General features: G+C 41.8%; 2 protein-coding genes across 2 annotated transcripts; one reads left to right on the forward strand and one right to left on the reverse strand.

The window, feature by feature from the left end:
* The first annotated feature begins 16,124 nt into the window (after window positions 1-16,124).
* On the forward strand, window positions 16,125-33,228 carry LOC139405982 (Krueppel-like factor 5). Its single transcript, XM_071148441.1, has 4 exons — window positions 16,125-16,412; window positions 24,939-25,836; window positions 31,343-31,402; window positions 31,800-33,228. The coding sequence occupies exons 2-4, from the start codon at window positions 24,951-24,953 to the stop codon at window positions 31,976-31,978; spliced, it is 1,125 nt and encodes a 374-aa protein (XP_071004542.1). The 5' UTR covers window positions 16,125-16,412; window positions 24,939-24,950; the 3' UTR covers window positions 31,979-33,228.
* Window positions 33,229-50,944: 17,716 nt separating this feature from the next.
* Window positions 50,945-172,624, reverse strand: LOC139395697 (Krueppel-like factor 12). The gene is made up of 6 exons (XM_071143039.1): window positions 172,449-172,624; window positions 135,455-135,536; window positions 102,724-103,306; window positions 74,102-74,237; window positions 65,251-65,408; window positions 50,945-56,955 (listed from the first exon to the last, which is right to left on the reverse strand). Exons 2-6 carry the CDS (start codon window positions 135,518-135,520, stop codon window positions 56,774-56,776), a joined length of 1,125 nt encoding a protein of 374 aa, XP_070999140.1. The 5' UTR covers window positions 135,521-135,536; window positions 172,449-172,624; the 3' UTR covers window positions 50,945-56,773.
* Window positions 172,625-288,358: the final 115,734 nt, after the last annotated feature.

Raw genomic sequence — 288,358 nt, forward strand, 5'->3', positions numbered from 1 at the left:
TATTGCAGATAGGGGATTTCCCACAGAGCACTTGATGTGTGTGTGTGTGTGTGATCTGCATAGCACACATGTTAGAGCAAGGTACAAAAAGGGCTTTAGGAACTGGCAGCACAGTTTATAAAATATTATATTTTACTGTTTAGTATGCATTTGTATACAATATAAAATAACAGTCTCAATCAAAAGTCATATTTTATCTAACAATAGTTGATTTACTTACAGACCTATTCCTTTCCCAATGTAGGAGTAACAAACGGGGAAAAACATTATGTATGATTGGGTAAATACTGGTATTAATAGAGCAATACAATTTCTTTCCCAACAAAATTCAATAATAGAATCTAAAAAATATATATATAAAAAAAAAATATTATTACATTTGAGTCATTTAGCAGAAGCTTGTATTAATTTGGTTTATATTAAGTGCCCTGCTCAAGGGCACATCAACAGATTTTTTACTTGGTGTGCTTGAGGATTTGAACCTGGTCCAACGCTCTTAACCGCTAGGACAACCACTACCACATTATACAACTCACTCTACATCATTATTAGTCTTTAACAATACTCCATAGGTAATTCCACTGGTAGTTATTCTGGTAGGTAATTCCAATTGTGGTATAATATATATAAGAGCAGATCTGTGTCCATACTTTTATTACTGACGATTTACAACATTGTCGTCCTCTAATCCAAACGTACAAAATGCACAGATGCCTCTACTCTACAGTTTACCATTGCCATCTGGTGGGTATGCTATGCACCTGCCACATTGATGTCTAATATCGACTTATATTGATCTAAGCTTCATGATTTATGAATTTCCATACATTTCTTTACTGGTCAAAAACATGGTTAAGTTCAAAATCACAGTAACACTTTATCCTAACTATTTATAAATAGTCTACATACAATCAACAAATAGTTCATTTATTTGTAAACATTTATAGTCATTACAACTCATGAGCATATATTGTATTTATATTAATTTATAAAGCACTTATAAGCATGTCTAAGCATTTATAGAACTGACTTAATAGTGAAAATGATTTTTATAAAGTGCTACCGACATCTCAAATGTATATGAATGGTGATCCCCTCATTAAGGACTGACTGCTTGACTGTCACGGAGGGTTACCTTTTACCCGGTGCCATTTATATCCTGGAGCATCTGAGCATCCAAGCGACCCAACTGGCGTACTTGGCCCTGGGTCTTCCTCTATGGGGAATGTCAGCCGAGCCCTCCCACAGATCCCCAATATTACAACTTTAGAATATGCCTAACAACTGGACCATAGCTCAGAGGAAATGCCAGAATGCCAGCATGTGTTCACCGCATAACAACCATCCAAATGCAATCTCTCTCTTGTGGTCATGGACTAATATGACCAACCACAAGGGTGGACAGAGAAGAAAGTAGCAGCACATGCATATTTAAATGGGATACTGGAGACAGTGCTATATGATATGTCAAGATGATACAGTATGTCTTTGAAATGGCATGATGTCTGTTAAGAGTTGTTTTTTTATTGGCAAATATAAAAGGTTTGTTGTGAATGTACCATTCAGTGTATATATACTGTACATACATTACTATTTCATTATGTATATACTGTACTGTATGACAATAACCAAATTGAAATCCTATTCAGAGACATAATGCATTTACTTTTTTGAGGGGGCACTTATGGCAAAACATTTTTTATCTTTGAAGTAATTCCGTATAAATGAAACAATATCTTCCATATTTTCAGCATAATAGTTGTTTCAATGGGCATAACTCCACTTATTCTGTGATCAAAAATCTACTATTTAAATATATACTCCATTGATTTTTAAACTTTTTCTATTGAAAAGTGATATCCCAAGTATAAATACATTAACGTTCATACAATAACGGGTCAAATAATTGTTTAACAAAGTCATGTTTTCAAGGAAAATTCAAGGAATAGGATATTCAAGTAGTTGTTCTGATGGGAATTTGTGATGTCATCGACCTCCCCCATTTGATTGAGGAACAAAAAAAAATAAAATAGGAGGCCCACCCCCACAATGTCATCACATACCTGTACCACCTTTAGTTAAATAAATCAGGTGTTAAATGAGGTGAAAAGGAGTCTGAGGTGCCACTTGAAGTACAGTAGCATATACATTCCCGCATCCAAAATAAAATGAAAGGCTATTTTATTTCACCTTTATTTAACCAGGAAAAACCTATATTACAATGGCGACCTGATACCGTTGTGCTTATAATCTATTGGCATGATGCTGACAAGACAGTAATGTTGCTGAAGATACAAGGATAAATGTATGTAGCATTAAATAAACAAAAAATATATTGAAACTGTACAAATGAAACAACCAGCATTGCTCACATTTTGGCATGACCTCGAATGTTGAATTGGATATTTGCGAGGAATGGTTTTTAGAGTAAACTGTAGGCTACAGCATGTGCAATCCTGACACACTTTTCATAAGGATAGTGTTCAGAAAGGTGTGAAAGCTAACCATTTCTCTGTTACATGCTACAGTGCCTTGCAAAAGTATTTACCCCCCTTGGCGTTTTTCCTATTTTGCTGCATTACAACCTGTAATTTAAATAGATTTTTTATTTGGATTTCATGTAATGGACATACACAAAATAGTCCAAATTGGTGAAATTAAAATGTAAAAATAACTTGTCTCAACTAAAAAAAAATATTAAACTGAAAAGTGGTATTCACCCCCTTTGCTATGAAGTCCCTAAATAAGATCTGGTGCATACAATTACCTTCAGAAGTCACATAATTAGTTAAACAAAGTCAACCTGTGTGCAATCTAAGTGTCACATGATCTGTCACATGATCTCGGTATATATACACCTGTTCTTAAAGGCAGAGTCTGCAACACCACTAAGCAAGGGGCACCACCAAGCAAGCGGCATTGTGAAGACCAAGGAGTTCTCCAAACAGGTCAGGGACAAAGTTGTGGAGAAGTACAGATCAGGGTTGGGTTATAAAAAAATATCAGAAACTTTGAACATCCCATGGAGCACCATTAAATCCATTATTAAAAAATGGAAAGAATATGGCACCACAACAAACCTGCCAAGAGAGGACAAAAACTCATGGACCAGGCAAGGATGGCATTAATCAGAGAGGCAACAAAGAGACCAAAGATAACACTGGAGGAGTTGCAAAGCTCCACAGTGGAGATTGACAAATCTGTCCATAGGACCATTTGAAGCCGCACAGAGCTATGCTTTAAGAGAAAAATAATCAAACACGTTTGGTGTTTGCCAAAGGCATGTGGGAGACTCCCCAAACATATGGAAGAAGGTACTCTGGTCAGATGAGACTAAAATGTACCTTTTTGGCCATCAAGGAAAACGCTATGTCTGGCGCAAACCCAACACCTCTCATCACCACAAGAACACCATCATGGTGGTGGCAGCATCATGCTGTGGGGATGTTTTTCATCGGCATGGACTGGGAAACTGGTCAGAATTGAAGGAATGATGGATGGTGCTAAATACAGAGAAATTCTTGTGGGAAACCTGTTTCATTCTTCCAGAGATTTGAGACTAGGATGGAGGTTCATCTTCCAGCAGGACAATGACACTAAGCATACTGCTAAAGCAGTAAAGGTTTAAGGTTAAACATTTAAATGTCTTGGAATGGCCTAGTCAAAGTCTAGACCTCAATCCAATTGAGAATCTGTGGTATGACTTAAAGATTGCTGTACACCAGCGGAACCCATCCAACTTGAAGGAGCTGGAGCCATTTTTCCTTGAAGAATGGGCAAATATCCCAGTGGCTGGATGTGCCAAGATTATGGAGACATACCCCAAGAGACTTGCAGCTGTAATTGCTGCAAAAGGTGTCTCTACAAAGTATTTACTTTGGGGGGGTTAATAGTTTGCATGCTCAAGTTTTCTGTCTTTTTGTCTTATTTCTTGTTTGTTTCACAATAAAACATATTGTGTATCTACAAGATGGTAGGCATGTTGTGTAAATCAAATGATACAAACCCCCCAGAAATCAATTTTAATTCCAGGTTGTAAGGCAACAAAATAGGAACAATGCCGACCGAGGGGGTGAATACTTTCGCAAGCAACTGTAGTTACATACTGTTAATGCAGGACATGATACCTTTACAAAGTTGCTTTATGACACACAGTGCACTGTAGACATTTTTAAATTGGCTTGTACAGTAATGTACAGCATTATTTTAACAGGAGTGAGTGCAACCCGCCTCACCCAATGTGGCGTGGATTTTTCTTTTTTTTCCTAAAGTATGTATATTTACTTCGGATCTGGAATCCCTCAACTGAAGCTAGCCAGCTAACTACCAGCTATCAGTCAGCAAACCATTGCCAGCGGTCATCAGCTAACCTTCAGCTCGGAAAGCTCTCGTCAGTTTGAACAACGTGACTCTAACCAGAGCATAACGGACCTGTTATTTTTATCCCTGGATTCCTACCGCAAACAGAACATTTTCATCTGGATCTTCACAACTAGCTAACCGCAATCCCGGATGACTACTCCTGGTTAGCATTTCCATCCCAGCGCAAGCACAAATTAGCTTGAAGCTAGCCCGGCCAGGGCTCCTGTGCTACCACCGAAGCATACTCCTGGGCTACAATATCCGGACCCCTTCTACAGCCGGTACGGGGCATGGAACCCCGCAGATCCCCTACGACTGGAATACCGACATAATCTGCCCGAGGACTCAGGCGTGACGCCCGCTGAAGGCCCATTATGCTCACCAGCTAGACCTGCTAGCTACCTAGAGCTACTTGGAACCCTACTAATTCCATGACTGGTCTATCGACGTCACCGAACGAAGAGGCAAAAACAGACTTAGCCCCATCACAACGTCCCCCAAAGGCTAACTTTCTAGCCACTGCTATCTGCTTGCTTGCTAACCCGGTCGGCTAACTGCTAGCCCTTGCTAACTGCTTGCTTGCTAACCCGGTCTGCTAGCCCCTGCTAACTGCTTGCTAACCCGGCCTGCTAACTGCTAGCTTGCCCCGGTCTACTAACTGCTAGTTTCCGGCCCTGGCCTGCTAACTGCTAGCTTACCTGCCCGGTCTGTAACTGCTAGCCCATGCTAACTGCTTGCTTGCTAACCCGGCCTGCTAACTGCTATCTTGCCCCGGTCTACTAGCTACTAGCTTGTTTAGCCCCGGCCTACTAACTGGTAGCTTGTTAGCATCGGCCTGCTAACTGTCTGAATCGCTGTATCCCCAGCCAGCCCAACCACTCACTGGACCCATATGTTCACTTGGCTACGCATGCCTCTCTCTAATATCAATATGCCTTGTCCATTACTGTCCTGGTTAGTGATTACTGCCTTATTTCACTGTAGAGCCTCTAGCCCTGCTCAATATGCCTTACCCCGGCCATCCTACAAACTAAGCTTGATGCCATGTTGTTCTACCTCCTACATATGCGATGACATCACCTGGTTTAAACATCTCTAGAGACGATATCTCTCTTCATTACTCAATGCCTAGATTTACCTCTAATGTACTCACATCCTACCTTACCTTTGTCTGTACACTATGCCTTGAATCTATGCTATTGTGCCCAGAAACCTGCTCCTTTTACTCTCTGTTCTGAACGTGCTAGACGGCCAGTTGGTATAGTCTTTAGCCGTACCCTTATCCTACTTCTCCTCTGTTCCTCTGGTGATGTGGAGGTTAATCCAGGTCCTGCAGTGCCTAGCTCCACTCCCACCCCACAGGTGCTCTCATTTGTTGACTTCTGTAAACGTAAAAGCCTTGGTTTCATGCATGTTAACATTAGAAGCCTACTCCCTAAGTTTGCACTGCTTTAGCACACTCTGCCAACCCAGATGTCTTAGCCGTTTCTGAATCCTGGCTTAGGAAAACCACCAAAAACCTTAATTTCCATTCCTAATATAAAGTTTTCCATGAAGATAGAACTGCCAAAGGGGGCGGTGTCGCAATCCACTGCAGAGATAGTAATACAGAACTCTGCAGGCTATCTGTACCCAAACAATTTGAGCTTCTACTTCTAAAAATTCACCTTTCCAGAAACAAGTCTCTCACTGTTGCCTCTTGTTATAGACCTCCCTCTGCCCCCAGCTGTGCCCTCGATACCATATGTGAATTGATTGCCCCATATCTATCTTCTGAGCTCGTGCTACTAGGTGACCGAAACTGGGACATGCTTAATTAACACCCCGGCCATCCTACAAACTAAGCTTGATGCCCTCAATCTCACACAAATTATCAATGAACCTACCAGGTTCAACCCCACATCAGTAAACACTGGCACCCTCATAGATGTCATCCTAACTAACTCGCCCTCTAAATACACCTCTGCTGTTTTCAATCAAGATCTCAGCGATCATTGCCTGCATCCGTAATGGGTCTGCGGTCAAACGACCACCCCTCATCACTGTCAAACGCTCCCTAAAATACTTCTGCGAGCAGGCCTTTCTAATCGACCTGGCCGGGGTATCCTGGAATGACATTGACCTCATCCCGTCAGTAGATGATGCCTGGCTATTCTTTAAAAGTGCCTTCCTCACCATCATAAATAAGCATGCCCCTCTATAAAAATGTTGAACTAGGAATAGATTTAGTCCTTGGTTCACTCCAGACCTGTCTGCCCTTGACCAGCACAAAAACATCCTGGCGTTCTGTATGAGCATCGAATAGCCCCCGTGATATGCAACTTTTCAGGGAAGTTAGGAACAAATATACACAGGCAGTTAGAAAAGCTAAGGCAAGCTTTTTCAAACAGAAATGTGCATCCTGTAGTACTAACTCAAAAAAGTTCTAGGACACTGTAAAGTCCATGGAGAATAAGAGCACCTCATCCCAACTGCCCACTGCTCTGAGGCTAGGAAACACTGTCACCACAGATAAATCCACTATAATTGAGAATTTCAATAAGCGTTTCTCTACGGCTAGCCATGCTTTCCACTTGGCTACCCATACCCCGGTCAACTGCCCGGCACCCTCCACAGCAACCCGCCAAAGCCCCCACCATTTCTCCTTACCCAAATCCAGATAGCTGATATTCTGAAAGAGCTGCAAAATTTGGACCCCTACAAATCAGCCGGGCTAGACAATCTGGACCCTCTCTTTCTAAAAATATCTGCCGAAATTGTTGTAACCCCTATTACTAGCCTGTTCAACCTCTCTTTCGTATAATCTGAGATTCCCAAAAATTGGAAATTTTTCAAAGGGGGTGACACTCTAGACCCAAACTGAGTATATATATATATATATATATATATATATATATATATATATATATTTTATATATATATATATATATTTTATATATATATTTTATATATATATATTTTATATATATTTTTTACCTTTATTTAACTAGGCAAGTCAGTTAAAGAACAAATTCTTATTTTCAATAACGGCCTAGGAACAGTGGGTTAACTCTTACTTCTACCCCCTCCTTTTTCGAACATTCTGTTAAAAATCGCGCAACTTTTCAGCGTCCTGCTACTCATGCCAGGAATATAGTATATGCATATGATTAGTATGTGTGGATAGAAAACACTCTGAAGTTTATAAAACTGGTTAAATCACGGCTGTGACTATAACAGATCGTGTGTTTCATTGAAAAACGCAAGAAAAACTGCTCTCTGAAAGCTAAAAATAATTTCCATAAGTCACTTCCACGAGTTGTTAAAAGAGAACAGAATTTAATATCGACCTGCCTGCAATTCATACAAATTCCACACGATGTCGCCATTGTCGTCATTTTCAATTGAATTAATTGTTGGAAAATCCATCTATCTGGCATCCATTTTCCCAGTCTTCACCCGGATGTAGTTGATGAAGACATTAGCAGCCATTGATTTGCAAGCGAAGACCTATTGAAAATACATCGCCCTGTAATCATTTTGATAGATTATAAACGTTTACTAATACCTAAAGTTGGATTACAAAAGGATTTCGAAGTGTTTTGTGAAAGTTTATCGTCAACTTTTTTAATTTTAAAAAATTACGCAGCGTTTAAAAATCGATGTTTTTTTCTGAATGACACAGCTTCCATACAAAGCTATTTTGGGTATATATGGACCGATTTAAACGAAAAAAAGACCCAATAGTGATGTTTATGGGGCATATAGGAGTGCCAAGAAAGAAGCTCGTCAAAGGTAATGAATGTTTTATATTTTATTTCTGCGTTTTGGGTAGCGCCGGCTACCGCAAAATCTGTTGTTTACGTGTCGTGCTGGCATTTTGGGGGGTGCATGCTATCAGATAATAGCTTCTCATGCTTTCGCCGAAAAGCATTTTAAAAATCTGACTTGCTGGCTAGGTTCACAACGAGTGTAGCTTTAATTCAATACCCTGCTTGTGAATTTTGATCAAAGATTGAGTTGTAACGAGTACATTTAGCATTTAGCGTAGCGCATTTGCATTTCCAGGGGCATACTTGAGACGCCTGCGTCTCAAGTATGGTCAAGAAGTTTTAACTACCTGTTCATATCTATCCTACCCTGTCTTTCTAAGGTCTTCAAAAGCCAAGTTAACAAACAGATTACTGACCATTTCGAATCCCACCATACCTTCTCCGCTATGCAATCTGGTTTCAGAGCTGGTCATGGGTGCACCTCAGCCACGCTCAAGGTTCATAACCGCCATCGATAAGAGACATTACTGTGCAGCCTTATTCATCGATCTGGACAAGGCTTTCGACTCTGTCAATCACAACATTCTTATTGGCAGACTCGACAGCCTTGGTTTCTCAAATGAGTTAGCCTGGTTTACCAACTACTTCTCTGATAGAGTTCAGTGTGTCAACTCGGAGGGACTGTTGTCCGGTCCTTTGACAGTCTCTATGGGTGTGCCACAGGGTTAAATTCTCGGGCCGACTCTCTTTTCTGTATACATCAATGATGTTGCTCTTGCTGCTGGTGATTCTCTGATCCACCATTCTGTATACTTCTGGCCCCTCCTTGGACACTGTGCTAACTAACCTCCAGACGAGCTTCAATGCCATACAACTCTCCTTCCGTGGCCTCCAACTGCTCTTAAAAGCAAATAAAACTAAATGCATGCTATTCAATCGATCACTGCCCGCACCTGCCCGCCCGTCCAGCATCACTACTCTGGACGGCTCTGACTTAGAATACATGGACAACTACAAATACCTGGGTGTCTGGTTAGACTGTAAACTCTCCTTCCAGACTCACATTAAGTATCTCCAATCCAAAATTAAATCTAGAATCGACTTCCTATATCGCAACAAAGCATCGTTCTCTCATGCTGCCAAACATACCCTCGTAAAACTGACCATCCTACCTATCCTCGACTTCGGTGATGTTATCTATAAAATAGCCTCCAACACTCTACTCAACAAACTGGATGCAGTCTATCACAGTACCATCCGTTTTGTCACCAAAGCCCCATACACTACCCACCATTGCGACCCGTACACTCTTGTTGGTTGGCCCTCGCTTCATACCTGTCGCCAAATCCACTGGCTACAGGTTATCAACAAGTCTCTGCTAGGTAAAGCCCCGCCTTATCTCAGCTCACTGGTCACCATAGCAGCACCCACTCGTAGCACGCGCTCCAGCAGATATATCTCACTGGTCACCCCCAAAGCCAATTCCTCTTTTGGTCGTCTTTCATTCCAGTTCTCTGCTGCCCATGGCTGGAACAAATTTCAAAAATCTCTGAAGCTGGAGACTCACATCTCCCTCACTAACTTTAAGCACCAGCTGTCAGAGCAGCTTACAGATCACTGCACCTGTACATAGCCCATCTGTAAACAGCACATCTATCTACCTACCTCATCCCCATACTGGTATTTATTTATTTATTTAGGTATCTCTACCTGCACATTCATCTTCTGCCAATCTACCATTCCAGTGTTTAATTGCTATATTGTAATTACTTCGCCACCATGGCCTATTTATTTCCTTAACTTACCTCATTTGCACTCACTGTATATAAACTTTTTGTTTTCATTTGTTCTACTGTATTTTTGACTGTATGTTTTGTTTATTCCATGTGTAACTCTGTGTTGTTGTATGTGTCGAATTGCTACGCTTTATCCTGGCCAGGTCGCAGTTGCAAATGAGAACTGGTTCTCAACTAGCCTACCTGGTTAAATAAAGGTGAAATAAAAATAAATAAAATAAGTGAAAATGTGTGTGTGTGGGGGGGGTGTTTGCTCGTGCGTGCGTGTGTGTGTGTGAATGCATGCACGTTTTTGTCTCTGTGTGTGTTTGTTTGGGTGTTTTGGGCAATTAACTGTTCCCTCAACCTCAAGTTTTTTATGCTGTGCCAACACATGGTCATACCTGTGTTTCCTGTTTCAACAGGTTACACTAATGCTTACCATTACTCAACTGCCACAAGTCAAGTGTGTGGTAACTGAATCTAACATGCTACTTTTATTATCTTAACTACAGATGATGAATAAAGCTGTTGCCTCAGATGCACTTAAAAACGTACACAAACCTTCAAAGTCATGCGTAGGATTAAAGATTTTTCAATGGTGAACTATGTTAAGTCTTGGTCTATTACAATACAGGACAAAATAGACTACAGCCATTGAGATATATGCTGAGTATACAAAATATTAAGAACACCTGCTCTTTCCAGGTGAATCCAGGTAAAAGCTATGATCGCTTATTGTTAAATCCACCTTAAATCAAATCAAATCAAATGTTATTTGTCACATGCGCTAAATTCAACAGGTGCAGACATTACAGTGGAATGCTTACTTACAAGCCCTTAACCAACAATGCAGTTTTAAGAAAAATAAGTGTTAAGTAAAAAATAGATAAGTAAAAAAATATATATAATAATAATTAAAGAGCAGCAGTAAAATAACAGTAGCGAGGCTATATACATGGGGTACCGGTATTCAATGTGCAGGGGGGCACAAGTTAGATGAGATAATTTAGATAATATGTACATGTAGGTAGAGTTAATGTGACTATGCATAGATAATAAACAGAGAGTAGCAGCAGCGTATAAAGAGGATTGGGGGTGAAGAGGTCCTAGATGGCAGGAAGCTTGGCCCCAGTGATGTACAAGGCCGTATACACTACCCTCTGTAGTGCCTTGCGCTTGGAGGCCGAGCAGTTGCCATACCAGGCAGTGATGCAACCAGTCTGGATGCTCTCGATAGCGCAGCTGTATAACTTTTTGAGGATCTGAGGACCAATGCCAGATCTTCTGTCTCATGAGGGGTAATAGGCTTTGTCATGCCCTCTTCCATGACTATCTTGGTGTGTTTGGACCATGATAGTTAGTTGGTGGACACCAAGGAACTTGAAGCTCTCAACCTGCTCCACTACAGCCCTGTCGATGAGAATGTGGGCGTGCTTGCTCCTCCTTCTCCTTTGTCACGTTGAGGGAGAGGTAGTTATCCTGGCACCACATGGCCAGGTCTCTGACCTCCTCCCTATAGGGTGTCTCATCGTCGTCGGGTTTACACTGCATCGGCAAGATAGAACAGCTGCCTCCGGTAAGACAATTGGTGGCGGTCTGTGTATATTTGTAAACAACAGCTGGTGCATGAAATCTAATAGTAAGGAAGTCTTGAGGTTTTGCTCACCTGAGGTAGAGTATCTCATGAAAAGTTGTAGACCACAATATTTACCAAGAGAGATTTCATCTATATTTTTCATAGCTGTCTATTTACCGCCACAAACCGATGCTGGCACTAAGATCGCACTATATGAGCTGTATACGGGCATAAGCAAAAAGGAAAAAAAACGAATCCAGAGGTGGTGCTCCTAGTGGCCGGGGACTTGAAGGCAGGGAAACTTAAATCCATTTGACCTCATTTCTATTAACATGTTAAAGGTGCAACCAGAGGGGGAAAAAACTAGACCATCTTTACTCCACACACAGAGATGCGTACAAATTCTCCACCACGTCCATTTGGCAAATCTGACCATAATTCTAACCTTCTGATTCCTGTTTACAAGCAAGAACTAAAACAGGTAGCACCAGTGACTCTGTCAATAAAGAAATGGTCATATGACGCAGATGCTAAACTACCGGACTGTTTTGCTTGCACAGATTGGAATATGTTCCCGGGATTCTTCCGATGGCATTGAGGAGTACACCACATCAGTCACTGGCTTCATCAATAAGTGCATTGGTGACGTCATCCCCACAGTGACTGTTTGTACATACCCAACCAGAAGCCATGGATTACAGGCAACATTCGCACTGAGCTAAAGGGTAGAGCTGCCACTTTCAAGCAGCGGCAAGAAATCCCACTATGCCCTCCGACCCACCATCAAACAGGCAAGCGTCAATACAGGACTAAGATTGAATCGTACTGCACCGGCTCCAACGCTCGTCGGATGTGTCAGGGCTTCTGAGTCTGCAAACTATTACAGACTACAAAAGGAAGCACAGCCGCGAGCTGCCCAGTGACACGGGTCCACCAGATGAGCTAAATAACTTCTATGCTCACTTCGAGGCAAGCAACACTGAAGCATGCATGAAAGTATTAGCTGTTCCGGACGACTGTGTGGTCACGCTTTTCGCAGCCGATGTGATTAAGACCTTTAAACAGGTCAACATTCACAAGGCCGTAGGGCCAGACGGATTACCAGGATTTGTACTCCGAGCATGCGCTGACCAACTGACAAGTGTCTTCACTGATGTTTTATAACCTGTCCCTAACTGAGTCTATAATGCCAACATGTTTCAAGCAGACTACCATACTCCCTGTGCCCAAGAATACTAAGGTAACCGGCCTAAATGACTATTGACGCGTAGCACTCACGTCTGTAGCCTTGAAGTGCTTTGTAAGGCTGGTAATGGCTCACATCAACACCATTATCCCTAGACCCATTCCAATTTACATACCACCCCAACAGATCCACAGATTATGCAATCTCTATTGCACTCTACACTGCCCTTCCCCACCTGGACAAAAGGACCACCTATGTGAGAATGCAATTCATTGACTACAGCTCAGCGTTCAACACTGTAGTGCCCTCAAAGGTCATCACTAAGCTAAGGACCCTGGGACTCAACACCTCCCGCTGCAACTGTATCCTGGACTTCCTGATGGGCCGCCCCCAGGTGGTAAGAGTAGGTAACAACACATCTGCCATGCTGATCCTCAACACGGAGGCCCCTCAGGCGTGCGTGCTTAGACCCCTCCTGTACTCCCTGTTCACTCATGACTACATGGCCAGGCACGACTCCAACACCATCATTACATTTGCCGACGACACAACAGTGACCGACAATGATGAGACAGCAGTGGGTAGGCCACAGTGTAGCAGTGTAGCTTGAAGGGGTTGAAACAGGTTAAATAATAAGCCTTGAGACAATTGAGACTTTGATTGTGTATGTGTGCCATTTAGAGGGTGAAAGGACAATAAAAAATATTTCAGTGCCAAGAAGTGCGACACTGCTGGGTTTTTCAGGCTCAAAAGTTTCCTGTGTGAATCAAGAATGGTCCACCACCCAAAGGACATCCAGCCAACTTGACACAGCTGTGTGAAGCATTGGTGTCAAACATGCCTACGGAATGCTTTCGACACCTCGTAGAGTCTATGCACCGACGAATTGAGGCTGTTCTGGGGGCAAAAGGGGGTACAACTCAATACTAAGAATCTGTTCCTAAAGTTTGGTATACTCAGTGAATTATGGAATTAAACCACAAATTATCCAATATTTACTTACCATCAAGGTCACAGCGACAAGTAAACATGTATCATGTCGAAACCAAACCAAACAAGACAGTTAAAAAAGACAGTAACATATTATTTGGATAGTCCACCTGTAGATGCTCTAAAGATTATCTAAAGACTATCAGTAACATTTCAACTCTCTACTAACCCTAGCCCTAACCTTAACCCTTATCCTAACCCTAAACTTAACCCTTACCCTAGCCCGAACCTTAACTCTTACCCTAACCCTTATTCTAAACCTAACCCTTACCTTAACCTTAGCAAGCAGTTGCTTATCAACATATAGTTTTTTGATAGTATCCAAATAACGTGTGACCAACAAAACAACTAACGGCTAGCTAGCATCAAATTCAAAATGAAATACCAAACCATAAAGATCAGTTCCTTAATACATGTTAAGTATCCGCACACAGTGTTACTGAATGAAATATGGAGCTATTTACCCCCTGCCAGAGTCTTTGCAGTTTTCACTGCTGCCCTAGAAATGTTGGCATAAAGTATGCAGTCCTGAAAGATAGCTGCACTACAGTGGCATTTTTAACATGCCTAGCAAGGGACCCAACCAGACCATCAGGCCATATGGTCTTGTGCAATGTCACAAGGATACCTCGAACACCTATTGAGGTGTGCCTTTTGTTAAATAAATCAGGTGATAATTGAGCGGAAAAGGAGAAAGGAGTAGGACTTTAAATGGAATGCACTGACTGTAGGTGTGTGTGTGTGTGTGTGTGTGAGACCTTTAATTTAACTAGGCAAGCCAGTTAAGAACAAATTCTTATTTACAATGACGGCCTACACCAGCCAAAGCCAGACGACGCTGGGCCAATTGTGCGCCGCCCTATGGGACTCCAAATTACGTCCGGTTGTGATACAGCCTGGACAAGAGTGTCTGCTGGCCTCCCGAGTGGTGCAGCGGTCTAAGGTACTGCATCGCAGTGGTTAAGGTGTCACTACAGACCTGGGTTCGATCCCAAGCTGTATTGCAGCTGGCCGTGACCGGGATCAAATCCATTCAAATTTTATTTGTCACCTACACATGGTTAGCAGATGTTATTCGAGTATAGCAAAATGCTTGTGCTTCTAGTTCCGACAATGCAGTAATAACCAACGAGTAATCTAAACTAACAATTTCACAACAGCTACCTTATACACACAAGTGTAAAGGGATGAAGAATATGTACATAAAGATATATGAATGAGTGATGGTACAGAACGGCATAGGCAAGATGCAGTAGATGGTATCGAGTACAGTATATACATATGATATGAGTAATATAGTTTAGTATGTATAGTATGTAAACATTATATTAAGTGGCATTGGATACCCATGGATACCCATGAGGCGGCGTACAATTGGCCAGCATCGTTTGGGTTAGGGAAGAGTTTGGCCGGCCGGGATGTCCTTTTCCCAGTGCACTCTAGTGACTCCATGTGGCGGGCCGGGTGTATGCACCCTGACTTTGGTCGCCAGTTGTTCCTCTGACACATTGGTGCGGCTGGCTTCCGGGTTAGGCGAGCAGTGTGTCAAGAAGCAGTGCGGCTTGGCAGGGTTGTGTTTCGGGGGACGCGTGGCTCTCAACCTTCGCTTCTCCCGAGTCCGTACTGGAGTTGCAGCGATGGTACATGACTGTAACTACCAAGTGGATATCATGCAATTGGGGAGAAAAAGGGGTAACATTTATAAAAAATAAAAATAGGAGTGTCTGCTAAATGACCTAAATTTAAAATGTACAGTTTAACAGACTGAACAACTAACACGAACATAAGGGATGGTTTCCCGTTCACATATAGAAGGAACAGTTTGAAACAAGCACATCTCCTAACAAACTGACACATTAAATAAACAAGCATTCATCATCACATTTCACACTTTATAGGCAGTTTGAATAGGCTAGGGACTAAAAAGCACTGATGCTGGTTTGAATATTACTTGAATAGAGAGGAGGAACTTGTTGGATTGATTCTGTACAGGCCCTCAAAAAGCCTGGAGTCACAAGAGGAACTACTTGCTGTACTGCTGAATCATTCATTCTTATTCAGGTGTCCTATATCTTAGGTCAACACTTGACCTAGGTATCCAACACATTCGGATAAAATGCTGGAGGAAAGGAGCTGTTGTGAGTCACAATGTTATTTTAAGAGGCTGTGAACAAGTAACTGAATTAATTAATAGATTCCCTCACACTTGAGGTTAATCTTCCCACAAATCACGTTGCTGCCTTTCCACGTATCTTTTTACTTGTCTTCCCTCCTCGAAACTGAATGTAAAAGCAAAGGTAATCATTACTTTAAGTCTTATGTTCTGTCTATTCTACAATTGAAACCTATCTTGTCTATTTTTCTACATGTACAGCCACTCCCTATACAGACAGACACACTGCTATCACGCAGTTGCGTAATTTGACAAGCACAAAACAAGAGGGAGTGGGCAGCAGACAACTGCATGGTTTCAGCTATTTGTTCAAATCAGAATTAGTCCTATGCTAAATTACACCCCCCCCCCCACCCACACACATTTTCGCGGACTACTGGACATAACATTATCAGCGTTTATGACCACTGACTTATTAACCAATGATGTTTGGGTCGCTCTGGGGCAGGACGCACCCGAACACTGAAAACCCACTGCACCACCACTAGCGGACAGGCTGAGAGAAGGGCGAGGAAAATATCATGGTCATGGACAAGTCCTCAACAACATGAAGAATACAATCGGTGAAAGCGCTTAATTTCACGACTACAATCTGGTACGCTATTTAATTAGAAAGCGAGTTTACAGTTTGAGCGAGGATATTGTATGGCATCGTTGATATTTAGGCTATAGTATAGGCTAATATTCTGCCATCTAATTACCAGGCAAAATAGCCTATTTGTACAGACAAATAGTGGACTGAGATTAGACGTTTCCCATCTCAATGTATAGAAGGAGATGCATAACGCATGCAGTCAGCAGGTGGAGTCTAAATTCAGCTGTAGATTTCCATCGCCTAGACAGGAGCACAAGTTCAGAAACCCGGCTGCTTGGAGGGGATTTATTTCATGTACTAATAGTCTTCAATCGGGCCCTAATATTCCCACAAACGATGCACACTGGTTCCATTTGTTTAGTTTTTTCAAATACTGTAGGCCTGACTACATGTGTTTCAAAATATGTTGATTGACACATGGAGAGTGACAACGTTGCGCATTGTGATCTTGTTTTCCGTTGGTCAGCATAGTCTTTTTTGGGATATGGATGGTTTTACGGGAGATGTAGCAGTGTAGCCTCCACGATCAATGCTTTACTGCTGACTGGTTGATATGAACGTGATCACCACTCTCTCCGTTCTCTCCTAGAGCACTGGTATGGCTGCTAAAAAAATAGAATTTAATAGTTAGATAGTGTATGAAGCCATTAGCCAGAGATCCGACTCTACATTTTTCTTTTTGAGTTGGAGCGGGTTCCATTCCCTATAACGGCAGCTCGGAGCTGGCACTGGTTATGGCTGGAACATGTAGCTCAATCCAGGGATGCAATACTCCAAATTCGCCAAGTGTCCAAACTGCCAAACCATAGCTAGATTAGCCTATGCCACATCAAATTCCAGTAGCCTTCACAGGGTTTATTTCCGTGATTGTTGCTGGGTGATATGTTAGATTAAATAATAAAGACAGACACAACTGTCAAGTTCAGTAGCCTTGTTCAAGCGTTGTACAAGTCCCTACATATGGGTCCGGGGAACAGCCCAGCTGGTCGATTATCTATCAACTAGACTCATCATCCTTTTCAATAGAAAGTGCAAACGTAACAGCACAACATTAAGTTCTTAACAGTCAAGTCATAACAAATGAAAATGCATTTTCTTTTTATTTCAGTTGTCATCTTATTTTTTAAAATGATATGTAAACAGAGGACAAGTTAACACAGAGTAGTGATCAACAATGAGAATATAGTCCTTTTGTCTGTGACTGAATGCTGACGATTTACCAGGCCCTTGTGGGCAGTTTGTGTGACATCATGGCTTCCTTTTGCTGTTCATGAGCGTACTCGTTGCATGTGCTGAAGGTCTTTAATTTCTTCTTGCATGTTTGGACAGTTTTTAATGTTTCACGTGCCTGGCGGTAGCATGCGTCAACTCCTACGTGACTGGAGTGTATGCGGGTATGGGGTAAGCATCTCTGGACGTAGTGATTTGGGGATAATGACCTCCTGATCTCATCTCGAAAGGTCCAGTATTCTCTCACTGAAAGGTGTCTCTCATTTCAGGTACGGCCAACCTGTGAACCTTGGACTTCAGTGACTGTAGGTGTTCGTCCTTGTCAGTGTGTTGCCTGATCTGGGCTAGGCGGGGATCTGTGACGTTTAATTAAGTAGTCTGCCTGATTGATCTGTTGAACATCTTGTTCCTGCTGTAGCGAACAGATGCTGCTGATAGGCAGTGCCACTGCCTGTACATTGTGCCATGTACATCTGCAACACACTGAGCATCTCTGGTCCTGGCTTGTAGACGACCTTCAGGCTGTAGTTTTGCAGAGTCAGGAGCATGCTTTCAAACCTCTTGGGGGGCACGTTGAGGAGAGGTTTACTGAATATGGCAATGAGTGGTTTGTGGTCAGTTTCAGCGGTGACCAGCTCTCGACTATATAAGTAGTGATGGAAGCGCTGGCAGGAGAAGATGGTGCTGAGGCACTCTCTCTCAATTTGTGCATAGGTTTGCTCTCGAGGCAAATGCACCTGGCTGGCCTTCCAGCATAAGGCAGTATCCAAGTCCACTTTAGCTGGAGTTGCTCTGGATTGTGACAGGCTTCGTAATGTTGTAGTAGCGCTGGCATGGATGAAGCCAGAGATTTCATCTCCTGCACTGCGGCCTCATGTTTGGGTAGCCAGTGCCATCGTGTGTCTTTGTCCAGCAACTGGCACAGAGGCTCACAGACTACTGATAGGTGTGGCATAAACTTTGCAAAATAGTTAGATGAGATAATGCAAGATAATAGATGAGACGCTGCAGTCCTTTTGCGTCAGATGGGTTTGGCATGTCGAGGATTGCTCTGACTTTGTCTTGTTCCGGCTTCAGGCCTTTGGCCGAGAGAATGTGGCCATGGAAGTGACGTCTTTCACCTTGAACTGCAGCTTCTTCAGGTCAAGGCACAGTTTAACTGATCATGGGCGCTCCATCAGTGCCAGGAGCTTCACATCATTGTCGTCTGTGTCACCACAGCCTATGATCAGGACATCATCAGCGACGGGTTCAATGCCCTTGAGCCCAGCCAGTAACTCTTCCTGTTTGCGTTGGTATACCTCAGGCGCCACTGAGACACAAAACATGAGCTTGAACAAGCGTTTCTAAATCCGGGGGGTCCAGAAGGTAGTCATGAAGCTGCTTTCTTCGTCCAGCTTGCATTGCAGGAATGCATCTCGGTCATCCACCAAGGTGAAAATCCTGGCCTTGGGAAGCTTGTAGAGGACATCCTCCAGTGTCGGCAATGATGTAGTAGGAATGTTTTAGTGCTTGGTTCCGATGCTTTGGGTCGATGCAGACCCTCAACTTCTCTGGCTTTTTCACTATGACCATATTGCTGATCCAGTCAGTTGGTTCAGTCACAGATGTCATGTGGCCATCGGCCTCATACTTGTCCAGCTGGGCCTTCACAGCCACTTTCAATGCAATGGGCACATTGTGAGGAGCACACTGGACTGACGCTCTCATCCAATTCAAGGTGTACCTCCCTAGGTACTGATTCAATGTGCTCATTGAATACGTTGTCATATCTACTGAGTAGTTGTTCTTTGGACAGAGATCCATGTTGCACATGCTCCACAATGTGCAGGTCATTTGGTACGGGGAACTGCATCAGTCCCAGGCGTTTACATTTAGAGTCTGAGAGGAGAAGATGTTAACAACTGGATTCTGGCACGTAGTACCGGAATCCAGTTGACATTGTTGCAGCTTGTTGTGTAGTCGTAGTGGCACAAACCATTTCTTCCCTCTTGAGTGTACAGCCCCAATGGATTCATGCATGTAATTGTCACTTTCACTGTTCTGCTCTGAACACTGAGTGACACCATCAACACAGCGAATCTTGCCCTCACTCACCTTCTTTTGCTTTTGAGACACTTTTGCAAGGTGATTATTAGTTCCACAAGCTCTGCATGGTTTTTCGTAGGCAGGGCAGTGGTCTTTGCCTCGTGTGTTTGCAATTCCACAGTATTTGCATGCTATGGGGCTGTCTGTGTTCACCATTCGTGGTGAATTGTCTGAATGTCTGCCTGGCAACAGCATGAACAGTATCAGCGTCGGTGCGTGGGGTTTCCATTTCCATTACTCTCATTCTCATGTCAGTGACTTCGGCAGTGCGGCACATTTCAGTGGCAGTTACTGATGTTAAGCGCCTCTCTTTTAGTAGATGCCAGCGCGTGTCACAATTTGCAAATCCCAGTACTATTTTGACACACATCAGTTAATCTTTCAATCCCCCTTATTCACAAGAAGCAGATCTTTCTCTCAAACAGGTTACAAAGTTGTATACTGACTCACTCTCTTCCTGTTTGCAGCGCCAAAAACGAACCACTCGTAAATGATGTTCCTGGCGGGCTTGAAGTAATTCTCCAATGCATTCAGTATGGCCTTTGCATTATCCTGTTGTGCTGTGAGGGTGAGATTGTGCCGGTAGATATGCCTGCATTCGCTGCCCATTAAGCTCCTCAGAGTTGCCGCTTGGACCTTGTTGGGTTTTTCGTGTAGACTTCTTGCCAGCACATAGTCCTCGAATTCATCCCTGTCCCAATTAGTATTCCAGTCCCCTGTAAGAACCATTGGTTTTGGTGGTGGAATGTTCACTGCCATAGCGATGAAATAGGAGGTCTCTTTGCCTTCAGCCATCGAGGTAGGTAGTGATGCTAGCAAGCCAGCTAACAACAACTTTCTATATGATACATTAGATTAAAGAATAAAGGCACAGAAATGTCAAGTTCAATAGCCTTGATCAAGCATTGTACAAGTCCCTACATACGGGGTCCAGAGAACAGATCAGCTAGTCGATTACCTGTCAACTAGACTCCGTAACAGTGATGGGCCTGTGAATACTGAACATGTATGTACGTTATAGGCCATGTCAGTGAAGGATTGGCTTGTTAGCTAGCGAATATGCTAACGTTAGCAACCTAGCTAAACATTAGGCTATGGGCTGGCACTGGCAGTCTGGGATTATGGAGAGTGAATTCAATTATTTATTCATCATTTTGCTAGGTGTGGCCATCTGGCTAGTATCAACAAGGGCTTTCTACAAAATAACAACATTAGTGGTAACATTGGAATCTAGACCATAAGCAATACGTACAAATATGCATTGCCCAACAACGCTACTGCCACCCTCTGGTTTGAATTATTTGGACAAGGCTGGGTGAATGACAACTTCCAAGGTCTTTGCTGTGTCAACACAAAAGAGATTGACTGCACTATTTTGGTATTGCAGGGTTTGGTAATGATAGGAGGGGGGGGGATCACTGTATTTTAGATGTTTTACAAAACTTAATTGCTCGTTTTTGAGTTTTTATGATTAGTGGATATTGGCCTAATTCTGCCCTGCATGCATTGTTTGTAGTTTTCCTCTGGACATGTAGAAGAATCTTACAAAACTCTCATGCAGGGTTTCAATGGGTTGTTTGTCCCATTGAGTGAAATCTTGTTTTGCAAGTGGACCTCACATCTCGCTGCCATAAAGTGCAATTGTTTCAATGACACATTCAATTAGTTTTAGCCAAATATTTCAATTTTAAATTGTTTATTAACGGCGTAGAATGTCCTGCGTGCTTTCTCTCTGTTCATTCACTGCATCATTAAGGTGTCGAGTTGAGTAATTGTAGTGTATGCAGTACTCTATATGTTTTGTACCAATTCAGAACTGTGGTCTATTTCCCTGAGATCTGGATTGTCATTGGGAAATCATTATTTTAGTATTTTTGGGGTTTACTGCCAGAGGCCCAGGCTCGCTGTAGGCCATGGGCTGTGGGTGACACCAGGCACAGGTCATCTGCGAAGACCCTGGATAAAGAATTCTGTTATTTTCTTGCTAATTTTGATGCCCCCTACACAGCTTTAAATAACTTTGTAGAACAGTCCTGTATGCCAAATAGAATCAAATGCCTTTTGGAAGTTGTTAAAGCAAGTGTACATTTTCATATTATTTTGGTGGACATGTTTATCAATCAGGGTGTGTAGGCTGTAAATGTTTTGGTACATCTTGCGATGTTTCAGTTTGTATCCAATTTGGTTTTTAATCAAGACATTGTGCTTATTGAGGAAGTTTAGACCTCTTTACATTTATAATACTGTAGAAAACCTTGCCCAGGTTACTGTTCAAACAAATGCCTCTAATTGTTAGGGTCAAATTTTTCTCCATCCTTAAAGATTGGGGTTTTGAGTCCTTGATTCCAGATGTCAGGGAAATAAAATGAAGCAGTTTTAACCTTATCATACATCAGTTCCAAATATCTCTAACGGCGTGAGTTTTTTTTGTGCGCGTGATGTCAGAATACGCTCACTGTTCCAAAATATGATTATTGCGCAAAAGGACAGTTAACATGCGCTGCCTGCTAATTATCTATAGGCTATGTTTCAACTTGTCAATTTCAAATTATTTTCAGTCAACAGTTTGAATTGAGGTGTGTTCCGCCTCCTCATTAATTCACATAGAAGTAGACCATTTCAGCGTTGCGGACAATTTTACGTTTTGAGGCTTTAGTGTGAAGATGCTGGAAGAAATAGGTACAAAAGTATCTATATCCACAGTAAAACGAGTCCTATATCGACATAACCTGAAAGGCTGCTCAGCATGGAAGAAGCCACTGCTCCAAAACCGCCATAAAAAAGCCAGACTGGTTTGCAACTGCACATTGTACTTTTTGGAGACATGTCCTCTGGTCTGATGAAACAAAAATAGAACTGTTTGGCCATAATGACCATCATTATGTTTGGAGAAAAAAGGGGGAGGCTTGCAAGCTAAAGAACACCATCCCAACCATGAAGCACAGGGGTGGCAGCATCATGTTTTTCTTTGCTGCAGGAGGGACTGGTGCACTTCACAAAATCAACGGCATCATGAGGAGGAAAATGATGTGGATATATTGAAGCAACATCTCAAGACATCAGTCAGGGAGTTAAAGCTTGGTCGCAAATGGGTCTTCCAAATAGACAATGACCCCAAGCATACTTCCAAAGTTGTGGCAAAATGGCTTAAGGACAACAAAGTCAAGGTATTGGAGTGGCCATCACAAAGCCCTGACCTCAATTCTATAGACAATTTGTTGGCAGAACTGAAAAAGCATGTGCGAGCAAGGAGGCCTACAAACCTGATTCAGTTACACCTGCTCTGTCAGGAGGAATGGGCCAAAATTCACCCAACTTATTGTGGGAAGGTTGTGGAAGGCTACCCGAAATGATTGACCCAAGTTAAACAGTTTAAAGACAATGCTACCAAATACCAATTGAGTGTTTGTAAACTTCTGACCAACTGGGAATGTGATGAAAGAAATAACAGCTGAAATAAGTCATTCTCTCTACTATTATTCTGACATTTCACATTCTTAAAATAAAGTGGTGATCCTAATTGACCTAGACAAGTCATTTTTACTATGATTAAATGTCAGGAATTGTGAAACACCTTAGCCAAATAGATTTAAACTCAATTTATGTAAACTTCTGACTTCAACTGTATGTATGGAGCATAATGTATTTAGAGTTGTATTCACATGTTTTCAAGTACTGGTAACGAATAATGCATTCCGATTATTGCATAGATTGTAATGGAAACCTATGATGTGTGTAAAATACTTTTTTGATGGTTGTGCTGATTTATAATGAGCTAATGCTAAGCTATTTGCCAGCTATGTGTATGTGTGGCGCCATGTTTGTTGACATTATACCATGCATTCTGGGTGTCACGTAATCTGTCAGACCAAAGATGTTATATTGAGGTACATGAATAGTTCACTCATCTTTCGGGTAAACGTCTGGAAGTGAATGAAGGGAAGTGAATGATCGTAGATGACACACCCCCTTCAACATGCATACTATAAACAGACCAAACTCCTCTTGTCTCTTATCTTTGGTTGATGCGAAAAAACAAACATGGAGGCGCGCACAAACTACCCATCGTCGGATTACTTTCGATTTTTAGAAAGTATTTACTCAGTTATTTTGATCAATGGTGAGCTCACTTGTGATGTGATTAATTATAAATAGTAATTGCTATTAGCTAATTCATATTGTAGTTTCTCTCAGCCGAAATATGACCACTTGTGTTGCGTCAATCTTTCCCCAGTAAGCGCTAGGACAATTGTACCCTACATTTTCCGGTTTGGGTTATTGTGTTATGCTGTAGCTAATTCTGTGAATGTCTGAACATTGCATCCAAAAATAAACTGGACATAACTGGTCACATTCTGGACATAACTTTGTAAGGAGTGTGTTTGTGCAAAATGTTTCTGTGAAGAAACAGTGTGGCCTTCTCAAATGCTGACTGTTGCATCAATCGAAACTGGAAGTTCTAAATAAGTTTTCTAGTCACACCGGTTTGAGCGTACTGACCACTGTAGAATGATCACAGTTTACTGGGCTGTGAATGTGTGGTTGTTTCCATGTCTGTTCTTTTGAGAAACAATGCAATTTGGCTGTGATCAGACAGGTGTTAGTGGCTTGATGGTGAAAAAGCTGAGAAAGAAAGGGTCAATGTCTGTAATTATATACTCTCTCTCTCACACACAGGCACAAACAAAGCTTTAAGTACTTTTAAAACTTCAGGCATTCTAAATGAGTGTGACTATAGGCCAGTTTTTTCTCCTATGGATACAAAGAGCTTTTTGTCCAGCAATGTTATGAAAACATTGTAACCATCTGTACTGTTTAGATAACTTTACACGCATAGGTCTACACCCACTCTCTCTATCACTTACTCCTACTCTCATGCTATTGACTATTATATTGATTACCTCATTGTGGGGAATGAACCTATTCCTTTTCAGTTCTTCCCAGGCAGAAATAAAAAACAAATGCTAACTTTCACATGATTTTGTCTAGAGGCACACTGTCTTCCGCAATTTAAAGGTGCAAGCATTGACTGTAGCTGTGTTCTGGGTCCATGCGGAAACACGTGCACTTAAAAGGTTTCCGTGCGGTGAAGAAATGGAGATGTGATTAACGGTGTCACTTTTTTTTACTGCGACTAACGTGTTAACTTTCACAGCCCTAGTATTAAATGTAACTCACAAATACTCCATTATTTTTTTTCCCTTGCAGGGTAATTCCAAGATGGACAAATATCTGTCACCTCCTCAGAATATCCCAGACATCAGACAGCCATCTTTAACGGAGGACCTTGGTTCCCCATACAGCATCAACATGAGTCTCCTCCTACCTGACGTTACCTACCTGTGCCCCAGCCTGTGTCGGCCTATGAGACCCATCAAGACAGAGCCTCTCTCCCACTCCCTCATCCATCCCAGTTGCCAGTGCAACCCTGGTCCAACAACCCTTCCAGAACACCCTGGGCTTTATGGCGCTTCAACAGACACAGGAAGTAGTCTGTTCATTAAACAGGAAATTCCCTCCCTGGACTTCCCAGACATTCCGTTGTTCCAGCTGTTGAACTCTGAGCTGGAGCAGCTGGTGCCCGATCACCCGGTGAACACCAACCTCCATAGTAGGGTCCCTATGTCCTCCTTGTCGGTCCCTTTCAGCAACGTCCACATACCATCCCCCCAGATTGTTGTGAAATCTATGGGAAGCCCACAACATTTTGGCAATCGTCTGACAACTCAGTTTGCAAGCCATTCGCAGCAGCAACCAGACTATCTTCCTCCGTCCCCGCCTAACTCTGAGCCAGGGAGCCCAGACATAGGGAAAGTGCTGATCCAGAATCGTTCTCCACCTTCTTCTTATGCAGCCAGTATTGCTTCGAAACTAAGACCTGTTCTTAGGCCAGTCCCAAGCTCTGGTCTAGGACCAGTTCCGAGCAAATGTCTTAGATTAGTTCAGAGTCCAGGTCTTGGACAAAGCCAAAGTTATAGTCTTGGAACAGGCCAGAACCCTGGTGTTGGGCCAGTCTCCCCAACGTTGGCTCAATCGGTTCCAGAGAGGTTTAACCGCAGGAATAACACTGACCTGGAGAGGAGGATACATCACTGTGACATTCCAGGTGAGGAGACATGGCAGGTAGTCTCAATTCACTAAAGCAGGGTTCCCAAACTGGCGGCCCGTGGGCTGAATTTGGCCCCTGGGTTGTTTTATGTGGCCCTCCCAAATGTTTTCTGAGCATAGAAAATAAATACACTGCTCAAAAAAATAAAGGGAACACTTAAACAACACAATGTAACTCCAAGTCAATCACACTTCTGTGAAATCAAACTGCTTGACAATACATTTCACATGCTGTTGTGCAAATGGAATAGACAACAGGTGGAAATTATAGGCAATTAGCAAGACACCCCTAATAAAGGAGTGGTTCTGCAGGTGGTGACCACAGACCACTTCTCAGTTCCTATGCTTCCTGGCTGATGTTTTGGTCACTTTTGAATGCTGGTGGTGCTTTCACTCTAGTGGTAGCATGAGACGGAGTCTACAACCCACACAAGTGGCTCAGGTAGTGCAGCTCATCCAGGATGGTACATCAATGCGAGCTGTGGCAAGAAGGTTTGCTGAGTCTGTCAGCGTAGTGTCCAGAGCATGGAAGTGCTACCAGGAGACAGGCCAGTACATCAGGAGACGTGGAGGAGGCCGTAGGTGGGCAACAACCCAGCAGCAGGACCGCTATCTCCGCCTTTGTGCAAGGAGGAGCAGGAGGAGCACTGCCAGAGCCCTGCAAAATGACCTCCAGCAGGCCACAAATGTGCATGTGTCTGCTCAAACGGTCAGAAACAGACTCCATGAGGGTGGTATGAGGGCCCGACGTCCACAGGTGGGGGTTGTGCTTTCAGCCAAACACCGTGCAGGAAGTTTGGCATTTGTCAGAGAACACCAAGATTGGCAAATTCGCCACTGGCGCCCTGTGCTCTTCACAGATGAAAGCAGGTTCACACTGAGCACATGTGACAGACGTGACAGAGTCTGGAGACCGCCGTGGAGAACGTTCTGCTGCCTGCAACATCCTCCAGCATGACCGGTTTGGTGGTGGGTCAGTCATGGTGTGGGGTGGCATTTCTTTGGGGGGCCACACAGCCCTCCATGTGCTCGCCAGAGGTAGCCTGACTGCCATTAGGTACCGAGATGAGATCCTCAGACCCCTTGTGAGACCATATGCTGGTGCGGTTGGCCCTGGGTTCCTCCTAATGCATGACAATGCTAGACCTCATGTGGCTGGAGTGTGTCAGCAGTTCCTGCAAGAGGAAGGCATTAATGCTATGGACTGGCCCACCCGTTCCCCATTCCTGAATCCAATTGAGCACATCCGGCACATCATGTCTCGCTCCATCCACCAACGCCACGTTGCACCATAGACTGTCCAGGAGTTAGCGGATGCTTTAGTCCAGGTCTGGGAGGAGATCCCTCAGGAGACCATCCGCCACCTCATCAGGAGCATGCCCAGGCGTTGTAGGGAGGTCATACACACTACTGAGCCTCATTTTGACTTGTTTTAAGAACATTACATCAAAGTTGGATCAGCCTGTAGTGTGGTTTTCCACTTTAATTTTGAGTGTGACTCCAAATCCAGACCTTCATGGGTTGATAAATTTGATTTCCATTGATAATTTTTGTGTGATTTTGTTGTCAGCACATTCAACTATGTAAAGAAAAACGTATTTAACAAGAATATTTCATTCATTCAGATCTAGGATGTGTTATTTTAGTGTTCCCTTTATTTTTTGAGCAGTGTATATACAGTACCAGTCAAAGCTTTGGACACACTAACTCATTCTAGGGTTTTTCTTTATTTTTTTTTTACCTTTTTCTACATAGTTTTGATGTCTTCACTAATATTCTACTATGAAAAAACACATTTGGAATTATGTAGTATCCAAAAAAAGTCTTAAACAAATCAAAATAAACTTAGCAAAAAAAATAAACGTCCTCTCGCTGTCAACTGTGTTTATTTTCAGCAAACTTAACATTTGTAAATATTTGAATGACCATAACAAGATTCAACAACTGAGACATAAACGGAACAAGTTCCATAGACATGTGACTAACAGAAATTGAATAATGTGGGGGGGGGGGGGGGGGTTGTCAAAATCAAAAGTAACAGTCAGTATCTGGTGTGGCCACCAGCTGCATTAATTACTGCAGTTCATCTCCTCCTCATGGACTGCACCAAATTTACCAGTTCTTGCTGTGAGATGTTACCCCACTATTCCACTGAAGGTACTTGCAAGTTTCCGGACATTTCTTGGGGGAATGGCCCTAGCCCTCACCCTTCAATCCAACAGGATGTGCTCATTGGGATTGGGATCCGGGCTCTTTGCTGGCCATGACAGAACACTGACATTCCTGTCTTGCAGGAAATCACGCACAGAACGAGCAGTATGGCTGGTGGAATTGTCATGCTGGAGGGTCATGTCAGGATGAGCCAGCAGGAAGGGTACCACATGAGGGAGGAGGATGTCTTCCCTGTAACGCACAGCATTGAGATTGCCTGCAATGACAACAAGCTCAGTCTGATGATGCAGTGACACACTGCCCCAGACCATGACAGACCCTCCAACTCGATCCCGCTCCAGAGTACAGGCCTCGGTGTAACGCTCATTCCTTTGACGATAAACACGAATCAGACCATCACTCTGGTGAGACAAAACCGCGACTCGTCAGTGAAGAGCACTTTTGCCAGTCCTGTCTGGTCCAGCGATGGTGGGTTTGTGCCTATAGGTGACGTTGTTGCCGGTGATGTCTGGTGAGGACCTGCCTTACAAGAGGCCTACAAGCCCTCAGTTCAGCCTCTCTCAGCCTATTGCGGACAGTCTGAGCACTGATGGAGGGATTGTGCGTTCCTGGTGTAACTCGGGCAGTTGTTGTTCCCATCCTGTACCTGTCCAGCAGGTGTGATGTACCGATCCTGTGCAGGTGTTGTCACTCGTGGTCTGCCACTGCGAGGGCGATCAGCTATCCGTTCTGTCTCCAGCACAGCGCTGTCTTTGGTGTCTCACAGTACTGATATTGCAATTTATTGCCCTGGCCACATCTGCAGTCCTCATGCCTCCTTGCAGCATGCCTAAGGCAAGTTCACTCAGATGAGTAGGGACCCTGGGCATCGTTCTTTAGTGTCTTAAGTTTTCATAACTGTGACCTTAATTGTCTACCGTCTGTAAGCTGTTAGTGTCTTTACGACCGTTTCACAGGTGCATGTTCATTAATTGTTTATGGTTCATTGAACAAGCATGGGAAACAGTGTTTAAACCCTTTACAATGAAGATCTGTGAAGTTATTTGGATTTTTACTAATTATCTTTGAATGACAGGGTCCTGAAAAAGGGACATTTCTTTTCTTGGTGAGTTTATATTTCAGATTCTTCAAAGAAGCCACCCTTTTTCCTAGCTGACAGCTTTTCACACTCTTGGTATTCTGTCAGGTAGTCCAATTGACAGGTGTGACTTGTTGAAGGTTAATTTGTGGATTTTCTTTCTTTTTAATGCGTTTGAGCAAATCAGTTGTGTTATGACAAGATAGGGTAAAATACCAAAATCTTCTGTATACCACCCCTACCTTGTCATAACACAACTGATTTGCTCAAGCGCATTAAGAAGGAAAGAAACTCCACAAGGTAGGGGTGGTATACAGAAGACGTTGGTCTTTTACCCTATTTGGTAAAAGACCAAGTCCATATTATGGTAAGAACAACTCAAATAAGCAAAGTGAAACAACAGTCCATCATTATTTTATGACATGAATGTCAGTGAATCCTGAAAAGTTCAAGAACTTTAAAAGTTTCTTCAAGTGCTGTAGCAAAAACCATCAAGTGCTATGATGAAACTGTCTCTCATGAGGACCGCCACAAGAAAGGAAGACCCAGAGTTGCCTCTGCTGCAGAGGATACATTTATTAGAGTTACCAGCCTCAGAAACTGCAGCATAAATAAATGCTTCACAGAGTTCAAGTAACAGACACATCTCAACATCAACTGTTCAGATGAGACTACGTGAATCAGGCCTTCATGGTCAAATTGCTGCAAATAAACCACTACTAAAGGACACCAATAATAAAAAGATACTTGCTTGGGCAAAGAAACATGAGCAGATTATATTAGACCGTTGGAAATCTGTCCTTTGGTCTGGAGTCTAAATTTGAGATTTTTGGTTCCAACCGCCGTGTCTTTGTGAGACACAGAGTAGGTAAACGGATGATCTCCGCTTGTGGGACCCACCGTGAAGTATGGAGGAGGAGGTGAGATGGTGTGGGGGAGCTTTTATGATGACATTGTCTGTGATTTATTTAGAGATCAAGGTTCACTTTACCAGCATGTCTACCACATCATTCTGCAGCGTTACGCCACACCATCTGGTTTGCACTTTGTCCCACTATCATTTGTTTTCCAACAGGACAATGACTCAACACACTTCCAGGCTGTGTAAGGGCTATTTGACCAAGAAGGAGAGTGATGGAGTGCTGCATCAGATGACCTGTCCTCCACAATCACCTGACCTCTACCCATTTGAGCTGGATTAGGATGAGTTGGACCACAGAGTGAAGAAAAAGCAGCCAACAAGTGCTCAGCATATGTGGGAACTCCTTCAAGACTGTTGGAAAAGCATTCCAAGTTAAGCTGGTTGAGAGAATGCCAAGAGTGTGCAAAGCTGTCAAGGCAAGGGGTGGCTTCTTTGAAAGATCTAAAATATATTTTGATTTGTTTAACACTTTTTTTGCTTACTGCATGATTCCATATGTGTATTTCATAGTTTTGATGTATTCACTATTTTTCTACAATGTAGAAAATAGTACAAATAAAGAAAAACCCTTTGAATGAGTAGTATTTTGGAAACGTGTTCCCAGGTATTCCCATGCATAATAGAGACACTTTTGATCGTATACAATTTTTAAGGAAGGTTTGAAATTATTGTTTTAGTTAAATATTATACTGTATCTTTGTGGGCTTCTTGTGGTCAATTTGCAGTCTACAAATTATTTGTAAATACGTTTCGGCTCACTGACCATCTGCTCAAGAAAAAAATGGCCCGCAGGTGAATCTAGTTGATTATTCCTGCACTAAAGTCTGCACTAAAGCTCGGTAGTCGAAGTTGGGTATTTTAAGGTTTAAAAGGCTTTTGAAGTGTGTTATTTCCACTTTGAAGTTCCAGACTTGACTTTCCCTTACGAAAAATGTATCAAAATATCCATAAAAAATAGTCAATTCAATAATTCCAATGTTCTGTTGCTGCAGGAATATTATCTACCTGTAGCAAACTGGCTGAAATTAAGATCCTACATCTGCAGTGGGAGAGAGGCTTTGGTTTGCTTTTGAGTAATAAAGACTAGTTGGAGATTAGATGATTTATGTTCTTGAAACCCATGGAATTGAATCAGAAAGATCAAACAAACAGAACATTAAACGGTTCCATAAAAGTCTAACTTGATTTATAAGCATGAAATGAATGCATTGTGTGGTTTATAATTCAATCATGACCATTAACACCACTCTGTCAGATGTAGGATGTTATTCTTGTTAATCAATTATAGTTATGTTGTAATGACATGCATTTGGTTCCATTCTTTTTCATCAGGATGTAAGAAAGTCTACACCAAGTCCTCCCATTTAAAGGCCCATTTGCGGACACATACGGGTAAATGTTTTACTGGTAACATTATAAAAGTCCTGTTATGGGCAACTCGTCTCTTATTTTGGGGGGCCAGTATGTTATGTTGCCAGTCAAAATAATGCTTTTGGCATGCAGATGCATTCTGAATGCTAAATGAGATCTGGCCCACGAAATGTTGCCGCATGTTGTCGAACGTGTTTTAAACGGCTTAATTAAACAACTAAAACCTAAATGTTGCCTTGTTTGTGCTTTTATGCCTATCTATTATTTAATAATTGTGTAAAATATGAAATATCTTTACTGACCTTAAAATATAAAAACAAATATTATAGTTAAGTATTTAGTTAGTACTGTACATTTGTGACACCATAATCAACCCTGTTTCTGCTGTTGAATAATGTCATTGTGTGCTGCATTCCAGGAGAGAAGCCGTACCAATGCTCCTGGGAGGAATGCGAGTGGCGCTTTGCTCGTTCTGACGAGCTGACACGCCACTTTAGGAAACACACAGGGGCCAAGCCATTCCAGTGTGTTGTGTGTAACCGCTGTTTCTCCCGGTCTGACCACCTGGCTCTACACATGAAGAGGCACCGGAGCTAGAGAAGCCCACATACAGTATATCCTTTTTTTTATTAGATCAAAGTCAAATGAAACTTTATGTTAAATATACTTAAGTAAATCTCAAACTTTCACAATACTATTGTGCTGACAATTGTTTCACAGGATTAGGCTCTCTGTCCTTACTGAAAAATAAATGTGGTGCTGAAACACACATGGATTTGTTTTATTGTACCCATGTATCTTACATTGACTGCAATATGGATTGTAGCTTTTCCATGTATCTATTTCAGTAAACGCTGCCATGGTTTGATTTTTGAATAAGAGCACAAAGTTGGAAACAAGCTAATTTCAGTATCTCTATGATTTATCTACAGCAGTGTACCCCCAGCCATTTCACCTATTTGATCTATTCCAGTACTAGCACACCTGATTCAACTAATCATTTGATTGTAAGTTGACGGCCCGGTTTCCCAAAAGCAGCTCAAGGCTATGTTCATTGTTAGAACCTTCGTTGGAGCATCGTTAAATCTCAGAGCTGTTTCCCAAACTATCGTTATTAACGTTTTACTTGAAAACACTCATAATATAATGCCTGCCTCAGACCACTCGTAGGACAGCTAAGTGTGCCATTATTCATTTTTGGCCTCACTTTATACACAGAAGATATTCGCTAAACATAGAATCACATGGTTTGTCCGTTGAAATACATTTCAGCAGGTGTATCTCACTGATCATCCCTAAAGCCAACATCTAATTTGGCCGCCTTTCGTTCCAGCTCTCTGCTGCCTGTGACTGGAACGAATTGCAAAAATTGCTGAAGTTGGAGACTTTTATCTCCCTCACCAACTTCAAACATCTGCTATCTGAGCAGCTAACCGATCGCTGCAGCTGTACATAGTCTATCGGTAAATAGCCCACCCAATTTTACCTACCTCATCCCCATACTGTTTATATTTATTTACTTTTCTGCTCTTTTGCACACCAATATCTCTACCTGTACATGACCATCTGATCATTTATCACTCCAGTGTTAATCTGCAAAATTGTAATTATTCGCCTACCTCCTCATGCCTTTTGCACACAATGTATATAGACTCTCTTTTTTTTTCTACTGTGTTATTGACTTGTTAATTGTTTACTCCATGTGTAACTCTGTGGTGTTGTCTGTTCACACTGCTATGCTTTATCTTGGCCAGGTCGCAGTTGCAAATGAGAACTTGTTCTCAACTAGCCTACCTGGTTAAATAAAGGTGAAATAAAAAAATAAAATAAAAAATTTAAAAAAAAAATCAATTAATTTAGTTCTGTTTTGCTACTTGTAGGCTACTGTCTGTAATGTGTCTCCAAATTTATCATGATCTACCAAATCTGTGATTTTAGTGCATTTTTATTGGGTAAGCATTAGAATAAGCCGCCTCAATATTTGCAGTCGTAGGTGGTAATACTGTTTCTCTCTATGAGCTGATCCGTAGTCAGTATTGTGAAATCATTATGTTTGCGGAAAATTTGAATGGAGAAAGCTGATCCGAGAGCAGCACTCCCTTTCTTTAGATCCTATCAGTATCGACACATGCTCCAATGACGCACTTAGCGACCGTTCTCTCTGCATGGTGTTTTGGGAAACGCATGTTACATCTTCGAAAAGATACATTGTTAAAACACGCGTAAGCCTAAATTACATCGTTATAGATCGAAAAAGTGAAACAGTTGGGGTTCTCAATTTACAGTATTATCTCTGTCTTTTCTACTTAGTATTGGTACTTCAAGGCAAAATATTTTAATGCATTGCTATTGACGTGTAAGTATGACTACAACTATATTTAAATCCTGTATAAATGGAAGTCTAAGTAATATTTTTTTAAATCTTGTTTAAGAATGATATCACACATTATAGTACTGAGTATCTAAGTGCCTTTTGATGTTTTATTAATTAATTAAAGTAAAAGACAGTCCATTGACTTGATTGCTGCATTTCTTGGCTAAAAAAAAATATGAGATAGTTACTGTGTTTCTATATTTTTTAATTGTAATTTGATTAAATACATTGAATAATAAGAGCTATCATTTCAGATTACGAAAATGTGTTGAAATGTAAATATTTTTTATCCTCTGTATTTCGGATCTTGTCAATGTTTTGTTTATCGCTCCTTTAAACTGTAAACTGGTTTACACTGAATTTAAATGATACTAAGTTGTGCTGAAAAAAAATATTTGTGTTCAGCATTTTGAAATATCATACTTATAGGCTATAACGGCCAAGCTGTGCCAAGATTGCTAAGTGAGCAACAAAACATGATAATAAACTGTGTTTACAATGTTATACCTTGGGAAAAGTTATTTTATTGTATTCAAGGTATGTGTGGATTGATATAGTATTCACCTGTCATAGCAACAAAGAATTTGAACCTGACACCCACTGTGTTGACACTGCTCTGTGATAAAAGAGCACCAATGATCCGTGCAGATCTTTCACAGATAATATTTCATCTCATAGTTAAAGGTTAAAAACATGTTTGTTTTTTATTGGCACATAACATTCCTCTTTCAAGATGTTTGCGCATTCATTGGAACCTGAACTATTGTGTTCGTAATGCCATCTGTCAGTTTCTCATAGAGCAACGCCAACTCTAAGATTGATGTACCTTTTATGTACAATTAATTCTCCTGAGGGTGTCACACCCTTGCAAAATCCAGCTAGCTCTATGGTAATTATAAGGCCATTAAAACCTACTGCTCACTTAAACAATTAAACTCCACTTGCCCAACAAACGATTTACTTCCATGTTTGTTTTTGTCACGCACTGACCATAGCGAGCCTTTGTTTCTCTATGGTATAGTAGGTCAGGGCGTGACTGGGGGGTATTCTAGTTCATATTTTCTATGTGGGGTTCTAGTTTAGTCTTTCTATGTTGGTGATTTGTATGATTCCCAATTAGAGGCAGCTGGTAATCGTTGTCTCTAATTGGGGATCATATTTAAGTAGCATTTTTCTTCCACCTGTGTTTGTGGGATATTGTTAATGTGTAGTTAGCATGTTAGCACTCCATTGTCGTCACGTTTTGTTTATTCTTTATTGTTGTGTTGTGTGGTTCACTTACTTAAATTTAAAAAATGTGGAACCCAGATCACGCTGAACGTTGGTCCGAGTATGCTTCCAACGATCGTGACAGTTTGTTCTTGTTTGGATCTTGTTGGGCCTATTGCAACCATTTTTGGTTACTGTATTATCTCCAGTTAATCTCTTGTTAAACCATCAACATGCAAAAAAATCACTGCACAGCTGATTTCAATTGCAACCATTATTGTCCACTGTATTACTGCTCCTTAAAGCTGACGTAGGCATGAACTTTTTGTCCTTTCTCATAAAATCATTTAAGACATTTTCACTCTCTACAGGGTATATATTAAGCAGACTCAGCGCAGATGTAACTATTTTACAATTATTCCGTACAAGTGAAAAAAAGTATCTCCTTGTTTACCACGGCAAATATACTGTGGCAATTTACCCTAAACATGTTATCAATGGAAACTCATATTAGTGTACTTACTTTTTCATTTACAATTTATATAATCCATCAATAACCTGTTCTATTGATACAGTATGGTGATTGCTTTTCAAGAAGGGAAAATAAAATCTCAACTGTTCACATTTAAAATTTGTAACTAAATCAAGCCAATCAAAATTGAATTATTATAATCTACAAATTTAATTCAAATTATGTTGACATTTAACATTAAATGTACAGTGGGGCAAAAAAGTATTTAGTCAGCCACCCATTTGTGCAAGTTCTCCCACTTAAAAAGATGAGAGGCCTGTAATTTTAATCATAGGTACACTTCAACTATGACAGACAAAATGAGAAAAAAAATCCAGAATATCACATTGTAGGATTTTTTATTAATTTATTTGCAAATTATGTTGGAAAATAAGTATTTGGTCAATAACACAAGTTTATCTCAATACTTTGTTATCCTCTTACTTCTACCCCCACCTTTTTTGAAAATTCTGTTAAAAATCGCGCAACTTTTCAGCGTCCTGCTACTCATGCCAGGAATATAGTATATGCATATGATTAGTATGTGTGGATAGAAAACACTCTGAAGTTTATAAAACTGGTTAAATCACGGCTGTGACTATAACAGATCGTGTGTTTCATTGAAAAACGCAAGAAAAACTGCTCTCTGAAAGCAAAAAATAATTTCCATAAGTCACTTCCACCAGTTGTTAAAAGAGAACAGAATTTAATGGGAATCTGCCTGCACCTCATACAAATTCCGCACGATGGCGCCATTGTACTAATTTTCAATTGAATTAATTGTTGGAAAATACATCTGTCTGACCTCCAGTTTCCCAGTCTTCACCCGGATGCAGTTTAAGGAGAGATCAGATGGCATTGTTTTTGAAGTGAGGACCTATTGAAGAGACATCGCCCTGTAATCATTTTGATAGATTATAAACGTTTACTAATACCTAAAGTTGGATTACAAAAGGATTTCGAAGTGTTTTGTGAAAGTTTATCGTCGACTTTTTTAATTTTAAAAAATTACGCAGCGTTTAAAAACGATGATTTTTTCTGAATGACACAACCTCCATACAAAGCTATTTTGGGTATATATGGACCGATTTAAACGAAAAAAAGACCCAATAGTGATGTTTATGGGGCATATAGGAGTGCCAAGAAAGAAGCTCGTCTAAGGTAATGAATGTTTTATATTTTATTTCTGCGTTTTGGGTAGCGCCGGCTATCGCAAAATCTGTTGTTTACGTGTCGAGCTGGCATTTTGGGGGGTGCATGCTATCAGATAATAGCTTCTGATGCTTTCGCCGAAAAGCATTTTAAAAATCTGACTTGCTGGCTAGGTTCACAACGAGTGTAGCTTTAATTCAATACCCTGCTTGTGAATTTTGATCAAAGATTGAGTTGTAACGAGTACATTTAGCATTTAGCGTAGCGCATTTGCATTTCCAGGGGCATACTTGGGACGTCTGCGTGTCAAGTATTCTCAAGAAGTTATATACCCTTTGTTGGCAATGACAGAGGTCAAACGTTTTCTGTAAGTCTTCACAAGGTTTTCACACACTGTTGCTGGTATTTTAGCCCATTCCTCCATGCAGATCTCCTCTAGAGCAGTGATGTTTTGGGGCTTTTGCTGGGCAACACGGACTTTCAACTCCCTCCAAAGATTTTCTATGGGGTTGAGATCTGGAGACTGGCTAGGCCACTCCAGGACCTTGAAATGCTTCTTACGAAGCCACTCCTTCGTTGCCCGGGCAGTGTGTTTGGAATCATTGTCATGCTGAAAGACCCAGCCACGTTTCATCTTCAATGCCATTGCTGATGGAAGGAGGTTTTCACTCAAAATCTCACGATACATGGCCCCATTCATTCTTTCCATTACATGGATCAGTCGTCCTGGTCCCTTTGCAGAAAAACAGCCCCAAAGCATGATGTTTCCACCCCCATGCTTCACAGTAGGTATGGTGTTCTTTGGATGGAACTCAGCATTCTTTGTCCTCCAAACACGACGAGTTGAGTTTTTAACAAAAAGTTATATTTTGGTTTCATCTGACCGTATGACATTCTCCCAATCTTCTTCTGGATCATCCAAATGCTCTCTAGCAAACTTCAGACGGGCCTGGACATGTACTGGCTTAAGCAGGGGGACACGTCTGGCACTGCAGGATTTGAGTCCCTGGCGGCGTAGTGTGTTACTGATGGTAGGCTTTGTTACTTTGGTCCCAGCTCTCTGCAGATCATTCACTAGGTCCCCCTGTGTGGTTCTGGGATATTTGCTCACCGTTCTTGTGATCATTTTGACCCTACGGGGTGAGATCTTGCGTGGAGCCCCAGATCGAGGGAGATTATCAGTGGTCTTGTATGTCTTCCATTTCCTAATAATTGCTCCCACAGTTGATTTCTTCGAGCCAAGCTGCTTACCTATTGCAGATTCAGTCCTCCTAGCCTGGTGCAGGTCTACAATTTTGTTTCTGGTGTCCTTTGACAGCTCTTTGGTCTTGGCCATAGTGGAGTTTGGAGTGTGACTGTTTGAGGTTGTGGACAGGTGTCTTTTATACTGATAACAAGTTCAAACAGGTGCCATTATACAGGTAATGAGTGGAGGACAGAGGAGCCTCTTGAAGAAGAAGTTACAGGTCTGTGAGAGCCAGAAATCTTGCTTGTTTGTAGGTGACCAAAATACTTATTGTCTACCATAATTTGCAAATAAATTCATAAAAAATCCTACAATGTGATTTTCTGGATTTTTTTTCTCATTTTGTCTGTCATAGTTGAAGTGTACCTATGATGAAAATTACAGGCCTCTCATCTTTTTAAGTGGGAGAACTTGCACAATTGGTGGCTGACTAAATACTTTTTTGCCCCACTGTATGTAGCAAATATAATCCTATAGACGGATTGATTGCTTAGCAACAAAACATATGGGGTAAAACAGACAGGGTGAACAACAAATAAACTATATTAGTGTTAGTGTTCATGTTTATTGAAAACATAAATATGTTAAAGCACCTTTCTCTCAAATTGTTGATGGAATTTATATGAATGACTAGAATATTCCACCCTGAAGCCATTTAATCATATAAAATTGATTAGAATCATGTATAATGTGAATAGTATGTCTCTAATAGTGTCTTATAAACAGACTGTCTGAGCAAGATTCAGTGCCATCCTTGGCTGGGGCCACTGAGAGTACTTCCCAGGGTACTCTCAGGGTACTCTTTCTTGAGAGAGGATGGGGAGTAAGTCTCACGGATTCCCCTAATCTTTGTCGGCTGGGTAGCAGAACATGTGTGTGCATATGTTAGTGTGAATTTGTGTGCGTATGTTAGTGTGAATGTGTGTGCATATGATAGTGTGAATGGGTGTGCGTGAGAAGACAGTATAAAATGAATTGTCTTGTACAACAGACCAGCGCTCTCAAGAATAAACCTTATTGACTATTTTAGCCGGGCCTCTGTCTGTTTCATTTCAATCAGTATCTTACAAATCCTGATTTATCAGACTGAGTAGTTTAATTGAATTGGTTTATGAACATTGAGAACATAATTCTCGTAACAATTTGGTCCTTCGAGCCGGATCTCAATACCTCCCAAGGAACTGCTGAAAACCGTGCATGGGCGGATCCAGGATCCGAAAGACAAAGACCTGACCTCTGAAATTAATTAAGGGTTTATTTCAGGCCAGTGATGAACTGGTACACGACAGAGGTGGTGACGAGATCAAACCAACATTGCTTTTTCCAGTCTTCAAGACAAGGTCGGTAATCTTTATTCACGAATTTGGGGGAATGATTTAAGATATAGGATAATTTTACTTTATGTATTAGCAAGGAATCTGTGGTACATGTGCACTACCATAAATAAAATAGCTTAATAATAATTGAGGTCCATGAGGAATGGCAGAAAGGTTATTTGAGGGATGGCCGAGAGGTTATTAGCAAGGGATATAAATAGGTGCTGTGAGATAGGACGGGGATTTTGTAGGATAAATCGGATAACTTCAATGGTTAATTAACATGTAGTATTAGCCATAGATCCAATTCAAAATACATACCTAAATAAAATCCTAAAGTGTGAGGATATTGATAAGGTTTGTGAGATAGGACGGTAATTCTATGCTAACAAATAACTAAACTGGTCAATTAAATTCTTGACGCTACCCATCCCGTTAGCCGGATCATTTTCGTCAGCAACCGCTGAATAGCATAGCGCCACAGTCAAATAATATTACTAAAAAATATTCATATTCATGAAATCACATGTGCAATATTGCAAAACACAGTTTAGCCTTTTGTTAATCCACCTGTCGTCTCAGATTTTTAAATTATGCTTTACAGCGAAAGCAATCCAAGCGTTTGTTTAAGTTTATCGATAGCATAACAAAACATTATGTACACTAAGCATTAAGTAGCTAGGTCCCGAAATTCAGAAATGCAATCAAATTAACCGTTCACCTTTGATGATCTTCAGATGTTTTCAATCACGAGACTCCCAGTTACACAACAAATGTTCATTTTGTTCCATAAAGATTATTTTTATACCCAAAATACCTCCGTTTGTTTGTCGCATTATGTTCAGAAAATCCACAGGAAAGAGAGGTCACGACAACACAGACGTATATTCCAAATAATATCCATAATGTCCACAGAAACATGTCAAATGTTTTTTATAATCAATCCTCAGGTTGTTTAAAAATATACATTCGATAATATATCAACCGGGTTTGTAGGTTTTTCAATAACACCGGGAGAAACAATGCCTGCTTTACTCTGTAGCGCAAAGCTCACTCTGAGAGCCCCCACCTATCCACTTACGCAATGTGATCTTTCACGCTCATTTTTTAAAATAAAAGCCTGAAACTATGTCTAAAGACTGTTGACACCTTAGGGAAGCCATAGAAAAAGGAATTTATTTTTATTTTTTTTTATTTTACCTTTATTTAACCAGGCAAGTCAGTTAAGAACAAATTCTTATTTTCAATGACGGCCTGGGAACAGTGGGTTAACTGCCTGTTCAGGGGCAGAACGACAGATTTGTACCTTGTCAGCTCGGGGGTTTGAACTCGCAACCTTCTGGTTGATATCCCTTTAAATGGAGGATAGGCATGCATAGGAACAGAGAGGTTTCAAAATAAGAGGCACTTCCTGATTGGATTTTCCTCAAGTTGTTGCCTGCAATGTCAGTGCTGTTATACTCACAGACAATATTTTTACAGTTTGGAAACTTTAGAGTGTTTTTTATCCTAATCTGACAATTATATGCATATTCTAGTTTCTGGGGCTGAGAAATAGGCAGTTTCAAATGGGTACGTTTTTTAGCCAAAAACGAAAATACTGCCCCCTATACGCAAAAGGTTAACAAAAGTGAATTAGCCATAGATCCGATTCAAAATAATGAATAAATATGAAATAAAGTCCAAAAAATTGAGAAAGAAGGGAAACCTAATATAGTACGAGGTATTAACGCCAAAAGAACAAGCAACAACAGAAAAATAGGCTACTGACTAGGGATTTACGACCCATGGATAATAGCTTAGAGGTTGTAAACGGTGAGACCTAATGTCCGACCGACACCACTATAGATAAAGTTTCAAGAAAGGAAAAGCACACATAGGTTAAGAGATAGCAAAATACACATTGAGTGTGAGCACACATATACATCAATAGATACATAGGAGTAATTTAATCAGAATTTTAAAAGCACACACATAGAATAAGGAGATAAATATATCTATCTGTCACAAGGAACAACTAAGAATAAGTAGAATTTATGGTCATATAAAGTGTGAGATCTAAATAATCTATCAGGATTCATACAGGATTCATATAAAATTCTAGGAAAGATTAACGGGAGGTATTTATCAACATAGGTTAAGGATAATAATGGAAAAAAGCACATACATAGATCATAGAAATCCATACATATAGATTGTGAGGAGAAGAAGCATGGAGAGTAGAAAATGGATAGAACCCGAGAACAGAAAATGTTACAACTGTAGCAAGCCATGGCATTTGGCTAAGGAGTGTGAGGAACCATGCATGCACTGTGATAAGGTGGCCCACAATCACCGAGACTGTAGAGAGAAAGAGGACAGAAAGCATAGGAGAGAGGGTCTTGGGGAACGAGCAGGAAAGATTTTAAGTAGAAGGGGAAAAACAGAGAAACGCGATGACAGAGACGGAGGGAAGCGGTGTTTAAATTGCGATAAAACTGGACATTTAGCCAGGGACTGTAAAAAACCCTGCAAATACTTTAACAAAGTAGGACACAATCACCGAGACTGCAGACATAAGGGAGAGAAGAACAACAAGCGCCCACAGCCCATCAATAAGGAAAAGACAAGAAAAGGGAACGCATGTGAATGAGAGTCTATGAGAGAGAGAGAGTAAGGAGAATCCTCGCTGGGGAAAAGCTTGGACCTTTAAATTAGGGCTATTTTCTGGGAATTGTCTCGGTAGTACGTGCCGGAGTTTACGACTACAGACAATTATAATAATAGGGTTGTTTGCGTGGAGGCTGGTGGTGGTCCAGCAGTAAAATTATTGCCTACCATGCGGAAGTCTCGGGTTTGTATCCCAGCCTATAGACTAAAATTAGACTAAAATTAGGCTTTCGGATTGTAATACAACTATTGATATGTTTTGCCTGGAAGGTTACGGTTATTAGTGTTTCTTTAACCTTTCTAGCGCAGGGGTTCCGCTAGCGGATAAAATTAATCACTAACTGTTAATCACGTGCAGCAGTTTATATACAGATCATGACGTCATTTCATTGCTTTAACAGAATCCCCTCCTCTCGACCGGGACAAAGTGAGGTGAAAAGTTCATTCTAACCTACTAACACACTCCCAGATAACTTTTGACCCCTCAACATTATCGATCACCACTGAACTGACAGTTTTAATTAACAGAAAACCTAGGAATGCACTCACTGCCTTATCTAAAAAACCCAGAGCTACGTTTCTGTAGGGTCAACCATAGGCTAACAACCTTATCTGTTTTCACAGTCCACAACCCATTTGTTTTATTCCTAGTTGGAATGGTGTTCATTAACTTTTATTACTCCTTGTCCGTGTCACACAATCCCTTCTTATGAACTCATATTGTTAATCAGATATAATAAAACAGAGTATAAGTTTACTTAGTTACAGTTCCATTTAAAATGATTTGTTCAGTCATATTAATCATAATTTCCTAACACTAACCTTTGATGATCTTCATCAGATGACACTCATAGGACATCATGTTACACAATACATGTATGTTTTGTTCGATAATGTGCATATTTATATTCAAAAATCTCTGTTTACATTGGCGCTTTACGTGCAGTAATGTTTTGATTCCAAAACATCCGGTGATTTTGCAGAAATACTCATAATAAACATTGATAAAAGATACAAGTGTTATTCACAGAATTAAAGATAGACTTCTCCTTAATGCAACCGCTGTGTCAGATTTAAAAAAAACTTTACAGAAAAAGCATAATCTGAGAACGGAGCTCAGAACCCAAAACAGCCAGAGGAATATCCGCCATTTTGGAAACAACACCATAAATATTCACCTACCTTTGATGATATTCATGAGAAGGCACTCTCAGGAATCCAAGTTCAACAATAAATTACTGATTTGTTCCATAAAGTTCCATCATTTATGTCCAAATAGCAACTTGTTGTTAGCGTGTTCAGCCCAGTAATCTATCTTCATGAGGCGCAAGCATTTCATCCAGACAAAAACTCGAAAAGTTCCATTACAGTCCTTTAGAAACATGTTAAACTATGTATGGAATCAATCGTTAGGATGTTTTTAACATAAAACATCAATAATGTTCCAACCGGAGAATTCATTTGTCTTCAGAAAAGGCACTGGAACAAGAGGTAACTCTGTCGGGAGCACGTCATGAGACCGAGGCACTATGCCAGACCACTGACTCAAACAGGTCTTATGAGCCCCTTCTTTATAGTAGAATCCTCATCCTCCTTTCAAAAGACAGTTGACATCTAGTGGAAGCCCTAGGAAGTGCAACCTAATCCATATCTCAATGTGTACTCGGTAGGCAAAGCTTTGAAAAACTCAATCAAATTCACATAAAAGGTTTTGGGCCAGTAACCAGAAGGTTGCTGAATCGAATCCCCAAGCTGACAAGTTACAAATCTGTCGTTCTGCCCCTGAGCAAGGCAGTTAACCCGTTGATCCCCAGGCGCCAAAGAGTTGGATGTCGATTAAGGCAGCCCTCCGCACCTCTCTGATTCAGAGGGGTTGGGTTGAATACATTCAGTTGGACAACTGACTAGGTATCCCCTTTCCCCTTTCCCTAATATATATTTCCTTAAAGTTGAACGCAAGGCTAAGAAGCAGTAGATCTGTTCTATGTGTGCTATTTCTATGCTTCCCGTTCTGAAGTTTTGTTTTTGCATCTTATACTTTCTGTTTTTTACACCAGCTTCAAACAGCTGAATATACAATATTTTGGGTTGTGGAAAATATATTTCAGAGAGGTTCAGATGGTACAATGATTTTCAACAGAATGACTGCTTGTTTTGTAACGTAAGCTGAAATTAGGCAAATTGTTAGAATTCTAGCATTCAGGATATGGCGGAATGATTTCTACACAGTGCATTGTTAAAGCTATCAACTCAAAACCAATGTTTAGACGTTCAGACTGACCCAACTTAGATTGATTGCATTCAGAATTTCGATAACATTTATACTTTTTGAGCTATGACCATTTTAAATGTTAATAAATGTTCCATAGGTGTGAATGGGAAATATTTGGATTCACAACTGCTATTAAACCGTTTAAGCAAATAATGCCAAACTAACATCGAGATGTTCAGACTGACCCAACCTAGATTGCTTGCATTCACATGTTTGTTACAATACCATGCATTCAGAAAGTATTTAGACACCTTCCCTTTTCCACATTTTGTTATAATACAGCCTTATTCTAAAATTGATTAAATAAAATATTTTCCTCATCAATCTACACACAGGTGCATCCTGTTCCCCATAATGACAATTAAATTTTTTGCAAACGTTTTAAAAATAAAAACAGAAATACCTTATTTACATAAGTATTCAGACCCTTTGCTACGAGACTCGAAATTGAGCTCAGGTGCATCCTGTTTCCATTGATCATCCTTGAATTGTTTCTCCAACTTAATTGGGGTGCACCTGTGGTAAATTCAAATGATTGGACATGATTTGGAAAGGCAAAGACCTGTCTATATAAGATCCCACAGTTGACAGTGCATGGCAGAGCAAAAACCAAGCCATGAGGTTCAAGGAATTGTTCGTAGAGCTCCAAGATAGGATTGTGTCGAGGCACAGATCTGGGGAAGGATATCAAAACATGTCTGCAGCATTTAAGGTCCCCAAAAAGAGAGTGGCCTCCATCATTCTTAAATGGAAGAGGTTTGGAACCACGAGAAGACTCTTCCTAGAGCTGGCCCGCCCATCAGTCAGGGAGGTGAACAAGAACCTGATGGTCACTCTGACCGAGCTCCAGAGTTCGGTCGGAAATGGGAAAACCCATTTGGGTGGCCAGACGGAAGCCACTCCTCAGTAAAAGGCACATGACAGCCCGCTTGGAGTATGCCAAAAGGCACCTAAAGGACTCTCAGACCATGAGAAACAAGATTCGCTGGTATGGTGAAACCAGGAATTAATTATTTGGCCTGAAATCCAAGCTTCACGTCTGTAGGAAACCTGGCACCATCCCAACGGTAAAGCATAGTGGTGGCTGCATCATGTTAGGGGATGTTTTTCAGTGGCAGGGACTGGGTGACTAGTCAGGATCAAGGGAAAGATGAACTTCCAACAGGACAACGACTCTAACCACACAGCCAAGACGGAAGATGCAAGATGACGTCGACAGAGATGGTCGCCTCGTCCTTAGGAAACTATGCAGTTATTTGTTTTTTTAATGTATTACTTTATGTATTATTTCTTACATTGTTAGCCCAGGAAATCTCGAGTGTTATTACATACAGCCGCAAAGAACTATTGGATATAAAAGTGATGACAACTTACCAACATTACGATCAGGAATACGTCTTTCCCGAAGCAGATCCTTACTCACCAATGTCCAATCTCTAGATAGCAAGGTGGACGAAATTAGGGAAAGAGTTGCCATCCAGAAAGACATCAGAGAATGTAACATGGGAAACACCCATGCCCAGGTCCGTCCAATGCTAGTCTGACCAATCAGATTCCACGCTTCAGGATTGCTTCAATCACGTGGACTGAGATATATTCCAGATAGCCTCAGACAACAACAATGATGTATACGCTGACTCAGTGAGAAAGTTTATTAGCAAGTGCATCAGAGATGTATTAATTTTTTACCTTTATTTAACTAGGCAATATAGTTAAGAACCAATTCTTATTTTCAATGACAACCCACTGTTCCTAGGCTAACTGCCTTGTTCAGGGGCATAACGACAATTTCTTTACCTTGTCAGCTCAGGGATTTGATCTTCTAACCTTTCAGTGACAAGTCTAACGCTCTAACCACTAGGCTACCAGCTGCCCCACCGTCATACCAACTGTGACTATTAAAACATTTCCTTACCAGAAATAGCAGCATTTGCGCGAAACTAAAAGTGTGTGAACCACCTCTTTAATTCATGGCAAGGCAACTGGAAACATGACCAAATACAAACAGTGCAGCAATTCCCTCCATAAGGCAATCAAACAAGCAAAACGTCAGTATAGAGACAAAGTAGAGTCGCAATTCAATGGCTCAGACACGAGACGTATGTGGCAGGGTCTCAGTCAATCACGGATTACAAAAAGAAAACCAGCCAATTTGCTTACCGCCCCAATAAGTCCACTGACGATGCAATCACCATCATACTGCCCTATCCCATATGGACAAGAGGAATACCTATGTAAGAATGCTGTTCATTGACTACAGCCAAGATACTTATGTATATGTGGTATTTCCGTTTTTTTTAAATTATAAATAAGCAAAAATATGATAACACCTGTTTTTGTTTTGTCATTATGGCGTTATTGTGTGTAGATTTATGAGGGGAAAAACTATTGAATCCATTTTAGAATAAGGCTGTAACCTAACAAAATTTGGAAAACGTCAAGGGGTCTGAATATTTTCCGAATGCACTGTATATATATTTTAAACTATAAGCATTTAAAATGTGCAGAATTTAACATGGGTTTGAATTAGAACCACAGTAATACAGTGGTAGCTATTTAAAATGGTCCTGCTCCATGTAAGCTATGAAACCATTCGGGCTAACTTCAAATTCTTTAAGATCTCTCTCAACTATAACTATACTGAACAAAAATATAAGTGCAATATGCAACAATTTCAATGATTTTACTGAGTTACAGTTCAAATAAGAAATTGTATTTTACTGTTTATACACACAGCATATTTATTTACATACTGGATTCTTGATATATGTCACTAATATAGCTACTGCTGTACATATTCATCCCGTGTATAGTCAGTCAATTGAAATAAATTAATTAGGCAATATAATCTGTTTCATCTGTCTTGTGCTTGTCTCGTCAAGCCTACCAGTGTGTTTTTCCATACTTCTGTATGGGAGGGGGGTCACGTCTGCTCCTGCTCCCCCACTCTGGCACTGGAGGTCGCCCGGCTGCTCATCATTACTCACACCTGTCACAATTTTTATGCGTTTCATCGGACTCACCTGGACTCCATCGCGTCATTGATTGCCTCCCCTATATCTGTCGCTTCCTCAGTTTCATTCCCATGTCTGCATAGATGTTGTTTTATTTCTCTTGTCCAGACACTGTTCTTGTTTAGTTTCATGTCTATTTATTTTTAAATCCTCACCCTGTACTTGCTTCCCGTCTCTCAGTGTCTGTAGTTACGGGACCGTTACATATCTGATCCAATTTAGATAGCTTGCGTTCAGATTTCTGATAATATTTATGATTTCAAAATTATAACCATTTTAAATGTGCATAAATTAACATGGGTTTGAAGTATATACACTGCTCAAAAAAATAAAGGGAACACTAAAATAACACATCCTAGATCTGAATGAATGCAATATTCTTATTAAATACTTTTTTCTTTACATAGTTGAATGTGCTGACAACAAAATCACACAAAAATTATAAATGGAAATCAAATATCAACCCATGGAGGTCTGGATTTGGAGTCACACTCAAAATTAAAGTGGAAAACCACACCACAGGCTGATCCAACTTTGATGTAATGTCCTTCAAACAAGTCAAAATGAGGCTTAGTAGTGTGTGTGGCCTCCACGTGCCTTTATGACCTCCCTACAACGCCTGGGCATGCTCCTGATGAGGTGGCGGAGGGTCTCCTGAGGGATCTCCTCCCATACCTGGACCAAAGCATCTGCCAACTCCTGGACAGTCTGTGGTGCAACGTGGCGTTGGTGGATGGAGTGAGACATGATGTCCCAGATGTGCTCAATTGGATTCAGGTCTGGGGAACGGGCGGGCCAGTCCATAGCATCAATGCCTTCCTCTTGCAGGAACTGCTGACACTCCAGCCACATGAGGTCTAGCATTGTCTTGCATTAGGAGGAACCCAGGGCCAAGCGCACCAGCATATGGTCTCACAAGGGGTCTGATGATCTCATCTCGGTACCTAATGGCAGTCAGGCTACCTCTGGCGAGCACATGGAGGGCTGTGCGGCCCCCCAAAGAAATGCCACCCCACACCATGACTGACCCACCGCCAAACCGGTCATGCTGGAGGATGATGCAGGCAGCAAAACATTCTCCACGGCGTCTACAGACTGTCACGTCTGTCACATGTTCTCAGTGTGAACCTGCTTTCATCTGTGAAGAGCACAGGGTGCCAGTGGCGAATGTGCCAATCTTGGTGTTCAATGGCAAATGCCAAACGTTCTGCACGGTGTTGGGCTGTAGTAAGCACAACCCCCACCTGTGGAAGTCGGGCCCTCATACCACCCTCATGGAGTCTGTTTCTGACCGTTTGAGCAGACACATTTGTGGCCTGCTGGAGGTCATTTTGCAGGGCTCTGGCAGTGCTCCTCCTGCTCCTCCTTGCACAAAGGCGGCGGTAGCGGTCCTGCTGCTGGGTTGTTGCCCTCCTACGGCCTCCTCCACGTCTCCTGATGTACTGGCCTGTCTCCTGGTAGCGTCTCCATGCTCTGGACACTACGCTGACAGACACAGCAAACCTTCTTGCTACAGCTCGCATTGATGTGCCATCCTGGATGAACTGCACTACCTGAGCCACTAATGTGTTGGTTGTAGACTCCATCTCATGCTACCACTAGAGTGAAAGCACCGCCAGCATTCCAAAGTGACCAAAACATCAGCCAGGAAGCATAGGAACTGAGAAGTGGTCTGTGGTCCCCACCTGCAGAACCACTCCTTTATTGGGGGTTTCTTGCTAATTGCCTATAATTTCCACCTGTTGTCTATTACATTTGCACAACAGCATGTGCAATTTATTGTCAATCAGTGTTGCTTCCTAAGTAGACAGTTTCACAGAAGTGTGATTGACTTGGAGTTACATTGTGTTGTTTAAGTGTTCTCTTTATTTTTTGGAGCAGTGTACATAGGAATTCAGTGGTAGATATTGAAAATGATCCTACTCCTTGGCCAATTAAGCTATCAGACCAACTTTAAAACATTCAGGCTATCCTAACCTCTAAATTCTTAAACTTTTAGCAACTATAATTATATAAATGAGCACACATTTCCATACAATTATCAACCCATAGCAGGTCTTGATCCGTTCAAGCTAGAGACTACTTTCACATGTTCAGACTATTTTAGCTTCCAATAAAACTATAACTTTATATATTTGCATACACTTGCATAGAATAATCTACCAATAGTAATTATTAAACCGTTCAAGCTAGAGACACTAAACATGTTCAGGCTATCCAAACTTCTATAAACTATATCTATATACATTTGCATAGAAAACATGTGTCTTCAAAACTTGTTTATCAATTACACTGAACAAAAATATAATCCTAACATGTAATTTCATGAGCTGAAATTAAAGATTGCAGAAATGTTCCATATGCACAAAAAGCATATTTCTCTCAAATTGTGTGCATAGATTTGTTTACATCACTGTTAGTCAGCATTTCTCCTTTGCCAAGATAATCCATCCATCTGACAGATGTGGCATATCAAGAAGCTGATTAAACAGCATGATCAATACACAGGTACACCTTGTGCTGTCACAAAACACAATATAGTTTTGAGGGAGTGTGCAGTTGGCATGCTGACTGCGGGAATGTCCACCACAACTGTTGCCAGAGAATTTAATGTTCATTTCTCTACCATGTCATTTTAGAGAATTGATCAGTTCGTCCAACAGGCCTCACAACCGCAGACCACGTGTAACCATGCCAGCCCAGGACCTCCACATCCGGGTTCTTCACATGTGGGATCGTCTAAGAAACCTGCCACCCGGACAGCTGATGAAACTGTGGGTTTGCAAAACTGAATAATTTCTGCACAAACTTTCAGAAACCATGTCAGCTCATCTGCGTGCTCGTTATCCTCACCATGGTCTTGACCTGACTGCAATTTGGCCTTTGTGGGGCTATGGCATTGTTATGTATGAGCTACGGACAACGAACACAATTGCATTTTATCGATGTCAATTTGAATGCACAGCAATACCTTCATGGGATCCTGAGGCCCATTGTCGTGCCGTTCTTGACATTTATTTACACAATTCCTTGAAGCTGAACATGACCCAGTTCTTCCTTGGCCTACATACACACCAGACATGTCACCCATTGAGCAGTTTGGGATGCTCTGGATCGACGTGTACAACAGCGTGTTCCAGTTCCCGCCAATATTGAGCAACTTTGCACAGCCATCGAAGAGGAGTGGTACAACATTCCACAGGCCACAATCAACAACCTGTTCAACTCTATGTGAAGGAGATGTGTTGCATTAGGCAAATGGTGGTCACACCAGATAGTGACTGGTTTTCTGATCCACGCCACTACTGTTCAAGATAGAGACCCCAAACCAACTTTCACGTGTTATTCTATTCTTCATGGAAATTTACTTCTCTCATTTAAATCATCTTTCTCCAAAACATTTGTATATTGTCCCATACAATAATCTGTACTGTTCATTTTTTCTATATTTGTTTTTTATAAACATATATTTTTCAAATATTTGGCATTCCCACTGCAATCCTGCCTCGAACCCGACCCCGACTTTGAATACAACTGCCTGTGTGGACACTTGGACAGATGATTCAACGCCCAACAAAGATCATTGCCCATTTTATCATTATATTCAAGGACATACTGTATTACAATTTTGGCGATAAAATTAGCTCTGATAGCTGTGCACAACTTTTTATAGCTATCATTCGGAATGACTCTCCTAATACTAAACTTTGGTTTCTGAATGCCAGCAAATGTGAGTAGCGCACTCAAATGTCCTAGTGAAATCAACACCACATGCTAACCACAACAGCCTCACGTCTAAATGAGTTCTGATACGACCGTGTTACATACAAAATGTAACTTTATTTACCTTCATGCCTCCATTCATATTAATATACATTATGTTTGAACTCGGTTTCATTTCACAGCTCCATCCATATCAAGAATATTGACAGAATATTTAGACAACTTTTGAAGAACAGAAAAGAAAGAAAAAGAATGAGAAAAACACTTGTTATTTCTACCTTTGAAAAACATTGGGATTCCAAATCTGTTCGTAGACTTCCTTGAATTAGGGTCTCCCTTTGAAACATTGTGGGGCAGTAACTCAACTTTACTGTAAGAATGAAAAGCTCTGAATAAATTTACAATACAGGCACTATACATAAATACAGGAACAACAATTACTGTACATAATAGCAGTAAGCTTGAAACAAAGGCATTCGCATCACTAAATAATTATTCAAAAGCAGATAAAAGAAACACATAATTTAAACAGAAATTAATATTGAACGCATACAGATATAAGTGTAATCAAAATGATTTCACAGGGTGCTCCCCAAGGGTTGGTATTCCGGCTTTTACACATTCAATAGAGCTTTCCCTGTGAACCACAATACATTCAACACTGTGTAAAATCAGTTATATCAAATGGCTCTTCTGTGCTTTTGCATGCTGCAATATGATTATGAAAAAATTAAAGTAGTTGTACAAATAACCAGTATCAGAGAGGTCAAAACCCAAATGATATGATGACGATAAAATAATTCAATTCTTTAAGCAAGGTTTTCAAGAAAATGCATCCATGCAAATCATATTCAGCTTCCATGGGAGATTAATACAGCATGTAAAAGGCTGGTATGGGGATACTGTATTGAAACAATGTGGTAAGGCTCAGTGCATTGAATATAAACTGAAAATGGGAGGTGGCCTGTTTGCATAATGGTTTCAGAGTTGATGTGCTTTTATTTTTTACGAATACTTCTCTGGCTGAGTATCAATTCAAAGGTCTATTATTTGAATTAATATGACATATAGTTTCAAGTGGATGCTATAGTTGTGAAATAGTTTTTAAGTGGATGCTTTTCAGAGATTTGCTGTGATAGGAGGCACTATTCATTATTGCATAAGTTTGACCCTGCTTACCATTACAAAAGGATGCTTGTAAAAGGTTTTCATAATGCTAAAGGGGAGTGGTATTGCATGCATACAGTAAGCCTCTGTGTACACTTGCAAAATATTAGTTAACTTTCAAGTGAAGTTAAAAAAAATAAAATAACTATGCTATTGTGAATTAAACCCTGAATAAAATAGTTTGATATAATGTTGATATGAATCTGCACTTCTAATTGTAAGATTGTTCAATTGAACATGGCTGGGGGGAGAATAACGTATTTGGGTTTGATCTATACAGCAGTTATCTGATAAAATGCTTGACAATATTTATATGGAAACCTTCTCTTGTTTTGAGAAAGAAAACAATCACAAACCAAAATGCTAAATGGCAAATTTCTGACACCACGTTTGATCATTTATATGAGTATTTTAGATAACAACATTGTTTATTATCAATAGCTCCATTGTACTGTATATCAAATCAGATTAATGAGTGTCTCTGAAAAAGACTTTACATGTATAAATGTATTTGCTATTGTCTAATAATGAAAAGCCCTATTTTTTTTTAATGTATATACAGACTGTAGAACTGAGTTATACTTTTTATTTATTTCCACTATCACATATTTTACAACATTTCAAAATATAGATTTTTTTACAGAAAATTGTTATATGCAAGATGAAGTGCCCCTCATTTCAGAAAAGTACAGTATATGAATAATAAAACATGTTGATAATTATTAATATGTATCAATGGATTTAACATTTCAAATGAATTCATTTAAAAACTATACTTCATAACAAACAAGGTGCTGATGATATGCTTGAGCCAAAAAAGGCAATACAATTGTAAATATTCACATGTACACAAACAACATATACTGTAGCAACATAATATGACATATATTATAATACTTCATAATACCAAAAGGGAAAGAGACGAATTGGGCATGTTTCTGCAAAATACATTTTTGTTTCAGGTAAGGATGTGGTTTTGAATTCTAGTACAGGACCACAACGCTGGTGTGTCTGTATGTGTTATTAAAGTCACTGAGCATATTCTGTCCTTCTGAAATGTGCTCCTGAAACTGTAAGCGGGGATCCAGCTAAAACCTCTGTGTATAAAATGCAAGTTGTAAAAATACTTTGAACAAATACAATTATCATACATGTGGGATTCTGTTATGAACGGCTTTGATAATGATAAACACCATCAGATCTGTGTCACGTAATTGCAAAAAGTGAAATCTGATAAATTCGCTGATAGGAAAAGCTGACAATATTGCTTTCATGTATCTCAGAAAGATTTATATAGTGTTATTTGTATGTCCATTGGCATCTATTTCCAACCAGCTGGATAAATTGGTAATTTAAAGTTGACGTCAAACAACCTGCAAAACATAAGTGGTTGATGTCATAGCTAAGACTAAATAGAAGTTGAGCCATATTTTTGTTTTTAGAATACCCCAGTTACAGTGCCTTTCAAAAGTATTGAGATCCCTTGGATTTTATTGTCTCAACAATCTACACAAAATACTCTGTAATGTCAAAGTGGAAGACACATATATTTATTTATTTTATTGTTCAAAAGAAATAAAGGAAATATAGTCATTGCGTACGTATTCAGCTCCCTGAGTCCATAAAAAACACATTTGACAACAACTACAGCTGCGAGTCTTCTTGGGTAAGTCTCTAAGAGCTTTGCACACCTGGATTGTGCAATATTTGCCAATTATTATGTTCAAAATGCTAGTCAGCAATTTTCAAGTCATGCCTTACTATTTCAAGCAGATTAAAGTCAAAACTGTGACTTGGCCACTTAGGAATAAACACTGTTTTCTTGGTAAGCAACTCCAGTGTAGATTTGGCCTTGTGTTGTAGGTTTTTGTGCTGCTGAAAGGTGAATTCCAGTGTCTGGTGTAAAGCAGACTGAAGAAGGTTTTGCTCCAGGATTTTGACTGTGTATAGCCCTATCCCATTTCTTTCTATAGCCCTATCCCATGATTCAGCCACCACCAAGCTTGAAAATAAGGAGACAGTTACTCAGTGATGTGTTGTGTTGGATTTGCCCCAAAATAGGGCTTTGCATTTAGGCCAAAAAGTGTATTCATTTGCCGTGTTTTATTCAAGTATTATATTATTTTGTATGTTTGTGTTAATCTTTTCACTCTATCATTTAGGTCATTATTTTGGAGTCACTACAATGTTGTTGATCATCTGCTAAATATGTGTATGTGACCAATACAATTTTATTTGATCCATCCTCAGTTCTCTCCCATCACAGCCATTAAACTCTGTAGCTGTTTTAAAATCCACAATGGTCTGATGGTTAGATACCTGAGTAGTTTAATTCCCGTCCTGCAGCTCAGTTCAGAAGAATGACTTTTTCTTTGAGGTGCCTAGGTGGTTTAATACATGATGCACAGCATAATTATGAACTAGACCATGCTTAAAGAGCTAGTCCATGTCTGATTTGTTATTATTACCCACCTACAAATGAGGCTTTCGAAAATCTCCCTGGACTTTGTAGTTGACTATGTGCTTTAAATACAATACTTGTCTGAGGGACCTTACAGATGTTGTATGGGGGACAGAGGAAGGGTTAGTCCTTTAGAAATCATGTCAAACCCTATTATTTCACATAGAGTGAGTCCATATACATTTGATTTGTTAAGCCAAACTCTACTCTTGAACTAATTTAGGCTTGCCTAAACAAAAGGGGCTGAACATTTATGAAATGACTATATTTTATTAATAAAAAAATGACATTACAGAGTTTTGCATGTATATGGTTGACAAAAAAAATTGCAATTAAATCCATTTTAATTCGACTTTGTAACACAATAAATTTGAAGAAATCCAAGGGGTCTGAATACATTTGTAAGGCAGCCTACAGCTGTAAATCTACGGCTATATAAAAATCTCTATATTGCCATAGATCTCTTTTTGATCCATGTACAGAGACTGATCAAAATGTGGTTTTACTGTGTTGAATAACCTTTTACTCTGAGATATGGTAGATGAGACAGTAGAAACCGTATTATGGATATCTGTCATTGAGGGACATGCAAGACAAATTGCAAGAAAAGGTAGACCTGAAGCTGGATCTGAAGACCTCACATCATGTTTGGTGTATGTATGACTAAAAAAGACACCGCTCTCTCGCAACCCGCCAGACAAAGCTACAGGGCCAACTGTCTGTGTGCATCATGTACTACAGTATGTAGAAAAGAGAAGGGGAGATTTTGTTCCAAGTTTCACAAACATATAGGTCTGTTCATGAAGACATTTTCCAAACTGTTTACAGTGAGCTTGCCTAGAATCTTTGTGCTGTAGTTACAAACCCAGTAGAAATATAGAAATTTGTAGTATAGAGTATGAAGTGGCACTGGTAGAAATATATCTGTAACAGAGGAATTTAGGGTCCTTTTGGGTATCAGCAACCAGAACAAGGATACAAGAACAACATTTCCCTGTTCTGAATGTATTGCTTTCCAATTGAACTAGAGTAACCGAGTAAGCCCTCTGAACTGAAGCAAATATGCTTTACCTATAGATTACTAACACACAAATGATCACAATGCCAATCCCTTTCACTGAAAATACCAGGGATATGAAACAAAATCCTTGAATATTATGGAATCATCATATGTGTGAATCTGTAAGGTGCTTCAAAGTTGTTTTCACATACCGGATATGTTCATTAGATTTTTCATTGTACATTGGGGTGTGGATTGATGTTTCTTTGTGAAATGTATCAAAAGCAGGCATACACAGCAAGATACAATAAACTGAAAACAATAAAAGTCTCCATATTAAAACTATATTTACCCAATGAGATTGCACTTTACTGATTGCTAATCACTGCACAAAATGCACCAATAAAGTTTTTTAAAGAAAAGTCAGAAGAGGCTCAAGGTGATGAGCCTCAATGTGGTTGGGTCAATCTCGTGTGTTAACAAGATGCATTGAATGAAAAACAAAACAAATAGCAAAAACAACTCTGCATCTATATCACTGGTACATTGAGATGCTCCGGATGCTTCTTAATCTAGAACACTGGTACTAGAACGTATTCTTCAATACTGATTCTAGAACACTCAAACCAGTTTTTAGAGGTACAACCTATGTGTGGATGGCACCCTCTGGTGACGGGTTGTCCTGAAACACAGAGATGCAGGAAGCTGCTATACGGCGGGAACTGTGCAACAATACTTTCCATAGGCAAATTGGAATCTGTGTCTTTTTATTCCATTGTCCAATCCAAGGCCCTATGCTTCAAAACACATGCATACAGCCCTTCCATCCAGTCATCCAGCCATCCAATCCATAGAGTTCTTTCACATTATAGACGCTAGAAAAGCAGCCATTTTGAACAATATAACCAAAACAAAGACACCAAATTCCTTCCAAATGAACGAAGAACATCCCTCCAAAAAAACTCAGAAGTGAAACCATTTAAGAACAGTGCTAGGAAAAAAGACAGATTGTCGTAAAAACTCCAAAATGACAACTAAAGAGCCTTCTCCGGTTCCAACCCTCCTCAGTCAGTGAGGATCCAGAACCGACCCTGTTTTTGTTTTGCTCTGTGGACAGACAGACACCATTCTGTGCTTTTCGCTCCGCTCTTCCCACTGCCTCACGGACAGGCAACAGTGTGTGTCCAGTCCAGCTGAACCACATTGAGGGAGAGACCCCGCTCCCCCCTGCGGCGATGTGTGTGTGTGTAAATGTGTGTTTCTGCTTCATCTGATGACATCGTCACCCTGAAACTGTCTCACACCAGCATGTGTCTCCGTCGGTGCAGGGCCAGGTGGTCCGAACGGGAGAAGCTGCGGTCACAGTCTGCACATTTGAAGGGCTTGATGCCTGTGTGTTTCCGGTAGTGGCGAGTCAGCTCGTCAGAGCGGGCGAACTTCCACGTGCAGCCATCCCAGGTGCATTTGTATGGCTTCTCACCTGGACAGGTCAACACAAACAGACAGAAACAGAGACTGGGTGAAATAGTGACTTTCACAACATACAATTTGTGTGCATTCGCTATTGAATTGGCTAATTATTTGCCCATGTTCTACTAAAACAGTCTTATAATATGCTTGGAAAGTGTAGACATCACAAGCATCAAAAAGTAAAGTTTTGGAGACACTTGGCAGGTTTCCATTGGCCCAGGTTTATTCAACAAAAGTTTTTAAAAAACAACATTGAAAGAAGTAATGGAAACGGCAGCTATGGGAGAAATGTTCTAAAGATTGACAACAATTTTATCTGCTAGACAGGGGTGGATTTTTCTTTTGTCTATCTTTCTTTATCATGACGGAAATTGTGTTTTTCAAATAAATGAGACTTTCTGAATAATTTTTAAGCTGTATGTAAATAAATCTCCACTCCAAATGTAATTCTAAATGCAACTTCTTGCTAAAAATCAATATCTTTGCAGGATAAAGATTCTCCTGATTTTCAAGAATGCCTGAATTGCTTTGCTTTGCTTTTCTGGGTGGCTTGATGAACTTTTCACCATCCAATTATTTCAGATATACAGGAGTGCAAGTTTCACCACAAAAAGGACCATGGTGATACACTGACATGTGAAAATGTTTAGAATATGTCAAATATAAGTAAATACTTGCATTCTATCCATGCTGGCTTCTGGGGGCTACCTCCCTGGTACATGGTAGGAGCAAAGGCCTGTAGGCTGTCGCACAATTTTTCTAAACTGATAATGGAAAAACTTCAACCACTTATTCTTCTAGTCATTTTCTTTTTAGGTGTGACCTCATTACTTCCAGCTGTTTTTATCAACACAAGACAGTTCAATGTAATTCAGTGATGTGTATAAAACCTGGATGAAGCCACCGCACAGCCATCTTGTTACTTCTCCTTAATGCATACTTTTAAATTATATTATGTTAGCTAAACATACAAATAGTAAATGAAAGCATTTTCCTTAAATTATATATTTTTTGTTCTAATGCAAAAAAAATGCTTAAATACATATAACGCTGTCCTTGAAACATTTCTTTAAAATACTGTAGAATTCCATTCATTCCTATGGATTACTTCTCTTACTAGGGAGTGGCAATGTGGTCGACCAGTGGCTTCAAAGCCTCTCAATGGCCTATACATTGCATCAGCAATCCAAGGTTTGTATACATCATTGATGGAAACTCACTGTAGATGCAAACTTCCAAAATGTATTGAAAAAAATCACTGGACAACTTCCCACCTCAGAGGAAGTTGCCGCAACTATTTTGAGTAATTCGGAAACTCTCGTTTAGGTCCCACTTCGAGGACTGACACAGGCTGCTAATACATATTCAGGAATTGGGGGTGGGAACGTTGTGGTGATTTTCACATGCAGCAGAGAAACAACAACAAATAGGTAACTGACGGACAGCTGTCAGTGTAACTTGCTAGTATGCTAACTTTAACTAGCTAATGAAAGTTATGCATGCACCCTTTCAGTTAAGATAGTCATACTTTAAGTCAGGTGAAAATAATTATTTCATAAAAAGACTACCAGCCTACCTGTCAAGAAATGAGTCTCAGGTAAACCGTTTCTATACAAGTTGTTGACATGTTGAGGGTTGACATTTGTCTGATTCTTGCTGTTTGATTATTTTATTTGATTCCAGGCGTCATTCAATTTTGGACATGCACACGGACATAAACAAATAGCTATATTTTTTGTTCTCTCTTATCATTTCAGCATGCTAGCTAGCTATAGTATATATATCAATGCATCATCTAAATTGTGGCAATGAATCTGCCGTAGAAATAGAAACAACATAAGCTCCGGTAATGTGGAAAGCTTAGCTTTTGAACGTTTGGAGCATGTTTTGAAACAATGGCCGAATTTGTTTTGCATTGAACATGTTTGTGTGGAGAATTTCTTTAGGATCAATTAAAATGGTTCTAAAATGCAATCCTATCATGAAATTTCAACATGTATAAAACATATATATATGTATATGTACACTAGCTCCAAAATAAGGACATGCTTGGATGCCAGGTGGTCGTGTATATCGATGACATCCTGGTCTACTAGGCTACCTTGGAGGATCACATCGCTCATGTCCGAGTAGTCCTGGAATGCCTCCTGGCTAACTAACTGTTTGTCAAGGCAGAGTAGTGCCAGTTTCATCAGGGAGAGTGTGCCCGATTCCTTCCATGGGCGGAGTACGCCCAGAATTCATTACGTCACTCCTCGACCGGGCTGACTCCCTTCCAATGTGTTCTGGGTTTTCAGCTGGCCATGGCTGTGCCAGACCGAAGCTCCTGCGGTGGATGAGTGGTTTAGGTACGGAGAAGAATTGTGGAGCGACTCCAGCGCACCATCCACAGTCAGAAGGAGGACGCAGACTGCCATCGAAGTGAGACTCCCGTTTTCCATCCTGGGGATCGTGCCTGTCTCTCTACCAGGAAACTCTAACTCCGCCTGCCTTGCAAGAAGCTGAGCCTCCGGTTTGTAGGGCCGTTCACGGTTCACCAGAGGGTCAACGAGGTGACATATAGGTTACAGCTTCCCAGTGACTCCCACATCTCATCTTTTCATGTCTCCTTTTTCAGGCCGGTGGTTCCCCTGGCTGATGCTGTCCCCCACAACACCGATCCGCCCCCCTGGACGTCGAAAGGACATCCCACCTATATCGTCAAATCCTTACTGGACTCCCGATGTCATGGGGGTTGGCTCCAGTACCTGGTGGACTGGGAGGGATACGGACCCGATGTTGGGGAGCGGTGTTGGGTTCCGGTGGTGGACATTCAGGATCCCAACATCATCATGATTTCCATCTTCGCCCGGACAGTCCCGCTCCTCATCCTCGGGGCCGTCATGTTTACTCCCATTCCTCCCATCAAATCAAATCAAATGGTATGGGTCACAAACACATGGTTAGCAGATGTTAATCAGAGTTTAGCGAAATGCTTGTGCTTCTGATTCCGACCGTGCAGAAATATCTTATACATAGGAATGAATAAGAATATTTACATATAAATATATGGATGAACGATGGCCGAACGGCATAGGCAAGATGCAGTAGATGGAATAGAGTACAGTATAAACATATGAGATGAGTAATGTAGGGTATGTAAACATTAAATAAAGTTGCATTGTTTAATTAAAACCTGTTAGGGATAGGGGGCAGCAATTTCACTTTGGATGAATTGCGTGCCCATAGTGAACTGCATCCTACTCTGTCCTAGATTGCTAATAATATATTATTATTACTATTGGATAGAAAACACTCTGAAGTTTCTAAAACTGTTTGAATTATGTCTGTGAGTATAACAGAACTCATAGGGCAGGCAATCTTCCAAACAGGAAGTGGAAATTCTGAAGGCGTGTCTAATTTTAAGTCATCGCCTATTCACTTCCAAAAAAGATATGGATCTCTTAGCACTTCCTACACCTTCCACTAGATGTCAGCATTCAGTAGAACGTGGAATGAACATCCTAGTGTGAATTTTGACCGAATGGGAGGGGAATGAGTCACTGTCCTGGCAGAATGCCATTTCCTGGTTGCGCAATTGTCTCTTGATATCACCTGCGTTCCATTTGACTGCAGACGAAAACGAATGCTCCGGTTGGAACGTTATTGGATATATATGAAAATAACATCCTGAAGATTGATTCTCTACTTAGTTTGAACAGTTTATTCGACCTGGAATATATATTTTTGAAGTTTTTGTCCGAGTTCGCCTGGACCAGAGTCAGCTTTTGGGTACGTGAGCTGAAAGTGGTAGCAAATGCAGCTAATTGGACACTAGTAATGAACGTTATGGAACAAAACAACGATTTATTGTGGAACTAGGACTCCTTGCACTGTATTCTGATGAAAGATCATCAAAGGTAAGGGAATATTTATGATGTGATTTCGTATTTCTGTTGACTCCAACATGGCGGAGAAATATATTTACGTCTTAGCGCCGTTTTAGATTATTGCATGGTACGGACACCGACAGGGCTGGTTTCTTTTTGTAATCCGTGATTGACTGTACACCCTGCCACATACGTCTCATGTCTGAGCTGTTGAATTGCGACTCTACTTTGTCTCTATACTGACGCTTAGCTTGTTTGATTGCCTTGCGGAGGGAATAGCTACACTGTTTGTGTTCGGTCATGTTTGTATTTCCGGTCACCTTGCCATGATTAAAAGCAGTGGTTCACGCTTTCAGTTTTGTGCAAATGCTGCCATCAAACCACGGTTTCTGGTTGGGGAAAGTTTAATAGTCACCGTGGGTACAACGTCACCGATGCACTTGCTAATAAATTTGCTCGCCAAATCAGCAGATACGTACATCAGTGTTGTCTGAGGCTATCCCGAACATATCCCAGTTCATATGATCGAAGCAATCAGATTGGTTGGACCAGCGTTGAACAGAACTGAGCATGGGCTTTTCCTGTTTTAGTTTCTGTCTATAGGCTGGGAGCAACAAAATAGAGTCGTGGTCAGATTTGCAGAAAGGAGGGCATGGGAGGGTTTTGTATGCATCATGGAAGTTTGAGTAGCAGTGATCCAGAATTTATCCAGCCCGGGTTGCGCATTCGATATGCTGATAAAATGTTGAGGTTTTCAGATTAGCCTTGTTAAAATCCCCAGCTACAAAAAATGCTGTCCCAGGATATGTGGTTTTCAGGTTACATAGAGTCCAATGAAGTTATTTCAGGGCTGTCCAGGTGTCTGCTTGGGGAGGATATACATGGCTGTGATTATAATCTAAGAGAATTCTCTTGGTAGATAATGCGGTCAACATTTGATTGTGAGGAATTCTAGGTCAGGTGAACAAAAGTTCCTGTATGTTTTTTTGATCACACCACGACTCGTTAATCATAAGGCATTCTTCTTCCCCGCCCTTCTTCTTACCAGAGAGATGAGATGTTTGTTTCGGTGTTCGACGGCGCCAGTTTACTAACCACCGGTCCTAACCACCGGTCCATCATTATGTCACCGGTCCTGGCAACCATCATCAATTATTTTGCGCACCTGCGCTTCATCATGAGGCACACCTGCACTCCATTACCTCACTCATTAATTCCCTTTTATCTGGCACTCCCTTAGCATCATTCCCCAGGCAGTATTGTTCATGTGTTTCATGTCAAGACGTTACTCCTAGGTTGTATCGTTCTTTGTTGTATTAAACTGACCACCTGCTTCTCGACTCCCATTGTTTACGTTGCAGGTTTAGTGAATGATTTGTCCCAAATACAATGCATTTAGTTTTAGAAATATTTAGGACAAATTTATTTATTGCCACCTATTCTGAAACTGACTGCAGCTCGTTGTTAAAACTTCTTAGTGATCCCTTCACGCACCAATCTCGTTAACGGGATTGACCAGCGAAATAGCAGCGCGCCAAATTCAAAAACAGAATACTCATAATAATAATTCATAAATCATTCAAGTGTTACACATTGGTTTAAAGATGAACTTCTTATTAATCCAACCACAGTGTCAGATTTCAAAAAGGCGTTACGGTAAAAGCAGACCATGCTTTTATCTGACGACAGTACCCCATCAAACAAACACATGAAAATCATAATTCAAACTGCACAAAAGTCAGCAATAATGATATAATTAATGCCTTACCTTTGAAGAGCTTCTTCTGATGGCACTCCAATATGTCCATTAAACATCACAAATGGTCCTTTTGTTTGATAAATTCTGTCGTTATATCCCCAAAATGTTCATTTATTTGCCGGTTTTGATTCCGAAAACACACCGGTTCCAACTCGCGCAACATGACTACAAAGTATCTAATAAGTTACCTGTAAACTTGATCCAAACAACTTTCCTAATCCAACTTTAGGTATTTTTAAGTGTAAATAATCAATACATTTAAGACGGAATAATACCGAACAAAAACAAAGTGGAGCGAGCTTTCAGGTTGTGTGCCCCAACCACAACAGTACACTTGGCTATCCACCCAGATAGGAAATGGCTACTTCTTCATTTCTCAAAGGAAAAACATCAACCAATTTCTAAAGACTGGTGTGTCAGATTTCAATAAAGCTTTTCGGCTAAAGCTATCCAAGCGTTTATGTAAGCACATCTCTCTCAGTAGACAAAATATTACAAACAGCTAGCAGCCAAGTAGATTGGTCACAAAAGTCAGAAAAGCAATAAATTAAATCGCTTACCTTTGATGATCTTAGGATGTTTGCACTCACGAGACTCCCAGTTACACAATAAATGTTCCTTTTGTTCCATAAAGATTATTTTTATATATCCAAAATACCTCCATTTGTTTGGCGCATTATGTTCAGAAATCCACATGCTCGAGCGGTCACGACATCGCAGACAAAAATTCCAAATAGTATCCGTAAAGTGCGTAGATGGATGTCAAATGTTTCTTATAATCAATCCTCAGGTTGTTTTTACAATATAAAATCGATAATATGTCAACCGGAATGTAGCTTCTTCCATAGGAGAGAGAGAGAAAATGGCTGTTGCTCATGAAAAACTCAGCCATCCACTGACGCAATGGGTTCTTTCTCGCTCATTTTTCAAAATAAAAGCCTAAAACTATGTCTAAAGACTGTTCACAGCTTTAGGAAGCCATAGGAAAAGGAATCTGGTTGATATCCCTTTAAATGGAGGCATGGCATCCAATGGAACAGAGAGCTTTCAGGAAAAACAGCACTTCCTTGTTGGATTTTCCTCAGGTTTTCGTCTGCAATATCAGTTATGTTATACTCAATATTCTGACAGTTTTAGAAACTTTAGAGTGTTTTCTATCATAATCTGACAATTATGTATATATTCTAGTTTCTGGGCCTGAGAAATAGGCAGTTTCAAATGGGTATGTTTTTTTAGCCAAAAACGAAAATACTGCCCCCTACACTCAATAAGTTATACTCACAGACATCATTTTAACAGTTTTTGAAACTTTAGAGTGTTTTCTATCCAAATCTATCAATTATATGTAGCAGGCACACTTTTCATCCGGACGTGAAAATAGTGCCCCCTAGCCTTAATACGTTTAAGTGTTGGAGTGATTTACCTCGCTGTAGAAGCTTAAATGTATAGTGTTGAGTCATCTGCATACATAGACACACTGGCTTTACCCAGTGGCAGGTAATTAGTATAGATTTGAAAAAGTAAGAGGCCTAGACAGCTGCCCTGGGGAATGTCTGATTACACCTGGATTACGTTAAAGAAGCTTCCATTAAATAACACCCTCTGTATTCTCTTTATCCGCAATATATCAGGGGCATTAAGCCAGAATACGTTTTTTTCCAGCAGCAGACTATGATTGAAAATGTCAAAATACGTTTTTCAAAGCTTTTCCAAAATTTCCAAAATTATGGAAAATCTACCTACTTATAACAGCAGTCTCACTTAAGTCTTCTAGGACAATCTGTGCAATTCTTTTTGACCAAGTTACTCATGGCATCTCATTTCTGTGTGCCAAATTAGTAAAAATGTTACCAATCTATGCTTCAGTTATTTAACCAAGTTAAGATTTTTTTTGGTGAAATTATAGAATAACAATAGGTAGCAGCATCGTGTATAGTTAAATGTGTTTGTGCATGTGTGATGGTTTGTGTATGTATGTGTGGGGTCAACGTGTGTGTGTATGAATATGTGTGTGTGTGTGCACGAGAGTAACAGTGTAAGTGTGTGAATAGAGTTTGTGCTGCCATGTCAATAACATGTCTCAAAAAATGTGCTATTGTGACCAGTAAAGTCAGACTAGATCTAAAGCTATATTCAACGTTTGTCTAGGTTCCCAGGATGTCGGGAGATGGCTTCAATATCGGTCACTAGAGGCAATGGTAAGCGCTATTACCATCAAGTAGGCTCGCGGCTTGCTATGGCGTAGTGGACGGGGATGGTAGATGGGCATAAGCTCCAGCTCAGAGAATCACAGTTTCAATCCTAGTAATAGGCACTCATTTTTTATATTTTTGTTTTAACCCTATACCAAACCTTATCCCTACCTTAACTATTCAGAACTAATGCTTACATTTAACGGTCAAATTCAAAGTTTATCGACAAACGTCGAATACTGCAGTCAGAACGTGAGATCTTGTGAAGAACCTTACAAGTGTATTCACTTTCCATGCTTATTAGAGCGAGGGAAATAATTTGATTCAGGAAGATAGTGAGACATATACTTTAATTGATGAAGACAACTGTAATGAGTTGGTGAAGCCACACACACACACACACACACACACACACACACACACACACACACACACACACACACACACACACACACACACACACACACACACACACACACACTGACCTGTGTGCGTCCTCCGGTGTGCTTTTAGATGGGAGCTCTTGGTGTAGACCTTATTGCAGCCCTCAAAGTCACACCTGTGGATGCGTCTCTTCTTGGAGTCTGGCGACTCTGACCTCTGAGGGCGCCGTATGCTCTCAATACTGAATGGTGACATGGAACTGCAACAGGAGAGGAAGAGGTGGCTCATTACAATTTAGCACACTTAGTATTTTCAGCATCTTTCATTTATATTATTAGTTTGGATATCAACAACTGTATGATCCATTCTTAATGGGCAAAACCCAACATGAGACTGTGTATGCATTGACTATTGTAATTCCATCAATGGTGTCATTCATGTATATTAAGATTCCTTATAATACAAAAAGGAGTCTATACTCAACATTTGGTGGACAATGTGGACTCAAACATTTTGAAGTATGAAAATCACTAAAATAATATTTAGATTTTTCAAGCTCTTCTTTCTCTTGTAGGCTTTGTCATGTACACTTACAATAGCATTGTACTTTTATGTAATGTAATTATGTAACGTATAACATATTTCAACATCCCCCAAGCTCCATGTTCTTCACTAGAAATTCAAGGAAATAGATTCAAGATCAAATTTCACAATTTATTACATGTTCAATCTGAGATATTGTGAAAGAATTTCAATGGCCTTTAGATGGTGCTCTAGCACCTTGGTAGAAACCACTACAAGGCACAGGAAACTGGTAAGACTGTTATTTTTATCATTCCCATTGATTTATCAATCATCAAAAGACAATGTCATATCTATTTTTTTCCATGCAGTTCAATGAACATAATTTCTGTTGAGTTATTTATATTGTATCAATATAACTGGTCATGACATTTCGTTTCAAATTAGTAGTACACTGGGGGGGGGGATACAGGAGAACGAGGAGCAGCCAAAGTCTATTTGGGGGCAAGGAAGAGGAAGGAGAAAAGGAACAAGAAGAGCAGTCACAGTGTTATCTGTTTTTTTATGTAGGGGTGCATAACAGTGCTCTTTCGAGGTTGGAAATGAGAAGAGGACAGAAGAGAGAGGGGAGGAGAGAGGGGAGCAGCAGTTGTGGCTGCTGGGGACCGGGGTAGGTGTTTTTGGGTGGTGGAGGAGCGAGGAGGCTTGGCCAGAGAGGCCCTCCGGTGAACTGTCTCAACCACCCGCCTCCCACTTCCTGTCTCGCTGATCCACCCACAAGCTCGCACACGCACACACACACACACACACACACACACACACACACACACACACACACACACACACACACGCACACACGCACACACACACACACACACACACACACACACACACACACACCTGTTGCTCTTGGCTAGCTGCCATGCTGGGGCCGTGGGGCTGAACAGGAAATGAGCTCATGGGTCAGATATGAGACTGAACTCCAGCTCTCCTCTCTCTCTCTCTATTTCTCCCTCTCTCTCTCTCTCTCTCTCTCTCTCTCTCTCTCTCTTTCTGTCCCTTGCTCTCTCTGCACCCTTCTTTCTCACTCAAACTAACTTCCACTCTCTCTATTTCTCACTTTAGTTCTTCCCCCTCTTTCTTTCTCCCCCAAAGGTACACTTCTTCTGAGCAAAGAGGAGACTCAGTGTAGCAAACAACAGCACAACTATTGACACAATTAAGGTTCAGACTATTGGCAAACATACTGTACAATATAAACTGTACAGTACATAAACATAGTCAACACATACTCAGCCGAAACTGATTAACCCACTCAAAATGAAGTACACTGAGTATACTAAACATTAAGAATGCCTGCTTTTTCCATGACATAGACTGACCGGGTGAATCAATTTCAATCAGTGTAGATGAAGGGGAGGAGACAGGTTACATCATTATGTTTAAGCCCTGAGACAATTGAGACATGGATTGTGGATGTATGCCATTCAGAGGGTGAATGGGCAAGACAAAATATTGAAGTGCCTTTGAACGTGGGATGGTAGTAGGTGCCAGGTGCACTGGTTTGTGTCAACAACTGCAATGCTGCTGTATCAAGTTTCCCATGTGTATCTATAATGGTCCACCACCCAAAGGACATCCAGCCAACTTGACACAACTGTGGGAAGCTTTGGAGTTAACATGGGCCAGCATCCCTGTGGATGGCTTTCGACACGTTGTGGAGTCCATGCCCTAACAAATTGAGGCTGTTCTGAGGGTAAAAGGGAGGGGTGCAACTCAATATTAGGAAGGTGTTCCTAATGTTCGGTATACTCAGTGTATATGAACTCCCTAAAGGAAAATTGAGAAGCCTACTGTACTCCAAAAATGACAGCAACTAACACATTCAGAGAATACACCTGAGTGGGGAAAGGGAATGGTGATCTAGGGATGAAAGGTAAGAAGAGAAGCGAAGAGAAGGATTTGAGGATTTACAGTGCAAACACTGAGCTCAGGGACATCCAGCAGGAGAGAGGAGGAGGATGTGCACTTTCTGACTTCTTCCCAAAGTGATTCCATGATTATGATATCATTTAGGACACTGAATCAAACAGATTCTAAAACAAAGGACGAATGATGACTTCAGGTTGATCATAATTCTGTTTAGATTACAGATTTTGTGGGGGCTTTCGTAGGCCTACTGCTGCTGCTATTACTGTTACTGATACTTTTAGTCTGGTATTACATTTTTTTTTCAATCGCTTTGGTGCAATTTCACAAGTATGTAATACATTTTCAAAACTCGAAAACAGATGAAAACTCTAAGCACATGTTCAATTGACTAAGTACAACACATAAAATTGTCACTTTTTCACCAAACTTAATCAGTGTTTCATCTAGAAATACGTGTTTCACACATTGCTATTGTTCATATAAAGGGATTGCCTTTCACAATGCATTACTCACATTACTTTTGATATGATTCTCTTTCAATTGGTTAACTTCTTGGTGAATGGGGGGCGGTATTGAGTAGCTTTGATGAATAAGGTGACCAGAGTAAACTGCCTGCTACTCAGCCATAAAAGCTAGAAAATGAATATAATTAGTACATTTGGATAGATAACACTCAGTTTCTAAAATTGTTTGAATGGTGTCTGTGAGTATAACAGAACTCATATGGCAGGCGAAAACCTGAGAAAAATCCAACCAGGAAGTGGGAAATCTGAGGTTTGTAGGGTTTCAACTCATAGCCTATCGAAGATACAGTGGTATATTGGTCATGTTGCACTTCCTAAGGCTTCCACTAGATGTCAACAGTCTTTAGAACTTTGTTTGATGCTTCTACTGTGACATGGGGCCGATTGAGAGGCGAATGAGCCAGGTGTCTGGCAGATTGCCACGAGCTCGTGATGCACGGTCATGTAGAGATACTGGGGTGCAAAGGCGCAAAAAATAAATAACAGTATGGCGTTGAGGTAGTTGGATGGGCTATTTACAGATGGGCAATGTACAGGTGCAGTGATCTGTGCGCTGCTCTGGCAGATGGTGCTTAAAGTTCGAGAGGGAGATATGAGTCTCCGGCTTCAGTGATTTTTGCAGTTCGTTCCAGTCATTGGCAGCAGAGAACTGGAAGGAGAGGCGGCCAAAGGAGGTGTTGGCTTTGGGGGTGACCAGTGAAATATACCTGCTGGAGCGCATGCTACGGGTGGGTGCTGCTATGGTGACCAGTGAGCTGAGATAAGGCGGGGGTTTACCTGGCAAAGACTTATAGATGACCTGGAGCCAGTGGGTCTGGCGACGAATATGAAGCAAGGGCCAGCCAAGGAGAGCATACAGGTCGCAGTAGTGGGTAGTATATGGGGCTTTGGTGACAAAACAGATGGCACTGTGATAGACTGCATCCAATTCGTTGTCAAGGATCGGTAGGATAGTCAGTTTTACGAGGGTATGTTTGGCAACATGAGTGAAGGATGCTTTGTTGCGAAATAGGAAGACGATTCTAGATTTAATTTTGGATTGGAGATCCTTAATGTGAGTCTGGAAGGAGAGTTTACAATCTAACCAGACACCTAGGTATTTGTAGTTGTCCACATATCCTAAGTCAGAACCGTCCAGAGCAGTGATGCTGGATGGGCTGGCAGGTAGAGTCAGGGATCGGTTGAAGAGCATGCATTTAGTTTTACTTGCATTTAAGAGCAGTTGGAGGCCACGGAAAGAGAGTTGTATGGCATTGAAGCTCGTCTGGAGGTTAGTTAACCTGTTTGGTGTAGGGGGCAGCATTTTCACTTTTGGATAAATAGCGTGCCCAAACTGAACTGCCTCCTAGTCTGTCCCAGATCCTAATATATGCATATTATTATTAGTATTGGATAGAAAACACTCTGAAGTTTCTAAAACTGTTTGAATCATGTCTGTGGGTATAACAGAACTTATTTAGCTGGCGAAACCCCAAGGACAAACCATTCAGATTTTTTTTTAAGTCACTGTCTTTTCAGTATGTTTTCATGGGGAATTCAGAATTCTAATCAACTTTCCTGTAGTTCCTACCGCTTCCACTGGATGTCACCAGTTTGTAGAAATTGGTTGAGGTTTTTCCTTTGTGTAATGAAGAAGTACCATACCTCAGAACGAACGTTACTTCATGTGTACCTTTTGATAGAGGAATGTGTCCAGAAAAACACATGTTTTTGTTTTGCTCCTGTATTGAACACAGATCATCCCGTCTTCAATTTGATCAATTATATACGTTTAGAAATACCTAAAGTTGTATTACAAAAGTAGTTTGAAATGTTTTGGCAAAGTCGACAGGTAACTTTTGAGATATTTTGTAGCGACGTTGCGTAAGTTGGAAGCTGCGTTTTTCTGGATAAAAACGCGTCAAATAAATTGACATTTTGGATATATATAGACGGAATTAATCGAACAAAAGGACCATTTGTGATGTTTATGGGACATATAGGAGTGCCAACAAAATAAGCTTGTCAAAGGTAAGGCATGATTTATATTTTATTTCTGTGTTTTGTGTCGCTCCTGCAGAGTTGAAATATGCTACTCTCATTGTTTACTGTTGTGCTTTTGCCGAAAAGCCTTTTTTAAATCTAACATGTTGGCTGGATTTACAACGAGTGTAGCTTTAATTTGCTATCTTGCATGTGTAATTTAATGAAAGTTAGATATTTATAGAAATGTATTTGAATTTGGCGCTCTGCATTTTCCCTGGCTTTTGGCCATGTGGGACGCAAGCGTACCGCCTACCCCAGAGTGATTAACATAGTGTCCAAATAAGGGCCAGAAGTATACAGAATATTGCCATCTGCGTAGAGGTGGATCAGAGAATCCCCATCAGCAAGAGCGACGTCATTGATGTATACAGAGTAAAGAGTCGGCCCAAGAATTGAACCCTGTGGCACCCCCATAGAGACTGCCAGAGGTCCGGACAACAAGACCTCCGATTTGACACACTGAACTCTGTCTGAGAAGTACATGGTGAACCAGGCGAGGCAGTCACTTGAGAAACAAAGGCTGTCGAGTCTGCCGATAAGAATGTAGTGATTGGCAAAGTCGAAAGTCTTGGCCAGATTGATGAATACAGCTGCACAGTATTGTCTCTTATCGATGGCGGTTATGATATCGCTTAGGACCTTGAGCGTGGCTGAGGTGCACCCATGACCAGTTTGGAAACCAGATTGCATAGGTACAGTCGGATTCGAAATGGTCAGTGATCTGTTAGTTAACTTGTCTTTCGAAGACCTTAAAAAGGCAGGATAGATATAGGTCTGTAGCTGTTTGGGTCTAGAGTGTCTCCCCTTCGAAAACGGGGATGACTGCGGCAGCTTTCCAATCTTTGGGGATCTCAGACGATACGAAAGATAGGTTGAATAGGCTAGTAATAGGGGTTGCAACAATTGGGGGCGGATAATTTTAGAAAGAGAGGGTCCAGATTGTCTAGCCCGGCTGATTTGTAGGGGTCCAGATTTTGCAGCTCATTCAGAACATCGGCCATTCGGTTTTGGGTGAAGGAGAAATGGGGGAGGCTTGGGCAAGTTGTTGTGGGGGGTGCAGAGCTGTTTTCCAGGGTAGGGGTAGCCAGGTGGAAAGCATTGCCAGCTGTAGAAAAATGCTCAATGAAATTCTCAAATATCGTGGATTTATCGGTGGTGATAGTGTTTCCTAGTCTCAGTGCAGTGGACAGCTGGGAGGAGGTGCTCTTATTCTCCATGGACTTTACAGTGTCCCAGAACGTTTGGGAATTTGTGCTACAGGATGCAAATTTCTGTTTGAAAAAGCTAGCTTTTGCTTCCCTAACTGCCTGTGTATATTGGATCCTAACTTCCTGGAAAAGTTGCATATTGCGGGGGATATTCAAAGCTAATGCAGAACGCCACAGGATGTTTTTGTGCTGGTCAAGGGCAGTCAGGTCTGGAGTGATCTAACATGCTGACCAGACCGGACACGTCGCGTGCTCGAGCGTCGCAAATTAAATTTAGAAATCCATGTTATTCAATTATTGCACCCACACTGCTCGCGCTCGCCAACGAGCATCTGCGACACCAAGGGCTAAAATATAACTTATTCCTATTTCTGACGCAGATCGCACTGAAAGTCCTGCCTCTCCCATCTCCTCATTGGTTTATAGAAGCAGGTACCCACGTGCCATCTCCTCATTGGTTATACCCACGTGGGTGACTGAAAGACGAACTGTTTTGCCGGTAGTTGTGGTAAAACAATGAAAGTTTAAATGCGATCACCACATAAGTTAAACGATGAAAAAGCCTGGAAGGAGGAGAGATGACTAGAAACTATTTGGTTCGCCGTTTTATGTGTGGATTAATTGTCGGAGTAGAGGAGCTTGTGCATTTCAGGTAAAATAACAACTCAATGTTTATATCCCAGGACAAATTAGCTGAAGTGTTTTTGGGAACATTTGACAGTGACCCATTACGGATGCAGGCAATGAGGCAGTGATCGCTGAGATATTGGTTGAAAACAACAGATCGCATTTGGAGGGCAGGTTGGTTAGGTTTATATCTATGAGGGTGCGCGTGTTTATGGATTTAGGGTTTTACCTGGTAGGTTAATTAATGAATATGATGTCAGTTCAGTTGTCATCTGAGACATTCTCATCAATGATAAGATGACAAACTCTACAGTGGAAATTCTACACATCAGAGTTATCGGATTCACATGGCATTGTTGTTCAATTTAAATGTTTGAATAAGAAATTATTTTTGATGGGATGAAATGTGATTTTAGCTTCTAAAATGTGAGATTTGGGTTTTCATTAGATAGGGCTCTGCTCAATCAGTGGCCCGTCCCTGTGAAGGGACATGGGCTGTACAACTTTTCAAACATGCCCTCCTCTCCCTTCCTATATAAGCCCTTGACGACAATATAACCTCCAGTGGGAGCAGGTGTGACAGGAAGAACCGTCTTTGTTTCAGCGACAGTCTTAATCTTGCGACAAAACCGCCACTGACATGACCGCTGCTTATAGCTGCTGCTGAGAAACCAGGGGAGACTGAAGAACTAACAATAATTGCTAATTGCCTAGCAGAGGTGGAGAGCACACCTCTGTACTAATTGCTGATTGCCTAGGAGAGGTAAAATCACCCCCCCCCCCCTCCCCTCCCCCCAATACAGCCACTGATTACCAAAACAAGTCACATATTGCCCTGCCCCTTGATCCTGGTTGATGTGTTAACAACTATCTGCAAACTATGAGCGGTCAGCAGTTCACACACCATGTAGGCCACTGGGAAGACAGGCAGCACTTAAAGTAGATGGCCCTAGTCAGCAAAAACAGTTTTAGACCACAACAGATAAAGACAAAGAAAGATACTTATCACTCCTGGAGATATCAGGAATCCTCTATCTATTGAATGAACTAGGCTACATGTCATACTAAACAGGATATAAACACTAAATAGGTCAGGAGACAGACAGGGAGCCTAATAAGGAATGAAAATGAATTATTTAGGCGATATCATATGGATTATTTCAAGGCCTACAAAGAAATACATTGTGAAGGATTTGCAAGTGCCACAAAATAGGATGGTAAGGGACATAAAGCTATCAGCATTTAAACAACATTTTATTGTATTAAATTGCAAGTAAAGGCTGTGACTTACTTAGAATTAAATACAAATTAAGTTTGGCTAGTCTGTTGCTTCAGGCTCATGCTATGGTGCCCGGAGAGCAGGCCATCCTCTCTGCACTTGCAGAGCCACTGGGGATGCTAAACAATAGCTCCTTGAAAGTGGGACTATGCCAGGCCTATTATCATTTAGGCCAAAATCAAATATGGACTAAATGATAATAGAACAAAAATGAATGAAACTTTTAAGAGATCAGATGTTTTGTTTATAAATACTTTGCTATCTACCCACCTAGGCTACAAATGCATGCTGGTCTGGGCATGCCCTGAGCTCATGTAGTGAGCGCTACGAAATTGGAGTGAGGGGGAAGGCCGACAATCCAGCCTTTGGGAATGTCGCTCCTTGCTCCATTCAAATTAGGCACACCCTGCTCTTCTTTCCGCTCCAGCTCCACTCCGCTCTGCTCACATACTCTGTTTGGGATGCATTCCAAGTGAGGGAATGTTTGTTTGTTTGTTTGTTTTTTTGTGTGTGTGTGTGTGTGTGTGTGTGTGTGTATGTGTGTGTAGGATGTGCTGAGTCTGGTGGTTAAAGTATGAGTACTGGGTCTGGAGGTTTCAAGGTTTAGGGGTGAGGAGAGCATACTGAAACCCTGATTCTGATTACAAGACTGGGCTAGGATGGATGGGGAAGCCCTGACTCATCTTATTATACGCAGAAGGACTAGAAACATTAATAGGGTGGTATAAGGCTATACAGAAGGATACATAATACTTAAACACACACACAAACACACAGGACACACAAAACAAACGCGCACACACAGAGAACACACAACACACACACTAGTACTTACTCCTGTACGGCGCGTGCTATAGACAGAGCGGTAGATCCGGTCTCGATGACACTGTCTAGGGTGACATTGGGCAGGTCATCATCGTCACTGTCACTCTTGATGTGCCGCGGCGACAAGCTGTTGTGGTCTGTGTATGCTGCCATGGAGACAGACAGAGAAGAGTTAGTCCCATATTCTATATTATATACTGTAACATGTGATACTGTTGTAAGGTTACATGAAATAGACATATGATAAGGTTTATGTGTGCTGCCATTAGACACAAACACAGAAGACAAAGACAGAAGTCCCATATTACATTATATACTGTACCATACAGACAAGCCAATACACCATGCAAGCCAAAAAGCTTCATGATACAATTTTTGTATATCAACAACCACGCCTTAAAAAAGAAAATCATGCTAAATATCATATGATTCTACAGTATGTACAGTATCTAATAACAGTCCAACATATCACACAGAATATCTTCGTTTTCTGTATTAGAATTTGTTCTTACTGTACATGGTTTCTAGTTACTGGGAGAAAAAAAAATATTTCGCTAATATTGCTATTACTATTTAAATAATATGGCTTCACAGAATACTGGTGCTTTTCATCAGCTGTAGCCCTTTTTTTACCAAGTTCCTCAAACCACCTAACCTGTCTGAGACCAATGTCTCAGTCCTAGTCTTATTGATATGACATAAAGTGGGGTTGAAATGATTGACACCCTTGATAAAAATGAGCAATAATGACTGTAAAATAATTTAAATAATGTTCTATATTGTATGCTCAAAGAAATTGGGAAGTTATATTATTTTATAATACAATTGCTCAGAGAAAGAGATTGTGTTTAACAAGTAATATGTTTTTTTCTTGAAAAGTTAGGGGTAAAAGTGATCAGTGTTACTGATTCTGGTGAGAGGTTAGAATGTCTTTGGGGTATGATCTTTCTGTAACTTTCTCACTCATCATTATTCATGATTCATTCAGGATTATCCGTAATCATGGTAGCATCCACAATAATTTAGAAGTGTTTAGAAACATATTTTATTCTTATTTACAATAAAAGTGACTCCGAAATGACACATGCCCTTTCACACCTGGACAAAAGGAACACCTATGTGAGAATGCTATTCATTGACTACAGCTCAGAGTTCAACACCATAGTGGCCTCAAAGCTCATCAATAAGCTAAGGACCCTGGGACTAAACACCTCCCTCTGCAACTGGAATCTGGACTTCTGACTGGCCACCACAGGTGGTAAGGGTAGGTAACAACACATCTGCCACATTAATCCTCAACACAGGGGCCCCTAAAATGTGCCTGCTCAGTCCCCTCCTGTACTCCCTGTTCACTCATCACTGCACAGCCAGGCACGACTCCAACACCATTATTAATTTTGACGACGACGCAACAGTGGTTGGCCTGATCACCAACAACAATGAGACAGCCTATAGGGAAGAGGTCAGAGACCTGACCGTGTGGTGCCAGAGTAACTACCTTTCCCTCAGCGTGATCAAGACAAAGGAGATGATTGTGGACTACAGGAAAAGGAGGGCCGAGAACACCGCCATTCTCATCGACGGGACTGTAGTGGAGCAGGATGAGAGCTTCTTGTTCCTTGGCGTCCACATCATCAACAAACTAACATGGTCCAAGCACACCAAGACAGTCGTGAAGAGGGCATGACAAAATGTATTTCCCCTCAGGAGAATGAAAAGATTTGGCATGGGTCCTCAGATCCTCAAAAGGTTTTACAGCTGCACCATCAGGAGCATCCTGACGGGTTGCATCACTGCCTGGTATGGCAACTGCTCAGCCTCCGACCGCAAGGCACTACAGAGGGCAGTGTGTACGGCCCAGTACATCACCGGGGCCAAGCTTCCTGCCATCCAGGACCTCTATACCAGGCGGTGTCAGGGGAAGACCCTAAAAATTGTCAAGACTCCAGCCACCCTAGTCATAGACTGCTCTCTCTGTTACCGCACGGCAAGCGTTACCGGGAACGTCAAGTCTAGATCCAAGAGGCTTCTAAACAACTTCTACCCCCAAGCCATAAGACCCCTGAACATCTAATCAAATTGCTACCCAGACTATTTGCATTGCCCCACCCCCCTCTTCTACGCTGCTGCTACTCTCTGTTATCATCTATGCATAGTCACTTAAATAATTCCACCTACATGTACATATTACCTCAATTACCTCGACACGGGTTGCCGCCACAGATTGACTCTGTACTGGTACCCCCTGTATATAGCTTCACTATTGTTATTTTACTGCTGCTCTTTAATTATTTGTTAGTTTTATCAAGGTATTTTCTTGAGACGGCATTGTTGGTTAAGGGCTTGTAAGTAAGCATTTCACTGTAACACCTGTTGTATCCGGCGCATGTGACAAATACAATCTGAATTGATTGGATTATTTACCAATAATTGACTTCGGTTACATAAAAATCTGAAACACAACCAAAATAAACTGCAAAGGCATCCAACAAGTTTATAGAGTCTAGGAATATGGGACCAAATACTAAACTTTTGACCACTTTATTTATAAGAATCTTTAGGGGTGTCAATAATTTTGTACCCATACCTTTTTAAGAAAAAAACAAAATCTCCTTTTCTGGGCAATTGTATTAGTGTAAAATAATATAAATGCCCCATTTTTTTAAGCATACAATACACCACAGTATTTGAATTATATTTTTTTATACAGTCATTATTGCTCATCTTTATCAAGGGTGTCAATAATTTCAGACTCCACCGTACTTTCTTTGAATTTCATTCATACTCATATTCAATACATTAAATTCCATTAATTGAATTTCATTTAAATGTCAGCTAGCTGAATTCCACATCACTACACGCATAGAAAATGTGATGAATGTTTTTCAGAGTGTGAATACTGCATCTAACAGCAATAAAAGCTGCAGCCCTCTTGCCCTCCACCCTGTCTGCAGACCACAATAGATTCTGAAAATACCCAGTACATCCTGTAGGGTAGACACTGTGTGAACCCCTATGTGTGTGTGTATGTCTGTGTTCAGGCATATTTCCGTGCTTATGTCCGCGTGTGTGTGTGTGTGTGTGTGTGTGTGTGGGGTAGCTATGCGCGGGTCAGCTGTTTGTTCACCCGCAGCTGCCCGCAGTTGTTATTAACCCATCCGTAACCACCCAACTATATGTAAAATAGTGAAAATCTGAGGCCCGACCCTAACCCGCAAATATAGAAAATGTGCTTTACAGTCAGAGATGGCGGAATGTTTTATTGACAGGCTGTCACGGCCATCTAAAGAAGTGGACCAAAGTGCAGCATGGTGAGCGTATATTTTCCTTTATATTTAAAATGTCGCCAACAAAACAACAAACAAAGAAACAACCGAGAAGCTTATAGGGCTATAGTGCCACTATCAAAAGTCAACTACCCACAATCACAGGTGGGAAAAAGTGCTGCCTAAGTCTGATTCCCAATCAGAGACAACGATAGACAGCTGTCCCTGATTGAGAACCATACCCTGCCAAACAGAAATATAAATCATTGAAATAAAGAACATAGAATGCCCACCCCATATCACACCCTGACCTAACCAAATAGAGAAATAAAACGGCTCTCTAAGGTCAGGGCGTGACACAGACCTTTTTAGGCCTGTGTTTCTGTTTATAAATTCAGACATTTAAGTAGGCTATTTGTTAGTCACCTTTTCTAAAGTTACACTGAACAAAAATATAAAAACAATATGTAAAGTGTTTGTCCCATTTTTCATGACCTGAAATAAAAGATCCCGGAATTTGTTTTATGCCCTAAAAACATATTTCTCTAACATTCTGTGCACAGTTGTTTACATCCCTGTTATTGAGCATTCTCCTTTTCCAAGATAATCCATCCACCTGACAGGTGTGGCATATCAAGAAGCTGATTAAACAGCATGATCATTATCCAGGTGCATGTTGTGCTGGGGCCAATAAAAGGCCACTCTAAAATGTACAGTTTTGTCACACAACACAATGCCACAGATGTCTCAAGTTGAGGGAGCGTGCAAATGGAATGCTGACTGCAGGAATGTCCACCAGAGCCAAGAATTTAATTTTAATTTCTCTATCGTCTGAGACCAGCCACCCGGAGAGCTGATGAAACTGTGGGTTTGTACAACAAAAACATTTCTACACAAACTGTCAAACTATCTCAGGGAAGCTTATATGCGTGCTCGTCGTCCTCACCAGGGTCTTGACCTGACTGCAGTTTGGCATTATAACAAACTTCCGTAGGTAAATGCTCACCTTCGATGGCCGCTGGCACGCTGGAAAAGTGTTCTTTTCACAGAAAAATTCCAGTTTCAACGGGTAGATAGTGTGTTTGGTGTCATGTGAGCGTGCGGTTTTCTGATGTTAGCATTGTGAACAGAGTGCCCCAATGTGGTGGTGAGGTTTGGGAATGGGCAGACATAAGCTACAGACAATGAACACAATTACATTTTATCGATAGCAATTTGAATGCAGAGATACCGTGATGAGATCATGAGGCCCATTGCTGTGCCATTCATCCGCTGCCCTCACCTCATGTTTCAGCATGATAATGAATGGCCCCATGTCGCAAGGATCTGTACACAATTCCTGGAAGCTGACATTGAGCATGTTTGGGGTGCCCTGGATCGACATGTACGACAGCTTGCTCCAGTTCCCGCCAATATCCAGCAAATTCGCACAGCCATTGAAGCAGAGTGGGACAACATTCCTCAGGACACAATCAACAGCCTGATCAACACTATGCAATGGAGATGTGTCGTGCTGCATGAGGCAAATGGTGGTCACACCAGATACTGACTGGTTTTCTGATCCACACCCCTACTTTGTTTAAGGTATCTGTGACCAAGAAACAAAATAAACACTTATGTCATAAATCAAATCAGCTTTCATGATTTTGATAAAGATGGCACTTTTTATAGACGGTCCCTAACCACACATTCATTCTCTCAAGATGCTCAAATAAATATATCCTATTTCTTCAGTCCTGTTCCCGAGTCAAAATTTGGTGTATTATTTTACTGCAAGAAATGTTTAATTCTGCAGGAGTTAGTATTATATCAGGCTATGTGAAAGGTTATAGAACTACAGTTAGTGTCCAGAGTTCAGTTAGGCTAGTATTCCATGTAACCCATCTGAACAGTACAGTTCCCATGAAGTGACATTTTGAAGTCCCTGTCTTGTGAATGTGGAAATTGTATAGTGCTTCATAGTCATCACACATAACATCCTCATCCTTTTCCAGTTATTAGACTACTGTTCTGGCCCTTCTATTTATTTTCAACTCTCCATTTTACAACTTTTTTTCTTTTTGAATTCAACTCCGACATTGTCCTTTTTGCCTCAGTGGATCAGGCCCTAAAGCTTAGGCTACGCACTAACGCCAGATACAAATAATGAAAGAAAAACCTCAGTGTAGCCTATGGATATGAATTGCACAAAGAATTACATATTTATGGACTTCATTCAACCCAAGCGACACTGCTCTTGCCATGCTACAGGCTGTCTTGCCCTCAGGCCAGTTGTCTGTTTGACAGCTCCTGACAGGAAGTTCTTGTTCGGTCTACAGTGAGGATGGGCCCACCCCAGAGACACCCGCAGACACACACACACACGCACACACACACCTAATCAGCCACTATCGCCCTCGCCCTGTAGATAAGAAGCTGGGTGGTGCAGTGTATTTTGGCATTGTTGTTTTCTCTGAGCGGTGGGTGGGGCATGTCTTGATAATGATACCCGTCGTGTGTGTGTGTGTGTGTGTGTGTGTGTGTGTGTGTGTGTGTGTGTGTGTGTGTGTGTGTGTGTGTGTGTGTGTGTGTGTGTGTCAGTGGAGGCTGCTCAGGGGTGGACGGCTCATAATAATTGCTGGAACTGAGCGAATGGAATGGCATCAAACAGGGCTCCTGAGTGGCGCAGTAGTCAAAGGCACTGCATCTCAGTACTAGAGACGTCACTACAGACCCTGGCTTATTCCTGGACTGTATCACAACTAGCCGTGATCAGGAGTCCCATAGGACAGCACACAATTGGCCCAGTGTCATTGATTTATGTTGTTGATACCTTACCGCTCCTGTTATTACCAATATGCCCATCTTCCCCAATTAAGGTGCCATCAACCTCCTGTGATATGTGTGCATATTATAGAGATGGAAAGAGGTCTCATCATTGTATCTGTGATATTATGGTGTCTGTGACAGCATTGACAGTGCTATTCTCCATTTTAAAGTAGTCCATTTCCTTCTTCTTTTGAGTTAAAAAAAAAGGTTAAAGCTTATGATGGTTATTTCCAGCCACCTGCAGTGCTGGAGTCCTGAACCAAATGTGTCACTCAGTTATTGTGGCCACTAGATGGCGGTGTTCAAGCCATTTACAAAGCATAGCACCCAATTTGAAAAAGAAGACCTCGAACAATCATGAATCCACATTTGTATTACTTGTCAGTGTTCTGAACAGGCATTATTTGTCTTTTTACCTAAACATGCAAACACCATTGAATAGAATTCATAGCAAGCAGTGGACTGGGTTAGTCAGATTTGATTAAATATATAGTGATGCTCTAAGAGCCGGCTCGCATATCAGAAGAGCCGAATCTATTTAAAAAAGACGATATGAATAATCAAAAGATTTAAATAAATATCATTAACTAATTCAAAGAACGAAAAAATAAATAAAATAATATAGGCCTAAATGCTCAAGCGCACACACATTCATTCTGAAAGATCTGCAGATCCTCTGAGCTGGTGGAAGAACAAGGACTCTAGTAAGCCGTGGGTAGACAAAGCCATGACAGGGAGACTGCAGTGGCCACATCCGTTCCCTCTGAGGGTCTTCTCGAAAACGGGACAAATAATTACTGAGAGAAGAAACTGCATCAGCACCTCATGAGGCAGCTTGCATTTCTGAATGCAAATGTTTCATAAAATAAAAATATGGTCAGCATTGCTGTGTACTGCTGGTTATAACATGGCAATAAAGAAGAGAGAAAAGAAGGGCCAGTTTAATGTTTTAAATGGGATGCTGCAGTTTTGCACATTGATATTTATTTTTTCTTTATGGTGCAATATTCTATTATGCTGTTCAGACTGTATTCGTTTTGAATGGTTAGATTTATGCACTTTGTTAATATACATTAAAAAGTTATACTTTAAATGCAAATGTTTAATAGCATTCTTTTTCATAAACCAATGCATTTTTAAATACCTTGTGGTTAAGATAGAGTATGATTTAATAATTTAATTAGAATTGTTTTAACACCAATCATAGACAAAATATTGCAAAATGTTTGACTTGAAAAAACACAAAACATATATTTTTTAAAGAGCCGATTGGTAGCCAAAAAAGCTGGCTAAATGTAAAAGAGCCGAGGTGCCCATCACTAGAAATATAACATAACAGATAAACTGGAATGACATTCAGTCTCATGAGATGGGTGCCAAAAATAACTAACTGAAAGCCACACCCACAATATGTCACGAATATGACTGCATTGAGGCATATGTCACTGTGCTTCTATGGCTATATGCACCATGCCATTGCCTATTTCATTTAGCTAACAAGACAGTTTATAATCCAGTGGCATTATCACACATCTATATTTTAGCTTAAATTAGCTTTAAAAATCTGAAGTTTTCTTTCAGCCTCATGGCAAGATGTGTAGGATCGCATGAGATGAGCTATCAAATTGCATATTTTTCTCTTTGCCCCATGGCAAAATGTGTAAAATTGCAGGAAAGGAGCTGTTTTCCCACCAATGTTTCTGCAGGCTGGCTGATGTTCTAACAATGGAAATACATGTCCTCAATGAGTGAAGGCAAGTGAGAAGGAGTGTGTGCATAACAGGCAAACAAAGTTGTTTTTCTCGAAGTTGCCGGAATGCCATGTGCATCCACTTATATAAGTACATTTTTAACAGCCCTAAATATTACTAAACTTACATTCAATCAAATAAGCCTTGTGTAATTCCATACTGTCTCATAGACCTCCATACAAAAAAGGGCTTCTCTCTCGCAGACAGATTTTGGCTGGAGTAAGTCCTCTCACTTTACCACTTCCTTTCTGTCCCAACCCATATGAATTATACCCAGTTGACTTTAAAATGGTGGAAGCCCTCAATAACAATTTCCGTGCTATTACAGGTTACATCCAAGTTGAGTCCTCCATCTATCTCTATGGTGTGTCTACGGTACAAGCCCACAGTCCATGTGGGATGAGCTTTATATACACTAAGTATTCAGATGCTTTACTCAGGACTTTGTTGAAGCACCCTTGACAGCAATTACAGCCTCGAGTCTTCTTGGGAATGATACTACAAGCATGGCAAACCTGTATTTGGGTACTTTCTCCCATTCTTCTCTGCAGATCCTCTCAAGCTCTCTCAGGTTTGATGGGGAGCGTTGCTGCACAGCTATTTTCAGGTCTCTCAGGGCTCTGGCTGGGCCACTCAAAGACATTCAGAGAATTGTCGCGAAGCCACTCCTGCGTTGTCTTGGCTGTGTGCTTAGGGTCATTGTCCTGTTGGAAGATGAACCTTCTCCCCAGTCTGAGATCCTGAGCGCTCTGGAGCAGGTTTTCATCAAGGATCTCTCTGTACTTTGCTGTGTTCATCTTTCCCTCGATCCTGACTAGTCTCCCAGTCCCTGCAGCTGAAAAACATCCCCACAGCATGATGCTGCCACAACCATCCTTCACATTAGGGATGGTGTCAGCTTTCCTCCAGACATGATGGTTGGCCTTCCCCAGATCTCCTGTCTTGGAGCTCTACAAACAATTCCTTCGACTTCATGTCATGGCTTGGCTTTTGCTCTGACATGCACTGTCAACTGTGGAACCTTATATAGACAGGTGTGTGCCTTTCCAAATCATGTCCAATCAATTGAATTTACCACAGGTGGACTCCAATCATGTTGTAAAAACATCTAAAGGATGATCAATGGAAACAGGATGCACCTGAGTTCAATTTCAAGTCTCATTGCAAAAGTTCTGAATACTTACATGAATAAGGAACTTACATTTTGTCCAGTGACAAAATGTGAAAAAAGTCAAAGGGTCTGAATACTTTCCAAATGCTCTGTATCTTGATGCTACTCTCTCTACTCCATATACTAGCTCAGCAGCTCTCAGATCAGATCAGACAGTGGCCATAATGGTCTCTAATAACACAGGTCTGGAGGGAGGAGACAGAACTGGGAAAAAATATTAGTCAAACCATTTCAAATACTTTAACAGAATACTGCAATAGTTTTTCTACTTACCCAAAGTCAGATTAACTCATGGATAAAAATGTTATGTCTTGGTGTGCAGTTTGGAGATAATTGAAGTTAGCATATCGTTAGTGTATCGCAATTTCTGGAAGTCTCCAGCTACAATAGCCAGCTCCTCTCAAAAGCAGGGAACTAGACATTCTAACTATTCCAAAGCGGAGTGTATAGCACTTTGTACTCTATTGATACAAAAAACTATGTTTTAATTAAGGATCGTACCCTTTTTTTATATTTTCACCTAAAATGACACCCAAATCTAACTGCCTGTAGCTCAGAACCCAAAGCAAGGATATGCATATGCTTGATACTATCTGAAAGTCAAAGCTTTGAAGTTTTTGGAAATGTGAAATTAATGATGGAGAATATTACACGTTAGATCTGGGAAAAGATAATACAAACAAAAAAACATGCTTTTTCTATTTTCTGGCCAACAGTTGTCGTGACCGCTCTTTCCTGTGGATTTCTGAACATAATGCAACAAACAAACGGAGGTATTTTGGGTATAAAAATAATCTTTATGGAACAAAAGGAACATTTGTTGTGTAACTGGGAGTCTCGTGAGTGAAAACATCAAAGGTAAACGGTTGATTTGATTGCTTTTCTGATTTTTGTTACCAAGCTTCCTGATGCTAAGTGTACATAATGCTAAGCTAGGCTATTGATAGACTTACACAAACGCTTGGATTGCTTTCGCTGTAAAGCGTACATTCAAAATCTGAGATGACGGGTGGATTAACAAAAGGCTAAGCTGTGTTTTGCAATATTGCACTTGTGATTTCATGAATATGAATATTTTTTTGTAATATTATTTGACTGTTGCGCTATGCTATTCAGCGGTTGCTGACAAAAATTATCCCGCGACAGGGATGGGTAGCGTCAAGAAGTTAACAGTTTTAGAAACTTCAGAGTGTTTTCTATCCAATACTACCAATTGTATGCATATCTTAGCTTCCGGGCAGAATAATAGGCAGTTTACTTGGGGCACGCTTTTCATCCGGGTGTGAAAAAAGTGCCCCCTTTTCCAAACATGTTAACACTTTTTTGTGTTGTGTTATTTCATAGTTGTGATGTCTTCACTATTATTCTACAATGTAGAAATTAGTAAAAATAAAGAAAAACCCTTGAATGAGTAGGTTCTAAAACATATATATATATATATATATATATATATATATATATATATATATATGAATTTGAGTGGTTTCTAGCTATAAATCCCAAAACATGTCACTACAACTCTATTAATCACTACTGGAACAAGAACATTTGCTTACCGAAAGCCAGGGTTTCCCAAACTCGGTCCTCTGGACCACAAGCGGGGCTCGTTTTGGTTTTTGCCCTAGCACAACACAACTGATTTAAATAATAAACTAAACATTAAGCTTTGATCATTTCAATTTAAATAATTTTAATTTAAAGCTGTGTAGTGCAATGGCGGCTCCTCAGGGGAGCCTCCCCTTCCTCAGGGGAAGAAGGGGAGGACCAATCTCCTCAGTGAAACATCCTTTTAGATAGATACAACTATATTTGAAGTCAGAAGTTTACATACACTTAGTTTGGAGTCTTTAAAACTTGTTTTTCAACCACTCCACAAATTTCGTGTTAACTTCTCTAGGGTAGGGTATTTTGAATTTTGGATGAAAAGCATGCCCAAATTAAACTGCCTTCTACTCAGGCCCAGAAGATAGGATATACATATAATTAGTAGATTTGGATAGAAAACAGTAAAGTTTCCAAAACAGTTCTAATAATGTCTGTGAGTATAAAATAACTATTTTGGCAGGCGAAAACCTGAGAAAGATCCATTCAGGAAGTAGGAATTTATTTTTCCTTCCACTAGATGTCAACAGTCTTTAGAAATTGTTTCAGTCTTGTATTCTGAAAAATGAGGGAGTAAGAGCAGTCTGAATGAGTGGATTCTGCCATGTCACAGAGCTTTTTCATTCGCGCAACCAGAGAGAGTGCCTTTCTTGTTTACCTTTTATATTGACATTGTTATTGTCAAGTTGAAATATTATCGATTATTTAGGCTAAAAACAACCTGAGGAATGAATATAAACATCGTTTGACATGTTTTATGAACTTTACGGATACAATTTGGATTTTGTTTGTCTGTCTGTTATGACTGCGTTTGAGCCTGTGGATTCCTGAAGAAAATGCGCAAACAAAACGGAGGTTTTCGGATATAAAGAGAGACGAAGATCATCAAAGGTAAGTGACTAATTTTCTCTCTATTTCTGACTTGTGTAACTCTTCTACTTGGCTGGTTACTGTTTGTAATGATTTGTCTGCTGGGCTATGTTCTCAAATAATTGTACAGTATGCTTTCGCCGTAAAGCATTTTTTAAATCCGACACCGTGGTTGGATTCACAAGAAGTTAATCTTTAAAACCTCTTAAGTCTACCCCTTCCTTTTTCGAACATTCTGTTAAAAATTGCGCAACTTTTCAGCGTCCTGCTACTCATGCCAGGAATATAGTATATGCATATGATTAGTATGTGTGGATAGAAAACACTCTGAAGTTTCTAAAACTGGTTAAATCACGGCTGTGACTATAACAGATCGTGTGTTTCATTGAAAAACGCAAGAAAAACTGCTCTCTGAAAGCTAAAAATAATTTCCATAAGTCACTTTCATGGGTTGTTAAAAGGGGACAAAATTTAATATCGACCTGCATGCAATTCATACAAATTCCACACGATGTCACCATTGTCGTCATTTTCAATGGAATTTTTTGTTGGAAAATCCAACTATCTGGATTCCGTTTCTTCCGGTCTCCACCAGGATCTTTTCAATGTGGACATTGGCAGCCATTGATTTGCAGACGAGGAGCTATTGAATATACATCGCCCTGTAATCATTTTGATAGATTATAAACGTTTACTAATACCTAAAGTTGGATAACAAAAGGATTTCGAAGTGTTTTGTGAAAGTTTATCGTCGACTTTTTTAATTTAAAAAAATGACGCAGCGTTTAAAAATGATGTTTTTTTCTGAATGACACAGCTTCCATAGAAAGCTATTTTGGGTATATATGGACCGATTTAAACGAAAAAAAGACCCAATAGTGATGTTTATGGGGCATATAGGAGTGCCAAGAAAGAAGCTCGTCAAAGGTAATGAATGTTTTATATTTTATTTCTGCGTTTTGTGTTGCGCCGGCTAAGCTATATCTTTGTTTACATCGCATTCAGGCATTTTGGGGTGTTGCATGCTATCAGATAATAGCTTCTCATGCTTTCGCCGAAAAGCATTTTAAAAATCTGACTTGTTGGCTAGGTTCACAACGAGTGTAGCTTTAATTCAATACCCTGCTTGTGAATTTTGATCAAGGTTTGAGTTTTAACGAGTACATTTAGCATTTAGCGTAGCGCATTTGCATTTCCAGGTGCCTAGTTGAGACATATGCGTCTCAAGTAGAATCAAGAAGTTAAACAGCTTGGAAAGTTCCAGAAAATGATGTCATGGCTTTAGAGCTTCTGATATGCTAATTGACATAATTTGAGTCAATTGGAGGTGTACCTGTGGATGTATTTCAAGGCCTACCTTCAAACTCTGTGTCTCTTTGCTTGAAATTATGGGAATATCAAAAGAAATCAGCCAAGACCTCAGAAAATGTTTTGTAGACCTCCACAAGTCTGGTTCATCCTTGGGAGACATTTACAAACTCCTGAAGGTACCACGTTCATCTGTACAAACAATAGTACACAAGTATAAACACAATGGGATCACACAGTCGTCATGCCGCTCAGGAAGGAGAATCATTCTGTCTCCGAGCGATGAACGTACTTGGGTGCGAAAAGTGCAAATCAATCCCAGAACAACAGCAAAGGACCTTGTGAAGATGCTGGAGGAAAAAGGTACAAAAGTATCTATATCCACAGTAAAACAAGTCCTATATTGGCATAACCTGAAAGGCTGCTCATAAAGGATGAAGACACAGCTCCAAAACCCCCATTAAAAAGCCAGACTACGGTTTGCAACTGCACATGGGGACAAAAATCTTACTATTTGGAGAAATATCCTCTGGTCTGATGAAACAACAATAGAACTGTTTGTCCATAATGACCATCATTATGTTTGTAGGAAAAAGGGGGAGGCTTGCAAGCCGAAGAACACCATCCCAACGGTGAAGCACGGGGGTGGCAGCATCATGTTGTGGGGGGTACTTTGCTGCAGGAAGGACTAGTGCACTTCACAAAATAGATGGCATCATGAGGATGGAAAATTATGTGGATATATTGAAGCAACATCGCAAGATATCAGTCAGAAAGTTAAAGCTTGGTTGCAAATGGTCTTCCAAATGGACAATGACCCTGAGCATACTCCCAAAGTTGTGGCAAAATTGCTTAGGACAACAAAGTCAAGGTATTGGAGTGGCCATCACAAAGCCCTGACATCAACCCTGTAGAAAATGTGTGGGCAGAACTGAAAAAGTGTGTGCGAGCAAGGAGGCCTAGAAACCTGACTCAGCTACACCAGCTCGTCAGGAGGAATGGGCCAATATTCACCCAACTTATTGTGGGAAGCTTGTGGAAGGCAACCCAAAATGTTTGACTCAAGTTAAACAATTTCAAGGCAATGCTACCAAATAATAACTGAGTGTATGTAAACTACTTACCCACTGGGAATGTGATGAAAGAAATAAAAGCTGAAAGAAATATTTCTCTCTAATATTATTCTGACATTTCACATTTTTATAATAAAGTGGTGATCCTAAAGGACCTAAAACAGGGATGTTTTACTCTGATTAAATGTCAGGAATTGTGAGCAACTGAGTTTGAATGTATTTGGCGAAGATGTATGTAAACTTCCGACTTCAACTGTTTACTTGCTAACTCCTTTGACTGTACTGCATGATTGTAGCGGGTTTACTAACATGGTAGTTCTAGTAGCTATGTTGACAATGACGTTATAATATGGTGACTGGTGTAGGCTCTGTGTAGCGGTTATGATGAAGGCTTGGCTTGGAAAGTTTTTTTTCAGCCAGTCACAGACAGCTGGGATAAGTGAGAGGAGGAGAGCGTTTAGATGCGAGAAGAAATTATACAAAGATCAAGGGGATCATGCTGTATGTAATGTGGCTGTTATGAAAAGGGAACTGTGTTTGCATGTTATCAGGGATGTATTTATTCCAATGATTCTGTTAAAAAACATATATTAAATGGAAACAAACTAAACAGAACGAGGATAAACATACCTGAATTTGTTCAGTAGAAATTCCCGTTTGTAACTAATGATTACACCCTAGATCAGCTACAAATAAAATTAAAACGAAATAAATAAAGATGCTGGCAAGAATGTGTAAGGCCGTTTTGAATATGTCAATGTCTGTCACTTTGATTACTCAATTCATAGGCTAGGTTGTAGCTACCTCATGATGGGTATAGGGAAAATTTGATTATCATGTCGTAGCCTAAACCTAACTATGTTACATTGAGCTGTGTGAATGGGATATGAATGACAGTCATCCAATATGTTGTAATAGAAATAAGGCCATGCTCATAAAAAAATGTGCTATCTTCCCTCATCTTAAACGGCACCGATGGCCACTGGTGTAGTGGTAGAACCAAAACGTGCAGCCCTCGTGGTCCCAAAGAAGAGTTTGAGAAATGCTGCCCTAACCACTTTAAGCAATGCATTCAACTAAAGTTTTGCTGTATAAAGAACTTGCTTTATGCTTTATCAGTGATAAACAGTTAAATATAAATGAAAACATGCCTGTATGATGTGTAGCTATTTGTCAAGTTAAAGTGTTTTTCATGGTTGCAAAGGCAAGGGATGCAAATGCCGCATGTGTGTGTGTGTATGTACCTATCGTCGTGCCTAACATTACTATAATATAATGTTTACAAGTACATATGAAACTAGAATATCTGACGCTGGGCAAGTTGAAAAATGACCAAGATCAAAAAATTTCCCAGTATCCCTTTAACTGTAATTGATTGAGCTTGCTTGGCACAATTAAATCAATGACATAGTCTCCAAAAGTGCCAAACCACACCCATCTGGCACTCCCATTGAAACTCCAGACAGACTCAAGCAAACACTCAAAGTATTTTTAAAATTTCAGTCACTATTTGAACCCAGGTCTGACTATTACAGCAGGAAGAAAACACAGCCAATACTAAAACTACAACTCTGTCTCTGGGTTTCCTTTATAGGGTCTTCCTTCCCCCCAACACTGATAATCTACATTTTCAGCAAGCCCCCTAATTACACAGGGTGATTAGTAGAGACGTTAGTTTGAAAATGTGTATTTTGAGCAAGGGAAGGGGACACAAAAGAGGAGTGCATGGTGGAGAGGTGGGCAGAGCCCCAGCAGGTTTCGCTTTTGTTTCCAGTCAAGCGTTGTTTCCATGGCAACCTCCTGCTGGAGACAGTGAAAGGGTACACGCCCATCTCTCTGAAAGAGAATGGCCAACCTGTGTGTGAATGCGTGCGAGAGAGAGAGGACAGCAGTTCTACCATCATTCTCCTGATCTTACCCTTCAAGATAGTGTAGTACAGATAGAGGAATAGATCCCAAAGAGAAATTATGAAGATGACTTCCTGAGCCCATCCATCTACGAACTTGAAGAGCCTAACCAAACCTTGTAAACCAACAAGTTTACAAATAAGATTAAGACTAATAATGAATTAAACACATTTCACTTAATACAGCGACACTTACGGATGCGTCTGCAACACAGTATTGATACATAAAGAATAAATGTCACATCCTACAAAGAAGCACAAAAGTGTGGAGCTGTTGTCCAGTGGTAACACTCCAGGTTCTATGCACATGTGTGACCCCTGCAGGAGACTGGTGTTCAATCTACAGTTGCGCTGTGTATCTTCCTTATCTATCCCCCACTGTTTTTGATCTGTCTGTCAGCAATGCATAAAAAAGACAAAAGGAGTGTGACTCTCCATGAAAAAAGAAGAACAATAACGTGCCTATTAAGGGGGCGGGTTGTGTAATCCAACAAAGAATTACAGTGGAAGTCGGAAGTTTACATACACTTAGGTTGGAGTCATTAAAACTAGTTTATCAACCACTCCACAAATTTCTTGTGAAAAAACTATAGTTTTGGAAAGTCGGTTAGGTCATCTACTTTGTGCATGACAAGTCATTTTTCCAAAAATTGTTTTCAGACAGATTATTTCACTGTATCACAATTCCAGTGGATCAGAAGTTTACATACACTAAGTTGACTATGCCTTTAAACACCTTGGAAAATTCCAGAAAATTATGTAATGACTTTAGAAGCCTCTGATAGGCTAATTGACAACGTTTGAGTCAATTGGAGGTGTACCTGTGGATGTATTTCAAGGCCTACCTTCAAACTCAGTGCCTTGCTTGAAATTATGGGAAAATCAACAAAAATTGTAGACCTCCAGAAGTCTGGTTCATACCTAGGAGCAATTTCCAAACACCTGAAGGTACCAGGTTAATCTGTACAAACAATAGTACGCAAGTATAAAGACCATGGGACCACGCATCTGTCATACTGCTCAGGAAGGAGAATCATTCTGTCTCCGAGAGATGAACGTACTTTGTTGTGAAAAGTGCAAATCAATCCCAGAACAACCGAAACGGACCTTGTGAAGATGCTGGAGGAAAAAGGTACAAAAGTATCTATATCCACAGTAAAACGAGTCCGATATCAACATAACCTGGAAGGCCGCTCAGCAAGGAAGAGGCCACTGCTCCAAAACCGCTGTAAAAAAAGCCAGACTACGGTTTGGAACTGCACATGAGGACAAAGATTGTACTTTTTGGAGAAATGTCCTCTCGTATTCTCTCTACTATTATTCTGACGTTTCACATTCTTATAATAAAGTGGGGATCCTGACTGACCTAAAACAGGGAATTTTTACTAGGATTAAATGTCAAGAATTGTGAAAAACGCATTTAAATGTATTTGGCTAAGGTGTACGCAAACTTCTGACTTTAACTGTACATGGGTGTGGATTCCACTATAGGATAAACAGTTTGTTTAGATACTATTGCATAAGTACTACCAAACCCAATGACTCTACATTACAGTTCTGTGTTCTGTCTGTATCACGCATAACACACACACACACACACACACACACACACACACACACACGCAATGCTCTGTGTGCCTCATGTTTTGGCTGTATCACTACAGTGACTGCCCCACCCAAAGCTGACCCCGATTCCACTGATCTCTTCTCACACACTGGGTGGAGCTGTTGATGTTGCTGTGTGTGAGTGTTCTCAATGTACACTGCCAGCCATTTTCAATATCGGTCTCCACCCTATTACGCAAGCCTTGTTTTTACTCTCATTCGTCCTCTCTCCTCTTCCAGAGAGCAGACACCCAGTGTTTAAAATGTGTGTGTGTGTGTGTGTGTGCGTGTGTGTGTGTGTGTGTGTGCGTGTGCGTGCGTGTGCGTGCGTGCCCCAATCCGAGAAGGAGTGAGAGACAGCAACCTCAGATAAACAAGGATCTTTGACAAAAAAACTGCTCCCCGGTATACAGCTCCAGTCCACTTGACAGAAACACCCAAAGTCACTAGTGGTTTAAACACGCTGACTGTAAAATCACACCCTGTAGTAAGCCAGCCTGCTCCAAAACAGAAGGTTCAGGCAGGGGCACGCACGCACCCACTCATGAACATAAATTACAAACAAATGCTCTCTCTCTCTCTTGCTCTCTTTCCCCATTTAACCTGAACACATCTCTTTATCCCTCCTAAACAAAACAATTAGAATACAACATTTGTTAAACAGCAGTAACAGTTGCAAGGTATAAACATTTCGTTTTTTTGTTGTTCAGCATTAAGTCCAGCAGGTGATTAGCACAGCATTACAATTCAGTCATTCAACAGACGATCTTATCGAGAGCATACATTATCATATTTTCTCGCATTGGTCCCCTATGGGGACCCCACCACCCTGGCGTAGCAAGTGTCATGCTCAACCAACTGAACCACACGAGACCAATAGCATGTCGCGGGTAGCATTGGACCTTTGGGATGGTGGCGGCCAAGGTGGGGCTGGTGGGGCTAATTAGACCAGCTATTGGTTCAGTCCGACTCGGTAAGGTGCTACTCTGGTCAGCAGAGGATGGACCAGGTTGAGTGAGTGGTTGGGAGACTTGCTTAAAGTGGAAGATGTTCCTTGTCACCATTTGCTGTCCACGTTGTGCTGTGATCATGGTTCCTTTGATTGCAGTGACTTGGTGTGGGTCTGGATGGAAAGGTGACTGGAATTTGTTGGCTGGTCGCAGCTGTCTGAAGAGCACGAAGTCTCCAATGTCAAGTGGCGAGGCATGACAGAAGCATCTTTCATGATGCTCTTTCACTTTTAGCTTTACCTGTGTGTCTGTCTGTGGCTCTCAGCTTGTTAGGGTCCATAGAAAGAAGGCTGAATTTGTTGATTGAACATGACTGTAACAGGAGGTTTTCCAGTGGAGGAGGGTTGTGTCGCTCTGTCGGCTCTTACAGAATGTCTTTGCTCTTGCTGAATGTCTTTGTGTTGCAGCGTAGCAATGCAAAGGGTATTTTTCAGAGTCTGCATGAATCGTTCCACTTCTGCATTGGCCTGTGGCCAATGTGGTGTTATTCTTCTGTGATTGAATCCCAGGTAGGTAGGGAAAGAGGAAAAACCCTGGGAATTGAAAGGTGGTCCATTGTTACTCTTAACAAATGCAGGGTCGTCAAGGAAGAGAACATCTTCTCCAGCTTTGGAATGACTGCCATAGCAGATGTACTGGATACTTTTTCAACTTCTGGAAAACTTAATCCATGAATACAAACAGCAGTGGTGTGTATTCATGGATACCAAGGGAAGCCAAGCTTCCCCAAATATTTGACTAATATTTTTTTTCCTTCTCTTTGTGTTTTCATAGTTTTCCTTAAATTTGCTGAATCTCTCTCACTGGCAAAATCATCCAAGAGAGTGAAACACCGCCCCTCTATCTCAGTATGTGTAGCCCATACAAAAAGAGTATGACAGTATGATTTGATATATTGATGCCAGCAAGCATTTGGCCTCCCTTGATAAGAAAATCGTAAAATCATTTGCCAATCAATGTTGCACTGAGTTCAACTGTGGGTAGTCCTGGCACAGAAAAACCATCCCCCAAGGGAGGCCAGTTTGGATTTGGCTTCACGCAAATCAAATCACATCAAAAGAAAAACATTGTCATTGTCAGAAAAAGGTGTCTGTTTCTGGTCTGTTTGTGTTGTTGTCCTGCAGTAGCTAGCTAAATTGGCCCTTTCCTAAGCCAGGGATGGAGATGGGGATTTGGACTTGTGGTTTTGACTTAATTCTCCGTAAAGACCAATGATTACAACGATGATTCTGATCAAACCATAAATTCATACGTTGTGGCCTGAGATGACTGAAGTACAATATGTAGCCTAGTAGGCTCACGCTAACTTGGCGGGTTCATTATTGCCCATGCCAGGAAAAAAGGCTAGCAAACATTTTAGCCAGGTAACCTGCGACAACAAAAATTAACAATGTGTACTACTCTATGACAAAGTCATTGACAGTTTTACCAACATGAAAGAGAAGAGGATAGCATTGTCGGTCAACTAGTCTAGGGCACATATGCACACACACACAAATCAGTCCATGGACAGCCACATGCTATTTAGCAACATGGATTGGTATCTTTAAATTTATTTTCACTCTACTAGACTAGCCTAGTTTATTTAATGATGTTGAAATGTTTAAGTTGAAATGGTGCTGAATTTTATTTTTATTTATTCGTTATTTTACCAGGTAAGTTGACTGAGAACACGTTCTCATTTGCAGCAACGACCTGGGGAATAGTTACAGGGGAGAGGAAGGGGATGAATGAGCCAATTGTAAAATAGTGGAGGCAGTGCTCCTGTTTTCTTTGTGCTTTAACTCTCAGTGGTTCTAAATGAGTAGTTGTTTAGTAAGTCAGAGATCATCAACAAGATTCAGACGCGGGATGATTTTTTCTTGGGCGGATGTCATAGGGCTGGAACATAATTACAAATCATTTATAGACTATAAATTGATCGCAAGAAGCCCAAACAGATATAAAATTTGACTAAAACAGAATCATTTCCAACCTTGCTTACATTTGGATACGATCACATATTGTTTTATCTCGCTATTATGCTTGCGAATACTTTGGAAAAGTACAATCACTTTGAGCTGATTTGCTGGTGTTTTTTAAAGTCATATATCCCACCAGTAAGGGAACCCTGCTGTACATAATGTAACTGTTTGTTACATGCAATATTTGCTTTGTAGACTTCACCAGAAAGATGGTGCTCTCCAGTTTTGTGATGAAACAAAAGCATGTGAGGTTGAATTTGTTCCGCCACTGTGTAACTGTTGTCTTTTTGTTGTTTCGACCGTATTTCATATCACGGTAGAGTATGAACAAATGGGTTATAGAGCAAACAATGCCCGGCTCTGTAGCGCTGCTGCTATGACAAGTGTATTTCCCCTGAACAGCAGATTGGTTGCAGACAACGTCAGTTCAGATTTTTTTATGTTTAGGCAGTGTAGTTAAGATTGTTAGGTTGGAGATACAGTTGAAGTCAGAAGTTACCATACACCTTAGCCAAATAAATTTAAACTCAGTTTTTCACAATTTCTGACATTTAATCAGAGTAAAAATTCCCTTTCTAAGGTCAGTTAGGATAACCACTTTATTTTAAGAATCTGCAATGTCAGAATAGTAGTAGAGAGAATTATTATCATCACATTCCCAGTGGGTCAGAAGTTTACATACACTCAATTCATATTTGGTAGCATTACCTTTAAATTGTTTAACTTGGGTCAAACATTTTGGGTCAAACATGCCTTCCACAAGCTTCCCACAATAAGTTGTGACAGAGCTGACAGAGCTGGTGTAACTGAGTCCGGTTTGTAAGGCCTCCTTGCTCGCACACGCTTTTTCAGTTCTGCCCACATATTTTCTATAGGATTTTGGTCAGGGCTTTGCGATGGCCACTCGAATACCTTGACTTTATTGTCCTTAACCCATTTTGCCACAACTTTGGAAGTGTGCTCGGGGTCATTGTCCATTTGGAAGACCCATTTGTGACCAAGTTTTAACTGATATCTTGAGATGTTGCTTCAATATATCCACATAAGTTTCCTCCCTCAGGATGCCATCTACTTTTGTGAAGTGCACCAGTCCCTCCTGCAGCAAAGCACCCACACGTGATGCTGCCACCCCTACGTGATATTGCCACCCCGTGCTTCACGGTTGGGATGGTGTTCTTCGGCTTGCAAGCCTCCCCCTTTTTCCTCCAAACATAATGGTCATTATGGCCAAACAGTTCAATTTTTGTTTCATCAGACATTTTTCCAAATAGCATGATATTTGTCCCCATGTGCAGTTGCAAACTGTAGTCTAGCTTTTTAATGGTGGATTTGGAGCAGTGTCTTCTTCCTTGCTGAGCAGCCTTTCAGGTTATGTGGATTTAGATCATTTTGTACCTATTTCCTCCAGCATCTTCACAAGGTCCTTTGCTGTTGTTCTGAGATTGATGCACTTTTCGCACCAAAGTACGTTAATCTCTAGGAGACAAGCGGTAGGACGACTGTGTGGTCCCTTGGTGTTTATATTTGCGTACTATTGTTTGTACAGATGAACGTGGTACCTTCAGGTGTTTGGAAATTGCTCCCAAGGATGAACCAGACTTGTGGAGGTCTACAATTTTTTTCTGAGGTCTTGGCTGATTTCTTTTGATTTTCCCATAGTGTCAAGCAAAGAGGAACTGAGTTTGAAGGTAGGCTTTGAAATAAATACACAGGTACACCTCCAATGGACTCAAATGATGTAAATTGGCTTTCAAAGCTTCTGATAGGCTATGACATAATTTTCTGGAATTTTCCAAGGTGTTTAAAGGCACAGTCAACTTAGTGTATGTAAACTTCTGACCCACTGGAATTGTGATACAGTGAATTATAAGTGAAATAATCTGTCTGTAAACAATTGTTGGAAAAATTACTTAGATGTCCTAACCGTCTTGCCAAAACTATAGGTTGTTAACAAGAAATTTGTGGAGTGGTTGAAAAATGAGTTTTAATGACTCCAACCTAAGTGTATGTAAACTTCCGACTTCAACTGTAGGTAATCTGTGTGTTTCAGAAGGGTGTGCCATTGTTCTGTTCTAACATCATTGATTCGTCTGAGTAGACATGGTTCAGACTGTGTTGCTGCTTGGATTTCAGCCAGTGTCATAGCACATGGAACATTGTGATTGACCACAAAGCGGACATGAGCTTCTGCTATCTCTGAGGCATGAATGTCATTGGGCCCCTGTTCTAGGACTGAGTGTCTGGAGAAGTTATCTGCTGGGTTGCCAGATCCAGCCTTGTAGACAACAGAGAACGTGAAGTTTTGAAGTTTCAGCAACCATATTTCCATTCTTGGTGGAGGAGAGGACGAGGGTTTGTTGAAAGATACGCACAAGCTGTTTGTTGTCAGTAATCACAGTGAAGGTGTGTCCGACTATGTAGAGCTGAAAATGAAGGCAACCCCAGATTATTCCCAGTGCCTCCCTATCCATCTGTGAATATCATTGCTTCACATATGTGCATTTTTCAACCCGAGCCAATCTGGGTTAAGACTGCGCCAAGACCGTGATCCATTTACCTGGATGGTTTGCCTGGGTTCTGCAGTAGGAGTAGCAATGGTTGGATCCACCAGTGTAAATAGATAGCTGGGCTTTCATCATCAGGGTTAAGTGTGTTTTTTGGTATCTTCAGGCACAAGTAAATGTCCAGTTTGTCTGTGGTGCGATCTACTTTTGCCACGTAATTTATTTTCCCACAGTTGTAGCATGTGTGGCCATTTGCAGGGCACTCTCCTTGGTGAGGGAATGAACCGCCACAGTTAAAAGCATGTGCACTGACGTGCAGTAGTGGGTGCAGCCCTGGATTGTTGAGCTTGCTGGCCCTTGTGATCTATTCTGGGTAATACCAGGATGTTTTTCCATTTCCTGTGCTTGTATTTCTGATACTTAATTTATTCAAGCTATTTCCAGGAGCTTTGTGAGAGTCATTATATGGTCCGTGAGAGCATGTCTCCTCAGTTTGTTGGATGATCAATCTGCCTTCTAATTTCTGAGTCAGCATCAGGAAATCATAGGAAGCAGCAAGTGCACGCTGGCAAACATAGTATTCACCAATAATTTCAGTCTCGGATTGAACAGTTTGTCTGAATTTGTAGACCTAAAAATATAAATTTGTCATTGGTGAAAAACATTGAGTCAGTACAGTTTTAGATTTGTCAGACTTATCATCTCCTGTGTCTGGAAGTGTAGAAAAAATATAGAAAAGTTTCTCCCCACAATAGCGGAGTAGCATGGCACGTTCCCAGGACATTTTCTTAATGTTTCAGCCACTTCTCCCAGTTTTTGGCTAATATGTTATTAGATTGATAGCTAGCTGGAAAGGTTTGTGGCATGCTGACATTTCCATAATTGGTCAGAATAAACTCATGAAAAACAATGTAAGGGTTCAAACTAAATCCACAAAATCCTTGTTGCCATTTGTGGTGTAGCTGTTCTTAGTACTAAGAGGGGAATCCTAGTGTAAGGAATATGTAAACCTTGGTCTCATTTATTTTCCTTCTGTCCCGTACTATTACATTGTATATCCTATTTCTCTCTGGGTATCACTCCCATAGCCCATAACTAGTGTGCTCTTGTGGCCAAAATCATATTTTTGCATCTACCTATACATTTTGAGAATTGTTGGTATTTTCGCTAATTAAACGTAGCAATTTAAAAAAAGTAATCATAAATGTGTCAAACTTACCCACTTTAAAATGGACATACATCATTTCAAAGCCTACATTATTTTAAATTTCAAATTTCAATTTCAAATTTCCAAGAACCCGATGGTCACTCTGCCATAACTCTATAGTTCTTCTGTGGAGACTCCAAGAATCAAGCCTTTATGGTAGAGTGGCCAGAAGGAAGCCACCCTTCAGTAAAAGGCACATGAAAACCTGCTTGGAGTTTGCCAAAAGGCACCTAAAGGCCTCAGACCATGAGAAACAAGATTATCTGGTCTGATGAAACCAAGATGGAACTCTCTGAATGCCAAGCTACAAGTCTGGAGGAAACCTGGCACCATCCCTACGGTGAAGCATGGTGGTGGCAGCATCATGCTGTGGGGATGTTTTTCAGAGGCAGGGACTAGGATAATAGTCAGGATCGAGGAAAAGATGAACAGAGCAAAGTACAGAGAGATCCTTGATGAAAACCTGCTCAAGAACACTCAGGACCTCAGACTGGGGTGAAGTCTCATCTTCCAACAGGTCAACGACCCTAAGTACACAGTCAAGACAATGCAGGAGTAGCTTCGGGACAAGTCTCTGAACATCCTTGAGTGGCCCAGCCAGAGCCTGGACATGAACCTGATCAAACATCTCTGGAGAGACCTGAAAATATCTGTGCAGCGACGCTCCCCATTCAATCTGACAGAGCGTGAAAGGATCTGCAGAGAGGAATGGGACAAACTCCCCAAATACAGGTTTACCAAGCTTCTAGCGTCATACCCAGGAAGACTCGAGGCTGTAATCGCTACCAAAGGTGCTTCAACAAAGTACTTAGTAAAGGGTCTGAATACTTATGTAAATGTGATATTTCCGTAGTTTTTTTTATACATTTGTTAAAAAATCTAATTTGGGGTATTGTGTGTGGATTGATGAGGGGGGGAAAAACGATATAATCCATTTTAGAATAAGGGTGTAATGTAACAAAATGTGGAAAAAGTCAAGAGGTCTGATTCCTTTCCGAAGGCACTGTATATACAGTGCCTTGCGAAAGTATTCGGCCCCTTGAACTTTGCGACCTTTTGCCACATTTCAGGCTTCAAACATAAAGATATAAAACTGTATTTTTTTGTGAAGAATGCCACAAGCCACCTGGGAGACATACCAAACATGTGGAAGAAGGTGCTCTGGTCAGATGAAACCAAAATTGAACTTTTTGGCAACAATGCAAAACGTTATGTTTGGCGTAAAAGCAACACAGCTGAACACACCATCCCCACTGTCAAACATGGTGGTGGCAGCATCATGGTTTGGGCCTGCTTTTCTTCAGCAGGGACAGGGAAGATGGTTAAAATTGATGGGAAGATGGATGGAGCCAAATACAGGACCATTCTGGAAGAAAACCTGATGGAGTCTGCAAAAGACCTGAGACTGGGACGGAGATTTGTCTTCCAACAAGACAATGATCCAAAACATAAAGCAAAATCTACAATGGAATGGTTCAAAAATAAACATATCCAGGTGTTAGAATGGCCAAGTCAAAGTCCAGACCTGAATCCAATCGAGAATCTGTGGAAAGAACTGAAAACTGCTGTTCACAAATGCTCTCCATCCAACCTCACTGAGCTCGAGCTGTTTTGCAAGGAGGAATGGGAAAATTTTCAGTCTCTCGATGTGCAAAACTGATAGAGACATACCCCAAGCGACTTACAGCTGTAATCGCAGCAAAAGGTGGCGCTACAAAGTATTAACTTAAGGGGGCTGAATAATTTTGCACGCCCAATTTTTCAGTTTTTGATTTGTTAAAAAAGTTTTAAATATCCAATAAATGTTGTTCCACTTCATGATTGTGTCCCACTTGTTGTTGATTCTTCACAAAAAAATACAGTTTTATATCTTTATGTTTGAAGCCTGAAATGTGGCAAAAGGTCACAAAGTTCAAGGGGGGCGAATACTTTCGCAAGGCACTGTATATATATTACACACAGTGCCTTCGGAAAGTATTCAGACCTCTTGACACACATAACACACACACACACACACACACATATATATATATATATACATATACATACATGTATATATATATATATACACATATATATACACACACACACACGTATATATACAGTGCCAGTCAAACGTTTGGACACACCTACTCATTCAAGGGGTTATCTTTATTTTTACTATTTACTATGAAATAACTATGAAATAACAGAAGGAATCATGTATAAAAAATTGTTAAACAAATCAAAATAGATTTTATTTTTGAGATTCTTAAAAGTAGCCACCCTTTGCCTTGATGTCAGCTTTGCAAGAAACACGAGCAATGGACATTAGACCGGAGGAAATCTGTCCTTTGGTCTGATGAGTCCAAATGTGAGATTTTTTTTCCAACCGCCGTGTCTTTGTGAGATGCAGAGTAGGTGAACAGATGATCACTGCATGTGTAGTTCCCACCATGAAGCATGGAGGAGGAAGTGTGATGCCAGGGAGGTGCTTTTCTGGTGACTCAAGGCACACTTAACCAGAATTTAAGGCACACTTAACCAGCATGGCTTCTATAGCGATACGCCATTCCATCTGTTTTTCAACAGGACAATGACCCAACACACCTCCAGGCTGTGTTAGGGCTAATTGACCAAGAAGGAGAGTGATGGAGTGCTGCATTAGATTACCTGGCCTCCACAATCACCCAACCTCAGCGGCAGGTAGCCTAGTGGTTAGAGTGTTGGACTAGTAACCAAAAGTTTGCAAGATTGAATCCCTGAGCTGACAAGGTAAAAATCTGTAATTCTGCCCCTGAACAAGACAGTTAACCCACTGTTCCTAGGCCATCATTGAAAATAAGAATTTGTTTTTAACTGACTTGCCTAGTTAAATAAAGGAAAAATACAACAACAAAAAATCAATTGAGGTGGTTTGGGATGAGTTGGACTGCAGAGGGAAGGAAAAGCAGCCATCAAGTGCTCAGCATATGTGGGAACTCCTTCAAGACCATCGGAAAAGCATTCCAAGTGAAGCTTGTTGAGAGAATGCCCAGAGTGCGCAAAGAGTAGCTACTTTAAAGAATCTAAAATATATGTTGATTTGTTTAACACCTTTTTGGTTACTACATGACTCCATATGTATTATGTCATAGTTTTGATGTCTTCAATATTATTCTACAATGTAGAAAATAGTAAAAAACAAGAACCCTTGAATGAGTAGGTTGTCCAAACTTTTGACTGGTACTGTATTTGGAGTATTAATCACTGAACAAAAATATAAACACAACATCTAAAGTGTTGGTCAAATGTTACATGAGCAGAAATAAAATATCCCAGAAATTGTCCATATGCACAAGAAGCTCATTTCCCTCAAATTCTGTGCACACATTTGATTACATCCCTGTTAGTGAGCTTTTCTCCTTTGCCAAGATAATTCATCCACCTGACAGGTGTGGCATATCAAGAAGCTGATTAAACAGGCCACTCAAAAACACAATGCCACAGATATCTCAAGTTTTCAGGGAGCATGCAATATGCATGCTTGACTGCAGGAATGTCCACCAGAGCTGTTGTCAGAGAACTGCATGTTAATTGCTCGACAATAAGCTGCCTCCAACGTTGTTTTAGAGAATTTGGCAGTACGTCCAACCGGGCTCACAACCGCAGACCCTGTGTAACCAAGCCAGGCAAGGACCTCCACATCCTTCTTCTTCACCTGCGGGATGGTGTGAGGCCAGCCACCATTCTTTGGTTTGCACAACCTAAAGAATTTCTGCACAAACTCTCAGAAACCATCTTAGAGAAGCTCATCTGAATACTCGTCGTCCTCATCAGGGTCTTGACCTGACTGCTGTTCAGCGTCGTAACCCACTTCAGTGGGCAAATTCTCACCTCCGGTGGTCACTGGCACAGCGTGTATAGCTGTTTGCTGTGAACAGTGACCCATAGTGGTGGTGTTTTTTGATATGGGCAGGCATAAGCTACGGACAAAGAACACAATTGCATTTTATCATTTGCAATTTGAATGCACAGAGATACCGTGACGAGGTCCTGAGGGCCATTGTCGTGACATTCATCCGCCGCCATCACCTCATGTTTCAGCATGATAATGCATGGCTCATTGTCGCAAGGATCTATACACAAGTCCTGAAAGCTGAAAATATGCCAGTTTTCCCATGACCTGCATACTCACCAGACATGTCACCCATTGAGCATATTTGGAATGATCTGGATGTGTATAACATTGTGATGTAGTGATACAGCCATTGAAGAGGTGTGGGAGAATCATCAGCCTGATCAACTCTATGTGAAGGAGATGTGTCGCGTTGTATGAGGCAAATGGTGGTCACACCAGATACTGACTGCTTTTTTTTAATTAACGCCCCTACTTAAAAAAAAAAGTAATCTGTGACCAACAGATGATTATCTGCATTCCCAGTCATGTGAAATCCATAGATTAGGGCCTAATGAATTAATTTCAATTGACTGATTTCCTTATAGGAACTGTAACTCAGTGGTCTTTGACATTTTTGCATGTTGCGTTCATAATTTTGTTCAGTGTATACAGCATATAAAGAGAGAGGGAAAAGACACAGACAGACAAAGCCTGCTTTTTGTCTCACCTTTGCTATGGTGGCTCTTATGATTGTCCAGCAGAGGTAGCATGATGGCATTGTTGTGGAGGCTGGAGGGCGAGCGCACGGCTGTGGTGTACATGAGGGGCAATGACTGTACCACTACAGGGATACGATGCAGGTGGTGGGCCTCCATCTTTCCCCCTACTCCTCCTATGCCCTGTACCCCTCCCAGGTTCAAGGGGCTGGAGGGTGGTGGAGGCACAGGGTGCAGGATGTGCAAAAACTGCTGCTGATGATGATGATGATGATGACCCTGGACACCGGCTCCAGGGGCCACCAGGGGCCCGGGTGTGAGCACAGATGAGGCAGATGTGATGACAGACGGAGAGGAGGATGATGATGATAAAGAAGAAATGGAGGACGGAGAGAAAGCGGAAGTGACGGGAGAAGCGGTGGAGGTGATTGATGGGGGGGAGGGGCGTGGTTTGTTGATTGACAGGTCGACAGGCTCGGTCTGCGTCTGGAAATGGGGGTCATGGGAGAGCAGGTCCTCAGGAGGTTCAGATTTGACTTTGCTCAGGAGGAGGGGGACAGCGTCCATCATGGGGTAGCGGTGTACTTTGGGGGACTAGAGAAGAGAGGAGAGACACAAATCAGATCAATGATTCAACATCTATATTAGATATGTGATGTTCGTGGCTTTGGTATGCATACCATAAAACTCTGCCAAGAGACACACGTTTGATCTTTGGGGGATTGAAACCTGTCCAAACATCCATGTTCTCTATGATATACATATAATTATTTGGATTTCTATATGCAGCAATACACTGCCTTCAGAAAGTATTCATCCCATTGACATATTCCACATTTTGTTGTGTTTAGGAATGCACATTTCAGTAAACTTTACTCCCGACGAACCAACCCTCATTAACCGGTCAACAAATGGTTAAATCTTTTCCAAACAGTAAAATGAAGTGGACAACAGAAAATACTATTAGAGATCTGTATATAATGACGCAATGCTTCTGCAGGCAGGAGGCAAGCTTAGTCCCAAAACATGCCCATAGAAATGTATTGAGTTTATTTTGGACAGATTTTGGTGAGAGTGAAACCTCTCGCTTTGCCTATTCCTCTCTGATACTATGCATGCACCGAACATTTTTCATGTAGCGCTTAATGGAAACCTGCAACAATAGCAAGCCTATCGTCTTACAGTTCAAAAGTTTACAGCCTATTATTGAACATGCTACTTCTGTTATGAAGCAGCTAATAAAATGTAATTTTCAAACATTTGCTGAAATGCAATTCGCGGAAAACACCATTACAAACCTAATGCGAACAGCTGTGACAGAGTTTGAAATTTAGAAAGAGGGGGAACCCTACCCAGCTCAACAGACCTGCACCCCCCACAGCAACTCGCCCAAGCCTCCCCATTTCTCCTTCACCCAAATCCAGATAGCTGATGTTCTGAAAGAGCTGCAACATCTGGACCCCTACAAATTAGCCGGGCTAGACAATCTGGACCCTCTCTTTCTAAAAATCTGCAGAAATTGTCGCAACCCCTATTACTAGCTTGTTGAACCTCTCTTTCGTATCGTCTGAGATCCCCAAAGATTGGAACGCTGCCACGGTCATCCCCCTTTTCAAAGGAGGAGACACTCTAGACCCAAACTGCTACAGACCTATATCTATCCTACCCTGCCTTTCTAAGGTCTTCGAAAGCCAGGTTAACAGATTACAAAATTAAATCTAGAATCGGCTTCCTATTTCGCAACAAAGCATCCTTCACTCATGCTGCCAAACACACCCTCGTAAAACTGACCATCCTACCGATCCTCGACGATGTAATTTACAAAATAGCCTCCAACACTCTACTCAACAAATTGGATGCAGTCTATCACAGGGCTATCCGTTTTGTCACCAAAGCCCTATATACTACCCACCACTGCGACCTGTACACTCTCATTGGCTGGCCCTTGCTTCATACTCGTTGCCAAATCCACTGGCTCCAGGTCATCTACAAGTCTCTGCTAGGTAAAGCCCCGCCTTATCTCAGCTCACAAGTCACCATAGCAGAACCCACCCGTAGCATGCGCTCAAGCAGATATATCTCTAGTCACCCCCAAAGCCAATTCTTCCTTTGGCCGCCTCTCCTTCCAGTTCTCTGCTGCCAATGACTGGAACGAAATCCCAAAATCACTGACGCTGGAGACTCATATCTCCTTCACTAGCTTTAAGTACCAGCTGTCACAGCAGCTCACAGATGACTGGACCTGTACATAGCCCATCTAATTACCTCATCCCTATACTGTATTTATTTATTTATCTTGCTCCTTTGCACCCCAGTATCTCTACTTGCACATTCATATTCTGCACATCTACCATTCCTGTGTTAAATTGGTATATTGTAATTACTTATTGCCTTCCCTCACTTATCCTACCTCATTTGCACACACTGTACATAGACTTTTTCTACTGTATTATTGACTGTATGTTTGTTTATGTGTAACTCTGTGTTGTTGTTTTTGTCACACTGCTTTGCACTATCTTGGTCAGGTCGCAGTTGTAAATGAGAACATGTTCTCAACTGGTCTACCTGCTAAATAAAGGTGATTTTTTTATTTATTTTTAATATAGAAAAATAAAAAATATCACAAAGTATGTGGACATCTGCTCATTGAACATCTCAATTTAAACTCATGGGCATTAATATGTGATCCATTTCAGGAAACTAGACGTATGTCGTGGGTCACTACTTCACAGGAGAAGTTTGAATGTAAACTTTTTTTAAAGTTGGTCAGTGTGTGTAGGTAATCCTGTCCAACGCTGTTTTTTTATGAATCGCGTAGTAAAACTGCACAAATGTTGCTCTCCAGTAGAGGACCGAGTTTTGAAATCAGTAGAATTCGAGTACAATCGCTAAGGAGATGGAGAAAACACCTGTCTCCGGATTACATCTTCAAACTAACGGCAACCATGGCATCCGTAACAGGAGACGCGTGCATCTATGATGTATAGGATAAGATAGTCTAGCTAGCTACATTTTCAAACATGACACGTTTCTAATTTTAACAGAAAGTGGTTTCATTTCAAATGAATGTGTACTGTTAGCTAGCTAACGTTAGCTGGTTGGCTCGCTTGCTAACGTTACGTGTGTGATCTTATTATTTGTATATCAGAGCTATTTGCTTGTCTAGCTATAGCCTAACATTAGCTAGCTAATATTGATCCTGGTTGGTTAGCTACCTGCAGATTCATGCAGGGTAGTAACATGAGTTGGGATAATGGTTCATTGTGAAGCCAGGTTCAATATGTCTTAACAAAAGACTCCACTATGCAAGTAACCATTTGGGGTGTGTTCGTAAATTCAAATCTGGCCATCTACTCCGATTTCAGAGCACTCTTGCCCGAGTGTGCCGGAGTGCAGAACAATGGATGAACTTATGAATGCTCAACACCCGTTGACATTGGCCAGTGTCAGTAAAAAAAAATATATTAAAAAAAATTGTTGCTAGCAGCACAGTTACAGTCACCAATGCCCTGGATAACATGAAAACTGCCTAACCAGCTCTGCTAGGTTGAGTAAAATGGTCAGAGTTTGGGTGGGGGCTAAAGCTTAAGTGTGTGTGAATGATGCTGAATGGGTGTAGACAAAGAAAAGCTCTCCAGTAGGTACCAAAACATACAGTAGTATAACACAAGTGCCCCAGACCCATTCATTTTTTTCCTACCACAAACTTGCCAGAAAGGATTTTAATTGGAAATATACATCCATCTAGGACCCATTACCTGTATGAGTCTTGTGCACCCATACTCCCCATTACTCAAATATCAACCAGGTAAATCCATGACCACTCACATAAAACAGGTGCCCAGTTCCCAAGCCTCAAAATTCAGACAAACCAGTTTTACACTTGTACTTCAGCGAAAGTCAGCTGCAAGTCTAAGCCAATATTGATACAAAATAAAAATAAAATAATATTCACCCCCTTGGCATTTTTCCTATTTTGTTGCCTTACAACCTGGATTTAAAATAGATTTTTGGGGTGTTTGTATCATTTGATTTGTACAACATGCCTACAGCTTTGAAGATGCAAGATATTTTTTTTATTGTGAAACAAACAAGAAAACATGAGCGTGCATAACTATTCACCCCCCCCCCCCCCCCCCCCCCCCCCCCAAAAAAAAGTCAAAAGGCAACCTTTTGGAGAAATTACAGCTGCAAGTCTCTTGGAGTATTTCTATAAGCTTTGCACATCTAGCCACTGGGATTTTTGGCCATTCTTCAAGGCAAAACAGCTCCAGCTCCAGCACCTTCAAGTTCAAGTTACATTTTTTAGAATTTTTTTAAACAAGTAATTTTTTTCATTTCACTTCACCAATTGCCATTCCAAGACATTTAAATGTTTCCTCTTAACTTCTTAAGGTATCTTAAAAGGGGCAGCATTTTCACTTTTGGATAAATAGCATGCCCAATTTCAACTTCCTGCTCCTCATGCCAAGCATATAAGATATGCATATTATTAGTAGATTTGGATAGAAAACACCCTGAAGTATCTAAAACTGTTTGAATCATGTTCTCATTGGCAAACAATGTTTCTTAGGAACTTGTTTTCAGTCCCTACCACTTCCACTGGATGTCACCAGTCTTTGGAATTTGGTTGAGGTTATTAATTTGTGCAATGAAGAAGTAGGCCATCTAGGAACTGGGTGACACTGTTGAGAGTTGGCCAAGACATGAAGAGTAGCGTAACCCGTATTCAATTTGATCGATTATTAATGTTTAAAGTTAAAGTTGTATTACAAAAGTTGTTTGAAATATTTTGGCAAAGTTTATAGGCAACTTTTAAAATATTTTGTGGTGAAGTTCTGCATTTTGGAAGCTGTTTTTTTCTGGATCAAACGCATCAAATATATTGACATTTTGGATATATATGGACGGAATTAATCGAACAAAAGGACCAATTATGATGTTTATGGGACATATTGGAGTGCCAAAAAAAGAAGCTTGTCAAAGGTAAGGCATGTCTGCGATGTATTTTCCCTGGTTTTTGCCCAAGTGGGACGCAACTGTCCCCTATACCATAAGAAGTTAAACGACTCGGGTGTTGCTTTAGCAGTATGCTCAGGGTCATTGTCCTGCTGGAAGGTGAACCTCCGTCCCAGTCTCAAATCTCTGGAAGACTGAAACAGGATTCCCCTCAAGAATTTCCCTGTATTTAGAACCATCCATCATTCCTTCAAATCTGAACAGTTTACAGTCACTGCCAAAGAAAAACTGCATCATGCTGTGGGGATATCACCACCATGCTTCACTGTGGGGATGGTGTTCTCGGGGTGATGAAAGATTTTGGGTTTGCACCAGCCACAGTGTTTTACTTGATGGCCAAAAAGCTTAATATTAGTCTCATCTGACCAGAGTACTTTCTTCCATATGTTTGGGGAGTCTCCCACATGGCTGTTGACGAACACCAAACATGTTTGCTTATTTTTTTCTTTAAGCAATGGCTTTTTTATGGCCACTCTTCCATAAAGCCCAGCTCTATGGAGTGTATGGCTTAAAGTGGTCCTATGGAAAGATACTCCATCTCTGCTGTGGATCTTTGCAGCTCCTTCAGGGTTATCTTTGGTCTCTTTGTTGCTTCTCTGATTAATGCCCTCCTTGCCTGGTCTGGGAGTTTTGGCTAGCGGCCCTCTCTTGGCAAGGTTCGTTTTTTTATAATGGATTTAATGGTGCTCTGTGAGATGTTCAAAGTTTAAGATTTTTTTTTTATAACCCAACCCTGATCTGTACTTCTCTACAACTTTGTACCTGACCTGTTTGGAGAGCTCCTTGGTCTCATGGTGCCGCTTGCTTGGTGGTGCCCCTTGCTTGGTGGTGTTGCAGATTCTTGGGCCTTTTAGAACAGGTGTATGTATACTGAGATCATGTGACAGATCATGTGACACTTATAATGCACACAGTTGGACTTTAACTAATTATGTGACTTCTGAAGGTAATTGGTTCCACCAGATCTTATTTGGGGGCTTCATATCAAAGGGGGTGAATGCAAATGCACGCACCACTTTTCCATTTTAAATGTATTTTAAATTAGTTATTTTCCTCATTTCACTTCACCAACTTGTCCATTACATGAAATCCAAAAATAAAATAAATTTATGTTACAGGTGGTAATGCAACAAAATAAGAAAAACACCAAGGGGGATGAATACTTTTGCAAGGCATTGTAAACATTTTGTTTTGTAGATATGTACAGTAGTGGTGTAATACTGTTAATGTTATATGATGCACTGTTTTTCTTTTGTTTTTTTATGTAATGTAAGTGCTTTAACATACAAAGAACAACATTTATTTTTTCTCCCACTTTTGTGACCGATTTGGATTAAATGGGTTAATTAATTACCTTTATTATAATTAATATAATTAGTTGTGCATTAATGCATATTCATGACAGTTATGATTAAACTTGTATTGTATACTTAAATAGAGTACTTATATATAGTGTTACTGTAGTGTGTAAGTATACTGTAGCTTGTCTGTGCAACATACACACCAACCAGAGTCCTATATAGTATACACAACAACAGTCAGGAGTCTCTGGCTGGGACTCAGCGAATCCATCAGGGGGAGAGGGAACTGCTGGACACGCTCTACTAATCAGGAAGTAACAGATCATTAAGTCTGAGGGAAGAGTTGCGCTGCACTTCTTTCACTACCTGTAATGTTATGGATCTATAGTGAATTACTGTTGGGGGGGGGGGGGGGGGGGGGTAATGTTTTTAATCCAGACTAAGTACAATAATTTTCAGCCCGACAGGAAATGTTACAACCTAGTAAATCAGCAGCAGAGAGGAGCTTCTCCACGTGAAACTCAGCTTGGGGTCAGACAGCAACCCTCCCCCGAGCCATGAGATACACTGACCTCTCAACTCTGGCAGGGGTTAGCTGGGGGTCAGGAGTGTAAGGTCAGAGTTCAACTGTTCAGGGCCAGATGACTACACTTATTGGTGTATTACCATAACGTCTAACAAGCAATTCAGAAAGGAATGTGTACATTCATGGGTATAGGGAGCATGACAGTTAAACTTCGATAACCAGTTGGTAACAATGCATTACATCACGTACTGACGTCGATGCATCAATTCATAACAGGAAGTTCTCGACCTTGCGTGAATCATGACATGAATATTGCCTACACCACAAGAAAAAGTCGATAGATTGCAATTTCCAATTAACAGAGGGAGTTCACTATGATTATAGTTGATAAATTATCTTACTCTATGAATATGATTACTCAGATAACAGAAATATATCTGCAGGTCAAACATGAGTTAAACTGATGACTGTGGAACATTAGGCTCACCTTTCTCTTCCTTGATAGAATAAATAATACAGGTATATCTAATACAGCCATCAGGGTTGGGGTCAATTCCTTTTTTAATTCAGTCAATTCAGAAAGTAAACAAAAATTCCAATTAAATTCCAATTTTCCTCATTGCCTCCTATGTAGTGTGGGGAGTAACGAGTTAAAAGTGATGTGTTACACAATCAGATAACTTTTCATGAGTAATTAGTAATATAACACATTACTTTTTAAAACTGGGTAATATATAGTTACTTTGTCAAGTCTCTACCTGGCGCCTGTTTCCATGATCCAATCTCGACTTGTCTCCTCATTTAGTTGTCGAGTGAGTAGAGAAAGGCTGTTTGGAGAAATGTCATGACAGCTGATGTTCATAAAAATGTACAGAGGGCGCACCACTGATCTTTGACATTGAACACTTCTGTGGTAGCGAAGCCAATAGAGGACTTCACCATCTAGTAACAAGTTGTTGACCTCTATACATCTCTATGGGTCTGTGCACGTGCGGTATAACCAGAACTGGTGGTACGAGAGAAGGCTTGGCACGCCTGTATTTAGGGAGTTTCTCCCATACTTCTCTGCAGATCCTCTCAAGCTCTGACAGGTTGGATGGGGAGTGTCGCAGAACAGCTATTTTCAGGTCTCTCCAGAGATGTTCGATCAGGTTCAAGTCCAGGCTTCTTGCTGGGCCACTCAAGGACATTCAGAGACTTGTCCCGAAGCCACTACTGCATTGTCTTGGCTCTGTGCTTAGGGTCATTGTCCTGTTGGAAGGTGAACCTTCGCCACAGTGTAAGATCCTGAGTGCTCCGGAGCAGGTTTTTATCAAGGATCTCTCTGTACTTTGCTCCGTTCATCTTTCCCTCAATATTGACTAGTCTCCCAGTCCCACAGCATGATGCTGCCACCACCATGCATAACTGTAGGAATGGTGCCAGAATTCCTCCAGACTTAATGCATTTTCATTCAGGCCAAGAGTTCATTCTTGGTTTCATCAGACCAGAGAATCTTGTTTCCCATGCTCTGATAGTCTTCAGGTGCATTTTAGCAAATTCCCAGTGGCTTACGTCTGGCCACTCTACTATAAAGGCCTGTTTGGTGGAGTGATGTAGAGATGGTTGTCCTTCTGAAAGGTTTTCCCATCTCTACAGAGGAACTCTCACCTCCCTGACCAAGGCCCTTGTCCCCTGATTGCTCAGTTTGGCCGGACGGCAAGCTCTAGGAAGAGTGTTGGTGGTTTGAAACTTCTCCCATTTAAGAATGATGGAGGCCACTGTGTTCTTGAGGACCTTCAATTCTGCAGAAATGTTTTGGTATGCTTCCCCAGATCTGTGCCTCGACACAATCCTGTTTCGGAGCTCTACGGATATTTCCTTCAAGCTCATGGCTTGGTTTTTGCTCTGACATCCACTGACAACTGTGGGAAAATATCCAGTCAATTGAATTTACCACAGGTGGACTCCAATCAAGTTGTAGAAACAGGATGCACTTGAGCTAAATTTCGAGTCTCATAACAAAGGGTCTGAATAATTATGTAAATAAGGTATCTGTTTTTAATTTATAATACATTTGCAAACACCTGTTTCCACTTTGTCATTATGGGTATTGTGTGTAAGCTGATGAGGGAATTTTTTAAATCCTTTTTTGAATAAGACTGAAATTTCACAAAATCTGGAAAAATTCAAGGGGTCTGAATACTTTCCGAAAGCACTATATATATATATATATATATATATATATATATATATATATATATATATATATATATATATATATATATATATATATGCACCGCTCAAAAAAATAAAGGGAACACTTAAACAACACAATGTAACTCCAAGTCAATCACACTTCTGTGAAATCAAACTGTCCACTTAGGAAGCAACACTGATTGACAAAAAAAAATCACATGCTGTTGTGCAAATGGAATAGACAACAGGTGGAAATTATAGGCAATTAGCAAGACACCCTCAATAAAGGAGTGGTTCTGCAGGTGGTGACCACAGACCACTTCTCAGTTCCTATGCTTCCTGGCTGATGTTTTGGTCACTTTTGAATGCTGGCGGTGCTTTCACTCTAGTGGTAGCATGAGACGGAGTCTACAACCCACAAGTGGCTCAGGTAGTGCAGCTCATCCAGGATGGCACATCAATGCGAGCTGTGGCAAGAAGGTTTTCTGTGTCTGTCAGCGTAGTGTCCAGAGCATGGAGGCACTACCAGGAGACAGGCCAGTAAATCAAGAGACGTGGAGGAGGCCGTAGGAGGGCAACAACCCAGCAGCAGGACCGCTACCTCCGCCTTTGTGCAAGGAGGAGTAGGAGGAGCACTGCCAGAGCCCTGCAAAATGACCTCCAGCAGGCCACAAATGTGCATGTGTCTGCTCAAATGGTCAGAAACAGACTCCATGAGGGTGGTATGAGAGCCCGATGTCCACAGGTGGGGGTTGTGCTTACAGCCCAACACTGTGCAGGACGTGTGGCATTTGCCAGAGAACACCAAGATTGGCAAATTTGCCACTGGCGCCCTGTGCTCTTCACAGATGAAAGCAGGTTCACACTGACGAGAACGTTCTGCTGCCTGCAACATCCTCCAGCATGACTGGTTTGGCGGTGTGGGGTGGCATTTCTTTGGGGGGCCGCACAGCCCTCCATGTGCTTGCCAGAGGAAGCCTGACTGCCATTAGGTACCGAGATGAGATCCTCAGACCCCTTGTGAGACCATATGCTGGTGCGGTTGACCCTGTGTTCCTCCTAATGCAAGACAATGCTAGACCTCATGTGGCTGGAGTGTGTCAGCAGTTCCTGCAAGAGGAAGGCATTGATGCTATGGACTGGCCCGCCCGTCCCCCAGACCTAAATCCAAATGAGCACATCTGGGACATCATGTCTCGCTCTTTCCACCAACGCCACGTTGCACCACAGACTGTCCGGGAGTTGGCGGATGCTTTAGTCCAGGTCTGGGAGGAGATCCCTCAGGAGACCATCCGCCACCTCATCAGGAGCATGCCCAGGCATTGTAGGGAGGTTATACAGGCACGTGGAGGCCACACACACTACTGAGCCTCATTTTGACTTGTTTTAACCTTTTATAACTAGGGGGCAGTATTTTCATTTTTGGATAAAAAACGTTCGCGTTTTAAACGGGATATTTTGTCATGGCGAGATGCTCAACTATGCATATAATTTACAGCTTTGGATAGAAAACACTCTGACGTTTCCAAAACTGCAAAGATATTGTCTGTGAGTGCAACAGAACTGATGTTACAGGCGAAACCCAGATAAAAATCCAATCAGGAAGTGCCGCATTTTTTTAAACCGGCTCATGCCAGTGACTCCTTATATGGCTGTGAATGAGGTACGAATGAGCTTACGTTTTCTACGTATTCCCCAAGGTGTCTACAGCATTGTGACGTCTTTTTACACATTTATGTTGAAGGATAGCCTTAACCTGTTGGATCTCTAGGGGCGCTATTTCATTTTTGGATAAAAAAACGTTCCCGTTTTAAGCGCGATATTTTGTCACGAAAAGATGCTCGACTATGCATATTCTTGACAGTTTTTGAAAGAAAACACTCTGAAGTTTCAGAATCTGCAAAGATATTGTCTGTAAGTGCCCCAGAACTCATTCTACAGGCGAAATCAAGATGATGCGTCAAGCAGGAAATGAGCAGAATCTCTGAAGCTCTGTTTTCCATTGTCTCCTTATATGGCTGTGATTGCGCAAGGAATGAGCCTACACTTTCTGTGGTTTCCGCAAGGTGTTAGCAGCATTGTGACGTATTTGTAGGCATATCATTGGAAGATTGACCATAAGAGACTACATTTTCCAAGTGTCCGCCTGGTGTCCTGCGTGGAATTCGGTGCGCAATTGCCAGCTGCTTGTACTTTTCCATTTGATTGAGGGGAGAAACCATGCTTCCACGAACGATATATCATTGAAGAGATATGTGAAAAACACCTTGAGGATTGATTCTAAACAACGTTTGCCATGTTTTCAGTCGATATTATGGAGTTAATTTGGAAAAAAGTTCGCGTTTTGAGGACTGAATTTTCGTTTTTTTTTTGGTAGCCAAATGTGATGTAGAAAACGGAGCTATTTCGAATTCACAAAGAATCTTTTTTGGAAAAACTGAGCATCTGCTATCTAACTGAGAGTCTCCTCATTGAAAACATCCGAAGTTCTTCAAAGGTAAATGATTTTATTTGAAGGCTTTTATGTTTTTGTTGAAATCTTGCGTGCTGGATGCTAACGCTAATGCTAACGCTAAATGTTACGCTAGCTAGCCACTTTTACACAAATTATTGTTTTCCTATGGTTGAGAAGCATATTTTGAAAATCTGAGATGACAGTGTTGTTTACAAAAGGCTAAGCTTGAGAGATGGCATATTTATTTCATTTCATTTGCGATTTTAATGAATAGTTAACGTTGCGTTATGGTAATGAGCTTAGGTCTGTAAATAGAATCCCGGATCCGGGTTTGGTCGACGCAACAGGTTAAGGGACCACATTTAGCAAGTGGTCACATGATGGCTCCGGCAGAAAATCTTGCGTAAAGTACACAAGTAGCCATTTTTCCAATCGCTTCTTATGAGACACTAATTGTCCCGACGGATATTTTATCGAATAGATATGTGGAAAACACCTTGAGGATTTGTTCTAAACAACGTTTGCCATGTTTCTGTCGATATTATGGAGCTAATTTTGAAAAAAGTTTGGTGTTGTAGTGACTGCATTTTCCCGTCGATTTCTCAGCCAAACGTGAAGAACAAACGGAGCTATTTCGCCTACAAAAATAATCTTTTTGGAAAAAAGGAACATTTGCTATCTAACTGGGAGTCTCCTGAGTGAAAACATCCAAAGTTATTCATAGGTAAATGATTTAATTTGATTGCTTTTCTTATTTTCGTGAAAATGTGCCTGATGCTTGCAGAGCCTAGCCATAGCATTATGCCATGACAAACTTACACAAATGCTTGTCTAGCATTGACTGTAAAGCATATTTTAAAAATCTGAGATGACAGTGTGATTAACAAAAGGCTAAGCTGTGTCTCAATATATTTCATTTGTGATTTTCATGAATAGGAACATTTTCTAGGAAGATTTATGTCCGCTGCGTTATGCTAATTAGTTTGAGGCTACGTTACGCTCCCGCTTACAACAAAGTTGGATCAGCCTGTAGTGTGGTTTTCCACAAATCCAGACCTCCATGGGTTGATAAATTTGATTATTTTTGTGTGATTTTGTTGTCAGCACATTCAACTATGTAAAGAAAAAAGTATTTAATAAGAATATTTCATTCATTCAGATCTAGGATGTGTTATTTTAGTGTTCCCTATATTTTTTGGAGCAGTGTATATATATATTAGTGCCTGTCAAAAGTATGGACACACCTACTCATTCCAGGGTTTTTCTTTATTTTTACTATTTTCATTGTAGAATGAATACATCAAAACTATGAAATAACACATATGGAAACATGTAGTAACCAAAAAAAGTGTTCTTGTGACTCTCAAACCCGGATCCGGGAGTGTAATCATCGCCTCAAACTAATTAGCATAACGCAGCCGAACATAAATCTTCCTAGAAAATCTTCCTATTCATGAAAATCACAAATGAAATATATTGAGACACAGCGTTTTGTTAATCACACTGTTAAGTCACACTGTCATCTCAGATTTTCAAAAAATGCTTTACAGCCAACGCTAGACAAGCATTTGTAATAGTTTATCATGGCATAATGCTATGCTAGGCTCTGCTAGCGGCAGGCAACATTTTCACGAAAATAAGAAAAGCAATCAAATTAAATAATTTACTTTGAAGAACTTGGGATGTTTTCACTCAGGAGACTCCCAGTTAGATAGCAAATTATAATTTTTGTTGGCGAAATAGCTCCCGTTTGTTCTTCACGTTTGGCTGAGAAATCGACCGGAAAATGCAGTCACTACAACGACAAACTTTTTTCAAAATTAGCTCCATAATATCGACAGAAACATGGCAAACGTTGTTTAGAATCAATCCTCAAGGTGTTTTCCACATATCTATTCGATAAAATATCCATCGGGACAATTGGTTTCTCATAAGAAGCGATTGGAAAAATGGCTACTTGTGTACTTTACGCAAGATTTTCTGCCGGAGCCATCATGTGACCACTTGCTAAATGTGGTCCCTTACGGCTATCCTTCAACATAAATGTGTAAATAGATGTCACAATGCTGTAGACACGTAAGCTCATTCGTAGCCCATTCACAGCCATATAAGGAGTCATTGGCATGAAGCGCTTTCAAAAAATGCGGCACTCCCTGATTGGATTTATATCTGGGTTTCGCCTGTAACATCAGTTCTGTTGCACTCACAGACAATATCTTTGCAGTTTTGGAAACGTCAGAGGGTTTTCTATCAAAAGCTGTCAATTATATGCATAGTCGAGCATCTTGTCATGACAAAATATCCCGTTTAAAACTGGAACGTTTTTTATCCAAAAATGAAAATACTGCCCCCTAGTCACAAAAGGTTAAACAAATAAATATAGATTTTAGATTCTTCAAAGTAGCCACCCTTTGCCTTGATGATATCTTTGCACGCATTCTCTCAACAAGCTTGATGAGATAGTCACCTGGAATGCATTTCAATTAACAGGTGTGCCTTGTTAAACGTTAATTTCTGGAATTTATTTCCTTCTTATGCGTTTTAGCTAATCAGTTGTGTTGTTACAAGGTAGGGGTGGTATACAGAAGATAACCCTACTTGCTAAAAGACCAAGTCCATGTTATGGCAAGAACAGGCCAAATAAGCAAAGAAAAACAACAGTCCATCATTACTTGAAGACATGAAGGTCAGTCAATCCAGAACATTTCAAGTTTCTTCAAGTGCTGTCGCAAAAACATCAAGCGCAATGATGAAACTGGCTCTCATGAAGACCGCCACAGGAAAGAAAGACCCAGAGTTAACTCTGCTGCAGAGGATACGTGTATTATAGTTACTCAGAAATTGCAGCCCAAATAAATGCTTCACAGAGTTCAAGTAACAGGCACATATCAAAATCAACTATTCATAGGAGACTGCGTGAATGAAGCCTTCATGCTCAAATTTCTGCAAAGAAACCACTACTGAAGGAAACCAATAAGAAGAACATACTTGCTTGGGCCAAGAAACAGGAGCAATGGAAATCTGTCCTATGGTCTGTTGAGTCTAAATTTGAGATTTTTGGTTCCAACCTCCGTGTCTTTGTGAGATGCAGAGAAGGTGTACTGATGATCTCCGCATGTGTGGTTCCCACCGTAAAGCATGGAGGAGGAGGTATGATGGTTTGGGGGTGCATTTCTGTTGACACTGTCAGTGATATATTTAGATTTGAAGGCACACTAAACCAGCATGGCTCCCACAGCATTCTGCAGCGATACGCCATCCCATATTAGTGGGACTATCATTTGTTTTTCAAAAGGACAATGAACCAACACACCTCCAGGCTGTGTAAGGGCTATTTGACCAAGAAAGAGAGTGATGGAGTGCTGCATCAGATGACCTGGCCTCCACAATCACCCGACCTCAACCCAATTGATATGGTTTTGAATGAGTTGGACCGTAGAGTGAAGGAAAAGCAAAGGCTGGCTACTTTGAAGAATCTCAAATATAACATATATTTACATTTGTTTAACACATTTTTGGTTACTACATGATTCCATATGGGTTATATAATAGTTGATGTCTTTGTTATTATTCTAAAGTAAACAAAGAAAAACTCTTAAATGAGTAGGTGTTCTAAAAGATTTGACCAGTAGTGTATATGGCTAATTAACCCTTTACACTTGTGAAAATTGGCCATATAGGGCCAAATTTGAATGTTTCTAACAGAAGAAATTGTGAAATTATCAGATTAAAGGTGAGGACACAACAGTTCACCAGTATAAGTTTTCCCCAGTGTATTTATCACTGTGTTTCCTGTCTCTCTGTGCCAGTTCGTCTTGCATGTTTCCAAGTCAACCAGCATTTTTCCCGTTCTCATGCATTTTACATTCTCCTTTTTCTAGTCCTCCCGGTTTTTGACCCTTGCCTGTTTCTGGACTTTTACCTGCCTGCCTGACCATTCTGCCTGCCTTGAACACGAGCCTGACTGCAACTTTGTACCTCCTGGACTCTGATCTGGTTTTGACCTTTTTGCCTGTCCACGACCATTCTCTTGCCTACCCCTTTGGATTAATAAGCGCGTTCCATTAATGCTTTCTGTTAATTTTACCACACAGCCATCTTGTGCTAATTTGAGCCCGGTGCCGACCTTTCCTTCTAACGAGTCCTGCACGGCTTGTGAGGGAAACAGGGAATCATGGTTGTTCGGGAGAGACTTAGCTTTTCTTAATTGGGTCATAATAGCTTTTAGCGCACACCATTCAGACTTTATATCCAAATTCATAAGAACAAGCGCTCTAAAAAAATTCTACCTCGTCTTGCAAAAAACACTGTACCTCAACCTCCTTTCACCGCATCAGCTTATAGCAGGTATAAGCAGATTCAGTGGATGGAGATGGATCCCATCCAAGTACCCCCCCCCCCCCCCCCCCCCCCCAATGCACTGTATAGCCCCTTGGGCTATTGTTGTGTGTTCTCTGAATGACAGACTCGCCAAAGTACCCTGAGGCATCGGACCTTGAAATCTTGTCTCTCCTCTCTTTGTCAATGCATGCTATTCAGCTTTGGATGGCTACTGTAAGCATTGGCTTTGCTTGTTTTGTTTCTTTCAATATTGCCATATTTCCTACGAATGGCAGGTCAAAATGAAAATGTGAGATACCCAAAGATATTCTATTTCAAATGATTAGGACATGTTTTGGTTTGAATAATCATTACACAATCATTATCATTAAACTGTCAAAGCAATGCACTTTGCTACTTTCAGAACATTGCACTTTATAAACATTGGAGCACTGAAAATCAGATCTGGGTTCAAATACTATTTAAAATCATAACTTTAGATGGGATTGATTGAGATTGCCTGGCACAACGGATAGAACCTATCAAATATTTGCAGAACTGCAAACTAAATCTGTCAATCCAGGCAGACTAAATCAAACGCTCAAAGTATTTAAAAGATTTTAAATAGTATTTGAAGCCACGTCTGCATTGGAGTTCTGAAAACCAATAATTGCTACAGTCAAAAGGCAATGGCAGGGGTTCCTTCATATTACTCAGAGACGGGGAAACATTGCTGTGGTTTGAAAGGTCAAAATAACAGAGTGGATAAGGTTTCACAGAAGTGAAAAACAGAAACTGAAATATTAATGTAGGCTTTTGTATGGATCTCAACCCAACCCATCTGAGATGGAAAATGTTTGAACCCCCAGTTTCTCTCACAAAAACACAAATAGTTGAACACACACACGCATAGTTGCACACGCACGCACACTAGTATTCTACCTCACACATACACAAAAACACTCCTCCATAACCTCATTGTCTTTATGGGGGATACTGGTTAGGCTGGGCTGATTTTCCAGCCCCGTGCGGGTGAATTCTCTAACAAGGCAGACCATTTCCAGCAAAGCCTTGGCCCCACGCCACCCAAATCAAGACCACGTTTCTGCAGTCTAAACTAACTGCCTGCCTGCCAGCCAGCCAGCCAGCCAGGGAGAGATATCAGAACATTTCAAAGCCAGTGTGGGTTGTTCACATCCTGCCTCTGACTGACAATACTGACATCACTACGCGTATGGATAACAGCTTCAATCACAAGCTATTAGCTAACAGAACAAGTGCACTCAGACACTCCACAGTAGACTGTGACTTTAAAGACCTTGCTGTCACTGACAGCTAAAGCCTTTCCCCTGTTCCTGCATTTTTTTGTCTCGCTGTCAGGGTCAGACACAAAGGATGCATCTCAATAGTTGATAATCTTTATCTTTAATAATCTGAAAGCACAGCACAGCTGAAAGCAATATGGCAGATGGCTATCAGGAATGGGATTTCACATTTTTTCTCACGGTCAGACACTAGGGCTGTGTCTCAATAGTCTAAAGTGTCTTCAATTCCTATTCTTATCTCGTATATCTACACTGATCTGGAAAAGCAGCATAGGTGAAAGCAAAAAGTTGGATGATTACCACAAAGTGCTTTCACCTTCTAATGCTAGTGCACATGGAGGGAAGGAGATAAGAAGAGGAGGCAAATTCAAACTATTGAGATGCAGCCTATAGGAAAGCCATATGCTCAGTCCCCAATCAACCAGTTCCCCATTGTCTTACAACTATTAGCATTTACTATAGAGAGCTATGTACAGTGCATTAGGAAAGTATTCAGTCCCCTTGACTTTTTCCACATTTTGTTGTTACAACCTTGATCTCAAATGGCTTAAAAACACATTTTCTTCATCAATCTACACACAATACCCCATAACGACAAAGCAAGAACAGTATTTTTATACATTTTTGCAAATGTATAAAAAAAACCCCTGAAATGTCACATATATATAAGCATTCAGACACTGTACTCAGTACTTTGTTGAAGTATATTTGGCAGCGATTACAACCTCAAGTCTTCTTGTGTATGACGCTACAAGCTTGGCACACCTGTGTTTGGAGAGTTTCTCCCATTCTTCTCTGCAGATCCTCTCAAGCTCTGTCAGGTTGGATGGGGAGTGTCGCTGCACAGCTATTTTCAGGTCTGTTCGATCGAGCCTCTCAAGGACATTGATACATTTACCGAAACCACTCCTGTAATGTCTTGGCTGTGCGCTCTGGAGCAGGTTTTCATGAAGGATGTCTCTGTACATTACTCCGTTCATCTTTCCCTCAATACGGACTAGTCTCCCAGTCAGCTGAAAAACATCCCCACAGCATGATGCTTCCACCACCATGCTTCACCGTAGGGATGGTGCAAGGTTTCCTCCCGACTTGACACTTGGCATTCAGGCCAAAGAGTTCAATCTTGGTTTCATCAGACCAGATAATCTTGTTTCTCATTGTCTGAGAGTCCTTTAGGTGCCTTTTGGTAAACTCCAAGCAGGCCTTCCTGTGCCTTTTACTGAGGAGTACCATAAAGGCCTGATACCTTGGAGTGCTGCAGAGATGGTTGTCCTTCTGGAAGGTTCTCCCATCTCCACAGGGAAACTCACAAGCTCTGTCTGAGTGACCATCGGGTTCTTGCTCACCTCCCTGACCAAGGCCCATCTCCCACGGTTGCTCAGTTTGGCCGGGCGGCCAGCTCTAGGAATAGTCCTGGTGGTTCCAAACTTCTTCCATTTAAGAATGATGGAGGCCACTGTGTTCTTGGGGACCTTCAATGCTGCAGAAATGTTTTGTTCCCTTCCCCAGATCTGTGCCTCGACACAATCCTATCTCGGAGTTCTATGGACAATTTCTTCGACCTTATGGCTTGGTTTTTGCTCTGATATGCACTGTCAACTGTGGGACCTTATATAGACAGGTGTGCGCCTTTCTAAATCAAGTCCAATCAATTGAATTTACCACAGGTGGACTCCAATCAAGTTGTAGAAACAAAACAAGGATGATCAATGGAAACAGGATGCACCTGAGCTAAATTTTGAGTCTCATAACAAAGGATCTGAATACTTAAGAACAAATGTTTTTTTTTTTTTTTTTACCTGTTTTCGCTTTGTCATTATGGGGTATTGTGAGTAGATTAATGAGGAAAATGTATTTTTTTATTTTAGAATATGGCTGTAAAGTAACAAAATGTGGAAAAAGGGAAGGGGTCTGAATACTTTCCGAATGCACTGTAAACTCACTCAGATCACTTGGGAACAATTGCATAATCCTCACGTCCTCTCTCGTCTCAAACCCCATTGGAGGAGAAGGTCAGAAGGGATGTGTGTGGAGAGAGGAGAGAGGACGTTAGATATATTATCTAATAGATATTTGAAAAACACCTTGAGGATTGATTATAAAAAACGTTTGCCATGTTTCTGTCGACATTATGGATATAATTTGTCTGCATTGTCGTGACTGCTATTTCCAGTGGATTCCTGGGCATAACGCACTAAACTAACAGAGATATTTGGATATAAAAAATATATTTATGGAGCAAAAGGAACATTTGCTGTCTAACTGGGAGTCTCGTGAGTGAAAACATCCGAAGAGCATCAAAGGTAAACGGTTAATTTGATTGCTTTTCTGATTTTCGTGACCAAGCATCATTTCAAAATCTGAGACGACAGGGTGATTAACAAAAGGCTAAGCTGTGTTTTGCTATATTTTTATTTATTTGTGATTTCATGAAAATTAATATTTTCTAGTAATATTTTTTGACTCTTGCGCTATGCTATTCAGCGTTGCTGATGACAAATATACCGGATCCGGGATGGGTAGTTCTAAGAGTAAATACAGTGGCAACTGCATTCATATAGACCAGAGGTTTTAAAACGTTTCTTTCCCAGGCTAACTGGTGACCCAAGGACCCCCAACATATGTAACCCATGGTCACCCATCATATGTTAGCAACAACAACAAAAAATCAGGTGAATGACAATGGCAAGTAGAAGTAATCAACATTTTAAAATGAATAGTTTTGGTAGACAGTTAACATATTTTGACATCCCTACAGTTCATTGAAAGAGGAAGTGTAAACTAACAGTCTATTAGCTACAAAAATGTATCTTGCCGTTATTTTAGTAAGCGGAGAGGAAATTGTGCAGTTTTGAAGCTAATTCCCAGCAATTTTAGTCAGTTTGCTGAGAACTTGTTGGCTGCTTTTCCTTCACTCTGCGATACGACTCATCCCAAACCATCTCAATTTGGTTGAGGTTGGGGGATTGTGGAGGCCAGGTCATCTGATGCAGCACTCCATCACCCTCCTTCTTCGTAAATAGCCCTTATAAAGCCTGGAGGCGTGTTGGGTCATTGTCCTGTTGAAAACAAATGACAGTCCCACTAAGCCCAAACCAGATGGGATGGCGTATCGCTGCAGAATGCTGTGGTAGCCATGCTGGTTTAGTGTGCCTTGAATTGTAGATAAATCACAGACAGTGTCACCAGCAAAGCATCCCCACACTATAACACTTCCTCCTCCATGCTTTATGGTGGGAAATATACATGCAGAGGTCATCTGTTCACCCATACCGCGTCTCACAAGGACAAAGTGGTTGGAACCAAAAATCTCCAATTTGGACTCCAGACCACAGGACAGATTTCCACCGGTCTAATGTCCATTGCTCGTGTTTCTTGGCCCAAGCAAGTCACTTCTTCTAATTGGTGTCCTTTAGTAGTGGATTCTTTGCAGCAATTGGGGATTCCCTGCTTTGTGATCTGTTGCCTACATCAACAGCCAAGGTTTCATTAAATAGGCCTAGGCTCAATACTTTATTGCACATTTAATTAAACTGACCATTTGGCAATGTTCAACTTCAATTCATTGGCACAAGATGTGCATCAGACAAAACAAATTGTCTCAGCTTGCTTAGTGGTCGCCTAATTCACTGTCGTAGGCTAGGCCTAATATACAGGCCAGCGCACGAATAATGGATTAATAGCCCAGCCTATTGATTAACTTCTAACTCACACATCTCTGTCTTCACTGTTCCCTTCTTGCATCTCTGCTGGAATCTAGACTGGCCTCTCTCCCTTCCATCCTCTCTGTATTCCTCTTATATTTCTTTAACCAGTAGCCTAGCCCAATGTGTGTCCCAGAATTAGCAATACAGCTTGGTCACTTATTTTGAGCAATTAAAAATATATACTGAATTAAAATATGAGCACAACATGTAAAGTGCTGGTTCCGTGTCTCATGAGCTAAAATAAAAATCCCAGAAATGTTCCATATGCACAAAAAGCTTATTTCTCTCCAATTTTGTGCACAAATTTGTTTACATCCCTGCCAGTGAGCATTTCTCCTTTGCCAAGATAATCCATCCACCTGACAGGTGTGGCATATCAAGAAGCTGATTAAACAGCATGGTCATTACACAGGTGCACCTTGTGCTTGGGGACAACAAAATGCCACTCTAAAATGTGCAGTTGTCAGGAATGTCCACCAGAGCGGTTGCCAGAGAATTGAATGTTTATTTCTCTCCAGCTCCAATGTCATTTTAGAGAATATGGCAGTATGTCCAACCAGCCTCACAGCCGCAGACCACGTGTAACCACACCAGCCCAGGACCTCTACATCTGGCTTCTTCACCTGCGGGATCGTCTGAGACCAGCCACCCAGACAGCTGATGAAACTGACGAGTATTTATGTCTGTAATAATACCCTTTTGTGGGGAAAAACTCTTTCTGATTGGCTGGGCCTGGCTTCCCATTGATTGGGCCTATGCCCTCCCAGGCCCACCCATGGCTGTGTCCCTGCACAGTCATGTGAAATCCATAGATTAGGGCCTAATGAATTGATTTCCTTATATTACCTAACTCACCCATTGTTGCATGTTGAATTTATATTTTTCTTCAGTATATATTCGAGGAAGGAAGCACCTTGCTCTTGAATGCGATATATAAAATAGGCTACAAGTTTCGCAATGAACTGGCGGTCTAGTGTGATCTGTGAGATCTGATCAAAATGCAATACAAACGGAAATCCTGTTCTCCCACACTCAATGATTATGTTTACAATGAAATGTTTTACATCATCATAATGATAGATTGTTTATATTTGAAGATTTCCCGAAAGGCCCTTCTCGTTGACAAATGACAGGAGTGACAAGGAGTGTGGCTGAAAAGCCACACGCAGTCCAGACCAATTGATGAAATTCTCTGAATAAGTAATGAGTGGTCCACAGTGTAGAATGCTTTAGACAGGTAAATAAAAACGTTTTTCTTCTTAATGTAAATTTCTAAGAAGTAATCCTTAAAATCTCCAGTTTATATCACACACACCGGGGTTTGAGTCAATTCAGAATTTCTGAATTTAATTCAATTGTGGTGTAAAGTACTTAAGTAAAATACTTTAAAGTACTACTTAAGTAGATTTTTGGGGTATCTGTAATTGACTTTACTATTTATATTTTTGCCAACTTTTACTTCACTACATTCTTAAAGAAAATAATGTACATTTTCCCAGACACCCAAAAGAACTCGTTACATTTTGACAAGAAAATGGTGAAATTCACACACTTATCAACAGAACATCCCTGGTCATCCCTACTGCCTCTAATCTGGCAGACTCACTAAACACACATGCTTTGTTTGTAAATTATGTCTGAAGGTTGGAATGTGCCCCTTGCTACCCCCCCCCCCCCCCCCCCAAAAAAAGAAGAAAATTGTGCCATCTGGTTTGCTTAATATGCGGAATTTGAAGTGGTTTATACGTTTACTTTTACTTTTAATTCTGAAGTACATTTAAAACCAAATACTTTTAGACTTTTACTCAAGTTGTATTTTACTGGATGACTTTCACTTGAGTCATTTTCTATCAAGGGATCTTTGTCATACTTTTAATCAAGTATGACAATTGACTAATTTTTCCACCACTGGCAACACACAGGAACCAGAATTTGAATTGAATTTGAATCAAAGTAAGTAGCATTTAATCGTAACAGAGAGTATAGTAATTCAACTGAGACATTAAACATATGAATATCATTCTTTTGACAAATATTTTGACTAAAGCATCTGCCACATCTTTCTAACGAATCCAGATAAGATTTTAAATATGTCAAACAGTATTTTCTGTGCATGTTTGTCATAATATGTTAGGTTGTTCCCATCCATTCTGGAGTGTTCGATATAATGCTTTCAGGGAAATGTATTTTTTATCATATTTAATTACATGTAAGTGAATTATTACAGACAACCTACAAAATAATCTTACAGTATTTCCAGACCACTGTCATTATTTAAAACTGTGTTTAGGAGGATTCATTTTTTAAATTAAAATTTTCAAAACATGGAAGGATCTGACCCTTTTTTTCAGCTTTCACCTAAAATGACATACCCAAATCTAACTGCCTGTAGTTCAGGACTTGAAGCAAGGATATGCATATTCTTGATACCATTTGAAAGGAAACACTTTGATGTTTGTGGAAATTTGAAGTTAATGTCGGCGAATATAACACATTAGATCTGGTAAAAGATAACGCATCTTTTGGATTTGTTTTGTTCAATCATCTTTGAAATGCAAGAGAAAGGCCATAATGTATTATTTGCATTTAATGAGCTAGTTAGATTTTGGCCTCTAGGTGGCAGCAGTGTGTGTGCAAAGTTTCAGATTGATCCAGTGAAGCATTTCAAAACTGGACAATATTGAGATTGGATGCATGAGTGAAGGATGCTTTGTTGCGAAATAGGAAGCCAATTCTAGATTTAACTTTGGATTGGAGATGTTTGATGTGAGTCTGGAAGGAGAGTTTACAGTCTAACCAGACACCTAGGTATTTGTAGTTGTCCACATATTCTAAGTCAGAACCGTCCAGAGTAATGATGCTGGACGGGCGGGGAGGTGCAGGCAGCGATCGGTTGAAGAGCATGCATTTAGTTTTACTTGTATTTAAGAGCAGTTGGAGCCCACAGAAAGGGAGTTGTATGGCATTGAAGCTCGTCTGGAGGGCTGTTAACACAGTGTCCAAAGAAGGGCCAGAAGTATACAGAATGGTGTCGTCTGCGTAGAGGTGGATTAGAGACTCACCAGCAGCAATAGCGACATCATTGATGCATACAGAGAAGAGAGTCGGGCCAAGAATTGAACCCTGTGGCACCCCCATAGGAACTGCCAGAGGCCCGGACAACAGGCCCTCCGATTTGGCACACTGAACTCTATCAGAGAAGTAGTTGGTGAACCAGGTGAGGCAATCATTTGAGAAACCAAGGATATTGAGTCTGCCGATGAGGATGTGGTGATTGACAGAGTCGAAAGCCTTGGCCAGGTCAATGAATATGGCTGCTAAGATATCATTTAGGACCTTGGGTGCACCTCAGCCACACTCATGACCAGCTCTGAAACCAGATTGCATAGCGGAGAAGGTACGGTGGGATTCGAAATGGTCGGTTGACTTGGCTTTCGAAGATAGATATAGGCAGGATAGATATAGGTCTGTAGCAGTTTGGGTCAAGAGTGTCTCCCCCTTTGAAGAGGGGATGACCGCAGCTGCTTTCCAATCTTTGGGAATCTCAGACGACACGACTACTGGATTTGGGAGAAGGAGAAATGGGGAAGGCTTGGGCGAGTTGCTGTGTGGGGTACAGTGCAATTGACCGGGGTAGCCAGGTGGAAAGCATGGCCAGCCGTAGAAAAATGCTTATTCAAATTTTCAATTATAGTGGATTTATCGGTGGTGACAGAGTTTCCTATCCTCAGTGCAGTGGGCAGCTGGGAGGAGGTGTTCTTTCTCCAAGGACTTTAGTGTCCCAGAACTTTTTTGAGTTTGTGTTGCAGGAAGGAAATTTCTGCATGTTAAATCTAGCCTTGGCTTTTCTAACTGCCTGTGTATATTGGTTTCTGACTTCACTGAAAAGTTGCATATCACGGGGGCTGTTCGATGCTAATGCAGAATGCCATAGGATGTTTTTGTGTTGGTTAAGTGTTCCCTTTATTTTTTGGAGCAGTGTATAACACTGTATTTGTTTCAAAGCACATCTCTCCGACAGCAGGCATCTCTCATGTTGAGACTACGGTCTCTTTGCAGATAAGCCCTGCATGAACACATCAATAAACAACAGTGACACTATACATAGCTACACTGAGTATACAAAACATTAAGAACAGATGCTCTTTCCATCAGTTTTTAATGCTCAACAGTTTCCCGTGTATCAAGAATGGTCCACGACCCAAAGGACATCCAGCGAAATTGACACAAATGTGGGAGGCATTAGAGTCAACATGGGACAGCATCCCTGTGGAATGCTTTCGACACCTTGAGTCCATGCACCGATGAAATGCGGCTGTTCTGAGGGCAAAGTATACTCATCAATTACACATGAAAAGCAAACATAAAACACAAAGCAAAACCCAATCATATCAAACAAACACATTCTTAAGTTAAAAAAAAGACCCTCTAACATCCAACAGAATTGTCCAAGAGGCACCAACTTCATCAAGTTTAAGTAGTTTTTTTTAGATAATTCCACGAGAGGAGCAAAAAAAACAAAGCATATACAGTGCCTTGCGAAAGTATTCGGCCCCCTTGAACTTTGCGACCTTTTGCCACATTTCAGGCTTCAAACATAAAGATATAAAACTGTATTTTTTTGTGAAGAATCAACAACAAGTGGGACACAATCATGAAGTGGAACGACATTTATTGGATATTTCAAACTTTTTGAACAAATCAAAAACGGAAAAATTGGGCGTGCAAAATTATTCAGCCCCCTTAAGTTAATACTTTGTAGCGCCACCTTTTGCTGCGATTACAGCTGTAAGTCGCTTGGGGTATGTCTCTATCAGTTTTGCACATCGAGAGACTGACATTTTTTCCCATTCCTCCTTGCAAAACAGCTCGAGCTCAGTGGGGTTGGATGGAGAGCATTTGTGAACAGCAGTTTTCAGTTCTTTCCACAGATTCTCGATTGGATTCAGGTCTGGACTTTGACTTGGCCATTCTAACACCTGGATATGTTTATTTTTGAACCATTCCATTGTAGATTTTGCTTTATGTTTTGGATCATTGTCTTGTTGGAAGACAAATCTCCGTCCCAGTCTCAGGTCTTTTGCAGACTCCATCAGGTTTTCTTCCAGAATGGTCCTGTATTTGGCTCAATCCATCTTCCCATCAATTTTAACCATCTTCCCTGTCCCTGCTGAAGAAAAGCAGGCCCAAACCATGATGCTGCCACCACCATGTTTGACAGTGGGGATGGTGTGTTCAGGGTGATGAGCTGTGTTGCTTTTACGCCAAACATAACGTTTTGCATTGTTGCCAAAAATTTCAATTTTGGTTTCATCTGACCAGAGCACCTTCTTCCACATGTTTGGTGTGTCTCCCAGGTGGCTTGTGGCAAACTTTAAACGACACTTTTTATGGATATCTTTAAGAAATGGCTTTCTTCTTGCCACTCTTCCATAAAGGCCAGATTTGTGCAATATACGACTGATTGTTGTCCTATGGACAGAGTCTCCCACCTCAGCTGTAGATCTCTGCAGTTCATCCAGAGTGATCATGGGCCTCTTGGCTGCATCTCTGATCAGTCTTCTCCTTGTATGAGCTGAAAGTTTAGAGGGACGGCCAGGTCTTGGTAGATTTGCAGTGGTCTGATACTCCTTCCATTTCAATATTATCGCTTGCACAGTGCTCCTTGGGATGTTTAAAGCTTGGGAAATCTTTTTGTATCCAAATCCGGCTTTAAACTTCTTCACAACAGTATATCGGACCTGCCTGGTGTGTTCCTTGTTCTTCATGATGCTCTCTGCGCTTTTAACGGACCTTTGAGACTATCACAGTGCAGGTGCATTTATACGGAGACTTGATTACACACAGGTGGATTGTATTTATCATCATTAGTCATTTAGGTCAACATTGGATCATTCAGAGATCCTCACTGAACTTCTGGAGAGAGTTTGCTGCACTGAAAGTAAAGGGGCTGAATAATTTTGCACGCCCAATTTTTCCGTTTTTGATTTGTTAAAAAAGTTTGAAATATCCAATAAATGTCGTTCCACTTCATGATTGTGTCCCACAGTTTTATATCTTTATGTTTGAAGCCTGAAATGTGGCAAAAGGTTGCAAAGTTCAAGGGGGCCGAATACTTTCGCAAGGCACTGTATACCTAACTCTGTGAAGATTGGAGGGATCTCCAGGGTTAGCCATACCTGAGTCCGGGTCTGGTAACTTATATGTCTGAAGGTTAACACCCCGACCATCCTACAATCTAAGCTTGATGCTCTCAATCTCACACAAATTATCAATGAACCTACCAGGTACCACCCCAAAGCTGTAAACACGGGCACCCTCATAGATATTATCCTAACCAACTAAATAAACCTCTGCTGTTTTCAACCAAGATCTCAGCAATCACTGCCTCATTGCCTGCATCCGTAATGGGTCAGCGGTCAAGCCACCTCCACTCATGACTGTCAAACGCTCCCTGAAACACTTCAGCGAGCAGGCCTTTCTAATCGACCTGGCCCGGGTATCCTTGAAGGATATTGACCTCATCCCATCAGTAGAAGATGCCTGGCTATTTTTTTTAAATGCCTTCCTCACCATCTTAAATAAGCATGCCCCAATCAAGAAATTTAGAACCAGGAACCAATATAGCCCTTGGTTCTCTCCAGACCTGACTGCCCTTAATCGTTTACCTTTGATGATCTTCTGATGTTTTCACTCACGAGACTCCCAGTTAGACCGCAAATGTTCCTTTTGTTCCATAAAGATATTTTTTATATCCAAATACCTCCGTTAGTTTGATGCGTTATGCCTAGGAATCCACCAGAAATAGCAGTCACGACAACGCAGACAAAAATTCAAAATTAAATCCATAATATCGACAGAAACATGGCAAACATTTTTTATAATCAATCCTCAAGGTGTTTTTCAAATATCTATTCGATAATATATCAACCAGGACAGTTGGCTTTTCACTAGGACCGGGAGGAAAAATGGCTACCTCTCTGTTTAGCACAAAAATCACACTGAGAGCCAACAACTGACCACTTACGCAATGTGGACGTTTATGCTCATTCTTCAAAATAGAGGCCTGAAACTACGTCTAAAGGCTGTAGACACCGTAGGGAAGCCACATAAAAAAGACATCTGGTTGATATCCCTTTCAATGGGCAATAGGGATGCATAGAAAGATAGGGGTTTCAAAATAAGAGTCACTTCCTGATTGGATTTTTCTCAGGATTTCGCCTGCAATATCAGTTTTGTTATACTCACAGACAATATTTGTACAGTTTTGGAAACTTTAGAGTGTTTTCTATCCCAAGCTGTCAATTATATGCATATTCTAACATCTGGTCCTGAGAAATAGGCTGTTTACTTTGGGAATGTTATTTTTCCAAAAATGAAAATAGGTCCCTCTAGCTTCAAGAGGTAAGCATGTTTCAGTTTAGGTCACCTAGCAGCACGAGCTCTGGAGATAGATGAGGGGCAATCAGTTCACATATGGTGTCCAGAGCACAGCTGGGGGCAGAGGTTGTTCTATAGCAGGCGGCAACGGTGAGAGACTTGTTTTTAGAGAGTTTTTTTAAAGTAGAAGTTCATATTGTTTGGGTACAGACCTGGATAGTAGGACAGAAGTCTGTAGGCTATCTCTGCAGTACATTGCAACACCGCCCCCTTTGGCCGTTCTATCTTGTCTGAAAATGTTGTAGTTAGGGATGGAGATTTTAGAGTTTTTGGTGGTCTTCCTAAGCCAGGATTCAGACACGGGTAGGACATCCAGGTTGGCAGAGCAGTGAATAAAACAAACTTAGGGAGGAGGCTTCTAATGTGAACTTGCATGAAACCAAGGCTATTACAGTTACAGAAGTCATCAAACGAGAGCGCCTGGGGAATAGGAGTGGAGCTAGGCACTGCAGGACCAGGACTCACCTCTACATCACCAGACGAACAGAGGAGGAGTAGGATAAGGGTACGGCTAAAAGCTATGAGAATTGGTCATCTAGGACGTCCGGGAACAGAGTGTAAAAGGAGATTTATGGGGGCAACAAAATAGCTTCAAGGTATAATGTATAGACAAAGGTATGGTAGGATGTGATTGCAGTGGAGGTAAACCTAGGTATTGAGTGATGATAAGAGAGATATTGTCTCTAGAAACATCAACATCATTGAAACCAGGTGATGTCATCGCGTGGCATTGTCCGATAGACCTATTCAGATAGCAGCCGATAAGACAACTAATGATTAGCGAGCCGCAGATGGGCGTTCAGGTAACGTCGCGACGGAGGGGCCAGTTGGATAACTCCCTCGGGCAGATAACGTCGGTAGTCCAGTCGTGAAGGCCCGGTGGGGCTCTGCATCGGCAGTAAAATGGGTCCGGATAGGTGATTGTAGCCCAGAAGTGGCTGCTGGCTAGCTCCGGAATAATTTATGTTTGCTCCGGGACAGACGTAAGCAATAGTCACTCGGATAGCAGCTAGCTAGCTGCAAAATCCAGGTGTAAATGTCCAGAGCTTGCGGTAGAAATCCGGGGATATTGCCTTGTCTGAGTCGCGTTGTACAAAACTGGCGATAGCTTTTCGAGCTAAAGGATAGCTGATGACCACCAACTGTGGTTAGCTGAATACTAACTAACGTAAACTGACTAGCTTCTGGCTAGCTTTTGGCTAGATTCTGGTTAGCTTCTATTGTGGATTTCAGATTTGAGGTGAATAATACTTTCTTTTTTTAAATTGGTGAGGCGGGTTGTAGGAGAATGTTTTGAAATTGAGATTTTTAGAAAAATGTATATATAAAAAGATATGCGAGGAAAATATGTAAATACGTGTATATACAGTACTGTATATACACAGGACAAGACGAGGACAAAGGAAATCTGACTGCTATGCCAGCTTGGGACAATATATTATTAATTGATACATTTTCAAGTACATAACTGTAGAAATACACACTGCCAGGAATGTCATACATGATGGATCATTAGCTTATACACTAACATTCACACATCTAGATGGCTGGGCGGGGTGGGTGTGGAGCCAGACACACCAGGGGTTCAAACTGTATAACCCAGTTCCTTCATCAAGGAAACAAAACTATGCTACATTCATCTCTGGGACACTCAGGATGACAAATCAGAGCAAGATTAATGAATGTAAGTACATTATTTACCTTCAGAGGTGAATGTATCAAACCAGTTGCCGTGATACGTTTTTTGATGTTGTGCACTCTCCTCAAACAATAGCATGGTCTTTTTTCACTGTAATAGCTACCTTAAACTGGACAGTGCAGTTAGATTAAGAATAATTGAATATTTCTGCCCATATAAGACATGTCTATGTCTGGGGAAATGTTCTTGTTACTTACAATTGTATGCTAATCACATTAGCGCACGTTAGCTCAACCTTCCCGGTGGAGGGACACCGATCCCTTAGAGGTTAAACATAACAATAGACAGGTGCATGATGATGTATGGAATAAATTAGCCATTTGAATGTCAATTAATTTCATTTAATCAATTTCTACTTCATTGAATTGAAATTCATTTCCAATTCTGCTTCCTGTGGGGTGTGGCCAATTCAAATTAATGAATTAAAGACCAATTCCCAACCTAATTCAGAATTGACCCCCAAGCCTATCACGGACATTATGTCTGCTATTACAAAATGTATTAGAATCAACAAGTTATTGACAACGCTTGAACGAAAATAAATCATAGCTGGATATACTGACGACAGCCATCACTAAAAATAAAACATGGGCTGGACTCTTATGCACATACACACAGTTGTAACCGCTACACAAAGCTCTGTTGTAACCTAGCAACAGCTTCTGCAAAGCAGAAGACCAATTCATGTATCTACTTTAGCTGACTCATTTTTAGACCAAAGAGCATTTAACTTATGTTTGGGCAAAAGCAATAATATAACATAACGTTGGACTCCTGTAATAGTACACAAAGACTTGACCCAGCGGCCAAAACTAATTGCAATGACAAAATGACTAACTGCTATGCCTGCTGCAAAGAGGAATGGTACAAGACCTACACTTCACTTCCTACACTACAGCATGCAGCCCGTCAAATCTTCTTTTGATTTTTCTGCACCTTACGTGTGGAATGATCTACAATGCACTTTAAAATTGGAGGAATTGGTGCCTCTCTGGCATTTCAGAAAGTTGTTAGGGTACCTTTTTACTAAAGAATGTGTCTTGCTTTTGGCATATTGTTGTGCATAATAATGTGTATTTTAATGTGTATATGAATGTGTTTATTGTATTTTAATGTGTATTGTTGTGCTATACAGGTGTCATCTGGAAAAGAGACCTTGGTTTCAGCATTGACTCCCTGACAAAATAAAGGTTAAATAGAAAAGGTAACTAATTATGCAAATGATCGGAAAAGCAAAGGATGAAACGGACTTAACGCCCATGAAAAGTGTCCGTTTTTTGCATACTGTGGTCACACAGTTTGGATGGAAGGTATGCTCAGGTGGCAAGAGCATCATGTAACAGGAAGTGTATTAAGATAATCGAGACAGAGAGAGAGAGTCTTCTTTGTTTTTCACTTCTTATTCTGCTAGGACTCATATTGTTACATACAGTATAACGAAATTGTTGAAGCAGTTGTTACAATTTGTTCTGACTATAAATCTACATTAACTTTTCATGCCAGTCTTGAATCGAACTTAAGTTTGAAACTAAAGGTCTGTCTGAGGAGTATAGTGAGAGACAGGGTGGGAGAGAAAGAAGGATGAGAGAGACTGTATGTAGGCGTGTGAGAGATGGACAGAGAGATGGAGGGATTATAGTGTGTTTGTATAGAGGAAAGACAGTTGGTTGGTTTTAGGCATAGGGCTGAGAAAGATACATATTCCAGCATACAGTAAATTAGGGAGAAACAGACTCAGTGGCGCACTGCAGTTTTGTGGTTTTGCCATAAGGCAAAGTGTATGTGAATGTGAGTGTATGTGAAGTTTAATAGCTACTCTTATACTATTCTACATGTTTTGCCAGAGGCTGAGAGAAAATGCTGCTTTTTTAAAGCTAACTTGCTGCAATTCTACACATAGCCATGTGCCATGGGGCAGAGAGAAAATATAGCTAATCTCATGCAACTCTACACATTTTTCCATGAGGCTGAGAGAAAATGTTGCAGTTTTACAGCAACCGGAGCCCGTGGGCCATGTGGGGTTGCAGGGTTTTTTAGTACCCCAGTGCTGAGACTGTGATGTGTGTGTGTGTGTGTGTGTGTGTGTGTGTGTGTGTGTGTGTGTGTGTGTGTGTGTGTGTGTGTTTTGATTTTGAATTGGAGTGAGAAAGAGAGAGCAAGAGAGAGCGATGCATAGTTTTGGGAGTTTTCCATGTCTCTCCCTGAAGAAGTGACTCTGGGAGAATCTTAAATTGCATACTTGTTGCGTCCTCTCTCCTCTCCCCCTTGCCTCCTTCTCAAAACCCATTGGAGGAGAAGGTCAGAGGGGAGGGACGTCTGGCTTTCTCATCCAATGGGTTTTGAGAGACGAGGAGAGAGGACAGAAGACGTGAGGAGTATGCAATTGAAATCTTTCCTCTGCCCCCTGCCAACATGGACTCCCTGATGGCTACAGCAACCTCACAGTAAGTCTTCTATACATTCCTACCCCAGCTGCTTTGGCCCCTCTCCTCCTCACCACCACACTCTCCAACTACTCCTCCAAGTCCTTGCACTCTCTTCCCTCTCTCTCCCTCCCCTCGTTCTCTTTCTCTACTTCCCTCCCTCTTTCTGTCACTCAATCTCACTCTCCTCTCTCTCTCTCCCCCTTTCTCCTACTCTCCCCCTGTCCCTCCCTCCCCCTCTCTCACTCTCAAGCCTGAGAGTAATTATAGGGCTATTGCAGGGAGGAGGAAAGAAAAGAAAGGAGAAAGGGAAAAAAGGGAATTGTCTGGAAAACAACTGCTCGCTTACCCCTTGTTCCGATTCCAGGGGCTCGGCTTTGACTCGGACTGCAGGCATTCCATCAAGCATTAACATCCTGTTCTCGGGTCGTCTGTGGAGGAATAGAGGAAGGGGGAGGAGGTGTAAGACGGACGCTGAGTTTGTCCATGACTAAGCATCTTAGTTTGACACACATAGAAAGTAAAAAGTATGAGCTGACGTACGGTGCTGACTAAAAGAACAGTAAACTGTGTAAAAATAAAGTGGCACACTTACACATGCTTAGGGCTTAAATGCTTACAGTTAGATAAATAGCCAGGCATTGTGCTGTACATCCTGTATGTGCACTGACAAACATAAACGTAAGCACAACGACATATACAAAGAAACAGTCACATATAAGAACACACACACCGTCCACTCTCTCTCTGTCTAAACAAGCCACAGCTTTCTGTTTGTAACTCCTGTGTTCACTTGTCTGCATGATTGTTCCGGTATGTTTACAAATAATCAATTTGTAATAGACATACATTCTATGGTGACCATATCTATATTCCCATAAAACTAATGCACAATAGCACAACCATGGAGATCCTGTTAATTTATATTGGCACAACCATACAATATGTATATGTCCCAAATAACACCATATCCCATAAATAGTGCACTACTTTTGACTAGAGCAATATACACTGAGTGTACAAAACATTAGGAACACCTTCCTAATATTGAATTGCAGCCCTTTTGCACTCAGAACAACCTCAATTCGTCTGGGCATGGACTCTACAGGTAATTCATGCAAGCAGTAAAATCAGATTAAAAAAACAACAGAAAAATACACCTTATGGAAAAGAGGGGATTGTGGAGAGACGCACACACAGGCGCAGACACAAGCAATATACGCACATGTACGCATGGCTTTTTTGTTGTATGTGGTAGTAGAGTAGTGGCCTGAGGGCACACACTTAATGTGTTGTGAAATGTAATGTAATGTTTTTAATTGTATATAACTACCTTCATTTTGCTGGACCCCAGGAAGAATAGCTGTTGCCGAAGCAGTTAATGGGGATCCATAATAAAATACAAAGCTTTCAAATAAAACCAAATTTTATTTGGTCACATGAGTCGAATGCAACAGGTAGAGCTTACAGTGAAATGCTTACTTACAAGCCCTTAACCAACAATGCAGTTTTAAGAAAAATAAGTGTTATGTATAAAATATATATTTTTTTAAATAACAAATTATTAAAAGAGCAGCAGTAAAATAACAATAGCGAGGCTACATACGTACCAGTACATATAGGTGGCGTTTAAGTGACTATGCATAGACAATAAACAGAGAGTAGCAACAGCGTAAAAGAGGGGAGTTTTTTTGAGGATCTGAGGACACATGCCAAATAGGCTTTGTCGTGCCCTCTTCACGACTGCCTTGGTGTGTTTGGACCATGATAGTTTGTTGGTGATGTGGACACCAAGGAACTTGAAGCTCTCAACCTGCTCCACTACAGCCCTGTCGATGAGATTGGGGGTCCGCTCGGTCCTCCTTTTCCTGTAGGAGAGGGAGAGGTTGGTATCCTGGCACCATACGGCCAGGTGACTGACCTCCTCCCTATAGGTTGTCTCATCATTGTCTGTAATCAGGCCTACCACTGTTGTGTCGTTGGGAATACTTAATGATGGTGTTGGAGTCGTGCTTGGCCATGCAGGCATGGGTGACCATGGAGTCACAGGAGGGAACTGAGCACGCACCCCTGAGGGGCCCCTGTGTTGAGGATCAGCGTGGCAGTTGTGTTGATGCCTACCCTTACCACCTGGGGGCGGCCCGTCAGGAAGTCCAGGATCCAGTTGCAGAGGAAGGTGTTTAGTCCCAGGGTACTTAGGTTAGTGATGATATTTCAGGGTACTATGGTGGTGAACGCTGAGCTGTAGTCAATGAATAGCATTCTCACGTAGGTGTTAATTTTGTCCAGGTGGGAAAGGGCAGTCTGGAGTGCAATAGAGATTGCATCATCTGTGGATCAGTTGGGTCGGTATGCAAATTGGAGTGGGTCTAGGGTTTCTAGGATAATGGTGTTGATGTGAGCCATGATCAGCCTTTGCACTTCATGGCTACCGACGTGAGTGCTAAAGGTTGGTAATCATTTAGGCAGGTTACCTTAGTGTTTTTGGGCAGAGGGACTATGGTGATCTGCTTGAAACATTGGTATTACAGACTCGGTCAGGGACAGGTTGAAAATGTCAGTGAAGACAATTGGCAGGTGGTCAGCGCATGCTCGGAGTACACGTCCTGGTAGTCCTTTGGCCCTGCCGTCTTGTGAATGTTGACCTGTTTAAAGGTCTAACTCACATCAGCTTTTTTATAAAAGGCAATTCTTTCTCTGACATGCAAATACGATGGTAGGTTCATGCAATGCTTTTAACATAAAGGAGATCTTTCCACCCCTACTCTTGTCCATGGTGGTCTGCGAACCCACAACCTTCTGGCCCGTAGTCCTGTGCTCTATCAGAATTCCGGCATTACCATGTAATGTTTACAAAACAAACAGTTTCTAAAACTACATATTTAAAGGGCTTTGTGAGAGTAAACGGTAGACATGTTTTCTCCTATTCACTTTGTTTTAATTATTATTTTGTGCATAAGGGAGTTTGATTTTTTATTTTAGCATTCAGGGAGAGTTTAGGTAAAGTATATTTTGCTAAAGGGAGGACCATCCATTTATAGTTCAGAGAAGTCAGATTTTCTCCATGTAACCCTTATTATAAATAATGTTCACTCCCTAAAGCATATTTGAAACAAGAAAGTACTTTTTATGTGTTACTAAATCGGGACTCTTACTATATCCTTCACAGTCACATAAGCATACAGTACAAACACACACACATACATTCATATCACCAATCAGCCTTCCTTCTGCCCCACAGAAACCTCTCACAATAACAGATACACAAAGAACACTCATCCAATAATGTGGGCAGCTCCTCAGCATTAGCAGTAGTATGAAGACGTGTGTGTGTCTGTGTGTGTGTGTCTGTGTGTGTGTGTGTGTACACATGTGTGTTTAAAACACCAAGGTAAATTCCTAGTGGCAATGCGCCATCAGCGCTCTATTTTGCTCCCCTCTCCCCCTCCTCACATTGCTAGAGGCTGGAGTGAGGCTCCACCCATGATTGCCATAGCAACGCTTTCTAGGCCCAAGACCTAATGCCGAAGGACATCCTGGACAACAATACAATAGCTCCAAAGCCAGGACTACTTGGGGGATTCAGACCCACCCACACACACACCCACAAACACACACACGTCTCATGCAAGGTTACTCATCACGTATGAAGCGTGGTTCCGTGTGGTTTGTGTATGTGCGCACATACATGCATGCATGTGGTTATCCAGGTATTCAGGCTGATAGCCTAAAGGCTCAGACTTTTCTGTTTCCATCTACTGTACTGGGCCATGGCTTCAGTGGACCTGCTCTAACTTGGAGCCAAGCCCAGGCCACTGGTACTTTTCAGCTTCCATTTACATACTGTATCAATGGCCCACTGTGAACTTTAATGATCCTGATGGAAACACAATAACACCAGAGCTGACATTAACATAAAACACTGGTGACACCCTAGTGTGAGGGGATGTCATAGTGTAAATGCACCATGAGAGAGGTTTATTCTCTCCTTTCAATTGATCCCCTTTACAGACATGCACCATGTTTAACTCTACAACTGCTAAAGCAGTCATTTTGACTGCTCATGAATAAAACAAATATGTATTACTACATTTTTAAAGTCATGCCCCCTCCATTCTGGACTTTTCCTAAATGCGTCTACATAACACTGTCAGTGTTAGAATCTTAATATCACAAACAGAACTGGAGTTCTAACCAGTTTAAGGTTTTCGTAATGGTTTTCCCCTGTTGCACCCTCCTCCCAATCACACCAATAATTGCCTCGAAACTGAACCAAACTATACAGAAATTGATTTGACACATAACAGATAAGTAAATAAATTACGTAAAGTAGGATGGGGAGAAAGTAGGTGAATGGGTGAGTTGATGAGCGACAGGAAGTGAATGACGCATAATTATGTAATCACCAATTGTGATTGGAGAACAGGGCGGGCCCGGTTTTGATCTGTATTGATCTGTTCTAGTTATTATCTCAAAATGGTATGTACCCTATATCAATCCACCAAATCCAAACAGTCTTATCAGTCTACTCTGAGTGCGCATAATTGTACCTGCTGTACAGCTTACAATATCTAGGAAAATATCCACATCAGGCAACAGGTGAGCGAGTGTCAGAAAATGTGGTAATGAGGCTTGTGGAACCTTACAATGGCAAGGGGACAAATGTCACCATGGACAATTTCTTCACTTCACTGTAATTGGCCTGCACTATGAACAAAGTGAGACGGGAGATCCCACCCTCTGCGCAAAATAAGGCACATGCACAGCCGTTGCACTCTACAATGGTTCTGAAGAATGACAAGATGACAAGGACACAATAAAATAAAATTGTATTTGTTACATGCGCCGAATACAACAGACCTTACCATGAAATGCTTACTTACAAGCCCTTAAACAACAATGCAGTTTTAAGAAAATAGAGTTAAGAAAATATTTACTAAATATTAAATAAATAAATAACAATAATGAGGCTATACAGAGGGGTCTATGTGCGGGGGTACAGGTTAGTCGAGGTAATTTTGTACATGTAGGTAGGGGTAAGGTGACTCTGCATAGATAATAAACAGCAATTTGCAGCAGTGTAAAAACACATTTTCTAGGTGGCCATTCGATTAATTGTCCAGCCGCCTTATGGCTTGGGGGTAGGAGCTGTTAACTTCTTGGTGACTGGGGGGCAGTATTTAGTAGATTGGATGAATAAGGTGCCCAGAGTAAACTGCCTGTTACTCCGGCAGCTAGAATATGCATGTAATTAGTATATTTGGATCGAAAACACTCTGTAGTTTCTAAAACTGTTTGAATGATGTCTGTCAGTATAACAGAACTCATATGGCAGGTGAAAACCGGAGAAAAATCCAACCAGGAAGTGGGAAATCTGAGGTTTGTAGGTTTTCAACTCATAGCCTATCGAAGATACAGTGGTATATTGGTCATGTTGCACTTCCTAAGGCTTCCACTAGATGTCAACAGTCTTTAGAACCTTGTTTCAGGCTTCTACTGTGAAGTGGGGCCGAATGAGAGGGGATTGAGCCAGGTGTCTGGCAGATTGCCACGAGCTCGTGACGCGAGGTCATGTGAAAGTTAGCTCAAGTTCAATTGCTTTTCTACAGACAAAGGAATTCTCCGGTTGGAACATTATTGAAGATTTATGAAAAAAAACATCCTAAAGATTGATTCTATCCTTAGTTTGACATGTTTCTACGACCTGTAAAATAACTTTTTGGACTTTTCGTCCGACCTTTCGGCTGGACTTGCACACGCGTTTGGATTTGTTTACCAAATACCCTAACAAAAGGAGCTATTTGGACATAAATGATGAAATTTATCGAACAAATCAAACATTTATTGTGGAACTGAGAATCCTGGGAGTGCATTCTGATGACGATCATCAAAGGTAAGTTAATATTTCTAATGTTATTTCTGACTTCTGTTGACTGCACAACATGGCGGATATCTGTTTGGCTTGTTTGGTCTCTGAGCGCCGTACTCAGATTATTGCATGGTGTGCTTTTTCCGTAAAGTTTTTTAGAAATCTGACACAGCGGTTGCATTAAGGAGAAGTTTATCTAAAGTTCCATGTATAATAGTTGTATGTTTTATCAATGTTTATGATGAGTATTTCTGTAAATTGATGTGGCTCTCTGCAAAATCACTGCATGTTTTGGAACTACTGAACATAACACACCAATGTAAAATGTGATTTTTGGATATAAATATGCATGTATTGTGTAACATGAAGTCCTATGAGTGTCATCTGATGAAGATCAAAGGTTAGTGATTAATTTGATCTATATTTGTGCTTTTTGAGACTCCTCTCTTTGGCTGGAAAAATAGCTGTGTTTTTCTGTGCCTTGGTGGTAACCTACCATAATCATTTGTGGTGCTTTTGCTGTAAAGTCTTTTTGAAATCAGTCACAGTGGCTGGATTAAAGATAATTTTATCTTTAAAGTGGTGTAAAATATTGTATGCTTGAGGAATTTTTATGAGATTTTTGTTGTTTTGAATTTGGCGCCCTGCACTTTCACTGGCTGTTGGCGGGGTGGGATGCTACCGTCCCGAATATCCCAGAGAGGTTAACCTCTTTGATCTCTAGGGGCGCTATTTCATTTTTGGATAAAAAACGTTCCCGTTTTAAGCGCGATATTTTGTCACGAAAAGATGCTCGACTATGCATATTCTTGACAGTTTTTGAAAGAAAACACTCTGAAGTTTCAGAATCTGCAAAGATATTGTCTGTAAGTGCCCCAGAACTCATTCTACAGGCGAAACCAAGATGATGCGTCAACCAGGAAATGAGCAGAATTTCTGAAGCTCTGTTTTCCATTGTCTCCTTATATGGCTGTGATTGCGCAAGGAATGAGCCTACACTTTCTGTCGTTCCCCCAAGGTGTTAGCAGCATTGTGACGTATTTGTAGGCATATCATTGGAAGATTGACCATAAGAGACTACATTTTCCAAGTGTCCGCCTGGTGTCCTGCGTGGAATTCGGTGCGCAATTGCCAGCTGCTTGTACTTTTCCATTTGATTGAGGGGAGAAACCATGCTTCCAAGAACGATATATCATTGAAGAGATATGAGAAAAACACCTTGAGGATTGATTCTAAACAACGTTTGCCATGTTTTCAGTCGATATTATGGAGTTAATTTGGAAAAAAGTTCGCGTTTTGAGGACTGAATTTTCGGGTTTTTTTGGTAGCCAAATGTGATGTATAAAACGGAGCTATTTCTATTACACAAAGAATCTTTTTGGAAAAACTGAGCATCTGCTATCTAACTGAGAGTATCCTCATTGAAAACATCAGAAGTTCTTCAAAGGTAAATGATTTTATTTGAAGGCTTTTATGTTTTTGTTGAAATGTTGCGTGCTGGATGCTAACGCTAATGCTAACGCTAAATGCTACGCTAGCTAGCTACTTTTACACAAATTATTGTTTTCCTATGGTTGAGAAGCATATTTTGAAAATCTGAAATGACAGTGTTGTTTACAAAAGGCTAAGCTTGAGAGATGGCATATTTATTTCATTTCATTTGCGATTTTCATGAATAGTTAACGTTGCGTTATGGTAATGAGCTTGAGTCTGTATTCCTGATACCGGATCCGGGATGGGGAGATCAGAGAGGTTAAGAATCCTTTTGGACCTAGACTTGGCGCTCCGGTACTGTAGCAGAGAGAACAGTCTATGACTTGGGTGACTGGAGTCTTTAGCGCCTTCTTCTGACACAGCTTAGTAAATACAGTTGAAGTCGCACATTTACATATACTTAGGTTGGCGTCATTAAAACTCATTCTTCAAAACACTCCTCAAATTTCTTGTTAACAAACTATAGTTTGGGCAAGTGGGTTAGTACATCTACTTTGTGCATGACACCAGTAATATTTCCAACAATTGTTCATTCTTGGGAGAAATTTCCAAACGCCTGAAAGTACCACGTCCATCTGTACAAACAATAGTACAGTATAAAAACCATGGGACAACGCAGCCGTCATACCCGTAAGGAAGGAGATGCATTCTGTCGCCTAGAGATGAACATACTTTTGTGCGAAAAGTGTGAATCAATCCCAGAACAACAGCAAAGGACCCTGTGAAGATGTTGAAGGAAAGAGGTACAAACATTTCTATTTCTACAGTAAAACGAGTCCTATATCGACATAACCTGGAAGGACGCTCAGCGAGGAGGACGCCACTGCTCCAAAACCACCTTAAAAAAGCCAGACTACTGTTTGCAACTGCACATGGGGAAAAATATTTGACTTTTTGGAGAAATGTCCTCTGGTCTGATGAAACATAAATAGAACTGTTTGGCCATAAAGACCATCGTTATGTTTGGAGGAAAAAGGGGGGACTTGCAAGCTGAAGAACACCATCCCAAGCAAGGGGGTGGCAGCATCATGCTGTGGGGGTGCTTTGCTGCAGGATGGACTGGTGCACTTCCCAAAATAGATGGCATCATGCGGCAGGAAAATTATGTGGATATATTGAAGCAACATCTCAAGACATCAGACAGGAAGTTAAAGCTTGGTTGAAAATGGGTCTTCTAAATGGACAATGACCCTGAGCATACTTCCAAAGTTGTGGCAAAATGGTTTAAGGACAACAAAGTCAAGCTATTGGAGTGTCCATCACAATGCCCTGACCTCAATCCCATAGAAAATATGTGGGCAGAACTGAAAAAGTGTGTGCGAGCAAGGAGGCCTACACACCTGACTCAGTTACACCAGATCTGTCAGGATGAATGGGCCAAAATTAATCCAACTTATTGTGGGAAGCTTGTGGAAGGCTACCTGAAACGTTTTTTCCAAGTTAAACAATTTAAAGGCAATGTTACCAAATACTAATTGAGTGTATGTAAACGTCTGACCCACTGGGAATATGATGAAAGATATAAAAGCTGAAATATATCATTCTCTCTACTATTATTCTGACATTTCACATTCTTAAAATAAAGTGGTGATCCTAACTGACCTAAGACCAGGAATTTTTACTGTGATTAAATGTCAGAAATTGTGAAAAACTGAGTTTAAATGTATTTGGCTAAGGTGCATGTAAACTTCCTACTTCACCTCTAGGTCCTGGATGACAGGAAGCTTGGCCCCAGTGATGTACTGGGCTGTACTCACTACCCTCTGTAGTGCCTTACGGTCGAATGCCGAGCAGTTGCCATACCAGGCAGTGAGGTCAGGATGCAACAAGTCAGAATGCTCTCGATGGTGCAGCTGTAGAACTTTGTGAGGATCTGGGGACCCATGCCAAATCTTTTCATTCTCCAGAGGGGGATAAGGCGTTGTCGTGCCCTCTTCACAACTTTCTTGGTGTGTTTGTACCAATAAAGAGAGAACTGGAGACTATTATGCACTACAACCAAACAAAGGTATGCTAAAGTGTGTCAAGCAAGTGAAAGTTACGAAGGCTTGTGTCAACTGTTTTCTAGTATTTTCAACATTTGACCACGCGTCTTGATGACCGTGCATCTTGGTGGCTTTATTTTGTCATAAAATAAGCTGTTACCGTGTTCCAACACATATGCTTTCTGTTTCATAGTTGTAACAAAGGCACCCGACAAATACACTTGATTGAACACTTGAATATTTGTTTTGAGTGTTTTTTGTTTTTACATATAACCTATGGTATTTTGTTATTTGAAATAAAATAAAAAAATATTATGTTACCCTGTATTTACGCCATCCATCATTTATTCAATTCTGACCAGTTTCCCAGTCCCTTCCGATGGTCTCTTTGTTACCTCTTTGATTAATGCCCTTCTTGCCTGATGAGCGGCCCTCTCTTGGCAGGTTTGTTGTGGTGCTATATTCTTTCCATTTTTTAATAATGGATTTAATGGTGCTCCGTGGGAAGTTCAAAGTTTCGGATATTTTTCTATAACCCAACCCTGATCTGTACTTCTCCACAACTTTGTCCTTGACCTGTTTGGAGAGCTCCTTGGTCTTTATAGTGCCTCTTGCTTAGTGGTGTTGCAAACACTGGGGCCTTTCCGAACAGGTTACTGAGATCATATGACAGATCATGTGACACTTAAATAAAGTCCACCTGTGTGCAATGTAACTAATTATGAAGGTAATTTGTTGTACCAGATCTTATTTAGGGGCTTCATAGCAAATGGGGTGAATACATATGCACGCACCACTTTTCAAATTTTTATTATTTACTTAATTTCACTTCACAAATTTGGACTATTTTGTGTATGTCCATTACATGAAATCCAAATAAAAATCTATTTAAATTACAGGTTGTAATGCAACAAAATAGGAAAAACGCCAAGGGGGGGGTGAATACTTTTGCAAGGCACTGTGTGTATTCACCCCCTTTGCTATGAAGCCCCTAAATAAGATCTGGTGCAACCAATTACCTTCACCTTGGATTAGCTAACACAACGTGCCATTGGAACACAGGAGTGATGGTTGCTGATAATGGGCCTCTATACCCCTATGTGGATATTCCATTAAAAATCAGCCGTTTCCAGCTACAATAGTCATTTACAACATTAAACATTTATTATTTAACCTTTATTTAACTAGGCAAGTCAGTTAAGAATTCTTATTCACAATGACGGCCTACTCCGGGCCAAACACCTGGACGATGCTGGGTCAGTTGTGCACACATGCCGGGATCAAACCAGGGTGTGTAGTGACGCCTCTAGTACTGAGATGCAGTGCCTTAGACTGCTGTGGTGGCGGCTATTCAGCAGCCTAATGGTCTGGGGGTAGCTATTGGCCAGTCTAACAGTTTTTGCCATGATACTCCTATACTAGGGAGATATAAAGGAGAGGAGAGGTGATTAAGATCATCTTTCCATTTGCTCTGCTCCAAAATGAAATGATCATCCCAGGTGTGAGGGAGACTGGGTGGGGGTTGAAGTGGGCTGTGGACTGTTGAGTATTGAGGCATACAACCCCCTCCCCCTTCTCTCCCTCCACTGACCCACACTTAATGCCCAGAGAGGAACCACACTAGAATAAGGCCAAGTCTACCCCCCAAAAATGAAGGGGGTGGGGACAAAGGTTGTATGTCAGAGTGTGTGTCAGACAGAGAAAGTGTGTGTGTGTGTGTGCTCGTGCATGTTTGCATGAATGTGTATGTTTTACTATTTTGTGTGTGTGTGTATGTCCAACTGGAGCTTCCATCCACCACCCTCCTCCCTCCTCTTCCATCTCCCCTCCCAAGTCCCTGATGGCTATCAGCTCTCTGGTGACTGGGCCAATCAGCTGGTATAAATGGATAAGGCCCAACGAGGCACAGCCAGACAGAATGACTAACGGGTCAATAGGAAGTGACAGGCCTCTGAAGAAAACACTGAACTTCAGGGACCCATGGTGACCCCATATTCACTCACACACACACACACACACATACACAATTTGTATGTAATTCTTTAGAATCTAACATGTTAGGGAAGTGGGGGGGTTCTAAGCTGACATATGGAATTGTTTTAAATGGACATACATTCAGCTATTTGATTTTAGTTTTAGGACCCTTTTAGATATAAAAAAATAAAATAAAAATAAAATGGACAAAATATTGACGCCCATAGAAACGCAAAAACGACAGTCAAAATAACTCTTAAGAAAACAAGGGTTTGAAGTTTCTGTCCTAAATCTAGGAAATATATTTTTTAACTTTTAAAATACAGTATATACATTTTTTTTACACATATTTAACCCCTTTTTGGAGTAGATGCAAAACTAACTTCATACTCCATTCTTTTTTTAAACCTGTACCGGTTACCTTCAGGCAAGTCCCGTGACACCATCGTGTTCGTGAGAATCTCCCCTTTCCAAAGAGGGGTCATAGAAGTGAGCCAAACCATTTGGACGCTACAGACATTTACAAAACAGAAGTTGGCACATCGACAGTACCGACTTTGGACAAGTCTCCTGACACTTGTGGGGGTCGAAGAGCAAAACGGAGAACACCATCATGTTCGAGGGTGTCTCCCCTTTCCATAGAGGGGTCATACTAGTGGGCCATTCAGATGCTACAGACGTTTAGCTGAGAAGACCGATTTTCGGGATATCTCATGGTCTGACAAACACTACTCTAATTCTGCCACCTTTCACCCCATATGCTGAAGTGCGACACTGGCGGATGCGGTGGATTGAGACGCACCCAATGCACTAATATATCTAGTTTAAACTGACAGATTGTGATGGGGATTGCTTTGTTATGTAACTTAGATTGTCACACCGGTGTGTCAATCAACTCCAGAGGGTTAATGGTTAAGGTAAGGGTTAAGGTTTGGGATAGGCTTAAAACAAAGATGCTTATGGCCTTCCACCCTCACTGTCTACAAAGCTCTAGCAAAACCGAAACCTACTTGAAGGTTCACTGTTACTCCTAATGGCCGGTTCCCACATCATCTCCAGACGTCCTCAGATATGTGTCGTGACTTTAATCTGAAGACTGTTATTTACAAAATTAACTAACTATGTTTAATTGTTACCCGATTAAATTAATCATGTAACAATTCACTCATTAGGATCTGGGGCACCACGAGAGTGGTTATTTAAAGTTACCATCTCCTGAAATAAACTCCAAAAGGTATTTACCTATCACATCTTTAAACAGTACATTTATTCATCATAACCTTTTATCATATCACCATTCTCAACAGTCGTAACCTCCTTGCATCTGAAAAAAACAGAGCCCTACTTATGGTTCAGTAGTACACAAATTGGTTGAATTATTTATTTAGTAGCTACTTAAAACCTCTTGAAGCTAGGGGGCACTATTTTTATGTTTGGAAAAATAACGTTCCCAAAGTAAACGGCCTATTTCTCAGGACCAGATGCTAGAATATGCATATAATTGACAGATTACGATAGAAAACACTCTAAAGTTTCCAAAACTGTCAAAATATTGTCAATGAGTTTAACAGAATCCAATCAGGAAGTGGCTCTTATTTTGAAACCCATCTGTTCCTAACCATGTCTAGCCTCCATTTAAAGGGATATCAACCAGATTCCTTTTTCTGTGGCTTCCCTAAGGTGTCAACAGTCTTTAGACATAGTTTCAGACTTTTATTTTGAAAATGAGTGTGAAGGATCACATTGCGTAAGTGGAGAGGTGGGGGCTCTCAGAGTGAGTTTGTGCGCAATTGAGTAAAGCCGCCATTGTTCCTCCCACTGTTATGGAAAAAGCTACACACTCGGTTGATATATTATCGAATATACACTGCTCAAAAAATAAAAATAAAGGGAACACTTAAACAACACAATATAACTCAAAGTCAATCAAACTTCTGTGAAATCAAACTGTCCTCCTTAGGAAGCAACACTGATTGACAATAAATTTCAAATGCTGTTGTGCAAATGGCATAGACAACAGGTGGAAATTATAGGCAATTAGCAAAACAACACCCAATAAAGGAGTGGTTCTGCAGGTGGTGACCACAGACCACTTCACAGTTCATATGCTTCCTGGCTAATGTTTTGGTCACTTTTGAATGCTGGCGGTGCTTTCACTCTAGTGGTAGCATGAGACGGAGTCAGGTAGTGCAGCTCATCCAGGATGGCACATTAATAAGAGCATAGTATCCAGAGCATGGAGGCGCTACCAGGAGACAGGCCAGTACATCAGGAGACGTGGAGGAGGCCGTAGGAGGGCAACAACCCAGCAGCAGGACCGCTACCTCCGCCTTTGTGCAAAGAGGAGCAGGAGGAGCACTGCCAGAGCCCTGCAAAATGACCTCCAGCAGCCCACAAATGTGCATGTGTCTGCTCAAACGGTCAGAAACAAACTCCATGAGGTTGGTATGAGGGCCCGACGTCCACAGGTGGGGGTTACAGCCCAACACCGTGCAGGACGTTTGGCATTTGCCAGAGAACACCAAGATTGGCAAATTCGCCACTGGCGCCCTGTGCTCTTCACAGATGAAAGCAGGTTCACATTGAGCACATGTGACAGACGTGACAGAGTCTGGAGACACCGTGGAGAACGTTCTGCTGCCTGCAACATCCTCCAGCAAGACCGGTTTGGTGGTGGGTCAGTCATGGTGTGGGGTGGCATTTCTTTGGGGGGCCGCACAGCCCTCCATGTGCTCGCCAGAGGTAGCCTGACTGCCATTAGGTACCGAGATGAGATCCTCAGACCCCTTGTGAGACCATATGCTGGTGCGGTTGGCCCTGGGTTCCTCCTAATGCAAGACAATGCTAGACCTCATGTGACTGGAGTGTGTCAGCAGTTCCTGCAAGAGGAAGGCATTGATGCTATGGACTGGCCCGCCCGTTCCCCAGACCTGAATCCAATTGAGCACATCTGGGACATCATGTCTCGCTCCATCCACCAACGCCACAGTTGCACCACAGACTGTCCAGGAGTTGGCGGATGCTTTTGTCCAGGTCTGGGAGGAGATCCCTCAGGAGACCATCCGTCACCTCATCAGGAGCATGCCCATGCGTTGTAGGGAGGTCATACAGGCATGTGGAGGCCACACACACTAATGAGCCTCATTTTGACTTGTTTTAAGAACATTACATCAAAGTTGGATCAGCCTGTAGTGTGGTTTTCCACTTTAATTTTGAGTGTGACTCCAAATCCAGACCTCCATGGGTTGATAAATTTGATTTCCATTGATAACTTGTGTGTGATTTTGTTGTCAGCACATTCAACTATGTAAATAAAAAAGTATTTAATAAGAGTATTTCATTCATTCAGATCTAGGATGTGTTATTTTAGTGTTCCCTTTATTTTTATGAGCAGTGTATGAAAAAATATCATAATAAAAATGTAAAAAAATAAATAAAATAGGTTCAGAGCTTGCGATAGGAATCCGGAAATGTCAAGAAGAATAAGTCCGACTAGCTCTGGTTTGAGTCACGCTGTACAGACTGGGGAGAGTTGTCCGGGATAAAGGTAGCTGATGACCGCTAGCAAAGGATAGCTGACTGCTAGCTAGTGGCTTCGGAATGTATTCGATGGGCCTCGTAAGCCAACAGTCCATTGTGCTCTAGACAGCTAGCATTCAGGGGACGTTAGCTGCGAAGGTCAGAAGGTGAGAAGGTTCAGAGCTTTCGATTGGAATCCGGGGATATGGAGAGAAAAATAGGTCTGGTATGCTCTGGTTGAATCGTGTAACATGATGTCCTATGAGTGTCATCTGAAGACGATCATCAAAGGTTAGTGATTCATTTTATCTATATTTCTGCTTTTTGTGACTCCTATCTTTGGCTGGTAAATGGCTGTGTGTGTTTTTGTGACTTGACTCTGACCTAACATAATCATGTGTTGTGCTTTCGCTGTAAAGCATTATTGAAAACGGAGACGATGGGTAGATTAACAAGATGTTTCTTTCATTTGCGGTATTGGACTTGTTAATGTGTTTAAGTTACACATTTAAAAAAAAAAATGAATTTTGTGCGCTGCCTTTTCAGCGGAATGTTGTCGCTAGCGGAACCCCTGCGCTAGAAAGGTTAAACCAGAAAGGACATAGAATATTTTCTCCTATGCTCTCTTCGGTTATCTGCTTGTACAGTATTTTCAGAAGAGGAGTAAACACACTCTCTCTCCATCTCTCAATTTATACTTTATTGGTATGGGAAACATGCGTTTATATTGCCAAAGCAAAAAAAAACAACAACAACACCACCAATGCTTTGTTCCCATGTTGAGCTCGCCCAAAGCAACTGCGTGTGTGCTTGTGCATGAGCGCATGCGTGTGTCCGTGTGTGAGAGAGAGAGGAACAAGGGGGTGAGGGAGGGTGACAGAAGTTTGAATAAGGCAAAGAACAGAGGAGCTGTTTGCTAGCGGAGTGGTTAGGAAAGCACTGTGGAGAGGTGGAGTAGAAGAGAGGAGGGTGAATGAGGGGAGAGGATCGTAGATTGAAGCCAATGCGCCAACCAAGCTCAGAGCACAGAGAAGAAGCATGCCAATAGACCCTCCACCACCACAGGGGGGCGGGGCAGAGAGGGAAAGAGAGAGACAGAGAGACTGCTACGAGACTGCTACCATATTAAAAATAACACACTTGACATAAACAGTATTTTAACATCTACAGTATCAAAAGATTTCAGCTACTATTATGTCATGCTTAAAACCCCAGATATTACATCCACTGTGTAAAATAAAAGACAAATGAGCTTGATTATGAATCAGTGCTAAGTGGAAAATTGAAGCACATTAGCCAATAGTTCCAATGAAAATGCAAAACCTGGCCCGAATTGTGCTTGATTATACATTTTTCTGTATCAAATATTATGATTCTTATGTGTTAAATTAGTTGAAACCACATTTGATGTGTGATCATGACAAAATAACAGAAAGTATATATTGTATATAAAAAGTATTCTGATGTGAGAATGTAACAGTAGCACAGCCAGTCCTTGTGATGTGTGAGTAGATAGAGATAGAGGGCTTCTTGTGTTCTGCTCCTATTATGTCTCTGTTTGTTCTTCACCCTGCGTTTAGTTCCCTTTTCTCAAACAGACCAATGTGACAAGTCAGCCACCACAAGCTCAGACAGACAGACGAAGTAACAGACATACGGACGGATGGGTGACGGGCGGGCGGACGGACGGACTGGCAGATAGGAAACAGACAGTCAGACACTCCACCAGCAGACAAGACATTAGACCTTCAACTGACTAACAAACCATAAAGTTGTATGACGAAATGGACGACCTGTTAAATGGAAGTATGGCCACGTCCGAAAAATGGCTTGCCTACTACTTTCTAAAACTACAACTCTGTACTAATTGTAATACAAACTATTTAGAACATACTGTTTAGTAAAAACATATGAACTAAGCGAAAAATATCAACATACTAGACTCATCCATTCTGAGAAGCTGTCTTCTAATGTGCATTCACGCTTGTTCCTTTCCGTTCATTCAATTTGGGTCAGCCTGCCCCACACCTGATTATCAGCTGTTGACAAACACACGTGGGTCTGTAAAAATGATTCTCTTTCTCAATAGTTTGCAGCGAATTCTACTAGTTTGCAATTAAAACGAACTCATCAATTTACTATGCAAGTATGGATATTCAGACAAGTCCTGTCTCAAATCCAATCGTATTTGTCACATGCGCTAAATAAAACAGGTGTAGACCTTCCCATGAAATTCTTACTTACAAGCCCTTAACCAACAATTCAGTTCAAGAAATAGAGTAAAGAAAATATTTACTAAATAAACTAAAGTAAAAAAAATGTAAGAAAAAGTAACATAATAAATTAACAACAACAAGGTTATTTACAGGGGGTGCAGTAGCAGAGAGAACAGTCTGACTTGGGTGACAATTTTTGGGGCCTTCCTCTTACTCTGTCATAGTTCTGTGTCTATGCAATGACTTAATCTATCCCACCTGGTTCTTATTCCAGCCTAAAGTATCCATCTAACTAGCTCCCTGTCGATGATCATACTCCAGGAGTACATCAACATTACCAAAAATGGCTGTCAAAAAGCTCTCTCTATCAATCTTCCATTCTCACACTGACAAAAAAACTGAACTCCCAACAACCTGTGTGTGTGTGGACTCTTTCCTCAAGCCTGGATGTACTCAGAAGGACACCGTTTTTTTTGGAGTGGGGGGGTGGGGGTATTATATTTTTTGGCACTCTGTGAATGGCCTCAGAATTTCCATTTCATAAGGCGTATTTTCCTTGGCAGGCGCGGCCGGCAAAGTCTTTTGGATGCTTCTGGGACATTTTTGAACTGGACTCAAAAAAGTAGAGTGCTGCTGCCTCAATGCCCAGCAGCATTCTTTTTTTCTTTTTTTTTTACCATTTCAGGAGCACAAGCAGCATTTTTCTTGATACTATGAAAGCAATTGTCAGGAGCAGAAAACAACAGTCCCAATTTACAATGCATAGTTCTTATTCCATAGTAATGAATTGAATAACATCCACGATACATAATACAATAATGGTATACACATAGTACTTACAACTGTTATGGATCACCAGGTATCAATGCATGACATATTTTCTCTCCTAGTGTACGTCTTTCAATAGATGGTATCACAATTGGCTGGATATCATTTGTGGAACTGTACACTGAGTAAAACAATAAAAGTGATTGTCATAGGGTTCAAATGGAGACTGAGTAGAGCTATACTGTATGTTAATGTTTGTTCCTCTCACCAAGCAGTGCTCGCCCATTAGGGGCGGCACCCCACTTTAGATTGGTAAAAAGAAAAGAAGCTTGCGATGTCTACAAAAATATATTTTTACACAAATAAAATATGTTATAAAATTAATGAGTTATTGTTTTCTTCCTCTTCCTCTGAAGAGGAGGTGTAAGCAGGGATAGGACCAAAATGCAGCGTGGTTATCTTCATACATCTTTAATAAAGATAATGACGATACAATACAAAACAATAAACGTGACCACCTAAACAGCCTTATCTGGTGCAAACAAAAACTGAAACAGGAACAATCACCCACGAAACATTCAAAGAATATGGCTGCCTAAATATGGTTCCCAATCAGAGACAACGATAAACACCTGCCTCTGATTGAGAACCACTCCAGGCAACCATAGACTTTTCTAGACAACCCTACTAACCACAATCCCATAACCTACAACAAACCCCTAGACAAAACACACCACATAAATAACCCATGTCACACCCTGGCCTGACCAAAATAATAAAGAAAACACAAAATACTAAGACCAGGGTGTGACAATTATGTTTTAAATTCTCATAAAAGTGTGGTAAATTTGTAAATGATCCTGTCAAAAAAATATATTTTTGCAAAACAAGCAGTTACTTACTACTCTGCCCCTCATTGACTGGCAGCAAGAGGGATGGGAACATTGATTTGATTGGGAAGCTCATGGGAACATTGATTTGATTGTTTTGCCAGCTAATGGCTATGAGGGGAACTGCCTCAATGATTACATAGAATACAAAATAACAGCAAAAAGTAAATAACCATCCTGGGGTTCTCAAATGTGCATTCAGTTAGAACCTCTAGGTCTGCTCTAGTCTCTCTAGCAATATGTCTCTCTCGCCATACGGCTTACCTCTGCATGTGAGACTAGATCTGCTCTATCAGGTACAGATTGTGCTAAAGCAAAAGGCAAATTTTAAATAACTAGTAAATAAATTATCATAAAAGTTATGGGAGCCTGGGACCTGATAAACCAGATGTCTACATCCAACAAGAGGGATACACTAGCTGCAACCTTCTCCTCGCGGATCAGGTAGTACAAAAAAGCATGAAGAAACATTGAGAAATTATTTGGTAGATTTTTTTTGTCAAATTAACCAGTTATCTACCTTTGATAAACAGCTAGCTACTGTAGCTATAGCTAGCTGGTGGCTTGCAAGCAAGTTAGCTCCCATGCCAATTTCAAGTCCTTCTGACTAACTCGGAAATATTACGTTATTTCAGAATGAAAGTTAACTGGCTATGATTTATGACATTATATTAGCTGGGTATCCCCAGTTAGATAGTGTTCTCCATCGGATTTGTGAGCTGGCTGTTTATTCTAAATGGTATAATCTAATCTGTTCTAAACAGTGGCAGCATGTGCAGCGGTGGTCATTTGGTTTTTGACACGCAAAAGTTAAAGGTGTATTTATGCTGACATTCAAATGTACACATCCCTTTATATATCCTCTCAAACTACATGCTGGTTTTGTTGACAACTCCAACCACCTTGCGCCCCGGGTTTTTGCCAATCAGGGGCCGCCACTACTCTCACCATTGGCCTTTACGTCTCCCCTTGGTCCAATTGTCTACTTTACCTGAGTTGTTGTTCATTATTGGTAAAAGCTCTCTCACATACCAGAGGAGGACATAGGTGTGAAGAGTGTTTATGATATGCTTCTTTGCTGATTGGAGGCTGGGTAAGTCAGGATGACACTTGAAGTGAAAGTACAGCCTATCAACCTAGTCACTTCATATGCACACTCGCTCCAGAATGGGAAAAATATCATTTCTAATTTATTCAGCTAAGTTCAGTTATAATCTTTTCACTATAAAATCAAATAATATAAAATAATGGCACTGGCCTTATAAGCATATATTGTCAGCTAAATGAACAAGCATACAGCCAATGGAATGGAGCATAGCCAGATAGCCAGATACAATAGGCTAACTCATATTCTGTTCTTCTGAAATACATTTTCTTCATATCATAATATTTCTTTAGACATGACTAAATTACATCGTTAATTCATTGTGATGGTGTATATTAACCTCTTGAAGCTAGGGAGCACTATTTTTATGTTTGGAAATATAACGCCCCCAAAGTAAACGGCCTATTTCTCAGGACCAGAGGCTAAAATATTCATATAATTGACAGATTAGGATAGAAAACTATTGTCTGTGAGTATAACAAAACTGATACTGCAGGCGAAACCCTGAGAAAAATCAAACCAGGAACTGGCCTCTATTTTGAAAACTCCATGTTCCATAGCCTCCCATTTCTCCATTTAAAGGGATATCAACCAGATTCATTTTCCTATCGCTTCCTCAAGGTGTTAACAGTCTTCAGACATAGTTTCAGGCTTTTATTTTGAAAAAATGAGCCAGAACGATAACATCGCGTCAAGTGGTCACATGAGTTTTGCTCGCGCAACAGAATTTGGACAGCTATTGTTTTTCCCTATCCTACTGTGAAAGACATTTGCGGTTGATATATTTTCCATTATATATTTTAAAAACAACCTGTGGATTGATTATAAAAAACGTTTGACATGTTTCTGTGGACACAATGGATATTATTTGGAATATACATCTGCGTTGTCGTGACCGCTCTTTCCTGTGGATTTCTGAACATAACGACAAACAAACGGAGGTATTTGGCTATAAAAATCATCTTTATGGAACAAAAGGAACATTTGTTATGTAACTGGGAGTCTCATGAGTGAAAACATCCGAAGATCAAAGGTAAACGATTCATTTGATTGCTTTTCTGATTTTCGCTACCTAGCTACTTAATGCTTAGAGTACATCATGTTTTGTTATGCTATCGATAAACTTACACAAACGCTTGGAGTGCTTTCGCTGTAAAGCATAATTTCAAAATCTGAGATGACAGGTGGATTAACAAAAGGCTAAGCTGTGTTTTGCAATATTGCACTTGTGATTTCATGAATATGAATATTTTTTTGTAATATTATTTGACTGTGGCGCTATGCTATTCAGCGGTTGCTGATGACAATTATCCCGCTTAAGGGATGGGTACCGTCAAGAAGTTAACTTCTTGGATATAGGGGGCGCTATTTACATTTTGGATGAAAAACGTTCCCGTTTTAAACAAGATATTTTGTCACAAAAATATGCTCGACTATGCATATAATTGACAGCTTTGGAAAGAAAACACTCTGACGTTTCCAAAACTGCAAAGATATTGTCTGTGAGTGCCACAGAACTGATGCTACAGGCGAAACCAAGATGAAATTTCAAACAGGAAGTGCCCCAGATTTTGAAGGCACTGTGTTCCAATGACTCCTTATATGGCTGTGAATGGGCCACGAATGAGCTTACACTTTCTGTCGTTTCCCCAAGGTGTCTGCAGCATTGTGACGTATTTGTAGGAAGATTGACCATAAGACACTACATTTACCAGGTGGTCGCTTGGTGTCCTCCGTCGCAAATATTGCGTAATCTCCAGCTGCAGTACTTTTCCGTTTGCTACTGAGGAGAAACTGTAGCAACTGCCACGAATGATTTATCATCGAATAGATATGTGAAAAACACCTTGAGGATTGATTCTAAACAACGTTTGCCATGTTTCTGTCGATATTATGGAGTTAATTTGGAAAAAAGTTTGGCGTTGTAATGACTGAATTTTCGTTTTTTTTTCTTAGCCAAACGTGATGAACAAAACGGAGCGAGTTCTCCTACACAAATAATATTTTGGAAAAAAAAACATCCGAAGTTCTTCAAAGGTAAATTATTTTATTTGAATGCTTTCCTTGTTTTTGTGAAAATGTTGCCTGCTGAATGCTAGGCTTAATGCTATGCTAGCTATCAATACTCTTACACAAATGCTTGTGTAGCTATGGTTGAAAAGCATATTTTGAAAATCTGAGATGACAGTGTTGTTAACAAAAGGCTATGCTTGTGAGTGAATATATTTCTTTCATTTCATTTGCGATTTTCATGAATAGTTAACGTTGCGTTATGGTAATGAGCTTGAGGCTATGATTACGCTCCCAGATACGGGATTGCTCGACGCTAGAGGTTAAAGGCACAGTCAACTTAGTGTATGTAAACTTCTGACCAACTGGAATTGGGATTGCTATCATTTTGTAAAGGTTGAAGAGTCTATTGTCCTGCTAGTAGCCCATCATGGCTTTTATATAATTATAATGCAGGGTTAATAATAATAATAATAATAATGATAATAATTGTTGGATAACAGATCGGGTCTCGAACTCATTAATAGGCGGCTTCTATCGTCAATATGCTTTAAATGCTATATTATCAAAATGTTTAAAGTGCGTGTGGGCGATGGAGAGAAACAAAATGGTGCAATTCGAGGCCATGAGGCGGAGAGTGATGCGGGCGCTGGAGATAAAATAAATGAGTCAAAAAATGTGAAGGAAAAATAAAGCTTGCAACACGCATCTGATTATTCAATATGAATAGGATTTATTTTGTTTATATTCTTCATTGTAACCACATAACAAATACACCATGAGCAGATTAACTTGGTCAAAACAGTCAAAACATTTATTTATTAAAGACTATCAGACTGAAAACACCTACATTAATTAACAAATTGTCAATTTAACATTTTTTTTTGTTAAATTGACTAATAGTCAATTTGTGCCACAGTTTAGAATACCAATATATCATCGTTCTAACTCCCCCTTACCACCAATTGCCACTAACAGTCGTGGCATAATTTCTAAACTTTTAAAGGAAGAACCAATGTAGGTAGCAAGCTAGCCAATGTTAGCCAGTTTGCTTGGGTGCTTGACTGCCGTTGTGAAGTCAGAACGTTCGGATTAACCCTACTCATCGGCCAGAGCGTCCAGTGTGCACTCTGAACGCTCTGAAAGCGAAACGCTCAGAATTTACGAATGGACTATCTGACAGCACAGTTGCAGTCACCAATGCTTTGGATAACATAACAGCCTAACCAGCTAAGCTAATGTTAGTGAGCTGTTCTCTCATTTGTGTCTGGAAGAAGCTAGCAAGTTAGCTTGGGTGCTTGACTGCTGTTAGTACAGTGCTCGGATCAACCCTTAAAGAGATGGGTGGGGCTAAAGCTTCACACACACACACACACAGTGAGAAACTCATGTCCTCAACACTCCTCAGTGCCTGGTCTATTTCTGCATAGGGGATCCTGTGTCAGTAATGCTGCCAGGATGGGGTTGATGAGGTCGCCGGATGCAGCTCAATTCCAATGACTGTTCACACAGACTGAAACACAACCACACACATGCAGGCATACACAAGAACACACACACATACATCTGAACAGAACTCACGTACTGTAAAATCAAGCCAAAGGTCTGCTGTTGCCATTATTTTACAAGTGTAGTAATGTTGTCATCACAATGTAAGAACACATTATCTATAAGCTGTTTTTAAATGTTGATTGCCTTTTCATTATATGCTACTACTCACAACACCCCAAACAACCCCTGTATTTTCAGCCATATTCTGTTCTTTACTGTCTGCAACATAAAGTGTCCATGCATCAAAACACTTACGTGCCTGGTAAGAATAGAATAACACCAATTCTCTTTCACTTTCAAAGGTCAGACTGTGTTTAGTAGCAGTGCAGCCTTTACAACAGCCTATGGATATCTAACCACCTCTGCCTCTCATGTCTTGTCAAATGGTTGGAAATAGAGAACTCCTCTTCAAATTTGAGGGTAACAGGGTCGTTCCACGAAATGGATGCCTTTTGGACATGCAAACTTTTGAGAAATCGACTTTCAACATTCAATTGCATGGAGGATATGTTTAGGGTTAAGGTTAGGGTTAGGGTTAACCATTCGTAACTGTTATTTAAAAGCATGTTTGAGAAAAACACAACATTTTCTCCTTGTTTAAGTGTCCCTTGTACAAATAAACACACAGTGTATAATATCAAACAGATAAAGTTTGGGCCCATTGGGCCTCTAAAATGGTTGACGCTAACAGGGATGAGGTTTTAAGTGAAGACTCCTCATGTGGTGAAGAGCATTGCACCACATGGTGTTCATGAAATTAGGAATTATACATACAGTATGTTCCACACAAGTTTAATCAAATTTCAAGTTTTCCTAAGATTAATTGAGCGAACAGGGATGACGTGTCGAGCTCAACAACCTCAGTTAAAGATGTGCAAAAGACCCAAACAATGTCACCTGCTGTGAATCATTTCACTTGGGGAATGGTACATTATTTGAAAGAGGTAAATTCTTTGCATAACAGGGTTGACCTTAACACGAGGGACAGATTTAAATGTCTCACTAATCAAATTAAATAATAAAAGCAGCAAAAATAACTAGGCCTTCACAATGATGGTGAAACTTAGATTTTTTTTTAAATTAAGTGGGTTGAAATCTTCCTAGAAGTGACACAGGGTTGATGGAGGGACATGACAAAATGCTGAATTTTGGCACTTCAGCAAGCCTTTATTCATATTAAAAATCTGATTTATTGATGCTCCATGTGGTATATATGAAAGTGCACTTCATTTCATCTAACAGGCTTTTAAAATTAAATATTGGTTCATAACTTCTACTTAAAATATCAAAAGGGCACCCATTTCATAGAAAAACCCATCAAAGTCAGAGTGAAAGTAGGAGTCAAGTGTTTTTCTGTTGTGTGTGTGTGTGTGTGTGTGTGTGTGTGTGTGTGTGTGTGTGTGTGTGTGTGTGCATGCGTGCTTTTGTTGTCACATCTAGATGTATGTGTTGTAAGTTTACTCACTTCTTGTTAAGTCAGTCTGGCTTCCTGGGCCCCACTCTTCAGTTCCCCGTCTAAATCTGTCTGCTACAGTATACACACACTCCTGTGACCTCTGCCTGCACCCACCCTGCCCTGTGCTGCGCTGCACTCATACACATACATGCGCACACGCACACACGTGCTGCTGTCTCTAGACATCAGAGTTCCCTGGGTGAGTAGAACAATGTACACTACGCTTAACATATACATACGCACATATGCTGTACACACACATCTCACACTAAGTAGCACTAAGGGAAACCCCTGTTTAACCACTAAGTGAATACTCTCAACACACAGACACACACACAGCCCTCCTGAAAGAGGTTGCAGCCTGATGTCTGATTGCATCATGTGCCTCAGATCTGGCAGCGAAGCAGCAAAACAAACTGTGCTCATGGCAGTGCCGTTTTAAGTGTTCACCATTGGAAAAAGCATACGTAAGATTCACAGATGCAGTCAAAGAAGTATTGAAGTGATTTTGAAAGACTACTGATTTGAGTGATCATGATTGTAGATGAGGTGTGCACAGCTCACTGGTTTCAGTTCCATAGAGAGCATGTCGTTCCGTTTCAAACCTTAACCACGACTGAATGGTCGGACATGTTGAAAAACAAAATAGGATGGCCCTTGTGGAACCCCCCAACACACACACAGGCACGCAGACACACAATCATACACAGGCACACATGCACACACCCTTCCCCCCACATAAACGTGCAGTGGTGTCCGCAGCTGTGTTAAAAATAAATCTATAAAAAAATGACTCAGTTGCTCTGTCTCTCTCCCTCTTCAATTCAAAAAATGTTTTAGTGGCATGAATGAGAGTATTATATAGATGAACAATATGTTTGAGCAAGAATTATATATATCAACAAAAACAAGGATACATGGAAAATAAGACACCAAAAAGTAAACAAACAGCAACAATTGAGAAATGAAATATAAAGGTGCTCACATGTATGACATGGCCGGAGCTATTGTCTCTCTTATATTATGGCAGGCCAGGACATCATCTGCAGCCATATCCACTTTCTGTATGTTTTCTGCTAACAAAATGAAGATTCTCTCTCCACAGGCAGTTCAAGAAATAATGCAATTATTTCTTAAAATTAGTAGTAGGAAGTGCTGCTCATTCTCTACTTCACCCAACCCACAGTGCTTACATATACTTTCTTCTCTGGCCTTCCATGTTTTTTTATGGTGTCCTGTCTCTATTGCTATTTTGTGTGGTTTTTTTGTGCTGATCTCAACTTTTTCTGTAGATTTCCTATGACTGAAAAGAGCTTCTGGACATCAGAACAGCGATCACTAACCTCAATTTGGATGAAGATTTCTACTTCAACGAGTCGGCGACGCTGGACATACTGCTCACCAGGCCCTAATCCCAAAGACTATTAAAAGTTAAAGACTGCGCAAGAGAAGCCGATAAAATAATCAGAACAAATAATCCGCCTTTACTCTCCGTTACATTGGGGAACATACAATCACTGGAGAACAAACTGGACGAGCATCATCTGAAACTAACCTATAAACCGGGGCCTGAAGGATTGTAATATTATATGTTTCTTGGAGACGTGGCAGAACAAGGATAATATACATCTAGCTGGTTTTTCTAGGTATCGGCAGGGTCAAACGGCAGCGTCAGGTAAGATCAAGGGAGGAGGTGTGTTTCTTTGTTAACAACAGCTGGTGCATGATCTCTAATGTTAAGGAATTCTCGAGGTTCTGCTAACCTGAGTTAGTATACCTCATGATAAGCTGTAGAACATACTATTTAACAAGATTTTGAAGAAAACTTAGGTTGGTGGCAGTTTAACGGGAGAGAATGGGCTCGTGGTAATGGCTGGAGTGGAATTAGTGGAATGGTATCCCATTCTAGCCATTATTATGAGCCATCCTCAGATTTTTCACCTAGTCGGCTCGGGGATTCGAACGAGAGATCTTTCGGTTACCGGCCCAATGCTTTTAAACGCTAGGCTACCTGACTCTTAGGGTACTGGGCTATAAGGAAACAAGAAAATGCTCACCTAGAGGCGGCACTACTAGTGGCCGGTGATTTTAATGCAGGGCAACTGAACTCCGTCTTAACTCATTTCTACCAGCATGTCACCTGTGCAGCTAGAGTAAACAAAACTCTGATCACCTTTACTCCACACACAGAAACGCATACAAAGCTCCCCCTTGCCCTCAATTTGGCAAATCTGACCATAACTATATCCTCATGATTCCTGCTTACATGCAAAAACTCAAACAGGAAGTACTCGTGTCGTGTTCAATACGGAAGTAGTCCGATGAAGTGAGACTGAAGTGAGACTGTTTTGTCCCCACAGTGACTTTCTCATGATGCCATGTAGACTGTGAAGGGCTCCTGCAGCAAAGCACACACACTACATGATGCTGCCACCTCCGTGCTTCATGGATGGTGTTCTTCGGCTTGAAAGCCTCCCCCCTTTTCCTCCAAACATAACGATGGTCATTATGGCCAAACAGTTCTAGTTTTGTTACATCAGACCAGAGAACATTTCTCCAAAAAGGATGATCTGTGTCCCCATGTGCAGTTGCAAACCGTAGTATGGCTTTTTTTGGACGGTTTTGGAGCAGTGGCTTCTTCCTTGCTGAGCGGTCTTTCAGGTTATGTCGATATAGATACGTTTGTACCTGTATCTTCACAAGGTCTTTGTTGTTGTTATTATTTTTCTGAGGTCTTAGCTTATTTCTTTTGATTTTCCCATGATGTCAAGGAAAGAGGCACTGAGTTTGAAGGTAGGCCTTGAAATACATCCACAGGGACACCTCCTATTGAATCAAATGATGTCGATTAGCCTATCAGAAGCTTCTAAAGCCATGACATCATTTTCTGGATTTTCCAAGCTGTTGAAAGGCACAGCCAACTTTTTGTATGTAAACTTCTGACCCACTGGAATTGTGATACAGTGAATTATAAGTGAAATAATCGGTCTGCAAACAACCTTTTGCAAAGACTACTTGTGTTATGCACAAAGTAGATGTCCTAACTGACTTGCCAACACTATAGATTGTTAAGAAGACATTTGTGGAGTGGTTGAAAAATTAGTTTTAATGACTCCAACCTAAGTGTATGTAAACTTCCGACTTCAACTGTAGATACGGGCTCTCATCTTGTACTGACACAAATTATTGATTGTGGGAGCTGTAGTGTTAGATTTCAGTGCAGCTTTTGATATTATTGACCATAACCTGTTGAACATTTTATGGCTTTTCAACCTCTGCCATATCATGAATTCAGAGCTATTTATCTAATCGAACCCAGAGGTTTTTTTTTTTAATGGAAGCCTCTCTAATTTCAAACATATAGGGTGTGGTGTACCACAAGGCAGCTCTCTAGCCCCTCTACTCTTTTCTATTTTTACCTAAACAAATTATGTGTGTCAATGTATGCTTATGAGTCAGCAACCACAGCTAATGAACTCTTAACAAGGAGTTAGTTGCAGTCCGTTTTGGATTGAGCGTTGTATTTGTTACAAATCATTATCCAAGAGACACGACCGGTTCTGATCTTCATTGTAATCAGAGGGCTAATATAAATACTATGCATGCCAGTCTCTATTGGATAAGAGTTGAGGAGAGACTGACTGCATCACTTCTTTTTATATGAAACAATGTGTTAAATTCCTAATTGTTTACATAGTCAAATCCAATTAGAGGCGTTTGCCTCTGCCCTTCTCTTTAGAGACTGTGCGGGAGTTATTTCCCGCACAGAGCACGATCCTGAGAAGGAGGACAAACTTAGTGACGATTAGAAATCTTCTCTTTATCGTTCCAGTCCAGACCAGGGAAGCTTTCAAAATCTTAACTCTAGCTGTTTGGTCCGAAACAGATTCACAAATCATAGGAATTTGTCAAGCTATGAAGACATTCTCCCCCTATGAGTCTAACGTTGCTATGCAACAGTTGCCTTGGCAACATTTCTCCCTTATGGCTAAAGCTAGTGTGAGAACCATGCTAACAACAAACATTTTTGTATAAATCTGAAGAAAAACTGCACCCTTACCCACAACTTCTTTGCTAGATTCATGATAGTGTTGTTAGACAAAGCAAGGAAAGTGAACTCTGTGAAGCATTTATTTGGGATGCAATCTGAGGTGCAGTTACCTCTAATGAACTTATCCTCTGCAGCAGAGGTAACTGGGTCTTCCTTTACTGTGGCGGTCCTCATGAGAGCCAGTTTCATCAAAGCGCATGATGGTTTTTGCAACTGCACTTGAAAAGTTCTTGAAATTTTCCGTATGGACTGACCTTCATGTCTTAAAGTAATGGTGGACTGTCATTTCTCTTTGCTTATTTGAGCTGTTCTTGCCATCATATGCACTTGGTCTTTTACCAAATAGGGCTATCTTCTGTATACCACCCCTACTTTGCCACAACACAAACGCATTAAGAAGGATAAAATTTCACAAATTAACCTAAGGCACACCTGTTAATTGAAATACATTCTAGGTGACTACCTCATGAAGCTGGTTGAGAGAATGCCAAGAGTGTGCAAAGCTGTAATCAAGACAAGGGTGGCTACTTTGAAGAATCTCAAATATAAAATGTATTTTGATTTGTTTGACACTTTTGGTTACTCCATTATTCCATATGTGTTATTTCATTGTTTTGATGTCTTCACTATAATGTAGAAAATAGTACAAATAAAGAAAAACCTTGAATGAGTAGGTTTGTCCAAACTTTTGACTAGTACTGTATGCACACATGCAAACAGACTTATACACTCAAACGCTTACTCAAGTTAGCACGTTCACTTCAACACACACACACACACACACACACACACACACACACACACACACACACACACACACACACACACACACACACACACACACACACACACTGACTGACTGCATGAAAACAGACAATACTGTACCAAGGAAAACATTCCTAATCACTGACTCATTATATGAAATCTTACTATGCCTATTTTTAAAAAGGGGGGGAAATCACTTCCCCTAAATTTGACTCATTCCAGCAATCATACTTAAGAAGACTAGCAGCTGTGTTTACTTCAGTTACTTATGCACTCTCTCTCGTTATATCACTCTCTTTCTCTCCCCTTTTCCCTCTCTCCCTTGCCCCTCCACACAAACGCACAGTTTCTCTTAAACCACTGTTATTCTCATTTCATTTTCAGCTAATACAGTCTCTGTGGTTTAGCGACTTAATTGAAGGAGTTATGGTCCATAACATGAACATGTATTTACATGGCTGTGGCCTTGTTAAAACTAAACCAGGGCTACGTCCCAATAGTACCCTATACCCTTTATAGAGCACTACATTTTATAGTGCACTATATAGGGAATCGGGTACCATTTGGGATGTACACAAGCTCTGGCATGCCAAAGGCTCTTCAAATGGATTCCACATGTTGTTTGCATAATCCCCCCCCCCCTAACACTTGACCTACAACTGGAATCAATGTTCACACTGATCTGTACGGCATCCGTGCACAAGGCTGCTGAAGTTAGCTGTGCAGTATGTATGTAGCTGGTTTTCTGAAAAATACAACAGAGTGGCAAGCAGTTTCGTAGAATGAACGTGAATAACTCGGCAGTTAACACCTTGGACCTGTTCAACTAATCTTCAAAACGGTGTCTCTTTCTTTCTTTCTCTCTATTTCTTTTTATCTCTCTCATTCCTTATTCTTCTCTCTCTTTCTCTTGCTCTCTTTCTTTCTTTCTTTCTTTTTCCTTTTTTCCCTTCCTCCCTCCCTAACTTCCTCACTTAATCATCAGTCTTACATAGTCTGATTAGTAAAAAGAAGAGTCATGGCCTCCCAAGTGGTTCAGCGGTCTAAGGCAATCCATCGCAGTGTTGTGGCATCACTACAGCCTGGGTTTCGATCCTGTGTCACAACTGGCCGTGACTGGGAGTCCCATAGGGTGGCGAACAATTGGAGCAGCATCATCCGGGTTTGGCCGAGGGGGCTTTACTTGGCTCATCGTGCTCTAGCAACTCCCTGTGGCGGGCTGGGCACCTGCAGGCTGAATAGTGTTTCCTCTGACACATTGTTGCAGCTGGCGGGCTGGTGTTAAGAAGCACGGTTTGGTGGGTCATGTTTTTGAGGACACAACCTTTACCTCTCCTGAGCTCTTTGGGGAGTTGCAGCGATGAGACAAGATCATAATTGGATATAATGAAATATGGGAAAAAGGAAGAGTTCCATTCATATAATTTTGACCGATATAGTCACGTCAGATCTGTGATTACTTCCACAGTATAGGAACTGTGGGTGTCATCATTCCTAGTCACCTCTGGACAGGTTTCCCAAAAGCATCTCCCGGATAAGTTTGGGAAAACGTTTGGGAAACAAACTGGGCCCAAGCCAGGCCGAGGATCCTTATTAACCAGGAAGCCCCTAACTTTTTAACCCAAACATTGAGGATTTCGTGGGAATGGATGAGAACGTAATGTGCTATGTTTTTCACCCATTATTTTTTATTGTTTTTGTTTTTTATTGTTTTTGTTTTATATAGTTCTTCAGTCCTTTTTAATGTCATTTAGTTTTTCTCAGAGGGTGGCTGAATATCTGTTGTAGAAGTTGTTTTCTTTTTATTCCATGCACCATGGCTAGACTGAGGTTACAGTGTTTGCACTGTCGTTCAATGTATGCTCTGTTGTTTGTCCTTGATTGTCACTTTTCTGCTATCTGTTGCAGAGTTCCATAATGCATTTTCTGTCTTTCCTCAAGAAAGACAGGCTTGTCTATGTCTGATTCCACAAAAAGTGGGCTAGCACTCTCACTCTTCCTCAGTCCAGTCCATAACTAACACACTGGCCCAGAAAATTAGAGGATTTCACACTTATTTGACAAGAGAATCTGAAGATGATGCTAATGTTTCTGCCTGTGTCAACAAATATAGCAAGACCCTCTACTTTTACGTAAGTAGGTTTTGGGGTATCTGTACTTCACTTGATTATTTATATGTTTGACAACTTTTACATCACTACATTCCTAAAAAAAAAAAAAAACTTTTTACTCCATACATTTTACATGACACCCCAAAAGTACTCGTTACATTTTGAATACTTAGCAGGACAAGAAAATGATCCAATTCACACACTTATCAAGACAACACATTGTCATCCCTTCTGCCTCTGATCTAGCGGACTCACTAAACACAAATTATCTTTTGTAAATTATGTCTGAGTGTTGGAGTGTGCCCCTGGCTATCCATAATCTTTAAAACAAGAAAATGGTGCCGCCTGCTTTGCTTAATACAAGGAATTTGAAATGATTTATACTTTAACTTTGACTTTTGGTAAATAAGTATACTTTAGACACCTCTGTGCTCAGGGGCTGTCACATACACAGATGGAAACAGGCCAGGGCCATCCCACAATGCACACTACGTGAGGGGGGAGCATTCCCCTCTTGCCTCTCCCCTTACGCCTCTGCCCTTCGCTCAACGTAGTCGGATTCTTGCCTCCACCAGATGAGATAATCTACTACATACTGTGCTCTACAGTATACAAACATTAATTAATCCAGATTACATGCATTAATCCAGATTACATTCATTAACAGGTGTCTGCTATTGGATGAGGTTAGTTAACCTCTTTTACTGTCTATTCAGAGTTAGGGCTAAAATATGGGTTAGAAGTAACTTTTTAAAGGGATAGACCTAGGGATAGGGTTTAAGGTTTGTTTGTTTTTCTGCAAAAAACAGTACAGCTCTCCTGCTCTTTTAAGCCTCGCTGTGGCCATCTGCGCGTACTACATACCATGCCAGGCTCAATCTGGGATAGCAACTGCGTCAGATCTACAAATCACCATTAGCTGCTAAGCAATGAGATAGACCCATCCATGTGGTTTGCAACTCAGTGAACCTGTGCAACATATGCTCAGTTAATAGCCTACAAATTAACAGAGGTCACATGTATCAACGTACACAGCAGCCATTTAGAATGAACAAAATAGTGTTTTTGAGAAACATAAATGTTATTATTGAAATTAATCTGTTCCATGAAAATGTGGAAAAATAATCATAGTTGGCATGCCGATCAGTTTAAATCGTATGTTAAACTGTAAGCTTCCCCAAACTTGAAACTCACGAGCTGCCTATGGTCTTTACCATTACACCCACTATTACACCGCACGCACAGGAGGTGCTCACCAAGTAACCATAACCTTGTTAATATCAAGTTACCTGAGGTAACGCCAGCTCATTGCTAACACCAGTGAAGCTTGCATTGTGATGCAGAACAATGGGCTGGGAATAGAGTTCGTTCGGAAGGAGAGAAGGTGCTCAATAGAACTAATAGGAGCCCACAGGGTGAAAACGGCCTAAAATAAGGCCTGTTTTTCCGCTATTACTTCAAAACTATGGCAAGCAGCTGGAACACATGTTAATATTATGAAACTGAACTCCATGGCGGATGCAATGAAGTAATTTTCATCAGAAAACAGCGTTCTTAAAAACTTAATCTGTCCAGCCTATTATGACAATGTACACAGAACAAAAATATAAACGCAACATGCAACAATGTCAAAGATTTTACTGAGTTACAGTTCATATAAGGAAATCAGTATATTGAAATACATTCACTAGGCCCTTATTTATGTATTTTACATGACTTGGTCAAATATTTACCTTAAAAAAAGTAGGGGCGTGGATACAAAAAAAACAGTTAATATCTGGTGTGACCACCATTTGCCTCATGCACCATTTGCCCCATCTCTTTCACATAGAGTTGATTGTGGCCTGTGGAATATTTTCCCACTCCTCTTCAATGGCTGTGCAAAGTTGCTGGATATTGGCGGGAACTGGAACACGTTATCTTACACGTCAATCCAGAGCATCCCAAACATGCTCAATGGGTGACATATGTGTTGAGTATGCAGACCTGGAAAAACTGGGACATTTTCAGCTTCCAGGAATTGTGTACAGATCCTTGCGACATGGGGCTGTGCATTTTCATGCTGGAACATGAGGTGATAGTGGCAGATGAATGGCACAACAATGGGCCTCAGGATCCCATCACGGTATCTCTGTGCATTCAAATTGCCATCGATAAAATGCAATTGTTTTTGTTATCCGTAGCTTATGCCTGCCCATACCATAACCACCCCACCACCATGGGGCACTCTGTTCACAAAGTTGACATCAGCAAAACCCTGCCCACATGACTCCATACACACTGTCATCTGCCCAGTACAGTTGAAACCAGGATTTATCCATGAAGAGCACAGTTCTCCAGCGTGCTAGTGGCCATCGAAGGTGAGCATTTTGCACACTAAAGTCGGTTACGATGCCAAACTGCAGTCAGGTGAAGACCCTGGTGAAGATGACGAGCACACAGATACGCTTCCCTGAGACAGTTTGTCCAGACATTATTTGGTGGTGCCAACCCACAGTTTTATCAGCAGTTAAGGTGGCTGGTCTCAGATGATCCCACAGGTGAAGAAGCCGAATGTAGAGGTCCTGGGCTGGCGTGGTTACACATGGTCTGTGGTTGTGTGGACGGTTGGACGTAATGCCAAATTCTCTAAAACAATGTTGGAGGCAGCTTATGGTAGAGAAATGAAAATTCAGTTGTCTGGCAACATCTCTGGTGGATATTCCTGCAGTCAGCATGTCAATTGCACGCTCCCTCAAAACTTGAGACATCTGTGGCATTGCATAATTTTCTTGATATGCCACACCTGTCAGGTGGATGGATTTTCTTGGCAAAGGAGAAATGCTGGCTAACAGGGATGGATGTAAGCAAATTTGTGCACCACATTTCAGAGAAATAAGTGTTGTGTGCGTATGTAACATATCTATGATCTTTTATTTCAGCTCATGAAACATGTGACCAACATTTTACTTGTAATGTTTATATTTTAGTTCAGTGTATGTTGTCTTAGAATACTGTACGTGTAGCATTCCATAAGATTACATCTGTCAACAACGGTTCCAATTTGTGTCACTGTTATTACACTGTGTCAGGCAGATGATGCCATAGGTGGCAGGATCCTGTAGGGCAATTATAATTGGACTGGAATGAACCCTGTAGACCGTTACACTGTTGCTGGCTTCATGTGCTAGTGGGACACAGGAAACTGGGAACTGGTAAGTCCGATATGATTGTGTTCAAGTTCCTTTGAAGTTGGAACAATTCTTCAACCAATAAAATTTTAGCTAGCCTGCTTAACGTTGACAATATGAACAGACTAGTTACCTTATCCATATTGATAAGGTTATAATTTTCAAAAATTTAAAAGGTGAAAGGTTAGTGGTGAAACATCACAACTCTGCAATTTGGGTAACAAAATGTACTCAAGAGTTTTCCACTTGTAATTCTGACTTTGGAGGGTCATTGTAGTGAAATGTCCCACTGGGAAGTAAGAGCTTTTTATTCCGATAGCACGTGAACTCAGCAAAAGTCTGTTACTGATTGGACAAGTAGACTGCTGATTGATTAGATGTGGCTGTGTCAATTGCTGATAGGTACTTTTTAATTGATTAGACAGATAGACAGGGTCCGCTGGTGATTGGACAGATAGACTGTGTTTGTTGCTTATTGGTCATTTTTAATTGACTATCTAGGCTGATCTCTATATATCTATTTGGTGTGGAACTACTAATAGCAGTCTAGAAAGGAAATCAAAATATACTGAAGGTAATAGATTGATAGCGGTGGCGGGATTACAAACTTGGTCAAATGGTCATAAACCTAATTTCATCTTCAATTTGTATTCTATTATATTTTCTCCAAATCATTGAACGTGATCTACAGTATGTCTTTGTTCCATAACATTCAGTAACCTATGTGAAGTACATAACTTTGGGCCAGTTTCCAAGACAGAGATTCAGCCTTTTTCTGGACTAGAAAGGTATTTCAATGGAACTCTCCATTAGGCGTTAGATTTTGGTTCCAGGATTAGGCTAAACGTTTGCCCAATACTATGTTGTGTATAAATGTAAGTAATATTTGCAATAAAAATATATTGATTAAATATGAGTTTTAATAAATTTGACAATTATGTTCAGTGTAAATGCTAAGGTACGTAAATTACCCCCTCTAAAGTGTACTATTGCTGAGTGAAAGGGGCCCATGGTAAATGGATTTAAAGTGAAAGTTGAAATGAGCACTAATCTGGCTCCATGAATACCCTTGAGCAGCACACACACACACACACACAAACACACACAGACACATAGACACAGACACAGACACACACACACACACACACACACACACACACACACACATATACACACACCCCGTGGCTGTCACAGTGTTGAAGGCAGGGACGGGGCCTCTCTCCAGCACAGGGGTAAAGTCATGCAGGTCAGTACTCAGTTTCCACATCAGACCCAGGAACAGGGGCCAGAGTCTCCAACTCCCTCCCTCCCCAGTCCCCTGGGGGGCCCCTCCTTGCCTTTCCCTGACCCCCAACCCCCAGTGTACAAATGCCTTTGCTGACAGCTCTGGCCCAGTCCTCTGTAATTGAAAAGAACAGGCCAGGGCCAGCCCCCAGCCACATCCCCCGCTCAGCCACCCTCCCATAGCCCTGCCTGTGTTGAGTTGAGCCTCTGAGCCCAGTGACAGACACCCATCAATACCAATGATTATTACCCCTCTGGAAGTCAGAGTCACTGCCGATGACATCCAAGACACCAGCCATGCAACACCCGCCCAACGCATATACGTACACACACACATACTAACACACACACACACCTCCCCCTCAGTGTCCTTCCTCTGCTACCCGAGCTTCTGAATGTTTAACCCATTGCGAACAGCCATGTCTCTCTGTGGTTCTGCTGCTTCCTTACGGGAGGCAAACAAGGCTGTCCTACACACACACGTACACACTCACTCACAGAAACACACAAGCAGCTATCACATGCAAAAAAAGCTGTGACAACCAGCAAACTTTTTGGGCAATTCCTAAGGAGTTTGGATCCTGCACTATTTCTCCTGACATTCTCCTATTATACTGTACTCTCACCCAAATCTTCACCAGCTAATTTAGTAAAAACTATTTCTCAAACACAGAAGAAAAAACAATGACTTCAAACTATAGACCACTATTGCGTTAAAACAAGCTAAAGCACTGCCAAGAACACATGACAGAGGTTGAAGCAGTATTTAAATGCATCACAACCTGTGGTTATGCTGATGTCTACAGTCATTCCTCATTATAATCATTATTATCATTATAATCTCACAGCTTGTGCATTCACATCGAAAATAGGTGTTACAAGTCCAGTCCCTAGCAGTGTTACACTGATTCAGTTTCCTTCTGACAGCAACCCAACACAATGGCATGCATGGTCAGCCAGCCAGCCAGTGTGCGGTAGGTACCTAGGTAACAAGGAGTTGTCATATGTGGTTCAGCTATGACAGCTGAACCACACACACACACACGCACACTTAGACACAATCCCACAAAGATGACAAATGAGAACCACAGCGTGAGAAGAACAGGAGTAAAAATGTGCACAGACCTTGTCAGAAGCTGCAGAGCCGTAGAAAACAGTTCTCTTCTCCAGTCCTATCTCTCGCTCCCCTCTCTCGCTCTCTCGCTCTCTCTCTCTCTCTCTCTCTCTCTCTCTGTGTGTGCACAGCTCCCTCCCCTTCTGTCGCTCAGCTGCTGAGCTCTCGCAGTTCTCAGGAAATGAATGGGGAGCTGCACAGAGAACTGTTGTACTTGCAAATGACTTAGCCTGCCCGCCCATGTCACATGATCAGCTAAATGTAGGGTGGGCCAGTGGGTGGAGGCTTCATAAGCAATGGGAAGACAATATACTCTAAGCTTGAACAGCATGCATCGAATTACACAGGGCCCCTCGTGGGAGGTTTCCAACACTTCCGTGGTCCACTCAGGCAGCCAGGCAGGCAGCGTTCTCTCTCTCAATTTAATTCCAATGAAAGGGCTTCATTGCCATTGGAAACATATGTTTACATTGCCAAAGCAAGTGAAATAGATAATTAACAAATGTGAAATAAACTATCAGAAATTAAAAGTACACAGTACACTCACAAATGTTTCAAAAGAATAGATACAATTCAAATGTTATATTAATCAAGGATGGTAAAAGCACTCCCTGTGATCGCTCAAGATTGACGTCGAAATTGGACATCTATTGATGTCCTGAGGACGCCGGGAAATGTCTTCAAAAACCAGCCACTAGGGGAAACAGGGAGTGCTTTTACCATCAAGTAGGCTTGGGTAATCCCATGACTTTGGATCAGAAGGTTGTGTTTTCAATCCCAGTCGTGGACACTGGTTTTGTATTTTTTGTTGTAACCCATTTGGAATAAGTGTCTAAACTATGTGTTTTAACCCTATCCCAAAACTTAACCCTTACCTTACTCTTGACTTTCTAAATTTGACGTGTAGAGAAATAGAATGTGAAAGTGCAGCAGGATGAACGACACAGAGCAGCAGGAGCAACAAAAACACTTTGAAATTTGACATTTGGAGAACATTGATGAATTCTGCAGTGAGACTGTGAGAGTTGGTTGATATTATGGCTATGGACAGTGTTGTAAATATGTGCAAATAGTTGAAGTACAAAAGGGAAAATAAATAAACATAAATATGGTTTGTATTTACAATGGTGTTTGTGCTTCACTGGTTGTCCTTTTCTTGTGGCAACAGGTCACAAATCTTGGTGAAGTGATGGCACACTGTGGTATGTCACCTAATAGATATGGGAGTTTTTCAAAATTGGATTTGTTTTCAAATTCTTTGTGGGTCTGTGTAATCTGAGGAAATAAAGTGCATTCAGAAAGTATTCTGATCCCTTCGCTTTTTCCACGTTTTGTTATTCTAAAATGGATTAAATGAATTGTTTTCCTCACCACAGCTACACACAATACCCCAATATGAAAAAGTGAAAGCAGGTTTTAAGACATTTTTGCAAATCTATTACAAATAAAAATCAGAAATAGCTTATTTACATAATTCAGACCCCTTGCTATGAGCATACAATTAAGCTCAGGTGCATCCGGTTTCCATTGATCATCCTTGAGATATACAACTTGATTGGAGTCCAACTTTAGTATATTCAATTGATTGGACATGATTTGGAAAGGCATATATGTCTATATAAGGTCCCACAGTTGACAGTGGGTGTCAGAGCAAAGACCAAGCCATTAGATCGACGGAATTGTCCATAGAGCTCCGAGACAGGATTGTGTTGAGGCACAGATCTGGGGAAGAGTACCACAAAATGTCTGCAGCATTGAAGGTGCCCAACAACACAGTGGCCTCCATCATTCTTAAATGGAAAAAGTTTGGAACCACCAAGACTCTTCCTAGAGCTGGCTGCCCAGCCAAACTGAGCAATTGGGGGAGAAGGGCCTTGGTCATGGAGGTGACCAATAACACGATGGTCACTCTAACAGAGCTCAAGAGTTTCTCTGTGGAGATGGGAGAACCTTCCAGAAGGACAACCATCTCTGCAGCACTCTACCAATCAGGCCTTTATGCTAGAGTGGCTAGACGGAAGTCACTCCTCAATAAAAGGCACATGGTAGCTTTTGAAAAAAGCAAGCAACGCTCCCCATCCAACCTGACAGAGCTTGAGAGGATCTGAAGAGAAGAATGGGAGAAACTCCCCAAATACAGTCGTGCCAAGCTTGTAGTGTCAAACCAAAGAAAACTCAAGGCTGTAATCGCTGCCAAAAGTGCTTCAGCAAAGTACTGAGTAAACGGTCGGAATACTTATGTAAATGTGATTTTAACATTTATTTTTTAATACATTTGCAAAAATGTATTGTAAACTTGTTTTTGCTTTGTCATTATGGGGTATTGTGTGTGGATTGATGAGTCAAAAAAAATCTATTTTAGACAAGGCTGTAACGTTACAAAAATTCAAGGGGTCTGAATACTTTCTGAATACACTGTATGTGTCCCTAATATGGTCATACATTTGGCTGGAGGTTAGGAAGTGCAGCTCAGTTACCACCTTATTTTGCAGGCAGTGTGCACATAGCCTGTTTTCTGTCGAGTGTCAGGTCTGCCTACAGCGGCCTCTCTTCATAGCAAGGCTATGCTCATACTCAAAATCAAGTTTTTTTTCTGTCAGTCACAGTGGTCAACTATTCTGCCATTGTGTACTCTCTGTTAAGGGTCAAATAGCATTCCAATTTGCTCAGTATGTTTGGTTGATTCTTTCAAATGTGTTATGTAATTATCTTTTTGTTTTCTCATGATTCGGTTTGATCTAACTGTGTTGCTGTTAGTGCTCTGTGGAGTCTGAGGGGACTCTTCTCTAGGCTCATTTCTCTGGAGGTGATGGCTTTGTTATGGAAAGTTTAGGAATCATTTCCTTTTAGGTGGTTGTAGCTCTTTCCTGGATTTTGATCATTAGCGGGTGTCGTCCTAATTCGTCTCTGCATGCATTATTTGGTGTTTTACGTTGTACACGGAGGATGTTTTTGCAAAATTCTGCATGCAGAGTCTCAATTTGATGTTTGTCCCATTTTGTGAATTATTGGATGGTGAGCGGACCACAGACCTCAACCATAAAGGGCAATGGGTTCTATAACTAATTCAAGTATTTTTAGCCAGATCCTAATTGGGATATCGAATTTGATGTTCATTTTGATGGCATAGAAGGCTCTTCTTGCTTTGTCTCTCATATTGTTGACAGCTTTGTGGAAGTTACCTGTGGTGCTGATGCTTAGGCCGAGGTTGTCACGTTCTGACCTTTATTTCCTTGGTTTTGTATTTATTTAGTATGGTCAGGGCGTGAGTTGGGTCGGCAGTCTATGTTTGTTTTTCTATGATTTGGGTATTTCTATGTTTCGGCCTAGTATGGTTCTCAATCAGAGGCTGGTGTCATTAGTTGTCTCTGATTGAGAATCATACTTAGGTAGCCTGGGTTTCACTGTGTGTTTGTGGGTGATTGTTCCTGTCTCTGTGTTTTGCACCAGATAGGGCTGTTTTGGGTTTTCACGTTTCTTGTTTTTGTTAGTTTGTTAATGTGAAGTGATTTATTAAAACATGAGTCAAAATAACCACGCTGCGCTTTGGTCCGCCTCTCTGTCAATGGAAGAAATCCCTTACAGAATCACCCACCACAACAGGACCAAGCGGCGTGGTAACGGGCAACGGCAAAAGCAGCAGCAGGAGAAGCAACAGCGGCGCAAAGAGGAATGGACTTGGGACGATGTGTTGGACGGCAAGGGTTGCTACACATGGGAGGAGATCCTGGCGGGAAAGGATTGCCTTCCATGGGAACAGGTGGAGGCAGCGAGGAGAGCAGAGGCAGCCAGAGAGAGGAGCCGGCGATATGAGGGAACACGGTTGGCAAGGAAGCCCGGGAGTCAGCCCCAAAAATTTCTTGGGGGGGGGCTAACAGGGAGTATTGCTACGCCAGGTAGGAGACCTGGGCAGACTCCCTGTGCTTACCGGGGGGCTAGAGAGACCGGGCAGGCACCGTGTTATGCTATGGTGCGCACGGTGTCTCCAGTGCGGGTGCATAGCCCAGTGCGGTACATTCCAGCTCCGCGTATCGGCCGGGCTAGAGTGAGCGTCGAGCCAAGTGCCATGAAGCCGGCTCTACGCATCTGGTCCCCAGTGCGTCTCCTTGGGCCGGCTTACATGGCACCAGCCTTGCACACGGTGTCTCCGGTTCGCCTGCATAGCCCAGTGCGGGCTATTCCACCTTGCCGCACTGGCAGGGCGACCGGGACCATTCAACCGGATAAGGTTGGGCAGAATCGGTGCTCAAGAGCTCCAGTGCGCCTGCACGGTCCGGTCTTTCCAGTACCACCTCCACACCCCAGCCCTCCGGTAGCAGCTCCCCGCACCAGGCTTCCTGTGCGTAACCTCGGCCCAGTACCACCAGTGCCAGCACCACGCATCAGGCCTACAGTGCGCCTCGCTTGTCCAGCGCTGCCGGAGTCTCCCTCCTCTCCAGCGCCGCCTGAGCCACCCGTCTGCCCAGCGCCGCCTGAGCCACCCGTCTGCCCAGCGCCGCCTGAGCCGCCCGTCTGCCCAGCGCCGCCAGTGCCGCCCGTCTGCCCAGCGCCGCCAGTCTGCCTAGCGCCGCCAGTGCCGCCAGTCTGCCCAGTGCCGCCAGTGCCGCCCGTCTGCCAGGAGCCGTCAGTGCCGCCCGTCTACCAGGAGCCGCCAGTGCCGCCCGTCTGCCAGGAGCCGCCAGTGCCGCCCGTCAGCCAGGGGCCGCCAGTGCCGCCAGTCAGCCAGGGGCCGCCAGTGCCGCCAGTCAGCCAGGGGCCGCCAGTGCCGCCAGTCAGCCAGGGGCCGCCAGTCAGCCAGGGGCCGCCAGTGCCGCCAGTCAGCCAGGGGCCGCCAGTGCCGCCAGTCAGCCAGGGGCCGCCAGTCAGCCAGGGGCCGCCAGTTCCGCCAGTCAGCCAGGGGCCGCCAGTGCCGCCAGTCAGCCAGACTCTTCCAGTGCCGCCAGTCAGCCAGACTCTTCCAGATCTGCCAGTCAACCAGACTCTTCCAGATCTGCCAGTCAACCAGACCCTTCCAGATCTGCCAGTCAACCAGACCCTTCCAGATCTGCCAGTCAACCAGACTCTTCCAGATCTGCCAGTCAACCAGACTCTTCCAGATCTGCCAGTCAACCAGACTCTTCCAGATCTGCCAGTCAACCAGACTCTTCCAGATCTGCCAGTCAGCCAGGGGCCGCCAGTCAGCCAGGGGCCGCCGCCCCTCTGTCCCGAGCCGCCGCCCCTCTGTCCCGAGCCGCCGCCACTCTGTCCCGAGCCGCCGCCCCTCTGTCCCGAGCAGCCGCCCCTCTGTCCCGAGCCGCCGCCCCTCTGTCCCGAGCAGCCGCCCCTCTGTCCCGAGCAGCCGCCCCTCTGTCCCGAGCAGCCGCCCCTCTGTCCCGAGCAGCCGCCCCTCTGTCCCGAGCAGCCGCCCCTCTGTCCCGAGCAGCCGCCCCTCTGTCCCGAGCAGCCGCCCCTCTGTCCCGAGCAGCTGCCCCTCTGTCCAGTGGGGTCATGGAGAGGGGTTGCCAGGGTTAGAGAGCCATGGAGGCGGACAATGAGGCGGACTAAGACAATAGTGAAGTGGGGTCCGCGTCCCGCGCCAGAGCCGCCACCGCGGACAGACGCCCACCCAGACCCTCCCCTATAGGTCAAGGTTTTGCGGCCGGAGTCCGCACCTTTGGGGGGGGGGGGGGGGGGGGGTACTGTCACGTTCTGACCTTTATTTCCTTGGTTTTGTATTTATTTAGTATGGTCAGGGCGTGAGTTGGGTGGGCAGTCTATGTTTGTTTTTCTACGATTTGGGTATTTCTATGTTTCGGCCTAGTATGGTTCTCAATCAGAGGCAGGTGTCATTAGTTGTCTCTGATTGAGAATCATACTTAGGTAGCCTTGGTTTCACTGTGTGTTTGTGGGTGATTGTTCCTGTCTCTGTGTTTTGCACCAGATAGGGCTGTTTTGGGTTTTCACGTTTCTTGTTTTTGTTAGTTTGTTAATGTGAAGTGATTTATTAAAACATGAGTCAAAATAACCACGCTGCGCTTTGGTCCGCCTCTCCGTCAATGGAAGAAATCCCTTACAGAGGTAGGTATAATTTGTTGTGTGCTCTAGAGCAACAGAGTCTACATGGAATTTGTATTTGTGGTCCTTGCAGCTGGACCTTTTTTGGATTATTTTTGTTTTACTGAGTTTCACTGTCAGGGCCCAGGTCTGACAGAATCTGTGCAGAAGATATAGGTGCTGCTATATGCCTACCTTGGTTGGGGACAGAAGCACCAGATCATCAGCAAGCAGTAGACATTTGACTTCAGATTTTAGTAGGGTGAGGCCAGGTGCTGCAGACTGTTCTGGTGCTTTCATCAATTTATATAGCAGACCCTCATGCCAAATTGAGTCAAAGCTTTGTTTTTATCAGCAAAACACAAGAAGACTTAGCTTTTATTTTGGTTTATTTGTTTCTCTCTCTCTCTGCCTCTCATCGCTGGGGAAGAACACTGGAGACCTCCTACCCCATTCAAAGGGAAAAGAGAATATGCAAAATACAAAAAGAGATATATTGCAGAAAATGTGGAATATAATTCATTCATCAAAGTAGAAATTATGCTCCTGAGCTACCAATAACATGTATAGGATACTGATTATATTTTAGTGAACATTTGCAGGAGTAAGTAACCCAAAACACATAATTGTATTTCTTTGTATTTTTATTTATTTATTTATTATTTTTCTGATGCTCATAATGTTATTTGGCCCATTCACTGATACACATCCCTGCATATCGGTACCCACAATCAAATACCACCACCACACCACATACCCATCTCTGTTTTCTCCCCACAATTGTCAGTCTTAATGAAGCATTGTGTTGTGTTGTGCTCCACAATGCCTGTCACTGGAGACTGGAAAGTGGAGAGCGGAGGAGAGGAGAGCTCATGTTATTCACCACACTGTCCCCTGGGACTGTTAATTTAGGTAAAGGAACCACGGCTCATTTGCATGGCTGATAGACCCTGGAACTAGCTAGCACTATAGGATCACAGACTACCCTGATGATTCACAACCACACACACAGACACAATCATACACACACACAGACACAATCATACACACACACTGATTCACAAATACACTTGCACGCACACACACACACACACAGAGATACACTGTAGTGAGAGAGAGAGATGATTGTAATGTAGTAGTGTAGTGAGCTTGGCCCACCTGCTCCGTATTTAATATCCCCCTGTTTTACTGTAGATATCTGGTCTTTTCACTTAACACTCTCTTCGTCACGGAATAATGATCTCCACATGAATAGAGGGAATGGATGGATGAATGGATGGATACAGCGACTGGAAGGAGGGGTATAATGGTGGAAAAGGAGGGATGGGGGATGGATGAAAGGATGAGGCTGGATGGAGGGAAACGCTGGATGGATTGAAAGAGGGAAGAGATTTACAGATGGATGGATAGAGTTTCAAGGAGAGATGTCAAGGGATGGATAGAAGGAGGTGACAGACTGAGGGAGAGGGGATGGCAGGATGCTTTCTGTGAGTCGTGTTAATTGTAATGGGTTATAATTACAGCCATTTACTGCTGCATGGGCTGCTTGGATAAATGTAGCCTACAACACGTATCCTACAACAACACTTCAAATACATGGAGAAGGTGACAAGAGTAAAGACTACACCTAATGATTAGATATTACATGAAGATGAATAAGTGACTAGTAGTGCTTAGCAATTAAGCTAAATGTCTCTTATTTTTAAGGTTTTAAACAACTAATTGACTGCCATTGGACGCTACAGACATAAGTTGGCAGATCGGCTTTACCAATTTCAGACGAGTCCAAAGACGCATGTGGTGGTCGTAAAGCAAAACAAACGGAGAAAACTATAGTGTTTGTGAGAGTCAGCCAATCTCAATTGCAGCCATTATTGGTCACCTCATTACTGCCCCCTAAAAGATGATGTCGGTGTTACCTTAGTGATGCTTGCAACCAGTCTTTCAAGATATGTTCGCCTGGTTGGTGTTATCATCGGAAAAATGTAGTCCTTTATGACCAGACTAAGGGCGATTAGTCTATTTCACAAGCATTCCATACAATATAAATAAAGTATTTATTTGTTTACCACATCAAATCTACAGTACCAATAAGGGTTGGGGAGTAAGGGATTTCATGTAATTCATTATATTTAACTGATTACAAAAACATCTGCAAATATGATCTGTTGTTACCAGCAAAAATGTTGTGATTAGATGATTACTTCTAGAATTACTTTAAAATTGTGCAAAAATTATTTGACATCTTTCTGTTTTCTCAATGGCATTCAAAAAAACGGCACAAGTTTAAATGTGTTCTGTCTGAGTGAGTCTGACCACAAGTCATTGACCAGGATGATGACACCAAATGTTTTGATTGATCGCAGGAATAGGCTTTTGTAGGCCAAGCTATGTACACTGCACAAAAAAATTAAGTGAACACTAAAATAACACATCCTAGATCTGAATGAATGAAATATTCTTATTAAATACTTTTTTCTTTCCATAGTTGAATGTGCTGACAACAAAATCACACAAAAATGATCAATGGAAATCCAATTTATCAACCCATGGAGGTCTGGATTTGGAGTCACACTCAAAATTAAAGTGGAAAACCACACTACAGGCTGATCCAACTTTGATGTAAGGTCCTTAAAACAAGTCAAAATGAGGCTCTGTAGTGTGTGTGGCCTCCACATGACCAGCGAGGTATGACCTCTCTACAACGCCTGGGCATGCTCCTGATGAGGTGGCGGATGGTCTCCTGAGGGATCTCCTCCCAGAACTTGACTAAAGCATCCGCCAACTCCTGGACAGTCTGGTGCAATGGAGTGAGACATGATGTCCAAGATGTGCTCAATTGGATTCAGGTCTTGGGAACGGGCGGGCCAGTCCATAGCATCAATGCCTTCCTCTTGCAGGAACTGCTGACACACTCCAGCCACATGAGGTCTAGCATTGTCTTGCATTAGGAGAAACCCAGGGCCAACCGCACCAGCATATGGTCTCACAAGGGGTCTGAGGATCTCATCTCGGTACCTAATGGCAGTCAGGCTACCTCTGGCGAGCACATGGAGGGCTGTGCGCCCCCCCAAAGAAATGCCACACCACACCATGACTGACCCACCGCCAAACCGGTAATGCTGGAGGATGTTGCAGGCAGCAGAACGTTCTCCACGGCGTCTCCAGACTCTGTCACATCTGTCACATGTGCTCAGTGTGAACCTGCTTTCATCTGTGAAGAGCACAGGGCGCCAGTGGCGAATTTGCCAATCTTGGTGTTCTTTGGCAAATGCCCAACGTCCTGCACGGTGTTGGGCTGTAAGCACAACCCCCACCTGTGGACGTCGGGCCCTCATACCACCCTCATGGAGTCTGTTTGTGACCGTTTGAGAAGACACATGCACATTTGTGGCCTGCTGGAGGTCATTTTGCAGGGCTCTGACAGTGCTCCTCCTGCTCCTTCTTGAACAAAGGCGGAGGTAGCGGTCCTGCTGCTGAGTTGTTTCCCTCCTACGGCCTCCTCCACGTCTCCTGATGTACTGGCCTGTCTCCTGGTAGCGCCTCCATGCTCTGGACACTATGCTGACAGACACAGCAAACCTTCTTGCCACAGCTCGCATTGATGTGCCATCCTGGATGAGCTGCACTACCTGAGCCACTTGTGTGGGTTGTAGACTCCGTCTCATGCTACCACTAGAGTGAAAGCACCGCCAGCATTCAAAAGTGACCAAAACACCTGCAGAACCACTCCTTTATTGGGGGTGTTTTGCTAATTGCCTATAATTTCCACCTGTTGTCTATTCCATTTGCACAACACCATGTGACATTTTTTGTCAATCAGTGTTGCTTCCTAAGTGAACAGTGATTTCACAGAAGTGTGATTGACTTTGAGTTATATTGTGTTGTTTAAGTGTTCCCTTTATTTTTTTGAGCAGTGTACTTCTTCCAATGTTGCGACAGCTGTCAGCATCCAAAGATTATTCAACTTGAATAAACACTTGGAGGTAAGGACGACAGCATTGGTGTAGCCTACAGGTTATATGGATATCACTTATTATTGATACTGTATCTACATAGTGCATTGATGTGAATCACACTGATGCTCTCTCATTGTCTATTTGAGCCTTACGGATTGTGGTTGTTCACAAATGTATATGTGTATTTTAACGCAGTAACGGTTTAATTGAAGATGTTTAAGCTGCCTTTTGTGTTTGTGACCAGCGGACAGCCATTGAAAAATTAGCTGTTGCAACAGCTGAATATAGTGCGGATCCCAGGCGCCGGTGGCATACAAGTCTGAGGCAGTTCTTCCCTTCTAAATCCTTCCATGGTAATTGGGCCATACTGTCAAAAACTAGTTTGATTTAAGAAAACCACGAGTGTGGCTTCATTGCTCAATCTAATTTGTGCTAGACTTAGCCTAAACAGCTGCAAGTTAGAGATATCAAAGTGTCGTAAACTTGTATTTGTCCGAGTTCTCGGTTGTTGTTTTCAAAGCAGCATTAGGTTACTTCTACATGTCTAAACAAAAGACTATACTTTACCAGATGATTACAAGACCCATCAAGTTAGACAGGTGTGTCTTGGGGTGATTACGGCCATCTATTGTATTTCATGAACATGTGTACATGTCTAGACAATAGTAACCCATACACTTATCTGGATGTGGCTGGGGGTGGTTAATAGCATTTATTTCACATGATCCATCAATGATCCATCTGTAATGTAGTCTGTGTGTAGCTGGTGTAGAGGAGTCAGGCACAGGACAGCAGATATGAGTAAATAAACATATTTTACTCAACATAGACAAATACAATACAAAAAACGCGAGCCCACATAAACAGACCGTATTACATAAAAACAATCACTCACAAACAAACATGGGGGAACAGAGGGTTAAATAATGAACAAGTAATTGGGGAATTGAAACCAGGTGTGTAAGACAAAGACAAAACAAATGGAAAATGAAAAGTGGATCGGCGATGGCTAGAAGGACGGTGACATCGACCACCAAACGCCGCCCGAACAAGGAGAGGGACCGACTTCGGTGGAAGTTGTGACAGTACCCCCCCTTGACGCGCGGCTCCAGCAGCCCGGAGGACGAGGCGCAGTGTGATCCGGATGGAGACGGTGGAACTCCCACAGCAATGAAGGGTCCAAGACGTCCTCCACCGGCACACAGCATCTCTCCTCCGGACCGTACCCCTCCCACTCCCGATGCCTCGAGTCCAGGATGGCTCGAACAGCATACGCCGGTGGCCCCTCGATGTCCAGAGGGGGCGGAGAAACCTCCCACTCCTCAGACTCCTGAGTGGACCAGCCACCACCGGCCTGAGGAGAGACACATGGAACTAGGGATTAATACAGTAATCTGGGGGAAGCTGTAACCTGTAGCATACCTCATTCAGTCTCCTCAGGACTTTGAATGGCCCCACAAACCGCGAACCCAGCTTCCGGCAGGGCAGGCGGAGGAGCAGGTTTCGGGTCGAGAGCCAGACCCGGACCCCGGTGAGAACACCTGGGCCTCACTGCAGTGGCGGTCGGCGCTCACCTTCTGCTGCCTCACAGCCCATTGCAGGTGCACAAGGGCGGTGTCCCAGTTCTCCTCCGAGCACTTAAACCATTTCTCCACCACCGGAGCTTCGATCTGGCTCTGATGCCAAGGTGCCAGAACCAGCTGATACCCAGTACGCATTGGAAAGGAGAGAGGTTAGTGGAGGAGTGGCGGAGTGAGTTTTGGGACATTTCTGCCCAGGGGATGAACGCCGCCCACTCCCCTGCCCGGTCCTGGCAATATGACAGCAGAAACCTACCCACATCCTGGTTTACTCTCTCCACCTGCCCGTTACTCCCGGGGTGAAAACTTGAGGTGAGGCTGACCGAGACCCCCAGATGTTCCATGAACGCTCTCCAGACCCTTGACGTGAACTGGGGACCCCGATCAGAGACTATATCCACAGGCATCCCGTAGTGCCGGAAGACGTGAGTGAACAAGGCCTCCACAGTCTGTGGGGCCGTAGGGAGACCGGGCAAAGGGAGGAGACGGCAGGACTTAGAAAACCGATCCACAACGACCAGGATCGTGGTGTTGCCATGTGAGGGAGGAAGATCTGTCAGGAAGTCCACCGACAGGTGCGACCACAGCCGTTATAGAACAGGTAGGGGTTGTAACTTCCCTCTGGCCAGGTGCCTGGGAGCCTTGCACTGGGCGCACACTGAGCAGGAGTAAACCCTCATGTCCTTGGCCAAGATGGACCACCAGTACTTCCCACTAAGGCAACGCACCGTCCGACCGATGCCAGGATGACCAGAAGAGGATGATGTGTGGGCACAATAGATTGGTCGCAGACAGCAGACGGAACGTACAGGCACGCAGCTGGATACTGGGGGGGAGTGGGCTCTGTGCATAACGTCCGCTCTATGTCCGCGTCCAGCTCCCACACCACCGGTGCCACCAGGCAAGAGGCCGGAAGTATAGGAGTGTGATCCATGGACCGCGCCTCTGTGTCATACATCTGGGACAGTGGTCTGCCTTAGCATTCTGGGAACCTGGTCTGTAAGACAGAGTGAAAACTAAATGGGTAAAGAACATGCCCCACCTTGCCTGGAGAGGGATCAGTCTCCTCGCCGCCCGGATGTACTCCAGATTGTGGTGGACAGTCCAGATGAGAAAAGGGTGTTTAGCCCCCTCAAGCCAATTTCTCCACGTCTTCAGAGCCTTGACAACAGCCAATAGCTCCCGGTCCCCCACATCATAGTTTCGCTCCGCCGGGCTGAGCTTCTTTGAAAAGAAAGCACAGGGGCGGAGCTTTGGTGGCGTGACCGAGTGCTGTGAGAGCACGGCTCCTATCCCAGCCTCGGACGCATCCACCTCCACTATGAACGCCAAAGAGGGATCCGGATGAGTCAGCACGGGAGCCTAGGTAAACAGAGCCTTCTGGTGACCAAAAGCCCTGTCCACCTCAGCCAACCACTGTAATAGCACCGTTCCCTCCTTCAGCAGTGAGGGAATGGGAGCTGCTACCTGACCAAAATCCCGGATAAACCTAGTTGGCAAACCCTAGAAACCGCTGCACTTCCTTTGCCGTGGTGGGAGTCGGCCAATTACGCATGCGGTCACTCTCCATCTCCACCCCTGAAGTGGAAATGCGGTACCCTACACATGCTCCAACAGTCGACCAAGCACCCTGCGCACCAGGGACACATGCTCGGCGCGTGTGGAGTATATCAGAATGTCGTCGATATACACCATTACACCCTGCCCGTGCAGGTCCCGAGATTTGGTCCCGGAAAATCTCGTCAACAAAGGCCTGGAAGACTGATGGAGCATTCATCAACCTGTACGACGAGGTACTCATAGTGCCCAGAGTTGGTACTAAATGCCTTCTTCCACTCTTCTTCCTCCCGGATACGCACCAGGTTGTAAGCGCTCCTGAGATCCAATATTGTGAAGACGTGTGCCCCATGCATTGACTTGATCGCACTGGCGATGACAGGCAGAGGGTAGCTGTACCTCACAGTGATCTGATTTATACCTCAATAGTCAATATACGGGCGCAGATCCCCATCCTTCTAATTCACAAAAAAGACACACGAGGAAGCAGGTGAAGTGGAGGGCCGAATGTATCCCTGCCCCAGGGATTCGGAGACATATGTTTCCATAGCCACCATCTCCTCCTACGACAGAGGATACACATGACTCCTGGGAAGTGTTGCGTCTACCAGGAGATTTATCGCACAATCCCCCCGTCGATGAGGTGGTAATTTAGTCGCCCTCTTCTTACAGAAGGCGAGAGCCAAATTGGCATATTCTGAGGGGATGCGCACGGTGGAGACCTGTCTGGACTTTCCACCGTAGTCACACCGATGGAAACACCCACACACCTCCCTGAGCACTCTCGTGACCACCAATTGAGAGCCCTCTGTTGCCACGAAATAGTGGGGTCATGACAGGCTAACCAGGGTAGGCCCATCACCATGGGAAATGCAGGAGAAAAAACGAGGAAGAGACTGATTCTTTCCTTATGACCCTCCTGCGTAACCATGTTTAGTGGAGCGGTGGCCTCCCTAATCAGCCCTGACCCTAATGGTCAACTTTCTAGGGAGTGCACAGGGAAGGGCATATCCACAGGAACACGGGGGATCCCTAAACTATGGGCAATTGAACGGTCAATAGAATTCAAATCAAATCAAATCAAATTGTATTTGTCACATACACATGGCTAGCAGATGTTAATGTGAGTGTAGCGAAATGCTTGTGCTTCTAGTTCTGACAATGCAGTAATAACCAACGAGTAATCTAGCTAACAATTCCAAAACTACTACCTTATACACACAAGTGTAAAGGGATAAAGAATATGTACATAAAGATATATGAATGAGTTATGGTACAGAGCGGCATAGGCAAGATGCAGTAGATGTTATCGAGTTCAGTATATACATATGAGATGAGTATGTAAACAAAGTGGCATAGTTTAAAGTGGCTAGTGATACATGTGTTACATAAAGATGCAGTAGATGATATAGAGTACAGTATATACATATACATATGAGATAAATAATGTAGGGTATGTAAACATTATATTAAGTAGCATTGTTTAAAGTGGCTAGTGATATATTTTACATCAATTCCCATTATTAAAGTGGCTGGAGTTGAGTCAGTGTGTTGGCAGCAGCCACTCAATGTTAGTGGTGGCTGTTTAACAGTCTGATGGCTTTGAGATAGAAGCTGTTTTTCAGTCTCTCGGTCCCAGCTTTGATGCACCTGTACTGACCTCGCCTTCTGGATGATAGCGGGGTGAACAGGCAGTGGCTCAGGTGGTTGTTGTCCTTGAAGATCTTTATGGCCTTCCTGTGACATCGGGTGGTGTAGGTGTCCTGGAGGGCAGGTAGTTTGCCCCCGGTGATGCGTTGTGCAGACCTCAATACCCTCTGGAGAGCCTTACGGTTGTGGGCGGAGCAGTTGCCGTACCAGGCGGTGATACAGCCCGACAGGATGCTCTCGATTGTGCATCTGTAGAAGTATTTGAGTGCTTTTGGTGACAAGCTGAATTTCTTCAGCCTCCTGAGGTTGAAGAGGCGCTGCGGCGCCTTCTTCACGATGCTGTCTGTGTCAGTTTGTCTGTGATGTGTACGCCGAGGAACTTAAAACTTACTACCCTCTCTACTACTGTTCCATCGATGTGGATAGGGGGGTGTTCCCTCTGCTGTTTCCTGAAGTCCACAATCATCTCCTTAGTTTTGTTGACGTTGAGTGTGAGGTTATTTTCCTGACACCACACTCCGAGGGCCCTCACCTCCTCCCTGTAGGCCGTCTCGTCGTTGTTGGTAATCAAGCCTACCACTGTTGTGTCGTCTGCAAACTTGATGTTTGAGTTGGAGGCGTGCGTGGCCACGCAGTCGTGGGTGAACAGGGAGTACAGGAGAGGGCTCAGAACACACCCTTGTGGGGCCCCAGGGTTGAGGATGAGCGGGGTGGAGATGTTGTTACCTACCCTCACCACCTGGGGAGGCCCGTCAGGAAGTCCAGTACCCAGTTGCACAGGGCGGGGTCGAGACCCAGGGTCTCGAGCTTGATGTCGAGTTTGGAGGGTACTATGGTGTTAAATGCTGAGCTGTAGTCGATGAATAGCATTCTCACATAGCTATTCCTCTTGTCCAGATGGGTTAGGGCAGTGTGCAGTGTGGTTGAGATTGCATCGCCTGTGGACCTATTTGGGCGGTAAGCAAATTGGAGTGGGTCTAGGGTGTCAGGTAGGGTGGAGGTGATATGGTCCTTGACTAGTCTCTCAAAGCACTTCATGATGACGGAGGTGAGTGCTACGGGGCGGTAGTCGTTTAGCTCAGTTACCTTAGCTTTCTTGGGAACAGGAACAATGGTGGCTCTCTTGAAGCATGTGGGAACAGCAGACTAGGATAGGGATCGATTGAATATGTCCGTAAACACACCAGCCAGCTGGTCTGCGTATGCTCTGAGGGCGCGGCTGGGGATGCCGTCTGGGCCTGCAGCCTTGCGAGGGTTAACACGTTTAAATTCCCAGCTGCACCTGAATCTACGAGCGCCTTATGCTGGGAATGCGGGGGAAACTCAGGATGAGCCTGGTGCTGACTCACCTGGGTTGACATGATTGTGCCCTGCCTGCTGCCTCGACTCCCTGAGGAACCCCCCCAGCACCGACCAGCAGTGTGCCCTCAGCAGCCACAGATGGTTTAGGGAATGGCTCCTCCTCCGGTCGCCCTAAGGGCAGCAACTCCCAGCTCCATGGGTGTCAGAGCGGAGGTGCTGGGGAATGGATCTGACAGGCCCCGATCCGGACAATCGCGGGAAGTCAGCAGGTTGTCCAGCCGGATGGACAGGTCCACCAGCTGGTCCAATGTGAGGGTGGTGTCCCGGCAGGCCAACTCCCGACAGACGTCCTCACGCAGACTGCACCGGTAGTGATCGATCAGGGCCCTGTCATTCCATCCCGCGCTGGCAGCCAGGGCCCGGAAGTCCAATGCAAAATCCTGCGCGCTCCTTGTCCCCTGCCTTCTATGGAACAGTCGTTCACCTGCCGCTCGACCCTCAGGCGGGTGGTCGAAAGCGGCGGGTGAACTCTGCGTAATGGTCCGACGCCGCGTCTCCCTCACTACATACCGATAAGAACAAAACAGTGAGAGATAGAGGAATCATGAGGTGAAAAAAATATTTAAAAAAGAGAAAGAGAAAACAAATCCGAAACAGAGGGAAAAGAGAAACAGAGAGCGAGAGAGAGAGACAGGACATCTGCAAGCTTGGGGGGGCTCCACTTGTCCAAGGGCTGTGTGTGTGTGTGGAAGTGCATTCTGTGTGTGTGTCTGTTCTGTGTGTCTGTTCTCTGCATGTGCCTGTCCGTGTGTGCACGTGTCTGTATTTCTGTTCTGTGTGTATGTGTTTCCAGGCATCAGTAAACCTGCACTGGCTGAGTAGGTTGGTTCAGTGGGCATATGTGGAGCTCCCCCCCACCCCCCATCAGGCTCTGCCAAGGTCAGCCTCTAGCTGGAGGCTGGAGAGGGAAAGAGCGGGGGCGAAGGCGGGGGTGAAGGCTCCAACATGACCACCAGGGCCTCTGCGTGCAGTGTCCAATAGCAACTGCATCTGGAGAGGCAAAGCGTTTCAGACACATTGAAAGAGGCAAGTGGAGAGTAGACCACTCATAGACAAAAAATCACACACACAGGCCAGCACACATACAGTGCCGGAAAGTATTCAGACCCCTTGATTTTTTCCAAATGTTGTTACGTTACATCCTTCTTATAAAATTGATTAAATAAATACAAATACTCAGTAATCTACACACAATACCTGATAATGACAAAGCAAAAACAGGTTTGTAGATATTTTTGCAAATTTAATACAAATAAAAAACAGGTTTGTAGATATTTTTGCAAATTTAATACAAATAAAAAACAGAAATGCCTTATTTACATAAGTATTCAGGTCCCCGGGCCTCCCGGGTGGCGCAGTGGTTAAGGGCGCTGTACTGCAGCGCCAGCTGTGCCATCAGAGTCCCTGGGTTCGCGCCCAGGCTCTGTCGTAACCGGCCGCGACCGGCAGGTCCGTGGGGCGACGCACAATTGGCCTAGCGTCGTCCAGGTTAGGGAGGGCTTGGTCGGTAGGGATGTCCTTGTCTCATCGAGACTGAGTCTGCATCTCTCACATGGGTAGGCAGACCATTCCATAAAAATTGAGCTCTGTAGTAGAAAACCTTGCCTCCAGCTGTTTGCTTAGAAATTAGGGACAGTAAGGAGGCATGCGTCTTGTGACCGTAGCGTACTTGTAGGTATTTACGGCAGGACCAAATTGGTACTGTGCAAGTGACTAGGGGGCAGTATTTTCATTTTTGGAAAAATAACGTTTTGTCAGGACAAGATGCATATAATTGACAGCTTTAGGATAGAAAACACTCAAAGTTTCCAAAACTGTAAAAATATTGTCTGTGAGTATAACAGAACTGATATTGCAGGCGAAAGCCTGAGAAAAATTTAATCCGGAAGTGCCTCATGTTTTGAAAGTGCTGCGTTCCAGTGCGTCCCTATTGAGCAGTGAATGGGCTATCAACCAGATTACTTTTTCTCCATATTCCCCAAGTTGTCTACAGCATTTTGACGTAGTCGGCTACATTGCGCAAGTGGTCACCTGATGCTCCCAGAGTGATTCTCGCGTAAAATACAGAGGCAGCCATTATTCCAATCGGTTCTTCTGAAAAGCCAATTGTATCGGTGGATATATTATCGAATAGATATTTGAAAAACACCTTGAGGTTTGATTATAAACATTTGCCATGTTTCTGTTGATATTATGGAGCTAATTTGGAATATTTTTCTGTGTTTTCGTGACTGCATTTTCCGGGCGATTTCTCAGCCAAACGTGACGAACAAACAGAGCTATTTCGCCTACAAAAATAATATTTTTGGAAAAAAGGAACATTTTGGAAAAAAGGAACATTTCATGAATAGGAATATTTTCTAGGAATGTTTATGTCTGTTGCGTTATGCTAATTAGTGTCAGTCGTTGACTACGGTCCCTCATGCGGGATGGGGAGTCACTAGAGGTAACCACCGAACCGAAGAACTCAATTTAACTGATTTTTGTACTCTGACGTCCTTGGGTAGGTGAACGGAGTCTGGAAGGGCATCGAGGAATCTTTGGGTTGTCCGAGAATTTATTGCACGACTTTTGATTATCCTTGGTTGGGGTCTGAGCAGATTATTTGTTGCAATTGCAAACATAATAAAATGATGGTCCGATAGTCCAAGATTATGAGGAAAAACATTAAGATCCACAACATTTATTCCACAGGACCAAACTAGGTCCAGAGTATGACTGTGGCAGTGAGTAGGTCCGGAGACATGTTGGAGTCGATGATGTCTCCGAAAGCTTTTTGGATTGGGTCTGTGGACTTGTCCATGTGAATATTAAGGTTACCAAAAATTTGAATATTATCTGCCATGACTACAAGGTCCGATAGGAATTCAGGGAACTCAGGCCCAGTAGGCCTGTAAACAGTAGCTTTAAAAACTGATTGAGTAGGCTGCAGAGATTTCATGACTAGAAGCTCAAAAGACGAAAATGTCGGGGGGGGGGGGTTGTGTATTGAAATTTGCTATCATAAATGTTAACAACAACTCCGCCTTTGCGGGATGCGCTGGGGATATGGTCACTAGTGTAACCAGGAGGTGAGGTCTCATTTAGCACAGTAAATTCATCAGGTTTAACCTGTTTGGGATAGAGGGCAACATTTTCACGTTTGGATTCAAAGCGTGCCCAGAGTAAACTGCCTGCTACTCAGTCCCAGTTGCTAATATATGCATATTATTAGTAGATTTGGATAGAAACCACTCTGAATGATGTCTGTGAGTATAAGAGAACTCATTTGGCAGGCGAAAACCTGAGACATATCCAACCAGGAAGTGGGAAATCTGAGGTTTTTAGTTTTTCAACTCGTTGGCCTATCGAACACACAGTGTCTATGGGGTCATATTGCCCTTCCCAAGGCTTCCACAAGATGTCAACAGTCTTTAGAACCATGTTTGATGCTTCTACTGTAAAGGAGAGGGGAATTAGGGCTCTTTGAGTCAGTGGTCTGGCAGAGTTCCACGAGCTGGTCACGCACGTTCATGTGAGAGTTAGCTTGAGTTCCATTGCATTTCTGAAGATAAATTAATTCTCCGGTTGGAACATTATTGAAGATTTATGTTAAAAACATCCTAAAGAGTGATTCTATACTTTGTTTGACATGTTTCTATGGACTGTAATGGAACTTTTTGACTTTTCGTCTGCTCCTAGTGATTGCGCGTCATGAATTTGGAATACTGGGCTGAAAGTGCAAACAAAAAGGAGGAATTTGGACATAAAGATTAACTTTATCGAACAAATCAAACATTTATTGTGGAACTGGGATTCCTGGGAGTGCATTCTGATGAAGATCATCAAAGGTAAGTGGCTATTTATAATGCTATTTTTGACTTCTGTCGACACCAACATGGCGGATATCTGTTTGGCTTGATTTGTTGTCTGAGCGCCGTACTCAGATTATTGCATGGTTTCCTTTTTCCGTAAAGTTTTTTTTTAAATCTGACACAGCGGTTGCATTAAGGAGAAGTATATCTTTAATTCTATGAATAAAACTTGTATCTTTTATCAATGTTTATTATGAGTATTTCTGTAAATTGATGTGGCTCTCTGCAAAATCACCGGATGTTTTGGAAGCAAAACATTACTGAATGTAACAAGCCAATGTAAATAGAGATTTTTGGATATAAATATGCACTTTATCGAACAAACATACATGTATTGTGGAACATGAAGTACTATGAGTGTCATCTGATGAAGATCATCAAAGGTTAGTGATTCATTTTATCTATATTTCTGCTTTTTGTAACTCCTCTCTTTGGCTGGAAAAATGGCTGTGTGTGTTTTTGTGACTAGGCTCTGACCTAACATAATCATATGTTGTGCTTTCTCTGTAAAGCCTTTTTGCAATTAGACATGATGGGTAGGTTAACCTTTTGCGACAAGCAAACCCGTATCCGGGAGCGTAATCATAGCCTCAAATGCATTAGCATAACGCAACGGACATAAATACCCCTATAAACTTTTCCTATTCATGAAAATCGCAAATTAAATGAAATAAATATATTCAAACACAAGCTTAGCCTTTTGTTAGCAACACTGTCATCTCAGAATTTCAAAATATGCGTTACAGCCAACGCTAGACAAGCATTTGTGTAAGTTTATCATGGCATAATGCTATGCTAGACTCTGCTGGCAGCAGACAACATTTTCACGAAAATAAGAAAAGCAACCAAATTAAATCATTTACCTCAGGAGACTCCCAGTTAGATAGCAAATGTTCCTTTTTTCCAAGAATATTATTTTTGTAGGCGAAATAGCTCCCGTTTGTTCATCATGCTTGGCTGAGAAATCGACCGGAAAATGCTTATCTCTTTCAATAATTGCAGGAATGGAGGAGGTCTTTATTCCATTGAGATTGCTAAACCGAACACCACCATGTTTAGTTTTGCCCAACCTAGGTTGAGGCACAGACACGGTCTCAATGGGGATAGCTGTGCTGACTACACTAACTGTGCTAGTGTGGCAGACTCCACTAAGCAGTCAGGCTGGCTAACAGCCTGCTGCCTGGCCTGCACCCTGTTTCATTGTGGAGCTAGGGGAGTTAGAGCCCTGTACTTTTCTGAATACACACACACGCGCGCGCACACACACACACACACTTCTCACATACAATATAACAGAACAAAAGGCTAATACAATGATTCGGAAATTATGTGGATTCTCAGACAAAGGAACTACACCCTAAGTATTTAAGACGAGTAGATGGACAGCTAGGAACGTAATAAGGAGACCTGTAAAACTGTTAGCTGGTGTATTATGTCCATTCCACCTGTATCCATTACTCCTAGATCATCTTACCTACACACGCACACACTGTTATTCTGAAATACCTGAGTCACCTGTGTACACACATTAAAATCTACAGGGGATTGAAATAAAACCATGAAACTCAGATTGTTAATTAAGGTAATATCCAGCGTGAAATAGAGGAGCCATATAGGGCTATAGGGCTTGATAAAGGAGTAGTAGTGAAGTAGGGGAATTGTTGATGTCAGTCTTGTGGATGCATCGTAGCTGTATCACCAATATTAGAACATCCCTTATTGGGAGGCCCAAATAGTGAGTAAACATCCCTTTTTTTCTCCTCAATCATGTGAATATAGTAACAAACTGTGGAGATAACTGATAATACTGATTTGCAATAATAAAGTACTTCTCAAACTCAGACACTGCATCACTAAAAGACGTAGTACCACTAGAATGTCACCTTTTCACACACCCGATCTGTTTCACCTGTCTTTGTGCTTGTCTCCACCCCCTTCCAGGTATCTTCCCCATTATCCCCAGTGTACTTATACCTGCGTTCTCTGTTTGTCTGTTGCAAGTTTGTTTTGTTTGTCAAGCCAACCAGGGTTTTTATCTAGTTCCTGTTTTCTAGTTTTGCCGTTTTTGACCATTCTGCCTGCCTGCCGTGACCCTGAGCATGCCTGCCATTCTTTACCTTGTCACACCACTCTGGATTTTTGACCTCTGCCTGCCCTGACCCCGAGACTGCCTTCAATTCTATACCTTTTAGACTCAGATCTGGATTACTGACCTCTGCCTGCCCTTGACCTGTCATTTTGCCTGCCCCCTGTTCTAGTAATAAATGTTTGTTACTTCGACACTGTCTGTATCTGGGTCTTCTGGTATGAACTGGCCATGACTGACCCAGCAGACTCGGACCAGCTCCTCAACGCCATCTCCTCCCAAGGAGCCACCATTGGAAGACACGAGGGGTTGCTTCGTTGTCTAATGGAAGGGTTCCAGACCTTGGCCGAACGCCATGACCGAGCTTTGAACACATTGTGAAGCAATTCCGCAGGTTGTCTGTTAAGCAGCCTATCATGCCGGTAACGTCCCAGCCCCTCAATAACCCAACTGTTAGCAGAGCTGCCTCACTGGCTACCCTGGTTTCCCGGCAACCCCACAAACCTCCCCCGGAATGCTTCGATGGAGCCTCAGGCACCGGTTGGGCGTTTCTCACTCAGTGTTCCTTCATCATCGAGCTGCAGCCCTCCTCCTTTCCCTCACCAACTCTAAAATAGCATACCTCATCACACTGATGTCCGGGAGGGCTCTCGCCTGGGCTACGGCAGTATGAGAACAGCATTCGGCTGTATGCTTCAGTCTGGAGGTGTTTGTGTGCTCCATTGTCCAGGACAGAAGCTACTCCAGCTTCGGCAAGACTCCCGCAGTGTGGCAGACTATGCAGTGGATTTCTGCACGTTGGCAGCTGAGAGTGCCTTGAACCTGGAAGCGCTGTTCGACATGTTCTGGTAAAGTAAAGGACGAGCTTGCAGACCGAGAACTACAGACGGATCTCGACTCGCTCATCGCCTTAACCATTCAGATCGAAGGGCTACTACAGGAGCGAAGGAAGGAGAGGAGGTTCCATTTTACTCGTCCGTCCAAGGCTTTCATCTCGCCTCCAAGGCATTCTGGAAGCCCCTGACGGCTCCGTTGCCGAGAGAACCTGAGGCTACCCGAGTTTCCCCGAGAGTCTCCGAAGTCTGCCGTTTCAGCTCTTCCTGAGCCGATGCAACTAGCCAGAGCTAGGCTGTCCCCAGCCGAACGGCTATACAGGCTTCACACTAAGAGTTGCTGATGGGGCTGATGAGAACTTTATGAATGTTACCCTGGCATCCGAGCTGGGCATCCCCACTCAGCCCCTTTCCATTCCCATGGACGTTAGAGCGTAGAATGGGTGCTCTATAGGCCGGATCACCCACAATACCACCCCCATCAACCTACGTGTTTCAGGGAAGCACAGCGAGGCGATCCAATTCCTGCTTGATAAGTTTCCTCAGATTCCCGTGGTATTGGGATTCTCTTGGCTCCAGCGACACAATCCTCTTATTGACTGGTCTGCTGTTGCCATCATGGGCTTGAGCCTGTTCTGCCACGCTCATTGCCTGAAGTCAGCAAAGCCTGTCCCGGGACGTCTTCCTGGGGGCTTGGAAGTTGCCCCGGACCTCTCCTCCCTTCTCGCGGAGTACCGGGACCTCTGGGAGGTGTTCAGTAAGGCCGGGCCACTTCATTCCGCCACACCGACCCTATGACTGCGGCATCGACCAGGCATCACTTCGCCCCGGGGACAACTGTACTCTCTGTCGGGTCTGGAGACCAAGGCTACGAAGACCTACATTGAGGACTCCCTAGCTGCAGGGTTAATACATCCTTCTGCCTCCCCCACTGGCGCAAGGTTCTTCTTTGTGGAGAAGAAGGACAAAACACAAAACAGTGAAGAACCGCTACCCGCTTCCACTCATCTCCTCAACCTTCAAGCCGCACCAGAGAGTCACCGTGTTCTCCAAGCTGGACCTACGGAGTACTTACCACCTGGACGGATAAGGGAAGGGGATGAGTGGAAGACTGCTTTCAACACGGCCAGCGGCCACTACAAGTATCTGGTCATGCCATTTCGCCTTACCAAAGGCCCAGCTGTGTTCCAGACTCTGGTTTATGGTGTTCTCTGCGACATGTTGAACTGCCAGTTCATGGTGGAGGCCGATGCTTCAGAAGTCAGAGTGGGGGCTGTCCTGTCCCAACGTTCTGCCCTGGACCTCAAGTTACATCCCTGTGCCTTCTTTTCCCATCGCCTTAACGCCACGGAGAGGAATTACGATGTGGGGAGTCGTGAGCTTCTTACGGTAAAGTAGGTGTTGGAGGAGTGGAGGCACCGGCTGGAGGCGGCGGAACATCCGTTCATTGTGTGGACTGACCACAAGAACCTGGAATATCTCTGCACCACCAAGCGTCTCAATTCTAGGCAAGCTATGTGGGCCATGCTTTTCACCAGGTTCATCTTCTCACACTCTCATACCGACCGGTATCCAAGAATGTCAAGCCGGATGCGCTATCACGCCGCTATAGATCTGCTTTTACACCCCCGGAACCCAAGACCATCCTTCCCACCTCGTGCCTGGCGACAGTACTCAGATTGGGAATAAGGACGTATGTTCGTGAGGCGCAACGTTCCCAGCCGAACCAAACCCCTGGAGGGTGGGCCCAAATAACTGGATGTTTGTTCCTGACGCTGTCCGCTCCTTGGTACTGGAGTGGGCCCACTCCTCCAAGCTTGCCTGCCACCTCGGGTCCTGTCGGACCCTGGCCTTGTGCGATAACGCTTTTGGTGGCCTACCATGGTTCCTGACATTTCCGTGTTCGTCACCGCATACACGTTCTGTGAGCAGAACAAGACTCCCCAGCAAGCTCTGGCTGGTCTCCTTCAACCTCTGCCTGCTCCTCACCATCCCTGGTCTCACATATCCCTGGACTTTGTCAAGAGTCTCCCCCCGTCTGATGGCAACACCACCATCCTGACAGTAGTGGACAGGTTTTTTTTTTTTTGAAGCCGCCCACTTCATTCCTCTCCCCAAGCTACCCTCTGCCAAAGAGATGGCTCAGCTCATGGTGCAGCACGTCTTCCGGATCCATGAACTCCCAATTGACATGGTCTCCGACCTATGGGGAAAACGTAGATGCAAAATGTCTCGTTCTCAACTCCTATGGCAAGACGCGGTTTGGGCCTAATTGATGTTTCCCCGCCTTGACATCTGAACCCAATCCGAATGGCCTGTGCAACCTGGAACTTGTCTGCAAAGGAAGTCATCTCCATCTACTTCTCCTCCTCCATCCTGTAGTGAAGTAGACTTGAGAACAACAAAAAAAGTGTTCCAATCAGCGCTGGTCCCATGTCACAAGTCGTGGAAACCGAAGGCAGCAGCATGATGCTAGGTGGATGGGAGTAACTGCGAGCGGTTCGAAGCAGATTGACATAAGGAATAGTTTCACTGCACTGGTGCCTGATCTACCTGCGCCTTCATCGCTGGGACTGCCTTTGTCTGCGACAGCGGTGCTAACTCCAACCACGCTGACTCCAACAGCGGCTTCGTTGTCGAGATTGGCTCCTTTCACTCTCTCTGAATCTGAGAGGGCACTGCCTGCTTGTGCGATGTTTGGACCTATCGTGCGGAACAGCAGGCTTACACTATCCTGCTTCTCGTGGGCCTGTGAAAGGCTCAACAAATAGCACGAGTACAGGACATCAGTTAGCTGCTCCCAAACATTTTAAACCTGCATCAGGACATCAATAAGCTGCTCCCTAACATTATAAACCTCCATCATTTTGGCAGTAAAAATGCCTTTTGGACATGGATCACTGACTTTTGGGTTTGTAAACCGACTTCCATTGATCGTACATGGCAAATGGACATAACATCCTGATTTGGCACTTTCAAATCTTTCATTTTGCATTTGGACATTTCTTATGGCATTTGGCCCCAAAAAAAGTGACTTTTGACTTTGACTTTTGACTTCCTATGAAATCATTTTGCAAATGGACAAAGCATTTGTCCTATGGACAAGTAAAACAAATATATGATAAATTAAATATGACAAAAGTAGGTTCATGCAGTTCTTATACATTTGTAATTGTCAAAAATGTTTAAAGAATTTCATAAAACGGTCCAGAAAACACTATTTTAAGGGGTTAATACGTTTTTGAAAAATGTTCACATTTTCGACTTTTGACTTCCTATGAAATCATATTGCAAATGGACAAAACATATGCCATTTGCACAAGTAAAAAATAAATATATATTATAATAAAATTTGACAAAAGTATATTCATACAGTTCTTACACGTGTAATTGACAAAAAAATCTAAAGAAATGATGCCGAATTGAGTGTTATTGAACACCGTGTATATGTTTCGTACGGTGACAATATGTTCCCATTCATTTTTGTACGTTTCAGGGGTGTGTTCCCTTACATTATGAAGGGCAGCTCAGAACAGCTGAAGATGGATTTTAAAGAAATTATTGGGTCACTACTTGACGTCAGCAAACGCCCCATAATATCTGGCCTTCTGTCCTCCATAAATCGTGGCATTGAATGATTCAGCAGTCTTTTAGCTCTCCATAACTGACTACAAGACTATTGCAGCTCTGTAGGTGTAACATTTATTGACAATTTTGATACTTCTGGAAACAAAGCTTGTATTATAAGGAGGATGGGTTCCTGGATCCTTTCACAGCATTTGAAGGCTGCATTGAGACATATCATTATGTTAGGTCAGCAACTAGTCACAGAAAGCATACAGCAATTTTCCAACCAAAAAGAGGAATCACAAAAATCAGAAATAGAGATAAAATGAATCACTAACCTTTGATATTCTTCATCAGATGACACACCGGGAACAACATGTTACACAATACATGTATGTTTTGTTCGATCAAGTTCATATTTATATCCAAAAACCTCAGTTTACATTTGGCTTTGCCTCCAAAACATCCCGTGAATTTGCACAGAGCCACATATATTTACAGAAATACTCATAATAAACATTGATAAAAGATACAAGTGTTATTCACAGATTTAAATATATATTTCTCTTAGAGCTACCCCCCATACTCTTTTCAATTTCCCGCCTGAAGACATACCCGAAACTAACTGCCTGTAGTTCTAGCCCAGAAAAAAAGGATATGCATATTCTTGGTACCATTTGAAAGAAAACACTCTGAAGTTTGTGTAAATGTGAATTTAATGTAGGAGAATATAACACAATAGATCTGGTTTAGATAATACAATGAAAAAACTATAAGTTTTTTCTTTTTATTGTTGTATCATCTTTAAAATGAACAAGATAAAACAAACATTCAGATAGGATGATGGGGACAAATTCAGTGAAATATATAAGAGGGCAACAGTACTTGTACAACGTTTCAGAATGATAACTTCCAAAATGAGAGTGCTTACATGACATTTATCATGAAGTCACCCAGGTGTCCCACACAAGTAGCCCAAATGTACCCAAGTGGCCAAATTGGTGAAGGTATACATTTGGAAACAAATAACTATATACAAAATGCCAAAATGGTATTCTAACACACCCCCCAAAAAAAATTGAGGAAAAAAAAGGGAAAAAAATATGAAGAAAAATATATATATTTACAAAATAACATGGGTAACTATTTACACACGTTCAATATTTGGAAGACCCTCAGTCCTCTATCAAAATCAAATGTATTTATATAGCCCTTCGTACACCAGCTAATATCTCAAAGTGCTGTACAGAAACCCAGCCTAAAACCCCAAACAGCAAGCAATGCAGGTGTAGAAGCACGGTGGCTAGGAACAACTCCCTAGAAAAGCCAAAACCTAGGAAGAAACCTAGAGAGGAACTAGGCTATGAGGGGTGACCAGTCCTCTTCTGGCTGTGCCGGGTGGAGATTATAACAGAACATGGCCGAGATTTTCAAACGTTCATAGATGACCAGCAGGGTCAAATAATAATAATCACAGTAGTTGTAGAGGATGCAACAGGACAGCACCTCAAGGGTAAATATGAACAGTTTAGGGTTCCATAGCCGCAGGCAGAACAGCATCAAGGCCAGGTGGACTGGGGACAGCAAGGAGTCATCATGTAGGTAGGTAGGCAGGCAGGTAGTCCTGACGCATGGTCCTAGGGCTCAGGCCCTCCGAGAGAGAAAGAGAGAATTAGAGAGAGCATACTTAAATTCACACAGGACACCGGATAAGACAGAAGAAGTACTAACCTACCAGGGTAGCTACAAACAGCACAGGAATGAAATCGGCACGTAGTTATCACATCTTTACTAATGCTGCATACATTTGCTTCAAAGCAGTATCCGAATCTGTTGGATGTAGTGATCAAAATATAGTAAGGCATATCTAGGAAAACCACAGTTCCAAAGGCTGGGCCTCATATTGTGTATAAGAGGTCATACAATATGTTTTGTGGTGATTCCTATGTTGTTGATGTAAAGAATATTTGTTGGTCCGTGGTGTGTGTAATGAGAAGCAACTAGATGCTGCACTTGACACATTTATGAAATTGCTTATCCCAGTTACTTTAAAGCATGCACCCATTGAGAAAATGACTTTAAAAACTGTTAAATCCCCATGGATTGATGAGGAATTTAAAAATTGTATGGATGAGATGGATGAGGCAAAACAAATGACAAATAAGTCTGGCTGCATAACTAATTGTCAAACGTATACTGCAAATTGAGGAATCATGTCACTAAACTGAACAAAAAGAAAAAAACGACACTATGAAACAATGAAATTACATAAAGAATGATGGTAAAAAGCTTTAGAGCACCGTCAATGAAATTTAGGGCTAAAAGCCAAACTCCGCTCCATCATTCATTGAGTAAGATGAATGATCACAAAACCAATGATATTGCCAACTACTTTAATGATTTTTTCATTGGCAAGAATAGTAAACTTCAGCATGAAATGCAAGCAACAAACGCTGACACTACACATCCAAGTGTATATCAATTTATGAAAGATAAGCATTGAAATTTTGAATTCCATAAAGTGAGTATGGAAGACCTGAATCAATTATTGCTGTCTATCAACAATGACAAGCCGCCGGGGTCTGACAACTTGGATGGAAAATTGCTGAGGATAATAGCAGACGATATTGCCACATCTTCAATTTTAAGCCTACTAGAAAGTGTGTGCCCTCAGGCCTGGAGGGAAGCAAAAGTCATTCCCCTACCTAAGAATAATAAATTCCCCTTTACTGCCTCAAATAGTCGACCAATCAGCCTGTTACCAACCCTTAGTAAACTTTTGGAAAAAAATGTGTTTGACCAGATACAATGCTATTTTACAGTAAACAAATTGACAACAGACTTTCAGCATGCTTATAGAGAAGGGTTTTCAACAAGCACATCACTTACACAAATGGCTGTGGCTTTTGACGTTACCATTCGTAGGCTGCTGCTGGAAAAATATATGTGGTATGCATTGGCGGCTAGTGCCTTTTAAGATGAGGGAGGACAACTATTTTTTCATAAGCGTGACCTTATTTCTATTACAGCATATTGGATGACTTTCATTCATATTCCATTCACCCAGTTCAATGTAACAGCAACAGGTGTAGGCTACTACATGATACACACATTTTCCCAATACCCATCATGAGGTTGCAACAACCTAGCCAATGAATGAAAGTTTACACCGTAGGTGCACACAGATTGAGTTACATTCAATAACGCCTTGCACACTCTTGCCTGCATCAAGCTAATATAGGGTGTAATCATTTTTTCCCATTTTGTTCCACTTGCTTCCGTTTAAGAAGCGTTTTTCAACAGAATAGGTGGATTGAATACACTCCGGATCACGTGTAAACAGAGTTCACTCTCATAACAGCCAAGTTGTATTCCTTCTCTTCCCTTAATTTGTGAACTTCAATGCACAAAACATCAACTGTAAGTAACCAGGCGGAAAAACCTTTCCAAGCCAAACCACTACACACTGAATACATCGTTGTCACCATATTAGGCAAAGTTACGTCATAGTCAGCATAGCTTATAGAACTAGCAGGTTAGTAAATCCGCTACAATCATGCAGTAACATTAGTGTACAGTCAGTAAGCAGTTACACCGTCGGGTCTCAGTAGCAATAAATTAGTAATACCAAAAGCTTACCTTGACTGGGAAGAGTTCCAGTGTTGTGTTGGAAATTCATAGCCAGCTAGCTAACATAGCATCACTCTGTTTGCACAGGGTGTTTCAGTAGGCTAAACTAGAAAGCTGCATTTGCTAGCTTCTCCTTCATTTTGAAAGAAATGAATTTGTTCAAAACTGTTCAACTATTGTCTTTCTCTCTCTTTGAGTGAACTACTCACCACATTTTATACACTGCAGTGCTAGCTAGCTGTAGATTATGCTTTCAGTACTAGATTAATTATCTGATCATTTGATTGGTTGGACAACATGTCAGCTCATGCTGCAAGACCTCCGGAAATTGTCATAATTATTGTGTAAATCTGTGGAAGTGGTGAGAACCATGAGCCTCCTAAATGTTGTGTTGAAGTCAATGAACCCAGAGGAGGACAAAAGCTAGCTGTTCTCCGGCTACACCATGGTGCTACCCTACAGAGTGCTGTTGAGGCTACTGTAGACTTTAAGAAAATAGTTTGTTTTAATCAGTTATGTGGTGACGTGATCATATTTAGTATAGTTTTATCTAAAATGTATACATTTTTAAATGTTTTACAATTACATTTTTTATGAAGTTCACTAAGAAGGATGGTCCTCCCCTTCCTCCTCTGAGGAGATTCCACAGGTTTTATGGCTTTACACACCCTGCTATATTGTGGATTAAGAGTTACATGTCTAACAGAACACAGAGGGTGTTCTTTCATGCATTTGTATTTGAATTTATTATGGATCCCCATTAGCTGCTGCCACTCTTCCTGGGGTCCAGCAAAATGTAGGCTGTTATTCAAGTTTTAAAACATTACAATACCTTCATAACAGATTTCACAACAAACTAAGTGTGTGCCCTCAGGCTCCTACTCCACTACCACATATCTACAACTCAAAAACAATGTGTACGCTTGTGTATAGTGTATATGTTATCGTACGTTTGTATGCATGTGTCTATGCCTAAGTTTGTGTTGCTTCACAGTCCCAGTTGTTCCATACGTTTTTATCTGTTTTTTATCTGATTCTACTTCTTTCATCAGTTACCTGATGAAGAATAGAGTTCCATGTAGTCATTGCTCTATGTAGTACTGTGCGCCTCCCATATTCTGTTCTGGACCTGAGGACTGTGAAGCGACCTCTGGTGGCATGTCTTGTGGGGTATGCATGGGTGTTTGAGCTGTGTGCCAGTAGTTCAAACAGACAGCTCGATGCATTCAACACCTCTCATAAATACAAGTCAATCGCTCTTCCACTTTGAGCCAGGAGAGATTGTCATGCATATTATTAATATTTGCTCTCTGTTTACATCCAAGTGCCAGCTGTGCTGCCCTGTTCTGAGCCAATTTGTAACGCCCGGGGTGTAGTGGGGGAAGAAGTTAGGCGCAGGAAGCAGAGAGTTCAGGGTAGCGCTACTTTAAATGCACCACAACGGTGAAATGACGCCAACCCAATCAAATGCCCAAAACACGGGGAACTTAAACAGTCCAGCAAAATACAAACATACGGACAACCGTGACCTATAGCAGACAGATATGGCGCCGACAGAGATGGCCGCCTCGCTTCGCGTTCCTAGGAAACTATGCAGTTTTTTTTTTTTTTACGTTTTATTTCTTACATTGGTACCCCAGGTCATCTTAGATTGCATTACATACAGTCGAGAAGAACTACTGAATATAAGAGCAGCATCAACTCACCATCAGTACGACCAAGAATATGACTTTCGCGAAGCAGATTCTGTGTTCTGCCTTTCACCCAGGACAACGGAATGGATCCCAGCCGGTGACCCAAAAAAACAACTTCGTAAATGAGGGAAACGAAGCGGTCTTCTGGTCAGACTCCGGAGACGGGCATTTCGCACACCACTCCCTAGCATATTTCTCGCCAATGTCCAGTCTCTTGACAACAAGGTTGATGAAATCCGAGCATGGGTAGCATTCCAGAGGGACATCAGGGACTCTAACGTTCTTTGCTTCACGAAAACATGGCTCACTCGAGAGACGCTATCGGAGTCGGTGCAGCCAGCTGGTTTCTCCACGCATCGCGCAGACAGAAACAAACATCTTTCTGGTAAGACGAGGGGCGGGGGTGTATGCTTTATGGTTAACGAAACGTGGTGTGGTCACAACAACATACAGGAACTCAAGTCCTTCTGTTCACCTGATTTAGAATTACTCACAATCAAATGTCGACCGCATTATCTACCAAGGGAATTCTCTTCGATTATAATCACAGCCGTATATATTCCCCCCCAAGCAGACACATCGATGGCTCTGAACAAACTTTATTTGACTCTTTGCCAACTGGAATCCACATATCCTGAGGCTGCATTCATTGTAGCTGGGGATTTTAACAAGGCTAATCTGAAAACAAGACTCCCTAAATTGTAACAGCATATCGATTGCCCAACCAGGGCTGGTAAAACCTTGGATCATTGCTATTCTAACTTCCGCAATGCATATAAGGCCCTCCCCACCCTCCTTTCAGAAAAGCTGACCACGACTCCATTTTGCTGCTCCCTGCCTACAGACAGAAGCTAAAACAAGAAGCTCCCACGCTGAGGTCTGTTCAACGCTGGTCCGACCAATCTGATTCCACGCTCCAAGACTGCTTCCATCACGTGGACTGGGATATACTTCGTATTGTGTCAAAAAACAACATTGACGAATACGCTGATTCGGTGAGCGAGTTCATTAGAACGTGCGTTGAAGATGTTGTTCCCATAGCAAAGATTAAAACATTCCCAAACCAGAAACCGTGGCAGCATTCGCGTGAAACTGAAAGCGCGAACCACTGCTTTTAATCAGGGCAAGGTGACCGGAAAAATGACCGAATACAAACAGTGTAGCTATTCCCTCCGCAAGGCAATCAAACAAGCTAAGCGTCAGTATAGAGACAATTCAAAGGCTCAGACACAAGAGGTATGTGGCAGGGTCTACAGTCAATCACAGATTACAAAAAGAAAACCAGCCCAGTCACGGACCAGGATGTCTTGCTACCAGGCAGACTAAATAACTTTTTTGCCCGCTTTGAGGACAATACAGTGCCACTGACACGGCCCGCAACCAAAACATGCGGACTCTCCTTCACTGCAGCCGAGGTGAGTAAAACATTTAAACGTGTTAACCCTCGCAGGGCTGCAGGCCCAGACGGCATCCCCAGCCCATCCCCACCCCATCTGAGCCCTCTCCTGTACTCCCTGTTCACCCACGACTGCGTGGCCACGCATGCCTCCAATTCAATCATCAAGTTTGCGGACGACACAACAGTGGTAGGCTTGATTACCAACAACGACGAGACGGCCTACAGGGAGGAGGTGAGGGCCCTCGGAGTGTGGTGTCAGGAAAATAACCTCACACTCAACGTCAACAAAACTAAGGAGATGATTGTGGACTTCAGGAAACAGCAGAGGGAACACCCCCCTATCCACATCGATGGAACAGTAGTGGAGAGGGTAGTAAGTTTTAAGTTCCTCGGCGTACACATCACAGACAAACTGAATTGGTCCACCCACACAGACAGCATCGTGAAGAAGGCGCAGCAGCGGCCTCTTCAACCTCAGGAGGCTGAAGAAATTTGGCTTGTCACCAAAAGCACTCACAAACTTCTACAGATGCACAATCGAGAGCATCCTGTCGGGCTGTATCACCACCTGGTACGGAAACTGCTCTGCCCACAACCGTAAGGCTCTCCAGAGGGTATTGAGGTCTGCACAACGCATCACCGGGGGCAAACTACCTGCCCTCCAGGACACCTACACCACCCGATGTCACAGGAAGGCCATAAAGATCATCAAGGACAACAACCACCCGAGCCACTGCCTGCTCACCCCGCTATCATCCAGAAGGCGAGGTCAGTACAGGTGCATCAAAGCTGGGACCGAGAGACTGAAAAACAGCTTCTATCTCAAAGCCATCAGACTGTTAAACAGCCACCACTAACATTGAGTGGCTGCTGCCTACACACTGACTCAACTCCAGCCTTTAATAATGGGAATTGATGGGAATTTATGTAAAATATATCACTAGCCACTTTAAACAATGCTACTTAATATAATGTTTACATACCCTACATTATTTATCTCATATGTATATGTATATACTGTACTCTATATCATCTACTGCATCTTTATGTAATACATGTATCACTAGCCACTTTAAACTATGCCACTTTGTTTACATACTCATCTCATATGTATATACTGAACTCGATACCATCTACTGCATCTTGCCTATGCCGCTCTGTACCATCACTCATTCATATATCTTTATGTACATATTCTTTTTCCCTTTACACTTGTGTGTATAAGGTAGTAGTTTTGGAATTGTTAGCTAGATTACTCGTTGGTTATTACTGCATTGTCGGAAATAGAAGCACAAGCATTTCGCTACACTCGCATTAACATCTGCTAACCATGTGCATGTGACAAATACAATTTGATTTGATATACACACGTACACTGAAATAATCCCGCACAACCAGCAGTCGGGCTGGCTGGTAAATAAAGCCCAACCAATTAGCCTAAACTAAACACAGGTGCAACTAATAAACAGAAAAGGGGGAAAAGGATCAGTGGCAGCTAATAAGCCGGTGACGACGACCGCCGAGCGTCACCCGAACAGGACCTTCTGTAGGAGTCGTGACACAATTTAAATTTTCCTAAGTCCCTCTTTGTGGCACCTGACCACACGACTGAACAGAATTCCAGGTGCGACAACACTAGAGCCTATAGTACCTGCCATGTTGGCTAATGCCATTAAGAAGGTAGAGCAGCACTTTATTATGGATAGTTTTCTCCCCTTCTTAGCTACTGCTGTAACAATGTTTTGACCATGACAGTTTACAATCCAGGGTTACTTCAAACAGTTTAGTCACCTCAACTTGCTCAATGTACACATTATTTATGACAAGATTTAGTTGAGGTTTAGTGTTAGGGATTGTTTTGTCTCAAATACAATGCTAAATATTTATGACTAACTTATTCTTTGCCACCCATTCTGAAACCAACTGCAGCTCTTTGATAAGTGTTGCAGTCATTTCAGTCGCTGCAGTAGCTGACGTGTATAGTATTGAGTCATCCGCATACACAGACACACTGGCCATCCTTTAAGCCAGTGGCATGTCATTAATAAATATTGAAAAAAGTAAGGGGCTGCTCTGGGGAATTCCTGATTCTACCTGGATTATGTTGAAGAGGTCCCATTAAAGAACACCCGCTGTGTTCTGTATGGCAGGTAAGTCTTTATCCACAATATAGCAGGTGGTGTGAAGCCATAATTTATACATTTGTCCAGCAGCAGACTATGATCGATAATGTCAAAAGCCTCTCTGAAGTCTAACAAAACAGCCCCCACAATATTTTTGTTATACATTTCTCTCAGCCAATCATCAGTCAGTTGTGTAAGTGCTCTGCTTGTTGAATGTCCTTAGCTATACACGTGCTGAAAATCTGATGTCAATTTGTTTAAAAGTTGGCGCACTCATCCCGTTAGTGCGCCAATATATTTATTTTCTCTTCATCGGTCGCTCGGCGCTGTAAACATCCGCTGAATTGCAGAGCGCCAAATTCAAATTAAATTACTAAAAATCATAAGTGCAACATAGCAAAACACAGCTTAGCTTGTTGTTAATCCACCTGTCATCTCAGATTTTAAAAAAGCTTTACAATGAAAGCAAACCAAACATTTATGTGAGGACATCTCTCTCAGCAGACAAAACATTACAAACAGCTAGCAGCAAAGTAGATTTGTCACGAAAGTCAGAAAAGCAATAAAATGAATCGCTTCACTTTGAGGATCTTCGGATGTTTTCACTAACGAGACTCCCAGTTACACAATAAATGTTCCTTTTGTTCGATAAAGAACATTTTTATATCAAAAAAACTCCATTGGGTTGGTGCGTTTTGTTTAGTAATCCACAGGCCCGTGCAGGTCACGACGGGCAGACGAAAATTCCAAATAGTATCCGTAAAGTTCGCAGAAACATGTCAAATGTTTTTTATAATCAATCCTCCGGTTGTTTTCACAATAAATAATCCATAATATTTCAACCGGATGGTAGCTTTTTCAATAGGAGAGAGAGAGAAAATGTCTGCTCCAAGCTGTTGGCGCATGCAAAACTCTGGGGACACCCAGCTATGCACTGACGCGATGTGATCGTTCTCTCTCGTTTTTCAGAATAAAATCTGAAACTATGTCTAAAGACTGTTCACACCATGAAGCCATAGGGAAAGGAATCTGGTTGATATCCCTTTAAATGCAGGGAAGGCATGCAATGGAACAGGGAGGTTTCAAAATAAGAGGCACTTCATGGTCGGATTTTCCTCAGGTTATTGCCTGCAATATCAGTTCTGTTACACTCACAGAAAAATGTTGACAGTTTTGGAAACTTTAGAGTGTTTTCTATCCTAATCTGCCAATTATATGCATATTCTAGCTTCTGGGCCTGAGAAATAGGCAGTTTCATTTGGTACGTTTTTCATCCAAACATCAAAATACTGCCCCCTAGTCTCAACAGGTTAATATAAAATAGCATTTTATCTGGTCAAACATTAAGTACACTTAGCATCAAGAGCTTGGTCACGAAAATCAGAAAAGCAATCAAATTAATAATTTACCTTTGATGAACTTCGGATGTTTTCACTCATGAGGCTCCCAGTTACACAATAAATGTTATTTTTTTTCCATAAAGATTATTTTTATATCCAAAATACCTCCGTTGTTTGGCACGTTAGGTTCAGAAATCCACAGGAAAGAGCGGTCACGACAACGCAGACAAATTCCAAATAGTATCCGTAATGTCCACAGAAACATGTCAAACGTTTTTTATATTACTGAGGCAATATTATCCTCAGTAATATTCCATCCAGGTAATCAGACCCCGGTGGCTTGTCATTCTTCACCTCTTCCACACTCACTTGACAGAATTAAAATTAACATTTCGTGTCTTTCATAATTCGGTCAGATATACTTGGATTTGTAGTGTCAGTGTTTGTTGCTGGCATTGATCCAAGATGGCGTAGCAGTGAAGACGAGTTTTGTTAGTGTCTCGTGTTTTTTTGTATTTTTCGCATTTATATTTCAACTTTATTTTCAATCTCCTTTTGGATTTTTAATACGATTATACCTTCCGGTAACCTGCCTCACCCAATGTGATACGGTATCGCTATTATTTTAAAAAAAATAAACTTTAGAACACAATCTAGAACCTCCAGAATTTAACCAGCTAATTTGCTACGAGCCATTTATTAGTCATTGTTAGCCACTGCTAGCAGCTTTTACCTTCTGCACAGATACCAGCCCTGTTTTTAGCCTGGATAATACTCGCCAGTGTACCAGTATCGGACTGTCTCTCCACAACAACGCCGGATTCCTGCCGTAATCCCTGGACCACTACTTCTGATCTTCACGGCTAGCTTGCAGCTAGCTAGCTCACAGCTTGCAGCTAGCTAGCTCACAGCTAGTTTGCACTCACCGTGGCATCCAGTATCGAAGCTATCCCTGAGGCCCACCTCCTGGCCTACTCAGCTGTTCACCCGAACCCCACTCATACACGGCTAGAGCCCAATACTCCACCGGGTTCCTTTCTGTATACTATGGACCTTGGCACCGGTTCACCGCTGCTACCGATTGGCTATAGTGGCTAACGCCACTGCCACGAAGTTAGCACCAGTTAGCCGTGAGCCAGGCGCATCTGCCGGCTAGCAAACTAAATTCTACAACACCTCTTTCGCCATCTGGCTTGGATTCTCTGGCGACACGGCGCCCCGCCACACCACCACAACTGGTCTGCCGACGAATACTCCATCCTCTGTGCCTCAGGCTCTGTGTGTAGTTAATCCGACCCTCTCTGCCTAGTCATCGCCATTTTACCTGCTGTTGTTGTGTTAGCTGATTAGCTGTTGTTGTCTCACCTGTTGTTTTAGCTAGCTCTCCCAATCAACACCTGTGATTACTTTATGCCTCGCTGTATGTCTCTCTCAAATGTCAATATGCCTTGTATACTGTTGTTCAGGTTAGTTATCATTGTTTTAGTTTACAATGGACCCCCTAGTTCCACTCTTCATACCTCTGATACCTCCTTTGTCCCACCTCCCACACATGCGGTGACCTCACCCATTACAACCAGCATGTCCAGAGATACAACCTCTCTTATCATCACCCAGTGCCTGGGCTTACCTCCGCTGTACCCGCACCCCACCATACCCCTGTCTGTGCATTATGCCCTAAATATATTATACCATGCCCAGAAATCTGCTCCTTTTATTCTTTGTCCCCAACGCTCTAGGCGACCAGTTTTGATAGGCGACCAGTTTTGATAGCCTTTAGCCGCACTCTCATACTACTCCTCCTTTGTTCCGCGGGTGATGTGGAGGTAAACCCAGGCCCTGCATGTCTCCAGGCACATGTCCCCAGGTACCCTCATTTGTTGCCAACCCTGATGTCCTTGCCGTGTCTGAATCCTGGCTTAGGAAGGCCACCAAAAATTCTGAGATTTCCATACCCAACTTTAACATTTTCCGTCAAGATAGAACTGCCAAAGGGGGCGGAGTTGCAGTCTATTGCCGAGATAGCCTGCAAAGTAATATCATACTTTCCAGGTCCATACCCAAACAGTTCGAACTACTAATTTAAAAAATCACTCTCTCCAGAAATAAGTCTCTCACTGTTGCCGCCTGCTACCGACCCCCCTCAGCTCCCAGCTGTGCCCTGGACACCATTTGTGAATTGATCGCCCCCCATCTAGCTTCAGAATTTGTTCTGTTAGGTGACCTAAACTGGGATATGCTTAACACCCCGGCAGTCCTACAATCTAAGCTAGATGCCCTCAATCTCACACAAATCATCAAGGAACCCACCAGGTAAAACCCTAAATCTGTAAACAATGGCACCCTCATAGACGTTATCCTGACCAACTGGCCCTCCAAATACACCTCCGCTATCTTCAATCAGGATCTCAGCGATCACTGCCTCATTGCCTGCATCCGCTACGGGTCCGCAGTCAAACGACCATCCCTCATCACTGTCAAACGCTCCCTAAAACACTTCTGCGAGCAGGCCTTTCTAATCGACCTGACCCGGGTATCCTGGAAGGATATTGACCTCATCCCGTCAGTTGAGGATGCCTGGTCATTCTTTAAAAGTAACTTCCTCACCATCTTAGATGAGCATGCTCCGTTCAAAAAATGCAGAACTAAGAACAGATATAGCCCCTGGTTCACTCCAGACATGACTGCCCTCGACCAGCATAAAAACATCCTGTGGCGGACTGCAATAGCGCGAATAGTCCCCGCGATATGCAACTGTTCAGGAAGGTCAGGAACCAATACACGCAGCCAGTCAGGAAAGCAAAGGCCAGCTTTTTCAAGCAGCAATTTGCATCCTGTAGCTCTAACTCAAAAAAGTTATGGGACACTGTAAAGTCCATGGAGAACAAGAGCACCTCCTCCCAGCTGCCCACTGCACTGAGGCTAGGTATCACGGTCACCACTGATAAATCCATGATAATCGATAACTTCAACAAGCATTTCTCAACGGCTGGTCATGCCTTCCTCCTGGCTATTCCTACCTCGGCCAACAGCTCCGCCCCCCCCACCCCCGCAGTTACTCGCCCAAGCCTCCCCAGCTTCTCCTTTACCCAAATCCAGATAGCAGATGTTCTGAAAGAGCTGCAAAACCTGGACCCGTACAAATCAGCTGGTCTTGACAATCTGGACCCTCTATTTCTGAAACTATCCGCCGCCATTGTCGCAACCCCTATTACCAGCCTGTTCAACCTCTCCTTCATATCGTCTGAGATCCCCAAGGATTGGAAACTTGCCACAGTCATCCCCCTCTTCAAAGGGGGAGACACCCTGGACCCAAACTGCTACAGACTTATATCCATCCTGCCCTGCCTTTCTAAGGTCTTCGAAAGCCTAGTCAACAAACAGATCGCTGACCATCTCGAATCCCACCGTACCTTCTCCGCTGTGCAATCTGGTTTCCGAGCCGGTCACGGGTGCACCTCAGCCACGCTCAAGGTACTAAATGATATCATAACCGCCATCGATAAAAGACAGTACTGTGCAGCCGTCTTCATCGACCTGGCCAAGGCTTTCGACTCTGTCAATCACAACATTCTTATCGGCAGACTCCGTAGCCTCGGTTTTTCTAATGACTGCCTTGCCTGGTTCACCAACTACTTTGCAGACAGAGTTCAGTGTGTCAAATCGGAGGGCATGTTGTTCGGTCCTCTGACAGTCTCTATGGGGGTGCCACAGGGTACATAGTCCATCGGTAAATAGCCGACCCAGTTTACCTACCTCATCCCCATACTGTTTTTATTTATTTACTTTTCTGCTCTTTTGCACACCAGTATCTCTACCTGCACATGACAATTTGATCATTTCACTCCAGTGTTAATCTGCTAAATTGTAATTATTCGCCTACCTCCTCATGCCTTTTGCACACAATGTATATAGACTCTTTTTTTCTTTTTCTACTGTGTTATTGACTTGTTTATTGTTTACTCCATGTGTAACTCTGTGTTGTTGTCTGTTCAAACTGCTATGCTTTATCTTGGCCAGGTCGCAGTTGTAAATGAGAACGTGTTCTCAACTAGCCTACCTGGTTAAATAAAGGTGAAATAAAATGAAACTTAAAATGTCATGCCTAAGTTTGCTGACCTTGCCAATGAAAAAATCATTAAAGTAGTTGGCCACATAAAACAGTTTTGTGATGAATGAGCTATCTGAGTCAATGAATGATGGAGTGGAATTTGTATTTTTGCCCAAAATGTCATTGAAGGTGCTCCAAAGCTTTTTACCACCATTCTTAACATAATTTATCTTTGTTTCATAATGTAGGTTCTTCTTCTTTTATTCAGTTTAGTCATATGATTTCTCCATTTGCAGTATGTTTGCCAATTGGTTGTGCAGCCAGACTTCTTTGCCATTCCTTTTGCCTCGTCCCTCTCAACCATATATTTTTTTAATTCCTCATCAACCCACAGTGGTTTAACAGTTTTTAAAGTAATTTTCTTAATGGGTGCATGCTTTTTATTAAATAGGATAAGCAATTTTGTAAATGTGTTAAGTGCAAAGTTTGTTTGCTCCTCACTACACACCACGGACCATCAAATATTCTTTACATCAACAACATAGGAATCAAAACAAAACGTATTATATGACCTCTTTACACAATATGAGGCCCAGCCTTTTGAACTGTGATTTTCCTAGGCTACTATATTGTGATCACAACATCCGATGGATCTCAATACTGCTTTCAAGCACATTTCTGCATCCGTAGTAAAGATGTGATCCCTACATGTTGATGATTTCATTCCAGTGCTGTTTGTAACTACACTGGTAGGTTGACTGATAACCTGAACCAGGTTACAGGCACTGGTTACAGTTTGAAGCTTTTTCTTGATTGGGCAGCTCGATGAAAGCCAGTCAATATTTAAAATCACCCAGAAAATATAGCTCTTTGTTGATATGGCATACATTATCAAGCATTTCACACGTTATCCAGATACTGACTGTTAGCACTTGGTGGTCTATAGCAGTTTCCCACCTGAATGGTCTTTCGGTGAGGCAGATGAATCTGTAGCCATGTTACTTCAACAGTATTTAACATGAAGTCCTTTTTAAACTTTAAAGGAATGTGGTTCTGAAAATAAAGAGCAACACCTCCAACACTGGCATTTCTCTTTTCTGTATATTGTATAACCTTGTACTGCTACCACTGTATCATCAAAGGTATTGTCTAAGTGATTTTCTGAGAAAGTCAAAATATGTAAATAGATTAAATAATGGAAGCCTCTCCAACATAATCCAGGTAGAATCAGGAATTCCTCAGGGCAGCTGTCTAGGCCCCCCACATTGTTTTATATTTACTAACGACATGCCACTGGCTGTAAGCATGGCCAGTGTGTCTATGTATGCGGATGACTCAACACTGTATACGTCAGCTACTACAGTGACTGAAATGACTGCAGTTAGTTTCTGAATGGAAGGCAAGGAATAATTTAGTCCTAAATATTTCAAAATCTAAAAGCAATGTATTTGGGACAAATCATTCACTAAACCCTAAACCTCAATTAAATATTGTAATGAATAATGTGGAAATTGAGCAAGTTGAGGTGATTAAACTGCTTGGAGTAAACCTGGATTGTAAACTGTCATGGTCAAAACATATTGATTCAACAGTAGGTAAGATGTAGTGAACAACAGTTCTATAGTGGACAACAGTTCTTTTTGAGGGCTCAAACTAAAAAAAGGGGTTTGTGATTTTGTTCATATTGGTAAAGCAGCGTTTGAGTTGTGTGGTTGCAATATCAACAATCCCTTCTCCGGTATATCTTGGCATGCATCATTAAAGACTAAGTTGAAACTGTGTGCAGCGCAATGGACATATAATGCACAATGTATCAAGAAAGTCTGTCTGGGTTGTCAATACTCAGTATATAGAAAACAGTCCAACGAAACCTGGACCTACAGGCCAAGATGAAAACATTTGCACACAAAAATGCAAGGCGATGCAGTCGCATACTGTAGCTACTAAAGGCCTCTACATAGAAAAAAGAGAGACAAGCACAGACACAGAGGTCTGTTTTTCTAAGAGAAAGAAAGGGGTAAATAGACAGAGAGAGAAGCAGCGAGGAGAACTTTAGAAGACCGGGGGTAGTCTCTCAGGTTGGATTTAATTAAATGTAGCATGATTGCAGCCCACAAGCCGACTACTTTTTTCCTAATTGTTGAGCTATTTGATTGTAATTTTCATTCAAATCTTTGGTTGTTTACTACACTACATTACTCACTCTGTTTAGCACATGGCCTCACGTGTGAAATCTTAGAGGTGTGTTGTGGTTAAGGCTGAAAAGGGTGTGAACGATGCTGAATAGGTGTAGACAAAGAAGAGCTCTCCAGTAGATGTACTAAAATATTCAAGGGCTATTTTCTCAAAATTGGAGTTACAAGGCAGATTTACTTGCCCATTGCTCCTGAACTGCAGTGTATGACATACAATTTTGTATCTGAAATGTTATCCAATGTATAAAAAAAACACAATTTTAAATGTTGCCACTGAAAACAGAATTGAGGTTGTGGGTCACAAATGGTTTGGCAGCCTTACCTATTCATTCAAAAATTTGAATACAAAAGAAGCCATCCATGGGCTATCAGCAGGACAATAGAATTGTGTTGAGAGCATGTGAGAAGTGTTGAGTTTGTGCAAAATGACAGCAAAGCTGACACATTTTTATCAAATGTTTCTATTGATATTAGATGAAGTAATCCTAAATGTATTCAGCTGTTTATGGGCTATTACTTCATTTTTGTAATCAGATTAAATAATCCCAGTTACATGTAAACCATTACTACCCAACCCTGTGTGTATAGATAATATGTATATGCCACATGTAGTGGAAACCACCTACAATCTCTCAACTAAAACTGTAAAAGCACCAAATACTGAAGAATTTCTCTGAGAGCTTCGGAGCCACCAGCCACCTGAATCCTATAGCAGCATTGAACCAATTATCCCTTGTCACTCCCCAACCTCCTCCCACCACTTCCTCCCCCTTCGGCTGGCAGGGTCTACCGGGGATGCTGGGCTGTATGGGCCGTGGGCTGATCTGACATCGGAGCCCCTGTTGTTCCTCTTTTGTTGCTCTTTTCCCAGCCGGCAACCCTTCAGTTTTGTGGAAGAGAGACCTCTCCTTGTTCCCTTCAGCAGCTCCACCCCTCCCCTCCCTCACTCCATACCTCCCCTCCTCACTCCCAGGCGTTGGGTAGAGAGGGAACAGCCAGTGCTCTAGGAACACACGGGGAGAGAAGTTGCCAGCGGGTAGTCATGGCAGCAGCTTCTCTCTCGCCCGCCACTTCCCCTGGCCTCGCTCGCTAGAAAAAAAGGGAGTGTGGAGAATTGCAGGGCTCCTCAAACACTCTCTCTCAATTCAATTTCAGTTTCAATTTAAGGGCTTTATTGGCATGGGAAACATATGTTAACATTGCCAAAGCAAGTGAACTAGATCTCTCTCTCACTCTATCTCTAATTCTTTATCTTTATTTGTCTCTCTTGTTCTCTCAATTCAATTGAATTCAAAAGGCTTTATTGGCATGGAAAGCATTACTACATGCATTGACAAAGCAAACCTTTAGACACATATCAAACCAATGATGTCGCAGATAGATAACAATAATAGGAAAAATAATTGTACACAATGAATTATAACAATTGACAGCATAGCAGAGTAAGACATTAATGAGGACATTAATTAAATTGTGAGAAAGACACAGGTAGCAATGTTATTGTCGTGGTTGGTCGTTCCTCTGGATGCCCCTAACGGTGTGGCAGGAAGCTACATATTTTGCAGCTAAAATGGCACAAAGGGATAAGATATTGGATTGTCTCCTTTTCTGTTTTAAAATCTTTGTATTTGATTTCAATTTTGGGGAAGAAAATTGCCCATAAGTCTGAATGGTTCAGTGTATGAAAAATGCATATTTGTCTTGACCTCTCTGAGGGCAGAGTGAGCACAACCTGCTCTCTGTGGGTAGCCGGATCTGCCTATGATGGAATGTTTCTATGGCCATGCTGAGTCTGTACATAGTCAGTGTTTTTCTCAGTTTTGTAGTGGTGGCCAGATAGTCTGGCACCGTGTACTGTCCATTTAGAGCAGGGATTATGAACTAGATTCAGCCACGGGCCAATGTTTTTCTTGAGCAGGGGGCCAGAATATAATTACAAATAATTTGTAGACTACCAATTGACCACATTAACTTATATGACCACTCTATGGAAAGATGAGACTCTCACAAACATGATGGTGTTGCATTTTGCTCTACAACCCCCAGAACTGTCACGGGACTCGTCTGAAGGTAACTCAGTACCTGTTTAAAAAATGAATGGAATTATGGACGTAGATTCTTTGCAAAAAAAAGGGGTTAAATACTGTATGTGTCCTGAGCTTTCTTATATCTCCTAGATATAGGACAGGCACTTCAAAACATTATTCCTACTGATTTTTCCTTTCTGTTTTTCAATTTATTTAATGCATTTCTATGGGCTATAGTAGTAAAACCCAAATTCAATATTTTATCCCCATATATAAATATATATATATATGTGTGTGTTGATGCCTACAAGGGTTCTAAAATAAAATTCGCTAAAAGATCCATGGTATGACCATCTTAAAAAATGTCCCCCTGTAATGTAGTGACCATTATGCCATAATCCAGTCCGTGTATTCGTACTGTGGGATTCCAGTTCCATGTTTTACAGTAGCCAGACAGTGGGCGTGATATGCCATGTGAACCATATACTTATACTTATACTTCCGAGTAAAGTTAAACTAAAGTATACGAATGCCCCGACCTCACTTCTTATAAACATATAAGCAATCTTAACAGTGGGATGTCACAATTGGCGACGAGTGAAACGCACAAGAGAAGAATGCAAAATACCAGATGAACTACGTGCCTATGTGAGTAAATGCAGATAGCAACAACAGCCTAGCTAACATTGGAATCAGCTAGCTAGCATTGTGCATTATAGTACAATACCACAATGGCTAGTTTAGCAAATTGTCTGATGCTTGATGTGCACAGAGAGCCCAGCTCAATCAACTCAAGGTGGAAAAAATGGATCAACAGATTCAACAGTTTTGTAGTGGCATTGGACATTGAGGATAACACACAGAAAAGGGCCTTACTGTTACATGGTCGGATTTGTATGATATATTTGACACACTGCAAGATACTAGAGCAGCTGATGACTATGAAACAGCTGTAGCCAAGCTTAATGCATATTTCTGTCCAAAAGTCAACACAGAATATGAAACCTACATTTTCAGACAAGCAAGACAAAATGATAACCGAAGCCTTGGATGTATACCACAAAAGATTGAGGCAATTAGCATCCACATGGGAGTTTGCAAATATTGATAAAGAAATAAAGTCACAGATAATACTTAGCTGCAGTTCCATGCTCCTCCGCCGGATGGCGGTAAGAAGATGGTTCAATGGCTCTCCAAAAACTACTTGATACAGGCAGGGCACAAGAGATGTTAGATAAACAACCTGCAGGCATGGAGAATGCGCAATCAAAATCAAAAAATAACTTTCAGTGTGCGCAAAATAAAAAATATAACAAAAGCGACAAACGTCAAAACAAATCATGCAATAACTGTGGAGGAAAATCAAATCAAAAGTTATTTTTCACATGATGTGGACACTGAGGATAACACACAGAAAAGGGAATTACTGTTATGTAGAGCAACTGATGAAACAGCTGTAGCCAAGCTCAATGCATATTTCTGTCCAAAGGTCAACACAGAATATGAAACATACATTTTCAGACAAGCAAGACAAAATGAAAATGAAGCCTTGGATACTTACCACAAAAGATTGAGGCAATTATTATCCAGAACATGAAATGGAACTAGAAACTCTCGACCCGCTCCACTACATCCCCGTCGATGTTAATGGGGGCCTGTTGGGTCCGTCTTTTCCTGTCGTCCACGATCAGCTCCTTTGTCTTGCTCACATTGAGGGAGAGGCACCACACTGCCAGGTCTCTGACCTCCTCCCTATTGGCTGTCTCCTCATTGCCGGTGATCAGACATACTGTTGTGTCGTCAGCAAACTTAATGATGGTGTTGGAGTCGTGCTTTGCCATGCTGTCATGGGTGAACCGGGAGTACAGGATGGGACTAAGCACGCACCCCTGGGGGGCCCCCATGTTCAGGTTCAGAGTGGCAGATGTGTTGTTGCCTACCCTTACCACCTGGGGGCGGCCCGTCAGGAAGTTGTTGAATAATGAACTATTCCAACACGACAGAGGAAAAACAAATTGCCCTGCAAGGGGGAAAATATTTTATCTCTTGGAACTACCGCTCCCGGATCCGGGAGAATTGTCATCAACTGACACTAATTAGCATAACGCAACAGACAAAAATATTACCAGAAAATATTCATATTCATGAAATCACAAGTGAAATATATTGAAACACAGCTTAGCCTTTTGTTAATCACCCTGTCATCTCAGATTTTGAAATTATGCTTTACAGCAAAAGCAAGACAAGCATTTGTGTACGTTTATTGATAGCCTAGCATAGCATTATGCCTAGCTAGCAGCAGGCAGCTTGGTCACGAAAATCAGCAAAGCAATCAAATTAAATCATTTACGTTTGATGAGCTTCGGATGTTTTCACTCACGAGACTCCCAGTTAGATAGCAAATGTTCCTTTTTTCCATAAAGATTATTTTTGTAGCCAATATAGCTCCGTTTGTTCTTCACGTTTGGATGAAAAATCGACCGGAAATTGCGGTCACGACAACGCCGAAAACTATTCCAAATTAGATCCATAATATCGACAGAAACATGGCAAACGTTTTTTATAATCAACCCTCAAGGTGTTTTTCAAATATCTATTAGATAATATATCCACCGGGTCAGTTGGCTTCTTAGTAGGAGCGAGAGAAACAATTGCCGCATTTGTCTATTACGCACATATCACTGAGAGCCACCAGCTGACCACTGACGCAATGACTCTCATTTTTCAAAATAAAAGCCTGAAACTATGTCTTGTGACACTAGACACATTAGGGAAGCCATAGAAAAAGGAACCTGGTTGATATCCCCTTCACTGCTCAATAGGGATGCATAGGAATGCAGATGTTTCTAAATAAGAGTCACTTCCTGATTGGATTTTTCTCAGGCTTTCACCTGCAATATCAGTTCTGTTATACTCACAGACCTTATTTTTACAGTTTTGGAAACTTTAGAGTGTTTTCTATCCTTGAACTTGAGCTCAAGTTGTTCCCCTGTTTCACCTCACTCTGGGGAAATAAATCAGTATGTTTATCTTCAATTTTGACTTCACATACAGTGATTTACATAAGTATTGAGACACACATACCCCTTGATTTTTTCCACACTTTGTTACGTTACAGTATTATTCTAAAATTGATTAAATAGTTTTACCCTCAATCTACACAAAATACCCCATAAAGACAAAAAAAACTGGTTTTCAGATATTTTTCCAAATGTATTACAAATAAAAAATGGAAATATCACATTTTAATAAGTACTGAGACCTTTTACTCAACACTTTGTTGAAGCACCTTTGGCAGCAATTACAGCCTCGGGTCTTCTTGGGTATGACGCTACAAGCTTGGCACACCTGTATTTAGGGAGTTTCTCCATTCTACTCTGCAGATCCACTCAAGCTCTGTTAGTTTGGATGGGGAGCGTCACCGCACAGCTATTTTCAGGACTCTCCAGAGATGTTCGATCGGATTCAAGTCCGAGGTCTGGCTGCGCCACTCTAGGACATTCAGAGACTTGTCCCTAAGCAACTCCTTCATTGTCTTGGCTGTGTGTTCAGGGTTGTTGTCCTGCTGGAAGGTGAACCTTCACCCGTCTGAGGTCCTGAGCACACTGGAGCAGGTTTTCATCAAGGATCTCTCTGTAATTTGCTCTGTTCATCTTTCCCTCGGTCCTGACTAGTCACCCTGTCCCTGCCGCTGAAAAACATCCCCACACTAGGATGCTGCCACCACCATGATTTACCCTAGGAAAGGGTGCCTGTTTTCCTCCAGATATGACGCTTGGCATTCAGTTCAAAGAGTTGGTTGGTTTCATCCGGCCATGTGCCTTGTACTGAGGAGTGGCTTTTACTGAGGAGTGGCTTCCGTCTGGCCACTCCATCATAAAGGCCTGAATGGTGGAGTGCTGCAGAGATGGTTGTCCTTCTGCAAGGTTCTCCCATCTCCACAGAGGAACTCTGGAGCTCTTTCAGAGTGGTCAACGGGTTCTTGGTCACCTTCCTGACCAAGGCATCTATCCCCTGCTTTCTCAGTTTGGCCATGCAGCCAGCTCTAGGAAGAGACTTAGTGGTTCCAAACTTCTTTCATTTGATAATGATGGAGGCCACTGTGTTCTTGTGGACCTTCAATGCTGCACAGAAAACTGTGGGACCTTAGAGTGGCTTGCGAAAGTATTCACCCCCTTGGCATTTTCCCGGTTTTGTTGCCTAACAACCTGTATTTTGGGGGGGTTTGTATCATTTGATTTACACAACATGCCTACCACTTTGAAGTTGCAAAATATATTTTATTTTGAAACAAACAAGAAATAGGACAAAAAAAACAGAACACTTGAGCATGCATAACTATTCATCCCCCCCCAAAGTCAATACTGTGTAGAGCCACATTTTGCAGCAATTACATCTGCAAGTCTCTTGGGGTATGTCTCTATAAGCTTGGCACATCTAGCCACTGAGACTTTTGCCCATTCTTCAAGACAAAATTGCTCCATCTCCTTCAAGTTGGATGGGTTCCGCTGGTGAACAGCAATCTTTAAGTCATACCACATATTCTCAATCAGATTGAGGTCTGGGCTTTGACTAGGCCATTCCAAGACATTTAAATGTTTCCCCTTAAACCACTCGAGTGTTGCTTTAGCAGTATGCTTAGGGTCATTGTCCTGCTGGAAGATGAACCTCCGTCCTAGTCGCAAATCTCTGGAAGAATGAAACAGGTTTCCCACAAGAATTTCCCTGTATTTAGCGCCATCCATCATTCCTTCAATTCTGACCAGTTTCCCAGTACTTGCCGATGAAAAACATCCCCACAGCATGATGTTGCCATGACCATGCTTCACTTTGGGGATGCAGTTCTTGGGGTGATAAGAGGTGTTGGGTTTGCGCCAGACATTAGCATTTTCCTTGATGGCCAAAAAGCTGAATTATAGTCTCATTTGACCAGAATACCTTCTTCCATATGTTTGGGGAGTCGCCCATGTGCATTTTGGCAAACACCAAAAGTGTTTGCTTATTTTTTTCTTAACGCTTAATTAAAAATGCCTAAAGTTTTATTACAAAAGTAGTTTGAAATGTTTCGGCAAAGTTTACAGGTAGCCTTTGAGATATTTTGTAGTCACATTACGCAAATTGGAAGCTGTGTTTTTCTGGATCAAACGCGCCAAATAAATGGACATTTTGGATATATATTGACAAAATTATTCGAACAAAAGGACCACTTGTGATGTTTATGGGACATATTGGAGTGCAAACAAAAGAAGCTTGTCAAAGGTACGGCATGATTTATGTATATTTTTGCGTTTTGTGTCGCGCCTGCAGGGTTGAAATATGCTACTCTCTCTTTGTTTACTGTTGTGCTATCATCAGATAATAGCATCTTATGCTTTCGCCAAAAAGCCTTTTTGAAATCTGACATGTTGGCTGGATTCAGCAGTATAGCTTTAATTTGGTATCTTACATGTGTGATTTAATGAAAGTTTGATTTAATAGTATTTTATTTGAATTTGGCGCTCTGCATTTTCCCTGGCTATTGGCCAAGTGGGACGCAAGCGTCCCGCCTATCCCAGAGAGGTTTTAATGTGATGACGATTATTTTATCAATCGATTAACTTCTCTGGGATATGTAGAATGGTAAGGTCCCTCCTCGCCAACAGCCAGTGAAATTGCAGGGCGCCAAATTCAAAACAACAGAAATCCCATAAATCCCATAATTTTAAAGATAAACTTCTTGTAAATCCAGCCACAGTGTCCGATTTCAAATAGGCTTTACGGCGAAAGCACACCAACGACTATTTTAGGTCAGCACCTAGTCACAGAAAACCATACAGCCATTTCCCAGCCAAGGAGACGGCTCACAAAAATCTGAAATAGCGATTCAATTCATCACAGGACTTCATGTTACACAATAAATGTGTGTTTTGTTCGATAAAGTTAATCTTTATGTCCAAAACCTCATTTGAAACTGTTGACATCTAGTGGAAGCCTTAGGAAGTGCAATATGACCCCATAGACACCGTATATTCGATAGGCAATGACTTGAAAAACTACAAACCTCAGATTTCCCACTTCTTGGTTGGATTTTTTCTCAGGTTTTTGCCTGCCATATGAGTTCTGTTATACTCACAGACATCATTCAAACAGTTTTAGAACCTTCAGAGTGTTTTATATCCAAATATACTTATTAAATGCATATTCTAGTTGCCTGAGTAGCAGGCAGTTTACACTGGATACCTTTTTATCCAAGCTACTCAGTACTGCCCCCCAGTCCCAAAGAAGTTAACTACCTTTAATTGATTACGTGAATAAATAAATTGCTTAAACATTTTTATCATTAGCAATCTTGGGGCACCACTGAAAAAGTGTGTTTAATGAGTTACCATTTCCCGAATTAACTCAACAATATCAGAATATTTTGTTATCATATTAGTCTTCCATTAATTGTTATTATCTCATATCATTCTCAACATCATCGAATCTGGACGAACCCAAATCAACATGATGACTCAGCGATTCACACATTGGCTTACTTATTTATTTACTTAGCTAAATAATCACACAGAATTACATAAACACACACATACAAGATAGATTATACATTGATTACTATCATAATGCGATGAAAAGTTCCTAGTGGACTAACCCTATAAGAAGGTTTGTTACACAATGAAAGGTGTGGGGAAAGAAAGAGCAAGAGAAGGAGAGACAAAGGAATTCAACTATCGTACATACAGTTGAATAATTCGCTCATCGTAAATATGGATATTTAACACCCTAGCAACCACTCATTCGGATTTAGAAATGCAACACATATTTTCATTTGTATGTCTTTGTCGTTTCTCTGTTGAAATTGCCTGGTCCGTCTATGTGAGTAATTTGAGAGAAATTCTAGGACCATGCCCCAGGACTACGTGACATGATGACTCCTTGCTGTCCCCAGTCCACCTGGCTGTGCTGCTGATCCAGTTTCAACTGACCTGAGCCCTAGGACCATGCCCCAGGAATACCTGACATGATGACTCCTTGCTGTCCCCAGTCCACCTGACTGTGCTGCTGCTCCAGTTTCAACTGTTCTGCCTTATTATTATTATTCGACCATGCTGGTCATTTATGAACATTTGAACATCTTGACCATGTTTTGTTATAATCTCCACCCGGCACAGCCAGAAGAGGACTGGCCACCCCACATAGCCTGGTTCCTCTCTAGGTTTCTTCCTAGGTTTTGGCCTTTCTAGGGAGTTTTTCCCAGCCACCGTGCTTCTACACCTGCATTGCTTGCTGTTTGGGGTTTTAGGCTGGGTTTCTGTACAGCACTTTGAGATATCAGCTGATGTACGAAGGGCTATATAAATACATTTTATTTGATTTTGATTTGATTTGAAGATGGTCTTCACATTCTCTGTTCTGGTAGACCCTAACCATTTCCACGTGTATCCACCACTTCACGCTTTCTAGTGTAATGTACATTTCGTTTGGAGTCCTTTTATAAGCACTCTAAAAAAAATGGGCGTTCCATCCTTTTGGCATAATGTCTGTGCTCACGTGTGCATGATTACTGACTGGGTAAAACTTAACATGAAAAACAATTCTCATTTAGAAAGCTAAAATTACATGTGATTTTCTCACAAATAGTTTCATGTTTAATCATATACGTATTACAACGTTTAGATGTAACTAAGACAAAAACATTGCGCAAGCTCTTAAAGTTACAATGTTTCTGTTATAAGGTCTTTAATGATATCACCAAACAATAAATTATCTGATATGATTGTTCATGAAGTCCCTCCCGACCATTTCCCACGTTAGGAATACTGTTTCATTATCCACTTTTGGATGTTGTAGTTCTGGCGGGAAAAATGTCCTCATAACACAAGGGTTCTTTCTTAATACTGCCTGGCTAGAGAGAGAAAGTTCCTGCAAGGTATGTATGACCGTCATAAAACTGTCCAACTCGCCCAGGAGAGGGGGGTATTTAAACCTTTGATCTCCATCCAGGAGGGCAAGTCAAGACATACCCTTCTCAGAGTTTTAAGAATTGTGTGTGTTCAATTATTTGTGACATTGTGGCGTTTAAAGCATATTGAAGATAGAAGCAATAGGATTTGAACCAATAGCCTACCCTTAACTATTTCAGCACCGTTTCTCGCTGCTCTGAGACAAGCATGAGGACTGGTCTTGATAAATCAATGATTTTTTTTTTCTCTGAATCTCTGTTTTGGTATGGGTTGGACTACAATTAGGGTGTGGAAATCTCAGGATTATTTTGCTCTTAGTACTATAGCCTACTCCTGAACAGTCACGTTGTACACTGCCATATTTTCCTAACGGAAATCCTGAGGGTTTCTGTACGCACACACCTTGTGCCCCAGCACATTGATCTGGTACTGGTGTTACTATATGTGCGTATATATATATATATATATATATATACAGTGCCTTGCGAAAGTATTCGGCCCCCTTGAACTTTGCAACCTTTTGCCACATTTCAGGCTTCAAACATAAAGATATAAAACTGTATTTTTTTGTGAAGAATCAACAACAAGTGGGACACAATCATGAAGTGGAACGACATTTATTGGATATATCAAACTTTTTTAACAAATCAAAAACTGAAAAATTGGGCGTGCAAAATTATTCAGCCCCCTCAAGTTAATACTTTGTAGCGCCACCTTTTGCTGCGATTACAGCTGTAAGTCGCTTGGGGTATATCTCTATCAGTTTTGCACATCGAGAGACTGACATTTTTTCCCACTGCTCCTTGCAAAACAGCTCGAGCTCAGTGAGGTTGAATGGAGAGCATTTGTGAATAGCAGTTATCAGTTCTTTCCACAGATTCTCGATTGGATTCAGGTCTGGACTTTGACTTTGCCATTCTAACACCTGGATATGTTTATTTTTGAACCATTCCATTGTAGATTTTGCTTTATGTTTTGGATCATTGTCTTGTTGGAAGACAAATCTCCGTCCCAGTCTCAGGTCTTTTGCAGACTCCATCAGGTTTTCTTCCAGAATGGTCCTGTATTTGGCTCCATCCATCTTCCCATCAATTTTAACCATCTTCCCTGTCCCTGCTGAAGAAAAGCAGGCCCAAACCATGATGCTGCCACCACCATGTTTGACAGTGGGGATGGTGTGTTCAGCTGTGTTGCTTTTACGCCAAACATAACGTTTTACATTGTTGCCAAAAAGTTCAATTTTGGTTTCATCTGACCAGAGCACCTTCTTCCACATGTTTGGTGTGTCTCCCAGGTGTCTTGTGGCAAACTTTAAACAACACTTTTTATGGATATCTTTAAGAAATGGCTTTCCTCTTGCCACTCTTCCATAAAGGCCAGATTTGTGCAATATACGACTGATTGTTGTCCTATGGAGAGAGTCTCCCACCTCAGCTGTAGATCTCTGCAGTTCATCCAGAGTGATCATGGGCCTCTTGGCTGCATCTCTGATCAGTCTTCTCCTTGTATGAGCTGAAAGTTTGGAGGGACGGCCAGGTCTTGGTAGATTTGCAGTGGTCTGATACTCCTTCCATTTTAATATTATCGCTTGCACAGTACTCCTTGGGATGTTTAAAGCTTGGGAAATCTTTTTGTATCCAAATCCGGCTTTAAACTTCTTCACAACAGAATCTCGGACCTGCCTGGTGTGTTCCTTGTTCTTCATGATGCTCTCTGCGCTTTTAACGAACCTCTGAGACTATCACAGTGCAGGTGCATTTATACGGAGACTTGATTACACACAGGTGGATTGTATTTATCATCATTAGTCATTTAGTTCAACATTGGATCATTCAGAGATCCTCACTGAACTTCTGGAGAGAGTTTGCTGCACTGAAAGTAAAGGGGCTGAATAATTTTGCACGCCCAATTTTTCAGTTTTTGATTTGTTAAAAAAGTTTAAAATATCCAATAAATGTCGTTCCACTTCATGAGTGTGTCCCACTTGTTGTTGATTCTTCACAAAAAAATACAGTTTTATATCTTTATGTTTGAAGCCTGAAATGTGGCAAAAGGTCGCAAAGTTCAAGGGGGCCGAATACTTTCGCAAGGCACTGTATATGCTCGTAAGAAAGCATTTCAAGCTTTTATTTTGAGGTTAAATAAAAATTATATAAAGGGTTAGGGTTAAGTCTACATCGATGACAAATAATGTGTGTGAGAGAGAGCGTGCGTCTGCACATGTATGAGAGACAGAGCGTGTGTTCATGTTTGTGTGCATCCTTGTAGTGCATGTGGCTGCAAATAATGGATGTGTGTCTGTCAGAAATTCCTGAGTGGTTTTAAATGAACCTCCTAAGAACTGCACGCTGCCCCAACCACAGACTCTCTCGCACACTCTCACACAGCCTTGTTCTGTTGTGTAGATTATTTAACCCAGTAGTGTGTAACACTCAAAGAATTAGCTCAGATAACCATCCAGTAACACAATCACTCAGTTAAGCACTGAAACATGCTGTACTGTGCTGTCTACTGTACAGTGTACTACACTGTAGTGTTTATCATATTGTGCATTGTGTTAAAAAAGGTAAATCTGCAGTTCAAACCACAACATTTTATTATATCTATAGTATACATTACATGACCAAAAGTATGTGGACACCTGCTTGTCGAACATCTCATTCCAAAATCATGGGCATTCATATGGAGTTGGTCCCCCTTTGCTGCTGGCAAGCTTTCCACTAGATGTTGGGGCACCGCTGCTGGGACTTCCATTCAGCCACAAGAGCATTAGTGAGGTCGGGCACTGATGTTGGGCGATTAGGCCTAGCTCACAGTCGGCGTTCCAATTCATCCCAAAGGTGTTCAATGGGGTTGAGGTCAGGGCTCTGTGCAGGAGAGTCAAGTTCTTCTACACCAATTTCAAACAAACCATTTCTGTGTGGACTTCACTTTGTGGATGGGGTCATTGTCATGATGAAACAGGAAAGGGCCTTCCACATACTTTTGCCACAAGGTTGGAAACACAGAATCGTTTAGAATGTCATTGTATGCTGTAATAGCCGAATCCACTAATTTGAATGGGTGTCCACATACTTTTGTATATACAGTGTATCATTAATTTAAAAGTCCAAAAATAGATGCACCAACACCATTTTCTCTTTTAGAGTAATGTGGAAATCTATCTCAAGATTGTTATGATAAAGGTCATTAAATCATAAATAAGCTAGTTATATATTTGTAGAAATGGGCTAAAAATATTGGCTGACAGTCTATAACAAAAGGAATAGAGACCTACATATATACTGTAAATGCTATCAGGGTAGACTTCATACTCATAGTTCAGTCACAACTTCACATGGTCCAGGAGTGTTGTTGGCTCTATCTTCGCTCACTCACTCTCTTTTCGCTCACTCACTCTCTCTTTTCACACACACACACACACACACACACACACACACACACACACACACACACACACACACACACACACACTCCAGTCCCATTCAAAATCCTATTTTCCCTAAACCTTACTCTAACCTTAATCCTAACCTTAACCCAAAAACCTAACCTATCTTAACCTTAAACACACATTTGAGAAACATGGATGAACGTCTAATTCTGATGTGAGACTGTGAGATCTTGTTGCTCTGTCACACACACGCATGCACGAGCACACACGGACACACACACAGAGGCTGACCACTCAAACAGCAGTCTCAATCACAGAGGATGGAGAGGTACTCTGACTAATCAGATTACATGGAGAGCTTCTGTGATTTGCACCTTCTTTTTTACTCATCTCTTCATCTTTATCGTTATCTGCCTGTTTAGCTTCTCTATCTGCCACTGGAGAAAGACTGGTGGGTAATGATACATGTGTTGTACAGAACTGATAAATACATTTTCAGTGTAATTTGTTCAATAAAAATACAGATGTTAGAATGAATGAATAGGCATAGGTCATTTACAACTTCACAGGGAACAAGCATACTCACTCCATGTGTGCACACATGCACCCCATCGCCCACCCCAACCCCCCTACACAGACTTGTTCTCTGTGGGCTGTTGAGGTTGTGTGTGGATGAGTTCCACTGTTTAAACTCCTGCCATACAGGGTCTGGCCCTATCTGCCAAGCGCAGCCCCACAGATGCCCTCCCATGTGGGGAGAGGAGAGAGGGGAGCAGGCACTCGGCCTTGAGCCTCGTCTTCTCTGCCCAGAATACAAATAGGTCAGTGAGGGAGAGCAGGGACAGTGGCACACACACACACACTGACCACAGACGGGAGGAGACCCTGACAGCTGAGTTCCTCCATCGGCCATGATGGGAAGGGCCATCTGGTGTCAATGTGGGGAAGTCAAGCACACACACACAGGAAGGTCAGGGCCAGTACCTGAAAAGCCTGTCACAGACCTGTAGACGCTCACTGTCTAATAACATCCTCCTCGTTGACACACTGCCGTGTCAGAATACCCATACATGTGTCCTAAATATACTCAGCAAAAAAATAAATGTCCTCTCACTGTCAACTGCGTTTATTTTCAGCAAACTTAACATGTGTAAATATTTGTATGAACATAACAAGATTCAACAATAAACTGAATAAGTTCCACAGACATGTGACTAACAGAAATGGAATAATGTGTCCCTGAACAAAAAGGGGATCAAAATTGAAAGTAACAGTCAGTGTCTGGTGTGGCCACCAGCTGCATTAAGTACTGCAGTGCATCTCCTCCTCATGGACTACACCATATTTGCCAGTTCTTGCTGTGAGATGTTAGCCCATACATTCACCAAGGCACCTGCAAGTTCCTGGACATTTCTGGGGGGAATGGCCCTAGCCCTCACCCTCCGATCCAACAGGTCCCAGACATGCTCAATGGAATTGAAATCCGGGCTCTTTGCTGGCCATGGCGGAACACTGACATTCCTGTCTTGCAGGAAATCATGCACAGAACGAGCAGTTTGGCTGGTGGCATTGTCATGTTGGAGGGTCATATCAGGATTAGCCTAGAGAAGGGTACCACGTGAGGGAGGAGGATGTCTTCCTGGTAATACACAGCATTGAGATTGCCTGCAATGACAACAAGCTCAGTCAGATGATTCTGTGACACACCGTCCCAGACCATGACGGACCCTCCACCTCCAAATCAATCCAGCTCCAGAGTACAGACCTCGGTGTAACGCTCATTCCTTGGATGATAAACACGAATCCAACCATCACCCCTGGTGAAACAAAACCGCAACTCATCAGTGAAGAGCACGTTTTGCCAGTTCTGTCTGGTCCAGCGACGGTGGGTTTGTGCCCATAGGCAACGTTGTTGCCAATGATGTCTGGTGAGGACCTGCCTTTACAACAGGCCTACAAGCACTCAGTCCAGCCTCTTTCAGCCTATTGCGGACAGTCTGAGCACAGATGGAAGGATTGTGCGTTCATCCACTGCTAGGATGATCAGCTGTCCATCCTGTCTCCCTGTAGAGCTGTCTTAGGCGTCTCACAGTACGGACATTGCAATTTATTGCCCTGGCCACATCTGCAGTCCTCATGCCTCCTTACATCATGCCTAAGGTACTTTCACACAGATGAGCAGGGACCCTGGGCATCTTTCTTTGTGTTTTTTAGAGTCAGTAGAAAGGCCTTTAGTGTGTCCTAAGTTTTCATAACTGTGACCTTAATTGCCTAACGTCCGTAAGCTGTTAGTGTCTTAACGACCATTCTACAGGTGCATGTTTATTAATTGTTTATGGTTCATTGAACAAGCATGGGAAACAGTGTTTAAACCTTTTACAATGAAGATCTGTGAAGTTATTTGGATTTTTACTAATTATCTTTGAACAACGTTTCTGTTTTTGCTGAGTTTATGTATATATGTATGTATATTATTTTGCTGTTCTCGGGATGTAATTATTGTTTGGATAACCTTATTTACTATTATGTATTGATTTACTTTTTACTTTTTCACTCTGTATGTGATGCAAAATGCAGAGAATGCCAGAAGAAGAATCATTATTTAATTACCCTAGTGAATTATTGTAATGTTTGTTTATGTGTCAATAATCCCAAAAGGGATGGGTTGCCAATTTGACACGGAAATAACATTTTCATTCATTCTAGTGGAAAGCCTTCCCAGAGGAGTGGAGGCTGTTATCACGGCAAAGGGGGGACCAACTCCATATTAATGAGAATGAGATGTTCTACGAGCAGGTGTCCACGTATTTTTGGTTATGTAGTGTATGTGTATTGTCAATAACATTTTCCATTTGACATTTCATCAAATAATAATTCAAGGAATATTTCAAAGATGTGAGGACGACGGTTCGTATCCATTTAAAAGTAATCCGATTGATTAGTTACCCAATACAATTAGCAAATGGTACCTAGCAGAGATCTTCACAATACAAAATATCCTAAATCTTTAAAGCATAGAAAATTCAATACTATCAGAGGGGACAAATAATAATCAAAGGTCTGACTGCACAGTGATGCTTGGAAAAATGGTCACAACGGGGGACCAGTATGTGTGTGTTTCAGGGTAAGGGAGTGTATCTGAGTGTCATCGGGTAGGACTTGACGTTGGTTAATCAAATCTCTCCATTCTTAATCAATTTTGCATGCCATCTCAAACAGCTACAACTGTATATGCATTCGCACATCAAGTATTTTCTTGAGTTGGGCTCGGTATGGAACAATTTTTAACATCTGAGCTTGTGGTTTGTGGGGAGTGTGTGTGTGTGTATGAGAGATGTACGCATCTTGGAGGAGGGAATTCAACGCCCTGCTACATCTCAACTCCCCATGGAGTGTGTGATCGTAGGTGCGGGGAAGGACGACAGAGGCAGAGAAAAATACAGTTTACAGGGAATTTGTTATTCCTGAACACGGTAAAGTGGGGAAAAGGGTCTGGATGGAACCAAAGCAAAGAAATGTCAAGTTTACTAAGAGTCCCCTCTTCTACCTTACCTGCCTTCCCACCTAACCTCAAGTTACACCTGGCGCGCTAACCAAAATACAGGGGGTGGTCCGCCGAGGTCTTACCCAGTGTGCTGTCGTGGAAATTTCCTCTATTTACCAAATCATGAGGGCAAACCACACACAAGTCAGAGTTAGTTATCAAAGTCCATCTTTAATTATATGAGCTCTATCACAACCCTGTGACTCTCAGATCAATTCAGTGTCTATCAATGAATTCTCTGAGAGTCCCTTCCACATTTCAACTGAGATCCTTTAATAGCAAAAAACACACAGAGTCAGACAGCATAGACATAATAAATCGTTCAGCTTTGTCTCCCAAACTATGCTCTTTTCTCAAACTCAGAACCATAAACCAATCCTCCATATCAACAGGCATATATCAAATCCATCCTATCTTGACAAGATCACAGAGACACACTGACTGGCACACAGACATTGTGGAGCCAAGAGATACACGCTTGACCTCTCCCCTCTCTCCGGCCCAAGCAACTTAGTCTTGACATAGAACAGATACTGCAACCCTGCCACAGTATTATACAAACACATTCTGATGAGAAGTAACTTACAAACATATCATGAATATAAAACATCTTACCTATGTTACCAACCAATTCTGATTCCCCAACAGTGCATAGACAGATGAAATACTACGGGTTATGTATGCCCGCAGGTCTCTTGCCTAAACACTCCCAAGGTGCGTTTCCCTTTCCCCCTGAGAACAAATGAAACAGAATAATTTACCAATAATTGAAGTGAAACATTTAAATAACCAAAAACACTAAGTCCTGTTGTCATACACATACCTCTGAAGGAGCAGCTACAAAATAATATCAACAAACCTTTTACTGAATGCCACAACAACAACACAGGACATAAAAATAAGCTATTTTCTCTAATGAAGGAACACTGGCTATTATCAAGCTGGAGAAGAAGTTGGTAATGAAGAGACAGCTGTATACCCTGACGAGAGGGATGGGTCAGAGCTCCAATCAGCGATGGTGCTGACCAATCAGCTGCTTCAGGAATCCAGGAAGCCATTTCCTGAAATACACACACATACAAACCCACAACACAGAAACTAGGGGAACATAACAGTATGTATCCCACATTTGTTGCTATGGGGTAATAATGTTAGGGACAACAATATAGGATGAATCACAATAAGTGTTTGCCAAAATAATAATTGCTTGCCAAAAAATATATTTTTTAATGGTAATCCTGGTTATAGGTAACAATCCGTTGACTGCACTGCCTACATTATTAAACATATTATTAGTTAATTGTGGAAATAAATTAAGATATGCAAGATGTTCCAGAAGGCGAGGTCAGTACAGGTGCATCAAAGCAGGGGCCGAGAGGCTGAAAAACAGCTTCTATCTCAAGGCCATCACACTGTTAAACAGCCACCACTAACAGTGAGTGGCTGCTGCCAACATACTGACTCAACTCCAGCTCACTTTAATAATGGAAATAGATGGAAATTGATGGAAAAAATGTATCACTAGCCACCTTAACCTGTTGCGTCGACCAAACCCGGATCCGGGATTCTATTTACAGACCTAAGCTCATTACCATAACGCAACGTTAACTATTCATGAAAATCGCAAATGAAATGAAATAAATATGCCATCTCTCAAGCTTAGCCTTTTGTAAACAACACTGTCATCTCAGATTTTCAAAATATGCTTCTCAACCATAGGAAAACAATCATTTGTGTAAAAGTGGCTAGCTAGCGTAGCATTTAGCGTTAGCATTAGCGTTAGCATCCAGCACGCAAGATTTCAACAAAAACATAAAAGCCTTCAAATAAAATAATTTACCTTTGAAGAACTTCGGATGTTTTCAATGAGGAGACTCTCAGTTAGATAGCAGATGCTCAGTTTTTCCAAAAAAGATTCTTTGTGTATTAGAAATTGCTCCGTTTTGTACATCACATTTGGCAACCAAAAAAAAAACGAAAATTCAGTCCTCAAAACGCGAACTTTTTTCCAAATTAACTCCATAATATCGACTGAAAACATGGCAAACGTTGTTTAGAATCAATCCTCAAGGTGTTTTTCACATATCTCTTCAATGATATATCGTTCGTGGAAGCATGGTTTCTCCCCTCAATCAAATGGAAAAGTACAAGCAGCTGGCGTTTGCGCACCGAATTCCACGCAGGACACCAGGCGGACACTTGGAAAATGTAGTCTCTTATGGTCAATCTTCCAATGATATGCCTACAAATACGTCACAATGCTGCAAACACCTTGGGGAAACGACAGAAAGTGTAGGCTCATTCCTTGCGCAATCACAGCCATATAAGGAGACAACAGAGGAAAACAGAGCTTCAGAGATTCTGCTCATTTCCTGCTTGACGCATCATCTTGGTTTCGCCTGTAGAATGAGTTCTGGGGCACTTACAGACAATATCTTTGCAGATTCTGGAACTTCAGAGTGTTTTCTTTCAAAAACTGTCAAGAATATGCATAGTCGAGCATCTTTTCGTGACAAAATATCGCGCTTAAAACGGGAACGTTTTTTATCCAAAAATGAAATAGCGCCCCTAGAGATCCAACAGGTTAAACAATGCCACTTAATATAATGTGTACATACCCTACATTACTCAACTCATATGTATATGTACAGTGGGGAGAACAAGTATTGGATACACTGCCGATTTTGCAGGTAAAATATGCTTTACAGCCAAAGCTAGACAAGCATTTGTGTAAGTTTATCGATAGCCTAGCATAGCATTTTGTCCAGCTAGCAGCAGGTAACTTGGTCACGGATATCAGAAAAGCAATCAAATTAAATCGTTTACCTTTGATGAGCTTCGTATGTTTTCACTCACGAGACTCCCAGTTAGATAGAAAATTTTCCTTTTTTCCCAAAATATTATTTTTGTAGGCGAAATAGCTCCGTTTGTTCTTCACGTTTGGCTGAGAAATCGCCCGGAAATTGCAGCCACGAAAACGGCAAAAAATATTCCAAATTCGCTCCATAATATCGACAGAAACATGGCAAACCTTGTTTATAATCAATCCTCAAGGTGTTTTTCAAATATCTATTCGATAATATATCCATCGGGACAATTCGTTTTTCAGTAGGACCGATTGGAGTAATGGCTACCTCTGTATTTTATGCGAGAATCTCTCTGGGAGCATCAGGTGACCACTTGCGCAATGTACCCGCTTACGGGTATTCTTCAACATAAATGCGTAAAACTACGTCACAATGCGGTAGGCACCTTCGGGAATACGGAGAAAGAGTAATCTGGTTGATAGCCCATTCACTGCTCAATAGGAACGCAACACTTTCAAAACATGAGGCACTTCCGGATTGGATTTTTCTCAGGCTTTCGCCTGCAACATCAGTTCTGTTATGCTCACAGACAATATTTTTACAGTTTTGGAAACGTTAGAGTGTTTTCTATCCTAAGCTGTCAATTATATGCATATTCTAGCATCTTGTCCTGACAAAATATCCTGTTTACTACGGGAACGTTTTTTTCCCAAAAATGAAAATACTGCCCCCTTGTTTACATACCCTACATTACTCATCTCATATACTGTACTCGATACCATCTACTGCATCTTGCCTATGCCGTTCTGTACCATCAGTCATTCATATATCTTTATGTAAATATTCTTTATCCCTTTACACTTGTGTATATAAGGTAGTAGTTGTGGAATTGTTAGGTTAGATTACTCGTTGGTTATTACTGCATTGTCGGAACTAGAAGCACAAGCATTTCGCTACACTCGCATTACCATCTCCTAACCATGTGTATGTCAAATACAATTTGATTTGATTAGATTTTTCAATATGTACAGTATCAGTCAAAAGTTTGGACACGCGTACTCATTTTGACTATTTTCTAAATTGTATAATAATAGTGAAGACATCAAAACTATGAAATAAAATATATGCAATCATTTAGTAGCCAAAAAATTACTAACCTCTGGGATGTGGGATGCTATTAGCGTCCCACCTGGCCAAAAGCCAGGAAAATGCAGAGCACCAAATTCAAATAAATTTCTCTAAAAATCAAACTTTCATTAAATCACACATGCAAGATAGCAAATTAAAGCTACACTTGTTGTGAATCCAGCCGACATGTCAGATTTCAAAAAGCCTTTTCGGTGAAAGCAAATAATGCTATTATCTGAGGATAGCACCTCCGTAAACAAAGAGAGAAACCATATTTCAACCCTGCAGGCATGACACAAAACGCAGAAATAAAAATATAATTCATGCCTTACCTTTGATGAGCCTCTTTTGTTGGCACTCCAATATGTCCCATAAACATCACAAATGGTCCTTTTGTTTGATTAATTCCGTCCATATATATCGAAAATGTCAATTTATTTGGCGCGTTTGATCCAGAAAAACACTGGTTCCAACTTGCGCAACGTGACTACAAAATATCTCAAGTGTTACCTGTAAACTTCCCCAAAACATTTCAAACTACTTTTGTAATACAACTTTAGGTATTTTTTAACGTAAATAATCAATAAAATTGAAGACGGGATGATCTGTGTTCAATACAGGAAGAAAACAAACTGTAGCATGCTTTCTGGTCACGAGCCTATATCTAACAGTACACTTCAAGTGACCCTCGTTCAAGATGGCCGTACTTCTTCAATACACAAAGGAATACCCTCAAGCAATTTCTAAAGACTGTTGACATCCTGTGGAAGCGATAGGAACTGCAAGAAGGTCCCTTAGAAATCTGGATTCCCAATGAAAACTCATTGAAAAGAGAGTGACCTCAAAAACAAAACAAATCTGAGTGATTTGTCCTTGGGGTTTCACCTGCTAAACAAGTTCTGTTATACTCACAGACATGATTCAAACAGTTTTAGAAACGTCAGTGTTTTCTATCGAAATCTACTAATGATATGCATATCTTATCTTCTGGGATGAGTAGCAGGCAGTTGAATTTGGGCATGCATTTCATCTGGACGTGAAAATACTGCCCCCTGTCACCAAGAAGTTAAACAAATATTTAATATTTGAGAATATTCAAACTAGCGCCATTTGCATTGATGATAGCTTTGCACACTCTTGGCATTCTCTTAGCAGATTCATGAGATAGTTACCTGGAATGCCTTTCAATTAACCGGTGTGACTTCTTAAAAGTATATTTGTGAAATGTCTTTCCTTCTCAATGCATTTGAGCCAGTTGTGTTTTACAAGATAAGGGGTATACAGGAGATAACCCTATTTTGTAAATGACCAAGTCCATATAATGGCAAGAACAGCTCAAATAAGCAGAGATAAACAACAGTCAATCATTACTTTAAGACATGAAGGTCAGTCCATACGGAAAATTAAAAGAACTTTGAAAGTTTCTTCAAGCGCAGTCGCAAAAACCATCAAGAACTATGATGAAACTAGATCTCATGGGGACCCAGAGTTACCTCTATTGCAGAGGATAAGTTCATTGGAGTTTCCAGCCTTAGAAATTGCAGCCCAAATAATTGCTTCACATAGTTCAAGTAACAGACAAGTCTCAAAATCAACTGTTCAGAGGAGACTGTGTGAATCAGGCCTTCATGATCAAATTGCTGCAAAGAAACCACTACTAAAGGACACCAACATACCTTAAGGGAACATTTTGACATTTTGTGTAAAGTTAGTGAGAAAGTCCATATTGCAACTGTACGGTCCCTTACTAGACGTCCGAAAACGTTTGTAAAATTTGCGGTCGGCGTCGGGCGGTGCGGTAGGCCCGGACCTACCGGGAAGTCATCGAATGAACTTTCTCGGACATTCGGTTTCCGTTTAATAAAATAATCAAATTTTGGTCATTTTTTCGCTGTACCGGAAATTCCCACAAGAGGGCATAAGCAATCATATTGCAATTGTACAAAACATCACGAATCACGACGGGGCCTTATCTCCAAAACAGAAAATATTTTGAAGCCGAAACTTGGTGAGCGTAGGTTTGGCATAATGGGCAGTTGGTCCCGAACAAGATGGTGTCTAGGCCTCAACGGTTTTTGAGTTATGGCCAATTCTCTGGGATTAAAGGTCCAAAATGAAAATAGAGAAATTATTTTTCCACTTCACGTCAAAGTCAAGGAGCCTCCGATGTCAATAAAAAAAGAACCAGCCATTTATCTATCGTCATTTAAGAGAAATCGTACAATGACAAATTGGGGATGTTCAATGATAGGTGTTTTTTTTTCAACAGTTACAGATCCAGTTGCAGGGTGTACATACAAATCTTTTTAAAGTGTGCTGCGGAGCTCTGTGAGATTTCTGTGATTTTCTATGATTTTCTGAAATAACACACACTCACTAAACCCTCCGTAAATAACTCAGTTCTTAACGTAAAGACTTAAAACTCAGGATTATGTAAAGGCATACCCCAATCAGGATATGCGTTTATTTATAGCTTCCTGTGCCAACCGGAAGTGCCTTATATGGTGTCCTTGTGGCTGTTTCCAAGGGTTAAAAAGGTCAGATCTTTTCAAAACTTCATATGTGTGATTAGGCAACCCCCATGAACTGTAAGTCAGTCATTTCTACCAACAGCTGTCAAAGAAAAGCTCTCACACACACACACAGCAAGGATGGAGTGACAAAGTGCGGTGCTTAAAGACACAGAGAGCAGGCAATGGCCGTGCCGAGTTCAACGAGATATCCCGCTTGACCGTAGCTCGCTCGGTCTAAGCGCAGCGACCATTAGAAAAGTAGGCCCAAAATGAAGCCCCACAACGTCATTTGATTTTGGGTGACAGTGAGAGAACCGTTAGGGTGAGAAGAAAAATTCCACCACAGGGATGTTCCTAAGGTCCTCCCGATCTGTGCAAGCCTAACATTGACCGTGTGGCATTAACCCTTAACAGTAAAACAGGGTTTTTTGATCTCACAGATTACAATCACATCTCTCCCCATAGGAAGACATTGCCTGCACCCCTAAATTCAACCTGAAGCCTATGTGGGTTATGAATGCAGTATGAACCTGTCTTTGATAACAGTCCATCAGGCCACTATGAGCTCTACCTGTGTTGATTCTAAGCTTCCTGGACCAACCGGAAGTGGTTAAAATCACCCTAAAAGTGTATATCCATACCCTGCCTGCAGTTTGATAGACATAGTGCATTCAACCCTGTGTAAATCAGTCAGTTCTGAATGTAAAGACTTAAAACTCAGGATTCTGTAAAAGCATGCCCCAATGAGGATATGTGTTGACTTATAGCTTCCTGTGCCAACCGGAAGTGCCATAATTGGTGTCTCAGGGGCTGTTACGAAGGGTTAAAAAAGTCAGATCTGTCCAAAACTTCATATGTGTGATTAGGCAACCCCCATGAACTGTAAATCAGTCATTTTTCCCATAAAATTTCAAAGGAAAACTAAATCACACTAACACACAACTTGGAAGGAGGGACGTATTGGGGTGCGTAGAGACAGACATTGGCTGCAATAGTTAGCTTTGTTCGAGCTAAAAAAGAACCGTCAGACCTAGAGTTCCGAAACTTTAGAAACCCGTTCTAGACCTCCGGCCGATAGTGCGTGGTGAGTTACGTGGCTCTAGAAGGTTCTCGGACCGAGAAACAGCCTCGTACATTTGCAATGACTTCAATTCATTTTGACCATTACGAAAATGACGACGTTTAGAAAAGTCTCAGAGACGCAAGGCTAGGTGCCCTGAAACTGGCTCGGCCCATAGAGACGGACCCCAACGTTTCTGTCCGATAGCTCATTCAAGGACCCCGTAGCAAGGCATGGAAAAATGTGGATTTTCAGCACCAATTAGGGTTTTGCTCGGGCACCGAAGGACCTATCGAGCCGAAACTCGGGATTCGGGCTCGCCTCACATAGGCCTACACATAATGTCCGAACTGGACCTGCAGCTAGAACGTAACTATGTGTTTTACGTTTTTATTATGTTTTAAACTGAAGGCGCTGTGAATTATGGGCCCGCTCTGACATATGTGATAGTTGGCTTCTAAATGAGTTGGAAAAAGTGGGTTTGGTGTCAGTTTGGTGTCAGAATGATATCTAATCCACTCTTGTCCACTTGACCCTTGTCCATTTGCAATATGTTTAAACAGTGAGGTACCATCACCAAAGTGACATTCTGAAATCAACCCTAACGAGTGATTGAGATGAACCAGAAACACTGCCCAGCCATCCCGAGTTCATCGGGCCAGTCAATTTCACATTCCTGCAGGATTTTTATAGCATGACAAATTCGTGAAGGTACCTGCCCATTGAACCATATTGCAAATGCACAGTGACTTTGCAAAAGTGAGAAAACATAAACAAATGGACATAATGAAATCATGAAAACAATGCGTATCCATCAGAATATTTTAAACAGTCCATTAAGCACTCAGGACGGCCCCCAATGATAGAGGTCCGTAGTAGGGTACTCCCATAGCGGGCATGGATGACAGGAGTACCGGTAAATGTATTTAAAACAGTATTTTAATTTTTGGGTTACCAGATGCACATTTCAAATCACCAGTTGCACGGAGGAAAATCACAATCTGCATCCATCGTCATATTTTAAACTGTCCATAAAGCACTCAAGGGCGGCCCCCATGGATAGAGGGCCGTAGTAGGGTACTCCCATAGCGGGCATGGACAATAGGAGTCCCGGTAAATGCATTTACAATCATATTTTTATTTTTGGGTTACCAGTTGCACAACAATGCACGTGCATTTGCAATATGATTCAATAGTGAAAAAAACATCACCAAATGGACATGATGAAATCAACACAACGAGTGATGGAAAGGAACAACTATCACTGCCCGGCCATCCTGTGTTCATCAGGTCAGTCAATTTTGCAATTCTGCATGATTTTTGAGCATGCCAAATTCGTGATGGTAAATGCCCATTGAAACATATTGCAAATGCACGTGCATTTGGACAAATCATATCCCTTATGCACATGTAAAAAAAATAAAAATATGATAATAACATTTTACAAAAGTATATTCATACAGTTCCTACACAGGATTAATTGACTTAAAATCGAAACAATTTCGAAAAACGGTCCCGAAAGCACTTTTTTTTACGAGGGTGATAAGTTTTTTTTTTTAAGTTCACATTTTCGACTTTTGACTTCCTAATAAATCTTATTGCAAATGGACAAAACATATGCCTTATACTCAAGAAAAAAAAAAAAAAAAGATTATGATAATAAAATACGACTAAAGTATGTTGATACAGTTCTTATACGTGTGTAATTGACAGAAAAATCGACATAATTTTGAAAAACGGTCCAGAAAGCACTTTAAGGGTGTGTGAAGTTTTTTACAAAATGTTGACATTTTTGACTTTTGACTTTTGACTTCCTATGAAATCATATTGCAAATGGACAAAACATATGCCGTAATAAAAAATAAAAAAATAATGATAATAAAATTGGACAAAAGGATATTCATACAGTTCTTACACATGTGTAATTGACAAAAAAAATCGAAAGAATTTCGAAAAACGGTCCAGAAAGCACTTTTTTAAGGGGTGATAAGTTTTTGACCAAAAAATAATTATTTCAAAATTTTGCTTTTGGATGTCGACTTGGGTTGCATTTCCAATATGAAAAACCCCTGTTGGATTTTTGAAGTGTTACAACTGGCACTTGCCATATGGCATTTGCAATCAACTTTACACGAATCAACGCCACATTAGGTGGTATTGGACACCGTGTATATGGTTTGTCCAATGCCAAGGGTTTGCCCTTCATTTTTGTTCATTTCAGGGGGGTATTCCCTTACAATAAGAAGACACTTGCTTGTGCCAAGAAACATGAGCAACGGACATTAAAGCAGTGGAAGTATGTCCTTTGGTCTTGAGTCCAAATTGGAAATTTTTGGTTCCAACCGCCGTGTCTTTGTGAGACGTGGTATGGGTGAAAGGATGATCTCCGCATGTGCAATTCCAACTGTAAAGCATGGAGGAGGAAGTGTTATGGTGTGGGGATGCTTTGCTGGTAACACTGTCTGTGATTTATTTAGATTTCATGGCACACTTAACCAGCATGGCTACCACAGCATTCTGCAGCGATATACCATCCCATGTTTTTTGTTCTTAGTGGGACTATCATTTGTTTTTCAAACTAACAATTACCCAACACACCTCCAGGCTGTGTAAGGGATATTTTTCCAAGAAGGGGAGTGAAGGAGTGCTGCATCAGATGACCTGGCTTCCACAATCCCCTGACCTCAACCAAATGGAGATGGTTTAGGATGAGAGTGAAGGAAAAGCAGCCAACAAGTGCTCAGCATATGTGGGAACTCCTTCAAGACTGTTGGAAAAGCATTCCAAGTGAAGTTGGTGGAAAGCTGTCATCAAGGCAAAGGGTGGCTACTTTGCAGAATCTCAACTCTAAAATATATTTAGATTTTTTTAACACTTTTTTGGTTACCATTTGATTCCATGTATATACAGTACATTTTTTATTTTAATTGTTTTAATGTTTTCATTAATATTTCATTTTTTTTATTATGGTTTTTCAGGGGATTCTGCAGCACCCTTAGCACCCCTACTTCCCACGGCTATGTAGTGATGCGAAGGAGACTTTTGAACTAAAATGAGTGTGGAGTGCCCTCTTGCTGAGCAGAATATTGCAGCTGAGAAATACATGTAAATTTTTGGGTGATTTGCTTTGTTTTGTTTTGTTGATAAAATAATGTGCACAGTAGGGCAGTTGTTTGTTTCATTGATAGTTGTGCCCCGTCAAAAAAGTACTTACACAATGTTAAACAAAAATACAACTAATTTACAAAAGTATTCATACCCCTTTGCTCTGACACTCCAAATTGATCTCAGGGGCATCCTGTTTCCATTGATCATCCTTGAGATGTTTCTACAACTTGATTCGAGTCCATCGGTGGTAAATTCAATTGATTGGACATGATTTGGAAAGGCACATAACTGTCTATACATATTATTTTGTATTTTTTTATTTTAACTTAATTTAACTAGCCAAGTCAGTAAAGAACAAATACTTATTTTCAATGACGACCTAGGAACAGTGGGTTACCTGCCTTGTTCAGGGGCAGTATGACAGATTTTATTTTTTTTACCTTGTCAGCTCTGGGATTCAATCTTGCAACCTTTTGCTTACTAGTCCAATGCTCTAATAAAAGATACAAGTGTAATTCACAGAATTAACCTCTTGAACCTCTGGGGGCAGTATTTCATTTTTGGATGAAAAACGTTCCCGTTTTAAACACGAAAAGATGCTCGACTATGCATATAATTGACAGATTTGGAAAGAAAACACTCTGACGTTTCCAAAACTGCAAAGATATTGTCTGTGAGTGCCACAGAACTAATGCTACAGGCGAAACCAAGATGAAATGTCATACAGGAAGTGAGCCAGATTTCGAATGCGCTGTGTTCCAATGTCTCCTTATATGGCTGTGAATGCGCAAGGAATGAGCCTACACTTTCTGTCGTTTCCCCAAGGTGTTAGCAGCATTGTGACGTATTTGTAGGCATATCATTGGAAAATTGACCATAAGAGACTACATTTACCAGGTGTCCGCTCGGTGTCCTCCGTCGAAACTATTGCGTAATCTCCAGGTGCGTGCATTTTTCCATTTTGAACAGAGGAGAAACAAAACTGCCACGAGTGATTTATCATCGAATAGATATGTGAAAAACACCTTGAGGTTTGATTCTAAACAACGTTTGCCATGTTTCTGTCGATATTATGGAGTTAATTTTGAAAAAAGTTTGCGTTGTAATGACTGAATTTTCGGGGGTTTTTCTTAGCCAAACGTGATGAACAAAACGGAGAGATTTCTCCTACACAAATAATCTTTTTGGAAAAACTGAACATTTGCTATCTAACTGAGAGTCTCCTCATTGAAAACATCCGAAGTTCTTCAAAGGTAAATTATTTTATTTGAATGCTTTTCTTGTTTTTGTGAAAATGTTGCCTGCTGAATGCTAGGCTTAATGCTATGCTAGCTATCAATACTCTTACACAAATGCTTGTGTAACTATGGTTGAAAAGCATTTTTTGAAAATCTGAGATGACAGTGTTGTTAACAAAAGGCTAAGCTTGTGAGCCAATATATTTATTTCATTTCATTTGCGATTTTCATGAATAGTTAACGTTGCGTTATGGTAATGAGCTTGAGGCTATAATTACGCTCCCGGATACGGGATTGCTCGTCGCAACAGGTTAAAAATAGACTTCTCCTTAATGCAACCGCTGTGTCAGATTTCCTAAAAACTTTACGGAAAAAGCATAATCTGAGTACGGAGCTCAGAGCAAAATCCAGCCAAAGAAATATTTGCCATGTTGGAGTCAACAGAAGTTAGAAATAACATTATAAATATTCACTTACCTTTGATGATCTTCATCAGAATGCACTCCCAGGAATCCCAGTTCGACAATAAATGACTGATTTGTTCCATAAAGTCCATCTTTTATGTTCAAATAGCCACTTGTTGTTAACGTGTTCAGCCCAGTAATCCATCTTCATGAGGCGATAGCACTACGTCCAGACAAAAACTTGAAAAGTTAAACGATGTATGGAATCAATCTTTAGGATGTTTTTAACATAAATCATCAATAAGGTTCCAACCGGAGAATTCCATTGTCTGTAGAAAAGCACTGGAACGAGAGCTAACTCTGTCGGGACCGCACGTCACGAGCCTGAGACACTCTGCCAGACCCATGACTCATTCAGCTCCCATTTGCCCCTCCTTTATAGCAGAATCCTGAAACAAGTTTCTAAAGACGGTTTACATCTAATGGAAGCCTTAGGAAGTGCAACTTGACCCCATAGACACTGTGTATTTGGAAGGCCAAGCTTTGAAAAACTACAAACCTCAGATTTCCCACTTCCTGGTTTTCTCCTGCCATTTGAGTTCTGTTATACTCACAGACATCATTCGAAGTTTTAGAAACTTCAGAGTGTTTTCTATCCAATAATAATAATAATATGCTTATATTAGCATCTGGGACTGAGTAGTAGGCAGTTCACTATTCATCCAAAAATGAAAATGTTGCCCCCTATAAACAAGTTATTTTCATTTCACATCATCAATTTAGACTATTTTGTGTATGTCCATTAAATGAAATCCAAATAAAAATCCATTTAAATTACAGGTTGTAATGCAACCAAAAAAGGAAAAACGCCAAGGGGGATGAGTACTTTTACAAGGCACTTGGGCAGCAGGATGCCAAGTGGTTAATGTCAATTATATGCATAGTCGAGCATCTTTTCGTGTTTAAAACGGGAACGTTTTTCATCCAAAAATGAAATACTGCCCCCAGAGGTTCAAGAGGTTAATTCTGTGAATTTCACTTGTATCAATGTTTATTATGAGTATTTCTGCAAAATCACCGGATGTTTTGGAATCAAAACATTACTGCACGTAACGCGCCAATGTAAACTGAGATTTTTGAATAGAAATATGCACATTATCGAACAAAACATACATGTATTGAGTAACATGATGTCCTATGAGTGTCATCTGATGAAGATCATCAAAGGTTAGTGATTCATTTTATCTATATTTCTGCTTTTTGTGTCTCATATCTTTGGCTGGAAAAATGGCTGTGTGTTTTTGGACTTGGCTCTGACCTAACATATTCATGTTGGTGCTTTCGCTGTAAAGCCTTTTTGAACTTGGACACAATGGGTAGATTAACAAGAAGTTTATCTTTCATTTGCTGTAATGTTAATGTGTGAAAGTGACATATTTCTAAAAAACATTTATGAATTTCGCGTGCTGCCTTTTCAGTGGAATGTTGTCGAGGGGTTCCGCTAAGGGAACGCCTGCCTTAAGGGGACATTTAGTAGTTTTACTACACGTCAATGTGTCTTACATCGTTGTAGTGGTGATAGGTATGAAGGTGAGTGTTTCATAGCTATATTATCCACGGAGGAGCTAACGTCACGATGGACTTACTCTATAAGCACTGAACCAGTCATACGCTGTGTGATCATGGTTCATTACTTCTAATAACTTTCCTCCTGAATGGGGGGGTCCTATTTATTAGTGGCATGTGTGTTAACCATCAGAAGAGTGTTCTGGAGATTCCCTTACACTTGTTGCAATTTGAGTGACTATTAACCCCTATGTTGCTGTTATCAATAGCAATTTGACTTGTGAGGTCTCTAACCTTCTTACTGATTGTGGCTGGACTGACTGTGCTGGCATTGGTACTTGGTACTCAAGGGGACCAGTTATCCTTCCGATTTATTCTGAAATGTTATCCTACCGGAACACATGATTAGAGAATTTTACTAGTTGCATTTTAGTTGATCTACACATGGCAAGGAATTGTTATTTTTGTCATTTTCTTTGGAGGTGGAAGGTGCACTGGACTTATTTTACAACCGGTGTCGTACACCTCAGTGATATTTACGATGTGTTCTAAGGTTTTCCCCATCATGGGACCTGTCCGCCCCTCTCTGTTCTCATGGGGACTTTTACAATTAGATTTATTTTCTGCTCTGGCGGTATCGTACAGTGTTGCACGTAGCCTCGACCCTCCTACCGGCCTCGATGAGGCTCATCATGGGCCTGGGCTAGTATCCCCCCCTCTTTGTGTCTCGGGACCCCCCCACCTGTTGGTGTTGGTATCCGAGGCACAAACTAAATATGAGACCCTATGTACGAGTTGTCAGCAGCTGCGTCATTATGAGAATGGCTGTAACCTTTCAACTAAATCTCCCGGTGTTTGTGCTTCAAAACATTCAGTGGCTGTCGAGGCCTGTCACATGCGGATGTGGCAACCGTTCTAGCACCTGCGAAATGAGATGAGGATATCTGTCTGTGATATCACACAGTGTTTCACCAGTGGGAGTCATTAGCTCAGTTGCGGGACTGATGCCATTAGCGTCAATGTAAGTGGTGACAGTCCCCCACAAAGTGGAAAATTAATCATCCTAAGCAGAGTACACTCTGCACGTTGATGCTTTTATTTCAGAGACGTCCGCAGTATTTGTGGAAGTGTCCAAAGGGCAAGAGAAGTTCATCTCAACTACAGTATTACACGACTCCAAGGAGGAGGGGAGTTTCTCATTCACAGAGACTGCTGGCTCGAAATAATGAAAAGAAAGGTCAATCAGGTTTGCTGATGGAATGTGTTGAAATATCGTAATATCTCGCTGAATCGGATTCTGCACTAAAAGGTTTCTAAGTGTATTTTTCTCAAGGGGGGCTGTCGACAGATACCCCTTGTGGATGACTGCGTTGTAGCTAGCATTAGGAGAAGAGAGTGTGGTCAGTGCAGCAGGCACTGTGACCATACATGGTTGGTTTTCCAATCAATCAGTGGGAGTAACCGATCCGTCTGCTCCGAGTAACAGGGGTTCAGATTCGAGGCTGGTAACATACACAGAGTGAACAAAAGTGTCATTTCAGCATGAGTCTCAATGAGAGAGGCGAGGTAGTCTGAGTGAAACCTCAAAGTGTAGTATCGCATCGTTCCCTTTTTAACCAACTTCAAAGCCCTTTTGAGATCATTGAACAATGTCTGAGAGATTAACGATATTGTCGAGCCCGAATGTGATAGGTTAAAACTTCTTGTGACTCTCAAACCCGGATCCGGGAGCGTAATCATTGCCTGACACGAATTAGAATAACGCAACGGACATAAATCTTCCTAGAAAATATTCCTATTCATGAAAATCACAAGTGAATAACATTGGAACACAGTTTAGCCTTTTGTTAATCACCCTGTCATCTCAGATTTTCAAAATATGCTTTACAGCCAACGCTAAACAAGCATTTGTGTAAGTTTATCATGGCATAATGCTATGCTAGGCTCTGCTTGCAGCAGGCAACATTTTCACGAAAATAAGAAAAGCAACCAAATTAAATCATTTACCTTTGAAGAACTTCAGATGCTTTCACTCAGGAGACTCCCAGTTAGATAGCAAATGTTCCTTTTTTCCAAAAATATTATTTTTGTAGGCGAAATAGTTCCCGTTTGTTCATCATGCTTGGCTGAGAAATCGACCGGAAAATGCTAACACTACAACGCCAAACTTTTTTCAAAAATAGGCCCATAATATCGACAGAAACACGGCAAACTTTGTTTAGGATCCATCCTCAAGGTGTTTTTAACATATATATTCGATAATATATCCGTTGAGGCAATTGGTTTCTCATAAAAAGCGATTGGAAAAATGGCTACCTCAGTATTTTACGCAAGATTTTCCGCGGGAGACACCATGTGACCACTTGCTATATATGGTCCCTTAATGGCTATTCTTCAATGGAAATGCGTAAAAAGACGTCACAATGCTGTAGACACCTTGGGGAATACGTGGAAAACGTAAGCTCATTCGTAGCTCATTCACAGCCATATAAGGAGTCATTGGCATGAGGCAGTTTCAAAAAATGCGGCACTTCCTGGTTGGATTTTTATCTGGGTTTCGCCTGTAACATCAGTTCTGTTGCACTCACAGACAATATCATTGCAGTTTTGGAAACGTCAGAGTGTTTTCCATCCAAAGCTGTCAATTATATGCATAGTTGAGCATATTTTCGTGACAAAATATCTTGTTTAAAACGGGAACAAAATTTAGAATAGCGCACCCTAGCACTTAACTGGTTAAGAATTTAACATTTCTGCCCATATCAGATATGTCTATGTCCTGGGAAATGTTCTTGTTACTTACTAATGCTAATAGCACTAGCCTACATTAGCTCAACTGTCCCGCAGGGGACCCACCAATCCTGAAGAAGTTTTATAAAACATTGCTTATTTTAGCTAAACGCTCTTCACAGACTGTGCTTATATGAGACCAAAACAAGTGAGCAATTGTAGAATCATTACTTTTTATAATCACTTCTGTTTTCTTTTTTTCACCCCTAGACTATCAGAAAGACTGTTGGTACTTATTTATTTTGATCCAAAGCCATGAATGAGTGAGTCACTCAGCATTATGTAGGTGCCGAGGCTATATGACTGTGCCATCAACTTGATTATTTAGCAAACATCACTTGCTGCTTATTTTCAGCCAACACATATATCTTATTAAGAATATCATGGAATATATATATATTTTTTTACAGCTTCCAAAAGAATAATCAGTGCTCTAACTCTCTCTTGCGGTGGTCTGGAGCAATGAAGCAGTAACGCAGGGTAACGTACTTCAGCACAAATTATCTCCAAGTCCCGCAGCATGATCTCAAAACTTTGAAATGATGAACCACTGTATGTGTGTGTGTATTAGAAGTCTTCACGGATCCACCTGCACCAGAAGACTCGAAATCCAATCCGGGTCCGACAGAGATGGCCGCCTCGCTTCGCGTTCCTAGGAAACTATGCATTTTTTTGTTTTTTTACGTGTTATTTCTTACATTAGTACCCCAGGTCATCTTAGGTTTCATTACATACAGTCGAGAAGAACTACTGAATATAAGATCAGCGTCAACTCACCATCAGTACGACCAAGAATATGTTTTTCGCGACGCGGATCCTGTGTTCTGCCTTACAAACAGGACAACGGAGTGGATTCCATGCAGCGACCCAAAAAAACGACTCCGAAAAAGAGGGAAACGAGGCGGTCTTCTGGTCAGACTCCGGAGACGGGCACACCGTGCACCACTCCCTAGCATTCTTCTTGCCAATGTCCAGTCTCTTGACAACAAGGTTGATGAAATCCGAGCAAGGGTAGCATTCCAGAGGGACATCAGAGACTGCAACGTTCTTTGCTTCACGGAAACGTGGCTCACTGGAGAGACGCTATCCGAGGCGGTACAGTCAACGGGTTTCTCCACGCATCGCGCAGACAGAAACAAACATCTTTCTGGTAAGAAGAGGGGCGGGGGCGTATGCCTTATGGCTAACGTGACATGGTGTGATGAAAGAAACATACAGGAACTCAAATCCTTCTGTTCACCTGATTTAAAATTCCTCACAATCAAATGTAGACCGCATTATCTACCAAGAGAATTCTCTTCGATTATAATCACAGCCGTACATATCCCCCCCCAAGCAGACACATCGATGGCTCTGAACAAACTTTATTTAACTCTCTGCAAACTGGAAACGATTTATCCGGAGGCTGCATTCATTGTAGCTGGGGATTTTAACAAGGCTAATCTGAAAACAAGACTCCCTAAATTTTATCAGCATATCGATTGCGCAGCCAGGGGTGGAAAGACCTTGTATCATTGTTACTCTAACTTCCGCGACGCATATAAGGCCCTGCCCCGCCCCCCTTTCGGAAAAGCTGACCACGAATCCATTTTGTTGATCCCTGCCTACAGACAGAAACTAAAACAAGAGGCTCCCACGCTGAGGTCTGTCCAACGCTGGTCCGACCAAGCTGACTCCACACTCCAAGACTGCTTCCATCACGTGGACTGGGACATGTTTCGTATTGCGTCAGATAACAATATTGACGAATACGCTGATTCGGTGTGCGAGTTCATTAGAACGTGCGTTGAAGATGTCGTTCCCATAGCAACGATTAAAACATTCCCTAACCAGAAACCGTGGATTGATGGCAGCATTCGCGTGAAACTGAAAGCGCGAACCACTGCTTTTAATCAGGGCAAGGTGTCTGGTAACATGACCGAATACAAACAGTGCAGCTATTCCCTCCGCAAGGCAATCAAACAAGCTAAGCGTCAGTACAGAGACAAAGTAGAATCTCAATTCAACGGCTCAGACACAAGAGGCATGTGGCAGGGTCTACAGTCAATCACGGACTACAGGAAGAAATCCAGCCAAGTCACGGACCAGGATGTCTTGCTCCCAGGCAGACTAAATAACTTTTTTGCCCGCTTTGAGGACAATACAGTGCCACTGACACGGCCTGCAACAAAAAAATGCGGTCTCTCCTTCACTGCAGCCAAGGTGAGTAAAACATTTAAACGTGTTAACCCTCGCAAGGCTGCAGGCCCAGACGGCATCCCCAGCCGCGCCCTCAGAGCATGCGCAGACCAGCTGGCCGGTGTGTTTACGGACATATTCAATCAATCCCTATACCAGTCTGCTGTTCCCACATGCTTCAAGAGGGCCACCATTGTTCCTGTTCCCAAGAAAGCTAAGGTAACTGAGCTAAATGACTACCGCCCCGTTGCACTCACATCCGTCATCATGAAGTGCTTTGAGAGACTAGTCAAGGACCATATCACCTCCACCCTACCTGACACCCTAGACCCACTCCAATTTGCTTACCGCCCAAATAGGTCCACAGACGATGCAATCTCAACCACACTGCACACTGCCCTAACCCATCTGGACAAGAGGAATACCTATGTGAGAATGCTGTTCATCGACTACAGCTCGGCATTCAACACCATAGTACCCTCCAAGCTCGTCATCAAGCTCGAGACCCTGGGTCTCAACCCCGCCCTGTGCAACTGGGTACTGGACTTCCTGACGGGCAACAACATCTCCTCCCCGCTGATCCTCAACACTGGGGCACCACAAGGGTGCGTTCTGAGCCCTCTCCTGTACTCCCTGTTCACCCACGACTGCGTGGCCACGCACGCCTCCAACTCAATCATCAAGTTTGTGGACGACACAACAGTGGTAGGCTTGATTACCAACAACGACGAGACGGCCTACAGAGAGGAGGTGAGGGCCCTCGGAGTGTGGTGTCAGGAAAATAACCTCACACTCAACGTCAACAAAACTAAGGAGATGATTGTGGACTTCAGGAAACAGCAGAGGGAACACCCCCCTATCCACATCGATGGAACAGTAGTGGAGAGGGTAGCAAGTTTTAAGTTCCTCGGCATACACATCACAGACAAACTGAATTGGTCCACTCACACAGACAGCATCGTGAAGAAGGCGCAGCAGCGCCTCTTCAACCTCAGGAGGCTGAAGAAATTCAGCTTGTCACCAAAATCACTCACAAACTTCTACAGATGCACAATCGAGAGCATCCTGGCGGGCTGTATCACCGCCTGGTACGGCAACTGCTCCGCCCTCAACCGTAAAGCTCTCCAGAGGGTAGTGAGGTCTGCACAACGCATCACCGGGGGCAAACTACCTGCCCTCCAGGACACCTACACCACCCGATGTTACAGGAAGGCCATAAAGATCATCAAGGACATCAACCACCCGAGCCACTGCCTGTTCACCCCGCTATCATCCAGAAGGCGAGGTCAGTACAGGTGCATCAAAGCTGGGACCGAGAGACTGAAAAACAGCTTCTATCTCAAGGCCATCAGACTGTTAAACAGCCACCACTAACATTGAGTGGCTGCTGCCAACACACTGACAATGACACTGACTCAACTCCAGCCACTTTAATATTGGGAATTGATAGGAAATGATGTAAATATATCACTAGCCACTTTAAACAATGCTACCTTATATAATGTTACTTACCCTACATTATTCATCTCACATGCATACGTATATACTGTACTCTATATCATCGACTGCATCCTTATGTAATACATGTATCACTAGCCACTTTAACTTCTTGCTCCTACTTGAGACGCAGATGTCTCAAGTAGACACCTGGAAATGCAAATGCGCTACGCTAAATGCTAAATGTACTCGTTAAAACTCCAACGTTCATCAAAATTCACATGCAGGGTATTGAATTAAAGCTAAACTCGTTGTGAACCTAGCCAACAAGTCAGATTTTTAAAATGCTTTTCGGCGAAAGCATGAGAAGCTATTATCTGATAGCATGCAACACCCCAAAATGCCTGAATGCGACGTAAACAAAGATTTAGCTTAGCCGGCGCTACACAAAACGCAGAAATAAAACATAAAACATTCATTACCTTTGACGAGCTTCTTTCTTGGCACTCCTATATGCCCCATAAACATCACTATTGGGTCTTTTTTTCGTTTAAATCGGTCCATATATACCCAAAATAGCTTTCTATGGAAGCTGTGTGATTCAGAAAAAAACATTGTTTTAATACGCCGCGTCATTTTTTAAAATTAAAAAAGTCGACGATAAACTTTCACAAAACACTTCGAAATACTTTTGTAATCCAACTTTAGGTATTAGTAAACGTTTATAATCTATCAAAATGATTACAGGGCGATGTATATTCAATAGCTCCTCGTCTTCAAATCAATGGCTGCCAATGTGCACATTCAAAACATCCTGGTGGAGACCGGAAGAAATTGAATCCAGTTAGTTGGATTTACCAAGAAAAAAGTCCCTGGAAAATGACGACAATGGCGACATCGTGTGGAATCTGTAGGAATTGCATGCAGGTCCATAATTAATTTTGTGCCCTTTTAACAACCCATGAAAGTGACGCATGGAAATAATTTTTAGCTTTCAGAGAGCAGTTTTTCTTGCGCTTTTCGATGAAACACACGATCTGTTATAGTCACAGCCGTGATTTAACCAGTTTTAGAAACTTCAGAGTGTTTTCTATCCACACATACTAATCATATGCATATACTATATTCCTGGCATGAGTAGCAGGACGCTGAAAAGTTGCACGATTTTTAACAGAATGTTCGAAAAAGGAAGGGGTAGACTTAAGATTAACTATGCCACTTTGTTTACATACTCACCTCATGTATATACTGTACTCGATATCATCTACTGTATCTTGCCTATGCTGCTCTGTACCATCACTCATTCATATATCCTTATGTACATATTCTTTATCCCCTTACACTATGTATAAGACAGTAGTTTTGGAATTGTTAGTTAGATTACTTGTTGGTTATTACTGCAGTGTCGGAACTAGAAGCACAAGCATTTTGTTACACTCGCATTAACATCTGCTAACCATGTGTATGTGACAAATAAAATTTGATTTGATTTGATTTGATTTGATCTATAAATCGAAATAATGTCACGGGTCTGGGTCGGATCTGATATAATTGTCATAGGTCTCGGTATGTGTAATTTTAACTGACTTGTCAGTTAAGGACCATAAAGATGAATGCAACTGCGCAGTAGAGAGCAATGCCATAATTTATGCTGCTGCTCTTGCCTCTGTGTGTCGCAAAATTTAGGAGATATCTAATCAGTGGAAGATGGAATTAAAATGATGGAATTAAAAGTTCAAGTAGAACGATAGGCTACAACGACCAAGAGCGAACAGGTGGGCTGTTACTTAATAATCTGAATTGAGTTGTTATTTGTTGGATGAGAAAGTGCATGCACTGCAGCCTCAGTTAGCTAATGTTAGCTAGCTTAACTCGCTTCTCTTGGTTTGATGCAGTCAAGACAGGTACTACATAGTCATATTTGATGATAAATAACCTAGCTATGGCAGATATTAGTCAACTATAGCGTACGTCGGCTTGGTCCCCCGTCTGCTAGAGCGGCTCCTCTCTCTCTCCCTCCTCTCCTGCTTTATTAGCTCCGGTTAATGAAGTTGTTTAAAAAATAATAATCTGATGCTTCCCTCACACGGATCGGATAGGGTCTGGATCCGACCTGGTCTATCCAGAACGGGTCTAGTTGTCCTCGGGTCCATTAAGAATGGGTCTCCATATTTGAAAAATGCATTTATGCATATCGGGTTCGGGTGGGAAAGCCCCAACTTCTTGGACCCATGAAGACCTCTGTGTGTGTTATGTGTGTATGTAGTGTATGTGAATATGTGACGGTTTTGTGTGAGAGTGTAGTGTGTGTGTGTGAGTGAGTGTGAGTGAGTTAGTGAGTGAGTGGATGTGTATATATAGTCTTGTGAGTATGCATAGAGTCAGTGCAATATAGGGTCAATAAAGGGTCCGTCTAACCATTTAATTAGCTATTTTGTGTTTTTATGGCTATTTAGCATTCATATGGCTTGGGGGTAGAAGCTGTCTCGGAGCCTGTTTGTCCAAGAGCCGATGCTCCGGTACTGTTTGCCAGATTGTAAGCAGAGTGAACAGTATGGTTTGAGTGGCTGAAGTCTTCAGCAATTTTTAAGGCCTTCCTCTGACACCGCCAGATATAGAGGTCTTGGATGGCAGTGATGAACTGGGCCGTCCCCACCACCCTCTGTAGAGTTTTGTGGTTAAGGGTGGTGCTTTTGCCATACCAAAGGGTGATGCAGCCAGTCAAGATGCTCGATGGTGCAGAAACACATGCACGCACACTTACACGCACACAATCACACTCTTTCTCTTTTACTTTCTCTAATAATCACCCTCAGCAAACACATTGCTACACACACTCACACACTCATTCACACACACTCACTCACACGCACTCACTCATACACACAGTGTTGGGGCCATAGCAGAATGCATAGCAGAGTAATCACAGCATCATCAGCTCCGTCCTCTGAGGGTGAGGCCAATAATACCTCCCTAATTGACTAACTTATCTACAACTATTTCCCAAGGGACCAGCCAAGCAATGAGGCAGGGCTTGTGTGTGTGAAAGAGAGAGGGGTGGGTGGGGGCAGATGGTGCTGATGAACAGAGCAGATCAGCAGTACTAAAAAATGCATATGCACACACATCTATCTATCTATATATCTATCTATATATCTATTCAATTCAAGGGGCTTTATTGGCATGGGAAACGTGTTAACATTGCCAAAGCAAGTGAGGTAGATAATATACAAAAGTGAAATAAACAATAAAAATGAACAGTAAACATTACACATACAGAAGTTTCAAAACAATCTATCTATCTATCTATCACTCACACACAAATGCACACACACATGCACAGACACAGAAACACAACTGTGATCGCCCTCCGCCAGCCTCAATCAAGCACCACTCTCCCTCTTAATGCTCAATCTTTGTCTTTCTTTGTCTTGTCTTGCCATAGTAATTCAGTGCTGTTGACATTTTTTCTACCTCCAGATCAGAGTGGGTCCCCTTTTCCTATGTAAGGCTGAAAAGCCTACACTATCCCTGGGCCCCGGGGGGGGGGGGGGGGGGGGGGTAATTACCCCTACGACCCCTTCCTCTGGCTTCCTCTAAACTCCCAACCATAACCTTAACTCCTAGCCATAATCTTAATTCTAACCCTAACCCTATTTGTAACCCTAACCCTAAACCTCACCCCTAATCTTAAAATAGCATTTTTCCTCCTGGGGAGCTGAAAAATGTCCCCACTTGTCCGACTACATAAAAGCCCCGCTTATATCCATGGTGCTAACATGAATCCTTTGTCCTGATCTTGTCTAAATTCTGATTGTACCCATATTGTACCCACCTCTAGAGGTAGTCAGGCACACATTGTGTCTGGATATCTTACAATTGTAGATGGATCTGGACAGTGAAACCATTTAAATATCAATTATTCTGCCCTCTAAAATCATTGACATGGCATCAATGTGTTTAAAAATAAATAAATAAATATTATTTAGAAAGAATACCTTTCAAATAACTTGCATACAGGGAGGGACCAGGATATGTAGTCACAATGCCAGATAAGACACAAATCAGAATGTGGACAAGATCAGGACAAAGGACGCATGTTAATGTCAGGTATAAATGTGGCTAAAGACACACAGTGTCACGCCCTGACAATAGAGAGCCTTTTTGTTCTCGATTTTGGTTAGGTCGGGGTGTGACTAGTGTGGGTAATCTAGGTTGTGTATTTCCATTTTGGCCTGGTATGGTTCCCAATCAGAGGCAGCTGTTTATTGTTGTCTCTGATTGGGGATCATATTTAGGCAGCCATACCCCCACTGTGTTTTGTGGGATCTTGTTCTTGTGTTGTTGCCTATGAGCACTCCAGAACGTTTAGTTTATGCTTTATTGTTTTTGTGCGTTTCATTAAAAATATGTGGAACCCAGATCACGCTACGCTTTAGTCCGAGTATGCTTCCAACGACGATCATGACACACAGACACGTAATACACACACGAACATACACACGCGGACACACACCCACACACGTGTTTGAGTGAGTAAGAGGATAATGAGGAAACCCCAAAGATGATTTTTGATAAGGGAAGAGTTTGTTTCAACCATTTATTTAGTTGCCTACTGTGCGGTGCTGAATAATCTGTGTCTACAAAAGATTTTCAGTCACTGTTGGATGAAAATTAAGAACACGTTTGTGAAAAGCTTGAGTGATGGATGCAGTAAAGCTAGCCTTCATCTAGGTGCTATGGTGAAGAAAGAAAATGGAGGTGTGTCTGTGATTGCTCCATGCCATCATACTTCTCCCACCACATAGGCCATGACACCAGTGCATGCTCAGATTTTGTGTCCAATCACCATTGGAGTATGGTCTAGTGTAGCAATAGTGCAGCCAACTCCAAACCACAATACCCAGAAAAGCTGGTTTCATCTTTGGATTCACCACTGACCATTTTATTCTCTGTATCCCAGTCACACCTGTGTCTCATTATTCCCGTTATGTTTAAAAAGCTGTACGACACAAGCTTCCGACTTACCTAACGTCGCTGTTAAAATATAAAAACATGAGATACCAAACCCGTTCAGAAGGTTGGTCAACTCTTAAAATTCCCTGGGTCTCCACCAAACTACTTAAATCCACTTTGTGTTAAAGCAACTGATTGCTAGAAACAACTACAAAATACATCGTTCTGCTGCAGCTCTGGCAATTTAAAATATTGAGTCGAGACCTTCTTACTGAGGAATGTAATTGTTTTTCAGTATTTGTGTGCTGCATTTTACTTGTCTTATGAAATTGTAAATGCAGGGCTCCCTTGTGAAAGTCCTTGTGTAACGGTTTTCTTGTAGTGAAGGAGAGGCGGACCAAAACGCAGCGTGGTTGTTATTCATTGTACTTTAATAAAGAAACTATACATGAATAAACTAACAAAACAACAAACGTGAGAAAACCTAAAACAGTCCTATCTGGTGCAAACACAGAGACAGGAACAATCACCCACAAACACAGTGAAACCCAGGCTACCTAAGTATGATTCTCAATCAGAGACAACTAATGACACCTGCCTCTGATTGAGAACCATACTAGGTCGAAACATAGAAATACCCAAATCATAGAAAAACAAACAGACTGCCCACCCCAACTCACGCCCTGACCATACTAAATAATGAAAAAACAAAGGAAATAAAGGTCAGAACGTGACACCCTGGTCTCAATGCCCAGTTGAATTTTTAATTTTTTTTTTATCTTAAAATATAAATCTAATATTTAATACACAGAAAGCAAAACACAATCATAAAAACAGACTCATTCTTAGCTAAACATATCCTTTAAAACCATCTGAAATGCCCTACTGGCCCCAATCCTTCCAATTTAAAAGTGTATTGTAGATCACTCCATACAAAGAAATTAATGGCTGATTTACCTAACTCTATCCCCACCCTTATGGAGTGGTAGCACAAGAGCTGATTTCCATACTTTTTAAATATTTCCTGATAATGTTAAATAAATAATGTGAGTTATGATGGGCGCTGCATACTTAAGCAGACAGGGATCCAAATGGTCAGCCCCTGTGGATTTCTTGTTGTCTACTGCTACCAAAGCATCCAGGACTTATTTTTCTGTAAATAGCCTAAAATAAGAGCTTTTGACAATCAATTATCTGATCATTCAGCAAGTTTCCCCTATCAGCAACCAGACCAATATCACAATACACTGTGAAAACATTTTTTAAGATTTTTTTGCAAATGTATTGAAAATTAAAAATAAGTACTCACACCACTGAGTCAATACTTTGTAGAAGCACCTTTGACAAAGATTACTGCTGTGAGTTTTTCTGGGTAGGTCTCTAAGAGATTTTCATACCTGGATTGTGAAACATTTTCACATTATTATGAAAACAACGATTCAAGCACAAATTGATTATTCATCATCAACACAACCATTTTCAGGTCTTGCAATAGATGTTCAAGTAGATTTAAATCAAATCTGCCACTCAGGAACATTCTTTGTCTTCTTGGTAAAACACTCCAGCGTAGATTTGACCTTGTGTTTTAGGCTAGTGTCCTCATGAAAGGTTAATTTATCTCCCAGCATCTGGTGGAAAGAGGAGTGAACCAGGTTTTCCTCTAGGGTTTTGCCTGTGCTTAATTCCATTCTGATTATTTTTTATCCTGAAAAACTATCCAGTCCTTAAAGATTACAAATGCACCCATAACATGATGCAGACACCACTATTCTTGAAAATATGTAGAGTGGGACTCAGTAATGTGTTGTATTGGACATCAGCAAATGTATCTTCTCACAAAATCATCTTTAGTGTCCGAATGGTTTGGCCTACACATTTTTTTAGCCCCACTATGGAAAGATGACTCTCACGAATACAATGATGATCTCCGTTTTCCTCTACAACCCCCACAGTTGTCTTGGAACTTGTCTGTAGTTGGTACAGCCGATCTGCCAACTTCTGTCTGTAGAGTCAGTTGTAAAAATAACCAAAATTCTGATCTTTCTTATATCTCTCAGTTATAGGCTAGGACAGACACTTCTGAAGGCACTGCATATTTTCAGTAATTCATATGGTCTAATGTTTACCAAATAACTACTTGGTGAGATCAATAAGCTTTATCGAGGCATGTACTGTACATGCATATATTATTTTTGAACATACAGTAACAAACCACATCTTCAGCTTCAGTTAATGGAATACTCATTACAAAATAAGAATGAGTGAGTGAGAGAGATATGTAAAGAGAGAGAGAGGTGTAGAGAGAGAGGGAGGGAGAGCTGGCAGAGAAAGAGGGAGAGAGAAAAAGAAAGGGGGAGCGAGATAGGTGTAGAGTGAGAGAGAGAAAGAGAGGTGTTGAGAATGAAGGAGAGGAGTAAAGAGGGAGTGACAGAGGAGAGACAGAAATAAAGAGATATGTAATTAGAGAGGGAGGGAGAAAGTGGGGTTAGAGAGAGAAAGATGTGTGGAGAGAGGTAGTGCATTGATTTTACCCTTCATAGTTGGTTGCACTACATATCCCTGGCAGAGTGCTCTGATTAATTCCCTAAAGCTCTCTCCAAATTCATTTCTACAGAGATGAGGTGTAAAAGCCACTCAATAGCCTTATTAAGACTCCCTCTCTCCATCAATCTCACTCCATCTCTCTCTCCCTCTCTCCTACTCTTCATCCATCTCTCCTGCTCAACTTCTCTCCATCCATCCATCCATCCTTCCATTCCTTTCCTCTCTCTTCCCTTCTCCCTCTTCTTTTCCCTCTCTCCCCTCCAAACTCATATGGGAGGGAGCAGCCCAGCCACAGCCCCATTACATTTATCTCCATGGACTGCAGATGAAGCTGTGATAAACTCACCCTGCTGATTGAGAATAATGTAGTTTCTCCCTGAGGAAAATGGAATCTTTCCAAGTCTGTCTTTTGACTAACACCTGTAAACAACCGGTGTGGCTGAAATAGTCAAATCCACTAATTTGATGGGGTGTTCACATAATTTTTCAAAATCTACGCTTGTCTTTTCTGGATTGGCCATATTAGTTACAAATGACATGGTGTTACACCATGACCGTTACAATTCCATGGAACTAAAACGTAGTTGTTTCCAGAAAAGACAAGTGTAGATTTTGAAAAATTATGTGAACACCCCATCAAATTAGTGGATTTGACTAATTCAGCCACACCGGTTGTTTACAGGTGTATAAAATTGAGCACACGGCCATGCAATCTCCATAGACAAACATTGGCAGTGGAATGGCCTTACAGAAGAGCACAGTGACTTTCAACGTGGCACCATCATAGGATTCCACCTTTCCAACAATTCAGTTTGTCAAATTTCCGCCCTGCTAGAGGTGCCCCGGTCAACTGTAAGTGATGTTAATGTGAAGTAGAAACGTCTAGGAGCAAAAATGGCTCAGCCGAGGAGTGGTAGGCCACACAAGCTCACAGAACGGGGCCGCTGAGTGCTGAAGCACTTAGTATGTAAAGACATCTGTTTTCGGTTGCACACTCACTACTCAATTCCAAACTGCCTCTGGAAGCAACGTCAGCACAATAACTGTTCGTTGTGAACTTTATAAAATGGGTTTCCATGGCAAAGCAGCAAAACACAAGCCTAAGATCGTCATGTGCAATAGCAGGCGTCGGCTGCCCCAATGCACACTGAAAAGTTTGGTGAAGGAGGAATAATGGTCTGGGGCTGTTTTTCATGGTTCAGGCTAGGCCCCTTAGTTCCAGTGAAGGGTAATCTTAACACTATGGCATACAATGACATTCTAGACGATTCTGTACTTCCAACGTAGTGGCAAAACTTTGGGGAAGGCACTATCCTGTTTCAACATGACAATGCCCAAGTGCTCAAAGCGAGATCCATACAGAAATGGTTTGTCGAGCTCGGTCTGGAAGAACTTGACTGACCTGCACAGAGCCCTGACCTAAACTCCATCAAACACCTTTGGGATGAATTGGAGTCTGGGCTAATCGCCCAACATCAGTGCCTGATCTCACTAATGCTCTTGTGGCTGAATGGGAGCAAGTACCAGCAGCAACGTTCCAACATCTAGCAGAAAGCGTTCCCAGAGAAGAGGAAGCTGTTATAGCCAATTGGATATGGTCACTTAAAGTAGAATACGTTTGCAGAGTCTCATAAAAACCATACACTGCGCAGTGACAGTCCACTATGTTGCTTCACCAACACTGGCAGATAAGATATTATCAAATCAAATTTTATTGGTCACATACACATGGTTAGCAGATGTTATTGTGAGTGTAGTGAAATGCTCCTAGTTCCTAGTGCAGCAATATTAACAAGTAATCAAAGAATTCCACTACAACTACCTAATACACACATTTCTGAGCAAAGGGATGGAATAAGAATGTGTATATATAAATATATGGATGCACAATGACCGAGTGGCATAGGCAATATGCAATAGATGGTATTAAATACAGTATATACATATTGGATGAGTAATACAATATATGTAAAGATCATTATTAAAGTGATATTAGTAAAGTGACGAGTGATCCATTTCTTAGAGTGGCCAATGATGTCAAGTCTGTATGTAGGCAGCAGCCTCTCTGTGTTAGTGATGGCTGTTTAACAGTCTGATGGCCTTGAGACAGAAGCTATTTTTCAGTCTCTCGGTCCCAGCTTTAAGGCAGGGTGAACAGGCAGTGGCTCGGGTGGTTGTTGTCCTTGATGATCTTTTTGGCATTCCTGTGACATCGGGTGTTGTAGGTGTCCTGGAGGGCAGGTAGTTTTCCCCCGGTGATGCGTTGTGCAGACCGCACCATCCTCTGGAGAACCCTACGGTTGTGGGTGGTGCAGTTGCCGCACCAGGTGATGATACAGCCTGACAGGATGCTCTCAAATTGTGCATCTGTAAAAGTTTGTTTGGGTTTTAGGTGAGTTGGAGGTGTGCATGGCCACTCAGTCATGGGAGAACAGGGAGTACAGGAGGGGGCTGAGCACACACCCTTGTGGGACCCCAGTGTTGAGGATCAGCGAAGTGGAGATGTTGTTTCCTACCTTCACTCCCTGGAGGCAGCCCATCAGAAAGTCAAGGACCCAATTGCACAGGGTGGGGTTGAGACCCAAAGGCTTCAAGCGTAATGTGGAGCTTGTAGGGTACTATGGCGTTGAATGCTGAGCTGTAGTCAATGAACAGCATTCTTACATAGGTATTCCAATCAGAGGGAATCAATGCACAAATGCCCTGGAAGATCCAAACCGGTAAAACAGTTGTATGAACTGTAAGTACTAACTAAATGTAGTGCTCTTCCAATGTAGTTATACTGAACATGCCTATGGGATTACTTGGTAAATATATATTTTTCTCATAATGTAAAGTGGCACTGACTTTCCTTAGCTCAACACCAAAATACATGTCAACAGTCAGCGCTTCCCATTTGGTAACAGTTGAAGTAAAAAGGGCTTCATGAAATACATGTGATTGATAATGTAAGGAACCTGTTTGGTAATGAATGTACTATCAATATGTAGGTCGAACCTGATTCCTTCACCGATTACAGAACTATCCCAAACACTGATCACTAGTCAGACAGTCACCGGGACATACAGATTAAACACCTTCCACTCTGTGTCCCTCACTACTTATATCTTCCCCCTCTCCCCCTAGATATCAAACCCCCAACCCACCCAAAGTCTATCTGGGTGACATGTCAAGCCATAGTATCTCTCTCGGCATGACGTAACAATGTACATGTTGCCAACGCTTACTTTGGGATTTACAATATTAACATATTTAATAATAAATCATCAATATTGTCAACGGGACAAAAGTAACAACAATAACCAAGGGTCAAAATAACCATACATTGAACAATAGTAATAAGCATAGAGAACATGTGCGGGTTGGTCGGTCTGTCAGACACTGTCCCTCATCTTATGGCAGGCAGCAATGTAATACGCTGCCAACCCACAGCTCTCTGCGTCTTCCCCCAACAGAACGGGTAATCTATCCTTATCAGAGAGGTCGTTGAAACCTTGAGTAAGGGTTTCAAATTTGGGGAAATGACAATTAATTTATATTTTTTTACATTTTGTCAGGAAATGCAGCTCTGTCACGGGTTCTGCTGTGTTGCAGTGTTTGCCCATTCTTTCCTCTACAGGGAGTTATGTTTTCCTGTGTCTACCTTCTCAATGGCTTTTTCTAAGGTTTTGATCAGTAACCATGGTCAGATAGCTCTGCATTTTGTTTTATGCTTGTGTTTCCCAATAAGCATTGTAGTTTTGTTTTGATCTGACTAATTGGATGTTCTGGTCCTGAGGCTTCAGTGTGTTAGAAGAACAGGTTTGTGAACTCAGCCCCAGAACCAGCTGGATGAGGGGACTTTTTTCTTTGCTCAGCTATTGGTTTTGCAGGGCTTGGTAATGATATGAGAGGTGGTCACTGTATTTTAGTTGTTTCCAAAACTTAACTGCTAATTTTTGAGTTTGGCCTAATGTTGCCCTGCATGCATGTAGGATAATCTTTCAGAACTCTGCATGCAGGGTTTTAATGGGGTGTTAGTCCCATTGGGTGAAATCTTGTTTTGCAAGTGGACCCCACATCTCACTGCCATAAGGTGCAATTGGTTCAATGACACATTCAATTCGTTTTTAGTTAGGCATTTCAAATAGATTTGTTTTTTGAATGGCGTAGAATTACCTGCATGCTTTCACTCTCAGTTCATTCACTGCATCATTAAGGTGTCCAGTTGAGCATATTTTTAAACCTAAGTCATTGTAGAGCTCCTGAGTGGCACAGCGGTCTAAGGCACTGCATCTCAATGCTAGAGGAATCACTACAGACCCTGGTTTGATTCCAGGCTTTATCACAACCGGCTGTGATTGGGAGTTCCATAGGGCGGTGGACAATTTGGCCAGCGTCGTCCAGGTTAGGGTTTGACTGGGGTAGGCCGACATTGTAAAAAATAATTTGTTCTTAACTGACTTGCCTAGTTAAATAATGGTTAAATAAATAAAAAATGTACGTCTGTGCAGTACTCTGTATAAACTCAACAAAAAAATAAACGTCTTCTCACTGTCAACTGCAACTTAATTCTCAATAAAAGTGTGCCCGTGTAAATGTTTGTATGAATATAAGATTCAACAACTGAGACAAACTGAACATAGTTATCACAGAGGCATTGTCAGAGATGTCTCGTCACTGGTCCTCACTCATCTCTGAGGCTAGCTTGCTCAAACATCAATGAAATGTGCCTTTATCAGACTGGTTGCAGCTAGGGCTTGTGTTGTGCCCTCGGTGTACAGGGGTGTGGGAGGAGAGTGGTGGGCGAAGGTGCATGGCATTCGGCCTAATGCACAACGCCTGGAGAGAGATTCAAACACATAAGCATACAAACACACTACCACCAACACCACATCAGCTCGCAAGTGGAGGGAAAAGGAGGTGAACCACTTAACATTTCAATGAATGAATCATTTGGTTTGCGAGAGGTTTTGTAGAACGTTTTCCACTCCTTTGGTTTAGGAATTGATAGTCAATAAGCAGAACATACAGTTTCACAAGGGTTCAAATATTTAGCCTTTTGATTGCCTCGGGACCACAGAAGCATGTATATTTTCAGTTGTTTATGTGAATATGATTTTCGCCTTCTCTAATCTTTAATAAGCAGCATTTTCTAAGGATCACTTAGTGACCAGTTTGTTTTAGAAAACTACACAACTGGGACTGGTACATAATTACCTTGATTTCAGGCTCTCTCAGATTGAAAATGATAGGTGATGACGATGGTGATGATGGTGTCTAGTATGTACCATGTTTCCCAAGGTTCCTGCTTGTACCGTAAAGAGCATGATTTGTTTTGTGGCTCCTATCTGCTGGAATATTGGAAGTGTGGCCATACAGGACTACCTAGAGTAGCCAGTCTGGCTACTTTTCACTGTGTTCTGGTGTACTGCTGTCCGAAAAGGACTCTAGTTGCTGTTTTTTTTAATGATCTTGATTGGACTAAATAAATGCAAAATCAATGCTGCACACTGTGCACATTTCTCCTCAGTAGAATCAAAACAGACTGAAGGATAATTCAATAGATACAAATATCCTTTTATTTTCTATGTTTTTTTGGTCAGGCTGTCTATCATTGTCTCTGATTGGGAATCATACTTAGGCAGCCTTTTTTCCTTTTCTCATTTGTGGGTTGTTGTCTTTGTTAGTGGCATGTATAGCAAAACGTTTATTTGGTTGTTTATTGTTTTGTTGGCGACATTAAAAATAAAAGTATGTACGCTTACCACGCTGCACCTTGGTCTGGTCATTTCCTTCACGAAGATCGCGACAGAACAACCCACCACAAACGGACCAAGCGGCATGGCCGGGAGGAGAAGACAGAGTGGACATGGGAAGACATTTTGGCTGGAAAGGATCATCTGCCGTGGAAGCAGGTGGAAGCAGTGAAGAAGGGGAAGCAGCTAGTAAAGGGGCCCAGCGTTACACAGGGTCACGGCTGGCAAGGAAGACCGGGTGGCCACTCCCCAAAAAATTGGGGTTAGTCACTGCCGGTGCGCTATATTGGACGGGCTAGAGTGAGCATCCAGCCAGGACGGATGGTGCCAGCTCTATGCTTGAGACCTCCAGTGCGCCTCCACGGCCCAGTGTATCCTGTTCCGGTTCCCCGTACCAGGCCTCCAGTATGTCTCCCCAGCCTGGTAAGCCCTGTGGCAGCTCCACGCACCAGGCTGCCAGTACGTCTCCTCAGTCTGAAGAGACCTGTTCCGGCTACACGTAAGAAGCCTCCACTCCAGTGATGATCCATGGTCCGAAGCCTCCAGTGATGATCCATGGCCCGAAGCCTGTAGTGATGATCCATTGTCTGGAGCCTGTAGTGATGATCCATGGCACAAAGCCTCCAGTGATGATCCATGGCCCGGAGCCTGTAGTCATGATCCATGGCATGAAGCCTCCAGTAATAATCCATGGCCCGGAGCCTCCAGTGATAACCCATGGCCCGGAGCCTCCAGTGATAACCCATGGCCCGGAGCCTCCAGCCTGTAGTGACGATCCATGGCACCTTTCCCGCAGGTGTGATGTTCGGATGTACCGATCCTGTGCAGGTGTTGTTACACGTGGTTAGCCACAGCGAGGACGATCAGCTGTCCTGTCTCCCTGTAGGGCTGTCTTAGGCGTCTCACAGTACAGACATTGCAATTTATTGCCCTTGCCACATTTGCAGTCCTCATGCCTCCTTGCAGCATGCATATGACACGTTCATGCAAATGAGCAAGGACCCTGGGCATCTTTCTTTTGGTGTTATTCAGAGTCGGTAGAAAGGCCTCTAGCCGGTGCATGTTCATTAATTGTTTAAGGTTCATTGAAAAGCATGGGAAACAGTGTTTAAAATTTTTACGAATTATCTTTGAAAGACAGGGTCCTGAAAAAGGGACGTTTATTTAATTTTGCCAAAATCATACGTAGAGGACAGACTTGAGCCTCTAGATTTTCTCGTTATTAAATCATAAGAAAAACGATCTCCCTTGCTTTTGGGCGACGGTTGAAAGAAGGCTTGGGAACCATTGAGTGATTGACCTAGTTTTAGGTTCAATCAAAGTGGGACTCCCAGTGTTTTCGCAGGAATGACAGCTTCCCAATTAATTACCGACTTGACAAGCTTGAGGAATTGTTTGACCAGAGCGCATGCACTAAAGATCAAAATAGCAATCATTCAGGTCCACAGCTGCATGTGACCACAGAATGTTGTTGACTGTGTCTAGCTGTGCCACCAATCTCACTAGTATGTCTGCACCAATGTAGACAGAGTGGGTCAGCTTTGGCACAACAAGCATGTAGTGTTTCAACTCCTTGTTGTGAAGTTTGAGTTTGGAAACAGCTTCAGGGGTGGTAGCAAGAAGGAATTGAAGAGTCCTCACATTAAGAATCAAACAATGATTTACAGATGGCCAATTTCGCTGACGACAGTGCATTATCAAGTTGTCAACTACTTTTCTCTCTAGCTGAATGCCGTTTGCAACACGTGGGCAGTAATGCTGAGACTTAGATGGTTCTAAAGCACAGATTAATGTTTCTCTCTCACCAAGGAGTTGGGTGGGAGGTCAGTTCTGGTTTGGCGTCGAGAATGGCATACACAATTGATTGGCATGGGTTTGAGTGTTGCAAGGGGGTGGCTCCAGATTCCCATAGCGTGGGTCATCTTCTGCCGAGTAAAGATCTGCATCGTCGGGTGGTTATCAGTGTTGTCTACTTTAACCACATCACAGCATGAGGTCATGACAACAATTTGGTGAATTTGGAGGGCGCGCAATTCAAATAAATAATCATAAAAATTATGGATTTTAAACATCTAGGTACATACAAGTGTCTTATATCGGTTAAAAAGCTTAAATTCTTGTTAATCTAACTGCATTGTCTGATTTTACAATAGGCTTTACAGCGAAAGCCTGCCATGCAATTGTTTGAGGACGACTCCCCACATCAACATATTTTCCAACCAGCACAGGCTTCATAAAATCACAAACAGCAATTAAATAATCACTTACTTTTTGAAAATGTCCTCTGATTTGCAATCCAAAGGGTCCCAGCTACAACATACATGGTCATCTTGTTAGACAGAATGCTTCTTTATATCCCAAAAGTCTGTTTAGTTGGCCCCAATTTTTTAGAGTTAAACATGCAGAATCCAAAAAACGACCATTAAACTTTGTTAAAACATGTCAAACTACGTTTCTATACATCCTCAGGTACCCTGAAATGTAATTAAACTATAACATTTCATACGGAAAGAAGTATGTTCAATAGAAAAGTAAAATTAGCAAGTGCGCGCACACAGACTGATTTCCAACTGTGACTCCCAATACCAAAACTCAAAATTCTTCCTAGTTTTGGAAGAAACAAGCCTGAAACCTTGACCAACGACTGTTGAAATCTAGTGGAAGCAATAGGAATTGCAATATGGTAGCTGGGATTGCATAGGACCCATAGCTTTCCATTGTAAGAGCATGAGATCTCAACAAAAAAATATTCTGGTTGGTTTTTCTTCGGATTTTCTCCAACATCAATTTAAAATTTCTTCAAACTTCAGAGTGTTTTCTATCCAATGGTAATAATTATATGCATATCCTGGCTTCTGGGCCTGAGTAACAGGCAGTTTACTTTGGGCACGTCAGTAATTTGGAAATTCTGAAAAAAGGACCCCAGCCCTAAAATGTTTTAACACTGTGTTAGTTGTTAAAGCAGAAGTAACAGCCATCTTCTCGTGTCCTCCAGTTGTCTAGTCATGTCTTTGTGCTTGTACGAGTCTTCCAAGTTCTGTAAGGTATTGCATTCTTGTTTGAGTGAGTCATTTTCCTTCTTTGTTTGCTGGGCATGAGCCATTAGTTCCTCCAGCGCTATTCGCAGAATGTCTTTGGTTATTTTTAATTCTGTTTTCTGCAAAGTGGGCTAATAGTAGCTCACATTTCTGTTTTTCGATAACTGCTTGTGACTATTATATTTACAGATTTCCTCCTACTTTAACATTTTATATCTTGTCGGAACTGCAGTTCATTGATACTATTACCTTTCCATAGAGCACTAATTTGTAATTGGAGGGCGCGCAATTCAAATAAAGAATCGTAAAAATTATGTATTTTAAACATCTAGGTACTTTCCAACCAGCACAGGCTTCATAAAATCACAAATAGCATATTTAAATCACTTACTTCTTATCTTATATCGGTTAAAAGCTTAAATTAAACCAGTTTCTTATCCTTTATTTTTCCTTCCTCGTGGGAGTCATGCAACTTGGGCCAGATGTTGCCTATCCTCTTCTTTAAACTTCTCAATAGAAGCCTCATGTTGCTTCAGATAATTTGAGGTTAGTTGCGTCCAACTGCTCTCTGGCTAACATCTACCTCCTTTAGGTCTATCTTAAATTTGGCAGAAACATTTAACGCTATACTACTGAGAAATGTTGGTGAGCCACTTCCTTTGAGGGACTGGTATGCAGTGCATGTGACAATATCCTGTGTGGTCTGATGGATTATTTTATGTTGAAATCATTCTATTGTTTCCACATAATTCGGATTTGCAGTAGAGGACAAGTCAGCTACTAGGGCTTCAGCAGAGAGTCAAGTTATCCATACTTAGAGAAGACAATGCTAGACTAGGGAAGAGCTTACAATTACCTAGGATATAGGGTGTTACAATATTATATTATTGCTCCTTTATTTTGGGGGGTATTAATTGTGATTGTGATGTCATTATTGCAACTCACTTCTAAGGGGACCAAAATAGTGGTGTTGTTATCAGTTTTATACCACAGGGAGACAATATCATGTCACCATTAAGATCTATCTGTAACAACTAGTAACATGAACCAGCGCAGGTTACTTATGTAACCGAGCAATGCATTTCTAGGGGGAAAAATGACTCTGGAAGGAGGTCAGTACCTTAAACAGGGAGAGGGGATATCGCTGTCAACTGGAAAGAGAACTGAAAAGTTCCAAACGTGTTTCCTTAGCAATGTTATATTGTGCCAAAAATAAAAAGTTGTCTCAGAACGTGAGCACCATCAGTTTTAATAACTTCTGCCTTTTTATAAAGTCAAACAACATTTTCAGCACCTTGGAGAGGGACCGGGAAAATAGCATTACACCTATTTTGTGCAGCCTACTCCCCTGGAGAGAGAGAACGTGAGAGAGGGTTTTCTGCTGCACCTAAACCAAGAATGATAATTTGATATTAATTTCAATCAGCACTCAGGATGAGGTCTGTTGTAACTGGGACAAATGTGCTTAATAAGCAGAACGCAGTTGTACAGCAGATCGCCTACAAATTGACACATTCATTCCACCAACTAGTAGCCTACCATTTGCTGATACATTTACTGGTTAAATCTTTGTTATCACAATACCGCTATGCCCTTAGATTACTACTATTCAGAACAATAACCAGAATGTTATGTCTGTAGAACAGTTCTGTATTAGGTGCTTATGACCCAGAGATTTCTGCAACAACATTCAGACAATTAATTCATACAATTTGGACCTGTGCAACTCCTTACGGCATAAGGTATTGGTATAAAACTGCAGAGATATGAATGTCTTTGATCATTCCAAACTCAGACAATTTCAAAATTCACAAAAATAATATAGATTACATAGGCTACATACTTTAATGGCTCTCACAATAACGATTACAAATCATGTGCCTGTTTTTAGGGTAACGCAATATACTCTTTTTACTTCCCTTGAGGTGCCTCTATAATGTAACATATGAGGGTGACTTTCACCGGTATGTGGGATGGTAAGAACTGAAAGTTCAGGTCTTGTAAATGAACTATTTCATACACAAAGCACACAAATCAAAACACCAATTCAAAAACGTCTTAATACCATTGAATAAACTCTAACATCCAGTAATGTCTCAATTATCAAAATAATACATTATGCTCACATTCAGCTATTAACAACAATGCAGCCTATATCATTTACAAGGAGGGGGAGGGAGGAAAGTAATGTGCGGCGGCCTGACTGCTTCTCAAATTTAGGTGGCAGGAGAGAAAGAGTTGCCAAAATGTTCTCTTTTGCAAAAACATTACTGTAATCTGAGAAATGAACGCGACTTTAGCATTCTCACACGGGCTCTGTCAATAAAAAAAATCCCAGCGTGAAATAGGTAGCTAGCACAATTAGCACTAGCTAGCTAGCACAATTAGCTTGTATCCACAACTAGCTAGCTTGTAAAACTTTACCCATCATCTCTCACATTACCCAAAGGCAACAGTACTGTGGTAGCCTCTGCTGGATCAAACCTTGAGTCAAAAGTAAATGGCAGCACTGCAAATAAAAGCAATACTAATTTGTGTTAAAGCCAGATAAAATATCAATACTACTACCAAAGATTTATATAACTAATCCATAGTACTGCAATTTCTCCAAAATGATCAGTTTTGCTGTCATTTGTCACTGAGTGGCCTCTACTGTTGTAATGTGAAACTGAAGACTCAACTGAGTTTGTCTTCCAAGGTTGTCGTCAGAATATTGCCAAGGAGAAAGCAAGTCTTTCATGTAATTTATGACCATATACTTAGATCGTAGGTTAATAACAGGAATTTAAATATTTTATTTCAGGGAAGAGACGTTATTGATCAAACATTGTATTCCAATTGCAAAAGTTTGCATCACCTATGAGGTCGATTCTGGCATGGTATCAACAAAGATGCCACACTGCGGACTAATTGAGTTCCTGTGTCTCCGCCACAAGGCTATGAACCTTTAGTTTTGGCAAGTTGGTTAGGACATCTACTATGTGCATGACACAAGTAAATTGTTTACAGACAGGTTATTTCACTTAAAATGCACTGTATCACAATTACAGTGGGTCAGAAGTTTACATATACTAAAGGCTGTGCCTTTAAACAGTTTTTGAAAATTCCAGAAAATTATGTCATGGCTTTAGAAGCTTCTGATTGGCTAAATTGACATAATTTGAGTCAATAGGAGGTGTAGCTGTGGATGTATGTGAAAGGCCTACCTTCAAACTCAGTGCCTCTTTAATTGACATCATGGGAAAATCTAGAGAAATCAGCCAACACCTCCACACGCCTGAAGGTACCACGTTCATCTGTACAAACAATAGTACGCAAGTATAAACACCATGGGACCATGCAGCTGTCATACCGCTCAGGAAGGAGACGCGTTCTGTCTTCTAGAGATTAATGTACTTTGGTGCGGAAAGTGCTAATCAATCCCAGAACAACAGCAAAGGACCTTGTGAAGATGCTGGAGGAAACAGGTACAAAAGTGTTTATGTCCACAGTAAAATGAGTCCTATATCAACATAACCTTAAAGGCCGCTCAAAAAGGAAGAAGCCACTGCTCCAAAACTGCCCAAAAAAAGCCAGACTACGGTTTGCATCTGCACATGGGGACAAAGATCGTACATTTTGGAAAATTGTCCTCTGGTCTGATGAAACAAAAATATAACTGTTTGGCCATAAACATAGTTATGTTTGGAGGAAAAGGGAGAGGCTTGCAAGCCGAAGAACACCATCCCAACCATGAAGCACAGGGGTGGCAGCGTCATGTTGTGGGGGTGCTTTGCTGCAGGAGGGACTGGTGCACTTTACAAAATAGATTACGTGGCTATATTGAAGCAACAGCTCAAGACATCAAAGGAAGTTAAAGCTTGTTCACAAATGGGTCTTCCAAATGGACAATGACCCCAAGCATACTTCCAAAGTTGTGGCAAAATGGCTTAAGGACAACAAAGTAGAGGTATTGGAGTGGCCTTCACAAAAGCCCTGACCTCATCCCATAGACAATTTGTGTGCAGAACTGAAAAAGCATGTTCGAGCAAGGAGGCCTGCTAACCTTACTCAGTTACACCAGTTCTGTCAGGAGGAATGGGCCAAAATTCACACAACGTATTGTGGGAAGCTTGTGGAAGCCACCCAAAACGTAATTGAGTGTATGTAAACTGCTGACCCACTGGGAATGTGATGAACGAAATAAAAGCTGAAATAAATCATTCTCTAATATTATTCTGACATTTCACATTCTTAAAATAAAGTGGTGATCCTAACTGACCTAAAACAGGGAACTTTTACTTGGATTAAATGTCAGGAATTGTGAATAACTGAGTTTAAATGTATTTGGTTAAGGTGTATAATAACAGAAAGCAAGCAGTGGTGTAAATGAGGGGGGGGGGGGAATGCAAATAGTCTGGGTAGACATTTGATTAGGTGTTCAGTAGTCTTATGGGCTGAAGTCAATGAATAGAATTCTCACATAGGTGTTCCTTTTGTCCAGGTGGGAAAGGGCAGTATGGAGTGCAATAGAAATTGTATAATCTGTGGATTTGTTGGGGCGGCATGCAAATTGGATATACTATAATGGATATATCAAAATAATATGCAATAGAAACTCAGTTAAAACAAATAAAAATGCTCATTGTCATTTCAGCTGCTTAATGTGATTGTGTTACACTTTAACACAGAATTTCCATGATACGGATCGAATTGGCTAGCTAGCAAAGGAAAAGCATTGTTAGCTTGTGATTTCTTGTGACTTAGAAAGAAAGCAAGTTAGCACTTACCTAGTATATAGTTTCCTTCAGCAGATGTTCCCAGGTACTGTTTTGAGATTGCCCTCTTGAACAAATATATGCTTTAGCAATCGGGAAAGTAGAGCCAAGTCTTTGCAATCGCAAAAAATATCCTCACATCAACCCTTAGCACTTTGACTCGCAAGTCCGGATTGGAAGATGTAGCAAATGAACACACCTACAGAACAGTTTTTCTAGGGAGGTTGAGAGATGTCTGCACGAGCTCAGCAATCCTCACAAAGAGACGCATGTGCAATTACTTAACCGGGAACATTTTACAACATGACATCACATCACAATCAGAACGATTGGGAACTATTTATTGCTGGAAAGACAGGCTGCACCATAATATAAAGTTAATAATATAAAAGGCGGAGTGGCCTAACGTTACGATAATATTAAATTATGGAATACAAAATATGGATTAATCTATATTCTACAGTAATCGGGGCACCACTCATCATTTTGTCGATTGGAAACTTTCTTAGCAAGTAGGGATAAACCATTGGCCTACGTGTCATAATTGTAATCTCTAGGTTCTGTGGAGTTGTTTTAACCCAATAGAATTCTAGAACGTGGCTGTAGATTACTTAGTCATTTTTAAGATTATAGCTAATTTTCTCATTTTTTCTCATATTTTTCTCATATTTTTTAAAAACAGAACAAATGACAATTACAAGTTTATTTTAAAGAGCACACACTCTTTAATTTGACATCACATTCATGTCATTAGGAATGACCCAAATGTTGTCACCCACTATAATGTATTACTTACATACACATTGCCTTCAGAAAGTATTCAGACCCCTTAACTTATTCTACATTTTGTTGTGTTACAAAGTGGGTTTAAACTGAATTGTAATTTTTGGTGAACGATCTACACAAAATTCTCTGTAATGTCAAAGTGAAGAAAAATGTTAACATTTCTGAAAAATGTAATCAGATAAAAACCCTCTAATATCTTGATTTGATAAGAACTTCCCCCTTGTTAGAAACACCTTAGGCAGTGATTACAGATGATATGCAACTTTTCAGGGAAGTTAGGAACAAATATACACAGGCAGTTAGCTTTTTCAAGCAGAAATTTGCATCCATTAGCACAAACTCAAAAAAGATCTGGAACAATGTAAAGTCCAAGGAGAATAAGAGTACCTCCTACCAGCTGCCCACTGCACTGAGGCTAGGAAACGCTGTCACCACCGATAAATCCACTATAATTGAGAATTTCAATAAGCATTTTTCTACGGCTGGCCATGCTTTCCACCTGGCTACCCCCTACCCCGATCAACAGCCCTCCACCCCCCCACTGCAACTCGCCCAAGCCTCCCCATTTCTCCTTCACCCAAATCCAGATAGCTGGACCCCTACAAATAAGCCGGGCTAGACAATCTGGACCCTCTCTTTCTAAAATGATCAACCGAAATTGTTGCAAAGCCATTGTTGCCTGCTCAATCTCTCTTACGAATTGTCTGTGAAAGACAGGTTCCTGAAAAAGGGCTGCTTCTTTTTTTGCTGAGTTTAGTTAGCTAACTATATACATCTGCATACATATATACAGTGGGGCAAAAAAAGTATTTAGTCAGCCACCAATTTGTGCAAGTTGTCCCAATTAAAAAGATGAGAGAGGCCTGTAATTTTCATCATAGGTACACTTCAACTATGACAGACAAAATGAGAAGAAACTCCAGATAATCACATTGTAGGATTTTTAATGAATTTATTTGCAAATTATGGTGGAAAATAAGTATTTGGTCACCTACAAACAAGCAAGATTTCTGGCTCTCACAGACCTGATCTTCGATATAGGGGGCGCTCTTGTAATTTTTGGATGAAAAACGTTCCCGTTTTAAACAAGATATTTTGTCACGAAAAGATGCTCGACTATGCATATAATTGACAGCTTTGGAAAGAAAACACTGACGTTTCCAAAACTGCAAAGATATTGTCTGTGAGTGCCACAGAACTGATGTTACAGAAAAAACCCAGATTAAAATACAATCAGGAAGTGCCGCATTTTTTGAAACCGCATCATGGCAATGACTCCTTATATGGCTGTGGAGGAGCTAGGAGTCAGCTTACCTTTTTCACGTTTTCCCCAATGTGTCTGCAGCATTGTGACGTATTTGTAGGCATATCATTGGAAGATTGACCATAAGAGACTACATTTACCAGGTGGTCGCTTGGTGTCCTCTGTCGCAAATATTGCGTAATCTCCAGCTGCAGTATTTTTCTGTTTGCCTCTGATGAGAAACCGACTGCCAGGAATGATTTTTCATCGAATAGAATTGTGAAGAACACCTTGAGGATTGATTCTAAACAACGTTTGCCATGTTTCTGTCGATATTATGGAGCTAATTTGGAAAAAAGTTTAGCGTTGTAAGTTGCTGCATTTTCGTTTTTTTTTCTTAGCCAAACGTGATGAACAAAACGGAGCTATTTCTCTTACACAAATAATATTTTTGGAAAAAATGAACATTTGCTATCTAACTGAAAGTCTCGTCATTGAAAACATCCGAAGTTCTTCACAGGTAAATTATTTTATTTTAATGCTTTTCTTGTTTTTGTGAAAATGTTGCCTGCTGAATGCTAGGCTTAATGCTATGCTAGGCTATCAATACTCTTACACAAATGCTTGTGTAGCTTTGGTTAAAGCATATTTTGAAAATCTGAGATGACAGTGTTGCAAACAGCTAAGTTTGTGTTTCAATATATTTATTTCATTTCATTTGCGATTTTCATGAATAGGAAACGTTGCGTTATGGTAATGAGCTTGAGGCTATGATTACGCTCCCGGATACGGGATTGCTCGACGCTAGAGGTTAAGAGGCTCCTCTGTCCTCCACTCGTTACCTGTATTAATGGCACCTGTTTGAACTTGTTATCAGTATAAAAGATACCTGTCCACAACCTCAAACAGTCACACTCCAAACTCCACTATGGCCAAGACCAAAGAGCTGTCAAAGGACACCAGAAACAAAATTGTAGACCTGCACCAAGCTGGGAAGACTGAATCTGCAATAGGTAAGCAGCTTGGTTTGAAGAAACCAACTGTGGGAGCAAAAATTAGGAAATGGAAGACATTCAAGACCACTGATAATCTCCCTGGATCTGGGGCTCCATGCAAGATCTCACCCTGTGGGGTCAAAATGATCACAAGAACGGTGAGCAAAAATCCCAGAACCACACGGGGGGACCTAGTGAATGACCTGCAGAGAGCTGGGACCAAAGTAACAAAGCCTACCATCAGTAACACACTACGCCACCAGGGACTCAAATCCTGCAGTGCCAGACGTGTCCCCCTGCTTAACCAGTACATGTCCAGGCCCGTCTGAAGTTTGCTAGAGAGCATTTGGATGATCCAGAAGAAGATTGGGAGAATGTCTTATGGTCAGATGAAACCAAAAATATAACTTTTTGGTAAAAACTCAACTCGTCGTGTTTGGAGGACAAAGAATGCTGAGTTGCATCCAAAGAACACCATACCTACTGTGAAGCATGGGGGTTGAAACATCATGCTTTGGGGCTGTTTTTCTGCAAAGGGACCAGGACGACTGATCTGTGTAAAGGAACGGGGCCATGTATCGTGAGATTTTGAGTGAAAGCCTCCTTCCATCAGCAAGGGCATTGAAGATAAAACGTGGCTGGGTCTTTCAGCATGACAATGATCCCAAACACACCGTCCGGGCAACGAAGGAGTAGCTTCGTAAGAAGCATTTCAAGGTCCTGGAGTGGCCTAGCCAGTCTCCAGATCTCAACCCCATAGAAAATCTTTGGAGGGAATTGAAAGTCCATGTTGCCCAGCAACAGCCCCAAAACATCACTGCTCTAGAGGAGATGGAGGAATGGGTCAAAATGCCAGCAACAGTGTGTGAAAACTTTGTGAAGACTTACAGAAAACATTTGACCTCTGTCATTGCCAACAAAGGGTATATAACAAAGTATTGAGATACACTTTTGTTATTGACCAAATACTTATTTTCCACCATAATTTGCAAATAAATTCATTAAAAATCCTACAATGTGATTTTCTGGGATTTTTTTTCTCATTTTGTCTCTCATAGTTGAAGTGTACCTAGGCCTGTAATTTTCATCATATCTCATCTTTTTAAGTGGGAGAACTTGCACAATTGGTGGCTGACTAAATACTTTTTTGCCCCACTTTACATGCAACATTTTCCATGAGTCAGAGAGCAATAATTCGAGCTACACTGCTGATGATGCCTGTACCAACCAAGGGTTCTGATTACTATCCGAATGCACTGTATGTACATGTAGGTAAGAGTAAAGTGACGATGCAAAGATAATAAACAGCAAGTAGCAGAAGCGTAAAAAAGAGGGTCAGGCCTCCCCGCAGTGGTCTAAGGCACTGCATCACAGTGCTAGCTGTGCCACCAGAGACTCTGGGTTCGAGCCCAGGCTCTGTTGCAGCCGGCCGCGACCGGGAGGTCCATGGGACGACGCAAAATTGGCCTAGCGTCGTCCGGGTTAGGGAGGGTTTGGCTGGTAGGGATATCCTTTTCTCATCACGCACTAGCGACTCCTGTGGCGGGCTGGGCGCAGTGCACGCTGACCAGGTCTCCAGGTGCATGGTGTTTCCTCCGACACATTGGTGCTGCTGGCTTCTGGGTTGAATGCACGCTGTGTTAATTTGTTATGGTATAGGGGACGCTTGCGTCCCACTTGACCAAAAACCAGGGAAAATGCAGCGCGGCAAATTTAAATAAATTGATATAAAAATCTAACTTTCGTTAAATCACACGTGAGATACTCAATTAAAGCTACACTCGTTGTGAATCTAGCCAACCTGTCGGACTTTAAAAAGGCTTTTCGGCAAATGCATAAGAAGCTATTATCTGATGATAGCACAACAGTAAACAAAAACATGCCTTACCTTTGACGAGCTTCTTTTGTTGGCACTCCAATATTTCCCATAAACATCACAATTGGTCCTTTTGTTCGATTAATGCCAAAATGTCAATTTATTTGGCACGTTTGATCCAGAAAAAAATAGCTTCCAAAATGTGCAACATCACTACAAAATATTTCAAAAGTTGCCTATAAACTTTGCCAAAATATTTCAAACTACTTTTGTAATAAAACTGTAGGTATTTTTAAACGTTAATAATCGATCAAATTGAAGACGGGTCTATCTGTTTTCAATAGAGGACGAGAGGAAACTAAAGCTACTTTTCAAGTCTTGGCCAACTCTCAACAGCGTTACCCTTTTCCAGGATGGCCCTACTTCTTCATTGCACAAATTAATAACCTCAACCAAATTCCAAAATTGGTGGCATCCAGTGGAAGCAGTAGGAACTGAAAAGAGGTTCCTAAGAAATATCGTTTGCCAATGAGAACTCAGTGAACAGACAGAGACCTCAAAAATATATACTTTATATTCTGAACGGTCAGTCCTCTGGGTTTTGCCTGCTACATACGTTCTGTTATACTCACAGACATGATTCAAACAGTTTTAGAAACTTCAGAGTGTTTTCTATCCAAATCTACTAATATGCATATCTTATATTCTTGGCATGAGTAGCAGGAAGTTGAAATTGGGCATGCTATTTATCCAAAAGTGAAAATGCTGCCCCCTATACCTTAAGAAGTTAAGAAGCAGTGCGGCTTGGTTGGGTTGTGTTTCGGAGGACGCGTGGCTTTCGAACTTCGTCTCTCCCGAGCCCCTATGAGACAAGACAGTAACTACTAACAACTGGATACCATGAAATTGGGGAGAAAAAGGGGGCATATTTTAAAAAATAAAAAATAAATAAAAAGAGGGTTAATGCAAAAAGTCGGGGTAACCATTTCATTAACTGTTTAGCTGTATAATGGCTTGGGGGTGGAAGCTGTTTAGGAGTCCTTTTGAACTTGACTTGGGGCTCCAGTACTAATTTCTGTGCGGTAGAAGAGAGAACAGTCTATGACTACGGTGGCTGGAGTCTTTCGCAATTGTTAGGGCATTCCTCTGACATTCCGCCTGGTATATATGTCCTGGATGGCAGGAAGCTTGGCCCCAGTGTTGTACTGGGCCGTACGCATTACCCTCTGTAGGGCCTTGCGGTCGGATGCCGAGCAGTTGCCATACCAAGCACTGATGCAACCAATCAGGATGCTCTCGATGGTGCCGGTGTAGAACTTTTGGAAGATCTGAGGACTTATGCCAAATCTTTCAGTCTCCTGAGGGGGAATAGGCGTTGTCGTGCCCTCTTCACGACTGTCTTGGTATGTTTGGACAATGATAGTTTATTAGTGATGTGGACGCCAAGGAACGTGAAGCTCTAGACCTGCTCCACTAAAGCCACGTCGATGTGAATGGGGGAGTAAATCTGACACCTCACTGACGCACGGCTCCAGCCACAGGACGCCAACCAGGAGCGGGCTGGTCGCTTCTGCTGAGGCGCGGGAAACTGTAGAGCCAGCTGAGGCCCGGGAACCTGTCAAGCTGGCTGAGGCATGGGAGCATGACAACCCGGCAGAGGCATGGGAGCCTGATGAGCTTTCTGAGGCATTGGAGCCTCACAACTCGGCAGAGGCATGGGAGCCTGACGAGCTGGCTGAGGCATTGGAGTCTGACGTGCCAGCTGAGGCATGGGAGCGTGAAGAGCCAGCTGAAGCATGGGAGCCTGACAAGCCAAACTAGGCTTGGGAATCTGATGAGTCAGCTGAGGCATCCCCGGTTGCGTTGGCAGTGGCAATTGGACCCGATGTCACCAGTAAAAAATATGTGGTGTGGTGTCATTCTGTGACGTGTAGGCTAATAATCAGGAAGCAAGTACAGGGATTGAATTTAATAAATAACGGAACATGGACCGAAACACAGAAACAGAGTCAATAATGCCTGGGGAAAGAACCAAAGGGAGTGATATATATAGGCAGGAAGATCGGAATGCTGTGAATCGAGAGGTTGTCCGATCAAATCCCAAGTGTGTCAATCACTTACTTTTTTTGCATTCACAAGAGCTGTGCATGGATCAGTGACTGCTACCATCAGGTGATGTCCCTGGAAAAAGCTGGGAACTATGCAAAAACTTCCAGGGGACCAAGACATAACGTCCTGATCACTTTAGGGACGATTTCATTCCAAGAACTTCCTAATGACTAATTTTGGTTCCCTTAGCCGAGTGCGCTGGAGGACTAAAATCCAGCATGTGTGTTGTTTGTTTACATCTGGCTGGTGCCTCATAGTCTGGTTCTCCCCCTCCTGTTGTTATTATTGCGGTATGTGCTAGAATAGCATTATTTTATGTAGTTCTCATTCGTGTTATTATTATGTTACAACTTATGTTGTATGCAATGATATAATGAACCTTTTACAACTTCTTATTTCCTATATTTAAGCAATAAGGCACTGGAGGGTGTGGTACAGTATACGGCAACGTGGAGTGCCTGGAAACAGCCCCTAGCCATGGTATATTGGCCATATACCACAAACCTGAAGAGGTGCCTTATTTCTATTATAAACTGGTTAGAAACATAAATATAACAGTAAAAATAAATGTTTTGTCAAACCTGTGGTTTATGGTCTCATATATGACGGCTTTCAGCAAATCAGCACTCATGGCTCGAACCACCTAGTTTATACATTTAGAGCGCTAGCTCTGTGTGTTACTGTGCAACAGCTTACTATTTGTATAATATACAGTCCTCTGCTCTGGTTGCTGCAGTTGCTTGCCATCTTCCCTGTTGCATATAATAAGTTAGCATTTATATATACATTCCTTGCAATTATTCTTACTGTGCTATTGCCATGATATAAATGGTTGTTAAGTTATTATTAGCAGAATCCCAAATGGAACACTGAGAACTTCGAGCCCTCGATCACTCTATGTGCATTCACGAGTCAATCGAGTCAATCTCAGAAGCCTCTTTATCGAGTGGGAATCCTATGCCATTGGCAGCAACTTCTTCCCATGAACCTTAGCATGCTACAACAGTCAACACTACGTTACCCTAAAAAATAGTCTCAATAAATCAAGCTAAATCAAGAAATCTGTAAATCATTTTGAAGTTTAATTTCGAGGTCTTAGTGGCACGATTTTACATCTAGCTAAGGAGTGTATTTCTGATGTTTGATACACAAAAACGCATCCGTTATTATTTAACTTGCTAGCTAAACCTGAGTCAGCCACTTCAAATGAAACAAAAGAGAAGCTAACCAACCAGCTACTGCAACACTAAAAGGCAAGGCTCCTTCCATATGCAAGGTTAGCTACTGTAGTAACATTATTCTATCACAATTAACACATTTTAATGAAGCAGCAAACATCCTGCTCTTCCCCGAGTCAGTAAAGTATCAAGTCTCCTGCTGCGCGTTTTGCTGACCCAACGTTACGACATAGCGATTGGTGCTTTGGAAGCATGCTGAAGTATAGACTGACTGAAGATGGGAACATGTCTACAACTTCATCAGCAAGCTGTCAAACTAATGTAAATAAGTCTCAAACTACACATTGTTTATCAGTGCTGTGCCCATAATCCTTAGCTAGCGATAGCTACAATTCCATCCCTGTTTGTCAAGGAAGCTAGCAAGCAGGAGGCAGGCTACACCAAGCTAAAACCAACTGATGAAATCAACTAGCGACCTCTCTGCCAAAAGGGGATTCTAACATGGATCGAATCCAGGGGTTAAAAGAAAATATATTCATAGAACTTCTTTCACTTTGACATTACAGAGTATTGTGTGATGACACATTTTTATCTGGGGGGAGGCTTGCTCAGACCTTGCGGAGGGGGTGTTGCGAAACGCCCCTGCTTTCTAGGACACCCACAAACTCATTTTTACACATATTAACCAGCTAGCTAGCACAGTATCCTGTTAATCTGTTAAATGAGTAGCAAGCAAGCTACAGTTTATGCCAAATAACAGACATGATATCTTCTTCAGTAGCACTTCTTCAGTAGCACGTTGCATTGTGTAGAATGCAAACAGCACCACGCTAAAAACTGACCAACTTCAGGGGTGATTTTCTCTGAACAGCTGATCATGGATACCTCCATGATAATCCTGGAGATTGATACGGGTTCATCACTCTTCAAATATATGTCAATGGAACAAACCGTCCAACTAGACCTATAAGCTAGGTAATGGACTTTTAGGTAAGGCAAGGTTATTAGCGCTCCACGTATGTTTCACAATATACAGTAACAGAACAGTTAACTCTACATTGACCAACCAAATCTTTACTCCCATCTCCAATGAGCCTACTGTGTGTCTGGCAGGTCCTTTAGGCTCTATCTCTCTCTTAATCAGATGAGGAGAAGGGCCGGATTGGAGGCTGGGTACTGTCACTGAATAATTGATGAGTGGAGTAGAGTAGAGTTCATTTATCAAGTGTTACACCTCCGAAATGTGTGTGTGTGTGGTGTGTGTGAGAAGGGTTAGGACAGGAGTATTCATTAAAAACCACCCAGTGTGCATTCACACACACACACACACCCACACACACACACACACACACACACACACACACACACACACACACACACACACACACACACACACACACACACACACACACACACACACACACACACACAGACAGACACACACACACACACACATGCGCGCAAAGGAGAGAGGATAACAAGACCCAAGGGTGACTAGTGTGTGCCCTCACTCCTCAAATACCCTCAATATATTCTCCTTCATCCAGACATGCCTGTACATTATCTATAGACTCAGCAAAAACACCTTCACCATCCATTAGGAACCTGGACACTTAGCTAGCTAGTTTTAACTTTTTGTAAGACTGTACAGATGTCAAGTTTTACACAGCAGGAAAGGAATCCTCCAGCAACAGGAAATGTGAATTGTTTTGTGGATTATAATATATTGAAATTTTTTGAAGGGATTCAGAAATTTATCGGTAGGGCAAATCAAGTCTGAAATATTAAAGTGGAAAATATACATTTTAGAAGCCTTGTTAATCCTTGAATACATTACAAGTTTGCATTTACTGCAACAACAGGATGATCACATGAAGATACTGCATCTGTGGCTCAATAATTTTTGGGGCTCGAGCTTTCCTAATGGTAGCGTCCACTGTACCCATTTTTACTGTTGCAATACACTTGATTAACCTGACATTACTGGCTGCCAAATTTTGCTTCAGCCCTTTATTTTTCCTAAATTTCTCTCAAAGCTCATTGGAGGAGGAGGTCCGAAGGAAGGACCTAGGATCCTCTCTTCTAATGCGCTTTAAAAATAATTAAGGCAACAAGGATGGAGGAATCAAGGATTTGACAGCTAGTAGAATTTTCAGACACAGTCCATGTGTTATTACGATTTAGTACTCAATATACACTAGTAATATAAGACACTGGAAAAGAGAATACATTAACCACTTAACTCATAATTTATAAATAGCTTGCCATACCGAGTTATTGTCTGCAATCATTTCTCACTAAGCGTTTTTTCAGCAAACACGAAAAACCTATGATGGTCTGGGTGTAGAGGAGTCAGGCGCAGGACAGCAGAGATGAGTAACACAAGTAACTTTACTCAGATATTCCAATAACATGTCGTAATACCGAGCCCACAATAACAGACCGAACATACATAAAACAATCACGCACAAAACCCATGGGGAAAACAGAGGGTTAAATAATGAACATGTAATTAGGGAATTGAAACCAGGTGTGTTAAACAAAGACAAAACAAATCGAAAATGAAAAGTGGATCAGCGATGGCTAGAAGGCCGGTGAAGTCGACCGCCAAACGCCGCCCAAACAAGGAGAGGGACCGACTTCGGCGGAAGTCATGACAAAACCTCTGAATCCAAAACCTGTTTGGTGAGTTTGAGTCCAGTTCAGTCATTGATAGGTGGTTATCCAATATATCTTACCTCTACATAAAGAAATGAGGTGGAGAGCAATCTTTAAAGACACATAACTAATATAATCAAACATGGGGGAGTCTTTTCTGACTGATGTATGTTTTCCTTGGGGTCTTGGGTTTGCTCCGGTTGGGTGGTGTGTGTGTGTGTGTGTGTGCGCATGCGCAAGCATTCGTAAATCCTGTGTGTGTGTGAGCATGTATTCTGTCTATGCCTATATATATGCCTTTATGTGTCTATGCCTCAACAAGCTCTCACAGTCTGTGTGTGCATGAACATGTGTCTACCTGGCTAGCTGTTTGGGTCTCTGAAAGACCCCCAAGAGGAGCTGAGGTGAAATTAAAGCTGCTTCACTGTGGTTAGTTAAATAGTTGGACAGTGAGAACATAGTCTTGTCTCCAGGCCACCCTAAGACTGTCTGGGCCAGTGAGTGGAAACTGGAAAAACAGGAGGAGGGATTGGAGTGTGTGTGTGAGAGAGAGAGAGAGAGAGAGAGAGAGGATGAAGATGACAGGGGAGAGAGAGAGGATGAAGATGACAGGGGGAGAGAGAGAGAGGATGAAGATGACGGAGAGAGAGAGAGAGAGACAGAGAGAGAGAGGATGAAGATGACAGGGGGAGAGAGAGAGGGTGAAGGTGACAGGGGGAGAGAGAGAGAGAGAGAGAGAGAGAGAGGGGATGAAGATGACAGGGGGAGAGAGAGAGAGGATGAAGATGACGGGGAGAGAGAGAGAGAGGATGAAGATGACGGGGAGAGAGAGAGAGAGAGGATGAAGATGACAGGGGGGAGAGAGAGAGAGGATGAAGATGACAGGGGGAGAGAGAGAGAGGATGAAGATGACAGGGGGAGAGAGAGAGAGGATGAAGATGACAGGGGGAGAGAGAGAGATGGGAGGGGGTTTGAAGATGACAGGTGGAGAGAGAGAGAGAGGATGAAAATACTGGATTCGGGGAAACTCACTGTGACCTGGTTTGAGTTTGAGGGTTTTTGGTGAAGACTCAGACAGGTGTGTAGTGTATAATATTCTAGTCATATTTGTGTCAGAAAGCTCCTATGAAAGAACAAGAAGGCCTGCGCACTGTTAAAGCTCCAAATTCACCGCTTTATTGACAATGTTTCAATCCAAAACAAATCTTCCTCAGGTCAAACACACTCATACACATTTCACCTCACTTCACCATTACTGTAAGGCATCTAAGTGTAGCAGGTAAGGCGGAGTCAGGCGCAGGACACAGAGATGAGTAAATTCACGGAACTTTACTCAAAACAACAAATATTCCAAGAAGGAAAATTATCAAGCTCACAAATACAGAACAAATTACAACGAAAAAACATGCACAAAACCATGGGGGAACCAAAGGGTTAAATAAGGAACATATAATTATGGGAATGGAAAACAGGTGCGTACAACGAAGACAAAACAAATGGAAAATGAAAAGTGGAACAGTGGCGGCTAGAAAACCGGTGAAGTCGACCGCCAAACGCCGCCCGAACAAGGAGAGGGACCAACTTCGGCGGAAGTCGTGACAGTACTCCCCCCTTGACGCGCGGCTCCAGCAGCGCGCCAACACCGGCCTCTGGGACGACCCGGAGGACGAGGCGCAGGGCGATCTGGGTGGCGACGGTGAAACTCCCGCAGCAATGAAGTGTCCAGGATGTCCTCCACCGGCACCCAGCATCTCTCCTCCGGACAGTACCCCTCCCACTCCACGAGGTACTGAAGGCCTCTCGCCCGACACCTTGAGTCCATGATGGCTCGAACAGCATACGCCGGGGCCCCCTCGATGTCCAGAGGGGGCAGAGGAACCTCCCGCAACTCATAATGCTGGAGTGGACCAAATCAAATCAAATGTATTTATATAACCCTTCGTACATCAGCTGATATCACAAAGTGCTGTACAGAAACCCAGCCTAAAACCCCAAATAGCAAGCAATGCAGGTGTAGAAGCACGGTGGCTAGGAAAAACTACCCAGGCCAAAACCTAGGAAGAAACCTAGAGAGGAACCAGGCTATGAGGGGTGGGCAGTCCTCTTCTGGCTGTGCCGGGTGGAGTTTATAACAGAACATGGCTAAGATGTTCAAATGTTCATAAATGACCAGCATGGTCAAATAATAATAATCACAGGCAGAACAGTTGAAACTAGAGCAGCAGCACGGCCAGGTGGACTGGGGACAGCAAGGAGTCATCATGCCAGGTAGTCCTGAGGCATGGTCCTAGGGCTCAGGTCCCCCGAGAGAGAGAAAGAAAGAGAAAGAGAGAATTAGAGAGAGCATACTTAAATTCACACAGGACACCGGTTAAGACAGGAGAAGTACTTCAGATACAGTATAACAAACTGAACCTAGCCGCCCGACACAAACTACTGCAGCATAAATACTGGAGGCTGAGACAGGAGGGGTCAGGAGAAACTGTGGCCCCATCCGATGACACCCCCGGACAGGGCCAAACAGGAACGATATAACCCCACCCACTTTGCCAAAGCACAGCCCCCACACCCCTAGAGGGATATCTTCAACCACCAACTTACCATCCTGAGGCAAGGCCGAGTATAGCCCACAAAGATCTCCGCCACGGCACAACCCAAGGGGGGGGGGGGCGCACCAACCCAGACAGGAAGATCACATCAGTGACTAAACCCACTCAAGTAACGCACCCCTCCTAGGGATGGCATGAAAGAGCACCAGTAAGCCAGTGACTCAGCCCCTGTAATAGGGTTAGAGGCAGAGAATCCCAGTGGAAATAGGGGAACCGGCCAGGCAGAGACAGCAAGGGCGTTTCGTTGCTCCAGAGCTTTTCCGTTCACGTCCACACTACTGGGCCAGATTAAACTCAATCATATGACCCACTGAAAAGATGAGTCTTCAGTAAAGACTTAAAAGTTGAGACCGAGTTTGCGTCTCTCACATGGGTAGGCAGACCATTCCATAAAAATGGAGCACTATAGGAGAAAGCCCTACCTCCAGCTGTTTGCTTAGACATTCTAGGGACAATTAGGAGGCCTGCGTCTTGTGACCGTAGCGTACGTGTAGGTATGTACTGCAGGACTAAATCAGAGAGATAGTAAGGAGCAAGCCCATGTAATGCTTTGTAGGTTAGCAGTAAAACCTTGAAATCAGCCCTGGCCTTGACAGGAAGCCAGTGTACGGAGGCTAGCAGTGGAATAATATGATCACATTTTTTGGTTCTAGTCAGGATTTTAGCAGTCGTATTTAGCACTAACTGAAGTTTATTTAGTACTTTATCCGGGTAGCCGGAAAGTAGAGCATTGCAATAGTCTAACCTAGAAGTAACAAAAGCATGGATACATTTTTCTGCATCATTTTTGGACAGAAAGTTTCTGATTTTTGCAATGTTACGTAGATGGGGAAAAATCTGTCCTTGAAACAGTCTTGATATGTTCATCAAAAGAGAGATCAGGGTCCAGAGTAACGCCGAGGTCATTCACAGTTTTATTTAAAATGACTGTACAACCATTAAGATTAATCGTCAGATTCAACAGAAGATCTCCTTGTTTCTTGGGACCTAGAACAAGCATCTCTGTTTTTTGTCCGAGTTTAAAAGTAGAACGTTTTCAGCCATCCACTTCCTTATGTCTGAAACACAGGCTTCTAGCGAGGGCAATGTCGGGGCTTCACCATGTTTCATTGAAATGTACAGCTGTGTGTCATCCGCATAGCAGTGAAAGTTAACATAATGTTATCAAATGACATCCCCAAGAGGTAAAATATATAGTGAAAACAATAGTGGTCCTAAAACTGAACCTTGAGGAACACCGACATTTACAGTTTATGTGTCAGGACAAACCATTCACAGAGAAAAACTGATATCTTTCCGACAGATAAGATCTAAACCAGGCCAGAACTTGTCCATGTAGAACAATTTGGGTTTCCAATCTCTCCAAAAGAATGTGGTGATCGATGGTATCAAAAGCAGCACTAAGGTCTAGTAGCACGAGGAAAGATGCAAAGCCTCAGTCTGATGCCAT

The sequence above is a fragment of the Oncorhynchus clarkii genome, chromosome 3, assembly GCF_045791955.1.
Source record: "Oncorhynchus clarkii lewisi isolate Uvic-CL-2024 chromosome 3, UVic_Ocla_1.0, whole genome shotgun sequence".
Taxonomy (NCBI): Eukaryota; Metazoa; Chordata; class Actinopteri; order Salmoniformes; family Salmonidae; genus Oncorhynchus; species Oncorhynchus clarkii.

Coding starts and splice junctions, on each gene's coding strand:
- LOC139395697 (XM_071143039.1), bottom strand. CDS start 135,520: ATGTTAATGCTTGATGGAATGCCTGCAGTCCGAGTCAAAGCCGAGCCC. Junction 103,307..135,454: donor CCCTGGAATCGGAACAAGGG/GTAAGCGAGCAG, acceptor TCTCTTCTCTAG/TCCCCCAAAGTACACCGCTA. Junction 65,409..74,101: donor ATAGCACGCGCCGTACAGGA/GTAAGTACTAGT, acceptor CTCCTGTTGCAG/TTCCATGTCACCATTCAGTA.
- LOC139405982 (XM_071148441.1), top strand. CDS start 24,951: ATGGACAAATATCTGTCACCTCCTCAGAATATCCCAGACATCAGACAG. Junction 25,837..31,342: donor ACATCACTGTGACATTCCAG/GTGAGGAGACAT, acceptor CTTTTTCATCAG/GATGTAAGAAAGTCTACACC. Junction 31,403..31,799: donor CCATTTGCGGACACATACGG/GTAAATGTTTTA, acceptor GCTGCATTCCAG/GAGAGAAGCCGTACCAATGC.